The sequence below is a fragment of the Delphinapterus leucas genome, chromosome X (assembly GCF_059928025.1).
Source record: "Delphinapterus leucas isolate spDelLeu-1000000601 "Yukka" chromosome X, BTC_Dleu_Yukka2, whole genome shotgun sequence".
Taxonomy (NCBI): Eukaryota; Metazoa; Chordata; class Mammalia; order Artiodactyla; family Monodontidae; genus Delphinapterus; species Delphinapterus leucas.
The window spans coordinates 131,873,856-132,162,213 of NC_143150.1; the positions used below are offsets into that span (position 1 = coordinate 131,873,856).

General features: G+C 41.3%; 1 non-coding gene across 1 annotated transcript; it reads left to right on the forward strand.

Annotated features, from left to right (window-relative positions):
* The first annotated feature begins 198,233 nt into the window (after nucleotides 1-198,233).
* On the forward strand, nucleotides 198,234-198,340 carry LOC115802213 (U6 spliceosomal RNA). Its single transcript, XR_004022630.1, has one exon. It is a non-coding gene; the product is annotated as a U6 spliceosomal RNA (small nuclear RNA).
* Nucleotides 198,341-288,358: the final 90,018 nt, after the last annotated feature.

A 288,358-nucleotide genomic window follows, 5' to 3' on the forward strand; every position in this document is an offset into this window, starting at 1 on the left:
CCGCGGTGGTTTGTGAATTACACCCGTGTTCTCGGCTCCCAAAAGGATGCCGCAGTTTTGTCAAAGGATTTGGAAGCACGGGCTGAAATGGATACGGGGGTTTCTTCCTATTTATGGTTTTTTTATTGATACTACCTTCTTAAACAAAGTGTCTCTGTCTTTTGGGATTGTAAAATTTAACCCCAGAAAGGTAGTTCATTTTTTAAAAAAAAAAAGAAGGTCAGGGGGCAGCATATTTCTCTTCTTATTTCTTTGCTGGCCAAAAGGCAGTCTTTCCCTAAAGTGGGATGAGGCTAATAAAGGAGCAAAACACCACGGTCCAAAACTGTGTGTGTGGTGGGTTCGTGTGTATGAGGTTTTATGTGTGTGGGAGTGTGTGTCATCTTTCCCCTACAGACACGATCTGCTGTTACATGGGGCAGCACCCTATAGAGGGAATCAGCAGGTGTATTAGTTTCCTAGGGCTGCCTTTATGAAGGACTGCAGACTGGGGGTCTTAAACAATAGACACTTATTTCTCCCAGCCCTGGAGGCTAGAAATTCAAAGTTAAGGTGTCAGCAGAGGTGGTTCCTCCTGAGGCCTGTCTCATTGGTGCGTAGACAGCCATCTCCTCCCTGTGTCCTCACGTGGTCGTCCCTCCTTGTGTGTCTGTGTCCTCATCTCCCCTTTTTATAAGGACACCTTGGATTAGGAACACCCTCATGAAAATAGGTTGTTCATTTAAACTCAGTGACCTCTGTGAAGTCCCTAGTTCCAAAGGTCACATCCACAGGTACTGGGAGGTAGGACTTCGGTATATAAATATTTATTTATAAAAATAAATATATATTGAAGTGGTGCAGTTCAACCCTTATCAGCAGGATTTAAGGAAAGACTAGATTTTCACCCTTAGGCTGTGTGGATTTAGGGAAAACACAGTGATCTTTAAACCAAGATCCTTTAATGATCTGGTGGACATGCGTAAAACTCTTCAGCAAATATAAGGCAAAAATAAAAAGTAAACGAAAACTCTAGCTGGTTTCCTTTGCTTACAAGGCATATTTGATGATCTACGTAAAGACAGTGAATATATCCCACACCCCGATCTACTGGGCTTCTCCCCAAAGACGCAGCAGCCCGAAGGGTCACCAAGCAGCTAGAATCTCTGCATGTCTTAGTTGTGCATGTATTCCACAATGGCTTTTACATGTTACATTTTGCTCTGAAACACAGTCCTCTGCAGTTCCACAAATTAAGCGACTCTAAAAAGTCATCCACCCTCCCAGTTTACTTTTTTTTTTCAGTGATAGAATGAAAATATTTCCCAGGTAATTCTCCTCTGTTTCTGTAATACATGGGATCTCTGGAGGAAATCTGTGATGTAAGAGTAAGAGAGAAGACACTCAATTCACGCCTCTGTTGTAAACGTTTGTTTGCAACACGCTTCTGTGATGAGAATACGGAGGAGAAAATATTTTCAGGAAAAAAATCCCATTGTTATTTCGTGGATCATGTCATCTGAATCATTCCTGGTGCTCTAGATCTGCACGGGTGGGGACCAAGGTCGTTGGGAATCGGTATAAACGCAAGAAATTCCTTTCTGAGGTCTGTACGTACAGGCAGACGTCATGGCATTGTGCTTTACAGATACCGCATTTTTTAAAAAAATGAATGTTTGCGGCAACCCTGCGTCCAGCAAGTCCACTGGGGCCATTTTCCCAACAGCACTTGCTCACTTGAGTGTCTCTGTGTCACATTTGGGTCATGGTCGAAATATTTCAGACCAGCAAAAAGATCACGACTCACTGAAGGTTAAGATGGTGACTATAGCGCCGCCTAGTGATAAAGTATGTTTTAATTAAGGTAATTGTTGTTTTTTTAGATAATGCTATGGCACACTTAACAGATGACAGTCCAGTGTCAGTATCACTTTGCTCTGCACTAGGAAACCAAAACCAAAATGTGTGGGGCAGTATTTGCTTTCTTAGGGTGGTCTGCAACCAAAGCAGCAGTATGTCCGGGTCATGCCTGTATAAACGTATTTTGTAGGTTTATGGTGATAACCCAGCTGAGGAGGTAAAATTATCAGTGGTTCAGGTAAACTTTGGGTTGCCAGTTCAACAAGGGGCTGGAGATATTCGCTTTTATTTTTTAACCCCCTTGCTGTTTCTCTCACTGTCTTCTTTATTTTATTGTTATTATTTCTTTAACCAGGTGTGGCTCTGGGGTGGGGTTTCCCATGACCGAGGTCTCTGCTGTTGGGATGGATAGAACAGGCGGAATTACTCTAATACAAAATAGTCACAAATTCTTAGTCAGACGTCCCTCTCAGCTCCATACCCTTGGTGTCTGTCAGCACCTAACTGATGTCTTATCTCCCAGCCATTTGACACTTCAGTGGAAGTTCGGTGCAGATCCTTGAGAAAGGAAATCGCAGGTCTTATCACAGATGTGGCATTTCAGAAAGCCCCCAATATGAATATTTAGGACCAAATCGAATCCCTGACAAATGTGGACCTGGCCGTGTCAACAGCTCAAGAAACATTGTAGAAATTCCGTTTTATTTTTCAAGTTAAGGTCCCAGCGAGGCCCTTTCTTTTACTCTTTAACTCTGAAATTTCAGCTCTGGTTTTAACTCCACCAAATTTCACTTTGTGGGATTTTGGGGTTTTTTAGTATTCTCAAATAATGTGGACCTCCTCAAAATCCTTGTTTTAATCATTCTAAGTGAATTAAGAAAAAAATACTTCGACTGCAGCACAGGAGCCTTAGAAACTCGAGAAGTTTTCAAGGCCATGCAGAGGAGCTGACGTCTGCAAGGACACCTAGCTGGTGGGTCACAGAGGGTCAAAGCTAAAGTCTCCACTTGTGTTTGTGTTTTATTCTAGTTTTTCCATGACTGCTCCCAAAGTTTGCTCACAGCCAATTAATTCCACTGTTAGAACCAGCCAGGGCATTTCCTACATTTCCACACACGGCTGTCTGAGAAAAGCAACTGTTTCTTAGATGGTACCTCATCTCCGTTCAGAATATTACAGCGGTTTTCTCCTGGCCACTCCCTAAACCATTGTAACCGTCGCAGGTTTTAAGGTTCACCAACTGCTCTCTTGCTACCTTTTCGGTACCTTGAGCTCAGAGAATTTGATGTTCTCCCCCCAGGAGAGAGCTCAGGCTTTTTTGCAGAGTCCCATCTTAACATCCCACGTCCTGTATGTCTGTAGGGTATATTTCTTCCCTTCTTTGGGGCACCGTGAAGATGGCAGATAAGAAAGCAAGACTTCCAGCTTGGGTCAAGTTCACAACCACCGTGATTCCTTTGGTTACTCACGAAAATAATCCTCTTTCTCTCCTTCCTACCCTTCTTCCCTCCTTCCCTCCCCTCTTCCCTTCCTCTACCACGTTTTAAGGAGCTACACACCATCTCTGTCATCTGTAGAGTGAGGGCAGTGTATATTATCCCCACCTCCTTGCTTTATGTAGGAGCCAAACTTGCAAGATGCCCTAACTAACGTCAAGCTTATTTTCCCAGTGGTCGGCAAACACCAAGTGCTCACCACAAGCCCTGACAAATAGTAAATACTTTCACAGGGAGAATCACCCTTCAATGAACCCGATAGACACAGACAGCATCAAAGCCTGCAGGCAGAGGGAAGTTCCCCCACAAAATCAAAAGGCCTCCCGTTAAGGAGATGCAAGATGCATAAAGCTGCAGATGACTTGTCACCAAATGGGAACCGATTCGATCCATAGCCCGTTCTTGGTATCCATTTGCAAATACCCTTCTCCATCTTACTGATTTCTTCAGGAGTGTTTGTTTCCTGGTGAAATTTGCACATCCTGCTTTCCCTCTGCCTCAATTGATAGTATTTTTTACTGGGAAATACTGTTAATTTCAATGTCCTTCCTTATCCTGCTTTTCATTCATCTTCTGGATTTAGCTGATCAAACTGTTCTATCCCCAGAACACCCTGGGCCTTGACACTATAGAATCTGGGCGGTTATCGTTTCTGTATTTTTCTCTACCATCATAGCCATGTTAAGAGTAGCCTTAACTCATATCTTGAATTTGTTCTGAAGAATTTGTAATGAGGTGAATGCTAAAAAAGATTCTGGGCAAATGGAGTCTGGCTTAAAGAAAACGTGTGACTAGGATGCCACTGACAGATTCTCCCTACGTGCTGGGGATGGGGACCAGCAGAGTGGGGATGAGCGGTAATTAATCTGACTCTCCTCCAAGGGGAAAAGAAAAGTTACCTTGGGGGAGCCTTTGACAGAGCACCCTTGTAACATTCGGCAAGATACAATTACAGGTTTTTGTGCTCTGAGTAACTAACCCTTCCCGGGAAGAGGTGGCTGTGTACTTAGGTGTCTCCTGGAGCTGTCGGAATTTTATCTTGTAGAAAAGTCGATGATTAATTATCACGGTCTCTGTGAATCATTGACACACGGCTTGCAGAGTTGATTGAAAACCCGTGTCTGATGCAATTACCAGCCTGTCCACCAGACCTCTCAAAATAGAACCCGGAGCCTTGCAAGGGGTGGGTTAAAATATTTATACCGGCATTAATTGTGATTGCCACCGTTGACAACACACATCCAAAGAGAAATCTGTTTTAATGTTTCCTCAAGAATTCCATGAAAAAATAGACTTTTAGGGTTTGCTTCCGTATCTTGGCAATTGTAAATAATGCTGCCATGAACACTAGGGTGCGTGCATCTTTTCAAACTGAAGTTATCATACAAATTAAAATTAAACACCGCTTTATGTTGAAATTACGTTCAGTCAAAATATGCAACAGAGGCACCTAATGGCAGAAATTTAAAGCAGTTCTGTGTTTAATTGGAAAGCTTATACACAGATAAGTTATGACACAGATGAAATCATTTCTATATGCGTAAGCAAAGTGTAAGGTGAGAATGTTAAAAAATACGAAACATATGCATAGTTGCAATGAGTTGAATTTGGAGAATTTTAACTAATTTTGCAAGTGAGACTAAAATAGTAAGTATACCATCCTTTGATTCTACAAGTGTGTATATATATATATATATATATGATGTCAGTGTGATAATACAAAGAAGGATGAAAAAAGGACCTAAGGGATGAATCTACACACACACACACACACGCATGCACAAGCTGGAGGTTAAAACTTTACCCAAAATTTCTCTTTATTTAGACAATTTTTTTTTCTATAACACTTCCAATCCATAAACTGTCAGAAATTATAGTGCCACACTTTTCAAAATTCAATCTACTAGAGAATTACACAATATGAGGACCTTCTTGACATCAGAATTTCCACCACTTAATGGTTTTAATCCTTGTAGAACCTCCCTTTCAATTTGAACTCATTGCGTGGACACCAGTTAAAAATAACCCTTGATTTCCGACATACTGTCATTATTGGCCCACGAATTGCTCCCTCTTTTTTCCCCTCCCTCCCTCCCTCCCTCCCTTCCTTCCTTCTTTCTGTTACCTTCAGTCTGTACGTTTTATTTTATTGCCTCATATGGGTTGTATGTATGTATTCTTTAACACAATATCTGAAGTTTTAAATAAAAGTGTATTGTACTCTGTAACAGGTTAGGACTCACTGTTTCATCTCAGATATTGCAACGTTTCATATATATTATGAGGCTTTGTCCTTACTGATTTCTTTCAATCGCTATATCATACTTTGTTGCGCTAAAATTTAAATTACTACAAATTTCACTTATAATGTGTATTTAGCTCCAGTTAATTACTTTTGACCTCTGTATATGTCACTGTAGGAATACACTAATACGGCCTTAGGGGAGAATTAGTGTCCCATAAGTTGAAAAGCAAATGAAGTCTTTGTGTAGTGTGGACCAAAGTGTTCTATCAGCAACACATATAAGGGGAGAAAGATCTTTTTGCTCCTCAGAAGGTCACCTGGCTTACACTGGAGATAAGCAAGGCAATAATGACAGAAACAGATAAAAAATAAAGTTAACAGATTAAACCCAGCTTTTGAAATATAAAATCGGTGGTATATGGAGGACACAAGAGCAGTTCCCTCTCTTTGAATGTAAAGAAAAACAGAAAAATAAGACAAATAAGAATAAAATATAAACGCGATCCTGTTGCTAATTTATTGCGGTTTCTGCTACAGCAGTAATAGTAAGGGGTCTCCAAAGGCACCTTCATTAGCGTCAAAACTCACGAGCAATTCCTACCAGATTACCTACCAGAAGCCAAGAAATACATCGCATGCATCACGAGTCCAGGTGTCCTTTACATCTAACCAATGCACTGTGCATCCCTGTCCCTGGCATCTAGAACAGGCCTAGGCACTTGTGAGTGCTTTATATATATATATATATATATATATTTTTTTTTTTTTTAACACGAGAAATGCCTTACTATCTATTAGGAAGTGGAGTCATCTTTTTCATGGAATACAGGCACGCTTCTTTCTACTGTGCTTCACAGATATTGTGCTTCTCACAAATTAAACGTTTGTGGCAACCCCGCACTGAGCAAGTCTATCTGCTCCATTTTTCCAACGGCAGTTGCCTAACTTGGTGACTCTGGGTCACACTTTGGTCATTCTCGCGATGTTTCAGCCTTTTGCATTATGATTATTTTTGTTATGGTATCTGCGATCAGTGAGCTTTGACGCTACTACTACAACTGGCTAAAGGCTCAGAGGATGGTGAGTACCTTTTAGAATAAAGTATGAATGAAGATAGGTACATTGTTTTTGAAGACAGTGCTGTTGCACACTAAGTAGACTACAGTCCAGTGGAAACGTAACTTCGATATGCACCGGGAAACCAAAAACTTTGCGGGACTTGAGGTATCAACGATACTCCCTTTATCGTGTGATCTGGAACCGAACCCCCGGTATCTCCAAGGCGCGCTTGTAATAACATTATTACACCTTCCATCACTGGATAAACTTAACTGAGAAGACAATCATTCGTCAAAATTTTTAATAGTATTAATTCCCTCTTCGTGGCTTCCTTCCGGGAGGGCATATGTCTCCTCTTTGGCGCAGAAAATGAGATCGACTATGTAAAAGATGAATGGCGTCGACGCGGTCGAGGAACGCACAGTGTGGCTCTAGTGAGTGAAGATGGAAGAATGTAGCACTTGCCTCTTCATAAAGGTTCTGCCCTCCAGAACTGTATTTCCCATATGAACATGCATCATTTTATTGATGGACAAAAATCTCGCTGTGTACCCAGGATGTATAAAGTAATAGCCCCTGTGGTGGGTGTGGCCTGTAGGATTAAAGGGAAGCTGGTTGCATACATGTGCACAGCATGAACCCAGAATCTCCCTATTGCAAAAGTAATTCTAAAAAAAAGTCAGCTCTCCAGGGACTCAACTGTTGGGGCCATGCAATGCATAGACTATTACAGTTGACATGCAATAGATAGGACAGTTGACAGGCAGTACCTAGAATCGGACAGTTGACATGATTTCCTTTACTCTTAATTCAATTACAAGCCCATTGGACACGACTCGATGATGAATATTTGCTAATTAAATCTACCCCAATTTTTTGGATTAGAATTTTAGCTGTTGAGGTCAGTGACCAAAACTTGCTTCTTTTTCTCTTCTGGAGACTTAGCATCTACCAGGCACTTGAAAGTTATTTACTAACAGTAAATAGCAAGTAATAAAGAGAAAAGGCACAATGGCTGGAGTTGGTGACATTTAAATCCCTTAAAAATGTTAGCATCAATCATTGAGTGCCTACAGTATTGTCGACACCATGCTAAGGATTTTCCGTTCATTGGTTCATGAAATCATGACAATGACATAGTGAAGAGACTCTTCTCAGGCCCGGTTTCCTTATCAGAGAAACAACGTCCAGAGAGATTATGGCACTTCCTTTAGGGTGGTATATAATGGAGCCTTGACTGGGATGGAGGGTCCCACGGCTTTGACTTTGATCACAATCAGAGCCGAATCCTTGCAAGGTGTGACTCAGTTCCTTTATGGGCATGCAAATCCTTCCTAGCCCATGTCCCTCTTTTGTTTATGACTCAGGGGTGGGTGTAAAGAGAGCATGATGTGTTTCCTCAAAGGACTGTACATCAAGATGTGCTGGGAGAGGCAGTGTGACTTGCGAACAGTAGGCATCACCATATCGCTTGGATTGATGGTGGCCTCCATAGGAAGCTACCGGTATCTGGATGGACATGTCTGGACCCATGCTCACATCTGCTCCTCTGTAACTGGCCCTCGAAGACATCCATACCCTAATCTCTGATACCCGTGAGCACGTCAGCCTATGTGGCAAAGCAGCTTGGAAGACGTGATTAAGTTAAGGGTCTTGAGATGACTAGATGATCCTGGGTTGTCTCAGTGGACCACTGTTATCACAAGGCTTCTTGTAAGAGGGACAGAAGAATGTCAAGGCAGGGGGAAGGAGATGTGGTGGAAGCAGAGATGGGAGTGATGTGTTTTGAAGATGGAGGAAGCAACCACTATAAATGTGGCTTCTAGAAGCTAGAAAGGGCAAGGAACAGGTCCTCCCCTTAGAATCTCCAGAAGGAACCATCCCTGCTAGACACCTTGAAGTTACCCCTTTAAGACTCATTTTGGACTTCTGCCCTCTAGAACTGTACAAGGATAAATGTGTGTTCTTTTAAGCCACCAAGGTTGTGGTGGTTTGTTACAGCAGCAGCAAGAACCTCATACACCCTCACACCACGGCCACCCTGGTTCATGGTGGAGGAATTCGGAAATTATTTTTTGGCATTATTCAGTCGGACAGTCATCCATCTTAGGGAGACACACCAGGGTCTACCATCCCTCCCTGAAGGACTAGATGAGAAATATTCCTAATTTTTTTCAAATCAGCATATCCAGCAGTCAAAGACAACTCAAATGAAGTCAGGATGCTTAGGAACTTGAAAGTCTTGTGATTCTATACTTTATAGATGAAGAAAGCAAAACACAGTGAGTTATAAGTTGGAGACGTCATTTCAGCCAGTTTCCATCTACTATTGAGACATGTTACTAAAGGGTAACCGGCACCCCCTGATATTTTGTGAGGATTGAGAGGAATTTCCTTCTTCTCTGTCAACCTTCTCTCCCTTTAAAGCACGAGTGTGGAGAGCTATGAAGGATGATTCTAATCCAGTGGCTCTCAAACCTGAGGGACTGTCAGAGCCACCTGGAGGGAAGTTAAAACATAGACTGCTGCCCCCATATCCGAGATTCTGATCATGTAGATCTGAGGTGGGACCTGAGAATTCAAAACTCCAAGAATTCTCAGAGTGTGACGATGCTTCTGGTCTTGGGCGGATACCTTGAGAATTACTGTTTTCGTCTACTTGAATAATCCAGGGCAGCGACTCTCAACGTGGAATATTTTAGCCGCCATTAGACTCTTGGCAATGTCTGGAGACATCCCAGTTGTCACATCTCTGGGGGAAAGGTCGGGTGCTTCTGGCATCTAGTAGGTGGAGACCAGAGATGCTGCAAAACTTCCTATACTGCACAGCACAGCCCCACCCCGAGGAATGGTCTGGTCCAGAATGTCAGTGGCTTTGTGTTAGAGAGCCCACGTGACATAAACTGAGATCCTCACATGCTATAGTTTTGTGTGTCCTTGGGCAATTTACCGAGTGTCTCTAGGCCTTAATTTGTTAACATACAAAAAAGAAATAAAATGTTAATAAAGTTATAAAAACGATAAGATGAGATAATGCAACAATCCAGCAGATTGTAAAGTCACAATGAAAATGTACTGATATAAAATGTAGCTCTTCACTTTGATAATACATCTTTTCCTGGTCAGGAAAGGCGTGTATTCAGAATCACAGTGGGCTGTGAGGGTGGGATTGTGGCTGACCAATGTCCTGTGACATCACAGTAATCACCCTTCCGAAATGATTATTCACCCATCCTGGAAAGAGAAATTTTCAGAATTCAGAGAACAGCTTGTCTTCTTCTTTATCCCCCCAGTGAAACTTTCTTCTCCTCGTATGAGAAGTATTCAGAACTAAGTAACCAGAATTAAGATCAGACTTCCAGAAATGAGCTCTGTTTCCAATTTAGCCAACTCAGCACAGCCTGTCTTACGTATAACCCTCTACTGTATGAATTAATTTGCAAATGAGCCCACCAGGATAAAGAGGAAAGATGCAGAAATCTTTTACAAAAGTCTGCTTTGGTTTTACAAAGGAAAATATTAACCTTTGTGAAGCATCTCAAAGCATTATTAAAGAGGGTGTATGTGTGATTTAAAAGCTTTTATTTAAACAAACAAAAAACCTCTTGATATTACAAAATATGTTTTTTTCCAAATGGTATCCTCCAAAATCATGATCTCCAGGGCCTGCTGTTTTGATATTTAATACATGAGATATGTCAGAGGGAAGGTTGAGGAAGAAGAATGTCTGTCAAAATTACAAATAATTTAGAGCCACTCTACTGGGGAACATTTCAAAGAGAGAAGCAGAAAGGGTGAGAGGCTTCAGTGGCTCTGACATTCCTCCCTGCTCCCCAGTCTTTTTTCTTTTTAAGTTTTATTGGAGTATAGTTGATTTATGATGCTGTGTTTCTTCTGTACAGCAAAGTGATTCAGTTATTCATATACATACATCCACTCTTTTTTAGATTCTTTTCCCATATAGGTCATTACAGAGTATAGAGTTCCCTGTGCTATACAGTAGGTCTTTGTTAGTTATCTATTTTATACATAGTCGTGTGTATAGGTTGATCCCAATCTCCCAATTCATCCCATCCCCCCTTTTTCCCCCTGAAAACCATAAGTTTGTTTTCTACATCTGTGAGTCTATTTCTGTTTCACAGATAAGGTCATTTGTGTCATATTTTAGATTCCACATATAAGCGACATCATATGGCATTTGTCTTTCTCTGACTTACTTCACTTAGTATGATCACCTCTAGGCCCATCCATGTTGCTGCAAATGTCATTATTTCATTCTGTTTTATGGCTGAGCAATATTCCATTGGTTATATATATACCACATCTTTATCCATTCATCTGTCAATGGACACTTACATTGCTTCCATATCTTGGCTGTTGTAAATAGTGATGCTATGAACATTGGGGTGCATGTATCTTTTCAAATTATGGTTTTCTCTGGATATATGCCCAGGAGTGGGATTGCTGGATCACATGGTAGCTCTGTGTCTAGTTTTGTAAGGAACCTCCGTACTGTTCTCCATAGTGGCTGCACCAATTTACATTGCCACCAACTCCTGGATCTTAATTGCTGGCGGACGCTTCTGCAAATGAGCACCCTGGCGGCTGCCTGTCCACAGCTTTGTGGACAGAGTAAACAGGCTTTATTTTTGCATAAATAAAGCAACTTTTATAAGTAGAGGAAACAACGTGTAGGGCCAAGAAGCTGGTCCTGCCTGCTAATGGGTGAACGCTACTCTAAGCGCTCGTGTCTCTGTCGTGTTGAGGAAAGGTGACCAAGCTGGGCTCCTGCAGAGACCTGCCTGCTGGGTGTGGGGAAGGGGCACTGCATCTGCTGAACAGTATGAATTCGGATGACGGGATCATAGTCGGTCTCTTTCTGAGGCAGGTGTGGGCTCTTAAAAAGCCTGTTGGGTTTCATTGCTATCATGGAATATGGCAGGGACAGGGGCCCTAGGAAGTGATTATTCCGAAACTCCTGCACTTGTGTGTGTGTGTATTTATTTTTTATTTTTTTTAATAAGCTCAGCTTTTGAATGGGTGCCACTAAGGACGGGGCGTTGATTGCTTAGGTTTCTGGACAAGTGTAGTAAACTTCACTGGGACATTTTGTGTTTCCCCGAGTGCCGTTTTCTCTCCTCTCCTGACTCTGAAAGCAATATTACCACAGTTACGGGGAATGTCCTCTGCAACCAGCTTTTTCCTGGTTATTCTTCTACTTCGATGAAGTACCTTTTACATCTTGTAACGTGGACGTATTCCCGTGAGGCACAGAATCATGCCATCCATCTCGTTTTCACACTTTTCATGAAGAATAAAACACTCTCCTTGATGATGAAAACGAAAGCAGACCTCGTGCTCTCGGTCTTTCATTTTTCTCTACCTGGTCCAGACCCTTCCTACTCTTCTCAGCTAAACCACACGGGAAAGGGGTGCAGAGCAAATGATCCTACTTTCCAACTACGGGTTCTCCAATCAGCTGACAGTTGTCTGGTAGCCTCCTGAAATGACTGAAACTGTTCTAGCCCCAATTTTTGTAAAGCAAAAAAGAAAGATCTTCTTTGCCACACCGAATGGGTTATGTTCACTCCTTATCTGTCATTCTGTGACTGTACACATTGGGAGTGTTCAGCCACCCCTTTTCTTGAAAGTCTACTCTTCAATCCTTCCTAACTTGACCTGTCGCCTACATTTTCCATGTCCTGACCCAGTTGTTTACAGTATTACATGAGAACTCCTCTTGTTCAAAAAAAAAAAAAACCCCAACTCAGTTAATTGTTCTACCCACTGTATTTTGTGGAATTACCTTCTGGAGTCTTTAGTTTGAAACACTGCATTTTCCCTTTCTTTACACACACACACATACACATACATATACAAGCTTCTCTGTTCCCTCTCCGAGATGTTGGGAATATCTTCTGGTCATTTCTTTTTTTTTTTTTTTTTTTTTTTTTTTAATTTATTTATGGCTGTGTTGGGTCTTCCTTGCTGCGTGCAGGCTTTCTCTAGTTGCGGCGAGCGGGGGCTACTCTTCATTGCATTGCGCGGGCTTCTTATCGCGGTGGCTTCTCTTGTTGTGGAGCACGGGCTCTAGGTGCACGGGCTTCAGTAGTTGTGGCTTGCGGGCTCAGTAGCTGTGGCTCACGGGCTCTAGAGCGTAGGCTCAGTAGTTGTGGCGCACGGGCTTAGTTGCTCTGCGGCATGTGGGATCTTCCCCGACTAGGGCTCGAACCCATGTCCCCTACATTGGCAGGCAGACTCTCAACCACTGTGCCACCAGGGAAGCCCCGGATACAGTTTCTTGACTTGCTTTTGTTCCATGCTTTCCGAATTATCCTGACTGTGACTTTGGTTTCCATTATGAGAGTAAGCCCTGAAGTCAAGCACTACTGTCTGTTCTCTTGGTTCTTAGATTTATTGTTGTATAATAATAAATGCACCATGCATGGGGGTTATCATTTGCTGTGATCTGAGTGTTTGTGTGCCTCCATCCCCCACTCCCAGGATTCATATGTTGAAATCTGAATGCTCATGTGATGGTGTTAGGAGATGGTGCCTTTGGGAGGTGATGAGGTTATGAGGGTGGAGCCCCCGTGAATGGGATTAGTGTACGTATAACAGAGACCCCAGGGAGCTTCCTTGCTGTGAAGACACAGCAAAATGTCTGAAACTCAGAAGACCATACTGGCACCCTGATTTGGAATTCCACCCCCCAAAACTGTGAGAACTAAATGTTTGTTCCCTGTAAGCCACCCAGCCTGGGGTACTCTGTTATAGCCCCCTGAAGGGACTAAGATATCATGTGATCTAACAGCTCGTGGCATAATGAGGGTGAGAACTGAGGCAAAGAGAGTTGAATGAACAAGCCCAGTATCACAGATAGATGCGCAAATCAAGATGTACAGTTTCCTGCACTTTGAATTGCGGTAGGAGGACAGATCTCGTGTTAAGTGTTCTTACCCAGAATAAAGAACACAGTAACATTTTTAGAGATGATAGATGTGTTTAATGTTCTGATCAGAGTGGTGGTATCAGACGTGTATGCATCGCCCCAAACTCATCGAGATGTCTGCATTAAGTGTGTGCAATTTTTTTATCAATTATAAACCAATAAAGCTTAAAGTAAGATAGAGGAATGGATAGATAGACCCAAAATATTCTAGTCTAGGTGGGCTAATTCATTCACTTACTCATGTACCTTTTTCTGTGCTCATTTCCTGTTGGCCCAAATGGGATCGGTACTGATCCAAGGGCTGTGTAATCAAGACATGGGAGAAATGGAGAAAAAGGTCCAATAGAAATTGGTGGGCAGTTTTCTCCATATCTTAAAGCTCCAGATCACGGGTGTGCAGTGTCAATATCCAGGAGGAAACAGGAGCAGCCTCTGTAAGTCAAGAAAGCAGCCCGTAGTGAGATGCAGATGAGGTGGCATCTGTACGTCTTCCCATCTTTCTTTTTCAATGAGAGCGGATGCCCTCTGGTGCTTTGTAAGAGATGCCCGCAGACAGACGAAACCTTCAGGAAGCTCATCACAGAGAAATTCACCTTGAATCATCACAGGGCACCCGAGAAATATTATGTCTCCTCCTAACATGCTATGACCTTTCAGTCACATGGATTTATTTTATTGAGAAAAAAGCTTAAGGCAAAAATCATATCTGAAACACATTAAGTAGCCAGAGGGAAAACTCTCAAAATTACACCAATTTTTTTTTCTTCTTTTTACAGTCAAAAGAAAAATTGAAATGTGGATTATGCGCTCAGTAATTTCAACTTCCAGAGTTCCGTTCTTCTGGGACACTTTATCTATCTATCTTTCTGTCCGTCCATCCATCCATCCATCCACCCACCCACCCACTTATCATCTACCTATCATCTATGTATATACGTGTCTCTCTTATCCATTCATCCATCATTCCATCATTCTGTCTACCTATCATCTATATCGATCTATCGATCTATCATCTATCTACCTACCTTTCTATTTATCATCTATGCATCTGTCTACTTGTCTATCCTCTACCTGTGCATCGTCTATTTATCGATCCATTCATCCATCATTCTGTATCTGTTCATCTATCTTTCTGTGTATAGCGATATCTTTTAAGTTAATTGAGACACAAAAAATGAATACATTTAATGCATACCCCTGATTCCATCATTATAATCCAAACACTAAACATATCTTATCACCTCCAAAAAACTGTACTGTGTTCTCGAGTCAGAGTTCAGTTCTTCTAGGACACTGCGTGGGGGTCTCACAGCCTGCAGAGTTCTCCACAGGGAGCTGCAACGCACCACTTGGTGCTTCCGAGAACGCAAGCCGCCACCACCATCCCCTGCTTCCCTTTCTTCCTCCCACTCTCTACCGAAAACGTCTCACGTTAAGCTGTGACTTGCTTTTCTGTAGTGTTTACCGTTGCCCATGCCCTCTCCAGAGCTTTGAAGATCCCGCGGTCTTCGTGGTCAGCTAAAGATGAAAGCAGCCGACAGGTCAGCCTCTGCGCTGTCAAGCGCCAAGGTTGGGGAAACCACTTCAGAAAACCAAGCGGTCCCGCTGTGTGTCGGTGGAGTCACCCCACACCCCATCAGTAAATGCTCCGTTTCCCATACAGCCTCACGCTCCATTCCTACAGGTGCTAGATGTAAAGGACACAGAGAGGGCTGGATATAGGATATACCTGCACTTGGCATCATCGTCAGGGGCTGGCATGTGTTCAGAGGGCACTCATGCCCCGACCCACATTCTACAGAGTTGAACATAGCACCACAAACATGTAAGGGATTACGTTTCTCCTTGTTGGGAACATCTCTACCACACCTGCCTAGCTGATACATTTACACCATCGGGGCACATCTATCAATGCGAACATATTGTGATTTTTATATCATGGCCATCACTCGTTAACTGTCAGGTCCTTTATGATGGGTAGGCGTAATGCGTCTTGCCAAATCATCATACTCTTTACATCTTGGAAAATGTTACGTAATTACTAATTTCTAATTTTTTATTAAAATCACACATATACACTTGGAATGTTGCAATAAAACTGTACGTCTGACTTGTGTGATCATATTTCATGGGGGTGGGCGGGGGGAGGCGTCCCAGCAGTGTTTATTCATTTACTGTGACTTATTCTGGTGTACACAACCAGCAGCGGCAAAGATGCATCATTTCCAGATACTCTGTTATACTTTTTCTTACTTTGTAATGTTCTTTTGAAATTTATCTTCCTTTTGGAACCTCTGTTGCTAAGTAAGCTTTAGGGAGTAAAATAGTGCTTAAAGGTTGACAGCCAGGATGTGTGGTAAGCATGACAGAGCAAAAAGAAAGTGGGATGGGTGGTTTTCACAGGTATAACATTTTAATCACCTTTCTTTTTTTTCGGTATTTTAATTTTATTGGAATATAGTAGATTTACAAGTTTCAAGTGTACAGCAAAGGCTTTCGGTGGTACCTATACATATATTTGTTCTTTTTTAGATGTTTTTCTCATATAGCTTATCACAGAATATTGAGTAGAGTTCCCTGTGCTATATACACTTGGTCCTTGTTGATTATGTATCTTACATATAGTAGAGTGTGTATGTTAATCCCAAACTCCTAATTTATCCCTCCCCCCACCCTTCCCCTTTGGTAAACATAAGTTCCTTCCCTAAGTCTGTGAGTGTTTCTGTTTTGTAAATAAGTTCATTTCTATCATATTTTAAATTCCACATATAAGTGATATCATATGACATTTGTCTTTGTCTGGCTTGCTTCAGATAGTATGACACTCTAGGTCCATCCATGTTGCTGCAAATGGCATTATTTCATTCTTTTTTATGGCTGAGTAATATTCCATTGTATGTATGTACCACGTCTTCCTTATCCATTCCTCTGTCGATGGACATTTAAGTTGCTTCCACGTCTTGGCCGTTGTAAATGGTTTTGCAGTGAACATGAGGGTGCGTGTATCCTTTTGGATTATGATTCTCTCCGGATATATGCCTAGGAGTGGGATTGCTGGGTCACATGGTAGTTCTATTTTTAGTTTTTGAAGGAACCTCCGTCCGTAGTGGCTGCACCAATTTACATTCCCACCAAGAGTGTAGGAAGGTTCCCTTTTCTCCACACCCTCTCCAGCATTTACTGTTTGTTGACGATGGCCATTCTGACCAGTGTGAGGTGATAACTCACTGTAGTTTTGATTTGCATTTCTCTGATAACTAATGATGCTGAGCAACGTTTCATGTGCTTTTTTGGCCATCTGTATGTCTTCTTTGGAGAAATATCTATTTAGGTCTTCTGCCTATTTTTGGATTGGATTGTTTTTTGATTTAATCACACTTCTTTCCTGGGAGGAATCAGGACTGTCCTTCAGGCAGCAGAGATGCAGGGAGAGATGGTCCACATCATCCTATTTTGCGTGTACCTTGCAATGCTTGTGACCACTCTTATGCTGAAATCAAGGTGGCATGGAAGAATCCAAGGTGACAAATCTAGAACATGAGTTGCTGCAAAAGCAGAGATGACCCATTTCCTACAAACGCAAGTGACAGGGGTACCTATTAATTTCATTTAACAAGATAGAGGTTCATTGTTCCTGATTTGCTGTAGTTGCTCTGAGATATCTTCAGGGATTTTTTTTTTGGTGGGGGGAAGAATATAATTATAGTTATTTTAAATTTTTTTCGGGTTTATTGAGATATAATTGACATACAGCACTGTGCACCTGTAAGGTGCACAGCGTAATGATTTGATTTACATCCATCATGAAATGGTGAGCATGGTAAGTTTAGTGACCATCCATCATGTCATCTGGATACAACATAAAAGAAATTGAAAAAAAACTTTTTCCTTCTGTAATTCTTAGGATGTTACTCTCAACTTTGATTTATAAGGTACGATAGTGTTAATTCCCTTTATCAGATTGTACATTACATCCTTAGTAATTATTTATCTTCTAACTGGAAGTTTGTACCTTTTGACCACCTTCATGCAATTCCCCCTCCCCAGCTCCCTGCTCTGGTAAGAGATCACAAATTTGATCTCTTTTTCTATGAGTTTGTTCATTTTTTAAAAATTTTTATTGGAGTATGGTTGTTTACGATGTTGTGTTAGCCTCCCCTGCACAACAGAATGAATCAGCCATATACATACAGATATCCCGTCCCTTTTGGACTTCCCTCCCATTTAGGTCACCTTCCCATTTAGGTGACCACGTGTTCATTTGTTTTTGAAGTATGATTGACCTACAACACTATGTTAGTTCCTTCATCCCACCTGGTCTCAGGTCTGTGATGTTCTGTTCACAGAACAGCTGTCAAATATCCCATGCGCACAGCCTTGCTTATCTGCATCCCAGTCTGTAATGAAAAGTTGGATTCCGTTTTCTTCAGTGGGCACTCCTGACAGCTTTGAAGCTCCCTGCCTTCCTTGTCTCCTGTTCATTATCAGGGAAAACTAATTTTTAAAAAAGCTTGGTGCTCCTTCCTTGTGTGCCAGCAGGAAGTTCACCCCAGCACCAAGACTGTACCCAATAAAAACCCCACCCTAGTCTTCTTTCTCTGTTCTGTCTAGATATTTTTGGATGAGCTAGACAGTGTCCTGCTTGGCCCTCCCCAAAAAGTCTCCCTATGTGAGCCATAAACTTTTCATAGCCTTGTGTGTGTGTGCGTGCAGGCATCAGTCTCAAAAACCAATCCAAATTTGGGGGTGAAGCTCCACCCCCCCAGCTCTGAGGGGTGACCACACCAAGGATATCACCTTTGTCCACGCAAAGAGCCAGGTTCCTCCCCAGTGCTACTGCCTTCCAACTTTCTTCTCTGTCTCCGGTAAGGAGTACACAACCAAAGGGAAAATGAAAGTCTGTTGTTTGACCAACATGAATGCACCTTACGCTGTGTTGTTCAGACAGTATCTGCCTTGGAAAACTTTTTAAAGGAGGACGAGACGTCCATGAGCTGGACAGCTGCAAGCATCTGTGCCTAGCCAAATGCCGTCGCGCCCATGGAGAGAAATTTATCCAGACATCTATGTGTGTTCAGCACTTTTCCCTTCCTCCTGCTCCCGTCCTCGGCCAGCAGTGAACAGCGTTTTTAAATTTTACATTGTGAAGATAAAAACAAATAAGCTACCAGTACACATGCTCTATGAAAACAGGCTGCAAGGAATCATGCATATCTTAAACCCATGCATGAGCTGCTTATGTATGTTGATGAGTTCTTTTAAGGACCCTAGGATATTATAGAAATGCACAGGGAGAGACATCCAAATAATTGTGGCTAGGAGAAACTTGAGCTGTTTGTAATGGTGTGGAAAATTAATTAGAAGGAGATAACAACAGCTTTTTAAAATAGAATACTGCATTTAAAAATTCATTAATTTATGGATAAATAACCATCTTTCATGTAGTCAGTGTTTTTCAGCGCGCAATTATTTGCGGAAGACCCATAAAAATTCTCTAATCTTGCATATACCCAAATGGCTTCATGGGATGTCTGAACAACCAAAGGACTAATTCGTAAAATGAAATAGAATCTTTTTAAAAAACGGCACCCGAGGTTGTCATCGCAATCTGTCATAATATTTTAAGCGTGTTAAAAGCAATCTCCAGCAGAATGTTCATCAATGTTGAAAAGAAAATGAGTGTGGCCAGGTTTTGTAAAATAGATTTTAAAACATTTTCTTAGTTGTTTGAATTTAAGCTTGAACTAATGCAGAGTTTAACGGAGAAATATTATCTGAGACAGGAGAATTCTGAGATACACCATGCACACACTAAAGAAGCCCACGGTCTGGCCCTGTTTGGCTGGTCTATCACTCACGAGCCTTACAGGGTTCAGAGTTTATAAATGTTTACGTGTAGTGCCTGCAAGGTTCCACAGTGAGTCATTTGTTTGGGAGAAAATAAAAGTTATTTGTTTCTGCAAAACAGTATTAATAATAAGTTTCCCAAACAAGGGCACCAAAAACTTATCTAGCCTTCCCCAGGAAATATTAAATCCGGAACCCCTTGAATTTACAAGAAGAGAATATACCATCCTGATAGTCATAGCTAAACAAAATAGATTAAGCATTTAGGGTTTTTTTTTTTTTCTTTTTAAAAAATTATTTATTTTTGGCTGCGTTGGGTCTTTGTTGCTGCGCGCGGGCTTTCTCTAGATGCGGCGAGCGGGGCCTACTCTTCATTGCGGTGCGCGGGCTTCTCATTGCGGTGGCTTCTCTTGTTGCGGAGCACGGGCTCTAGGTGCACGGGCTTCAGTAGTTGTGGCACGTGGGCTCAGCACTTGTGGCTCACAGGCTCTGGAGTGCAGGCTCAGTAGTTGTGACGCACGTGCTTAGTTGCTCCGTGGCATGTGGGATCTTCTGGGACCAGGGCACGAACCCGTGTCCCCTGCATTGGCAGGCGGACCCTCAACCACTGCACCACCAGGGAAGTTCCTGAGCATTTAGTTTTAAAAAATAACATTTTAAAAATTCTGTTAAATGTTAGCACGTAAAAGGAATCCATTTGATTTTGAGGATGAGGGAGTGTTGGACGTAGCACTTTGTGGGCATTTTGCAGACGTACCCTGGGACCTTTGAAGGCTCTGTTGCATTCGATTTCTTAAGGGGGCGGACAGAATTGTGGGTTGAGCAGAAGGAGAGCATATGGGCAAACATTCCTAGAGGCACAAAGAGTAGCTGTCAGTGGGATAAACCAAGAAAGGACCAGACGAGGCTTGAGGAATCACCCTTGTGTAACTGACAAAAATGGTGCAGAAAGTACCCTGGGTGAAAGAATTCTGAGACAGCCTGACTGCACCTTGGAGAGTGTTGTTAACAAATCAGTGGGCTGAGTTCATTCAAGGTCACTAAGAAGAGAGCGCGTCCCCACAAAACCCACATGTTCGCACCATTTGAGATTCCAAGCTCAATTTAAAAAATGCAAACCTTAAGTGCGCGGTCCATTTTTCCTGGTTTGCTCATCTGTTTACCTGAGTGAAATATTTCTAAGAGGAATCTCAATTTTCACAGTGAACAGAATATTTTCATAGATATCCAAACAATTTTCGGATATGCCAAAGTAACTTAAAACCAGTTCCATCCAATGAGCAATGATCTTATTAAACTTAAAATACAGAATTTGCGGTTAAAAGAAACTGTATCGGGATTTCCCTGTTGGCCCAGTGGTTAAGAATCCACATGCCAATGCAGGGGACAGGGGTTCGAGCCCTGGTCCCAGAAGATCCCACATGCCGCGGGGCAGCTAAGCCCGTGCGCCACAACTACTGAGCCTGTGCTGTAGAGCCCATGTGCCACAATTCCTGAGGCCCACACGCCTAGAGCCCGTGCTCTGCAACAAGAGAAGCCACCGCAATGAGAAGCCTGCCACTGCAACGACGACCCAACACAGCCATAAATAAATAAATTTATTTGAAAAGAAAGAAAGAAAAAAAGAAACTGTATCATTTCCATTTATTTCTTGCGCATTGGAAGTGAAAAGTTCTGAAATTAAATTCATCTCCCATCCGTGTCTTGTTTTCCCATATGAGCCACCTCTAAAAGGGGGATTTCATAGAACTTACTAGACTATTTATCAAATGCCTTGTCTTTCCACTTGTGGTTTCTGACTTAACATATTTGTGAGTCAATTGAATGAAGCCAGGTTTTGGTCTTGTAGAGTTTTCTTCAGAGGTTCTACTTGGGCTGTTATTTGAAACAATCGTGCATATTTTGTTTTATAATTTCCTTCTTCCAAAAATTGTCTAACTGACTTTCTTGAGCCATAATGTTTTTTCTTTTTTTTTTTTTAACCACCAAACGCTCCTTATTGATATTGATAATAATCAGTGCCTTATCATGTGGAAAACCTTTGTGAGCATAGCATCCATTTCCTAGTATGACGACTGTGGTCATTTCATAATTCCTAATGCAAAGTTAAGTCTTTAGTCAGCCTGTAATCTGAATACTAGATTTCTGTGTTTTCTCAGCTACAAAATAAATCTCCTCAGTTCTTTTCCACGGCTTTTATTTTTGTGAAAATGATAGGAGAATAAAGTTTTAATGCTTTAAGCTTGAGTGGACATAATTATTTTCTACAGCGATATTTGCACCATGTCAATGAAACTGCTTTATCCGACACGCAGTTTTACATTTTTTAAAATCAGTGTACAATAGGAATTACCCATTCCGGAAGAATTTGAAAACAGAGTTCATGGAAATGGAGACCATATTCCATGTTCTTTTTAACTTTAAGGTGTTCCTGAGTATTAAGATAATGCTCAGAGGGCTTCCCTGGTGGCACAGTGGTTGAGAGTCCGCCTGCCGATGCGGGGGACGCGGGTTCGTGCCCCGGTCCAGGAAGATCCCACATGCCGCGGAGCGGCTGGGCCCGTGAGCTATGGCCGCTGAGCCTGCGCGTCCGGAGCCTGTGCTCCACAACGGGAGGGGCCACAGCAGTGAGAGTCCTGCGTACCGCAAAAAAAAAAAAAAAAGATAATGCTTAGAACATTCACGTTTTTCACATATTATATGATATTCATTATAAACAACCACATACTCTTTTCATTGAAGTAGAGTTGATTTACAATGTCGTGTTAGTTTCCGGTGTACAGCATAGTGATTCAGTTATACATACATACACATATTCTTTTTCATATTCTTTCCCTTTATTGCAAGGTATTGTATATAGTTCCCTATGCTCTACAGTAAGACCTTGTTGTTTATCTGTATTATATATAGTAGTGTGTATCTGTTAATTCCAAACTCCTAACTTATCCCCCACCCCCTTCCCCTTTGGTAACCATACATTTGTTTTCTATGTCTGTGAGTCTATTTCTGTATTGTAAATACATCATTTGTGTCATTTTTCTTAGATTCCACATACAAGTAATATATGATATTTTCTTCCTCCTCTGGCTTGCTCAGTATGATCATCTCTAGTTCCATCCGTGTTGCTGCAAATGGCATTACTTCATTCTTTTTTATGGCTGAGTGATACTCTGTTGTATATTTATACCACATCTTCTTTATCCATTCATCTGTCGATGGACATTTAGGTTGCTTCCATGACCTGGCTATTGTAAACAGTGCTGCTGTGAATATAGGGGTGCATGTATCTTTTTGAATTAGAGTTTTCTCTGAATATATGCCCAGGAGTGGGATGGCTGGATCATATGGTAGTTCTATGTTTAGTTTTTTGAGGAACCTCCATCCTGTTCTCCCTAGTGGTTGCACCAATTTACATTCCCACCAACAGTGCAAGAGGGTTCCCCTTTCTCCGCACCCTCTCCAGCATTTTTTATTTGTAGACTTTTTGATGATGGCCATTCTGACCAGTATGAGGTGATAAACCTCATTGTAGTTTTTGCATTTCTCTGATAATTAGTGATGTTGAGCATCTTTTCTTATACCTGTGGGCCAGCTCTTTGTCTTCTTTGGAGAAATGTCTATTTAGGTCTTTTGCCCATTTTTTGATTGAGTTGTTTGAGTCTTCATTATTGAGTTGTATGAGCTGTCTGTATATTTGGAAATGAAGTCCTTGTCGGTCGCATTATTTGCAAATATTTCCTCCCGGTCCATAGGTTGTCTTTATTTTGTGTATGGTTTCCTTTGCTGTGGAAAAGCTTGTGAGTTTCATTAGGTCCCATTTGTTTATTTTTGCTTTTATTTCTATTGCCTTGGGAGACTGACCTAAGAAAACACTGGTCCAATTCATGTCACAGAAGGTTTTGCCTATGTCCTCTTCTAGGTGTTTTATGGTGTCATGTCTTATATTTAAGTCTTTAAAGCATTTTGAGTTTATTTTTTACAAACTGTAAATATGTATTAAGTTCTTGCCAAAAGTGGAGTAATTCATTTTGCTGGTCTAACCTTAAATTTTTAAAAATATAAATATTTTTTACTTATATTTATAAATGTTATATTTACATAAAATATAAATAATATATAAGCACAAGAGACTTTAAAACCTGTCAAGTGTGGGAGGTGAGGTCAGAGTCAGACAGTGACTTTTGCCCCCAAATTGTGCATTTGTTTCAAAAGGATGGAGGTAGGACCTTGGGCAGAAATGATGCAAAAAAAAAAGATCAACCCTGAGGATTTGAGGGGGATTTTTTGGCTGGCATACCTTTTGAATTGGGACAATTATGGGTACCTTTGTTTGAAATAATGTGTAATGTCTCATTCTAAGAAAGATACATATATATATATATATATATATATATATATGTATATGTGTGTGTGTGTGTGTGTGTGTTGGAATGACACACATGGTATCAATTAACAAAATTTTTATTTTCACCTCTTGGAAGAACATGAAGATATCAGCAAGAATATTGAGAATATTAAAGGGCTTTCAGATCTGAGGAGTAGAATGTAACTCAGGGTCTTTGGAACAAGAGTTTTATTTTAGATACTGTATCCTGCTGTCCCCGGGAGATGGTGACCCTCTCATGGGTAAAATAGGGTTTATTTATCTTTTTATTCTCAGTGATGAGTATCTTACACACACTAGGAATGTAGTTGCCTCAAGTAAATAAAGAAGAAAGCAGAACACCTAAACAAAGCAGTTAGGACTTAAAAAAAATCCCAATTTAGCACCAATTATCAATTTTAAATTGTCACTTGAAAATGAGCATGTTTGAGGTAAGTGTGTCAGTATTTGGGGCAGAGTTTGAAGGTTCCATCCATTTTATAGGGAAGATTAGTTATGAAGGCAGTACCTGTGGTTCCCTATTCCTGAAATATGTGGTTTCAGTTCCAGCCGAAGACTCTTTTTTCAGGGATATCTCATGAGACCCACCTGAGTGGCCTTAGATAAATCATCCAACCTCAGGGTTCTTGAAGTCCAGTGATAAAATTCTATAGCAAGTCCCTGGAGACCCAAAGAGAATGTACAATGTTTGATGCACATATGCATTGGTTTAGGGAAAGGCTCGTAATTTTAATCAGATGCTCAGAGGCTCTGTGACCCCAAAATATTAATAACTGCCAACGATTCCTTGTAGCCTATTGTTTTCTTATGTCTAAAAGGATGGAGTGAGCATATGTTGACTTTAAGGTCACTTTTTGCTGTGTTATTATATGCATCTATGAATTTTATAAAACTTCTTAAAGCCAAACTCTCCTTTCCGTTTCCTCGGGATCCTGTCTTGGTACATACAGCCTTTTAACGACTCCATGGGGAAATAAATCATTTTGACCCAAAGCAGATCATCACTGTGACAGAATTCCATTTGTCAGTGCCCACAAATTCAAGATTCTGCTTGAAGAATGTGTCAGAAGCCTTGGTGTACTGTATCACAGGGAAGTATTATTTAGAAATAATGGAAACGACTACCTAAGCCGTAGGAAAGTGTCTTTACCACCCCTCCCCAAAATGGTGCCAAATAATGACATATCGTTACAATGGCATTTTGTTCAAGGAATCAGCAATCTGCAACGTATCCATCAGCATAACCACTGTCCACAAATAACAATAACGGCACGTTTATGCACTGCTTTTTCTTTTACAATGAGTGTTCACCTACTTAAAAATCATTTAGTCTTCATTTAGCATTGGGGGCAAAAAAATATATATATCCAAAGCCATAGGGTATTAGGAATGTCCCTGCAGTATGGCACAGACAAGAATGGTTAGAAAGAAGTGCCCATCAGAGATTCAGGACAGCAGAAGGAAAAAATAAAACATGAACAGAAACGCAACAAAAACAATGACCAAAAACACACCGCTTGTTATAGCAAGGGAAGCAAGTATGAATAAACTTGTAGTCAGTTGGCACTAAGACTTGCCTTCAGAAGTTACATCAGTGGATGCTTAGGGTCACCCCTCCCCTGACCCTGGAGTCGCTGGCTTCAGTATGGATCCGTAATGCGCGTATTTCCAAAAGTAGCTGTGTCCCATTGTGCCTGCCACCCATGGCGAAATCAGCTTTGCTTTTTCTTTTTAATTTTATTGGAGTCTAGTTGATTTACAATGTTGTGTGAGTTTCAGGTGTCCAGTAAAGTGACTCAGCTATATATATATATATATATATATATATATATATATATATATATATATATATAGGTATTTTCATTCTTTTTCAGATACTTTTCTCATATAGGTTATTAGAAAATCTTGAGTGTACTTCCCTGTGCTCTACAGTAGGTCCTTGTTGTTTATCTATTTTATATATAGTAGTGTGTGTATGTTAGTACCAGCCTTCTGATTCATCCCTCCCCCTCTTTCCCCTTTGGTAACCCTCAGTTTGTTTTCTATGTTTGTAAGTCTGTTTCTGTTTTGTAAGTAAGTTCATTTGTATCATTTTTTAAATTAGATTCCACATATGAGTGATAGCATATAATTGTCTGTGTCCGACTTACTTCACTTAGTATGACCATCTCTAGGTCCATCCATGTTGCTGTAAAGGGCATTATTTCATTCGTTTTATGGCTGAGTAATATTCCGCTGTGTATATGTACCACGTCTTCTTTATCCACTCATCTGTCGATAATATGAGGAATCCACAACCGATCAGAAATCTCTGCAGACTTCCAATTCGAGACAGTGTGTTTAAAAAAGGTCCTGTCTCCAAAAATGGAGATTTGTTACTGCTGTTGGTGGTGTTTTTTTTATGTAAAAGATATTGGGAACATAGGCAAGAGGTGATGCTGTGGGGACCAGAGAACATTCCCATTGAGTGAAGACATTCAGCAAAGAGAAAGCCCCAGACTCGTGGGGGATGGAATTCCAGAACATTGCTCCAGGAAGTCCCAAGGGAGCCTGGAGGGTAGCAAGGCAGTGGGTGACACACGTTATTTATATGCCGCTTTGTACGCTGCCTCGCTCCTGCCTGATTCCATGATTGACCACCATCTTCCACCTTTGTCACAGTTAATAAGAACAGGGGACAACCCCTCACTAAAGGGATGCCTGTCCCCCAGGTGGCATCAACCATTGGCATCTGAGGAAACTATGACTGAGACAGAAGGGGTATGATATAGGTAGAGGTTGGACTTGGGGCCAAAGCAGGTGACAAATCGACTGAGTTCACACGTGTTTTTCATTTGGCCTGCAAATTGGATTTTTTTAAAATATTGAACCTGCAGGTACTTGAAGCCCAACATACATCATCAGTGTCCTACATGCCCCATCATGTCCCTTATTATTAGCATCGGCCCTAAAGGAATTTTAATTTGCAAGCGCTGCAATGGATCGAGTGGTCTGACACTTGGTGATTTTGTAAATCTAAGTTTACTCCATAGAGACAAAGCAGGACAGCAAAGACATGGCCAATTAAATAGTGGCATTGTGGTTTCCATCTTCAGTAGAGTTAATGCGTATCTGGTTTAACTCCAAGTGTAAATCATCACCTGGTTAGTTCTTTTTTTTTTTTTTCCCTAATAAGACAACTGAGTGATTTAAAAATCCAATTTTCTTCTTTAGGGCTTCATCTATTTGTCATTCATTTCTAAATGGAAAACAGGCAAGCATAAACTATTGGTTATAAACTTAGCATATCAAAAAAGCCCACGTGAAGAGCTCCTTAACAATATAACGGAGAGCAGAATGTGTTATTAGCCTGAAATAAATTTTCATTAGGAAGGATAAGGGTATCCAGCCGCCGAATTCTGATGTGAGATGGTTTACCTTGAGTATCCTTCAGACCTGCTCCGGCGAGAAACAACAATTTAATAAGTTATTAGATTAAATTCCTTCTTTGAAAACAGTGACAGAATTACATGGGCTCTGATCATAATAATCCCTTCAAAAGACATGTCAAGGGAACCGGCTGCCTTAAGAAAATGTGGGATTTGAGGCAGCGAAGTTCTGTTATAGAAAGAAGGTTGACTGTGGCCACAGCAGAAGTGAGTCATCTTGGACTAAGAAAAAGGAGTTAAGATGTCACCTTGTACCTTGGAAAAATGAGCTGGGTTGCTTTTAGCCATTAACTGTAGGTAGGCATGGCTGTCTGATGTTCTCCGAAACTTTTGAACCTCTACAGAAGACAAACTAGAGAGGAATTTGGAATAAATATTTATATTTTATTTTTAAAGAAATAAACAACTTAGGGTACAAGTATGGACAAAGAAAGTCACCTGCCATATCACTGAACAAAGGATGTTGAGGCCATCAAGCCCTCAGCCACTGCATCACCCCGAATGCGCACCCTGAGGGGATTCAGGATGGAGAAAAGCAGGATGCTGGCCCTAGGTAGCTAAGGTGCATATCAAAGGAATGGCTTTAGTGAGTCCAGACTCTTGCATCTTCCCATACATCTTTAACTTGAGGTGTTTGTTTTTTCTTTAATCAACAGTAATCTTTTGACGCTCCTACTACCTGGTTTTTGTTGCAAAACCTCGTATATATCCAGGCTCCTCCCCTACCTCTTTGGAGCTGTCCCCCAGAGCTACCTGAGAGACTGTCTCCTGGGCTTAAGGCCTCAGGATGTCTGCCGAACGAAGCGTAATTCTCGACTTCTATAGTGTGCATTTCTTTTTCAATTGGCATAAGGAAATCATAAAAAAAAATTAGTAAGCCCAGCAATCTGTGAATATGTTAACATTCCACGGTAAAAGGGAAATTGCAGATGTAATTAAATTTCAGAATCTTACATAGGGAGAGAGTCCTAGATTATTTAGGTAAATCCAGTCTAATCCCATGAGGTCTTAACAGCAGAGAACTATCTTGGTTTATAGGGTAGAGATACTGTGGCAGGAAAAAAAATAAGTGTGAGCGATTCATAGCATCAGAAGGGTTCAACCTGCCATTTCTTGGGAGTGAGGACAGCCTTAAGCAGCAAGGGTAGGCACAGAGCTGACAGCCGGGACTTCTGTTGTACAACCGCGTGGCAGTGAATTCAGACAATAATGAACGCACTCGGAAGCCGGACTTCCCCAGAGCCTGTGTGAGGGATCACAGCCCTGCTGACACCTTGATTTTGACCCTGTGAGGCTCTAAACAGAGGACACATCGCATCCATGCAGGGCCCAGACTTCTGTTTTTTTTATTTTAACTTCATTGGAGTAGAGTTGACTGACAATGCTGTGTTACTTTCAGGTGTACAGCACAGTGATTCCGTTATACAAATACATATATTCATTCTTCTTTAGATTCTTTTCTCATATAGGTTACCACAGAATATTGGGTAGAGTTCCCTGTGCTCTACAGCAGGTCCTTGTGGGTTATCTGTCATACAAAGTAGTGTCCATGTGTTCATCCCAATCTCCCAGTTTATCCCTCCCCCCTCCCTGCGCTTTCCCCTTTGGTAAACATAAGTTCGTTCCCCAAGCCTGTGAGTCTGTTTCTATTTTCTAAATAAGTTCATTTGTATGTTTTTATTTTTAGATTCTTCATATAAGCAGTATCATATGGTATTTGTCTTTCTCTGTCTGACTTACTTCCCTTCGTATGATAACCTCTAGGTCCAACCATGTTGCTGCAAATGGCCTTATTTCATTCTTTTTTATGGCTGAGTCACATTCCATTGTATATATGTGCCACATCTTCTTTATCCATTCATCTGTCGATGGACACTTAGGTTGCTTCCATGACCTGGCTATTGTAAATAGCGCTGCAGTGAACACTGGGGTGCATGTACTTTTTGAATTATGGTTTTCTCAGGGTATATGCCCAGGAGTGGGATTTCTGGATCATATGGAAACTCTATTTTTAGTTTTCTGAGGACCCTCCATACTGTTTTCCATAGTGGCTGTATCAGTTCACATTCCCACCAACAGTGCAGGAGGGTTCCCTTTTCTCCACACCCTCTCCAGCATTTATTGTTTGTAGACTTTTTGGTGACGGCCTTTCCGACCAGTGTGAGGTGATACCTCACTGTAATTTTGATTCACATTTATCTGATAATTAGTGATGATGAGCATCTTTTCATGTGCTTTTTAGCCATCTGTACTTCTCCTCTGGAGAAATGTCTGTTTAGATCTTCTGCCCTGGCCCTGACTGCTGACGCATGGCAACTGTGAGGTAATAAATGACTGGTAGTTAAAGCTTCTAAACTTGTTGTACTTTGATGTAGCAGAGAGAAAAAACTGAGTGGGCCTCCTGAAGCTTTGTCACCCAATTTTTTTTTTCTTTCAGTTATCTTTTACGTATTACGAGAGATATGTATGCTAGATGTATTGCAGACACATTGGCCCAAAAGTTAAGCCTCTCTGGACGCCCCCCCCATCCTTTTCCAACCACCTACCCCAATTCTTATCCATGGCTAGAGTTTTTGAGGGCATTATACACATATACATTCTTTTCAGGTTCTTTTCCATTATAGGTTATTACAAAATATTGAGTATAGTTCCCTGTGCTATACAGTAGGACCTTGTTTATTTTATATATAGTAATTTATATATTTTATATATGTTAATTCCAAACTCCTAATTTATCCCTCCCCTCTTTCCCCCTTGGTAACCACACATCTGTTCTGTCTGTGAGTCTGTTTCTGTTTCATATATGTGTTCATGCGTGTCGTATTTTAGATTCCACATATAAGTGATATCATCTGGTATTTGTCTTTGTCTATGCGACTTCACTTAGTATGACGATCTCCAGGTCCACCCATGTCGCTGCAAATGGCATTATTTCGTTCTTTTTCATGGCTGAGTAATATTCCATTGTGTACTTGTACCGCATTTTCTTTATCCATTCCTCTGTGATGGACACTTACTTTGTTTCCATGTCTTGGCTATTGTTTCTATTCCCATGTTTTAAATCTCATCTCTACAGCAGTTGATTTCTCCTTTGTTATGCCCGAGGGCCTCCCTTCTAGACTCTCATTTTATAAAATCAGTTGACTTTTGTGGTCTCCCCATTTGATCATCTCAGAAGATGTCAAATGTGTCAAGCTCAAGAGAAAAGCTTAGATTGTTTTTCTCCCCGGGGGAGAAGGAGGGGGAGATGAGTAGCGGAAGCAGAAGCAGAAGCAGCTGCAGAAGAAGAAGAAGGACAGGGAGGGGGAGGAAAGTCGGAGAAGAAAGGCATACATGTTGCCACGAGAGAAGAGGAAATACATCAGGGTTAGTCGCTGATCCATGGATTTAGTCCTGTCGGAGGCCACCTTCTCCCAGTGGACCCCCAGCCGGCTCAGGTGATAAGTGGCCTCTTTGGGGGTGTTCTTGTTCGTTTGTTTTGTTTTTTAAATTTTATTCATTTATTAATTTTTGGCTGTGTTGAGTCTTCATTGCTGCACGTGGGCTTTCTCTAGTTGCGGCGAGCGGGGGCTACTCTTCGCTGCGGTGCGCGGGCTTCTCATTGAAGTGGCTTCTCTTGTTGCGGAGCACGGGCTCTAGGCGCGCGGGCTTCGGTAGTCGTGGCACGTGGGCTCAGTAGTTGTGCCTCCCAGGCTCAGTAGTTGTGGCTCGCGGGCTTAGTGGCTCCGCGGCATGTTGGATCTTCCCGGACCAGGGCCCAAACCCGTGTCCCCTGCATTGGCAGGCGGATTCTTTGGTACCGTGCCACCAGGGAAGTAAGTCCCAGCCTCTTTCGTTAAAGCTTATTTATTTGTTTATTTTCTTCTCAACTTTGAACTAACACAACCTCCTCAGCTTTAATTATCACCTCCAGGCAGATTATTCCCTAATCGGATATTTGCAGCGTGCCCCAGATTCACATTTCCAAATGTCTCTTGCATGGTTCCTAGCAGCTGCCTTGCCAGCACCTCACCTCCACCAAATCTCCAAAGACGAATCATCCAGCCCCCAATTCCAACTCCTCCTGTCAAAGTCCCCTCTTCTTTTAAAGGCTTCATCATTTGTACATTTGGGGTTGAATCCTTCAAGCTGATTTTGGCCCAGCTGTCTTCCACACTGTCCTTACTGCATCTCTAGCTGGAGAACATTTTTCTTTTTACAAGAGCTGCAATTCTTCCCTTGGGATTCTAGCATTCCCCTGCCATTGACTGTGTACTCAGTAATATTCTCAAAGGAAATGTGAAATCCCTTCATTTTTTTCTTTTTTTTTTTATTGGCCACCCAGTGCACGTTAGAATCATCACATACTTTTATCCTAGTGTTCACTGCACCTACAGCTCCGTAACTAATGTCTTTACCTTTCCCACCTGAGTTCAATGTAAAGTGACATTTCCAAACAATAAACTGAGTTGCGTTCTTGGTGCCGTCGTCTTCTCTCTGCTTTTTCTGGCCTTTCTCCTCTCCTGTTGATTCCTCGCTTCTCTGACCTCCTTCCTGCTTGTTTCTTCATCTCCTAATCTCTTCTGCCCCCTCGTCGTCCCCCTCTGGTGCTTCTTCCTGAATCTTTAACCTTAACCATCTCTTCTTCCTCGACACTGCCCTCATCTCCAAGACACATCTGTGTTTTGTCTTTGGTGCATTTTCTGTTTTTCTCGCATCTCCTCAATGACCCTTCAAGATGGATCTCATTATTCTTTGTACACAAGGATATGATGGACTCTAGAAATAAGTTAACTCGCTGAAGCTCACACCCTTGGCAAGTGGCCAAGATGTTCAACGCCCCCCCACACCTGCATGCCCCAAACATTCAACTCTGTCCTTGATTACTCCCAACAGAAGTGACACCAACTATCCCCTCTCTCATTTTACAATACTTTTTAAACAAAACTCTAGCACATACCCCATCTTTCTTTGCAACCCTTCTCAGAAGAGTTCCTCGATAATGTGAGTGCATTCATTACCTTGTTTCTGCGCGTTTATTCTCTCGAGTCCATTCCCATCAGACTACAGTCCCCAGGACTCCACAGAGCCATTTTTTTTTAAGCCTTTATTGAATTTGTTACAATATTGCTTCTGTTTTATGTTTTCGTTTTCTGGCTGCAAGGCATGTGGGATCCCCACCCCCCTTGCACTGGAAGGTGAAGTCCCAACCACTGGACCGCCAGGGAAGTCCCCACAGAGCCATTTTTTACAGTTTCTCCCCATGATCTCCTTGTGGCCAAACCCATTGGTCATCGTCCCGTCTTACTCTCTTTGTCAGCTGCAACGGATCCTATTTTCCTGAAGTCTCACCAGCAGCCCCTCATCCACTCCGTTTGCTCTTTTTATCTTTATTTTAAAAAAGTATTTCCTCTTTGCATTGCTTCCGCTCACCGCAGCAGATGTCCTTTTTCCTTCCAATGAACATATACAGAAGTTGTGTATGATGGATGCTCTATATCTGGCTTATTCTTTATTGTTTTGTCTTATTCACTGAATTTTTATTCTCTTGGGGGACCAAAGCTTATGAACCTTGCTGTCTCTCATGGTCTCCAGCGTACTGAAGACTCTTACTAAAATATCTGTTAAATAAATAAAAGAGAGAATGAATTCTATCATTTCTTAACTGCGTAAAGTTGAACTTCTCTGTCGAGCTTAATAAAATCCACAATAGGATGGTTTGTCATTTTCACGGTTAGTTTTTATCTTCAAGATAGTAACAGTAGCTGCATAATTCAGATTCCGTGGAACAGTCATCTATTTTTTTTTTTTATCGTTTCTCATGTTATTTAAGTAAGTTTCTCTAATGAGTTTGAAAATTCCATTTCAGGTTGCAAATGAAAAATTTAATCATTGCTTTTCGGTTTAGAGGATCTCAACAGATGTCCCCAGTTCACTCTGTCTACGTGTGGTCTTTTGATATTCTGATGCTGTGAGTTGGCACTTTCTTTTTCACTCCCCCATTTCTGCTTAGGGAACGCAACACTCCCTAAGTAAGATGTATTGTAACTGTGTTGTCCACCTTCCCCAAATCCTGTACTTTTTTGCCTGTTGCCTACAGAATTAAAGTCAAAATATTTTAACCCGCTACTTCAGGTCTTTCACATCTAGGTAAAAATCTCACGTCAGTTATTTTTAATTCCTCTGCAACTCCATGATATCTGTGTTTTTATTTGCATTTTTCACATGAAAAACTAGAACAGAATCAGAGGATAAAATGACTTTCCTAAAGTTTCATAGCAATTTAGAAATGAAGCCAAGACTGAATACCAGACCTGGCTCCCCACCGGGTTACAAAGCACGCACCCAACATGAAGTGAAGTTACGACATTAGTTAAATTGTTGTGATGCAAAATGAAAATACTGGATTTACACAATATGGGAAATCAAACCCTCCTATAAAATACTTGTATATTTTAAGTGTACTTCAAAATAATCCTTTACCATGAAAACAAAACAAAAGTACATTACCATCATTGAGGCAAATATGAATTACTGAATATGCTTTCACAGTTATGTTTCTGGAGCCTTGTTCAGTGCCTGGCACATAATGGAAGATACATAAATACCTTTGTTATTGTTACATGCAAAGGCATAATTGTGTATATATAAATACATGTGTGTATTTGTATCACAGTTATTTAAGTAAGTTGATTAAATACATCATTATTGTTACTTGCGAAGACCATTTTATACAATACGTATATGTGTCACATTTAAATTATATCAGAATTTAGGTTAGCTAATTTATTTTTTCAATAGTGAGGTTTTTTTTAATAGAAGTGTAGTTGATTTACAATGTTGCATTAGTTTCAGGAGTACAGCAAAGCAATTCAGTTACACATGTGCACACATATTCATTCTTTTTCAGACTTTTTCCCATTACAGGTTATTACAAAATTACTGAGTATAGTTCCCTGTGCTCTACAGTTAAGTCCTTGTTGTTTATGTCTTTTATGTATAGTAGCGAGTCTATTAATCTCATACGCCTAATTTTTCCCTTCCCCCTTTCCCATTTGATAACCATAAGTGTGTTTTCTATGTCTGTGTGTCTGTTTTGTATAATTTTTTTTAGATTCCACATATAAGTGATATCCTGTGATATTTGGTTTGCTTCACTCAGTATGGTAATCTCTAGGTTAGCTAATTTAAATATATGTCCTTGTTACACGCAGAAGTGTAGTTGCAGTTATAAGTATCTATACGCAATTATACCTTTGCGTGTAACAAGAATATGTTTATATATACATATATATGTATGCATTTCTGTATATACACATGTGTATCACCATTTTTTTATTGGAGTATAATTGCTTTACAATGTTGTGTTAGCTTCTGCTGTACAATGAAGTGATTCAGCTCCATGTATACATACATCCCCTCCCTCTTGGACCTCCCAGCCCACCCCCATGCCACCCATCTAGGTCACCACAGAGCACTGAGCTCAGCTCCCTGTGTTATACAGCACGTTCCCACTAGCTACCTATGTTACACATGGTAGTGTATTTATGTCAAACCTATTCTCCCAATTCGTCCCACCCTCCCCTGCCCCCCATCCCCCTGCCATGCCCACACGTCCGTTCTCTATGTCTGTGTCTCTATTCCTGCCCTGGAGATAGGTTAATCTGTACTATTTTTCTAGATTCCACATATATGTATTAATATATGATATTAGTTTTTCTCTATCTGACTTACTTCACTCTGTATGATACGACAGTCTCTAGGTCCATCCACATCTCTACAAATGACCCAATTTCGTTCCTTTTTATGGCTAAGATTCCATTGTATATATGCGCCACATCTTCTTTATCCATTCCTCTGTCGATGGACATTTAGGTTGCTTCCATGACCTGGCTATTGTAAATAGTGCTGCTGTAAACAATGGGGTGCGTGTGTCTTGTTGAATTATGGTTTTCTCAGGGCATATGCCCAGTAGTGGGATTGCTGGGTCAGATGGTAGTTCTATTTTTAAAGTTTTTTAAGGAACCTCCATACTGTTCTCCATAGTGGCTGCACCAGTCTACATTCCCACCAACAGTATAAGAGGATTCTCTTTTCTTCACACCCTCTCCAGCATTTATTGTTTCTAGATTTTTACATAATGGCCATTCTGACCAATGTGATGTGATACCTCATTGTAGTTTTGATTTGCATTTCTCTAATAGTTAGCGATGTTGAGCATCTTTTCATGTGCCTCTTGGCCAGCTGTATGTCTTCTCTGGAGAAATGTCTATTTAGGTCTTCTGCCCAATTTTTGCTTGGATTGTTCGTTTTGATATTGAGCTGCCTGAGTGGTTTGTATATTCTGGACGTTAATCTTTTGTCCCTTGCTTTGTTTGCAAATATTTTCTCCCGTTCCGAGGGTTGTCTTTTCGTCTTGTTTATGGTTTCCTTTACTGTGCAAAAGCTTTTAAGTTTCATTAGGTCCCATTTGGGTTTTTTTGTTTTTATTTTCATTAGTAGGTGGGTCAAAAAAGATCTTGCTGTGATCTGTGTCAAAGAGTGCTCTTCCTATGTTTTCCTCTGAGTTTTATAGTGTCCGGTCTTACATTTAGGTCTTACATCCATTTTGAGTTTATTTTTGTGCATGAAGTGAGGGTGTGTTCTGAGTTCATTCGTTTACGTGTAGCTGTCCAGTTTTCCCAGCACCACTTATCGAAGAGACTGTCTTTTCTCCGTTGTATATTCTCGTCTCCTTTGTCATAGATTAGGTGACCATAGGTGCATGGGTTTACCTCTGGGTTTTCTATCCTGTACCACTGATGTATAATTCAGTTTTTGTGCTGTGTATCACCTTTTTATAACCATATTACAGTTGCAAATTTTTGAGGCTATGATTATATCATAAATCAAGGTACATATGTTACATATAAATATGTAAGTATATATAATGCACATATAGTCTTTTATTTCCTTTCTGTCTACTCAGATTCTTTAGTTAATGTGAACATAAGCCATTCAGAACAGGAAAAGTTAAACCGTACTGAAAAAGTACCACCTGCAATACAGCCAAGTCTCTGTAAACTTTTACATCCACAAATCTACACCGTGATTAGGATCATGCTTTGTTCCTACCTACAGGCAGAAGCACACTTACCTCCTTGCCTTATTCTCTGATCCTTCCCCTGGATCTGTTGTGTCTTAACGGGATGATTTTGGATTGTTTGGGAGTCGCCCTCCAGGTAGAGTAACTTGATCTTAAACACCTGCTATCTTGCAGACGTTACCGTGGGGTCACTGGGGTCTAGGGATTCATGAGCCGTGGCACAAATACCCTTCTGATAAGGCGCTGTGCTGTGCAGATGCGGAAGAGGGCAGCTGGCTGAGTTTTGTGCTGTTGGTCTAGGATTTGGCTAGAAGGCAGCGGCCCCAAGAGGGACACAGCTTGCCAGGGTGAAGGAAAGTGAGGCTCACAGCCAGCTGCGGCCCCCTGTCCACAAGCAAGTGCATGGACAGACCCAAGCAGGGGAAAAGGCAACAGCACCCCTGGGACAGGGGCGTCTGAGGGCTGGAGGCACAGCTGGGGTGAAAGGTTGCTGAAGATGCAGGAAAAGATGGGCATTAGCCACTGCACATGCTGTCTCAGGTCCAACCTTAGCCAAAATATTCCCATCTTATCCCCACATGTATTTAGAGCCTTTTCAGGAAAATATTCCCTCTGCTTTCAGCTCCTAATAAAAGTGCTGACATATAAAAACATTTTTATGAAATTAATAAAGGAATAACCGGGCTTCCCTGGTGGCGCAGTGGTTGAGAGTCCGCCTCCCGATGCAGGGGACACGGGTTCGTGCCCCGGTCCGGGAAGATCCCACATGCCGCGGAGCGGCTGGGCCCATGAGCCATGGCCGCTGAGCCTGCACGTCCAGAGCCTGTGCTCCGCAACGAGAGAGGCCCCAGCTGTGAGAGGCCCGTGTACAGAAAAAAGAACAATATGACTAATAAAGGAATAACCAAGTCTCCTCAGAATTAGATCGATGTAGGCTTGAATTAAGCTGTATGCCGTCTTTTTTTTAAGGGCAACTAGCCCCAATACACATTTATACGTATGAAATCCCCAACATTCGACCATTTTTTCTCTATAAAACGACACTTTCATCCTTGAACAAAATAGGTTCGTTTATGACAAAGGAAAATGGGGACTGGCTTCGAAGTGACTTTAATGAGTTACGAAAAGTGACAATGAAAAAAAAAGTAAAGCAAAGAGGCAACTATCTGGTTTAGACCTACTGTGTAGCACAGGGAACTCTACTCGATACTCTGTAATGACCTACATGGGGAAGGAATCTAATAAACAGTGGATACATGTATATGAATAACAGATTCACTTTGCTGTACACCTGAAACTAACACAACATTAAAAATCTACTCCAATAAAAATTATTTTTTAAAAATGCAGAGGGGGTCATGGCACTATAGTATTTCACTGGCTAAACATCCCACACTTTATTTCTTCATTCTACTCTTTATGGACTTGTGTTGTTTTGATTTTTTAAAATTTTACTCTTACACACAGTATTTCTGTGAACATTCGTATGTCATGCGTCCAAACGTACAAATGCAAGAAATTTTCTAATGTGCGTGTGTAGCGTGCAGGTAATGACGGAGTATGAGGTTGGAAGTCAAATTTCATTTTCCTCTAACGGATAGCAAATTGTGTCAACCAGCCTTTCCCCACTCCCGTGAGTGCCACATCTATGATATACCAAATGTCATTTATGAATGAAAAAAAAATGCAGAGGGGGAAAAAATCCTCCAATTTAAGGACATGCCGACGTTCCTCTGTAGTTCTACCATAAGACAACTTCTTAAGGGCTTGTGAAAGTGCAGCTAAGGTGAACCAAATGGGTTGTATGGTTATATTCTATGTAATAACGGTTGCAGTGTCTGCAAAGGTTTCCGTTGCTATAAAGGTCTATCTAATTCTCCTTACAGAAAATTCTTATAAGGAGTCAGGTATCGAGGTGTGTGTGCATGTTTCTGTGTATTAGACATACATATTAAATATAATCATTAGATATAGATATGTATAAGTCATTCGTTCACCAGTTTAACAGCTGCTATTAACAGAGGCATTTGGCATTCAAAGACTTCTGTAAGAAAGGTATATATACAACCCAACTCATTTATAATTATCCCTTTTCAGACATGTAATTTAAAGCACCAATTTTTAATAGCATTTAAAAATCAGTTTTAATATCACTGAATATTCAGAAAACGTGATACTGTATCATGTAACTATTTCTTGAGGGACACACCTTGCAAACCAGCTTGTCGGTATTAGCCTCAAAACCTTGACTCCTTGAGGGAAGGCTGTGTTTTTCCACTTTGTCTCACTACGTGCCCCAAGACATAAAGGAGTTCTGGGCTTCTGGTAGACAAAGAAAAAGTCATTTTTGAATGAAGGGAAGAAGAAAAGAATTGTGGGATCAGACGAGATACCAACTCCCAAGGAAATGTCTCTGCCCGCATCATTTTCCCCGCGCCCTGCTCACCATGAAACACACTCCAGGAGATTGGAAACACCAAAAAAACATCACTCTGAGGAAAAAAAAAAAAAAAAAAAACCTATTCTTTCTTGCTAAACTAACTTTTAAGCAAAACTCGATAGCAAGTTTAATACACTGCTTTTCACACTGTCAGTGATCGGTAAACATTTTTCCACTTCTCTTCTACAAGCTTTCACAAGTTTGCTTTTTTCACCATTTGTTGACTGACTCCATAGTTTCCCACATCCATTCAAGTCTAAACGCTGTGAAAGAGTGGATCGTGCTTGCCCGATGCTCATACCGTACCTTTATCTGCTCCCTGGTACCCGTCCACTGATTTAGCCAGGGCTGATCCGTTAGTGATGGACCATATCGTCCATGGCACTGGAGTTAAGTGCTGTGGATAGAGCAAAGGTCTGTTAGATGTTAGAGCTTATAGTTAATCGGCTCTCTGGAACAAACGGTATCGAACGCCCAAAGAAACACGGATCTTTGGTGAAAACAAAGCAAAACAACAGGAACCAATTGAGGGTTGTCCTCCTTCATGGAAAAGAGTTTCAGATTGTTTCCCACTCGTATTGTAGTTGGGAACACACTGAGGGGACATCAACAGAATGGTTTGCAATCGTCTTTCAGGAACTATCCCTTCATTTCCAAGGGCTCTTTGGTTCCTGCATACTGTAAAACTCCTAGAGGAAAACGCAGGCAGGACACTGACATAAAATGTAGCAATATCTTTTTGGATCTGTCTCCTAAGGCTCAGAAAACAAAAGCAGAAATAAACAAATGGGACCTGATTAAACTTAAAAGCTTTTGCACAGCAAAGGAAACCATCGGCAAAACGCCAAGACAACCTACTGATTGGGAGAAAATATTTGCAAATGATACAATCGATAGGGGGTTAATATCCAGAAATATAAACAGCTCATAAAATATAAAAAAAAGTTCAATTAAAAAGTGGACAGAAGACCTGAATATCTTTAAAAAGTAAATGGATTATCACTTCAGAAAGAGTTAAATCATAAGTGTGTGTGTGTGCGTGCGCGTGCATGTGTCTTTATATACATATATAGATACCTGCAACAACAGACTATGTATATGTACATATGTAAATGTATACGTGTATACATATAGTATGCTTTTGCAGGTATCTATATGTGTGTTATATATGTGTTTGTATACATATGATGTTTTCCTAGGAAAAGCTACATACTCTAACGTCAGTAAAATCATGTTTAATGCATAAACCAAAATTTTGGAAGTGTTCCTATATGTGTCGCTCAGGGTAATGTAAATGAATCAGTTGCCATCACCTATAAAGACAGAAAGAGAGTGATTTCACTTTAAAAATACTGATTAAATTCAGCCCTTAAGAATGCATAGATAAATGATTCTGGAAGGTTAAAGGAAAACAAAGACCAGTTGTGGCCTGGAGCGATGCAGATCAGAAGCAAGCAGAGGGAATTACATTAATACGATGCAAAACAGGAGTTACAGAAGACACAGTAAATAAAAATGTATCCCATTTAAACACACGTACCATTCAGAGTAAAGCTATTTATTGCCGTGAACCTTTGAGAAGGAAACTATTCATAAATGTAAGAATGACGGAAAATCCTCTCTCAAAAGTTTAGTTCACGTTTCTTTAGACTGGCTTTATAATTCGCGATGTGTTCATTTGCTGTTAAAGTTCTGTGGGACTCAAAGATGCAGGTTGAGTCTCCGGTTTGGGGGCAGTCGTGTTCTACATATGCACCTTAGGAAATGTATTCATTGTGTGTTAGCTGTGCTATACAAACACTCTGTATTTTCTCTTGATGTAGTCTGCTCGATGTACCAATTGCCACGAGCAGAAAGTTAACTCACTATGGTTACCGACTGGTCGATTTCTCATTGTTATGCCAAACGTGCTTTGATGCGCTGCTAATAAATATACACAAGTTTAGACTTGGTGTATCTTCCTGGAGCAGTGAACTTCTTAGCAATACGTAGTTACCCTGTATTTTCTTTTAATTGAATTTGATTTATAATATTAGTTCTGCAATACAGCAAAGTGATTCAGTTATATATATATTTTTTTCAGATTCTTTTCCATTATAGGTTATTATAGGATTCTGAGTATAGTTCCCTGTGCTACACAGTAAATCCTTGTTTATCTATTTTATGTATAGTAGTTTGTATCTGTTAATCCCAAACACCTAATTTACCCCTTCCCCTTCGGTAACCGTAAGTTTCTTTTCTATGTCTACTGACTCTCTTTACATGGAATAATCCTTTGTGACTTCTAGTTCATTTTCTCCAATATCAAGAGTTACATCCACCTACTCTTGAGTAGCAGGTATGTGACACTTCTTTTTCCATCTAGTTGCTTCTTACATCTGTGTTCTCTGAAAACAGCATACAGATGCATTTTCTGATAACCCAATCCTCCAGCCGTTATCTTGGAATAGGAAAATTGATTTGATTAGCATTTGGTAGGATCTTGATGTATCTGTGCGCTTTCTACTCTCTTTCATCTTACACGGCTCCCCTTCCACAGCCATCCTCCTTTCTTTGATTCTTTGGAACTAGCCCTCCAGCTTTTCCTGTTACATTTCCAGAAGTTATATACCCTCTGTGCATGATTTTAATGATCTCTCTAGATACTTTAATGCACATATTTAAGTCCTAAAGTAATCTCCATCATTCGTGTGTATCAACTCGAATCAAATCCCCAAGTGTTAGGCTGCTGCAACCTTTCATGTGTATCGTTATACAATCTAAGCTTTGTTTAGAGTTTTCCCCACGTTTGCTTCTTCCCCCCTCCCTCCGCATTCTCTGCATTTCTCTTTGAATATGTTCTTTCTTTAACGCATCCTTTATTGAATATGTTCTAATTATTTAATGCATCCTTTAGACTTCACTGAAGAAAGCAGTGTTATCGGCAGACCTCTCCTTTTTGTTGTCTAAAAATACCTTTACTTCCTGTTTGCCTTAAAAGGAGCTTCTCTGGACATACAATCCTAGGTTGACAGTTATTTTCATTCAGAGTTTTGAAGGTATGTTTAATTGCAGTGGCTCCTCGTTTCCACGAGAAGTCAGAAGACAGTCTAGTTTTTTTCTACTAAAGGTAGAAACGTGGCTTTTCCCTCTACAGCTCCTTTAACATTTGTGTTCTGTGTTCTTTGACGACAACATACCTTGCCTTGGATTTTTTTTTTTTTTCATTTACACTCTCAGATAGGTTGTGCCTCCATCCAGGCAATGGTGTCTTGCTTCTGTTCTTGACATTTCTTAATCATTATGCGTTTGATACTACCTTCTTCCCAATCAATCTATCATGTCTTTGTAAAACTCTAATTACATGTAGGCAGTGATTTCTCACCCCCTTTGTTCTATGTCTTTTAATGCCTCTTTCCTACTTTCCCTTTTTTGGGGGGGGGGTCTTTTTTGCAACATTCTTTCTAATGTGCCCCAGTCTACCCTCTGGCTTACTAATTTTCTCTTCATTTGCTGTTTAAGTCAATCGTTTTGCAAGTCGGCTGGCAAAATTGTGGATATAACCTTGTTTCTTCATCATATTTCCCATGCATATTTTATTTCTTCTAATATTTTACACGTACTTCTTTTTCATTTGGACTTTTAGGGGCCCGATTGCTTTTGCATTTGCAGACCTCTTTCTGTGGGTTGTTATTTCTTTTGTTTCTGCTTCTCTCCTGGTGCCTCTTTTCCTTGGATGATTTTTTGGTTTTTGTTTGTTTTTGTGGGGATGTTTAGATGAGTTGGTGTTCCTGGCACTGTATTTATAGGAATTCTTTGAGGATTCCATTTGAAGTGCATCCCTCTGAAGAAAATGTCAGTGTGTTTCTACCAAGCCTTTAGAGGTACATCCAGTTTAGAACTATTTTAGGCTATGGTTTCAATTTAGGATTTTCAGGCAAACAAATGGAATGAATTCTGGTGGCAAAGACACACAGGTAAAGGATTTTCTTGGACGTACTGGGGGGAGATTCTGGTTTTTTCTCATTCATTTGTTCATTCATTCATTTATTTCTCTTCATCCACACCGAGCTCAGACTGGGAAGTATTCTCAACGATGTACTTTTCAACAAGACTTCCCTTGTATGATATCACTTATATGTGGAATCAAAAAAGTACAGCAAACTAGTGAATATAACGAAAAGAAGCAGACTCACAGATCTAGAGAACAAACCAGTGGTTACCAGGGGGGAGGGGCAGGATGGGGGAGGGGAGTAAGAGGTACAAACTATTATGTTTAGAATAAGCTACAAGGACATATTGTACAACACGAAGAATACAGCCCATATTTTACAATAACTATAAATGGAGTATAACCTTTAAAATCTGTGCGTCACCATATTGGACACCTGTAACTGATGTACTATTTGCAGAGCAACTATACTTCAATTTAAATCAAAAAGAAGATTTCCCTTATTATATACTGTTCATTTTCTGCAAATGCACACTTGTTTTGGGGATCTTAGTGTTTGGGGCTTGTTTCTGAATGCCTGCCTAACCTTCTTGGACCGGACGATGTTTTCCATCCCTTTCTCCTACTCCCTTATATGTGCTCGTGTACGAACCAGCATTTACGTTACCAGGGTCGGCGTGTGCATATACGAAAGGGGAAATTCCCAGTTCCCAATTCCATTTCTTCTTTAGACTTTTGCTCCCTTTCATTTCTCTCATCTCTGAGGAATATACTCCTCTTTCCAGCTGCTCCGTGATGATTTATTTATTCGTTTAAAAAATTTCCCTGCAGTGTGTTGACTCTGAGGCTTTATGTAAAACAGACTTTCTGCCATGTTTGGGTGGCATGTGCTCTTTATACTCTGACTGTTTTGTCTGGCTTCTACATAGCTTTCTTGGTATTAAGAAGTATCAGGAACGTAATCCTTTTTAATAGAAAGCATATTTTCTGTCAATTAACAATTTGGAGAGGGTAGGAAAGGAAATTAAACATTTTTGCTCCACAGCATGATTTCTTTCATTTTATCTGTTGCAATGCACTATTCTTGCATCTCACATTAAGAAATAAAGTATGGGGACCTCCCTGGTGGGGCAGTAGTTAAGAATCTGCCTGCCAGTGCAGGGGACACGGGTTAGATCCCTGGTCCGGGAAGATTCCACATGCCATGGAGCAGCTAAACCCATGCGCCACAACTACTGAAGCCCGCGCACGCTCCTAGAGCCCGTGCTCTGCAACAAGGGAAGCTACTGCAGTGAGAAGCCCGTGTACTGCAAGGAAGAGCAGCCTCTGCTCACCACAACTAGAGAAAGCCCATGTGCAGCAACGAAGACCCAATGCAGCCAAAAATCAACAAGTAAATAATTTTTTGTTGTTGTTTTGCGGTACACGGGCCTCTCACTGTTGTGGCCTCTCCCGTTGCGGAGCACAGGCTCCGGACGCGCAGGTTTAGCGGCCATGGCTCACAGGCCCAGCTGCTCTGCGGCATGTGGGATCCTCCCGGACCGGGGCACGAACCCGTGTCCCTTGCATCGGCAGGCGGGCTCTCAACCACTGCGCCACCAGGGAAGCCCAATAAATTTTTTTTTAAAAAGAAGAAATAAAGTATGTCTAGGGATGTTTTCTTGCCTATTGTTGCTTCAGTTTGTTTCAAGTACAGGTCATGCTCTGCACCAGGAAAAATGCCTACCAGTTCCTTCTTTTACATCTTGTTGGCATACCCTTCTGTACTACTAAAATGTTAGGACTGATCATGGGATCTCATTTTAATTCATGAACCTTGCTAATGCCAGGATTACTCCCCAACACTGGGACAATATACATTTCCTCCTTGGACAGCAGATTCAAAGCTGAGGAAGGAACTTCATGAACAGCTTTATGAACCCGTCTCTCTCTTTTTACCTCACCCCTCTCCCCACCTCTGTCCTGCCCTCTGATACACATGTATAATCGTTATTAAAATGTATGCATTTCAAACTGTTTATTGAATTAAAATTTACATACTATGCAATTCACCCATTTAACGGGTCAATTCCATGGTTTTTTAATAGTCTCACAGATTTGTGCAGCTATCACCATAATCCATTTTTAGAATATTTTTGTTACCTTAAAAAAAACCAAAAAACCCACACTCCTTAGCAATCACCTCCCAACCCTAGGCAACCAGCAATCTACTTTCTGTCACTATAGACTTACCTATTCTGCACACATCATATAAATGGAATCATATATTATACTATGTGATCTTCTGTGCGGGGTTTCTTTGACTTTACATCAGGTTATGCACGTCCTAGCACGTAACATTACTTCATGTCTGTTAAGTGTTGAATGGTATTTCATTGTATGCATAGACCGTATTTTTTCTATGCATTTATCTGATGACGGACATTTGGGTTGTTTCCACCTTTTAACCTGTGATGAATTAATCATGCTGTGAACATTCGTGTACAGATTTTTGTGTAGATGTGTTTTCCTTGCTTTTCTGTATATACCTAGGAATGGATTTGTAGGGTCATATGATCACTCTGTATTTACTGGAGGCACTGCCAGATTGTTTCCCAAGACAGACGTACCACTTTATGTTTTCACCAGCCATGGGCAACAGTTCCAATTTCCCTAAATCCTCTCCAACACTTGGTATTGTCTTCTTGACTGTAGAGTGTGTGTGTGTGTGAAGTAGTACCTCATTGTGGTTTTGTGTTTCCCTGATGGCTTATATGTATCATTTTTTAAATTAATTTTTATTAGAGCATAGTTGATTTACAATGTTGTGTTAGTTTCAGGTGTACAGCAAAGTGAATCAGTTATACATATATCCACTCTTTTTTAGATATAGGTCATTACAGAGTACTGAGTAGAGATCCCTGTGCTATACACTAGGTCTTTATTAGTTATCTATTTTATATATAGTTGTGTGTATATGTCAATCCCAATCTCCCAATGTATCCCTCCCCTGCCACTTAACCCCTGGTAACCATGAGTTTGTTTTCTACATCTGTAACTCTATTTCTGTTTTGTAAATACGTTCATTTATACCATTTTTTTAGATTCCATACATAAGCGATATGATATGATGTCTTTTTCTGACTTACTTCACTCAGTATAACAATCTCTCGGCCCATCCATGTCCCTGCAAGTGGCATTGTTTTGTTCTTTTTATGGCTGAGTAATATTCCATTGCATACAGGTACCACACCTTCTTTATCCATTCATGTGTTGATGGACACTTAGGTTGCTTCCATCTCCTGGCTATTGTAAATAGAGCTGCAGTGAACATTGGGGTACATGACTCTTTTTGAATTATGGTTTTCTCCAGGAATATGTCCAGGAGTGGGATTGCTGGGTTGTATGGTAGTTCTATTTTTAGTTTTTTTAAGGAACCTCCATACTGTTCTCCATAGTGGCTGCACCAGTTTACAGTCCCCCCAACAGTGTAGGAGGGCTCCATTTTCTCCACACCCTCTCCAGCATTTGTTATTTGTAGATTTTTTGATGATAGCCATTCTGACTGGTGTGGTACCCTTATATTGGTAGTTTTGATTTGCATTTCTCTGATAATTAGTGATATTGAGCCTCTTTTCATGTGCTCTTGGCCATCTGTATGTCTTCTTTGGAGAAATGTCTATTTAGATCTTCTGCCAATTTTTTGATTGCGTTGTGTTTTTTTTGATACTGAGCTGCATGAGCTATTTATATATTTTGGAGATTAATCCCTTGTCAGTCGCTTTGTTTGGAACTATTGTCTCCCATTCTGTGGGTTGTCTTTTCATTCTGCTTATGGTCATATATCATCTTGATGGGGAATAATCCAGACATTTTAAAGCCTCTTCTCTATAAAGCTTCCTATGGTGCTTCCCCTACATTTTTATTTATTATTTGTTTAATTTCTGTAAGTCTTGATTGAGGAAGCTTTTGGAAGATGTAATCCAACTCATTGTTTCCTTCTCAATTTTCAGTGGATTATAAAATTGTTGGTCAAATTTTAATGAAGATGGTCCTTACATATATTTTCAGTATATTGGAGAAAATCCCCACATTGATGAGAAATACAAATGAATATTTTCCTCATGAGAATATAATAAGTAGATGATGGTGGTGGTGGTGATGATTTCTATTATTTCCATAGGTAATGAGTATATTCATAGCCCTTCATTTCTTCTATAAGGTAACTGTGGGGGTCTTTTCTCCTCTTGTATCAAAGTTTATAGCAATAATTTACAACATAGAACACTTGAGTTTTCTGACCAGCACTCGTTCTTTGTAATTTTCATGTCTATTTGATCACCCAAGCATGGGGATAACTGCCAATCACATTTCACTATGACCAGTGAGGAATGCAAGAAAAAACAGCTCACAGGCAAAATGTCTATTTTACTGCAATTTATTGTAAAATACAACGAATTTTAATCTGTGTTCTATCTTGATTAACAGACTCAGTATGCATTCTAAAATGTATTCTAAAGTAGGTTCGCCAAGAATTGTTATACCATCCGCCACTGGGCGTGAAAACAAACTAAACCGTAAACACTTTTTATTTGATCCTCCTTGGAGGAGCAGTGCATAAACAGCTTCTCTATGGATTAGATAAGGTAGTTGATTTACTGAACTTAGTTAAAATGTTACATTCCAATGCATGTGTGACTTGAGATTAATCCTATTCTTTTTCTATGGAGGGAAGTCCCGCCTTTTATTGGCTTAGAAACATCAGATAACCTTGGCCACAAGATCAACTCATGGAATGGTAAGCAAGTTACTGAAATATGATTATCATTTCTATTTATTTTTGCGTGTAGGAGAGACTTAGAACGTTCACAGACTAATTCACAACTACATTCAAATACGCTTTCAATGAAGCCTACACGTGTCAGATGTCCTCTAAATGTGTATTCCCTAGGCCTTCCAATCGTCAGAATCCTTGAATATATTTTCCTTTCATAAAAACTCCCCCAAAGGCAAGGGAGAAGGATTAACCCACAGCTGGGATATATGTTCTGATCTTTTAGTTATGTAGTTGTTGATTTTCACAAACAAACGTGATTCCAAGGAAATGTGCCCTTTTTCCTCATTTTAAACAAAACTGCCATGGCTTAATTTCAGATGTAAAGAAACATTTGGAGAGTTTAACGGAGACTGAAAAATTAACACATGGTGTTCCAGATTGCATTTCTTACCTGTGTTTTCGTTCTGTAGGTTGGAAAGAAAACAGCATGGACTACTATTTATTTATCTTCTTAAGATAAGTCAGCAAAATACACATATAAATTTAACTTTTCAAATTCATCTCACCACCCACGATGAGGGTTTATTAAGAGAAACTCAACAGTTATATCCCACTAGGGGGAATTAGGCATTCTTCAAAAGGGCATGAATTTTTACAGTTAGGCATTTAAGTGGTGGGTATGATTTTGGAAACCCAGAATCTCAAAATTTATAGTTATCATTATACAGTAAGATTCTTAGAATAAACCAACTCCCTCATTTCTAACAGCTGGCAAAAGTTTTCAACGGAATGACCCAACTTGTTGTGAGAAGTATCCTAAGGAGTCAAGTAATTTAACTTGATGGCACAATGACAGAAATTGAAACTGTCTCTCAAATTCATGGGATATGTCGTCAAAAGTGCAGTGAGCCTTAGGAGAGATGCAACCAAGGAAATAATTTCGTATTCAGGATATTTTGAGTCATGGAGGTTATTGACACATAAGGCCCCTGTTCCTATTCTACACTGATTTAAAAAAACCTCTAATTAAATAGTAATAGGAAAAATGCTTTCAAAACGATCATTTCAATATATGTGAGAATCTCCACAAGGATACGAAACGAGAAGCTCTTGTTTAAAAAAACTGCTTTTCTTGCCGAAAGTTCCCATAGATAACAAACATCTTTCTAGTGCGCTCCCATTCTTGGTTAATGGTTCTTTTCCCAGATGCAGAGTTTTCCTGCACCAGTCTCCCAAGATGATGGCATCAAGGATATGTCAAGAATGAAAAAGCTACACTCTATTATAAGAGCTCTATACATAACATATACCATTAGAATACGGAAGTATCAAGGATACACCATTTTCTGAAATCAGTTTCCGTTTCTGATAAATAACCTATCCGTTAACCTAAACTAGGTATGTATGCATCTGTTGACCAACATTGGAACTTTTATATCTTGCACATCAGTGTCTTAGCTGATGTGTATTTGAGGAGAATGGAAACTCTGTTTCTGGATTCATCCAAAATTATCCTGGATAGCTCTTGTTTCTCCACCATCTCCATAAAAGGTGATCCTTGTCTAGGTATTTTGCCACATCACGTCCACGTTCTAGCACACACAAGAGGAAAAGTCAACTGGAAGAGATGAGTGACTTAAATTTGTACCCAGTGGTTTCCATCCACATCCCATAAGCTAACACACAACTGTATAATGAAGGGGCTGCTCTCCATCTGGCACTGTGTTTGCTTCTGTAGATGCTGTGATGACAAAAAAGAGAATTGACTGTTTACAGCAAGATTCGCTGTGCAGCTTTTAGCTATGCTAGACCTGTGCAAATATTAAGATACAGATGAGGAGACTGGATTAAGTATTTGGCAAACTGGTAGCAGTTTTCCTGTTTTTAAAAAATATTCTGGCATATGAGAATGTAGTTTTTTTTATTCTACGAGCCATCTAAGATAAAGTCTGTCCCTCCCAACATAAGAAAGTCTAATGTAGAAGAGGAATCAAGATGGCAGAATAGAAGGATGTGGAGCTCATCTCGTTCCATAAGTACATCTACATGTGGAACAATTCTCACAGAATACCTACTGAATGCTGGCAGAAGATATCAGACACCGAATACTGCAAGAAAGATCTCCACGTAATCAGGTAGGACGAAATGCAAAAAGAAAAAAAAAAAGCAATGGGGACAGGACATGAGCCCATGCGAGGGAGCTGAAATGGGAGTTGAGCCCCAGGGGCCATGACTTAGGAAGCAGGGCTGAAATCTGAGCCATCTCCCTGCTGCTGTGCAATCCACAGATTTACGCTATCACTACCATCTTTGGAAACTCAGCACCTGTGGGACATCTGAGCATGGAGAACTGCTCCCATGCCAGGGACAGGTTCAGCCTTAGCAGCTGTGGGCTTTGCGGGTTCACAGATGCAGAGGTAGGGCCAGGGTCTGGGATGCTTCATACCTCACATAGTGGGTCTAGGTGCGCAACTACTGCGGTCCTGGGAGCTGACTTCAGTGGGTCTGCGCTGGTGGCTTTGTTAACACTGCGCCTGAGGGACACCATGGCCGATGGCATCCTCATGGTTGAGGCGGGGCCGAGGGCAGTGCCAACAACAGGTGACAGGCAATACCACAGAGCACAGTCCCTGGTGGGTGGACAGCTCTGGTGGGGGAATACTCAGTGGCTTCTCTCCCAGTGGAAATGCTCCAGTCCTACCTACCTCACACTAAAGCTCAGAGAAACATCTGGGGGCTTCTACTGCAGTAATTCAGAAGTAGGCCCTGCATCCTAACAGAGTGGTGACACTAACAGAAAAACAAGGAGGGCCCCCTGGATAGCCAGGGCAGGCTCCCATCATCACAACACCTGTCACACCCCCTACCCAGGGGACAACGGCCAGCACAGAGTAAGAAAATACGCTGCAGGCGACCATACTAAAAAGAGCCCCTGGACCAAAATAACAGACTGATGCAGGCCACACAGGGATGCTCCCACATAAAAACAGCCCTCAAATACCACACTAGATAACTGTTTCCCCTAAACTCACAGAATCAGAGAAATGTATAAGTAAAAAGAAGCATAGGATCCACTCCCAATTAAAAGACCAAGAAAATTCCCCTGAAAGAAAAAACACTGAAATAGACCTCTTCTAATAGATACTGAGTTCAAAAAGGAGGTAATGAATATACTGAAGGAATTAAGAAAGGCTATCAACAGAAATGCAGAGTACTGTAAAAAGGGATACAAAATTAATACAGAGAAATCTCTGGCATTCCTATACACCAACAACAAAAGATCAGAAAGAAATTAAGGAAACAATCTCATCTACCATCACATCAAAAAGAATAAAATACCTAAGAATAAACCCTAAGAATAAACCTACCTAAGGACATAAGAAACGTGTACTGTGAAAACTATAAGATGCTGATGACAGAAATCGAACATGACACAAACAGATGGAGAGATACATCCTGTTTGGTATTGGAAGAATCAATATTATCAGGATGAATATAATAGCCAAGGCAATTTACAGACTCAATGCAATCCCTACTAAACTACAAATGGCAATTTTCACAGAACTAGAACAAAAAATTTTTAAAGTTCTATGGAAACACAAAAGACCTTGAATAGCAAAGCAATCCTGAGAAAGAAAAGAACACAGCTGGAGGAATCAGGCTCCTGGACTTCAGACTACATTACAAAGCTACAGTAATCAAGACAGTATGGTACTGGAACAAAAACGGACACATAGATCAATGGAACAGGATGGAAAAGGCAGAAATAAACCCACACACCTGTGGTCAATTTAATCTATGACAAACGAGGCAAGAATATACAATGGAAAAAAGACAGTCTCTTTGCTAAGTGGTGCTGGGAAAACTGGACAGCTACATGTAAAAGAATGAAATTAGAACACTCCCTAACACAAAAATAAACTCAAAATGGATTAAAGACCTAAATGTAAGACCATACACTGTAAAACTCTTAGAGGAAAACACAGGCAGAACACTCTTTGACATAAATCACAGCAAGATCTTTTTGGATCCACTTCCTAGAGTAATGGAAATAAAAATAAATAAATGGGACCTAGTTAAACTTGAAAGCTTTTGCACAGTAAAGGAAATGATAAACAAAATGAAAAGACAACCCACAGAATGGGAGACAATATTTCCAAACAAAGCAATTGAAAAGGGATTAATCTCCAAAATATACAAATTGCACATGCAGCTCAATATTAAAAACACAAAACCCAATCAAAAATGGGCACAAGATCTAAATAGACGTTTCTCCAAAGAAGACATACAGATGGCCAAAAAGCACATGAAAAGATGCTCAACACTAATTCTTAGAGAAATGCAAACCAAAAACTACAATGAGCTATCACCTCACACCGGTCAGAATACCATCATCAAAAAGTCTACAGGACTTCCGGGAAGATGGCGGAAGAGTAAGACGCGGAGATCACCTTCCTCCCCACAGATACACCAGAAATACATCTACACGTGGAACAGCTCCTACAGAACACCTACTGAACGCTGGCAGAAGACCTCAGACCTCCCAAAAGGCAAGAAAATCCCCAAGTACCTGGATAGGGCAAAAGAAAAAAGAAAAAACAGACAAAAGGATAGGGATGGCACCTGCACCAGTGGGAGGGAGCTGTGAAGGAGGAAAGGTTTCCACACACTAGGAGCCCCTTCGCAGGCGGAGACTGCGGGGAGGTGGAGGGGGGAGCTTCGGAGCCGCGGAGGAGAGAGCAGCAACAGGGGTGCGGAGGGCAAAGCAGGGAGATTCCCGCACAGAGGATTGGAGCCGAGCAGCACTCACCAGCCTGAGAGGCTTGTCTGCTCCCCTGCCAGGGTGGGCGGGGCTGGGAGCTGAGGCTCGGGCTTCAGTCAGCAGGGAGAGGACTGGGGTTGGTGGCGTGAACACAGCCTGCAGGGGGTTAGTGCGCCACGGCTGGCCGGGAGGGAGTCCGGGGAAAAGTCTGGACCTGCTGAAGAGGCAAGAGACTTTTTCTTCCCTCTTTGTTTCCTGGTGCGTGAGGAGAGGGGATTAAGAGCACTGCTTAAAGGAGCTCCAGACACGGGCGCGAGCCGCGGCTAAAAGCGCGGACCCCAGAGACGAGCGGGAGACGCTAAGGCTGCTGCTGCCGCCACCAAGAAACCTGTGTGCGAGCACAGGTCACTCTCCACACCTCCCTTCCGGGAGCCTGTGCAGCCTGCCACTGCCAGGGTCCTGGGATCCAGGGACAACTTCCTCAGGAGAACGCATGGCGCGCCTCAGGCTGGTGCAACGTCACGCCAGCCTCTGCCACCGCAGGCTTGCCCCGCACTCCGTGTCCCTCCCTCACCCCAGCTAGAGTGAGCCGGAGCCCCTGAAGCAGCAGCTCCTTTAACCCCGTCCTGTCTGAGCGAAAAACAGACACCCTCCGGCGACCTACACACAGAAGCGGGGCCAAATCCAAAGCGCAGCCCCGGGAGCTGTGAGAACAAAGAAGAGAAAGGGAAATCTCTCCCAGCAGCCTCAGGAGCAGCGGATTAAATCTCCACAATCAACTTGATGTACTCTGCATCTGTGGAATACATGAATATACAGCGAGTCATCCCAAATTGAGGAGGTGGACTTTGAGAGCAAGATTTACGATTTTTTTCCCCTTTTCCTCTTTTGCCGTGTGGATGAAAGGCTCTTGGTGCTGCAGCCAGGAGTCAGTGCTGTGCCTCTGACATGGGAGAGCCAACTTCAGGACACTGGTCCACAAGAGACCTCCCAGCTCCACACAGTATCAAACAGCGAAAATCTCCCAGAGATCTCCATCTCAACACCAGCACCCAGCTTCACTCAACGACCAGCAAGCTACAGTGCTGGACATTGTATGCCAAACAACTTGAAAGACAGGAATACAACCTCACGCATTAGCAGAGAGGCTGCCTAAAATCATAATAAGTCCACAAACACCCCAAAACACACCACCAAACGTGGACCTGCCCACCAGAAAGACAAGATCCAGCCTCATCCACCAGAACACAGGCACTAGTCCCCTCCACCACGAAGCCTACACAGCCCACTGAACCAACCTTAGCCACTGGGGACAGACACCAAAAACAATGGGAACTACGAACCTGCAGCCTGCAAAAAGGAGACCCGAAACACAGTAAGATAAGCAAAATGAGAAGACAGAAAAACGCACCGCAGATGAAGGAGCAAGGTAAAAACCCACCAAACCTAACAAATGAAGAGGAAATAGGCAGTCTACCTGAAAAAGAATTCAGAATAATGATAGTAAATATAATCCAAAATCTAGGAAATAGAATAGACAAAATGCAAGAAACATTTAACAAGGACCTAGCAGAACTAAAGATGAAACAAACAATGAACAACACAATAAATGAAATTTAAAATACTCTAGATGGGATCAATAGCAGAATAACTGAGGCAGAAGAACGGATAAGTGACCTGGAAGATAAAATAGTGGAAATAACTACTGCAGAGCAGAATAAAGAAAAAAGAATGAAAAGAACTGAGGACAGTCTCAGACACCTCTGGGACAACATTAAACGCACCAACATTCGAATTATAGGGGTTCCAGAAGAAGAAGAGAAAAAGAAAAGGACTGAGAAAATATTTGAAGAGATTATAGTTGAAAACTTCTCTAATATGGGAAAGGAAATAGTGAATCACGTCCAGGAAGCACAGAGAGTCCCATACAGGATAAATCCAAGGAGAAATATGCCAAGACACATGTTAATCAAACTGTCAAAAACTAAATACAAAGAAAACATATTAAAAGCAGCAAGGGAAAAACAACAACTAACACACAAGGCAATCCCCATAAGGTTAACAGCTGATCTTTCAGCAGAAACTCTGCAAGCCAAAAGGGACTGGCAGGACATATTTAAAGTGATGAAGGAGAAAAACCTACAACCAAGATTACTCTACCCAGCAAGGATCTCATTCAGATTTGATGGAGAAATTAAAACCTTTACAGACAAGAAAAAGCTGAGAGAGTTCAGCACCACCAAACCAGCTTTACAACAACTGCTAAAGGAACTTCTCTAGGCAAGAAACACAAGAGAAAGAAAAGACCTACAATAACGAACCCAAAACAATTAAGAAAATGGCAATAGGAACTATACATATCGATAATTACCTTAAATGTAAATGGACTAAATGCTCCCACCAAAAGACACAGATTGGCTGAATGGATACAAAAACAAGACCCATATATTTGCTGTCTACAAGAGACCCACTTCAGACCTAGAGACACATACAGACTGAAAGTAAGGGGATGGAAAATGATATTTCATGCAAATGGAAACCAAAAGAAAGCTGGAGTAGCAATTCTCATTTCAAACAAAATAGACTTTAAAATAAAGACTATTAGAAGAGACAAAGATGGACACTACATAATGATCAAGGGATCGATCCAAGAAGAAGATATAACAATTGTAAATATTTATGCACCCAACATAGGAGCACCTCAACACATAAGGCAAATACTAACAGCCATAAAAGGGGAAATCGAGAGTAACACATTCATAGTAGGGGACTTTAACACCCCACTTTCACCAATGGACAGATCATCCAAAATGAAAATAAATAAGGAAACACAAGCTTTAAATGATACATTAAACAAGATGGACTTAATTGATATTTATAGGACATTCCATCCAAAAACAACAGAATACACATTTTTCTCAAGTGCTCATGGAACATTCTCCAGGGTAGATCATATCTTGGGTCACAAATCAAGCCTTGGTAAATTTAAGAAAATGGAAATTGTATCAAGTATCTTTTCCAACCACAACGCTATGAGATTAGACATCAGTTACAGGAAATGATCTGTAAAAAATACAGACACATGGAGGCTAAACAATACACTACTTAATAACGAAGTGATCACTGAAGAAATCAAAGAAAAATCAAAAAATACCTAGAAACAAATGACAATGGATACACGAAGACCCAAAATCTATGGGATGCAGCAAAAGCAGTTCTAAGAGGGAAGTTTATACCAGTACAATCCTACCTTAAGAAACATCTCGAATAAACAACCTAACCTTGCACCTAAAGCAATTAGAGAAAGAAGAACAAAAAAAACCCAAAGTTAGCAGAAGGAAAGAAATCATAAAGATCAGATCAGAAATAAATGAAAAAGAAATGAAGGAAATGATAGCAAAGATCAATAAAACCAAAAGCTGGTTCTTTGAGAAGATAAACAAAATTGATAAACAATTAGCCAGACTCATCAAGAAAAAAAGGGAGAAGACTCAATAGAATTAGAAATGAAAAAGGAGAAGTAACAACTGACACTGCAGAAATACAAAAGATCATGAGAGATTACTACAAGCAACTCTATGCCAATAAAATGGAAAACCTGCAAGAAATGGACAAATTCTTGGAAAAGCACAACCTGCCAAGACTGAGCCAGGAAGAAATAGAAAATATGAACAGACCAATCACAAGCACTGAAATTGAAACTGTGATTAAAAATCTTCCAACAAACAAAAGCCCAGGACCAGATGGCTTCACAGGCGAATTCCATCAAACATTTAGACAAGAGCCAACACCTATCCTTCTCAAACTCTTCCAAAATGTAGCAGAGGGAGGAACACTCCCAAACTCATCCTACGAGACCACCATCACCTTGATACCAAAACCAGACAAGGATGTCACAAAGAAAGAAAACTACAGGCCAATATCACTGATGAACATAGATGTAAAACTCCTCAACAAAATACTAGCAAACAGAATCCAACAGCACATTAAAAGGATCATACACCATGATCAAGTGGGGTTTATTCCAAGAATTCAAGGATTCTTCAATATACGCAAATCTATCAATGTGATAAACCATATTAACAAATTGAAGGAGAAAAACCATATGGTCATCTCAATAGACGCATAGAAAGCTTTAGACAAAATTCAACACCCATTTATGATAAAAACCCTGCAGAAGGTAGGCATAGAGGGAACTTTCCTCAACATAATAAAGACCATATATGACAAACCCACAGCCAACATCGTCCTCAATGGTGAAAAACTGAAAGCATTCCCACTAAGATCGGGAACAAGACAAGGTTGCCCACTCTCACCACTCTTATTCAACATAGTTTTGGAAGTTTTAGCCACAGCAATCAGAGAAGAAAAGGAAATAAAACGAATCCAAATTGGAAAAGAAGAAGTAAAGCTGTCACTCTTGCACTGTTGGTGGGAATGTAAATTGATAGAGCCACTGTGGAGAACAGTATGGAGGTTCCCTAAAAAACTAAAAATAGACCTACCCTATGACCCCGCAATCCCACTACTGGGCATATACCCTGAGAAAACCATAATTCAAAAAGAGTCATGTACCAAAATGTTCACTGCAGCTCTATTTACAATAGCCTGGAGGTGGAAACAACCTAAGTGTCCGTCATCGGATGAATGGATAAAGAAGATGTGGCACATATATACAATGGAATATTACTCAGCCATAAAAAGAAACAAAACTGAGCTATTTGTAATGAGGTGGATAGACGTAGAGTCTGTCATACACAGTGAAGTAAGTCAGAAAGAGAAAGACAAATACTGTATGCTAACACATATATATGGAATTTAAGAAAAAACAATGTCATGAAGAACCTAGGGGTAAGACAGGAAATAAAGACACAGTCCTACTGGAGAATGGACTTGAGGATATGGGGAGAGGGAAGGGTAAGCTGTGACAAAGCGAGAGAGAGGCATGGACATATATACGCTACCAAACGTAAGGTAGATAGCTAGTGGGAAGCAGCCGCATAGCACAGGGAGATCATCTCGGTGCTTTGTGACCGCCTGGAAGGGTGGGATAGGGAGGGTGGGAGGGAGGGAGACGCAAGAGGGAAGAGATATGGGGACATATGTATATGTATAACTGATTCACTTTGTTATAAAGCAGAAACTAACACTCCATTGTAAAGTAAGTATACTCCAATAAAGATGTAAAAAAAAAAGTCTACAAATAGCAAACGCTGAATAGGGTGCGGAGAAAAAGGGAACCCTCCTACACTGTTGATGGGAATGTAAATTGGGGCAGCCACTGGGGAGAAGAATGTGGAGGTTCCTTAAAAAACTAAAAATAAAACTACCGTATAATCCAGCAATCCCACTCCTGCGAATATATCTGGAGTAAAACATGGTTCAAAAGTATTATACATGCACCCCAATGTTCATTGCAGCACTGTTTATCCAAGACATGGAAGCAACTTAAGTGTCCCTCAACAGAAAAATGGGAAAAGATGTGGTACATATATACAATGGAATACCACTCAGCCATAAAAAAAGAACAAAATAATGCCATTTGCAGCAACATGGATGGACCTGGAGATTATCATACTAAGTGAAGTCAGTCAGACAGAGAAAGACAAATATCATATTCCTTATACGTACAATCTAAACAATGATACAAATGAACTGACCTACAAAAGAGAAACAGACTGAGACTTTGAAAACAAACTTACGATTCCAAAGGGGAAAGGTGGGGGGAAGGATGAGTTTGGGATTAACATATACACACCACTATATATAAAATAGATTATCAACAAGAACCTACTGGAACTCTACTCCATAATCTGTCATGTAAAAGAATCTGAAAAAAATGGACAAATGTATACCTATAACTGAATCACCTTTCTGTACACTCGAAACAGCAGTGTAAATCCACTGTAGTGTAAAATAAAAATTAAATTAAAAAATAAAGGCTATCAATAGGAATGCAGATTACTGTAAAAAGGGACTACAAAATATAAACGCGCGTCAAGGAAAACTAGAAAATGCACTCGCTGACACGGAAGCTGAGCTGAAGGCAGTGAGTAGTAGACTGAATAATACCTAAGAATGAATATAAGCGATCTGAACAGTAGAAGAATGGAAATTGACCAATCAGTACGGGAGAAAGACGAAAGTTTAAAAATGAAAGCAATATAAGAGATCTATGGTATAATGGGAAGCATGCCAATCTATGTGTAACAGGGATTCCAGAAAGAAAAGAAAGAGAAAAGGGGATCAAAAATGTATTTGTAGGAGTTCTGGCTGAAACCTTCCCAAACCTACGGAAGGAAACAGATATCCAAGGACAGGAAGAATAGAGGGTCTAAACAAGATGACCCCAAACAGACCTGTAACAAGGTGCATTATAGTTAAAATGGCAAATGTTAAAGAGAGGATTCTAAAGGCAGGCAGAGACCAGCAAAGAGTTAATTACAAGAGGACCCCCCCATAAGGCTATCAGCTGATTTCTCTACAGAAACGTTGCAGGCCCGAAGGGAGTGGCAAGATATATTCAAATTCCTAAAAGGGAAAAATCTGCAGCCTAGTATACTCTACCAAGCAAGATTATCATTTAGAATAGAAGAGAGAGAGAATTTCTCAGATAAGCAAAAACTAAAAGAATACGGCAAAACCAAACGTATCCTAAAAGAAATATTGAAAGGTCTTCTCCAAATAAAGAAGCAGCAGGAATCTATAGGAAAGAAAAATCACAATGGGAAAGTAAGTCACTTAAATAAGCTAGTATACAGATACTTTAAAAAGATTTATGATTGATGATAATCACAATGAACAGCAAAAGGATAAACGTGGAGATGTAAACAAGGACAGCAAAATCCTAAAATGTGGGGGGAGAGAGTAAGAAGATGTAGATTTTTTTTAAAAGAATGTGCTTGAGCCTATATGACTAACCACGTAAAACAAGTGATCACAAATCAAAAATATACAAAAGATTCACAAAAACCAAAGAGTCACAAACCAAATAGAAAAGAACATAAGCATAATACAAAAGGAAACCATCAAGCCACAATAGGAAAAAGAGGAAATACAAACTGAACTGGAAAATGTTTAAAGTGGCAATAAATACATATCTGTCAATAACTCCCTTAAGCATCAACGGACTAAATGTTCCAGTGAAAAGACAAGAGTGTACAATATGCTGCCTACAAGAGACCCACTGTAGGTCAAAGGACACACAGACTGAGGCCACCATCACCCTAATACCAAAATCAGACAAAGACACTACAACAAAAAGAGAGTTATAGGCCAATATCGATGATGAACATACATGCAAAAATTCTCAACAAAATAGTAGCAAACCAAATCCAACAACACATGGAAAAGGATCATACATCATGATCACGTTGGATTCACCCCAGGGTCACAAGGATGGTTCGACATAGGCAAATCAATGAATGTAATGCACCACACAAATAAAAGACAAAAGCCATATGATCATCTCAGTAGTTGCAGAAGCATTTGATAAAACTCACCATCCATTCGTGATAAAAACTCTTACCAAAGTGTGTACAGAGAGAACATACTCAAAAGCTGTTTATGACAAACCCATAGCCAATAGAACACTCAACGGTGAAAAGCTGAAAGCTTTCCAACTAAAATCTGGAACAAGACAAGGATGCCCATTCTCACCACTTAGGTTCAACATAGTCCTGGAAGTCCTAGCCACAGCATTGAGGCAATAAAAAGAAATAAAATGTATCCAAATTGGAAGGGAAGAGGTAAAATTGTCACCATATGCAGATGACATGATACTATATACAGAAAACCGTAGAGACTCCACACATATCTACTAGATCTAATAAATGAATTCACCAAAGTAGCAGGATCCAAGATTAACATTCAAAAATTGGTTGCATTTCTTTACACTAGCAATGAAACATAAGAGAGGGAATGTAAAACAAACTGTACCTATTAAAATAGCACCAAAAATGAAATAAAATACCTAAGAATAAACCTGACCAAGGAGCTGAAAGACTTATACACTGAGAACCATAAAGGAAATTGAAGATGTTTTAAAGAAATGGAGGGCTTCCCTGGTGGCACAGTGGTTGAGAGTCTGCCAGCCAATGCAGGGGACATGGGTTCGTGCCCTGGTCCGGGAAGATCCCACATGCCGTGGAGCGGCTAGGCCCATTAGCCATGGCCACTGAGCCTGTGCTCCGCAACGGGAGAGGCCACAACAGTGAGAGGCCCGCATACTGCAAAAAAAAAAAAAAAAAAAAAAAAAGAAATGGAAAAATATCCCATGCTCTTCATTGGCAGAATTAATGTTGTTAATACTATCCAAAGCAATCTACAGATTTAATGAGATCCCTAACAAATTATGCATGGCATTTTTCACAGCACTAGAACAAATCACCCTAAAATTTATATGGAACCATAAAAGACCCAGAATGGGCAAAGCAGTCCTGAAGAAAAAGAACAAAGCAGGAGGCAGAACCCTCCCACACTCCAGACTATACTACAAAGCTACAGGAATCAAAACAGCATGGTATTGGCACAGTAACAGACATGGATCAATGGAACAGAATAGAGAGCCCAGAAATAAACTCACACACCTACAGTCAATTAATCTTCAACAAGGGAGGCAAGAATATACAATAGGAAAAAGTCTCTTCAGCAAGTGGTGTTTGGAAAATTGGAAACCTGCACGTAAATCAATGAAGTTAGAACACTCCCTCACAGCATAAAATAAACTCAAAATGGCTTAAAGACTTAAATATAAGACACAACACCATAAAACTCCCAGAAGAGAACATAGGCAAAACATTCTCTGACACAAATTATACCAATGTTTTCTTAGTTCAGTCTCCCAAGGCAATAGAAATAAAAGCAAAAATAGACAAATAGGACCTAATCAAACGTATAAGCATTTGCACAGTGAAGGACACCATAAACAAACTGAAAAGATAACCTATGGACTAGGTGAAAAATATTTCCAAATGATGTGACTGGCAAGGGCTTAATTTCCAAAATAAACAGCTCATACAACTGAATAACAAAATAACAAACAAACCCAATCAAAAAATGGGCAGAACACCTAAACAGACATTTCTCCAAAGAAGACTTACAGATGGCCAACAGGCACATGAAACGATGCTCAACATCAATACTTATTAGAGAAATGAAAATCAAAACTATAATTAGGTACCACCTCACGCTGGTTAGTATGGCCATCAAAAAATCTACAAGTAATAAATGCTGGAGAGGGTGTGGAGAAAAGGGAACCCTCCTACTCTGTTGATGGGAATGGAAATTGATACAGCCACTAGGGAGAACAGTATGGAGGTTCCTCAAAAAACTAAAAACAGAACTACCATATGATCCAGCAATCCCACTCCTGGGCATATACCCAAAGAAAACTAATTGGAAAAGAAACGTACACCCCTATGTTCATAGCAGCACTATTCACAATAGCAGGACATGGAAGCAACCTAAGTATCCATCCACAGATGAATGGACAAAGAAGATGTGGTACATATATACAATGGAATATTAGCCATAAAACAGAATGAAATAATGCCATTTGCAGCAACATGGATGGACCTAGAGATGATCATACTAAGTGATGTAAGTCAGACAGAGAAAGACAAATATATGATATCACCTATATGTGGAATCTAAAATATAACACAAATGAACTTATCTGTGAAACAGAAACAGACTAGACCTGTGGTTGCCAAGGCGGGGTGGGGCATTGATCGGGAGTTTGGGATTAGCAGATGCAAAGTATTCCATATAGGATGGATAAACAACAAGGTCCTACTGTAGAGCACAGGGAACCTATTCAATATCCTGTAATTAGCCATCATGGAAAACAATATGAAAAAGAATGTATATATGTATAACTGAGTCACTTTGCTGTACACCAGAAACTAACGAAACACTGTAAATCAACTATACGTCAATAAAAAAAGACTAATGAGAATAAAATGGAAACTAAAAGTTTGCTGAATTGGTTCATAGGGAAATAGAAAAATGTCTTGTGTCAAGCCGTTTAAAATGTTCTCTCTTGAACGTAAGGTCTAGCAGATGAAAAGAACACTTTCTAATATGTCCATTTTCTATGATCTATCCTTTGATGTTATTAATATTCCCTTGTAATGTCTGTCTGTATGTCCACAGTTGGTTTTGTTTTGTTTTTGTTCTTTTTTTTGGCAGTACGCGGGCCTCTCAACTGTTGTGGCCTCTCCCGTTGCGGAGCACAGGCTCCGGACGCATAGGCTCAGCGGCCATGGCTCACGGGCCCAGCCGCTCTGCAGCATGTGGGATCCTCCTGGACCGGGGCACAAACCCGTGTCCCCTGCATCGGCAGGCAGACTCTCAACCACTGCGCCACCAGGGAAGCCCCTCACAGTTGGTTTTTTTGAGGTAGTTCTACTTTATTCTGTTATCTGTGAAATCATTAAAGTTGTCAATATATTGCTAACCACTACCACCTACTTTATTTATTATTTTAATAGATTTATTTACTTTATTTATTTTTGGCTGCGTTGGGTCTTCGTTGCTGAGTGCGGGCTTTCTCTAGTTGCGGCGAGCAGGGGCTACTCTTCCTTGCGGTGCGTGGGCTTCTCATTGCAGGAGCTTCTCGTTGCAGAGCACAGGCTCTAGGCATGCAGGCTTCAGTAGTTGTGGCACGTGGGCTCAGTAGTTGTGGCTCGCAGGCTCTAGAGCGCAGGCTCAGTAGTTGTGGTGCACGGGCTTAGTGGCTCTGCGGCATGTGGGATCTTCCCGGACCAGGGCTTGAACCCATGTCCCCTGCACTGGCAGGCGGATTCTTAACCACTGCACCACTAGAGAAACCCCCCACCTACTTTATATATGTCTTTGTCTGTTCAGGCTGCTGTAACAGAAAACCACAGGCTGGCAGGGGGGTGGGTGCAGGTGTTACAAAACACAGATGCTAATTTCTCACAGTTCTGGAGGCTGGGCGTCCAACATCCAAGAGCTGGCAGATTCAGTGTCTCGTGAGGATCCTCTTTCTGGTTTGTAGACGGCATCTTCTTGCTGTGTCTTCACATGGAGGAAGGTGCAAGGAAGCTCTGTGGCATCTTCTATAAGGGCACTAATCCCATTCATGGGGCTCCACCATCATGACCTCATCACCTTCCAAAGACCCCACCTCCTAATACCATCACATTGGGTGGCAGGGGGAATGAAAACATCCAATCTCTCTCTAGATAAATAGATAACTAGATAGCTAGCTAGATATTATTATATATTATTAGGTTAAGAATATTCTTAAAGTAATTTGTTTTGAAACTACTCTTGTGTGTGTTTCTGATTCATTGAACCCCATGCCCTTTTAACATTGTCTTATTTTTTTTGTCATGTATGTATGATAATAAGTGTTATTAATTTAATTATAAACACAATAAATTGATTATGCATTACTATTTACATATACAATATATCACTTATTAGTATATAATATATACGAGGGAGGGTAGGAGGGAGACGCAAGAGGGAGGGGATATGGGGATATGAGTATACATATAGCTGATTCACTTCGTTATACAGCAGAAACTAACACACTGTAAAGAAATTATACTCCAATAAAGATGTTTTATAAAATATATTATGTATGGATAACTATATATATGTTTTTCTTTTATCCAACCAACACATATTTACTGTGTGCCCACTACTTACCAGGGGTTACATACTTGAACAGGCAGATACACAAATCTCTGGACTCATGGTGTTTATATTCTGGGTCAGAGGCAGAGAATAAACAAGAAGAAACACAGAGATGAGACTATTTGAGCTCACTGTCAACACCATGCAGTTAATAGGATGCGGAGAGAGAGAAACTTGGGGAGAAAGTATTCCATGTCAGGGTCCTTGGTGAACCCCCCCTCACCTCACTATAAATGCGGGTGTAGACACCAAGCATGTTCAAGGTCAATTGGCATCTCTTTTCAACCTTAAATGCAAGAAGCCAAGAATGCACAGTTCACAAATCACTGTAAAAGAACTAGTCATATAAACGATTCTGTGAGTTTTCATAGAAACTCCCCAATAAATTAATATTTATTCCCTCACTGTATGGGTATCAGTGAACCCAGGGATACCACTACATATAGCCCAACTGTTAAACAAAAGATTTTTTTTCACCATGACTTGCAGAGGAAAAAACAGTCATATTCTGGGAAAAGGTACCAAGGGAGATCTAACGCATTCAAGAGGCAAATATTCTCATCCGTTTCTGTGGCTGCAGGGAGAGACAAAATGTAGCATTACCTGTTGGCAAGGCAACAAACAGTCAAGAATCAGTTTAGACCCACAGTGCCAGCTCTGAACCTGAAAATGACGGTTATCATCCACATTTCCATTTTAGCCCTGCTACAGCAGAACCCATAAATCACTGGGATTTGGGCTGTTTGGATAATGACTGTGTGAATGGGTGACGTGAGCTCCATTCAGGGAAAAGGTTATGGGGTTTGGAGCACCGTGTGCAGGGAAGAACATTGGCGAATGGTGTTTCTGCCATATGAGAAGGCAGACTTACGACTCGCTCGCTGTGGACTGCAACTGGCATACCTTCAGCAGAGAAGAAATCCACTGATCTCTCCAGGGAAGGGCTCAGGTTAGCAAGTGACAGATCCCAGGTTTATTAAGCATTAGTTATACAATTCCTTGGGAAAAAAAAGAAAAAGAAAAAAAAATGATGTAGACAACCTCCCTGGGTTTATTTTTCTTTTATGATTTTTACTTTAAAAATCATTTTGAAGACATCCCCTTAGGTAAATTATTTTATTACAAGCCAAAGAATCAACTTTAATTCACTTCTCTAGAGGTTTTCCAACTCCTATAAAGATGATAATACAGACAATAAAATTTAACTGACTTCTAAGAAATCTTCTGTCAGGAATTTCATTTGAGATTGTCTTGAACTTTTAATGGCATTTTTTTTTCCTAATCAGATTCTGCTCCTTCTTGAGAAGCCTTTAGTTTATACTTCTGGCTTGAGACAGTGTCACAAATATTGTAGAATAACCTTTAATTTGGTGTTTCAGGCTTTGATCGTGAAACCAAACCTGACATGAAACGCAGGGTTTTATTTTGATTTTTTTAATGCTAAATCATAACGTAACAATGATTTCACTGTAAATTTTAACATAACCATTAATTCTGGTCAAAACTTAAGTTTCCAAAATGTTATTACAATTTCAGAACTGCTTTATGATATTATTGCCACAGGACAATTCTATCAATGGAATTTTCCAGGCTGGGACCAGAGACTATTTATAATAAATATGCTAATATATAAACTACTCACTTAACTATGAATAACAGGTAATTTTAGGGAAAAAATGTCACAATGATAAGCTTTGGGCATATAAATTCATTCCAATGTCTAAAATTATACCCTTTGTATTTTTTTGGTAAAGCATTTGATTTTGTTGTACTTCTTTTTTTTTTTTTTTTTTTTTTTTGCCGTACGCGGGCCTCTCACTGTTGTGGCCTCTCCCGTTGCAGAGCACAGGCTCCGGACACGCAGGGTCAGTGGCCATGGCTCACGGGCCCAGCCGCTCTGCGGCATGTGGGTTCTTCCCGGACCGGGGCACGAACCCGTGTCCCCGGCATCGGCAGGCGGACTCGCAACCACTGCACCACCAGGGAAGCCCTGTACTTCTCTTCTGAAGAGAGTCTATGAGTAGTTTTTGTTTCATAGAAAAGTTGAGAGGAAGGTACAGAGATTTATCTGGCTGACTTGGTGGGCCCAGCAGGGGTTGGCAGGTGAAGGGGTCCTTGCTGAGAGGTGGGATTTGGGATATCACAGGTCACCATTTACCTGTGGACACACCAGGTGTAGGGTAGAGTTCCCTGGTGTACTTTAGTCTCCCCATGAACTGGAAGCAGAAAAATCCAAGAAGAGGCCAGGTGTAGGGTAGTAAGGGGGGGGTCATCTATGTCTCCTGGGTCAGTCATTAACTTGAGCTCACATCAGTCTCGCAGATCACCAAGCCCACGCCTTTGAGATGAATTCTGGAGTCCATAAGCCTAAAGGCTAGAGCTGCTCCTGATTGGAAATCTCCCATCAGCTGGACAGTCAAATCCACCCTTTCTAAAAATCAGTGACTCCGTTTAGGGACATGGGGAAGAAGAGACTGATAGGTGAGATCTGGCCACTCTTTTCAGGGGATACACGGTATAAAGATGTTCTGAGGCTCGGTAGGCTGAGTCACGGCGGGATTGTTTCCAACAAGCTTAATTATATGACTTAGGAAAAGTGAGACACTTCACCTTCCTGAATGCTTTGTAACTTGCCTGACACTGCTCAAGAAACACCTCCTCTCTTTTCCCTTCCTTCTCTCCCCCTGCTCTCTCTTCCTTCTTTCCTTCATGTACTCAATGTGCATTAAGTACCTTCCACTTCTAAGGCTTTCTGCTGAAAATGGAATTAGGGAAAGAAGTGGTCAGGGATCTTTGCCCTTGAGAGGTCCACAGTCTATAGCAAAAGGCTAAAGCTTCATAGAATTTCGATGGGGTTCCATGACTGCTACTCCCCAGCAGCCATGGAAACACGGAAAAGAGAAAACTTCCTCAACAATATACCCACGTTTTTAAAGCTATGACCACAATATAGTTGGTAATGTTTAACACAAAGTGACCAAAAGCAGGGTAGGAATATGAAACGTATTTCAAAATTAGAGCTGACATTGAGCATTATTCCATGCATGGCCCTGTCGGACGTGCTGCGCTCATTCGAAATGCGTCAGTGTGTGGTGATCGGCGAGACCAGTATCTCAAATAGAATTCCTAAATGTTACATCAAAGGGGGACGAATTAAGAAACACAGAAGAATCCCGTGACTTGATTTGCAAGACATCTACTGAATGTCAGGAGACGCACGTCTGGCTGGACGTAGGATGCATCAAGAATTAGATGTCAAATCTCAGGAATCCTGCTTCCAGAAGATGTTCGGCACCTTGGTCTCGCACCGCCCACTAAACAGCCACAACAGGGTGTACAAAGTCGTGTGAGAGGAAGCAGTGCCACAGACGGGAAGTTATTCCTCTTATGAAATAAATCGTCCAGCTAGTAAGACCACAGAGCAAGGGAACGGTCATGAGTGATACCAGAATCTTGTGAAGATTCACTCTTGTAAAGAAGCACAACTGAATGTAAACTGGTGCAGCCACTATGGAGAACAGTAAGAAGGTTCCTCAAAAAAACTAACAATAGAGCTACCATATGACCCAGCAATCCCAGTACTGGGCATGTACCCAGAGAAAACCATAATTCAAAAAGATACATGCACCCCAATGTTCACTGCAGCACTATTTACAATAGACATGGAAACAACCTAAATGTCCATCGATGGATGGTTAAAGAAGACGTGGTACATAGATACACAATGGAACATTACTCAGCCATAAAAAAGAATGAAATAATGCTATTTGCAGCAACATGGATGGACCTAGAGATGACCATACTGAGTGAAGTAAGTCAGCAAAGACAAATATCATATCACTTACTATATGTGGAAAGTAAGGAAAAAGGGTACACATGAACTTATTTACAAAACAAAAGGAAAGTCACAGATGTACAAAACAAACTTATGGTTACCGGGGGAGAAAGGTGGATTGGGAGATTGGGATTGACATATACACACTACTATATATAAAATAGATAACTAATAAAGACCTACTGTATAGCAGAGGGAACTCTGCTCAATACTCTGTAATGGCCTATATGGGGAAATAATCTTAAAAAAGAGTGGATATATGTATAACTGAGTCACTTTGCTGTACACCTGAAACTAACACAACATTGTAAATCAACTAGACTCCAATAAAAAAATTTTTTTTAATGATTATCAGAGCAGCAATACTGCCTGCCATACTGAAACGGAACAGGACCCTGTGGTCCTTGCCCCCCATGTCTTCCCCCTGCCTTTTGTCTGTAGAAAAACTCTGGCCAAAGAATAAGTTTGATCAGAGAAGTGAGAAAATACAGAAACAAAGGAAAACAGTCCAACGAGACTAAATAATAATGGTTTAGTCATTAAGCAAAGTCAAGGACCTTTAGTTCCTCCTCGAGGGCTATTGATAATATTCTGAGCCATGTCCTGTGAGCTGTCTTGTAGATACTGAAACCCCACCAGGCGGAAGACGTGAACTACATGATGACCAGGCTGTAGCCATGACACAGGCTGCCACAATTCTGAGAATTGGCCTCAAGGAAATGGGAACAACCAACCCTGGAACTGAAGACTAACTGTACCTAAAACAATCAAGATGACGCTGGTCAGACCACCAAGGACCAATTTCAAGATGACGGTCTGAGCTGACATCGCTGTTTCTGCACGTAGCCCCCTCCCTCTGTCTATAAGAGCTCTTGGCCCCTGATTGTCGGGTGGGGGGCAGAGCTCCCCCCTGGTTGCCAGCACCCAAAATAAAGCAAACTTTCCTTTCCACCAACCTTGCTTCTTTATTGGCTTTGGACCAGCAAGCAGCTGGACCGCACTTTTGGTTACAGTATCAGTAAACAAAGGATGTTGTAGCCGTCAAGCCACTACATCACAGCCACCCTGACGATCAGCCCTGAGGGAACTCAGGTTGGAAATGCCCACCACTGCAGCCAGCTCCAGCAAGTGCACAGAGCAGACTCGGGATGCAGAAAACACAGGATGCTGGCCCCAGATAGCCGAGGTGCAGATCGAAGGAACGATTTCAGTGAGCCCAGACTTTGCATCTCCCCATACATAGAGAAGCTATGTAAGTTGCTTAACTTGAGATAACTGGTTTTCTCTCATTCACAGTAATCTTTTTGATTTTGACTACCTGATCTTTGTTGCAAAACCTCCTGTATATCCTGGATCCTCCCTCACCTCTTCAGAATACTTTCTTAGCATTATCTGAGATGCTGTGTCCTGGGCTTGAAGTCCTCAGAATGTCCACCAAGTAAAACATAATCCTCAACTTTTAGGTTGTGCTTTTTTTCTTTTTCTTTTTTTTCCAGTGCATAACTTTCCTGCCTTAAACCTTTCTTAAAACCTTAAATTTCAAACAGTATTGCAGTTCCCTAAAAAAGTTAAACAGAATTTCATAAGTCCCAGAAATTTCAGTCCTTGGTTAATACCCCCAAAGAACCGAAGGCAGGGCTCTAACAAACACTTGTACACCCATGCGTCCATCAGTGGATGAATGGATAAACAAAATGTGGTCCATCCACACGAGGGAATGTGGTACATACCTACAATTCAGCCTTAAAAAGGCAGGACATCCCGCCATGCTACAACATGGATCACCCTTGCGGATTTGATGCCCAGTGAAAACTGGCAATCACAGAAAAGCAAAAAGACAAATACTATATGATTGCACTTATATAGAACCTAGGGCAGTCATATTCATACAGACAAAGGGTAGAATGGTGTTTTGTTGCAAAAAGCTGTACATGTGGGCCTTCCCTGGTGGCGCAGTGGTTAAGAATCCACCTGCCAAGGCAGGGGACACAGGCTCAAGCTAAGGAGCAGCTAAGCCCATGCACCACAACCACTGAGCCTGCGCTCTAGAGCTCGTGAGCCACAACTACTGAGCCCACGCACCTAGAGCCCATGCTCTGCAACAAGAGAAGCCACCGCAATGAGAAGCCCACGCACCGCAATGAAGAGTAGCCCCCGCCCGCCGCAACTAGAGAAAGCCCGCGTGCAGCAACGAAGACCCAGCACAGCCAAACTTAAATAAATTAATTTTTTTAAAAAAGCTTTACATGTGTAGGGAGAGCATTGGAAGATGTTCCATTTTCTGTATTTATTTTCTGCATATTAATTTTTTTAATGTTTTAGTTTTTTCATTTAAAATTTTAATAGTTTTTTAAAGGTTTCTGTCCATTTGCAGTTATTACCAAATATTGCCTTTATTCCTCCGTACTGTAAAATACATCCTGAGCCTGTCTTACACCCAGTAGTATACACCTCCCACTGCTGCAGCCCTACCTTGCTCCGCCCCCCTCCCCACTGGGAGCCACTAGTTTGTTCTCTATATCTGTGAGTTTCCTTCTCTGTTATATTCACTAGTTTGTTGTATTTTTTAGATTCCACATATAACTGATTATCATATAGTATTTCTTTGTCTGACTTATTTCATTTTACATAGTACCCTCCAAGTCCATCCAAATTGCTGCAAATGGCAAAATTTTGTTTCTCTTTATGACTTATTTCATTGTATATGTATATATACCACATCTTCTATATCAGTCATCTGTTGATAGACACTTAAGTTGCTTCCATGTCTTGTAATTAATGCTGCTTTTGTAAATAACGCTGCTGTGAACATTGAGGTAGTATCTTTTCAAGTTGGTGTTTTAAAAGCTTTTGCACAGCAAAGGAAACCATCAACAAAATGAAAAGACAACCTACAGAATGGGAGAAAATATTTGCAAATGATATGACCTGTAAGGGATTAATATCCAACACATATAAACAGCTCATATTGCTACAACTCCACATCAAAAACAAAAAACAAAAGACAACCCAATTGAAAAATGGGCAGAACTGAATATACATTTTTCCAAAGAGGAAATGCAGATGGCCAACAGGCACGTGGAAAGATGCTCACCATCGCTAATCATCAGGGAAATGCAAATCAGAACCACAATGAGACATCACCTCGCACCTGTCAGAAAGGCTAGCATGAAAAAGAACACAACATGTTGGCGAGGATGTAGAGGAAAGGGAACCCTCGTACCCTGTTGGTGGGAATGTAAATTGCTATAACCACTATGGAGAACAGTATGGCAGTTTCTCAAAAAACTAAAAATACAATTATCATATGACCCAGTAATTCCACTCTGGGGCATATATCTGTATATTTAGATTTTTAAAAACAAATATGTTAATCTTATATATTTTTCCAAGAAGATCCCTTGATGTTTTTATCTGGATTCATGTTTAAAACGGAAGAGATTTTTGTCCTTTATAGTTCCCTGTCAGTTCTCAGCATGGAACATAAACTCCAGTGCCTGCTGTGTTCTCAATAACTATTTGTGGCAGAGGGAATGAATGAAACCATCGCACATATTACTTCATATTATATAAAACCACATTTATCGTTCAGAGCATTTGTGCTTTCTCACTACTTTGACGCATCATGAATATGGGCTTATTATATTCAGGAATAAGTAAAATGGTGCTGTTAAAAAAAAGTTTAGGGGACTAAGAGATACAAATGACGATGTATAAAATACCTTACGCAGATATAATAATATAATGTTATTTATAATATGAATAACAGCACAGGGAATACAGCCAATGTTTTACGCTAACTACGAATGGAGTATAACCTTTAAAAAGTGTGAATCGCTGTATTGTTTACCTGAAACTTATATAATATTGTACACCGACTATACTTCAATTAAAGATAAATTATAATTAAAGAGAAATTATTAAACCGTTTATAGAGGTAATACATGCAAGAACTCTCCCATAAAGCCAGTTGGCAACTTCAAACAGATAATAGGTATAAAATGCATGACATGGTGGCAGAAGAAAACGTCAGAATGAAGGAATTGGAGCTCATGGTGTGACAAAGGTCACTGAGCAAATTGTTCCAGCTTTAAGAAGGGGTGGTGACACCCTTTCTTAAATCTTTGCAACACTAAGATTTGATAAGTATTGAATACATAAAGCAACTCTGAGATTTTACGATTTTATTTAACTGGTTTTTCACTTTGGCAAAGCCAAACCACCAGCTAGCTAAGAAAGTCAAATGCCAGACAGCACGAAAGCACCATGAAAGATGAGGCAATCAACCTTAGAAAAAGTAAATTTTAAGACAACACTTCATAATGCAAATTATCACACATACGGAAACAAGACTGTGTCTGAGCTTGGATTTAGGAGTAGAAGCAGGAACATTTTCAAATTGATCACAATATCACTGAAGTGTTTCCCACGGAGAAACCATCAGTTCAGTATGAAGTAGTCTTGTTAACCAAACGTGAGTCATCTTCAGCTCGTGATCGGACTTATGGAACATTTTTACATACCCCATTTCTTTGATCAAAACTCTTTTTGAATGAAGGAGGGCGAAGATGGAGACTCATAAATGCTGAAATTTGTCAAATTCACACACACTGAAGACAGAAACCACTAACGTGTCCTAAGCTTATTGTACTCTAAGTTCATGGTTGTACTTTTACAGTCTCTAAATTGGATAATGTGTCTTCAGGCATATACTGGAATTCATTGGGAGTAGCTCCTTTTAATATTTTGCTCGAAATTGTGTCTTTTAAGATGCATATTTCTAACAGTGACCCTGTGGTTACACACGCCATTATATGGGTCACATGGCGTTTTTATAGCAAAGGGGCACTGTTGGCTTCCTAAGACTTATTTTGTCACTCATCCGGTCATGCTGTCACCCACCTACCCTGCCTGCAACGTGAGTCCAGCTCCGACATACAGCTGACAGAACAGTTCTTGGTCTGGGGTCCCAAGACAAAAGCAGTTCTGTTTCCATCAAGGACATTCATTTAGCTCAAACATTAACCTAAAAGACATGTATTCTGATCAGAAGCAGGTAATCCAACCCAACAATTCCTGGATGACACAGGTGGTACCTCTCAGTGCTTTCTCTCCACATCCGTGTGAAGATGCAGACCATCCCTCTGAAATTTTGCTAAACTGCAGACTCTGATTCAGGACCCGAGATTCTGCAATGACCCTCCCCTCCGCCCCCCACACAAAATGCTGATGCTGCTTATTTTAAAGACCACACTTTGCAGACCCAAAACCAAGAATGTTGGGTTTTGACGGCTTTGTGCTAACATACAGGCACTAGTGTTGGTTTCTGCCTGACGAGATGGAGCCGTGCAAACATGCAGGCACTGTACCCAGGGTTGGTACTAGCTACAAATCCTGTCATGTTTTTAACAGCTTTTCTGAGATGTAATTCACATATCATGAAATGCACTCTTACTATTCACAATAGCCAGGCCATGGAAGCAACCTAAACGTCCAACAACCGAGGAATGGATGAAGAAGATGTGGTGCATACATACAATAGAATATTACTCAGACGTAAAAAAGAATGAAATAATGCCATCTGCAGCAACATGGATGGACCTAGAGATGATCCTACTGAGCGAAGTAAGTCAGACAGAGAAAGACAAATACCGTGTTATCACTTCTATGTGGAGTCTAAAATATGACCAAAATGTACTTATCTATAAAACAGAAACAGACTCACAGACATAGAAAACAGACTTGTGCTTTCCAAGGGGGAAGGGGTCGGGGGAGGGATAGAGTGGGAGTTTGGGATTCGCAGATGCAAACTATTATAAAGAGAACGGATAAACAAGGTGCTACTGTAGGCCACTGGGAACTCTATCCAATATCCTGTGATAAACCATCGTGGAAAAGAAGACGAAAAATGCATATATTTCTAACAATCAATTTGCTGTACAGCAGAAATTAACACAACATTGTAAATCACCTATAGCTCAATGAAATAAAATTTTTTTGTAATACACTTTTTTTTTTTTGCGGTACGCAGGCCTCTCACTGTTGTGGCCTCTCCCGTTGCGGAGCACAGGCTCCGGACGCGCGGGCTCAGCGGCCGTGGCTCACGGGCCCAGCCGCTCCGCGACCTGTGGGATCTTCCCGGACCGGGGCACGAACCCGTGTCCCCTGCATCGGCAGGCGGACTCTCAACCACTGCGCCACCAGGGAAGCCCCAAAAAATACACTCTTTAAAGTGTACAGTGCAGTGGTTTTTTAGTATATTGAGAGTTGTGCAAACATCCCCACCGCCCATCCCAGAACATTTTCATCACCCTAGAAGCACATCTTTTACCCATTAGCAATCCCTCCCCACCCTCCATCCCAGATTATAACCACCAATCTGCTCTCTGTCTCTATAGATTTTCGTATGTTTACAAGGCATTCCACATAAACGGAATCACACACGTTGTGTCTTTTGTGACGGGCTTCTTTCACTGAGCACAGTGCTTTCTCTGTTTTAAGTACATACGACGAACAGTCACAGTAGAGGTGCTAGAAAAATTATCACTGCTAAACTAAAACATATATACAATTTCCAGACAATGTATACATAATGCAAACAGATATTCCTTATGTTGACCTGATATAGTGAACACAGTCACTCAAACCTAACAGTTGCTAGATGTTCATGTACATTGTAGCAAGCTTGTGTGGTTTTAAACACCTTGGAAGAATATTATGTTGTAGCCTGTATATAGGAGTGAAGCAACAGATACTCAGACAAAAATACATTTTAAAGTTTGTAACCTAACTTTAGATGTCTAATTCTGTCCCTTTGTCCTATTTTCTAACTTCTCTGTACATTTTTCTAAGTGTACTCGTTACCACAAGGGCATTTGGTAATTATTTTCCCCAGAACTGTTTAATCATCCAACAACAACTAGGAATATTATGAATTAGTTTGGTGCATGGAGTCTGTCCCGCCCTCCCAGTGGTGGTTGAAAAGAGATAATTTTCACAACTGCAACCGGTCATTTTAATCAGACACACTGACATATTCTAGAATAAGGTACCAAATGGGTGATGGATTTTCCCACAGTAATCCTATTGCCTTGTTTGATAACAAGGAATTTTCTCTCAGCACTATCCCAATCATGGAACTACTGTTTTATATAAAAATTACTTGATGAAAGAAAGAAAAGTCTTGACTTCATTAACACAGAGTGCTGGGAATTTGGCTAAATAATTCTCTCCATAACTAATCTTGACAGCCCGGTGCAAAATGCAAAACCAACAGTTTTCCTTTAAAGGTCAATACTTGTTTATTGCAGTGAGGAAATATTCCTTCTTCAATGCCTTTCAATCCTCTTTCCATCAATAACACCATTCTCCGTTTCTGGTAATAGCTTGCAATGGATCATTAGATAAATGCCTTTTTAATAAAGAGAATCCAGGTGTACTAGTAAAGTACTATGATGGAGTATCTTTAATCTGTCAGCTTCATTAGTCCCGGACAGGCTCTCATGCTCTTTTCTTACTGATTCTGTTTGATGGGCCAACCCTTTCCTGGCTCTATTAATGATGACAGGTCATTTATTACTTTATGAGAATACAGAAACATTTCCATTGCCAGCCTGCAGACTTCCCCCATCCCCAAAGATTGGCAATTCAGAAAGCCGCTTCCACAGTACAGGAGCTAAGCGCTTCCCTTTGCTTCCCCAGCAGGCATTTCTGAAATTGCCATACACATGCAGAATTAATCTCCGTGACTTCAATTGTTTCTGATCATTTTTTTTTCCTCTTTACCAGTGTACTGAAGACGCACACGCAGAACCATCAGGGCCTCGATTATGATCCCTAAAACGTTAAATGACACTGACACCAAACGTATCTTCTTTTTAAAAGATAAGGATAATTCTCACTCTTAGAGTGAGATTCCAGTATGCTCCAGCAGCAGGCTCTTGATATGAACTGAGAAAGTACTCGGGACCAGAATCTCAGTGGACTCACGATAATAAAACACTCATTTTTAGGATAACTAAAAGCAACCTTTTTTTTAAAAAAACTGAAGTATATTTGATTTACAATGTTGTGTTAGTTTCCGGTATACAGCAAAGTGATTCAGTTATATATACACATACAAACACACACTTTTTCAAATTATTTCCATTATAGGTTATTACAAGAATATTTAATAAGGTTCTGTGTGTTCTACAGTAGGTCCTTGTTGTATGTCTATTTTATATATAGTGGTGTGTATCAGCTAATCCCAAATGCTTAATTTACCTTTCCCCTTTGGTAACCATAAATTTGTTTTCTATGTCTGTGAGTATATTTTTGTCTTGTAAATAAGTTCATTTATATTATTATTTCTGTTTTGTAAGTTCATTTATATCATTATTTTACATTCCACATATAAGCAATATCATATGGTATTTGTCTTTCTCTTTGACTTATTTCACTTAGTATGATAACCTCTAGGTCCTTCCATGTTGCTGCAAATGGCATGATTTCATTCTTTTTATGGCTGAGTAGTATTCCCAAAACAACCCCTTTTAAAACCATTAGCTAGAGCTGAGGTGGAGAGAAGTATCTCATATTTCTATTACTTTCTAACAGTGAAGATTTCTCCTCTTTCAACCACCTAGAGAAGGATGGGCAGTTGGGGAAGGTGATTTTTAGCTATTATTGGGAAGATCGTTATTATTTTTAATCCTATCCTACAACTTAGATTCTTATGTTTATAACATATGAATATGTTAGGAAAGGACAGAAAAATTAGGGGCCTGAAATGTTTCTAGGCAGCCAAGGAAGAAGTGATAAAGTAGACAGAGTGGCAGGGAGGAGATGCATTAAAAGCTTTACCTGCCTTAAAATGGAATTGGCAACCAGGATGCCCTTCAACAGGTGACGGACAAGTGCTCTGTGGTCCATCCAGCCAATGGAACACTGAGTGATGCTACAAAGAAATAAGCTACATCTTCTTTATCCATTCGTCTGTTGATGGACACTTAGGTTGCTTCCATGTCTTGGCTATTGTAAATAGTGCTGCAATGAATACTGGGGTGCATGTATCTTTTTGAATTATGGTTTTCTCAGGGTATATGCCCAGAAGTGGGATTGCTGGGTCGTATGGTAGTTCTGTTTTTAGTTTTTTAAGGAACCTCCATACTGTTCTCCACAGTGGCTGTATCAATTTACATTCCCACCAACAGTGCAAGAGGGTTTCCTTTTCTCCACGCCCTCTCCAGCATTTATTGTTTCTAGATTTTATGATAATGGCCATTCTGACCGGTGTGAGGTGATACCTCATTGTAGTTTTGATTTGCATTTCTCTAATAATGGAATACAATGGAATATTACTCAGCCATAAAAAGAAACAAAATTATTTGTAGTGAGGTGGATGGACCTAGAGTCTGTCACACAGAGTGAAGTAAGTCAGAAAGAGGAAAACAAATACCGTATGCTAACGCATATATAGGGAATCTAAAAAAAAATGATACTGATGAACCTAGGGGCAGGGCAAAAATAAAGACATAGACAGAATGGACTTGAGGACACGGGGAGGGGGAAGGGTAAGCTGAGACAAAGTGAGAGAGTGGCATGGACATAGATACACTACCAAACGTAAAATAGATAGCTAGTGGGAAGCAGCCACATAGCACAGGGAGATCAGTTCGGTGCATTGTGACCACCTAGAGGGGTAGGATAGGGAGGGTGGGAGGGAGATGCAAGAGGGAGGAGATATGGGAACATATGTATATGTATAGCTGATTCACTTTGTTATACAGCAGAAAGTAACACACCATTGTAAAGCAATTATACTCTAATAAAGACGTATTTTAAAAAAAGAGAGAGAGAGAAATAAGCTATCAAGCCATGAAAAGACAGGGAGGAAACTTAAATACATGTAAGTGAAAGCAGCCCATTTGAAGAGGCTACACACCATATGATTTCAACTCTGTGACATGCTGGAAAAAGCAAAGAGTAAAAACAAAAAAATCATTGGTTGCGAGAGGTACAGGGTTAGGGAGGAAGGAATAGGTGGGGGGGCACAGGGGATTTTTACAGGCAGTAAAGCTATTCTGTTTGATGTTTTAATGCTGGATGCCTGACATTAAGCATTTTTCAGCACCCCAAACACTGTACAATATGAAGTGTGCATCCTAATGTAAAGTGGGTATTTTCGTGAGTGTATCAGTGTGGGTTCATCAACTGTATCAAATGCACACCACTAATGCGAGATGCTGCTAAAATGTCCGGAGAAGAGCGTGTGTACAGGGACTATATACTTTCCGCTGAACTTTTCTGTAAACGTAAAATTCCTCTAAAATAAAAAAAAAAAGTCATTTGCTTTAAAGAATAATAGGACAACTCTTGAACCACAGAAGTTCATTCAAGACTCTCTAAAACATTCTGCTGCACAAAGTAAGCCAGAAACAAAAGAGTACATGGTATGTGATCCATTTATATGAAATTCGAGAAAAACATAAATCTGATCTAGAATGATAAAATTAGATCGGGGGACTTCCCCGGTGCTCCAGCGGTTAAGACTGCGTGCTCCCAATGCAGGGGGCCTGGGTTCTATCCCTGGTCAGGGAACTAGATCCCACATGCATGCCGCAACTAAGAGTCCACAAGCCGCAACTAAAGATCCTGCACACAGCAACGAAGATCCTGCATGCTGCAGCAAAGACCCAGAGCAGCCAAATAAATAAATAAATTTTTAAAATATTTTTAAAAATTACATAAGCGTTTGTTTGCCTGCTGCTGGGTAGGTGGGAGTAGTGACTGAAAAGGGAAACGGAACTATTTGGAGAAATTCAAACATTCTGTAACTTCCCTCTGTGCTGTTTACATGAAAGTGTATGTGTGTCAGATTTTTATTTAACCTACTATTAAGACTTAAGAAGAGGAAGTCAAAATGAATTTATAAAATATTAAATATTTCAAATGCTGAGAACTCAGATATCCAATACGGGGGCTACAGCCAGAGGCGAATTAAATAATATTTGCTGTTTTTCCAAATTAATTTAACGGTAACTTTTCAGTGAGAATGATTAATTTTATGCATTTTCGGATCTAGTTCTTGTCTCTCCTCCAAATTCAGTATAATGACTTTAAGTGTAAAATTTCTAAAACTAAGTATATTGGCAAGGAATTCTGTTTATGGTGCTAGGAGAATGCCTTGTATTGGACTCATCTTTCTGCCAATAACAATCAATCAAAATTTTACAAAATATGTATTTCTGGAGGAGGGCAACCAAACAGAAGAATGCGAGGTGTCAACATCCTCATGTAAAGAGAGAGAAAAATAGATGAGATGTGGGCATATATCTGACTGGTCACCTGAGGGCACTCCCTGTGCGACAGCACAAGTAACCGGGGGGAAGATCACCCGTTCTCCAGGTTTGGCAAGTCAGAGGCTGACCTTCAAGACAGCCCATGACCCTGTAAATCAGGGGTGCCCATTTGCAACGAAGGGGGTCACAGAAGGCTCAGCTCAAAAGTCAGTACAAATTCCCTTAAAAATCTTGGCCTGACTGCTCATTGCATCAATTCAGTGTGAGCCTCAAAGGACCCTAACACAGAACGGTCCCAGGAAAGCTAAATTGCTGAGCAGAGATTTCATGAGTTTCCCTGGACTAGAGAAAAAGACTAGAGATCTCATCAGTGGGTTGGAGTAAAATGTCATTCACAACATTATCAAGAGACGAATTAATTCAGGATAAGGGTGACAAAGATGTGATACCTGTACCTGAAAAATATATATTTTTTTCTTTTGTCTATTCCAGGCATTATATTACAGAAATTAAATAATTTATATACATCAGACATAATCATATTGATACCAATTATAAATATTAAAGTAATATTAGTATTAATTATATCATGAATACATAATATTATTTATCTACTACTATTAGGTATATTATATATAAGGATATAATTTCTGTATTATAATGCCTGGAATAAAAGAAGAAAAAGTGGAGAATTCACACTCGACCAAGAATTTCTCTGCATCTACTGATATCAAACTGTGATTCCACTCATGAGGACTTCAAAATGTCAAAATCATAGACTCAGAAAGTAAAATATTGGTTTGGAGGAAGAGATGGGCAGTTTCTGTTTTTGTTTTGCGGTACGCGGGTCTCTCACTGCTGTGGCCTCTCCCGCTGCGGAGCGCAGGCTCCGGACGTGCAGGCTTAGCGGCCGTGGCTCACGGGCCCAGCTGCTCCACGGCATATGGGATCTTCCCGGACCGGGGCACGAACCCGCGTCCCCTGCATCGGCAAGCGGACTCTCAACCACTGCGCCACCAGGGAAGCCCAGATGGGCAGTTTTACAGCAGGAAAAGGGTTCAGGAGATGGATGCTTGGTGATGGTTGTACAATATTATGAATATACGGTACATTCTATTTTACGTGTATTTTACAACAATTAAAAAATTGGGGGGGGAAGGGAAAATGTGATAGTAGCCAAAGAAGAGACAGATTGAAGGGATAAAACAGTCTAGAATTTGACTTGCATATGTGTAGACTTTTCGTAAACAAAAGTGATGGAGAAATGCAATGGGAAAGGAAAATATTTTCAACGAGTGTTGCTGAAATCCGTCGATATCCATACGGCTAAAAATGAACGTCAACCCCCACCTCTGATGATGCATACAAATCAACTCAAAATGATTTAAAACGTAAGCACTAACCCTGAGGACGATGATTAAATTACGTTTTTGCAAAATTAAATATTCTTCTCAGAAAGAGCTAAACAAGTGAATGATAAGCATATTAAAATGCCCTCAATGTCATTAGCATTAGGGAACTACTACAATATAAAACCAAAATTAGATGTCATTAGTGCACATTAGAATAGCTAAGATTTAAAGGAGATCACCACACCAGATGTTGGTGAGGATGTGTTTAAAATGGTGCAGACACTGTGGAAAACTGTCAGCCTGTGTCTTAAAAAGTTACATAAATACAACTTCCATAAACCAGCAATTCCCGTGGATATGTATGGAACCAAGAAAGATAAAGATGCATGTCTTCGAAAGGTATTACACAAGAATATTGATAGCAGATTTATTCATGATAGGTGCAAAGTAGAAATATGCCAGGTAACCATGAACAGGTCAGTAAACAAAACAAAACAAACAGCAACAACAAAAAACACAGTCAGACTCAATGATAAGAAAGAACCACTGATAGGGCTTCCCTGGTGGCGCAGTGGTTGAGAGTCCGCCTGCCGATGCAGGGGACACGGGTTCGTGCCCCGGTCTGGGAAGACCCTACATGCCGCGGAGCGGCTGGGCCCGTGAGCCATGGCCGCTGAGCCTGCGCGTCCAGAGCCTGTGCTCCGCAACGGGAGAGGCCACAGCAGTGAGAGGCCCGCGTACCGCAAAAAAAAAAAAAAAAAACACTGATAAACAGCAATATGAAAAATTCTAAAATTAAGACAAAGGAGTAGATACTGCGGATTCCAGTTTTATGAAGTAGGCAAAACTATAGAATCTGATCAATGATTTCTTCTGGTGAGGGGAATGATGGACCTTTCTGGTCCCTCATATCTTGATGGGTTGTGTGTTACATTGTACACACAGGGTAATACCGATTTTTACAGTGAAAATCTGCATTCTATGACAAATTATTTCTCAATAAAGCTTTCTGAAAGAGAAGAGGAATATTCAGGTGATTTTAGTACATCAAAGAAGAACCTGAATGTAATACATCCGAAGTAGAAACAACAACAAAAAATAAGATCTTGGGGGTAAAAATTGAGGAAGAGATTTATAGTAGGCGTTTTCATGAATCCATTCACGTTTGAAAACAGAAGACCAGTTAGATCTCTAGAATATAATCAAGCCTTATTAAATGAGGTTCAAGGTAACACATTTATTCTAGGTGAGAGTGTCTGTAAGGCATGGTACCAGGCAGACACATAGACAACAGGACCCAAAAAGAACAATGGTAGGTGCAGTCTGTATTTGGGAACAATGAGAGTGTATCTCCATGTTGGCTTTGGCTTTGCAGAAATGATGGAGGTAAGGGGGGATGAGATGCTTTGGACTTTATTTTTGATTTCATGTATTTGACAGCAGGAGCAGGAAATCGGAGAAAATAATCATTGTTAGTCCTTTATGGAGTAAAAGTGAGACTCCAGTTACAGAGTGAAAATAAGGCTAAACCTATTCAGCTGAAACTTTCAGAAAGGTCAGAATTCCAGCCAAGACATGGAAGCAACCTAAATGTCCATCGACAGAGGAATGGATAAAGAAGATGTGGTACATATACACAGTGGAATATTACTCAGCCGTAAAAAAGAATGAAATAATGCCATTTGCAGCAACATGGATGGACCTAGAGATTGGCATACGGAGTGATTTACGTCAGACAAAGACATACATGATATCACTTAAATGTGGAATCTTAAAAAAATGATACAAATTAACTTATTTACAATACAGAAACAGACTCACAGACATAGAAAGGAAACTTATGGTTACCAAAGGGGAAGGGGGGAGGGATAAATTAGGAGTTTGGGATTAACAGATACAGACTTGTATATATACAATAGATAAACAACTAGGTCCTACTGTATAGCACAGGGAACTATATTCAATACCTTGTAATAAACCATAATGGAAAAGAATACAAAAAAAGAGTATGTGTACGTCTATGTATAATTAAATCACTATGCTGTACACTGGAAACTAACACGACATTGTAAATCAACTATACTCCAATAAAAAGAATATGTGGTTGTTTATACTGAATATCATATAATATGTGAAAATCTCGAATGTTCTAAGCATTATCTTAATACTCAGGAATACCTTAAAGTTAAAAAGAACACAGAATATGGTCTTCATTTCCATGAACTCAATTTTCAGATTTTTCTGGAATGGGTAATCCCTATTGTACAATGATTTTAAAAATGTAAAATTGGGTGTTGGATGAAGCAGTTTCATTGATATTGTGCAAATACTAATGTAGAAAATAATGTCCACTTTAGCTTAAACCAATAAAACTTTATTCTTTTATCATTTACACAAAAATAAAAGCCATGGAAAAGAACTGAGGAGGTTTATTTTGTAGCTGAGAAAACACAGAAATCTAGTATTCAGATTCTAGGTCGACTAAAGACTTAAGTTTGCATTAGGAATTATGAAATGACCACAGTCATCATACTAGAAAATGTATGCTATGCTCACAAAGGTTTTCCACATGATAAGGCATTGATTATTATCAATATCAATAAGGAGTGTTTGGTGGTTAAAAAAAAAAAAGAACATTATGGCTCAAGAAAGTCAGACAATTTTTGGAAGAAGGAAATTATAAAACAAAATATGCACGATTGTTTCAAATCCCAGCCCAAGTAGAACCTCTGAAGAAAACTCTACAAGACCAAAACCTGGCTTCATTCAACTGACTCATTTTCAAATACGTTAAGTCAGAAACCACAGTGGAAAGGCAAGGCATTTGATAAATAGTCTAGTTAATTCTATGAAATCCCCCCGTTAGTGCGGCTCGTATGGGAAAACAAGACACGGATGGGAGAAGAATTTAATCTCAGAACTTTTTTCTTTGAGCTCCTAAGATGTTGGTGGGCTTCTTCTCAGAAGTTTTCACTGTCTAAAAATTCTTTCACCCAGGGTATTTTGTGCACTGTTTTTGTCAGTTACACAAGGATGATTCCTCAAGCCTTGTTCTGGTCCTTTCTTGGTTTATTCCTTGTTCTTGGTTTATTTCTTGGTTTACTCTTTGTGCCTCAAGGAATGGTTGCCCATATGCTCTCCTTCTGGTCAACCCACAATTCTTGCTGCCCCCTTAAGAAATCGAATGCAACAAAGCCTTTTGCCATACTGAATCAACGGCAGGCAGAGAAGAGGAGACTTTTTTCTTTGAACTCCTAAGATGTTGATGGGCTTCTCTGCTCTTTCCACATTCTTTTTTGTGCAAGAATTGATTTAGTGCATAGCTCCCTTATGAACCTTAATGCCAGTCACTAGGAGATTCTGTTTGGCCTGAGGATTTGGAGTGTCCAAATGGCAGGAATTACTTTCCAGGTTTCTGGTGATGGGGATGTGTACTTTTTTCTTCACGTCTACCACCTCTGACTTCGAGACTTTTGGGAACGTCTCTGGTTTGCATTGCTGATAGATTTCCCCTGGATTGTGATGATAGCAGTTCCTGTTTCCAACTTCCATCCTGCACTTGGAGATGCGCCGGCATTGCTAGAGGTCTCCTGTTCATGTTGCCCTCTTTCATAAAACCCGTTGTCTCTGAACTCCGTAAATGATAAAGGCTTCATTCTCTGCCAGTCTATATAAAACTCCACAAGCAGAGTGGGAATTTTCAACTTGCCAGAAATACCATTAAGTGATTTCAATTTCCTGCTCCAGCAATTTGTGGAAATTAAAGTGGCTGACTTAGCACATGTGTGTACACCATTGCCTTGGAATCTTGCACTTAGAACGCTGGCTTGTATCACTGTTTTGTTTTGAACATCTTTTCCTTTTGGCTTTCAAGACATGCGTCATCGTCTCTACAGCTATAAATGCTACTACAACCTGTCAAATAGTTTATGTCATTGATTAAAGGGTAACCGCCCCATACTATTATAACACATGCCAAATGTACTATCTTTTCTCCTCAACGGAAGTTTGTCCTTATATTTCACCTCAAATAGTCCCATCTATGTTAACTACTAACTTGGACCACCTTTTAACTCATGTGTAAATTCTAGAGCAGATTGGCTATATTATGTACAGACCTCCCTCCCCTGTATTATGTAATCTGAGAGAGTTATTGAACGGACAGTTCAAGATAATGATTTGAAAGGACTGTCAAAATATTTGAGGGCAGAAAAATCAGGAATATTCCGTGAGTACGGGGGTGCCATTCAACAAATGCTACTGTCACAGTAAAGATCAAATTGGTTCCTTATTGTTAAAATTTTATTAAATTTAAATCTGGATCTTCTAAAGGGATCCCATGATAACTGTGAATTGTTCAGAGGTATAATTCCAAAGTATGTCAGAGGGAAACTATATTTTGACATTGTTAAATCTGAGAAGAGTACATTTATTTTTGGAAGACACATATCAAACGTCTAGGGCTTTTCATATTAGCTACACATGTAAAGTTTATAAGTCATCGCTCAATTCCCTAGAAGAAGAAGTGATCTCATACAATATTTGTCTTTCTCTGTCTGACTTACTTCATTTAGTATGATCATCTCTAGGTCCATCCATGTTTGCTGCAAATGGCATTATTTTGTTCTTTTACGGCTGAGTAATATTCCACTTATATATGTACCACATCTTCTTTATCCATTCATCTGTCAATGGACATTGAGGCTGCTTCCATGTCTTGGCTATTGTGAATAGTGCTGCTACGAACATTGGGGTGCATGTATCGCTTTGAATTAGTTTTTATCTTTTCTGGATATATGCCCAGGAGTGGAACAGCTGGATCGTATGATAGCTCTATTTTTAGTTTTTTAAGGAACCTCCATACTGTTCTCCGTAGTGGCTGTACCAGTTTAGATTCCCAGCAAAAGTGGGAATTCCCTTTTCTGCACACCCTCTGCAGCAATTTATTATTTGTAGACCTTTTGATGATGGCCATTCTGAATGGTGTGAGGTGACACCTCTTTGTAGTTCTGATTTGCATTCCTCTAATAATTAGCTATGTTGAGCATCTTTTCATCTACCTGTTGGCCATCTGTATGTCTTCTTTGGAGAAATGTCTGCTTAGGTCTTCTGCCCATTTTTTGATTGGGTTGGATTTTCTTTTAAATCACTCATGGAATTTAATAATAGAAGGATCCAATTGTAAGACCTGACTGATGTATATTTATGTCTTCAAGAAATACTAATATTTAGGCTTCCATGGGTGCCGTGCTACATACGGGGAGAGAGAAATTCAGCAGAGATATTTAATAGAATGGGGAGAACGGGGCTCGAGTTGGGGTCACTGAGAATGAGTTCTGGACATAAAGCAAGGTGTAGTACAAGGAATATGATGAAGTTACCTCCTTTCCTATTTCACTGTGTTAGGGTGATGTCCCTAAAATGTGGCAGGTCACTGTGTTGTGTGATGTGGAGCCATCACACGGTATGCTTGTGACAGAGGTTGGCTGCATCCCTCTTCCTCTCCCCCGCTGGAATTCCTAGCCCAGCTTCCAGGAGGTTAGTTCCCATCCGTGGGATCTGGGCAAGAGTGACGCATACCACTACACGCTGTGTGCACTAGTGTCCTCCACCCTCTGCCTTTTCCATCGTATGGAAACATACAGTGGCCCAGGTGACCTCCACCTGCTTTGATCAGGCAAAGCCTTTTCCGGTCCAGTCTTTGAAGGGACCTCTGGAAGGGACACCACCGCCCATGATGGATTGTGATGTTAGCAAGCCATGAACTCTTGCTGGACGAAGCCACTGTGATTCAGACATTGTTCCTACAACAGGTAGCCTCTCCTGGCAAACACAACGGTCAGACCCAGATTCACACCTCAAGACTTCCGGTAAACCGCTGGCACGTGCAGACTCAGGTTATTCATGGTTTTAAAACAAGTGAAAGACATCTAGCCTCTCAGTGACATAGAGGAAAGCAATGGAAGCCATTTATGAAAGACACAGGAGGACCGTTGTTTGAAACCGTCTTTACATCGCTAAGAAATAATTGGTCCGGTTGTAAACCTAACTGTGGTTTCCTCTAAAACGTGACCTGCATCTTGTCCCATCCACGCCAATGTCAAACTCTACCTGCTAATTGTTTTATGTTAAAATTTAAAACCCTTTTCTTTCTTCCCTGAGCTTTACTTTCCCTTGTGTGCCTAAAAGCAAGAAAACCACAAAAAGGTTACACTGAGTATTAAGGGAACCATTTCTTAGGATAGAACAACTTCATGTAATGAAAATAAAGAACTGAGCTTGGTTTTGTTTGTTTTTTGGGCTGCACAGGTTAGTGTTTATTAAAAGCTCAATTTGATTTTTTTTGTTTGTTTAAATTACTTTTCTTCCTGCCTCTCCAAACACTTGGTGCTTTTGGTTCAATGAAAATAAAAAGGAAACACTCTCGTGACTCTCGACATTACTGTTTTCTCCGCATCGAAACTTCAACGTTTCGCTTAGGATGATCCCTTCCTAAACAAAGGATTATATCGGCGAAATCATGCCATCCTTGACGACATGCCATCCTTGCTGTCGTCAAGAGGAAGAATCTCCTCTGTCCTCTGTGCTTGTATACGAAACACCACCGACTGGTTCATTCCCTCGGCGCAAATGTGACAAGTCCAAACAGAACCCGAGAGACGACTGCACGACGGAATCACCTGGTGCGACAACAGGCAGTCCAACCTTCCTTCAAATCCATGACCTTCTGTAGAGAGTCCGTCTTTTCTCAGTCCTTATGATTTAAAATAAACCCAAGGAAGCAGACATCAACCCATGACCGTGATAGTTGAACAGAAAAAAAAAAAAAAAGAAAGAAAGAAAGAAAAAGAAAAAAAAGACAGAGGCATCTCCTGAGGTGAGAATTGAAAAGTTAGAGCAGGAAGATTCGGTTGTGTCATTTCTTCAACCCGGGATTCAGATATCTAATAATCGTCAGACTCTTCAGAAATGATGGAAATACAAACGGAGAGCTGAGTTAGGATGTAGGATCAATCATCCCGCTACGTTGTTTCTCTATTTCCGTCGACAGTGGTCGGAAGCTGTCGTGCATCTGTTTCACCTGGACTATACTGGTAGGCAGCGTAGCTTCCACCCTCGACCCCTTGCAGAATTATCACGTTAAAACAGACGCACTGTTCCCTTTAGAGGAAATGTCCAGAATGGGCAAATCCATCGAGAAAGAGAGCAGATGGGTGGTTGCCTAATGGGTAAAGGGTTTCCGTTTGAGCTGATAAGAATACTATGGAAGTCCAAAGTGATGATGGTTACACACCGTCGTGTGAATGGACCACCTGCCACGGAATTGCACTTCAAACGGTTAATGTTATGTCACGTGAATTTTACTACAATTTTTGAAAATTGTGCCCTCATGTCAGAGGTTCTGAGGCAGCCAGTTCTGTGAGGGGCAGACGCAAAGCTCCTGACTCTAGGATAATAACGCTCGTGACCTGCATCTATGGAAGCTCTCCGTTTACAGAGTCCATTCCAGGACACATCTGAAGTTCGGATTGAGCCATGATTGATGCAAGAGGAAAGGGATGCTTCTCCAGTCCGTCAGAAGACGGAGGAAATCAGAGCTGACGGGGGACCCCGGGATGTGTCAACCTCAGCATCGCGTGGAGAGCTATGTCACAGAGCAATGCAGTCAGAAAGTCCCCGATGCAAGTGACACACCAAGTGGTGGGACCATGATTTGGGATAGCCATTGAACTATTTCTGAGGGAGAGAATGTTACAAAAGACTTCCCTGGGAAGGTTACCAATTTAGCAAGTCTTGAAGGACGGGTATGTGCTCGTAGGGGAGAGAAGTGGTAGACGGTGGGAATTTCCGACAAACTCCCCGTGCAGGAATGTACAGGGCAGATGGGGCAGTGGTCTGACACACCTGTCTATGCGTCCATTTTTATCCTCTCGGTGGGCACAGACTTTTGAGTTGTGTGTGTGCGTGCCATCTGCATGAACAGAAAGAAAGGTTTGCTGTTCCACGTTGGCTGTTGTGCTTGGGGGTTCCTCCACTTTGCAGAGCTCAGCCTTCCAGACCCTCTACCCACAGTACACCCTGGCCGCTCTTGAAGAAGAGACATGCAGATGGGCGGGGTGGGACTCGTTACGAAGTGCGTGCGTGCACAGCTGTGGCTTCCTCCCCAAATGCCGTTCCAAGCGTGGCTTGGCTTGACGGAGCCCTTTGCTTTCGAAGCTCTGAGCGATCAGCGGCTCCTTCTTTGACACACAATGAGGTTGGTCGAGGTGCGAGAGCCATTTTTCACTGGCATTTAGTCGTTTAATGTTGGATGTGCTGCTACCACCCCAGGCGTCTTTTGCATAATGTTGTTGACGGCGGAAAGCCCTAGACTGACAGGTCTCTGCTATTTTAGGGTTCAGTGTGAGGTCCCTCTGTTCCATCAGGCCTCTCTCTAGAGAGATGATCAACGTGACTACGAAACAACTTCCAAAAGCAGTCTCAAGGCGGTGATGGGAAACCTGGCCGCCCTGTCAATTCAGATATGGTATCTTCCCGCTTTGGTCAATATGCCCGGGGATGATTGCAGCAAATACATTGTTTTGAATACAAAATAGGAAAACTTCTTCAAAGCCATCTGTTTAAAAGGACTGGATGGATCTTTTGTATCACGTTGAATGTTTTACGAGCTGGGTCTAGACAAAATGTGCTAGACAATCAGAAGCCCTTGTTAATTTTGTCATAACTTCGATTGAAAACCCAGATGGGTCTCTTGGCACTAAGGCAACAATCAGGGTTGTTACGTGGTTTCAAAAGACACAAGAATAGCTGTGAAGCCGAAAGCATTGAATCATTCATTGTAGGGTTCTCGTGAGTTAAACTAAATTCTGTGTTTATGCATACACCTCTATGAAAGGGCTAATGAAAAATTATAGTATCTGTAATGACCAGGAGCAAAGAATCCAGTGAATTAGAAACCCAAGGTGGGCAGTCGATGGCAGAAGGGTATATCCTAATGTACTTGAATGACCTGTTCCTGAATATTTCATTTTTCACCTCATAATGAGCAAGCTTTCTATTTAAAGCAAAAGTTGGATAGATTCTGATATTACCCACTTCTTTATAAATGTGTGGAATTTTTTAATATTTTGGGGTTCACATATCATGTAGCCATATAATATTTTAACATCTATATATTAAACATCTAAAATACACTATACAGGGACTTCCCTGGTGGTCCAGAGGGTAAGACTCCGTGCTCCCAACACAGGGGGCCCGAGTTCAATTCCTGGTCGGGGAACTAGATCCCGCATGCATGCCACAACTAAGAGCTTGCATGTCGCAACTAAAAGGTCCCGCATGCCGCAACTAAGAGTTTGCATGCCACAACTAAGAAGGCTGCATGCCGCAACTAAAGATCACGCATGCCGCAAACTAAGATCTGGCGGAGCCAAAATAAATAAGTAATAAATAAATAAATAAATATTTAAAAATAAATACGCCATACGTTGTGCTTGGCACTGTGGATATGAAAACATTTTTAACTGTCTGCCCTCAAAGCTTTTTCTGGTCCTGTCTCTGATTGCCTCCATTTTTTAAAATCCTTTTTCTTTTTTTTTTTTTTGGCCATGCCATGCAGCATGTGGGATCTTAGTTCCCTGACCAGGGCTTGCACCCATGCCCCCTGCACTGATGCATGGAGTCTTGACCACTGGACCACCAGGGAATTTCCTTCTTTTTGCTTTTTAATTAGAAATATGAGGAGAAAAATTCCCTGTAGGGATTTAGTACAAGACAGGATAAGAAATGACATCAACACAGTGTTTAAGCTGGATATAATATGTCAAAAACACAGTATATGTTCTGCACAGGGATACTGATAGCAGATTTATGCATCACTGCCAAAATCTGGAAGCAAACAAGATGTCCTTCAGTAGGTGGATAGATCAATGAACTAGGGTGCTTCCAGACAATAGGATATTATTCAGTGCTAAAAAGAAATGAGCTTTCAAGCCATGAAAAGACATGAAGCAGGTGCACATTAGCCCGTGGCTAGCTGGCTTCCAGCCTTTGGCACAAACCTTTCCAAACTTATCAGGTGACCTGTGATCACCATCTAGCCATCCCAGTTTTCCTAAGCCATGTTCAGTCTACAGAATCCATAATCCTGTGTACTACCAGCATTGCAAGCTATATTTGGTAGCACCAAAACGCACTGGCAAATTCATCAGTGTCAAAAGAACAGTTAGCAGCGAACAATGTTCTGGAAATCTAATGCATAACATAGAGGTTATAGTCAACAATACTGTAGTATAAACTTTAAATTAGATCTTAATCGTTCTCCACACAAAAAAGAAATGATTCTGTGACATGATAGAGGTATTAGCTAACGCTACAGTGGCACTCATATTGCAACATACAAAATGTACCAAACCAACATGTGGTACACCTCAAACTTACACAGTTTATATGTCTACTGTGTCTCAATTTAAAAAAAGAGAGACTGCTTCTCCTGTGTGCCTGACGTCAAGATGATGTATTCCTGGAATTAGGACTTCAGAGGGAGGTTTCTCCTGCCTTACCGCCCAGCCACAGCTGAACTTGAACTGCAAGCTTCCTGGGCTGTGAGTTCACAGAACGTTTCTCACAAGACACCTTTACTAATCCCGACCGTCTAATTCCTCAATGATTTTGGAAGACCAATCAAAACCAGTAACATTATTGCAGCTGTGAAAGTGTCTAAAGCACATACCTATACTTTTATCTGCTTTTTACAACCAAGCAAGCTGAACCTTACAGACGTGACACCGTTTGCCAAGGGCAAAGAGCCTACAGGTTCAGAATAAGGTTCTTTCTTCTTCCCTAAACTGCATCTTCATTGCAAGCTGAGCAATGGACGTAAATTTTATTTTCCCTATAGGTAAATGTACCTGAGTTCAAAGAACGTGGCTAGTTAAAACTCCCAAAGCTATATCTCCTTTAGATACCAAGCACTAGCTCCTTTATTCTTACATAAATCTTGACTATGGCGTATGTTTCTCAAAGTACTTCAAGCCATTCGTTAGTAAGGTGGATATTGTAAGGAAACAGAGGGAAGGGATTTCTACAGGAAGTTAGATGAATCTTTTTCACAGCAAATTATCCTTCCCCACTCGGAGGCAAGTAGGTACCTGCCATTTACACCTATGCTAATGGATACCTTTAAGAAAGGAACCACGGAATTGAATTTCCCTTCCTACAGTCAACACAAACAGACCTAATGGTTGGATTCTGGTAACCTGTCAGTTAAAGTCTGAATGCTCCCGGGAGAACACAAGCTCCTTTCAGATTGAAATCAACTGATTACCATTTATATTTGAAGCCTTTTGAGCAATTTGGAAACCATTAGGGAAAATGTTTGCCCTCGATTCACAAATCAAAATTTAAATTTGCACAAAGATCCACCTTGACTCAGATTTGAGCCAGAGAGCAACCTGGCAGAAAACCCAAACACATCCCATGCAAATGAGGGCGCGATTACAAAAGCTGCTAAAATATTAGCACATTCCCCACCACGGCCACATCCCACCTCCAGGACTCCGGGTGAAAAACTTTCAATTCTAGTTTTATTTTCCAATCTCCTGGCTGAGATGGAAATGATTTCCCGCTGCAAATTGTCTTCTGGAGCAAAAATGAATGCGTTTTCAGGCAAATACGCCAACATTCCCACCTGAAGATTTGCTTTTAAAAGGTTATATTTTTCCTCTTTGCTTTAAAGATTAAAATATCCAATTGAGCATGGAGAGGGTATGAGTTATGCGATGGCAGGGAATGTGAAAATAACTGCACTGTAGACAGTCTCTTAGACTTCACACCTTTTGCCACCTTTCCGGGGGATGATGCCAACTTTTTTCTTCACGTGACCGATCAAGGGAGCACCCCTCTCTCCATTCTGATTAAAGGGAGGCTTGTATGTGTATTAAAACGTAATTGTAATGAAAACTGACAGAGACGGAGAACTGCTTAGGGATTTGACTCCAAGTCTTAATTATCAATTCATCGGCATCTTTTCCCTTTATTTTTTTTAGAGATTTCACTTGCTTTTGGCACATTCTAAAAGCTCTACCAGTTAAAGGGTACATAAAAACTTACTCTTAAAATTTACCTAAGCTCTAATGACATTTTTGTCTAAAATGTGTCATTATGTCTAAAATTCCCCTTTTTTATAAATCATATTGAATTGTCAACTTTAACCTGATTACATCTGCAAAGACCCTATTGCCAAATAAAGTTGCATTCGCAAGTACTAGGGGTTAGGGTGTCAGCGTATCTCTTTTAGGTGTGGGAGACAGTTCAACCCACACCACCACTCCAACATGAGCAACTCTTGTAATGCGCCTCCCCGTGTCATGCAGCAGGCGGGATCTTAGCTCCCCGACCAGGGATTGAACCCGTGCCCCCTGCATTGGGAGCTCGGAGTCTCAACCGCTGGACCACAAAGCAAGTCCCTAAATGACTCCTTTAAAGCGCAGTATTACACAGACCGTCCAGGCTGAAAACCAACGTGCTGTGAAATTGGACGGCTAAAGATCCGGCTTCCCAACCGGGCATGGTAATTGTCTCCTTCTCTCTTGCAAATAGAGAGCATCTTGGATCGACCGTTCAAAAGCAAAGGCGGAAGAGAAAGAACCACTTGCAGCTTGAAAGGTGCCCCTCGAACAAGCAATATTATTTCCCCAATGTACTTTCTTCACCGTTCACGCTTTCGTGACCTTACTCTTTACTCCCCCCTCTACTGGCAATTCCTGCATGGCTGGCTGCTGGTCCTGAGAACACAGTCTCCTGTGTTTCCATAAGGGACCTCACGGTGCTGTAGGGTTATAACGACTCTGAGACTTCAGGGTGCCGTAGGGCTAGGCACTGAGCCTCATGAATGGAAGTCGTTTATGTCAGGATAAGGAAACCGCTCTCCGCCAACCTTGCGTCTGAAGGATTCTGTCTCAGCTTCTTTCTACAAAACACCGGGAAATGATACCCAACAAAGACTCAGAGCGAGGGTTCAATGGGGTATCAACAAAGACGCAGACAGTGTGTGTCAATACCCGTATTCAAACCAACTGTTAATTTAAAAATAATGAACACCCTAAAATGGTCTCAAATCCCAAGGTTCAAAATGGTACTCAGTACTCCTCCCAAACTCCACTCAGAGTTTCCAGGCTCTCGTACTTCTATCCCTGGACATCGTGGAAACAGACGAGAGGGTCGACATTGTAATTTCGTGTGTGTTTGCTTTACACGTATGTTAGTAGACTAGACACAGCATCCTTCCTGCATGTTGCTTTTGTCACACACACGTATATCCTGGAGAGGTTTCCACATCAGCACACAGGCAGCGTTACACTGTCTTCCTGCAGTAAGTGGTTACTTGATGGAAGAGACACGACCATGATCTGGCCTGGATCTCCACGGGCTGTGAGTTCTCCTAAGTCCACCCCTCTGGTGCCAAGTCCTTCCTAAATAATTCTCAGGCGCTATAAACGGAGTGGGTTCAACAACTAAGGTGCTGGCGACGTCCTTCACATCAGGTTAGGTCAAGGTCATCCACACCCAACATGGAGACTTTGGCACCACACAGGATGTTCTGAAATCTCACTTTTCATGCTGCATTAGTTACCGAGAACTGTGGATTGTACCTCTACTGTGTTAGGCATTTAACTCTGACTCCCTACCAAATATATCTGTACATATATATAATTAAGATGAGGTCTTACCGGAGTAGGGTGGGTCCTGATCCAATAGGACTGGTGTCCTTATAAGAAGAGGGGATCGGAACACACACACAGAGGGAAGAAACTGCTGGGTGAAGATACAGGCAGAGACTTGGCATGGTGCCGCCACCACCGAGAGACACCTGGGGAAAGGGAAGGAAGAATCCTTCCCCTCCGGGCTTCAAAGCAAGCGTGATCCTGCCGGCACCCTGATTTTGGACTTCTGGCCTCCAGAACTATGAGATAATAGATTCCTGCTGTGTTAAGACACCCCGTTGGTGGTACTTTGTTACAGCAGCCGTACAAAGTTAACACACTCCTAAAGCCCTTTTCAATCAGCTCCTTCCCGTGTCCCAAGTGGTGTCAGAATTCAGAGCTGTGTACTTCTCCCCAACGGCTACTACACAATCTCTCAGATGCGTGTTCGTGCCACCAAAATGATGCTCCCGAAATACACATAAGTATGTCTTTCCCTGCTCGAATCGCTCACGCCATTCTATGTTTCCTTGGGGGATTAGGTTCTAGTGTCTTACCGATTCTTGCTTTGATGGACAGATTGGTGATTGATTGACTGACTGATTGGTTGGTTGATTCGGAAAACATTTACTGAGCACTTGCTAGCTGCCGGGAATGCCACATGAGACCCTGCCCCCGACCCTGTGATTCATTTCTCTCCCATCTCCGGAGGGATAGCTCCATGAATCTCACTTGAGAATAAAAAGCCCTACTTTCCCTGCAAATCCATTACTGCATTTGCGCTGCTTCACTTGCCCCAAACCCCTCGACAGTCTCAATGTCCAAAATGTACATCGAGTCACATCTCCTCTGTGAAGCCTCCTTTCTTCCCTCAGGGACTGAGAAAAATCTGCTCCCTCATATGAGTTCATTTGCCGCTCAGAACTCCTGGGAGAGAATCCTATCTCACTTTACATATTATGTTTTGAAACATGAGTGAAAAAATTAGACAATCCCAGAGCCATGGACAGAGACACAAGAATATTTTAAAATCTGGTTTATGCTTCTGAATCCTTGTGCGCAATTCAGTCCACACAGCTGGACGGAGAGCTCCCTAACGTGGGGTCCATGCCTTCTAGGGTTTCCTGTATCACAGCACAAGCCAGGGCACGCATGTCCTGTGGGTTCCAGGGCTCGCCTCTGGCAGAGTGAGCGTAACTGCAACCCAGAAATCTGTGCCCCCCACCAGTACCTTTCGTGCCCCCCAAAAGTACTGACGTATGTTCCGGAAATCAAATACCCCAGCGATCTGTGAGTTATAGCCTTGCTGTCTGTAGGAAGGACACTGCTCTGAGGTGTGGGAGGATTTGAGCTACAGAAGTGCTTAGATGAGTGGAAAACAACACGCTAATTTCTCAATCGCTTACTCTTGGACGGAATGCAGAACAAGGGTCCCTGAGCTCTTACTAGAAATGGCTTTTACGTGTGTCCATGGCAACACTGTAAATGGTTATATAAGCACCTACAGAATATCCATCCAACTTTTACCTCCTACCCTGGGAAGCCTAAAATATTTACCATCAGGCTCTTTACAGAAAAAGGTTGCCAACCCCTAATGCAGAAGATGACTGAATAAAAAGTATCATTTCCCAGCACCGCCCAGCACGAACTCACTCCCTTCATTTTCCAACCTGTGGTTCCAGAAATCCTCATAAATTAGCATGGTACTTACCAAAGCCACACACAGCCCCTGAGAAGCATGTGACAACATTAAACAATATTTTAAAGTCATTTTATATATACAGTTCTATAGTTATATATATATATCTCATGTACGTATATCTTATATATAGTATATATGAAACTATATCTATTTGATTTTTTTAAACTATTTTAATATACTTTATACAGTATATATTTAATGTATATATTGTATACGGGCACAATATAAAATGTATATTATATGTTACGTATGTATAATATACATAAATATATAATGCATAGAATACACTGTATATACATATATATGTAGTTACATATATAGATACCTTACACATGTACATACAGAGCTTATACATAGTATGTATAAAACTAGATATATAAAATATGACTTGAATATTTTTTTAAATGATAAATATTTAGCCCTAAATGTATATCTTATATATAGCATGTGTAAAACTATATTTTTATATAGTGTATACTATATACTATACTATTTTTATTGTATACTATGTATAGTATATGTTTAATATATGGTATACGTTAATTATAGTATATATAGTATATAATATATAACATGTTACATGTATAGTATATATAGATAATGCATATATTTAATATACCATATCTACATATATATGTAGTTCTATACCTTACACTGGAATTTTGATTATCATTCCTTATTTTAGCCACAATGTAAATGTCAAGTTGTAAAGCTCATTTTTAAAATTTGTTAACTAGAATTTGTATTATATCTTCTACTTTTAATAAATTTGTACATTTCAGGAGAAAACCAGCTTTTTGAAAATACGAAACGTTTCTTAATAATCTGATATTTTCTAAGTATTTTAATGTTATAAACTTTTTATACAATTACATTTAATTTTTTAATCCATTAGAACAGGGTCAAATAATGAACGTTGAATTGCTGGGAATCAGAATTTAAAGGCCAAACGTCAGCAGCCATACAGTTCAGATGTCTTTTAATTCACTATGTTCAAAATTTAAACATTTTCATTACTTCTTCATGTAAACTGAAGCAAGATGAGACACATAAAACAGTCTCCAATATAAGAACAAGAAATACATTTACAGTTCTCTCTTAATGAAAACCCGAGCACTAAAGAAAGCCCTTTTCCTGGAAAATGCTGGTTTTCTTAGTGGAATGTCATTTTCAGAATGAACTTGTTCATTGTTTGCCACACCCCCTGCATTTTGCTTGAACAAAACTTACCAGATTTGTCAAGAGACACTTGGGAATTCTCACCTACCAATCAGGTTTCTGGCCCCTCACCATGGGTGATCTTTTGTTTATCTGTGAAGGAATGTCTCGAAACGCTCTTTCGTTCCCCCAAAGATAATATTAATAAGTTACAACCTGGGGAGACTTCCCTGGCGGTCCAGTGGTTGAAAATTCGCCTTCCAATGCAGGGGGTGCGGGTTTGATCTCTGATCAGACAGCCAAGATCCCACATGCTTCGTGGCCAAGGGACCAAAACATAAAACAGAAGCAATGTTGTAAAAATTCAATAAAGAGTTTAAAAATGGTCCACATTAAAAAAAAAAAAAAGTTACAACTTGGGGACGCAAGGCAAGCATGGAATGTTCTCCAATATCCTGCCACCTTTCTCTTGATCCTAAGAAATTATGCAGATTTGACCTCCCTAACTATTTCTGTTGGAGGGTAAATCAAACCCCAGCTCCTGGGGCCCCCAAAAAAGAAAGTTCAAACTTCCTCCCTTTCAGTCATCTCAATTTGGGAGTCAGGGGACCTCACTCCCAATCAGACCCTGTTCATTGCCCTTGGCCGTTGACGACGCATGGTCATTGGTGACTCACAGAAGTGGGTCTTTGGCCCTTCTCCTTAATTAGGAGCCAGGAGAGTCCAACCTAAGGACTGGCCACCACTGTCCAGACATGTGGAGCAAAAGAAAGAAACCTCACCAACTAAAAAGCTAATGAATGGGAAAAAAAAAAAAAAAAAAGCTAATGAATGCAATATCCAAGTATTACTTAATACAATTTCAACTGTTATGTATATACATATAGACCCTCAAATATGTACTCAAACACATACTGATATACACACATATACATTTACATACATGTGCGTTCTCCATATATAACGTTATAACAATATGCACGTATAGGGATTGTTGTTGCTTTATAAAATCAGGATCAGTGCAGCATTTGGGGTATTTTTCCTGCCTATTCCTTACATTTTACCCCAAAACAGATGGAATCCTTTGGTGTCCCCTGGCATAATGCTACTACTCGGACTGATGTGGTATCCTAATCCCAATAGGGAGCTAGACCATCATTCATTCAACCATCACTTCATAAACTACGTTACACTTCCACGCCACAGCACAACCAACATTCCTGTCTGATTTCCTTTTCACCGATTTTCTCGCCATTTGGAGTTGAATTCCTATGAACTTCCTACTTGGGCTCCTTATCTTTTGGGGTTTCTCATCCCAGTTTGTTTACTCAGGAAAACCTCTGTGTACATCTGCGATATTCATAGCTCTCAGCCAATTATTCCCCCGCAAATCTACTGACGATTCTTACGTGATCTTTTGCTACACAGTTGGTATACTAAGCTCACCCATCTCCTCTTTTACAAATACTTAAATAGTAATAACCATGTTTCAACTCTCAATTTCCCTGTGTCTAACTTATCACTTCTTTCTTCAATAGCCTTCGTGTTTCAAATTGAAGTCTCTCATGTTACCTGCAAATTAATTCTGTGTATGCCTGAAATGGAGATCCAATTTAAGCTTCTTGCGGTAGAGTCTGTGCTACAAACCCCATGTATTAAATAATCCAGTTTTATGTCACCTTACTGAACTGCAAGCAGTATCCTGAGATCCGTTCTGAAATGTTTTAGAATCTATTTCTTATTGCCTTTCTTTGTTTCACTTTTATCGATCACTCTGTCTGTCCTTTTGTCAATACTGTATTGATGTTATTATAGTGACCTGACAGTGTATATTGGCATGGGATATTAAAAGCTTATCCAACTCCAATAAACGATGAAAAACACAGTGAATGCACTGGATGCATAAATTAGAGGGGGCAACAACAGTGAAGTGCACACAGTGTAAGGTTCCAATGTCCCAGAATTCCTCTGACCAGGGAACAAAGCCGATCACAGATTCTAGGGGACAGAGGGAATATCAGACCATCTGTATGGCGTAATGAAAAAGCAGAGGTTACCGTTCTGTATCATTTTACTTATAACTGAAAGAAAGAAATGGCCTCTCATCCTATTCCCTACATGAAAGGACAGAGACGTATTTATGTAGAGAAACAAACAACACATGATTCAGCCAAAGAACATTTCCATTTGCCCTTGATATTCATTTGCTCCTTTAAAAACATAAACCCATTGGTCTTCCTACACATAATGATACAAACTGATAAACCCAGCCCTTCCTCCCATTTTCCAATCACATCTTATTATGAAAATAAGTGGTGGGGAAGTTTAGCTAATCAAAATGTAAGATGCCTGGGAGAAAATATGCTCCATGGAATCTAAATCACACACACACACACACACACACACACACACACACTCCTTCTAGAAGTGGAATCTTTGGGCAATACACAGATCTGGGTATAAACCAGCAGTTGAAGATCTCAAGTACCCATAGAAAAATGCAAGTTACACATATTTTGCTGGGGTACAAATGGAAAATTAACCACATTTTAAAATTCATAAATTCCTTATCTCTTTCAAGACTCTATTTAATATATTTTAATATGTACAATAATTGTGTGTTGTCTCTGAGAAACATACTTTAGTTACCGAAATATTGAGTTGGTTACTTTGTTTCTATTTCTGCTTCCAAATGCAACTGCCTATGAAATTAGTTCATTAAGAATATGCATACCAAAACATTACCGAACAGGGCAATAACCAGGTTCGATTTGTCGTCATTAGTTATCAAGAAATTGCTGAATAATCCAAACTGCTTGGCTGTATGAAGCTCTTGGAAAATGATGTAAAGGCACAATTATTTTTTAGAAAATGAACAGATGATCTATCCTTATGATTAAGCAAATAAAAGGTTTTAAAGTACAAAAAAGAATGAATTAATCTTAGCATTTTTACAATTAATATCTAAAATCTAGTCGTTTTAAACGATAAACCCATAATAATAAAAGAAAGTAGATTCCATGGTAAATGACAAATTATGAAATCGTTGTGACAATGTATTTTCCCTAGAGAATCATGCGTGGCAGGGTAAAGACACAAGGAAAATTATTTATAAGAATCCGATGGCAAGGTTTTGCTTTTCTGATGGCAAGCATATATGTTACAGACCCATTACGTTGATTAAATTTAGGAGAAATTCTCTGCAAAAACTTTGGGCTATTCCTGTGGAACCAAAGTCTGGGATTCAGTGCCCTATGATACCTTCTGCATCCCCACAAACCACTGTTTTCTAAATGTCTACCCTAACTTTTATATTTATTTACTGATATAGCGAAATTTAACTTAGATCAACTTATATGGAAAATTCAGTCTTTATAAGGAAAACTGGCTTTTTAAATGACTTCAGTATTCGAATCCAGTTTGTGACTCATGAAACTGTCCACTGACAGCATGTTTATAGCAAAGTTTTCTTCCAAATCCTGTTCAATTCATGATGTTTTATCAGCATTGCACACCAAACCTTCGGGGGGGGTGGAAAACTCTGAACCAGAAAAACCAACTTCACTTGTACGAATGGTTTTTTCTGTTTGTTTTTTTCTGTTAAGTTCTTTACACAGTCAGAATCACAGGGTGATCTGGCTCTCTGCCTCTTGGATTTACCTTTCTCCCAGGTAATCTTGACCTCTGGGAGGATAACTGTAGATTGTGAAATCTCTCTGTAGAGATGATGACAAGACAAAAGCAAACAGCAACTTTTAATGTATGTTGCCCTTCAGAAAATAGAAAATATGATGGCAGAATGAGAGTGCAAATTACTCTGATTCTCAGGTGAAAAAAAAATTAGTGTAACATCTCTGGCAGTACAAAATAGATATCTTAAATACATTTCAAGGTACTAGCACTTTAAATTCTCAGTAACAGCTTTAATATATAAATAGTAAACTAATCCACCATGATATTTCATTCGTGACAGAGGGAGTGAATGTTGAAATGGTCAGAAAATACATTTAGCAAGTTTTTGTTGTTGTTCCGATGAATTGGGTTGAACTGAACATTAATGCAAGGTACCGAAATCAATCGTTTGCTAAGAGGAGATCCATCTCTTTGAACTGTGTTTGTAACATTTAGGGCTCCTGCATCTTCATTTTCTTTTCTGGTTTAGGACCGGGTCACCGATTTTCAGGGCCACATCCCTCTGTGTAAAGATTTCAGACACAGTCAGCGGCACCGAGGCAAAATATATCCCGTGTGAATGCGCTAAGCATTTCCATCTGCTGTTTGTACGAGAACTTTGGGAGCAGGCAAGGATCAGCACAGTTGTCATCTGTCAGCGCTTCACTGCACTGACAGGCAGGGCTGTGTTGCTATTGGTTTAATATCGCGGGAGGGCAAATCCCCGGCACTGAATTATCTTCCATCATGAATTTTATTGGAATTCACATCAGAGCCATGGTGACGGTCACATCCATAACACACCACAGTGGGTGTCTGGCTGGCGTGGCAAAAATCAGTGGTTTCCTATACGAGCCCTCCCCGTTGACTCTCAGAAAGCAGGAAGATGAGAATCATGGGTTGAATTCTAATAGCGGTGCCAGGTCTCTGTGGACGCACCTGTGGCCACAGGTATTTGCTTGTCAACATGGGCTATTCATCCACGGTTTCACGATTCTGATTCAAAGCTGACCGGAAAGCCGAAATCTTCTTGGGACGAGGACCAAACTCTTCCTTCTGAGCTTAGACTGAATTTATCCACCAAATATTATTTTTTCTGACTTCTATTGCAGTGATTCCATTCACTTAAAAGTAGCAACTTTAGGGTTCCCTGGTGGCGCAGTGGTTGAGAGTCCGCCTGCCAGGGGACACGGGTTCGTGTCCCGGTCCGGGAGGATCCCACATGCCGCGGAGCGGCTGGGCCCGTGAGCCATGGCCGCTGAGCCTCCGCGTCCGGAGCCTGTGCTCCGCAACGGGAGAGGCCGCAACAGTGACAGGCCCGCGTACCGCAAAAAAAAAAAAAAAAAAAAAAAAAAAAAGTAGCAACTTTATTGTTCACAAGAGTTCTCTGCTGTGTTTCCCCTTTTGTTTTTTTTTTTTCTGCTATTTGCAGACATTTCAATATTACCTCAGTTCACTCAACTTCAACTTACACTGTCTGCTCAATGAGAGAGGACTAAAATGCTCAACGGCATTTTTTATTACGTTTTTAAAATGTTTTAATGTTACAAAATGTCAAACATGTTTTATATCCAAAGAAAATGAAAACGTTAATTTGAAAAGATACATGCACCCCAATGTTTACAGCAGCACTGTTTACAATAGCCAAGACACGGAAGCAACCTAAGTGTCCATCAACAAAGAATGGATAGGGACTCCCCTGGTGGCGCAGTCGTTAAGAACCCGCCTGCCAATGCAGGGGACACTGGCTCGAGCCCTGGTCTGGGAAGATCCCACCTGCCGCAGAGCAACTAAGCCCGTGCGCCACAGCTACTGAGCCTGCGCTCTACAGCCCGCGAGCCACAACTACTGAGCCCGTGTGCCACAACCACTGAAGCCCGTGTGCCTAGAGTCCGTGCTCTGCAGCAAGAGAAGCCACCGCAATGAGAAGCCGGTGTACCGCAACTAGAGAAAGCCCGCGCGCAGCAACAAAAACCCAACCTAACCAAAAATAAATTAATTAATTAAAAAAAAACAAATAATGGATAAAGAAGCTCTGGCACATATATACACTGGAATACTACTCAGCCATAAAAAAGAAGGAAATCATGCCATTTGCAGCAACGTAGATGGACCTAGTGATTATCATAGTAAGTGAAGTAAGCCGGATAGTAAAAGACAAATATATGACATCACTTTTATGTGGAATCTAAAAAGTACAACAAACAAGTGAATATAACAAAAAAGAATCAGACTCACAGATACAGAAAACAAACTAGTGGTTGCCAGTGGGGAGAGGGAAGGGGGAGGGGCAAGATAGGAGGAGGAGAGTTAGAGGTACAAACTAGTAGGTATCAAATAAATAAGCTACAAGGATATACTGTACAGCACAGGGAACAGAGCCGCTGTTTTGTAATAACTATAAATGGAGTAGAATCTTTAAAGAAGGTGAATCATCATGTTGTACACCCGAAAATGATATAATAGTGTACAACTATACCTCAATTTAAAAAAGAAAATAATTACTCCAAAACATGTTTTTTGTAGTACATTCACAATGCTGTCTAACCACCATCCCTCTAGTTTTAGAATATCTTCACCCCAAAAGGAAACCCCTTACTCATTACCATCACTCCCCATTCTCCTGTCCCCCTAACTGCTAGCAACCACTAATTAACTTTCTGTCTGTATTGATTTGCCATTCTGGACATTTCATACAGATGGAATCATATCATGTTTGCCTTTTGTGTCTGGCTTCTTTCACTTAGCCTAATCATTTCAAGGTCCATCCATGTTGTAGCCTGTATCAGTGCTTCATTCCTGCTTGTGACTAAGTGATATTCCATTCTATGCAAGGACAACATTTTGTTAATTGATTCATCCATGGATGGACATTTGGGTTGTTTCTGCCTTTTGGCTGTTGTACATAATGCTTTTGTGCACGTTATACGGTGGAGTACCTGTTTTGTTGGAGCACCTGTATTCAGTTTTCTTTGGCATATATATAGGAGTGGAATTGCTGGGTTATATGTTCGTGTTACATGTAAATTTTGAGGAATAAACTGTTCTTCACAGAAGCTGAATTCTTTTATATCTCCACCAACGATGTCCAAGAGTTCCAATTTCTCCACACCTGGAAACATTTGTAACTTTCCATCTTACTGATTATAGCCATCCTAGTGGGTGTGGTTATATTTTAATTGAAATATTTTTCCATTTAATGATTTATAACATATTCAATGTAAAATCTGTTTTATCTTACTATACCAAATTTACCATCTTTACATTGTTCTTGGGTTTTATTTTTTTAATTGCAATAAACAAATAGCCTCGAACGATATGCTGTATCTAGATTTAGGAAAGGCCATTCTTTTCCAGAAGATTACCAAAAAAAATTTAGAATAAGAAACATAGGTACTTGTATAATCTAAGAGGATGTGACAAGAAGCAAATGGTAAAGTGATTCAGACATAAAGATTATCCTCACAAAGCCTGGCAGTTAGCTGATTCATCACACAGTAGAGTTGAAGAACTATGACCAGTTGTCTTTTTTTTTTTTGTTCTCCTCCCATGTTTACGATGTTTTCATTGTTTCGTTTACAAGTAAAAAGTAAATGCGCGCATAGGAAAAACACTTTATGGTTAAACTCTCAACTTCCCCTATGCTGGTTAACTAGTTCATCAACATACAAAGAAAAGACAAAGCTTAAACACTGATTTTTGAAGAACCCAAACTTGTAGTATCAAAGGTGATTTAAATTGACTGTATCTTCTGGCCAATCAGGAAACAAGGATTCTTTTTTTTTTAACTTGAACTATAGTTGATTTACATTATTGTGTTAGTTTCAGGTGTACAGCAACGTGATTCAGTTATATATGTATATATATTTTTCAGATTCTTTTCCATTAGAGGTTATTACAGGATATTGAATATAGTTCCCCGTGCTATACAGTAGGACCTTGTTGTTTATATCTATTTTTATATATAGTAGTGTGTGTATGTTAATCCCAAACTCCTAATTTGTCCCCTCCCCTCTTTCCCCTTTCGTAACCAAAAGTTTGATTTCTATGTCTGTGAATCTGTTTCTGTTTTGTAAATAAGTTCATTTGTACTTTCTTTTAGATTCCACATATAAGTGATATCATATGGTATTTGTCTTTCTCTGACTTATTTCACTTAGCATAATGCCCTCCAAGTCCATCCATGATGTTGCAAATGACAAAATTTCATTCTTTTTTATGGCTCAGTAATATTCCATTTTGTGTATATATGTGTCTCTGTGTGTGTGTGTGTGTGTGTGTATCACATCTTCTTTATCCATTCATCTGTTGATGGACATTTAGGTTGTTTCCATGTCCTGGCTGTTGTAAATAGTGCTGCAATGAACATTAGGGTGCATATATCTTTGCGAATTAGAGTCTTCCTCTTTTCCAGATATATGACCAGGAGGGGGAGTGCTGGGTAATATGGTTACTGTACTTTTAGTTTTTTTTTAAGGAGCCTCCATACTGTTCTCCATAGTGGCTTCAACCAACTTACATCACACTAGCAGTGAGAAGGGTGGAAATAAGGATTCTTCTGTCTTAATCTGCTTTACTTGACACTAGGTTTGTGTATAGGACGTACACTGCTCTGTATATAGTGCATTTCCCTTCCATGTCCTTACATACTTCACTTTATTAGAAATTAAAATTTATAAACAACAAAAAATTATTGCTGCTTTTGCTTCTATAAAAAAAAAATCAAAAAATGTTGATGCTTCTGGTTGCCTAGAAAATTGAGGAAGTGTTGGAACTTGTGGACAGCTGGGAGCTCCAGGGCAGGGACACTGTGAATCAGGAGAAGGAGAAGAAATCTGAGGATCAGAGAGCAGAAGACAGGGTGGGGCTTGGTCGGCACAGGAGAGCGGCCAGCCCACGGCTCCGGGACCCGAAAGCAGGGCAGTGACACAGATCCGAGAGGTCTTACCAGTTATGCAAACATGAGAACAGCTCTTCCAAGACTATTTCCCAAGGGCCATGGCTCACATTTCTGTCACCTGTCTTGAGACATCATGCCCTTTCATAGGACCCCATGAAAAGCCTGGGGAGGATTTTCCAATTGCCATAATCAACAGTCAACATAGGCTGATTTTCTACAATTTATTTTCAACAAAATGCAACTCTTTTATAATTGGAGTAATAATTATTATTTTTTTTTTTTGCGGTACGTGGGCCTCTCACTGTCGTGGCCTCTCCCATTGCGGAGCACAGGCTCCGGACGCGCAGGCTCAGCGGCCATGGCTTACGGGCCCAGCCGTTCCGCGGCATGTGGGATCTTCCCGGACGGGGGCACGAACCCGTGTCCCCTGCATCGGCAGGCAGACTCTCAACCACTGTGCCACCAGGGAAGCCCAGAGTAATAATTTTTATTGGAGTATAGTTGACTTACAATGTTGTGTTAGTTTCAGGTGCACAGCAAAGTGAATCAGTCATACATATACATATATCCACTCTTTTTTAGATTCTCTCCCCATATAGGTCATTACAGAGTATTGAGTAGAGTTCCCTGTGCTATACAGTAGGTGTTTATTAGTTATCTGTTTTATATATAGTAGTGTGTATATGTCAATACCAATCTCCCAATTTATCCCTCAACATCTTTTCTGTAAAAAAACAGAAATGAGCCAAAATGACTAAAATACCATATTACTTAGTTATTTAACTATTAGATATTATTTCATTCTGCTATGCACGTGTAATGATCTTGATCCATTTTTCTTTTTCTTTTTTTATTTTGGTGACTGCAAATCCTTTTTGGAAGTAGATGGGCACAATAGTCAAATATTGACTGCAAAGTTTTGTTCAGTATGAAACTTTACATGGCTTATTTATGGAACTTATTTCCTGAGATACTATGTCCATGTGATTCCATTGGAAACAAAATTCAAAAAGAGGTCATTTAATTTATATCTTAAAGCAAACTTCAGGCTGGAGATGTGTATTTGCAGCATTGTTAGACACAACGGGGGAAGGAAAATGAACTTCTTCTTGACACCTGAATCGGAGGTTATATAGCCCTTGGCAGGTGATATGTTAAATCTGTTTCCTTCTATTCATTCTCACAGTAAAAATATAGGACCGCATTCACCAATGCCTCTTTACTTCCCTTTAAATCATGCTCAGCTCTCTTCTCCAGGCTGTATATTTTCCATTTCTCCCCTCCACTATATTTGACTCATCCCGTGCCATTCAGCTGTGAGGATTTTCAGCCTGAATGGAAATCATCTTCCTCTGGACACCTAATACCCCGAGGACGTCTTTCCAAATGGTAAAAGAGTACCAGCATTAAAGAATATGATTTTTTAAAATCACGATTTAATAAAACTTCACCTTGGCTGACTTGCTATAAATCAGCTACTCTACGTATTCTAGACATGCCTCAATTAATTATACGCTTGTGAGTTGCTACAATTAGTATGCTCATTTGTTATGAGAATACAAAGGTCAAAGAGTGTCCACATGGATGATTAGAGAAGCAGCTGGGCTGCAAACACAGAAAACCTACTCCAGACCTGAAGCCTTTAGCCTGGATTCAACTTGCTCCTGATTTCCATCTATATCAACAGGAAAATTGTCACCCTCACTCATGTGGATACAGTGACTGTGGCAGAATGAAAGTACAATTCTATCAGCGTCTCAACGTTTGAGGAATTAGTCTCGGTTTGGGGGAGAAATTAAATCCTTTGGCCAAAGATATGAAGAGCCTTGTGCTCACTTCTATTATTTGTAAGAAGCCCTCCCACTATTTTATTTGACTTAGTCTGTCTTACTTGTTCCTAGTTCCCCAAGTGCAAGGCATAATCCCTTGGATTTCATTCCTTCTTGATTCCTAATGAATGCTTTAAGCTGTGGCTAGCTCCCGGAATCCTACATTTACTACATCATAGAGGTTTTGATATGCGCTGTCTTTATGGCTTATATCTCATCGACTGGAATTATAATTACAGTTTTAATTGTTAACCGGAAAATGATTTAGAAGCGTGCTATCCATTTCCCAAGCAGAGGAGGTTTGGGTTTCTATTTTTTTCCCCATGTTGAAAATATTTAATTGTGTTGCATGATCATTGGTGACATTTACTTAACTTTTTTTGGAAGGTGATTATGAATATGTTAAGGTCTTTTTTTTTGGCATGATGCATGGCTAAGATGCAGACAAAGAACAAATTATGAGAGCTTGTTGAATGCCTGTCTCTCTGTACTTTTCCTTCAAGATGGAAAAGGTAAAGAGGAAAATGCAGTATTTTCCATTATCACGTTTAACCACTTGATGGCAAGAGGATAATAATAAGACTTCATTGTTTCTTGCTTTGGGGATAACTCCCTATGCATCCATAGCTTAGTCATACACACAGATTCCCCAGTGCTTCTGAACCGTGAATTGCCCTCTTCCCCTTTTGCTGTGTCGATTATTAGTTTACACCAGAAGTCTGCTTTTTTTTTTTTTTTTTTGTGGTACGCGGGCCTCTCACTGTTGTGGCCTCTCCCGTTGCGGAGCACAGGCTCCGGACGCGCAGGCTCAGCGGCCATGCCTCACAGGCCCAGCCGCTCCGCGGCATGTGGGATCCTCCCGGACCGGGGCACTAACCCGCGTCCCCTGCATCGGCAGGCGGACTCTCAACCACTGCGCCACCAGGGAAGCCCTCCATCCCATTTTTAATATATACATGTTTATCAGAGGTTAAAAACCAGTAAGAGTTTTGATAGAAACACCCAGGTATACTGACAATTCAATTCAGAAATTTCCACCTCAGCAATAACACTTCAAGTCTATCTCCTTGCAAATAGAACATTTCACCCATAATTTTCTGCATAAGACACCCCGTTTAATTCTGTGGCTTCTACAATATAAAACGTTAACATTTAATAGTGTGTTGACAGAAACTCAGAGAAAATGTCTCTTCCATTACTTTAGACTTGGATTCCACGTTTTTCCTGGAAATATTAGTAGGCTCTCCTGCCTCACCTCCGTGAGGTCAGGCTAAATTTCCTCTGAGCCATTCCCTCCACCTTCACCCCCCACACACACCAAAAAGCACTGCTGAGGCCCTTTAAGGTTTCCCATTAGTAGCTCTGGGCGCGCCATCCTGGTGGAACACTTCTACAAAAATCTACAAACTTCCAGGTGTGACATGTTCAAAATTAGATTTCCCTGACCGATCACTTCTTCACTAATCTTCTGTTTCATTCATCAAAAGGAAACCTTTTCACAGAAAATATTTTTCAGATTTTTTTAAACAAATACACGGCCCGTACTGTAAAATATATCCTTTTGTGTGCACAGTTCTGTGACAATTGACAAATGCATAGACTCAAGGAATCACCTCCACAACCAACATAGAGAATATTTTCATACCCCACCCCCACCCCCAGAAATTTCCACCTCTACCCTTCGTAGTCAGACCCACCCCTCACCTGCAGTCCTGGAAACCACTGATCTGAGCATCCTACCTCTACTTTGACCTTCTCAGGATGTCACATCCATAGGTTTAGAGAGTAGGTAACCTTGTGAGTCTGGTTTCTTTTTTTTTTTTTCTGTTAACATCTTTATTGGAGTATAATTGCTTTACAATGGTGTGTTAGTATCAGCTATACATATACATATATCCCCATAGCTCCTCCCTCTTGTGTCTCCCTCCCACCCTCCCTATCCCACCCCTCTAGGTGGTCACAAAGCACCGAGCTGATCTCCCTGTGCTATGCGGCTGCTTCCCACTGGCTATCTGTTTTACGTTTGGTAGTGTGTATATGTCCATGCCTCTCTCTCACTTCGTCCCAGCTTACCCTTCTCCCTCCCCATATCCTCAAGTCCATTCTCTACGTCTGCGTCTTTATTCCCGTCCTGCCCCTAGGTTCTTCAGAACCTTTTTTTTTTAAGATTCCATACATATGTGTCAGCATATGGTATTAGTTTTTCTTTCTGACTTACTTCACTCTTTATGACAGACTCTGGGTCCATCCACCTCACTACAAATAAATCAATTTCATTTCTTTTTATGGCCGAGTAATATTCCATTGTATACATGTACCACACCTTCTTTATCCATTCATCTGTCGATGGACATTTAGGTTGCTTCCATATCCTGGCTATTGTAAATAGAGCTGCAATGAACATTGTGGTACATGACTCTTTTTGAATTATGGTTTTCTCAGGGATATACTGCGCCATCAGGGAAGCCCTGGAAAGTTTTTTATCATAAATGGGTGTTGAAAGCTTTTTCTGCATTTATTGAGATTGTCATATGGTTTTTCTCCTTCAATTTGTTAATAGGGCGTATCACATTGGTTGATTTGCGTATATTGAAGAATCCTTGCATCCCTGGGATAAACCCCACTTGATCATGGTGTATGATCCATTTCATGTGCTGTTGGATTCTGTTTGCTAGTATTCTGAAGAGGATTTTTGCATCTGTGTTCATCAGTGGCTTGCGACTATAGTTTTTATGTGGCATCTTTGTCTGGTTTTGGTATCAGGATGATGGTGGCCTCGTAGAATGAGTTTGGGAGTGTTTCTCCCTCTGCTATATTTCGGAAGATTTTGAGAAGGATAGGTGTTAGCTCTTCCCTAAATGTTTGATAGAATTTGCCTGTGAAGCCATCTGTCCTGGGCTTTTGTTTGTTGGAAGATTTTTAATCACAGTCTCAACTAAGCCTGTGCGCTAAAACTACTGAGCCTGTGCTCTAGAACCCATGAGCCACAACTCCTGAAGCCCACGCACCCTAGAGCCTATGCGCCACAACTACTGAGCCCGAGTGCCACAACGAAGAGTAGCCCCTGCTCGCCGCAACTAGAGAAAAGCCGGTGTGCAGCAACAAAGACACTACACAGCCAAAAATAAAATTAATTTAAAAAAACACACACACACATCCATCCATACTCCACCCAGTGACGGATCACGTGACCACCCACAGGACTGGCACTGTCCTTGAGGCTATAGCTCAGGGAACAAGACACAAAGACCCTGCAAGTGGATGCAGGCAAAGCTACTTGGGCAGAGATTTCGAGGGTCCTAGACACCCGGTGTGGGGTCTACAGTGGGTGCAGGTTCTTTATCTCTTGGACTCCTTGCACGGAGGCACGTGGCTTGAGACGGATCAGAACTGTGTCCTCGAAACCTGGGCTCAGGACAGACGCCCTTCTAGCCTCAGTTTAAGGGTGATACTGTTTGCCCTGCCATCCCTGGTTATCTCTGAGGTAGTTATCATGTAAACAGTTTATCTCACAGCATCCACCCTTGGTTATTCTCTCCCTGACTCCCTTGAGTGTCAATCACCAGTGCCAGGAACATCTTGCAAACAGCCAAGAAGGGAAGACCCACGTCTAATCTGCATGCTCGTCAGTGACTACGAGTGTGGGCTTGAAGTTGGTACCAGGACTAGGTTTGGACAGGTCAACAAAAATTAATCAACAGTCAATCTAGGAAAGAAGTGGAAATGTTTCCTTGAGTCAAATTTGAGGACGATAATCTGGGAAGAGAATCTCAGGAAGCTCTGAGAACTGTTCTGCCCATTAGAAGTCCAGAGTTATATAAGTTTTTTGAGAAACAGGGATGTACATTAAATGACATATTACTGACAGCTTTCACCGTCCGGATCTGAGCGTCATCGTGGCCCCTTACGAGATCAAGAAGGAGTGTTATCTTTTCAGGAGTCCTCTCGCTGATGCTGGGAGAATGTTGTTCTTTATGGTTGAGCAGATGTTCCTGCTGACAGGGCAGATTTGGTCCGTGCCCAATGCAGACATACAATGTGGAGTAGACGAGGGAGGAGACCAAAGGGCAGAAAAATTGGTTTAATGTTTAAATGTTTCTTGTCTGGCCATAAAATATGAACGTTACGTCACAGACACACTGCCTGGGCTGGAGGTATTCTAACTGGCACCAGCTTCCTGAATGGCAGGCTCACCTCGGTGCTGGGATTCTACCGCACACACTGGGGCTTGGGCCCCCGGGAAACCGCAGCAAGCCTAGCGCCTGGCTATAGACTGAGGAGATCCCGTCTCATCACTGGGTCCTCTCCTGGGGTGGGGGTGGGGGGGCCACGTCCTCCAGCCATCCTCCTGTTCAGAACAAGCCCCAGAGCATGCCCGGTGGGCAGCTCTTCCTGTAGAGATTAGCCCTGGATTTCAGCAGGATTCACTGAGCCGGACACTTACAACGTGTTCACATCTCTCTAAGTACGTTCTAGTTGACTAGCTCCTTTAGAAAAGGCTCTTTTTTTTTTTTTTTTTTTTGCTTTGAGCCTTTTCCCTTCTCTGTGAAGGGGTGAGTCCATCAGGGGCTGTAGCTCTCTTTTTCCTTCTCCCACTATCTCTCCTCCTCCCATTTCCATTCTGCACATTTTTCTAAAAGGGATTTTTTTATTTTAAATTGGAGTATCGCTGAAGAACCATGTTGTGTTAGTTTCCGGTGTACAGCAAAGGGATACATGTGGCTACACACAGACATTTATCTATTCTTTTTCAAATGCCTTCCCGTTTAGGTTGTTACAGAATATTGAGCAGAGCTCCCTGTGCTCTACAGGAGGTCCTTGTTGGTTACCCATGTTTAACAGAGCAGTGTGTACATGTCACTCCCAAACTCCCAATCTATCCCTGCCCCCTCCCCCCCTCCAACCCCAGGTAACCAGAAGTTGGTTCTCTAAGTCTGTCTCTTTCTGTTTTGTAAATAAGTTCAAGGGATTGTTCATTTGACTTGCCTGTTCCTGTCCTTATAAACAAGCTCCTGGCATTTGCTATCTATATAGGAGGGAAGAAGGGCTTATCTCTCTTCCTTACAAAAAGCCTCAGGGCACTTTGCTTTTTGTGTGGAAGCTTGTTTTGTTTATCTTTTCTACTGCACACAGCCTGGGTGTCTGAGTCTAACCTTTTATCTTTCAATACTGCCTTGGACTGCCGTGTATTTGCACACTTTTGATGCTTTGCTTTTCAATGCAGGCTTTCATACTAAGCAGTGAGTCTCAGCGGAAACACTTCGGCTTCAAGCAGTTTTCTCCCTGTGCACTTTCCTTGTAGTTTTATTCACCGTGGTCCCTCTGTTTCCAGCACTGAGCGAAACTGCCCACCCTGGCCAGGCACCATAGCAACCACTGGCATGAGTTCTCTTAGAACAGGAGGTCCTGGTAAGGAACACGCAATTGACAAGCTACCACCAACCGGAAGAATTCGGGAAAGGTCAAAAGGAGAGAGGAGTCCACAGGTCCTACCAACCTCCCGGAATCCTTCTGGGGGAATCCACCTTGGCTGACCGATGCGCGCGCCATCAGGAAGGACCCTGAGTCAGAAAGATTGGCCAGAGGCAACCTGGAAACTAACCCCATCACCATAAAACCGGAAACTGCGAGCCACACGGCAGAGCAGTTCTCCTGGGTCCCTTCACCCTCCTGCTCTCCACCCAGGAGCCCCGTCCCAATAGAGTCTCTTGCTTTGTCAGCACGTGTGTCTCTCCTCGGACGATTCATTTCCTAGTGTTAGACAAGAGCCTGCTCTCAGGCCCTGGAAGGGATCCCCCTTCCTGCAACAGATCTGCTGATACATCTTTACAGATCCAATAACATCAGAGTTACACTCCAATACAACGTATTGGAGAAGCTGCTGGAAATGGATAGATCCATGTTCTGCTTTATCCCATGGTTAACTTAAAAAGAAAAAGATTCTCCCACGGTAATAAGTATCTTTCTGAATATCTAAGAAGGTAGAGGAACCAAGTAGTAAGTTTACATCAAAAGGATTAAGCCAGAGGAAGTGCATAACCATCCCTTAGGGTCACTCTCATTAACGTACTTTTGAATACAAGGAAGGACTGTTGCCTCAGGTCTCAAGAAGGAACAAACACCTCAACCCAAGGTCTAAAGGTCCCTTAACCCTCTTGCATCTCTTCTTTGCTCAAGTTCACCTTCCAAATCCCATGTATGTGCTTCTGCTGGTTGGCACAAGGGACACATGGAGAAACTTATCCTCGGGGGGTTCAGGATGTCCTGACTCTATAGAAGAAGAAAGTCATCTAGGAAGGGACTGGGTTCACTGATGCATAAACCAGTTGGCAGAAACACTTTTCCACTACAATATTTTAAAAAAAAAATCTCATTAGTCACTGGAAACATCTCTGGATTTTTTCTGTTCCTTCTCTGGTTAAGTCACAACCTCACATTCACATCCCCAGGGAAGTAAATGAGGAGGTTATTTTACCAACCCCCTATGCAAACCCTGTAGCCAACTCTCTTTCTCAGTCAGTAGACCCCAAATGACTTTCTTTCTTTCTTGCAGAGTCAATGGCACAGTAAGAAACAAGCACCACATTGCTCAACCCTGGTATTCCTTGAGCCTATTAAAATGGTTTCTTGTAGCTGTCATATGGATTGCCAATCACTGTCTCCTCTAAATACTGTAGTGCGATGAATAATTTAAGTGACTATCAACACAGCATCCAAGTATCAGTTCAAATAAAAGTAAACCCCCCAAGAGAGACAAATACCATAGGACCCCACTTACATGTGGAATCTAAAATATGACACAAATGAACTTATCTGCAAAACACAAACAGACTCACAGACAGAGAGAACAAAACTGTGGTTGCCAAGGGGGATGGGGGAGGGAAGGAGTGGGAGGCTGGGGTTAGCAGATGCAAACTATTATATATAGGATGGATAAACAACAAGGTCCTACTGTAGAGCACAGGGAACTATATTCGGTATCCTGTAATAAACCATCGTGGAAAAGAACATATAAAAAAGAGAATGTCTATATGCGTGTAACTGAGTCACTTTGCTGTACAGTAGCGATTGACACAGCATTGGAAATCAACTGTACCTCGACCAAAAAAATTAAATTAAAAAAAATAATAAATAAGCCACCCCAAATTCCCTTAACCTTCATAGCCTATTATCTGCAACCATTTCAAGAACCTCTTGGTGAGGGTTCTTCATTGACCATGGAATCCACTGAAACATACTTTACGTAGAAAGGTTTAAATGATGAACAATTTTCTAGCTTCACCGTTTTTCTCAAACAGAGGAACCCAATGTCAAGCCATCCCTTGAAAGAAATGCTGGACTGGCCATGTGGGACCATTCCTCTGCTAGCTGTAGACCCTCAGAACAACACAGTAGGATCCTAGAGCTCAGGGAAGTATCTGGTCTACCTCACAGACGCCTCAAAGGAGGGGTGAGAATGCCTCAAAGCAAAACAAACAAAAACAGAAACAAACACAAGGCCCTAGAACCTGGCCTGAGACCCACACAGCTTCAGGGGTTTCTATGATAACTAATACTTTGGTTACCTATCTGGCAAAGTTTTATCAAGAACACCAAGGACAGAACTTGAAAAGATACTGGAAAATGCAGGAGAATGTTTCCGATTTGCTGTATCAAATCTGTAGTAGTCAAGATTTAATTATGTAGATCTGCAGAAAGATAAGAGGGCATCTGATGAGATAAATATTTTATATATATTGATATATATCTCACCTTGTGTGTGCCTGTGTGTGTATAACTGTTGAATTAAATTAAGACTACTGAGTTCATATAACACTGTATGGATGTATGCACATATCTATGTATTTATAATATATTTAATACACACATATAATACATGTATTTATCATGTTAAAAAAAAGTGCCACCGGGCTTCCCTGGTGGCGCAGTGGTTGAGAGTCCGCCTGCCGATGCAGGGGACTCGGGTTCGTGCCCCGGTCCGGGAGGATCCCACGTGCCGCGGAGCGGCTGGGCCCCGTGAGCCATGGCCGCTGAGCCTGCGCGTCCGGAGCCTGTGCTCCGCAACGCGAGAGGCCACAACAGTGAGAGGCCCGCGTGCCGCCAAAAAAAAAAAAAAAAAGTGCCATTGAAAGTGACCAAGAAAATCAATATTCAGAATGTTTGCATAAATCTTTGGCCTAAAGATTTTTAACTCTATGGTTCTTTAATGCTCCCTGGCATGATTTCAAGACCTTGAGTCTGTAGTAATTCCACATTTATGGCACATATTCACGAAAGCAATAAAACACAGTCCTAGCAGAAATTCACTACCTAATTTTTAGGAACACACTCCGTTTAATCGACTTTCAAAATTATACTTTGATAAATACTGTTTTGACTACCAATCAGGAAATCCACGGAAAAGTCACCTTAAGCTGCTCGTCAGTCTCTCTTTCATATATTCCACAGTCAGTGAATTTTAGCTGTGACGACTGATTCTAAAATTTTTGCTGCTTTCATCCTTGGTAGTTTATGTTTACTATCCTGTCATTCATAGTGAGCATCTTGGTCTGGAGGTATTTTCTAGGGCTATCTCATGACATTTCACATTATGTCTTTTCCTTATGTTTCAACTAATGCTCTTTATAAGTGTTTTAAAGTGAGATGCGTGAACTGGAAGGGGGAGTGATATTAGCAATTTTTCTGATGGAATGCTTTCGGCTGAGTTTTTAAGGATTGATTAATTCCCTCAAATTCCATAAAAACCCATGTGAAATGTGAAGTTGTCAGGTGCAAACTAGAGCGTGGCTATCTCAGCCCAAATCTTTCTGGCAGGGGACGCTTAAGCATCAGGAGGATATGATGCATCGCAAAGGGGTCCTTCGTTAATGGACTACCTCGGACTTAGCAGGGCTGGAGAGCTTGCGATCGCTTTACATTCTGCTCGGCAGAAAGAAAAGAACATTCTGTATTCAGCAACGCTCTTTGTCCAAACGTAATTGCGTCTCCAAAACGTAAGTGAGGTTTTCGGGCTTGTAAAATGTGACACGCATTATGACTAGCGTTTAGGGGAACGGGCCATGGTGTAGTTTCACTAAAAATACATGAATTCGTCTCAGTTATCCTCCCCAGTCTTTGCAGGCTATGTAGCTTTGTCTTTCTTTTATGTGGCTAACGTTGAACACTGTCTTAGGCAAAATATTTTTTAAAAAATTAAAGAATTTACTTGCATATCTTTACAAGTACATGAGATGCTTTTTTAAACAATTTTTTTAAAATTTTATATCAGAGTAGAGTTAACAGTGTTGTGCGCGTTTCAGGTGTTCAGCACAGTGATTCAGTTATACGTAGACATGTATCTATTCTTTCTCAAATTCTTTTCCCATTTAGGTTACTATAGAATACCGAGCAGAGTTCCTTGCCGCTAGAGATGCCCTTCTGCAGCTAGTAATTTCCTTGTTTTTTTACGGGCAAAGTAGATAAATTCCCTGTATTATTCTTACTTCCACAAAAAATATGTATTTTATATAATTCTTCCATTTATTCAAATATACAGCAAGTATACAGAGACACAAATATACATCTATGAGTATATGTATGTACATATGTTTACTTCTCAAAGACATATAGCAGGCATGCATGTTTCTCTATCTATATGTACAGACATACACACAGATATATGTTATCTGTCCCTGTCTATAATGTGTATGTGCGTATGTCTGAAAACAAAAAGTATGTACTAATATTCCAATATACACCAATAACTGTATGGCCTTTGGTTGTCAACATTCCAACCCTCACATTCTACATGTCTAAACACGAGTGGAAAGGTTAACATCCATCTTTCATTAAATACGACAAATAATTTCAAAAATCAGTTAAAAACCACTTTTTTTTTTTCCAGGCGGGCATGTTCAAATGAAAGAGGGGTGTGAATGTTTCTGAAGCTTGATAACAATTTATGTTCGGCCATCCATACCAGGTGAACATAGCCTGTAAGACACCTAGTTTCAAAGATTAGAGGGGATATATGTATACGTAGAGCTCATTCACTTCTTTGTACAGCAGAAACTAAGACAACACTGTAAAGCAACTACATTCCAATAAAAAAAAAAGAAAGATATTGTTCAGATACTGTAGGCACCTGTCATCATATCCCTGGGATCTCATATTAAATATGCACCATAAATCAGATATATTAAAAATGAGGCAGAACATTCTGCCTTTATTGTGATAAGAGTTGAGGTCCTTGATATTTGCCCCCCAAATATGATAATAACAATAAGAGCCATCATCATTGTCTCTCAGCCACTGGCTTCATCTTGTACTGGTCAATTTCGCTCCCCTTTGTTGCTGTTTACTCCCGACATAATCTGTATTTCACGTGGTCAAGGCGTAGAAACCACATTTGCTAAGCTTCCTGATTACCTAATTTTCAAACTCAATGAACAGCAAATAATTGCCAATGATGTTCCCCCTTCTTGGAACATCTTTCCCCATCTTCAGTCATCAACATTCTCGGCGTCTTCAAAGCAAAGCTGAAATGCTGTTATTTCATGAACTGTGTGGTTTCTCTTCCTCCTTCCCAGGAGAGGAGTCACGCTTTCCTTGTTTCCTTCATTGTCCTACTCTGTCTGAAGGACTCTATACATAGAAACAATTAGGAAATGCTCCCTTATCACCCATTTCGAGAGGATTATTCATGTCTAATGAAGATGATTTGGGGTGTTTTTTTTTTAATTGCAAGTGGGAGTTACGCAAGATGCATTGTACCTGTTGTCTTTGAAGCCTGCGAAATGAACACCATTTATCTCAATATGCCTTATAATAGAGCTGTTTGTGCTCATGTCGTTCTCCCTACCTGATAATGAATTCTAGGGAACAGTGACTACTTTTATTCATCATTTTATCCGTGACAGCCTCTCACATAATTCAGCTGTAGGCCCTTCATAAATGTTGCATCGAATTTCTTTCCTCTGCAGATCTCACGCTCCCTTATCCAAGAAGGTATTTAATGCACACAGAAAATATATATTCTTTCTTTTATATCTCCATATTTCTGGCAACCTTCACAATCATACCCTACAGAAGAATAGCGTCTGGGGGTTTTGCATTTAGAGTTAACTTTTCTTAATGTATTTTGAGTTAGCCCAACCATCCCCAATGAGTCTTTTTTTTTTTTTTTATGAGTGTCTTTTAAAATGGCAATGCCTGCTACCACTAGACACAGAAACACAAATTCCCAAGGGTCGGTAAGGAGGGGCTTCAGACTCTTCCATATTGGGAGGAGAGAGAAGGCAGCTTCAGTGGTGGTCAGTCCAGCACCATGATAAACACTTCTCTTTCCGATACGGCAAACCAATGCTGGGTGTCGGTCTATTCAATATACTCAGGTTTTGCATATCATTTGCTTGAAAACATGGTTGCATTGATGAGAATGTGTCTGCACCCGCTCTTGCAGACCAGAACATTACTGAACAGGGGATTATGGTTCAGCGATATGGCATTCTGCAGACATAAATCAAGACTTGCCAGATAAAACACAGGATGCCCAGTTAAATTTGAATCTTAGAGAATACGTTTTTTTAGGGGGAAAAAAAATTCCCCCATATTGCACGGACACGCTTTCTTTTATTATTGTTATTTTTTATTGAAGTACAGTTGATTTACAGTATTGTGCCCATCTCTGCTGTACAGCAAAATGACTCAGTTTTACACATAAAGACTTTCTTTTCTTAATATTCTTTTCCATTAGGGTTTATCCCAGGAGAGTGGATATAGTTCCCTGTGTGTGCTCTACAGTAGGACCTTGTTGTTTATCCATTCTCTATATAATACTAATAGTTTGCATCTGCTAACCCCAAACTCTCAATCCCTCCCTCCCCCAAGCCCCTCCCCCTTGGCAACTGCATGTCTGTTCTCTACGTCTGTGTGGACACTCATATTAAACATATGCTCTGTCGATATAAGCAACATTTCTTAAATTTTAATCCACCTCCCCAACTCTTTTTCTATCCCTCTGGTTCTCTTCCTTCATACTTCATGATGTGAAGTTAAAATGTTTATCCACTGTATTTACTGAAAAAAAAAAGTATGCTCTTCTATACTTGACATAAGAAACTTTTAAATGTTCTAATTTGGGAAAGAAACACACTTTTGCTCTTTTTTCTATGATTTTCCTCACACAGTACAAAAACAACAAAAAAATTTATATCAAAACACGTCACAGTTTGTGGGAAACCCAAATTGCAAATAACTTGAATCTGTATCTTTTTATGAAATAAAAACTTGATACTTACTGTTAAAAGAAAAATGCACGGTGTATCTGAAAAGCAAATTTAACTGGGATCCTTTTGGCACTGTTATTGGCTAAAACTGGCAGTGTGACAAAAGGCACTGCTTAAAATGTTTTCGGACTGACTGTGCAAATGAACAAAATGCTGAAGAGATGAAGGCTTTAGAGCCATCTAATGGGAAGATACAATGACCACCACGCAAGCACACCTTAAAAAAGAAACACAGCACACTCTATTAAAATAATTCTAAAATGTACAACTTTCACCATAAATCTTACCTGGTTTCCAATTTCAGCATCTGTAAAGAATTTGGAAGTGGCTGTTCTTTGCACGATCTTTTAAAAGTTCAATCAGTCCTCAGGCTTTCTTTCTTCAGGCTAAATTATCTCAATTCTTTGATCATTCTCTTCGCGACCTGTTAAATATTTTAAAACAATGGTTTTCATTAATATACAAAATGGATGCTAAAGAAAAATTAGAGAAAGACCTGCTGGCTTGATGACTCCTTGGAAAAGAAAGGCTCTTTCTGAGCTACTTAATAATAATGCCTCTTACCTTCTGATCAGAAGAGCATCTATGAATGATGTTAAGAATTTAGCATATTAATGAACCCAGCCCATATGCTTAAAAGTTATGAAAGTCACTGCTGGAGTTTTATGTAGAATAACGGTCTCTGAAGATAAATATGTTTGGCAGCCTTTGGATAACACAGCCCTGGGTTTTTATTAATCTCACAACTGTGTCATTCAGATGTTATCGATTTGGATAGGTTTAGACATCTCAAAGAAAATACTACTTCCGTTTCTTTATTGAAAGAAAGTGGAAGTCAGATAAAAGGCATTGTAGCTACAAAGTCTCAGGAGTTTAGCAGAATTACATAACAGCTGTGGAATGCTAATGCCACATCGCAAATAACTCTTGAAGGTAATTCTGCTAAGGGGTCTGGGAGCTTCTAGTAGGAAAAGGTCTAATTAGTCCAGCCAATGTGGATGATTAACTAAAGGCTTCTCTGGAATGAATTCTAAAACGATTAACTTTTTCTGGCAAAAGAAAAAGAAAAGGATAATGGCAGAGGGAAAATATGTGCAATATGATATATGGATAAAAGAATAAACTTGACATCTCTTACATTTCTCTGAGTTGACCAGTATAAAGACTATTTTTTAAAATATTAGTTTTAAAGATTTATGTTACTGAAATATACTTGATTTACAATGTTGTGTTAGTTTCTGGTGCACAGCAAAGTGATTCAGTCATCCATATATATACATTCTTTTTCATATTCTTTTCCATGATGGTTTATCACAGGATGCTAAATGGAGTTCCCCGTGCTCTACAGTAAGACCTTGTTGTTTATCCATTCTATATATAATAGCTTACATCTGCTAATCACAAACTCCCAATCCTTCCCTCCCCCATTTCCCCCCCTCCCCCTTGGCAACCAGAAGTCTGTTCTCTATGTCGTGAGTCTGTTTCTGTCTCGTGGATAATTTCACTTGCATGATATTTTAGATTCCATGTATAAGTGATATCATATGGTATTTGTATAAAGAGTATTTTAGACAGTGATGTTCAGGTTGTGTAAGCTGGTAATCATGACTGTTCTTACAATCATGGAGGAATTACTCTTTCTGCAACATTACTGGTGATTTCTAACCAAGATTCACTGTGGGATACGGAAAGAAACCAGCACCTAACACATCTGAATAGAATGCTCACCAAAGGCCAAGGGGCCAGTTCTTTAAAAGTGAGATACTGGATGCAAGAGCAACAGGAACCATCTCCAGATGTCGATTCTGCCTACAGTCATAAATATATGCAATCAAACCTATAAAGATATATACAAACTACAGACACTTCCCTGGTGGTCCCGTGGTTAAGACTCCGTGCTCCCAATGCAGGGTGCATGGGTTCGATCGCTGGTTGCGGAACAAATATCCCACATGTTGCACGGCGCGACCTAAAAAAATATGTATCTATCTATCTGTCTATCAATCTATCTATCTACAAACTATATTTATGGACCTTGGGAAGATGCTATTAACATGTATATGGAAAAATGGGTAAAAATAACTAGAAATACACTGAAAAAAATCAGCTTTGAGAGAGGAATAACCTTATCAGACATTTAAAAATTAATACAGTGTCTCTATTGTTAAAAGTGGTTAAAAAAAAAAGATAAGTATGTTTTGGGACTTCCCTGATGGTCCAATGGTTAGGACTCCAAGGTTCCACTGCAGGGGGCAGGGTTTCGATCACTGGTCAGGCAAACAAGATCCCGCAAGCAGCACGGTGTAGCCAAAAAAAAATAAATACATAAAAGTGATGTGGCTTTGTCTCTAATAGACAAATAAGTAGAGTACAAGAGAAACTTCACAACTAGACCCAAATCCATATGGGGATGTACGTTAAAAAGATGTCATCTCTGATACTATACATAGAGAATCCTAAAAATGCCACCAGAAAACTACTAGAGCTAATCCATGAATTTGGTAAAGTTGTAAGATACAAAATTAATGCACAGAAATCTCTTGCATTCCTATACACTAATGATGAAAAATGTGAAAGAGAAATTAAGGAAACACTCCCATTTACCACTGCAACAAAAAGAATAAAATACCTAGGAATAAACCTACCTAGGGAGACAAAAGACCTGTATGCAGAAAACTATAAGACACTGATGAAAGAAATTAAACATGATACCAACAGATGGAGAGATATACCATGTTTTGGATTGGAAGAATCAATACTGTGAACATGACTATACTACCCAAAGCCATCTACAGATCCAATGCAATCCCTATCAAATTACCAACGGCATCTTTTACTGAACTAGAACAAATCACCTTAAAATTTGTATGGAGACACAAAAGACCCCGAATAGCCAAAGCAATCTTGAGAATGAAAAACGGAGCTGGAGGAATCAGGTTCTCTGACTTCAGACTATACTACAAAGCTACAGTAATGAAGACAATATGGTACTGGCACAAAAACAGAAATATAGATCAATGGAACAAGATAGAAAGCCCAGAGGTAAACCCATGCACCTATGGTCAACTGATCTATGACAAAGGAGGCAAGGATATACAATGGAGAAAAGACAGTCTCTGCAATAAGTGGTGCTGGGAAAACTGGACAGCTACATGTAAAGGAATGAAATTAGAACACTCCCTAACACCATACACAAAAATAAACTCAAAATGGATTAAAGACCTAAATGTAAGACTGGACGCTATAAAACTCTTAGAGAAAAACAGGAACAACACTCTTTGACATAAATCACAGCAAGTTCTTTTTTGATCCACCTCCTAGAGTAATGGAAATAAAAACAAAAATAAACAAATGGGACCTAATGAAACTGCAAAGCTTTTGCACAGCAAAGGAAACCATAAACAAGACAAAAAGACAACCCTCAGATTGGGAGAAAATATTTGCAAATGAATCAACGGACAAAGGATTAATCTCCAAAATATATAAACAGCTCATGCAGCTCAATATTAAAGAAACAAACAACCCAATCCAAAAATGGGCAGACGACCTAAATAGACATTTCTCAAAGAGGACATACAGATGGCCAAGAGGCACATGAAAAGTTGCTCAACATCACTAATCATTAGAGAAATGCAAGTCAAAACTACAATGAGGTATCACCTCACACCAGTCAGAATGGGCATCATCAGAAAATCTACAAACAACAGATGCTGGAGAGGGTGTGGAGAAAAGGGAACCCTCCTGCACTGTTGGTGGGAATGTAAATTGATACAGCCACTATGGAGAACAGTATGGAGGTTCCTTAAAAAACTAAAAATAGAATTACCATATGATCCAGCAATCCCACTACTGGGCATACACCCAGACACATGCACCCCAATGTTCACTGCAGCACTATTTACAATAGCCAGGTCATGGAAGCAACCTAAGTGTCCAGACAAATGGATAAAGAAGTTGTGGTACATATATAGAATGGAATATTACTCAGCCATAAAAAGGAACGAAATTGAGTCATTTGTTGAGACGTGGATGGATCTAGAGACTGTCATACAGAGTGAAGTAAGTCAGAAAGAGAAAAACAAATATCATATATTAACACATGTATGTGGAACCTAGAAAAATGGTACAGATGAACCGGTTTGCAGGGCAGAAGTTGAGACACAGATGTAGAGAACAAACGTGTGGACACCAGGGGGGAAAACCGCGGTGGGGTGGGGATGGTGGTGTGCTGAATTGGGCGATTGGGATTGACATGTATACACTGATGTGTATAAAATTGATGACTAGTAAGAGCCTGCAGTATAAAAGAAAGAAAGAAACAAACAAAATCAACTAATACTAAACTTTCTTTGGCTTATTTGTATGGAAATATGTTAATATAAATGTTTCAGACATTACATGAAATTTCTTAAAATCTTATATGTTCTGGTATAATGTCATAAGTCATAATTCTAGTTATTACTTTAAAATGTATATCTCAGAAATAACTAAATTTCCTTGTCAATTGCATTATTATGAACTTTCATCAAATCTTTAACCGTGGCCATTTTTAAGTCTTTTGTCATTTACAGACCGTTCTGGGTGCACTCTGATGCTTTTGCAAAAGTGTTTCTATAAAAGGGTTTCATCTTCAAGGAATTCATGGAAAAGACTGTGACAAGTACAGGTTTCCGGTAACTGACCATACTGCTGACCTGAATGAAAAAGCATTTTCAGAACTCTAATGGAAAACTGACGAATTCATAAAAGTGCTCACAAAAGATCAAGATGAAAAAAAATTAATTACATGGGACTGAGTGAACTGATGAGAATGATTATAAATTTTGTGACTTTCTGTTTGAATAAAAAAAAAAATCCCACAAGGACTCAGAGGCAAAAAATATACAAATCGATTTACACTGCAAAGTAAAGGAGCTGTTACAGTGGAGGATTACTGGGCTGAATGTCAATATCATGACCTAGTGTGAGTGTGCTTCGTGTTTGGTAACTGCAGTCATTGTTGCTTTTGTTGTGGTCATCCATTTACAATGCTTGGTGTCAGTCTATTTATCTCTTGTAAAAATAAAGTACAGTGTGTGTGTGTGTGAAAAAAAAAAAGATGTCATCTCAAATTACTGGGTACAGGCTTACTTCTTACTAAATAGTGTCAGGGTAACTGCCAGACACTTGCAAAAAAAAAAAATCACATCAGATATGTACTTCACATCCAAGGGAATAATAAACTCCAAATGGGAAAACTGCATGTTAAATAAAAATACTAGTACTAAAAAATAGCTTGCCTGAATTCCTTTTCACAATTCTGATTCAAAGTCCAGATGCATTACACATATTTTTTAAAAGGCTGACTACATTAAAAACACTTTTTTCAATGTCAGAAAAACACTTTAAGTCAAAGGCAATTGAGAAAAATAGAGAAAATATTTACAACACACATCATACACTCAGGGCTAAATACGCCAATATTTAAAGTTTTTTTTTTTTTTAACATCTTTATTGGGGTATAATTGCTTTACAATGGTGTGTTAGTTTCTGCTTTATAACAAAGTGAATCAGTTGTACATATACATATGTTCCCATATGTCTTCCCTCTTGCGTCTCCCTCCCTCCCACTCTCCCTATCCCACCCCTCCAGACTGTCACAAAGCACCGAGCTAATATCCCTGTGCCATGCGGCATTGAGAAGAAAAAACTAAAAACCACCCAGCAAATCCAAACCAAGGGGCATTCTAAAAATAAATACATCAACTAGCATCACAAGAGACAAAACTCAGCAATCATGCCAGATCAAAGGAGATAAAAGACTAATGACAACTAAAACTGAAGTGGGACCCTGGATTGTAATCCTGCAGGAGAAAATATATGATCTTTTGTTTCTGTTCTTCCCAAAGGGGAACTATTAGTGGGGCAGTTGGCAAAATTTGTATAAGGTCTGTAGGTTACATAATAGTCTTGAAGCACTGTTAATGTCCTGATTTTGATCACTGTACTGATGATATATAAGAGAATGTCCATATTTTTAAAAATACATACAGAAATATTTAGGAATAAATGAAGATTATGTTTGAAACTTACTGTCTGACACTTATAAAATAAAATTAGACTCACACATGCACTTATAGGAAAAGGTATAATATTAAGAAGACATAACTCCCTTTCCCTCTCCTCAGAGAGAGAGAGAGAACTGTCCAGATAGAAAACAAGAAAATGTTCTTATAAACAGTAGGAGGGTGAGGTGTGTGTGTGTGTGTGTGTGTGTGTGTGTGTGTGTTAGTAGCCCAGGACATATACAATAAGTCTAATATATATTTATATAAACATATAAACATGTCCATAAAAGCATATTTATTATGTACATATAGATAAAATAATTTCCCCCAGAATTATGGAAATGTTTGAAATATAAAAATAAATGTTCCAAGAAATGTTGCGTCACGGGAAAACAAAAGTCCCACTCCCTGGATTAAAAGTTGTAAAAACTTCTAGAAAGAAAAGATCTAAGAATTTATGAAAATCAGGTTGACGTCATACTTCTCCTCAGCAACACTGGTACCTAGAAGACTAGCTAGAAGCTATGAAGCTATGAATCAAAGTCTTCAATCAGGTGGAGAGGGGAGAAAAATATTTTTAACCCAGAAATTTTGTAAGAAGCCAAACATTCAAGGATGAAGGCAAAATAAATACTTTTTTTAAAATATAAGAATCCAGAATTTTTACCTTACCTCCTCCCATACATGGTTTTTGAATAGTGAAAGTGATTATTCAGGAAAGCTTCCATTAGCATGAAAACAAACAGAAGAAATACTAGGACAGGTCATCAAGAAATGGCACCAGGCAAACCAAAATTGACACCTCAGAAGAAACCAACCCTGACAAAATCTTGATCTAGGACTTCTGGCTTGCAGAACTGGGTGAAATCTGGGTCTCAGTAGGAACATCCATGACCTGTCCCAGAAAAATCAGACAGCTAGAAGTCAGGGAAGCTCAAGAGATTGGTTCAAGATGGCGGAGTAGAAGGACGTGCGCTCACGCCCTCTTGCGAGAACACCAGAATCACAACTAACTGCTGAACAATCATCGACAGGAAGACACTGGAACTCACCACAAAAAGATACCCCAAATCCAAGGACAAAGGAGAAGCCACAGTGAGACGGTAGGAGGGGCGCAATCACAGCAAAATCAAATCCCGTAACTGCTCGGTGGGTGACTCACACACTGGAGAACACTTACACCACAGAAGTCCACCCACTGGCATGAAGGTCCTGAGCCCCACGTCAGGCTTCCCAACCTGGGGGTCCAGCAACGGGAGGAGGAATTCCTAGAGAATCAGACTTTGAAGGCTAGTGGGAATTGACTGCAAGACTTTGACAGGACTGGGGGAAACAGACACTCCACTCTTGGAGGGCACACACAAAGTAGTGTCTGCATCAGGACCCAGGGGAAGGAGCAGTGACACCATAGGAGACTGAACCAGACCTACCTGCTAGTGTTGGAGGGTCTCCTGCAGAGGCGGGGATGGAGGCTGTGGCTCACCATGGGGACAAGGACACTGGCGGCAGAAGTTCTGGGAAGTACTCCTTGGCGTGAGCCCTCCCAGAGCCCACCATCAGCCCCACCAAAGAGCCAGTTAGGCTCCAGTGTTGGGTCACAGCAAGCCAAACAACCATCAGGGAGGGAACGCAGCCCCACCCACCGGCAGATAAGCAGATTAAAGTTTTACTGAGCTCTGCCCACCAGAGCAATACCCAGCTCTACCCACCATCACCAGTGTCTCCCATCAGGAAGCTTGCCCAAGCCTCTTAGATAGCCTCATCCACCAGAGGGCAGACAGCAGAAGCAAGAAGAACTACAATCCTGCAGCCTATGGAACAAAAAAGCACGTTCACAGAAAGATAGACAAGATGAAAAGGCAGAGGGCTATGTACCAGATGAAGGAACAAGATAAAACCCCAGAAAAACAACTAAATGAAGTGGAGATAGGCAACCTTCCAGAAAAAGAATTCAGAATAATGATAGTGAAGATGATCCGGGACGTCGGAAAAAGAATGGAGGCAAAGATTGAGAAGATGCAAGCAATGTTTAACAAAGGCCTAGAAAAATTAAAGAAGAAACAGAGATGAACAATACAATAACTGAAATGAAAACTACACTAGAAGGAATCAATAGCAGAATAACCGAGGCAGAAGAACGAATAAGTGATCTGGAAGACAGAAGGGTGGAATTCACTGCCATGGAACAAAATAAAGAAAAAAAAGGGTGAAAATAAATGAAGACAGCCTAAGAGACCTCTGGAACAGCATTAAACACATCAACATTCGCATTATAGGGGTCCCAGAAGGAGAAGAGAGAGAGAAAGGATCCAAGAAAATATTTGAAGAGATTATAGTCAAAAACTTCCCTAACATGGAAAAGAAAATAGCCATCCAAGTCCAGGAAGTGCAGAGAGTCCCAGGCAGGATAAACCCAAGGAGAAACATGCCGAGACATATAGTAATCTAACTGACAAAAATTAAAGACAAAGAAAAATTATTAAAAGCAACAAGGGAAAAACGACAACATACAAGCGAACTCCCATAAGATTAACAGCTGATTTTTCAGCAGAAGCTCTACAAGCCAGAAGGGAGTAGCGTGATATATTTAAAGTGATAAAAGGGAAAAACCTACAACCAAGATTACTCTATCCGGCAAGGATCTCATTCAGATTCAACGGAGAAATCAGCTTTACAGACAAGCAAAAGCTAAGAGAATTCAGCATCACCAAACCAGTTCTACAACAAATGCTAATGGAACTTCTCTAAGTGGGAAACACAAGAGAAGAAAAAGACCTAAAAAAACAAATCCAAAACAATTAAGAAAATGGTAACAGGAACATACATATAGATAATTACCTTAAATGTGAATGGATTAAATGCTCCAGCCAAAAGACATAGACTGGCTGAATGGATAAAAAAACAGGACCCGTATATATGCTGTCTACAAGAGACACACTTCAGACCTAGGGATACATACACACTGAAAGTGAGGGGATGGAAAAAGATATTCCATGCAAATGGAAATCAAAAGAAAGCTGGAGTAGCAACACTCATATCAGATAAAACAGACCTTAAAATAAAGAATGTTACAAGAGACAAGAAAGGACACTACATAATGATCAAGGGGTCAATCCAAGAAGAAGACATAACAATTGTAAATATTTATGTACCCAACATAGGAGCACCTCAATACATAAAGCAAATGCTAACAGCTATAAAAGAGGAAATCGACAGTAACACAATAATAGTCGGGGACTTTAACACCTCACTTACACCAATGGACAGATCATCCAGACAGAAAATTAATAAGGAAACAAAAGCTTTAAATGACACAATAGAGCAGATAGATTTAATTGATATTTATAGGACATTCCATCCGAAAACAGCACTTTACACTTTCTTCTGAAGTGCACACGGAACATTCTCCAAGATAGATCATATCTTGGGTCACAAATCAAGCCTCAGTAAATTAAAGAAAATTGAAATCATATCAAGCATCTTTTCCGACCACAATACTATGAGATTAGAAATAATTTACAGGGAAAAAAGCGTAAAAAGCAGAAACACTTGGAGGCTAAACAATACGTTACTGCATAACCAAGAGATCACTCAAGAAATATTAAAGGAAATTAAAAAATACCTACAGACAAATGACAACAAAAACACGATGATCCAAAACCTATGGGATGTAGCAAAAGCAGTTCTAAGAGGGAAGTTTATAGCAATACAATCCTACGTCAAGAAACAAGAAAAATCTCAAATAAAGAATCTAACCTCACACCTAAAGGAACTAGAGAAAGAAAAACAACCAAAACCCAAAGTTAGTAGAAGGAAAGAAATCATAAAGATCAGAGCAGAAATAAATTAAATAGAAACAAAGAAAACAATAGCAAAGATCAATAAAACTAAAAGCGTGTTCTTTGAGAAGATAAACAAAACTGATAAACCTTTAGCCAGACTCATCAAGAAAAAGAGGGAGAGGACTCAAATCAGTAAAATGAGAAATGAAAAAGGAGCAGTTACAACAGACACTGCAGAAATACAAAGCATCATAAGACACCACTACAAGCAACTCTATGCCAATAAAGTGGACAACCTGCAAGAAATGGACAAATTTTTAGAAAGCTATTTCCAAGACTGAACCAGGAAGAAACAGAAAATATGAACAGACCAATCACAAGTAATGAAATTGAAACTGTGATTAAAAATCTTCCAACAAACAAACGCCCAGGACCAGATGGCTTCACAGGTGAATTCTATCAAGCATTTAGAGAAGAGCTAACACCCACCCTTCTCAAACTCTTCCAAAATATAGCAGAGGGAGGAACACTCCCAAAGTCATTCTACGAGGCCACCATTACCCTGATACCAAAACCAGACAAAGATACTACAAAAAAGAAAATTACAGACCAATATCACTAATGAATATAGATGCAAAAATCCTCAACAAAATACTAGCAAACAGAATCCAACAACACATTAAAAGGATCATATACCATGATCAAGTGGGATTTATCCCAGGGATGCAAGGATTCTTCAATATATGCAAATCAATCAGTGTGATACCCCATATTAACAAATTGAAGAATAAAACCCATATGATCACGTCAATAGGTGCAGGAAAAGCTTTTGACAAAATTCAACACCCATTTATGATAAAAACTCTCCAGGAAGTGGGCATAGGGGGAACCTACCTCAACATAATAAAGGCCATATATGACAAACTCACAGCAAACATCATTCTCAATGGTGAAAAACTGAAAGCATTTCCTCTAAGATCAGGAACAAGACAAGGATGTCCACTCTCACCACTGTTATTCAACATAGTTTTGGAGGTCCTAGCCACAGCAATCAGAGAAGAAAAAGGAATAGAAATTAAAAAGAAGAAGTAAAACTGTCAGTGTTTGCAGATGACGTGATACTATATATAGAGAATCCTAAAGATGCCACCAGAAAACTGCTAGAGCTAATCAATGAATTTGGTAAAGTTGTAGGATGCAAAATTAATGCACAGAAATCTCTTGCATTCCTATACACTAACAACAAAAGATGAGAAGGAGAAATTAATGAGACAATCCCATTCACCACTGCAACAAAAAGAATAAAATACCTAGAAATAAACCTATCTAAGGAGACAAAAGACCTGTATGCAAAAAACTATAAGAGACTGATGAAAGAAATTAAAGATGATACAAAGAGATGGAGAGATATACCATGCTCTTGGATTGGAAGAATCAACATTGTGAAAATGAGTATACTACCCTATGCAATCTACAGATTCAATGCAACCTATCCAATTACCAATGGCATTTTTTACAGAACTAGAACAAAAAGTCTTAAAATTCGTATGGAGACATAAAAGACCCCAAATAGCCAAGCAAACTTGAGGGAAAGAAACGGCTCCCAGACTTCAGACTATACTACAAAGCTACAGTAATCAAGACAGTATGGTACTGGCACAAAAACAGAAATATAGATCAATGGAACAGGATAGAAAGCCCAGAGATAAACCCATGCACATATGGTCACCTTATCTTTGATAAAGGAGGCAAGAACATACAATGGAGAAAAGACAGTCTCTTCAATAAGTGGTGCTGGGAAAACTGGCCAGCTACATGTAAAGAGTAAAATTAGAACGCCCCCTAACACCATACACAAAATAAACTCAAAATGGATTAAAGACCTAAATGTAAGGCCAGACACTATAAAACTCTTAGAGGAAAACATAGGCAGAAAACTCTGACATAAATCACAGCAAGTTCTTTTTTGATCCAGCTCCTAGAGAAATGGAAATAAAAACAAAAATAAACAAATGGGACCTAATGAAACTTAAAAGCTTTTGCACAGCGAAGGAAACTGTAAATAGGACGAAAAGACAACCCTCAGAATGGGAGAAAATATTTGCGAACAAGTCAAGGGAGAAAGGATTAATCTCCAAAATATATAAACAGCTCATGCAGCTCAATATTAAAAAAACAAACAACCCAATCAAAATATGGGCAGAAGACCTAAATAGACATTTCACCAAAGAAGACATACAGATGGCCAAGAGACACATGAAAAGCTTCTCAACATCATTAATTATTAGAGAAATGCAAATCAAAACTACAATGAGGTGTCACCTCACACTGGTCAGAATGGGCATCATCAGAAAATCTACAAACAGCAAATGCTGGAGAGGGTTTGGAGAAAAGGGAACCCTCTTGCACTGTTGGTGGGAATGTAAATTGATACAATCAGTATGGAGAACGGTATGGAGATTCCTTAACAAGCTAAAAACAGAATTATCATATGACCCAGCAATCCCACTACTGGGCATATACCCTGAGAAAATCATAATTCAAAAAGATACATGTACCCCAATGTTCATTGCAGCACTATTTACAATAGCCAGGTTATGGAAGCAACCTAAGTGTTCATCAACAGACGAATGGATAAAGAAGTTGTGGTACATATACACAACGGAATATTACTCAGCCATAAAAAGGAACAAAACTGGGTCATTTGTAGAGACGTGGATGGACCTAGAGACTGTCATACAGAGTGAAGTAAGTCAGAAAGAGAAAAACAAATATCTATATTAACGCATATATGTGAAATCTAGAAAAATGGTACAGATGAACCAGTTTGCAAGGCCGAAATAGAGACACAGATGTAGAGGACAAATGGACACCAGGGGGGGAAAGCAGGGGTGGGGTGCTGGTGGTGTGATGAACTGGGAGATTGGGATTGACATATATACACTAATATGTATAAAATAGATAACTAATAAGAACCTGCCGTATTTAAAAAAAGTAAAATAAAATCAAAAAAAAAAAAAAAAAGAAAGAAATGGCACCAAATCAGAAGAGTTAAGACCTAAAAAAACATTTTTACAGAGAATCCAACAGACTCTGACACTTGGAAATGTGTTTCTTTAGCAACAAAGTTTCAGTGAGGTAGGAATACATTTCCATCTCTATAAATCCAATTAAAATGTTTAAATGAATAATATTTACATACTCTTCAAATACATTTTTATTGAGTTAGAACTTTTTTGGAATTCAACCAACCATGAAGCCCAAAGACTTAATTACATTATGGAAAGTTGAAAATGTAACAGTGTCCTTAGAAAAACAAAAATTGGAAGGAAGATGAAGAGGTGTACTAATTTCCTCCCATCTTAGGGCAAAAAACCATCAGAATCGAGATTCTGATGCATCTACACTACTTAAGATTACTTGTGAAGGGTGAAATGTTAATTACTAAACAAAAATTCGAACTGTTTAATTAAGTTGGCCATTGGAGAACGGGGTATTTTTTGATTTTTGTTTTTAATAAGAGAATTTTAATGAATTTCCATGGAGGCTGGAATAATATTCATATCCCGATTGGAAACAACATGGAGTATAAATGAAATATGCATTCACGTGGGTAATCCTCATAACCTAAAAACACCTGTAATTAATTGGAAAACAGAGTGTCTCCTGCTGGGAATGGATACTAGTACAGCATCTAAGAATGCTGAGTGGAGTAGATAAATCTCTTCTTAGCTAAGTGGCAGTGGGCAGGTTACCTAAACTTGCTATTATATGACAGCAAATAATATAATGATGACTTAGTCGCTACATTTTTCCTTTCCTTTTTTTTTTTATTATCGTGAGAACATTTAATATGAGATCTACCCTCAACAAATTTTTAAATGCATAAAATGTCACCTCATGCATGTTAGAATGGCTGTTATGCAAGAGAGGGAGGGAGGGGAGGAGGAAAAAAGAGGGGGGAGGAGGGGGGGAAGAAGGAAGGAAAAAAGGAAGGAAGGAGGGAAGGAAGGAAGGAAGGAAACTTGTTTGTGAGGATGTAGAGAAATTTGGAACCTGTGTGCACTCTTAGTGAGAATGTAAAATGGTGCAGCCACTATGGAGAACAGGATGGATATTTCTCAAAAAATTAAAACCATGCGATGCAGTGACACTACCTTTCCCTCTGAGCCTTACTGAGGTATAACTGACAAATACAATTGTATATATTTTAAGTGTACAACATGATTTGATACATGTATACAGTGTGCAATGACCACCATCAAGTGAATCAACACATCCAACAACCATCACCTCCCATCCACTGACACCATCTTGATTTGTGCTAAGTCACTGTCTTTTGCAGCATCTCTGTAAATGTCAACCCAGTGAAAAATAATAACAACTTCTGAATAATGTCATGAAATAACTCTGACCTCGCATTCCCCCCAAATGGGTCTCGGTGACCCCCAGGGCTCTATATACAGATGACACTGTGAGGACCACTGTTCTGCAGGAAAACCTATTTAGGAACAAAACGTGCCTTGAAATCCTACTGCAAAAATTACTATAGGAAACAGGGCACTTTACTGATGATGGAATAGAAGAATTTTTTCGAGATAGAACAAGTTTATTTTATCTTCTGGATTTGTTGTCGCACTGAGGAACGCATCTCATTTATCCAAAAACTGTGTATTCACTGGCAAACTTGGGCTGGAGACACATCTTCTGGGGTTACTCAGCAGGGAAGCAACATGCCTGAGGGAAACTGGGGGTTGCTGATAACAAGAAGGGGCTTCTTTCCTCAAAGGTGGCTCTAGTTTGTAGGAAAACCCCATGACATGTTTTTGCTGGACAGAAACAGGTTTGTAAATCAATATAAAGTGAGATACAATTTATGTTCTGACACGCAAGCAAAACTGTTTCTGCAGGTAAACCCATGACCACACATAATCCCCAAAGACATTTTCATGGATCATCTGGGAATTTCTAATCACAGCCCAGATTATGTTACCCAAATTCTCTTCCTTTTGAAAACATCCAAGAAATGTCATGTTGAAACGAGGGGAGTTACATGCATCATCTCTTTCTATTTATGCAAGAGAGCCGCTACGTGGATTGCTCACAGCCCAGTGGAGGTTATTATCGGTATAGTTGTCATTGCTTTTCGGTTATTTTCATTTGGGGCTGTCCTTAGCTCATGATTCGTATCTAAGCTGAATAATAATTAGACATCTTGGAGTTTCATTTCTACCACTCCCCTTCAAGAAATGCTTCAAATTTGTTCAACATGTTTTCCAGAATCCATACTTTTTCTGTTTTCTCCCCCGTCTCTTTTCTCTTTGCTTTGACTCCCCCAGTGTGAAGTATGTATTCCAATGGTGAGCTGACCTACTGTTGTTGCCTTTCCCGACACCCAGACATTTTTCCATTACTGCTCAAAGCCTAGCGTTTCTAAATTAGATCTTCTATGAAAAAAAAACGTCCCTGTGGTTGTGAGCCAGAGGCAGATCTGTGTGAATGTTCCCAGAACTGATCCTAGGACCCTGCAGTTATCAGAAGACATGTAGGGTTTGGGTGATGTGTCCAGAGAAGCAAGGAGAGAATTCCTTAAATATCCCACCTATATTTCCAGTCAATTTAAAGTGAATTGCAGAATTTGCAAAACAGCGTTTTAATGACCCTCCTTTACAAATGAAAATGTTTGACCTGCCTCTGGCTAAACACAAAGTCACTGACTTAAAACACAGCAAGCGTCTATGGTCATTCAGCAGTTTTCTAGACAGGAAGATCCCCTGGGGATGGAACATCTTGGGCCAGGGCCCTCAATGAACCCCAGAGCGCAGATTCTCCCAAATACCAAGGGAAATAGGGCCAGAGTCAGAACCATGACAAAACCAACCTTCAGGTGTGAGATTTGTGCTGAAGTAATTATCAGTGAACAAATGCAGAAAATATGAATTATGGAGACTTAACAGTGAGCACATTTACATACAACGTGTGCTACATGTTTTCTTAAAGGTGGAATGAATTTGTAGGCAGGCATAAACCCATCCGCATACTAATAACTAAAATGACTCTGTGCCCTCTTAACTAGGAATGAACTTTCTTTACGTAACCAACATTATAGGTCCCTCATCCACTCTTTTCCTTGGACTGAGGCAATCAGGACCCTCCATCTCGGGCATGCATTGCTTTCCCTGGATTTATGTGATCATGGTCACCCACCTCAGTCATCAGCTAGTTTTCCTAGCTTAAGGTGATCACTCCAGACCCCATCTCGGTCCATTGCTTTCCCTGTACTAAAGCAATCATGGAAGGCAATCTCGGTCACTGACTCGTTTCCCTGGACTGAAAGATCCCGGCTCCCATCAGCTCCCTCAGTCATTACCTGAGCTCACAGCCCCCCACTGGCCGTCTCTATCATTTGTCACTGTCATTTGTCACTTGTTCCCCTGGACTGCTGGGATCTCCACCCAACATCTCGGTGTCCCACTGCTTTTCCTGGGCGTAGAAGACCACGGCTGCCCATCGGCCAGCTGGGTCACGGAGGACTCACCTTGGACATGGAAGATGGTGGCCATCCATTTTTTAACAAAAAAACGTGATATATTCATGGAGCAACTGATGCACCTGGCTAATAGGCTTCCATGACATGGAAATACGTGGGAACGGTGTCTGGACCAAGTATGCATGGTATTTACTCAGCAGGCCAGCTTAGTATATACCCAGTGATGTCTCAAGATGGAGCTGGATTTATTTAAGACTGGTAGCAGGGCATCATTATCAATGTCAGATCTTGAATTCTTTGACTGCATGCTGCAGCTGTCTCCCAAAGAATTCTCCAGCTCATCTAACAAAGGGCATGGCAACATATGTTTAGCCTCATGCAAATGTCAACTTTCGAACCCTTCCAAGTCACACAAGCCTTTATTCCCCAATCACTGAAGGAAGAATGAGAAATCAGGATGTCAGTAGCAGTTATGAAGGTTGGATAAAATGGAAAAACTACCCGTCAGCAGCTACACAGGCCAATGAACAGAGTGTGAGTCCTGGATGAACCAGTATTTCTTTCTTCTTTTTTTTTTTGCGGCACGCGGGCCTCTCACTGTTGTGGTCTCCCCCGTTGCGGAGCACAGGCTCTGGACGCGCAGGCTCAGCGGCCATGGCTCACGGGCCCAGCCGCTCCGCGGCATGTGGGATCTTCCCGGACCGGGGCACGAACCCGTGTCCCCTGCATCGGCAGGCGGACTCTCAACCACTGCGCCACCAGGGAAGCCCGTATTTATTTCTTTAATGCAAGAACTAGAAGATACACATAAAGTGAAAAGTTGGGTGCTGAAAATATTCCTTAGCCCGAATAAAGAATGTTTAGTCCAAGCTGCCTCAATTTAATTCTCATTAAATTGCAGAGCAATGTAATCAAATTATGTGGAGACATCAATACACCTTCTCATCTGAAAAGATGATTGCAAAGGAAGTTCCTACAACTATACCTACATTCAAAGTAATGCGGGACTTCCCTGGTGGCACAGTGGTTAAGATTCCGTGCTCCCAATGCAGGGGGCACCAGGGTTCGATCCCTGGCCAGGGAACTACACCCCCCCATGCATGCCGCAACTAAGAGTTCGCATGCCACAACTAAGGAGGCCTCGAGCCGCAACTAAGGAGCCAACCTGCCATGACTAAGACCCAGCACAACCAAATAAATAATATTTTTACAAAAAGGAATCTACACAAAAAAAACAAAAGACAAAGTAATGTAGAACCAGAAATCTTTGGAGAGCAGAGGGGTTTATCTGTAATTAAAAGCATTTCATATTTTGAAAAGTTTTTTATAATACCTTATACAATGGGGTAAAAATCCAGGCGTTCATTTTTGTTTCAAATTTTTGTTCCACCAACGATGTTGACCTATTATTCTATGCTTCGGTATGCAATCATCCCTTTCTCTTTTTTTTTAAAAAAATGCACGAATTAAAAGAATCTAGGCGGCGGCAGCCGGGGCTCGGCTTGGGCTCTGCGGGCAGGCGGGTGGACAAGGTGGCGAGCGGGTGGGAGATTACGTCTACTATGAGAATTCCTCTAGCAACCGGTACCTCATCAGAAGGAGAGAAGAACTCAACAAGACTGCAACTGGCAACGTGGACGCAAAAGCAGTGTGCTTTTACAGACGACGAGATATTTCCAACACGCTTATAATGCTTACAGACAGGCATGCTAAACAAATTGAGGAAGAATCTGAAACAACAATTGAGGCTGACTTGACCGATAAAAGCAGAAACATCAGTTGAAACACAGGGAGCTCCTTTTGTCACGCCAACACGAATCTCTGCCTGCAACACATATCAAGTTAGGATTCCAGAACAGCGCCATCATCATTACCATCATCACCATTGCTGCTCCGTGGAAGACGGGCTGCAACCACAGTTTGTCGTGAACATTTCTTGCTTTCAGTGATGCCATGTTGCTTCTACACTGTCTCCTGCCCTCCAAAATGAGGAGCTTTCTTAATTCAGCTGAAAAAGTAGCTATAGCAGCTGTTAAAAATCTTGGCTTTTATGTATAATTTCATAGGTTCTTCATAAGTGTAATTTTTAGGTTCTTCAAGTCTAGAAGCTCCTTAGAAGGTCCTTTTTTTTCTTTTTCCTGCCTGCCGTTAGACTTTGAAGCTTGCATAGTTTCCACTTAATTTTAGTTTTGTTTGTTAAGGAGATAAAAGTGATCAACAGATAGTAGAATAATCTCCTCTCAATTACTCCTGACCTTAAATGAAGTTTTAGATTGTGTGCCTTTTCTCTTTTCATGAAAACTAAAGATTGATATATGGCATCACAGGTTGCTTAGGACCCTGAGGGAGAGTGACTTAGAGTCAACATCAAGCTTTCACATGGAGGGCTAAGCAGAGGACAGGAAATCTGTTCTGTATACATCTTATGTGTCACCAAACAAAATGAATTTATAAGCCATGTACAGCAACCATGAGAAAGGGAGAAATGGAAACGTTTCCAGCCAATAAGAGGTATTTGGGGGATGGAATACTGAAGTTCTTGTGTTAACACCCAGTGTTGATGAGGGTTGGGAAATAGATAATTCTTCTATATTCGAATGTTAATATAACCAGAGAAATCAAACTTTAATGTGTGAATATCCTTTGACCCAGCAATTCCACTTTTTGGATTTTATCTAACAGAGGTTCTCATGCAAGTGTGTAGAAATATATATACTGATATGTTTACTGCAGAACTGTTTTTAGTTCAAGGTTTTTTTGCAAATAAATGAGGTCATTTCCATTCATAAGTATGTATCAGCATCACGATGTAAGTAGGAATTTGATACGTGATAGATTTCAGGATTGCTCTACTGCCGGAAGATGCAAGCAACTTTCATGGCTATGCTTTTCTATATTTCTACTTTGTCTGAAATGAAAACGCATTAGATATACAATGGAAAAAGTATTATTTAAAAGTTTGGACATTTGGACATTGGAGAGGGAACACGCGATTCTGCGTCCATTTTAATCCCCTGCCTTGCCTGACAACCTGGCTGGTTTTGATGAAGACAGAATAGACGGGAATCTACTAAAAACTAAACTCTTTATTCTCCCTTCCCCAGGAGCAGTAAAGTACAATAGAAACATTAGCTACTGTTACCATTCGATAGCAGACCTGTTTGTAATTTACCGGTACATTTTCCAAACGTTTTTTGTTGCAAAATGCTCTTTCCTTCAAGAATTATTCTGTCAGTTTATATTCCCACCACGGTATAGTATGAATATGCCCATTTTGCTGTTTCCTCAACATCACTGCATACTAAAATTTTAAAGTAGAGAAAAAAAAAAAAAAGAATCTAAAAAAGAGTGGATACATGTATAATACATAACTGAATCACTTTGCTGTACGCCGGAAACTAATACAACATTGTAAACCAACTACACGCCAGTAAAAAACTGTTTTAAAAATGCATGAATTACCAGGCATCATGGTGAGTTTAGAGGCTATAAAATGAAGATGACACAGCTCCGCTACGATAAAGGTGATCCCAAACACTGGGGAGACACAGTCATTATTATTGTCACTATTATTATTATTTTCTTGGTTACCTGTTTCTGGTATTACTGCTCAGTAGAGCCAGGGAAGCCGTATCAAACTTTCTTTTGTCGTGTCAAGTGTATATTTAGTTCCAATATAGTTTTATAAGGCGTCTCACAAAGGAAGCAGCTGCTTTTCAAAGTAGGACACAGTGATTGTGGGAACGTGGCGATCAAAACATCCACCTGCTTTCTCTGATCCTGGAGCCAGGGAGGCTTCCGTTTGATAACCCAAAAAGACAGTTGAGGCCCCCCTAGAAGCACGGAGCAGAGGTGCACCAACCCTTATTTTCAAAAGTGATGGATTATTGAAACAGTGTTTTAGATTTGGATATGCCAACTGTTTGAAATTTGAACACTGAAACTGAAATTTCAACACTTGAGAGTGATCTAACAGATGGACCTGCTAAGAACAAACACTATTTTAAAATTCCTACTTGTGGAATTATTTTCCAGAAGCCGGCAACCCAAAAGGGTGGGTAAAGACCTTTGCAGAATCTCTGGGCACAGACCCAAAATTGGATGGAGGGATCCTGTATCCCTGCACAGGGCACTGCACATAGTAGATGCTCAATGAATGACTCTTTCATATACAGAACACCCTAGACACTGGATGTCCTTGACTTTGAGCCCCATGCTCTTTACCATAATCAGTATAAAGCTCACCAATGATCTAGGGCTACTTTCATCCTTTCTCCAGGGAAAGAATGCCCCTGAGTCTGAAACGTTTATATGCTGATTTTCAAAAATTAAGCTCCACGCCATTGAAGATAAAGGAGAGGCACGGTGAACAATTAGTTATAATTTGCATTCTGTATGGGAATCTTCTCGTTCGTCGATCTTGTCATTTTTAATTTATATATTACAGGGATAATGAGACCAAGTAAATTAAGAAGTGTGGAGAAGTGTGTAATTCCTAGTCTATATAAACAGACACGATGCATGGTTCAAAACTAGAACAGAATGGATAATAAGCCATCAGATTGTATTAGTGGGTCAGTGGTAAACCTGGTACTGAGTGGTAAAGACACAGAAGATGTACAAATATGACCTCACGTAAAAAGCATCATCTCAAAATTCATATGTTTTAGAGACATCCCAATCTGAAGTTTAAAAAAATATGTTACTTGTTCTGTTATTCTTTTTTTTTTCCAATCTGAATTTTTATCTTCCATTATTACCAATGGGCTCCTATGAAGGCTCGATTAATATTGCCTGATAGGATGTATTTAACCTCATGTAAAAGGCAAATATGTAAATGGGATATAAAAGATCCTAAGGAGTTGACATTAAATAAACACACCTGAAAGGTGTGTGCTTTAGTGATTTTGATCAAATAAATCCCCTTTTTTAAACATTAAAAGTGGGAAAATGTGTAAGATGTTTAAGACATAACTGGTACAGAAAGGAAAAGAGCTGGGAAGTATAAATAAGTGGCATTTTCATCATATAACAAGTATGACTTGTGATATTTCTTTGAAATATGTTTGATGTTTGGATCTGTTGGGCACCTAGGACTTTCAAACCCAGGAGCTGTTTGTTACCCACTATTAAAAATGCACATGTAACACCTCAGTATATTTTAGGGATGTACTGATCACAGCTACTAATACTGAAAGTATTTTACTCTATTAAGTTTTGTTGGTTTCTGTTGGGTCGTCATCCAAATGAATGCAGCATGACAAATTCAATCTCGATGTTTTTATCTACCTGCGAACTCTGTACTCTCAAAACGTGAATTCATAAAAGTGTATAAAGATCCTATTTCTCACTGAATACATGTGTGTTCAGCTCCCCAGCTGGTACATCACTTCACTCTCCTTACATTCCCAGGCTAGCAGATTTTATTTACCAGCCTCCAGAAGTGAAAATCAGAATTCACTGGTTGAATCCGTCCTCCCTCTATCCCCAGGGAAGACACCTGACACCAAAGCTCTCACCCTCAAGTCTTCAGTCTTCCTGGCTCTTTTCTAGGCCTATGAGAATTTAATTCTCCCTCCTCGTTTGTTTAATTAAATAAATATAGTTTGTACCTCCTGTGATCTTCTAGAGATCCAGGGGTGCTATTCCTGAGTTTATTTAACTTACACGACATGGCGTAAAAACACACGTTGCGTTTCATCTTAAAAATCGAGGCGACACTGGGTAAGGGATAATGCCTTACTAATTATTTTTTAAAGGCATAGCAGTAACAGACATAGATGAAAACAAGAGCTTACTGGGTAAAGGGAGAAAAACAAAGCATAATCAAAGGCAAGAGATAGCATGACCGACCGTAGTTTATCAGACATTCTACTAAAAAAAACAAAAAACTACTTGTGTAAAAAAAGGTGCTTGGTGCTCCCCAAAATATAAGCAAAGTAACAGTAATATAATGGATTCCCATCAGGAATTAAAGGCTAATCACTGAAAAACATATATATATATATATATATATATATATATATATATATATGTGCGTGCATATATACATGTCTATATACATATATGTATAGGCACAGATATACACATACATGTATATACACACATATTTTACATGTACGTATGTGCCTATATATACACATATAGGTACACACATAAATTACATATACAGGTATCTAATCTAATTACATACACACATAATATTATATATATGTGAATATATATGTGTGTCTATAATCGACATGTATCTAAAATCAATAATTGTATCTATCTATCCATAGATAGATGATACGGAGGATGAAATATAGATGTAGATGTACATATAGATATTGATATACATATATAATTAATGATTAAACCTTGATGGAAAGTTATCAAAAATTCATCAAAGGCGGAACCAGTAGCCAAAGGGAATACAAAGCTTTAAGGAACCATCGTTCTGAAAATGTCAGTGTTTGCCCAGCTTCCATGTATTTATATAAATGAACATCTTAAATACACTGGCATTTTCCACATCTGCGGCTCACTGAAAATTCTTCCACCTTTTACCCTCCCAAGTCGCTCCCCTGATAACATCTGGTGCTTCGATTTCTCTTCCCGAGAGAGCCTCGCCATGATTAAAGAGCTGGCATCGCTTCAAAGGTGCCCCAGTTGTACTCTGCAGGGTGCCACGGCAGTGGGTGTGATGACCCGAATGCAAGTGCAAAGAGATAATACATCATAAGAACAGAGTGGGCGGGGCTTGGCGCTGATCCAACGTCCACAGGGAACCAGCTGCTGACCCACGAAAAAGAGACAGCATGTCAGATAAAGTCACAGAAAGAGCCCAGCTAATGAGACAGCTCGGGGCAGTTCCGGGAAAGGTTCAGAAAGTTAATAGGGCTGCTGTGAAGTGTCTTGTTATTTAATGTAAACCCCACCGGGGCTCTCTCCGAATACCTGCCGGATGGAGCTGGAGCTTTTACAGGGGCAAGTGTGAAACACCTTTACACATCAAGAGAAAATCTCCGAAACAGGCATAAAGTGGGGCATTGAGAAAGCTCTGCGTTGTGGGAGGTGTGAAAATAGACAATTCAATTCTAGGCGGCCTCGGTGCATGAGGAATGTCAGTTAGGGCGAACGCTCGCTGTGTCCTCATCGAGGGCCTCTCTGCAAGTAAGATTACTTTATTCATTTACACTCAATAGCATGGCAACGCTTTTATATCATGCCTCAAAACGATGGGGATGCACAAATTCTACCTGAGTGCCCACACGATGATACTGATAATCAATGACACGTGCACCGTCATTAACCATCATCAAAGCACTTTCATATTTACATAATTTGATGTTGATATCCACTTTGACAGGTAGGGTAGTGGGGTGGATACCAATTCCATTTTAGAATCCGTGTTCAGATATTCAAGTTCCCAGGCAGCAACTAAGTGGTGTTTTCAGGACTAAAGCACAGATCACTTTTGTGGTGATAGAGCTAGGATTCACATTTCCAAGACAGAAATGGACGCAGAAAAAGCTTCAGTGGGGCTTCCCCGGTGGCGCAGTGGTTGAGAATCCGCCTGCCAATGCAGGGGACACGGGTTCGAGCCCTAGTCCGGGAAGATCCCACATGCCGCGGAGCAACTAAGCCCGTGCGCCACAACTACTGAGCCTGCAAGCCACAACTACTGAAGCCCGTGCTCCGCAAGAGAGCCACCGCAATGAGAAGCCCGCGCACCGCAACCAGGAGTAGCCCCCGCTCACCGCAACTAGAGAAAGCCCGCGCGCAGCAACGAAGACCCAGCACAGCCAAAAATAAGTAAATAAAATTTATTAGAACAAAGAAAAAAAAAGCTTCAGTGTACCCCATCTTTTGCTGGAGTTCGAAGAGTCGTGTCCTAAAGGCTTTCAGTGCTGAACTTAAAGCCACAAAGCTAGTTACAGACACTGAGAAATAACACTTACATTTTATGGCAAGACAAGAAAAATTTAAACACAAATTTTCTGGGCCCTTGGGCCTCCTCTCTCCCTGCACTGTGCATCGTGTATCCGCATTAGGCAAGAACCAGACCTCCCCCATCAGCAGGAGTATCTGCTCAACCATGAAGAGAGCATTCTCCCAGCATCAACAAGACGACTCCTAAAAAGATGACATTCCTTATTGATCATGTGAGGGGCCACGATGACGCTTAGATCTGGGTTGTGTAAATTGTCACTAACACGTCATTTGTGGTACAGCCCTGTGCCTAAAAACACTTATATAACTGGGCCTTGACTTCTAATGGATGGAACAGTTCTCGGAGCTTTCTGAGATGCTCTTCCTGGGTTATAATCCTTAAATTTGGCTTGAATAAAATTTTCCACTTCTTCCTTAGATCAACAGATTAGTTTTTCATCAACAACACCAGGACTTTTAGGACAGCCCTTTTGTTATTTGGGAGAATCATGGTGGGATGGAAAAGACTCTGAAATGATACCTTGATCAAGTCACACAATCGGAATTCAGCCCTTCACCAATTCCCCCTCTGCGCGAGAGCCCCAAGGAAAGCGGTGACACCGCGTGATGACCTACAGAACAAAGTGAATCAAAGCGATTACTGAAACGGGGCAGGACCCTGTGGTCCTTGCCCCCCATGTCCTCCCCCTGCCTTTTTTCTGTGGAAAAACTTTAGCCAAAGAATAAGTTTAATCAGAGAAGTGAGAAAATGCAGAAACAAAGGAAAACAGTCCAACAAGAATAAATAATAACAGTTTAGTCATTAAGCAAAGTCAAGGACCTCTAGTTCCTCCTCAAGGGCTATAGGTCATATTCTGAGCCACAGCCTGTGAGCTGTCTTGTAGATACTGAAACCACACCAGGTGGAAGTCGTGAACTACATGACGACCAGACTGTAGCCACGACAGAAGCTGCCACAATTCTGAGAAATGGCCTCAAGAAAATGCGAACAGGGCTTCCCTGGTGGCGCAGTGGTTGAGAGTCCGCCTGCCGATGCAGGGGACGCGGGTTCGTGCCCCGGTCCGGGAAGATCCCACATGCCGCGGAGCAGCTGGGCCCGTGAGCCATGGCCGCTGGGCCTGCGCGTCCGGAGCCTGTGCTCCGCAACGGGAGAGGCCACAGCAGTGAGTGGTCCGCGTACCGCAAAAACAAACAAACAAAAAGAAAATGCGAACAAACTGACCCTAGAACTGAAGACTAATTGTACTTAAAACGATCAAGATGATGCTGGTCACAGCTCGGTGCTTTGTGACCACCTGGGGGGGTGGCATAGGGAGGGTGGGAGGGAGGGAGACGCAAGAGGGAAGAGATATGGGGACATATGTATACGTATAGCTGATTCACTTTGTTATAAAGCAGAAACTAACGCACCATTGTAAAGCAATTATACTCCAAAAAAGATGTTAAAAAAAAAAAAAGATGACACAGACCAGACCACCGCAGGACCAATTTCAAAATGACCGTCAGAGCTGACTCTGATGTTTCTGCCTGGGGCCCCCTCCCTCTGTCTATAAAAGCTCTTGCCCCCTGATTTTCAGGGCGGGGGGAGTCGGCCCTTGGACAGGTGTCCGCAGCTTCCCACCCCTGCCGGTTGCCAGCCTCTGAAATAAAGCAAACTTTCCTTTCCACCAACCTTGCCTCTTTATTGACTTTTGAGGGGTGAGCAGCCGGACCCCACTTTCAGTAACCTTATCACCCGCGGGTTTCATTCCAGTCCTAACAAAGACGAGAACCACCACGTGGGAGACTTCATTTTTCAATGCCAGACAGATTGAACGAATGTCAACCCGCAACAAGCCAAGAGCCTGCTCCTTTGGTGTCACTGTTCAAAATACCACAAAACCTACGTTTAGCTCTCACTACCTTTTTTGCATAAAGGAACGTCCAACACCACCAGTGATAACAGACCCAAGGAACCCAGTACTGACCTGGACACACCGATGCCTTTTCAACCTCATACAATGGGGCCCAGCATGTCCAGAAATCCATTCAACCATTGCTGGGTTGGAGAAGATGAAAAAACTTTGAACACACTTGAACACACACCTTGAACACACACCAAGGACCCAGATAACAGGTCCTTTCTGTGCAGAGATGCAAACAGAGGTACAAGAAGACCTGGGTCAATTGTCACCACATCTGAAAGGGATGTTCTTGACAAGCTGATGTAAAATATAGCCTAGGTGGTATGTAAATTCAGGTCATCAGGGAGTATCCCGAAGAGGGTTAATCCATCTTTTTCAGCTGTTTCTACTTCTTAGTATTAGTTTCCCATGGCTCTTACTGGTTTATACTGGGATGAACCTTTTTCCTGAACGCACCTGCATATGAATTCTCACTTCTCACTGAAACCTAAAGGGTTGGCTGCTACAAAACTATAGCACACATTGTGCCTGTTGAGAGGAGATGCATACCGAAAATATACATCTTAGATGTCCACTTCTGGTTTTGGATGTATTACTCCCATGACAATACCAAGGAAAACCCAGAATAAGGGGAGGTTCCACAGATTTATGGGGCTATGGAAGGGAAATGGACACGATGAAGTTTTTAATAAATGACGTACAGAGCGGGAAGTCCTTCATAGCTGAGGAGTGACTTTCAAGAGCTTGCAGGAGAAAAAGAAAAAAAAGGAACATGGAATTCTATATGCAGTGAATATAGCCATTCAAACATGAAGTTGATATTTTCTGAGTAGCTAAAGCTTAGAGACTCTCACTGTGACTTGAGGGACACTGGTCTCTGATCTGGAAATTACTGAATGATTAGTTGCTGCAGTTTTGCTCAGACTGAACGCATGACTTTGCGAAGGGATTAGGAATTATCCCAATTAATAAAATGCATCCTCCACATGGGCTAGTGCCTGTTGATTGCCTGTATAATCTAAGTTTAAAACAAGGTAACTCAGCCATGTCTGAACGGCAACACTGTGCTTTACTTCACAGGGAAGTTCCAAAAAGAAATGATGGATTTGCTGTTGGAAAAGGCAAACTCCCTCTGTTAACACAAACTTTCAATCCTGAATTCGGTAGCCCTGTCAACATATATCATTTTGCGCAAAAATAAAGGAAGAAAATGGAAATTTCAGGCTGTGTATTTTTTAAATAACGTCTTTGCATGCATTTTATAAACACCATCAAGTTATTAATGTTTCTTGCATTTTATGTATATAACACTTTACATACATAATGTATTTCATAGATGCTGCGGCCATCATTCATGTTTCTAGCATGACGTGCATCTCTCAAAATATCTACTGTGTTCTAACCTTGCACACGATGAGACCCTGCACAATGCTGCCTGTTTTTATTACTGTTCATGGGTTTTAATACACGTGTGGTTTCTGGGAGTCGAGTGTCTTTTTTAGGTATATCTGACAGAATAGCTAAGTTAGAGCTCCTACCTGGTGTTCCATGACACTGTATTTTATTTTATTATTATTTTTGTGTGTGTGTGGTACGCGGGCCTCTCACTGTTGTGGCTTCTCCCGCTGTGGAGCACAGGCTCCGGATGCGCAGGCTCAGCGGCCATGGCCCACGGGCCCAGCCGCTCCACGGCATGTGGGATCCTCCCGGACCGGGGCGCGAACCCGTGTCCCCTGCATCGGCAGGCGGACTCTCAACCACTGTGCCACCAGGGAAGCCCGACACTGTATTTTATAAGGAAATTTTATACATGGGAGTTAGCTACTACATTTTCTGCTACAGGTTCTATACTCACCAACCGGTTTTCCCGGTGAGGCTAAATACAGTGGCAAGGACAGTCAAGGTCAACTGGAATAAGTTGGCCAAAGCCACATACCCTCATTTTCATAATGCATTTCATACTGTACAGCTGCTACTTCTCTTCCTGGATCTCAGTTCAAAGAGGACAAATGATCTGTCCAGCGGGGGTGTGAAATGAATACACACTTCTATTTACATATGTAAATCCAGTTGATATTTTAAAAAATAAGGATGGAAAAATAAATTTGTTTCTCTTGGTCCAGGTGATTTTTTTCATTTTTTTTTTAAATTGAAGCAGACTTGATTTATAATATTGTATTAGTTTCAAGTGTACAGCAAAGTGACTCAGTTACATATATATTACTTTCTTCAGATTTTTTTCCCTTATAGGTTATTACAAGACATTGAATATAGTTCCCTGTGCTATACAATAGGTCCTTGCTGATTATCTGTTTTACGTATAGTAGTTTTTCTATGTTAATCCCATACCCCTAATTTATCCCTCCCCTCTCTTTCCCCTTTGGTAACCATAAGTTGGTTTTTTACGTCTGTGAGTCTGTTTCTGTTTTGTATACACATTCATTTGTATTATTTTTCAGATTACACATATAAGTGACATCATATAATGTTTGTGTTTCTCTGACTTAATTCACTCAGTATGATCATCTCTGGGTCCATCCATGTTGCTGCAGGTGGCATTATGTCATCCTTTTTCATGGCTGAGTAATATTCCATTGCATATGTGGACCACATCTTCTTTATCCATTCATCTGCAGATGGACACTTACGTGCCTTCCATGTCTTGGCTATTGTAAATAGTGCGGCTATGAACGTAGGGGTGTGTGTATCATTTTGAATTAGAGTTTGCATTTTGTATCCCCAGGGGTGGGACTGCTGCATTGTATGGTACTTCTATTTTTAGTTTTCTGATAAACCTCTGTACTGTTTTCTGTAGTGGCTGTACCAGTTTATATTCCCCCAGGTGATATTTTAAAAATAAGAATGTAAAAAGCAATCTCTGTTTCTCTTGGATTTCCAGGAACATGTTTCTATTCAATCTTCAGTTTTCTAGAGTAAAATGTGGAAATGGTCCTTCACCCACACGTGCAGTAATAAAAGCTGAAATCCTGTGGCCACATCCCTTTCCTTTTTCTTAGAAAAAGTGCCTGTGATTTGCATGGGAACACCTTATTCCACAGGTCACACTGTATTTAATTTCTTAGGTCTCCAAATATTTAAACAGCAAACTCTCCCTGTTCATTAGGAGATGAGAACATAAGACGCTTGTTACTTATCTAAAAGCTGGACCGGGACTTCCCTGGTGGTACAGTGGTTAAGAATCCACCTGGCAATGCAGGGGACACGGGTTCGAGCCCTGGTCCGGGAAGATCCCACATGCCGCGGAGCAACTAAGCCCGTGTGCCCCAACTACTGAGCCTGCGCTCTAGAGCCCACGAGCCACAACTACTGAAGCCCACGCGCCAGAGCCCGTGCTCGGCAACAAGAGAAGCCACCGCAATGAGAAGCCCGCGCACCGCGATGAAGAGCAGCCCCCACTCGCCGCAACTAGAGAAAGCCCACATGTAGCAATGAAGACCAAACACAGCCAGAAATAAATAAAATACATTTTTAAAAAATTTAAAAACCTGGACCTTGTGTGTAGACAGAGTGCATCCGAATATGAACTGCAGCATTAAGGGTCACATGACTGTTCCTGGCATCTCTTTGTGCATCATTTGGAATGTGGAGACTAGCATCCAGGTGTACTCTGTGCTCTCTTTCCTTTTCTGGCCAGTAAAACAAAATCAGATTTTACATTGGAAACCTTTCCCCAGATACTTTTGGAAATAAACTGGATAGTGGAGGACGCATAAAATATGGCTCAGTGACCTAAGTACAATCCTGTCGTTTTTGTTTTCTTTTTTCTTTTCATATCTCAGAATCAAGTTAATTGGTTTGTAGAGGGCAGGTTGGGGTCATTGCTTCAGGGAAATGGATTTTTAGTTCCCAGAGGCTCCTTAAACAACTTCATTTGAGTTTATGATTTCCTTCCATCCACATTTGCTGACTCTTTTTTTTTTTTTTTAATCAGGCACAAGTCCCTAACGCAGACAGTGTTACAGAGAGAAATGGAGTTCTCCATGCACAACCTCCATGTGAGCCGCAGTGGTCCATACTATGAGGGGCAGATCCCGGGCAGATATCAAGGCATCGCAAGGATTCTGGCATTCCTAGAGATGTTTTGTTTAATGTGATTCCAGTGAACAATGAGAAAGGAAGAAATGAAAGAGGGGAGGAAAGAAGGTTGGTTAGTAGATGCCTTATGGATTTCCTTCTTTTTTAAAGCAGAATAATATTCCAGTGTACTCCATTGTGCGTGTGTATGATGTGAGTGTGTACGTACTTATGTATATGTGTGTGTGTGTGTGTGTGTGTGTATATCACATTTATTTATCCATTCATCCATCAGTGGATACTTGGGTTGTTTCCATGTCTTGCCTATTGTGAATGATCTTGCAATGAATCTGGGGATGTAGAACAAGATGCTGATTTCCATGTTTGAGGTCACATACCCCCAAATGGGGTTGCTGGACCATACGGCAGTTCTATTTTTAGTTTTTTAAGGAGCCTCCGTACTGTTTTCCATAACGGTTGTACCAATTTACATTCCCACCAACAGTGCAGGAGCATTCCCTTTTCTCCATGGTCTTGCCAACATTTGTTATTTCTGTTCTCTTTGAGGATGGCCATTCTGACAACTGTGAGGTGATATCTCATTGCGAGTTTGATTGGCGTTTCCCTGACGATTAGCGACTTTGATCACCTTTTCATGTACCTATTGGCTATTGGTATATATTCTTTGGAGAAATGTCTATTCAGGTCATCTGCCCACTTTTAAATCAGGTTATTTGTTTTTATGCTATTGAACTGTATAAGTTTCTCATACATTTTGGATCGTAACACCTTATCCTACAGACAAAGTTTTCATTATGCAAGATGGTTAAGTTCTGTATAACGTGGTACCTATACTTAACAATATGCTATCGTACACTTTAAAATATGTTAGGAAAAGTCTCGTGTTAAATGTTCTCGACACACACAAGAGAAAGAAAACAAGGAGATTTTTGGAAGTGATGTATAGGTTTAGTACTTTGATTGTGGTGATGGTTTCGTGGCTGTATACATATGACCAAACTCATCTAGATGTATACAAATTAAATGTGTACCAATTTTGTGCATGTCAATGATACCTCAATAAAGCTGAAAAAACAAGAAAATTCCGTACCAAAAAAAAACCAAAAACAAACAAAAATAAATATGCCTTACAGGGTTCACCACTCAATGGGCAACCAGTGCTGGATTTCCCAAGAACTTTTGGGCCGGAATTCTCTACTCTTTGGGCAAATGGGGGAATCACGTATCCATTTATTCAATGGACTCTGCCTCTCCTTCATCAGGCATGGTCTCTGGGAGGCATCTCTCTTTCGAAAAAAAAAGAAACTATACAAGGAAGCAAGAGATATAACGTCAGGTATTGCAAGGACATTCGCGCAGAAAGCTGGTGACAACCTACATGGATGAGCCATCACCAAACAAGCTGTAGAGAAAGAAGTAGAAAAAAGTATAGGAAGAGACCCCATGAAGTGTCTATGTTTGCACTGACTCTCACTTCCTCTTCCTTAATTCCCTTACGTCCAGCAAGTATTTACGGAATGCCTGCCATGGGGAAAGGCCCATCTCTTAATTAAAAAAAAAAAAAATCTCAAGCAACTTTATCAACCTAATAAAAACCACAGGACCAAGGCAAGAAACATGAAGTTTTGCTCTTAATCTTTGAAAGTTTATTTGAGCCCCTGGAACGTCATCTAGCTCGCAAATGAACACCCATCTACAGAGAATGAGTAAAACCTGAATTCTGCCATTAAGAGTGTCTGGATGGGTGCAGTCGACAGGCAGGCATCCACTGATACTGTAAGCAAAGCTGAAGTAAGAGCCACACTAGAATTGTAGATACATGTCTAGGAAAACCACAGAAGGGAGTGTGGGATTCCTTCTAACAGGGAATGACCTCTTCTTGGGGTAGAGGTTGCCCATTTGGGGTCTTAAAAAGCTCTTGGCGCAGAAGGGAAGACAGAGGCTGCCACTCTGTACCTATCGAATAATAACCCAGGTATGGTTTCTACCTTCCTGCTGTTCACCAAACATTATCTACACAACACAAATAAGTCATTTCAGATTCCCAGTCTCTGACACAGAAGAGGAGAGAATAACTGCAATTTCTTTGCCCAAGGGAACAAAATAACATCTCAAAAAGTATCGGTGGGAACGTAAATTGCTACAGCCACTATGGAGAACAGTATGGAGGGTCCTTAAAAACTAAAAGTAGAGCTGCCATATGATCCAGCAATCCCACTCCTGGGCATATATCGGGAGAAAACTCTGATTCAAAAAGATACATGCACCCCAGTATTCACAGCAGCATTATTTCCAATAGCCAAGATGTGGAAGTACCCTAAGTGTCCATGAACAGATGAATGGATAAAGAAGATGTGGTACATGTATACAATGGAATATTACTCAGCCATCAAAAGGATGAAATAATGCCATTTGCAGCAACCTGGGTGGACCTAGAGATGATTATACTGAGTGAGGTAAGTCAGACAGAGAAAGACAAATATTATATGATATCACTCATATGTGGAATCTAATTTTTAAAAAAGACACAAATGAACTTATTTACAAAACAAAAATGGACTCAGAGACATAGAAAACAAACTATGGTTACCAAAGGGGGAAGGGAGGGGGACGGATAAATTAGGGGTTTTGGATTCACATAGACACACTACTATATACAAAATACACAGCTAATAAGGACCTACTTTAGAGCACAGAGAACTCTGCTCGCTATTCTGTGATAACCTATACGAGAAGAGAATCTGGAAGAGGATACATACATGTATATGTAGAGCTGAATCACTTTGCTGCACACCTGAAACTAACAGAGCATTGTACATCAACTCTACTTCAGTAACAGTTTTTTAAGAGTACTGGAAATCAATACAGAACTAAGGTATGCTTTTAGGAGAAGGCAGCAGGAAGGAGGTTTGGGGAAAACAAAAGTCATTAAGAGGAAACTGGTCGTGAAACTGGAATTTAGGAGAATCCGGAACTCCATACATGATTCTACTATACAGCTCACCACTTTAAAAAGGTGCTGAGAGAGGTAGGTAGGGGCTGGCTTTGGCTCCAATAACAGATGAAGCATCACGCGGGTGTAAATAAGAGAATGTCTCCTTCACCCCAGGGGTTCGTCCTAGTATAAGCAGTCCAGATTGATGATGGTGCCAAGGTGGGAAGGATCTGGGCTACTCTGACCTTGTTGTGTTTCTATTCCTAGACGTTATGCATGTCTGCAGATCCAAAGGGGTGTTACCGTGATGTCCACTGTCCGCCCAGGTTGCATTTCCCTTGTTCTAAGCCATCTAGTTTGTGGTCTGTCTTGTTGTTCTCGTTGCTGCTGCACGGCATGCGGGATCTCAGTTTCCCAACCAGGGATTGAACCTGCGACCCCTGCAGTGGAAGCGTGGAGCCTTAACCACTGGACCGCCAAGGAAGTCCCTGTGGTCATTTCTTAGAGCAGGTCCAGAAAATGATATGCAGTGGTTCAATAAGCCAGGATATACCCCTTTTTCTCCTCCACCATTCTTAGCAAATACCAGTTTGTCCCCACAGTCTCAAGGAAGCTGCTGTACTTCCAGACAAAGCACCTACATTCCAGGCAGGAAGAAGAAGGAAGAGGCCAGTGGCAAAGAGTGTGTGCAAACTGAGATGGTCCTTTTTCACAAGCCAGACACGTGCTTTAAAAGAATGCTTTTAAATGATTTAAAAGTGGACACACCGTAACGGAAAAGAATATTAAAAAAAAAAAAAAAAAGCATGTATATATGTGTACAACTGAATCACTCTGCCGTTCGGCAGAAATTAACACAACATTGTAAATCAACTATACGTCAACTAAAAAAAATACTAAAATAAAAAAGTTGACAGCTGCATGAACCACTTGTCCGTTTTTATTTCATTGGCCAGAATATGCCCCATGGCTTCTCCTCATTGAAAGGGAAGCTGGGAAATTGAGGGTTTGGTGTCTCTCTGTACGTCTTTGGCGCAGTACAATGTCCCTGGAACAGAATTTCAGTTCCGTGGGTGAGGGAGGACGGGCAAATAAGGCAGGCGGTATCATATCATATGATAATGCATTCAAATCCAGATGTCCTCGTCAATGCCAATCATGCTAGTAATGCATGGTTAGGTTTCTCGGCTTTTTATATTTAAAAAAGAAAGAAAGATCTATGTGGAGCTTCACCATCCTCTGGATTGTGCTACAGTACCCCCAGCCCACCGGACCGAAAGAATGTCGTTTCTGGAACATGAATACAAATAACTACCGATAACAATTTGATCTGTTGGGATAGAATTTTTGTGCCCTGAAATATAAACATATATAATAAAATATATATATTTAAGTGTGTGTGTGTATATACATATACATAAAATATACATACGTGTACGAGAATTCTAACCCAACAGATCCGACCTTGTACATATATCTAAACGTATACATATACATAAAATATATAATACATGTACTTAAGTATACAAGAATTCTATCCTAACAGATCCATTATTACATTTCAGTTATTTTAAGCAAACGTTTACCTTTCCCAAGAGTTCCTTCTGTGTCCTGGGTGAAAATGGACAAAGGAGAGACAGAAAGACAGCGAAACTGTATATACCACGAGGTGCACCCTGGTGATTCTAGGTTGATGTGATTATAAATAAATTGTGTTTTTTATAGAATCTTGGTTTTCTCTGCACATGTTTCCTCAAGAAGTTTATTTCTTTTGAAATGGGAAGGTTATTCATTTAAAAATGACAAGTATATAAATGTCAGTATTTCAGATGGAAAAAAAAGACATATGCATTCCTAAATGCATCTTTATCTAGCCCTCATTAGGTACCCCGAATCTCTTGGGGATGAATGATCTTGGCTCTCTTGTTTTCCCACTTAGGAAGAGAGAAACTATATTCTGAAAGCCCGTGGAATGAAGGGAACATGCCAAAACGATGTATCTGCTGCCTCCATGACATTCTTAGCAAGAGACACTGGCCCTGACAGGCTTTACAAGTTGGAGGGTAGAATAATACAAATTGAGAGCCTTTATACATCAATGTAATGTGAGACTCAAGAATAACAAACAGGGACCTTCCCGGAGGGCCAGTGGTTGAGGCTGTGCACTTCCAATGCAGGGGGCATGGGTTCAATCCCTGGTCCGGGAGCTAAGATCCCACAAGCTGCGTGGTGCAGCCAGAAATAAATAAATAGAAATTTTTTTAGAAAGGAAAAAAAGAATAAGAGACAGCTCTTCGTGGAACGCTTGCTACTTTGAGCCTATCGATCCAAGAAAAGTTTTGAGAACTCACGGAGGTGGCTTCCTTACTCAAGTGTACTTCTCATAAGTGGAGTGGGAAGCATGTAAAAGACATGAGCTCAGAACTCCAGGGCCTTAGAAGGCCTTGTTTTCCCAAGAAGTTCATTGAGACTCTTGTTAGATGCAAGAGGTGTGAGGCGTTCCTTAAGGAGTGCAGTGGAGGGACGGTTTGAAAATACAAATAACCTTGAATCCGTTTCTGATTTAAGACCTTTGTTGAGTGTATGTTCAATGAATCTACACCAGGGCTTTCCTCACGGGTGATGCAGAGATGTGGCCCTCGAGTATCTCAGTGTCCTAGACCTTGCTGATACCCTATACACCATCCTCCTCCCTTTCTCCTTGAAAACACAACCCCAATTTCATACAGGGATAAATGCTTCATGGAACTGGAACCCATCCCCATCCCCAAGGGGGAATAAAAGGGGGAGAGGGTAGATTCAGTTCCATCTAAGCCAATCAGGCTGCTATACCCATAGTTTGGTTTCGGAACTGAATGGAGAGTAACAAGACCCAAATTCTAACCAAAAAGACAGGACAGGAAGGCTGCTGGGATGATTCTATGACAGATTTCCACAATCCTAAGAAGACCCTAAGGATTGTAACAGAGAAAGTTTGTACCGTGTCCAGTTGTGCCCGCCATCTTGGCAAGAGCCAGATGTGGAAACCAACACCTAGGACGGCAGGGGGGAAGCATGGAAGGTATTGCCAACATCAAAGACATCATTCAGCCTGAGCTACTTCCGGTTATGTGGGATCGCTCAGGTTTTAAATTGCTGATGGCAGTGGATCTGGGGTTTCTGAGCATTGCAGCTGAAAGAGACCCAAGACTTTCTCATGGTCACCAGTTGCTAATTTTAGTCCTTGTCCAACGTGGCGGGCCAAGAAGAGTGAACGCAAGATGGTGAGATGGCAGTCCAGTGTCTGGAATACATGCTCGCTCGCGAGAGCGTTAAAGTAATACGCCTGAGGTTACCATCTTCAGAAGGACCTGCTTGGGCGACCAGCTCTTGACGGGCACCTGAGAACCTGACATTCACAATAAACCCCACGTTACTAAGCGCTAAGGTTTCCATGGGCACGTGTGTGGAATCATAGAATTCTACTGTACCAGGCTACCTAGGCAGTTTCTCCACACAATGGCTCTTACCTCCAAGGAATCCACAAGTTGGATAATGATAACCAATGACTCAGGAAGAGAGTACCTTTGTGAGCCATCTTCATGGGGCTTCCTTTGGGCCAAACTCTGTGTGTGTGTGCGCTAAAGGAAAGAGCAAACACTACACAAAAAGCCATGGCCCTAGACAAGTGGCGTGTCTAGACGTCTGTGCTTGCCAAACTGTAGCTCCCCAGCGGTGATTCCACTGGGGGATCACGTGGGGAGCCTGGAATCCCACCGGCACCCGGCAGTTAATGGGGTATCCTGTTCCATTCGCACTGGGATGGCGTCAAAAGAGGTTCAGTGGGGATCAGGAACTTCACCACCAGCCAGAATGAATGACGTTCCCCACCACCACTGGTGTGAGCAGAGGCCATTCGGGAAGCAGCAAGGATGTACTCCTACCCCTGCCACCCAGGGGGGCACTGGGGAGGCTTAATGGGGATGTGGGAACTCCACTTCCAAGGACCAGTACCAAGTAGCATCTCTACCTTGTGTGTCAGTGGGGGCTGAGTAGGGGACCCGGACTTCTACACCCACCTGGCTGTAACTAGACATCGCCCCGCACCTCCCAGGTCGTAATGCTGTCACAGGAAGCCACCTAAAACAGCAGGGTTTACTAAGTTCCAGACTCTCTTATCGCAATGTCCAGAATGCCCAGCAGGCAATAAAAAAAAAAAAAAAATCGCTCATCAAACCGGGAAGCAGGAAGATCTCAAACTGAACAAAAATAAGACAATCAATGCCAACAACAAGATGCCTGAGGTGTTAGCAAGTGGGTCAAGAGCACACAGGAATCTCTCAGCATTATTCCTTTGTTTCATTCTGTTTTAGGCCGCGCCGTGCGGCTTGTGGGATCTTAGTTGCCTGACCGGGGATCGAACCCGTACCCCCTGCAGGGGAAGCGTGGAGTCTTAACCACTGGACCGCCAGGGTAGTCCCTTGGCATTATTTCTTATAACTGCATGCGATTCTACAATCATCTCAAAATAAAAAAGATTAAGTAGAGATGTAAAGTTTCCTAAAGTTAAATTACTGAGTTACTTTTAAATTGTAGGACATCGTTTTTAAAAAGAAAATTATGTGTGTCAGCCCAGGATTATATACAAATATATATAGATATTTGTGTGTGTGGTATATTAGACATACATATGTATATAAATATATACATGTCGTGCATTTATATATCTATATCAAAATACATATGTGTGTTGTGATATATATATAGAGAGAGAGCAACTACAAAATTTTTTCCGCAACAAGCTGGACCTGGAAAGATGGGCTTCTCGTGGGAGCATCAGCTCCGGCGACGGATGGGCTTGGCCCCGGCACACTCTTATTTACATGGATGGGTTTACGATAAAAATCAGAACCTGGCAAGTCAACCCAAGCCTGGGCTGGCCACCGGCATGTTCCAGAGCGGACCTGTGTACCGGTGGGACAGGCGCCCTATGGGAAGGGTGAGTTTGCTCCCCGGCATGGGGCCACGGACCCGGGCAGGTTTCAGGAGGCCAGAGGGAGGGGGTAGGGGTGCATGGTGAGAGAAAAAGAGTGTTATTTTTTATAGCAGAGTCCAGGGCGGCTCTAACAACCACAGACTGAGGGCCTAAAACCACAGGCATCCATCCTCCCCCCAGTCCTGGAGACCAGAAGCCTGAGGTCAAGGTGTCCCAGGGCCTTGCTCCCTCCGGAGGCTCCAGGGGAGGGTCCTTCCCGCCTCTTCCAGCTTCTGGGGGCTCCAGGGGTCCCTGGGCTTGTGGCTGCATCCCTCCCACCTCTGCCTCTGTCTCCTGTGGCTGTTTTCTTCCCGTACCTACCTGTTCCCTATTTTGCTCTTCTCAAAAGGACACCAATCGTATTGCATTAAGGTCCACTCCAGTGACTTCACCTTAACTTGATTCCATCTCTTAAGACTCTATCTCCAAAAAGTTCACATTCACAGGTGCCAGGGATTATGACTTGAACATGTCTTTCTTGGGGAGGGGGGAGGGACACCATTCCGCCCATCACACACACAAGTTTTAGAAATGAGGGTTCTGGGAAAGGGGTCTGGACAAGTTGTACGAAAGAAAAGTCAGCTTTGCGAAACAATCAGCAGTGTTAATTCCTTTAAATTTTGGAATTAACATCCGTATACGTTCCCATAAACAAGCAGTTAAGGGTCCTGTGCTGGCACCAGAAAGCTTTTGACGGTGGAGTCGCTCCTCCTTTCCTGCCACTGCTTTCTCTCTTCTGTACTCCAGGCTCAGTAAGGATAGATGTGAATAAGTAAACCCTTTGGATGACAGCACACTCCATCAAATACACTTGAAACACCCTGTTCTTTTTAGAAACTAATGTGTTTGACCAGGATGCCAATTTTGCTGACAATTTCTAAAACGTATTTGTTTGAAGATGCACTCTTTTTTTTGAATATGAAAAGAATGGCCAATCCAAAGAAGTATAAAAGAAGGCTCATAAAAGTAGAAACTCACGAGACCTCCCTGGTGGCACAGTGGCGAAGAATCCACCTGCCAATGCAGGGGACATGGGTTTGATCCCTGGTCCGGCAAGATCCCACATGCCATGGAGCAGCTAAGCCCGTGCGCCACAACTGCTGAGCCTGCGCTCTAGAGCCCGCGAGCCACAACTACTGAGCTCACGCGCCACAACTACTGAGCCCACGTGCCACAACTGCTGAACCCGCGCACCTACAGCCCATGCTCCGCAACAAGAGAAGCCACTGCAATGAGAAGCCCGTGCACAGCAACGAAGAGTAGCCCCCGCTCGCCGCAACTAGAGAAAGCCTGCGTGCAGCAACGAAGACCCAATGTAGCAAAAAAAAAAAAAAAAAAAAGGGTAGAAACTCAAAGGTGTACATTTTCAACAGCAGAAATGGAGCAGTCTTACACCCTCAGGAGTGATTCCAGCTGTCAAAAGCCCGGCAGTCTAGGCTGCAGGTCTTCATATTAACAGAATAATTACCTGCTGACTTTGATGAAGAAAGAGAAAGAATCTTCTCAAGGAGATGAGGGCTCCAGGTAAACAGACGAGGAAAGCAAAACTGAGTAACAAGACAGGCCTCTTGCATCTGTGCCCACCCGTTATTCCAGCTCCATCACTTTTCGCTTAACCCTGAGCAAAACCTGAACTTTGCAGGACTGCAGTGCGCAGGGAACTTCCCAAATGTCACATACATCCAAATAGGGTTAGGGTTTACCGTCGCACACACCCTCACCAAGGAGCTGCGTGCTCTACGGAGCCACGAGGGAAAAGGAAGGCAATCAAATGAATACAATCGCCATAGCTGGGCAGACAGGAAGCTGCTCTACTATTCAGTCGAGACAGTGGAAGGAACTCCGAAGCACAGACACCAAAAATGGGGAAACTGGTGCTTTCCTCATTCAAGGAAAAATACATATCTGGGAACTTTCCTGGCGGTCCAGTAGGTAAGACTCCGCACTTCCACTGCAGGGGCCACGGGTTCGATCCCTGGTCGGGGAACTAAGATCCTGCATGCTGCGTGGCATGACCATATATATCCGTATGGACATTTTTCCAAACCATGCATTTGAAAATACATTTATAAACCTGGCAGAAGTTCAAACACACCCTGGTCTTTGTGCATTCCTCGAGATCCTGGACATACTTCTGTTTGACATTGAGCTGCAGACCTCCCTTAGCTGCTCTACTTAGTGTAATAGCTCTTTTTTTTTTTTTTTTTCTTTATGGATATTTCAGAGCCTGGGTGGACAGTAGGTACGTTTTTGAGAAAAGGAAGAGCAGAGAAGCTTGTGTCTTACCCCTTTCATATCATCTCTCTCATCCTGGCCATGGAAATGAGGGATCAGTGGATTCCCAGTCCGTGATAGGCAAGGAGATTTGGAAGGACCCATCCAGCTCATCATCCTGGATCATCCTGGCTCCGAAGCATGAGCAAAGGGCAGCCACTGACTCATAGACAGACTCCAGCACAAGGACACCATCAACGGGCACCGATCATTCCAGCTGTGAGCACCCTGATGCTGCTAAGAATCTAACAGTTCTCCCAAAATACATCGCAAAGACCAAACCCACAGTACCTGTGAATGTGACCTTATTTGGAAGTAGAGTCTTTGCAGATATAAGTTGTTAGGTTAAGATAAGAGTAGGGTGGCCCCTAATGCAATCGGACTGGTGTCCTTATAAGATAGAAAATTTGGACACAGACACACTGGCAGAACACCACGTGAAGATGAAGTTGGAGATTGGGGTGATGCTTCTATAAGCCAAGGAGGACCAAGGACTGACAACAAACCACCAGAATCTGGGAGAGAGACATGGGCTGGAATCCGCCTCAGAGGATCTGAGACGAGGTCCTCCTGGATGAGGGTGGCCCTACATCCAATGACAGGGTCCTTCTAAGACACAGAAGAGGAGAGACACAGACGCAGAGGAGAAGCCCCGGGAAGGTGGAGGCAGAGACGGGAGGGACGCGGTCACGAGCCCAGGGATGCCTGGAGCCCCCAGAAGCTGGAAGGGGCGGGAAGGACCCGCCCCTGGAGCCTCAGGAGGTAGCTCAGCCCTGCCCACACCTGGATCTCAGATTTCTGGCCTCCAGCACTGCGAGAGTATACATTTCTGTTGTCTATGGCACCTAGTTTGTGATAGTTTGTTACAGCAGCCCTAGCAGACTGTCACACAAAGTTACGGTCAACCCTGAACTGCCTGCATCAGGAATTAATTTGAACAGCCTCAGCTGGTGTCTCTTTATCTCCTTGGGTCCATGTACACCATAGGGGACCTCCCAGAAACACCTCTGCAGCCTTGCTTGCCCCATAGATTTAATTTCCTCTTCATTCTGAGAGACAATAGCAAAAGCAAAGCACAACTTCTTAACTTGAGCAGGGTGGTATTGAAAAGGAAATTCCCAGATTCACACGCTCTAACAGAACAGAAGCAAATATGAAAATAAATGGCTTTTGTAGTCAGCACCCTCTGGAGAAGTTTGCATTCTGATAGACGATCACCCTGCTTCTCTCTAATATTTGTTAGGTCCTTTAAAGATATGGGTCGTGATTTGGGGAGCACCTCTGTGTTCGTGAAAGGCCAGCCATGTTTATCTCTGCTCACACACAAGCAATTTGAATGCAGAGGACTCACAAAAGAGAGCTCTTTCGGTCTGGATTTGTTTTCACAGACGATTATTTTCCCTCTTAAATGGGTGTTACTGCTATCTGATCAGCTGGATGACTTCTCTTGAACATATTATTAAAATGCAGCAATGACCTTCAAGTCAATTACGCTATGTCGAATTCTCCACACCAGCATTGAAATGAACACTTCAGAAATACAGAAAGGAGCCTCTCAACACAAATTTTTTAGCGTGGAAAGCACTGTCAGTTCTCTCTCTCTCTCCCCCCGCCCCTGTAAACATATTTGTGTGTATACAGGGATGGATGGATGGATGGATAAACGTGTGTGTGATTATGTTTCACATCTTGAGATGCTAAATCAACCAGTGTAAAAGGAGAAACAGTATAACTAAGAGCCAGAAGCATCTATTAACAGCTGTGATGAAATACTTCAGTTAAAATTCAGAGCCTGGGGCTTCCCTGGTGGCGCAGTGGTTGGGAATCCGCCTGCCAGTGCAGGGGACACGGGTTCGAGCCCTGGTCCGGGAGGATCCCACATGCCACGGAGCAACTAAGCCCGTGCGCCACAACTACTGAGCCTGTGCTCCGGAGCCCGCGAGCCACAACTCCTGAAGCCTGGGTGCCACAACTACTGAGCCTGCGCTCTAGAGCCCGTGAGCCACAACTACAGAGCCCGCGTGCCACAACTACTGAAGCCCACGCGCCTAGAGCCCATGCTCTGCAACAAGAGAAGCCACCGCAATGAGAAGCCCACGCACCGCAACGAAGAGTAGCCCCCGCTGGCCACAACTAGAGAAAGCCCGCACGCAGCAACGAAGACCCAACGCAGCCAAAAATAAATAAATTAAATAAATTAATTAATTTTTAAAAAATCAGAGCGTGTTGAACAAACGTTAGGATATTTATATCTCCAAGTACAAGAGTGACCAAGGAATACAAAGAGTCACTGTTTCTGCTTTGAACATAGTCAGAAAATGTCAACCTTAAGAAAAAGCAGAGGCAGCGTCATGTCACACCTTAGCAGGGCAGGCCAGTGGACTTGACGTGGACAGAGGTCAAACGTTGAGGGGGGTCACGAGGTTTAGTAACAGGCCACACTACTTTACCTCCGGAACTGAACCGTCTTCTACAGTTACTACACCTCACCACAAGGTGGAGTTTAAATCCTTTCCCCTGGAATCCAGACAGGGGCATGGTGGCTTCAGCTAAGGGAAAGGTGCAGAAGTGACCACCTTGAGTAGAACTGTGGCCCTCAAAAAGGATATATCTAGGGCTTCCCTGGTGGCGCAGTGGTTGGGAGTCCGCCTGCCGATGCAGGGGACGCGGGTTCGTGCCCCGGTCCGGGAAGATCCCACATGCCGCGGAGCGGCTGGGCCCGTGAGCCATGGCCGCTGAGCCTGCGCGTCCGGAGCCTGTGCTCCGCAACGGGAGAGGCCACAACTGTGAGAGGCCTGCGTACCGCAAAAAAAAAAAAAAAAAAGGATATATCCATGTCTTAATCCTCAGAATCTGTGAAAGTGATATTTGGAAATAGGGTCTTTGCAGATGTGATGAAGGATCTGAGACAAGGTCCTCCTGGATAAGGGTGGACCTAAACCCAATGACAGGGTCCTTCTAAGAGACAGAAGAGGAGAGATCCAGACACAGAGGAGAAGCCCCGTGAAGACGGCAGCAGAGATGGGAGGAATGCGGCCACAAGCCCAGGGACGCCTGGAGCCCCCAGAAGCTGGAAGAGGTGCGAAGGGCCCTCCCCTGGAGCCTCTGGAGGGACCACGGCCCTGGGACACCTTCGTCTCAGACATCTGGTCCCCAGAAGTAAGACAGGATGAATTCCTGTTGTTTTAACCTACATGGTTTGTGGTCATTCATTATCCTGAGAGAGGATGAATTTCTGTGGTTGTCAGGCACCCACTCTGCATTACTTTGTTACAGCAACCCTACGATTTCCTGGTATTTTCATCTGAAACCGTGAGCCACCATGGAGAACCTTCTACCATCCTGAGTCCATACTACAATGAAGCGACTGTCCCACCAGGAGAGTCTTTATGTGGGCTCCATCATCCATTTTCCTAATCCCAAATTATCATACCCCAAGGGTCAGAAATGGGAGTAGATGAGACTGCCTGCAATCTCACCCCCAAATGCCATTTGTGAAGTTGACCCCAGGCTTTCAGTTTTCCCAGTTGAGGACCAAGTGCTCCAGATATCCTGAAGCAGAGACACACCAACCTCTCCACATCCAGTCCAGATCTTGGGCTCAAAGAATCTGTGGACACAACCACATTGTTCTTTTAAATCACTGAGGTAGGGGGATATTTGTTACATAGGGGGATATTTGTTACACAGCAATACTAACTCCAGCAAGATGACGTTGATCTAATCTCCAAGGACAGGCATCAGAGCAGAGGTTACTCGGACCAGGCTGGGAGCTGCTGGTTGACCAGGAAGGGGAGGCTATGAGGGAACCTTCTCAGGTACTTTAAATGCCCGTATCTTCACACGAATGCTTGTTACATGGGCATACTCTATGCCCCTTAAATTCTGTGCACTTTATCCCATGTTGGTCATACGTACTTGGATTTGGCAAACACAAGCGCGATGTGCTCCAAGGGGGACATTTCTTTGGAAGATCCTTCAATCCTACCCGGTGTCTCCTTTCCCCAAATATGGAGAGATATAACTGCGTATGTCAAGTTCATTAAAATGGAAGGGAACCAAAATGAAAGGACAACCTGCCGAATGCGAGAAAATATTTGCAAACAATGCAACTGACAAGAGATTAATCTCCAAAATTTACAAACAGCTCGTGCGGCTCAATATCAAACAACCCAATCAAAAAATGGGCAGAAGACCTAAGTAGACATTTCTCCAAAGAAGACATACAGATGGCCAAAAAGCACATGAAAAGATGCTCAACATCGAAAACTATTAGAGAAATGCAAATCAAAACTACAGTGAGGTATCAGCTCACACCAGTCAGAATGGGCATCATTAAAAAGTCTACAAACAATAAATGCTGGAGAGGGTGTAGAGAAAAGGGAATCCTCCTGCACTGTTTGTGAGAATGTAAATTGGTGCAGCCACTATGGAGAACAGTCTGGAGGTTCCCTAAAAAACTAAAAATAGAGCTACCATATGATCCAGCAATCCCACTCCTGGGCATGTATCTGGAGAAAACTATAATTTGAAAAGATACATGCACCCCAATGTTTACAGCAGCACTATTTGCAATAGCCAAGACATGGAAGCAACCTAAGTGTCCATCAACAGAGGAATGCATGAAGAAGATGTGGTACCTATACACAATGGAATACTACTCAGCCATGAAAAAGAATGAAATCATGCCATTTGGGGCAACATGGATGGACCTGGAGATGATCATACTAAGTGAAGTAAGCCAGACAGAGAAAGACAAATACCATATGATGGCACTTATATGTGGAATCTTAAAAAAATAATACAAATGAACTTATTTACAAAACAGAAACACTCACAGACTTAGAGAACGAACTTATGGTTACCAGGGGGAAAAGGTAAGGGGGAAGGGATTGTTAGGGAGTTTGGGATTAACATATACACACTACTATATTTAAAATAGATAATCAACAAGGACCTACTGTATAGCACAGGGAACTCTACTTAATATTTGGTAGTAACCTATATGGGAAAAGAGTCTGAAAAGGAATAGATACTTGTCTATGTATAACCGAATCACTTTGCTGTACCCCTGACACTAACACAGCATTGTAAATCAACTCGACTCCAATATAACAACAATGGAGGGAAAGCAACATGGTATTTACATAGTAGAAGGCAGGAGTGGGAAGAAGCACAAGGAGTTTCCAGCTGGGGTCCCACGTCTCTCACAAAGGGCCCTCCTAACCTCCCCCACTTGCTGTGGAACACGGACTCCTCCGTGCCATGAGTACCCTTTGAATTTCCCCCACACACCTGCACAAACTCTTCACCTGGGGTGGCCCCAAAAACAGGTATGGCCAGGATACCATCTCTATACTGAACTCCAGAAGACACCCGAACAGTGTTTAGAGTAACGGTTGGCATTAATGTATCCAAATTACAATGTCTCTCTACCTGGACTCCTAAAACTTCAAGATAGGCTTGTATACTTTTTAAATGCAAAACAGATGCTTGATCATCAGTCCAAATATGTTTAACGGATGCCATAATTATTACTATAATCACTGCAGATTCCAAACTCCTGTCGTCTCTCACCTGTATCAAGTCGGTGAAAAATTCATTTCAGGTTTTATTTTAGTAACCTAAATGTTTGCCGTCAGACACAATGGCCGTCAGCCACAGATGGCTATTAAAATTTAAATTACAATGAAACATTCAGCTCCTTGTGGGACTGTAAAATGGTGCAGCTGCTGTAGAAAACAGTTTGCTGGTTTCTCCAAAGATTAAACATAGGATCACTATACGATACAGTAATTCTACCTTTGGGTATACACTCAAAGGAATTGAAAGCAGGGACTTGGACATATATTTGTTCGTTTATATTCACAGCAGCATTATTCACAATAGCCAAGCATATGAGCCTTGAAAAGGAATATTATTCAGCCTTAAAAAGGAAGGACATTCTGACACAGGCTACAACTTGGATGAAACTTGAGGACACTTTGCAAAGTGAAAAAAGCCAGACATGAAAGGACAAATACTGTAAAGCCGCACTTTCATAAGCCACCTAGAGTTGTCAAATTCATAGAGACGGAAAGTAGGATGGTGGGTGTCAGGGGCTGGGGAAGGGGATGGGGTATTAGGGTTTAAAGGGGACAGACCTTCAATTTGGGAAGATGAAACAGTTCTGGTGATGGATGGTGGGAACGGTTACAGAACAATGTGAATGCATTTAATGCCAGTGAACTGTAAGCTCTGAAATGGCAAAAATGGTAAATTTGAGGCTGTATTTTACCCCGATAATAAAAAATAAAAGTTTAATTCCCCAGTTGCACTGGCCACATGTCCAACGCTCACGAGCCACAGGTAGTTAGAGGGACCACATCAGAGAGCCCAGATGTAGAATATTCACACCATCTCACGAGCCACAGGTAGTTAGAGGGACCACATCAGACAGCCCAGATGTAGAATACTCACACCATCACAGAAAGTTCAATCACACAGAATTGCTCTAGTAGGTAATGGGTCAAAAAGAGAAAAAAATAATAAAGAAGACCATTTCCTAAGGACAAATTTACTGGCCACAACACAGCCCACTTGGTGGGAGAAAATTAGCACCTTTAAAGCTGGTTTCAAAGAAGTTCCTAGATTTCTAGCATTTAGTGCTTAAAAAAACCAAAAAGGTCCTTGTGACTTCTCAAAACAAGAAGCTGAGATATGAGAACAGCAAAAGTATTAGCAGGAACAGCACGATTTCCAACACAATGACAGCTGAACTGTGTTTTCTTGACTCAAGTTGGTTGAATCAGCATCTAGAGTCCAAATATGTTCCAAGATATATATATAAAAAAAAGTATCAATTCTTGGTACAAACTATTATGGATAAAATAAGCTACGAGGATGTACTGTACAACAGGGGGAATAGAGCCCACAGTTTATAGTAACTATAAATGGAGTGTAACCTTTGAAAATTGTGAATCACTGTGTTATACACCTGTAACATGTAACATTGTACAGCAACTATATCTCAATTTGTTTAAAAAGGTTCCAAAAAAAATGGTAACAATTCTCATTTCAGTCAAGAAGCTAGAGATACATGTTAGAGACTGGTCTTGCCCGGGGGAAGAAAACCTTCCTCCAAAATGGGATTCTTATATATCCATGATCCATATTATTACGTGAAAAATGAAATGGTTGAGAAACACTAATCTCTTTCTCATAGACTGTGTTGAAGTTGATAGAAAACAACTGCCCAGAATATCACTAAAGAAAGAAGTATCAATATCCATTAAATAAGAGAAAAAAGGGGTTAAGAAAAAACAACCGTGTTTTTCTTTTTGTATATAATGGGAAGAGATGTAATGAGAGAAGGAGAAATTGTTTCCAAGGAAGAACCTCAGGCCAAGCAGAAAAGAAAGGAAGAAGATGTAGTAATGTTAAAAAATGTCAGATTATAGCTACAATCTATCCTTGCTGAACAGATGACTCACAGATAGATGACAGAAGATGGATAGACGATAGGTAGATAGCTTAGGGATAGATCCTGATAGATAACAGATAGGTTAGATAGAGATCATGATAGACAGGTGATAGACAGAAGATAAATAGATAGATCAGATAATATAATAGAGATAGATCATGATAGCTAGACGATAGGTAGTTAGTAGTAGATAGACAGATGACAGATAAGTAGATAGTACACAGAATGCATAAAATACATTTCCATTTCTCATAAATTATGATATATACATATATGTGTGAATGTATAATACATATAAAACATATATATTCTCCTAATATATTGTGATACATGTATGAATGTATGTGTGTATATCATTATCGTGTGTGTGTGTATATATATATATAATATACATATTAATATCACATAATCAATATGTGAGAGTCAGATTGGGAAGTGCTACAGTTAAGCAAGGATTGAAAGAAACCTTCCGTGGACCATCTGGTCTGGAGATGAGAATCCTCCAGTATAAAATGAGGGGGGTCCAGCAAAGATTCTCATTATTCCAAGAGCGGCCTTTGGACGGGCAGCATCAACCTCTCAAAGAGCTTTTTTGCTAAAACAAAAAATAAAAAAAAAAAATCACCATCTCTAGCTCCTACACGTGCTGAATGGAAACCTGTATTTGAACAAAATTACCATGTGATTTTGGTGCACATGAAAGTTTAAGACTCTCTGGACCAGATGGTGCCTTATTTTTTTAAACAGTACACTCATATGATTCTCTATAAACTCCACAAAGTTAAGTGGAGACTCCCAGCTTGGAGGTGACAATGACTCTGCCATCTCGGTTTTGCTTTGGTGCTTGGCGATAAGAAGAGGATGCCCCCGGGGGATGGTGGTCCCGACAGCCGGGGATGCTACCAGCCCTTCTAAGTGCAGCCCCACGGATGAAAAACTATTGTATTTTGATCTCACTTGATATTAGAAATCTCCTTTTGCCTAATTAATTTGTGATTTGTACACAATAGCAGAAAGAAGGTCTTTGATTAACTAAGCTCTTTTTAATTAGAGCTTTACAGATAGAGGAGAGAAAACAAAGAACAGACAACTTTTCTAAGGAGAATCCTTCAGCCTGTGAAGAGAAACTGCCTATAATCCAAAATAAAACCAACACCAACAACAAAATCACAAGGAATTCCTTTGCTCGAATCAGTTACTAATACCCTCTGCGATGTGGTGAAAATACACCCTGGTTATGGATCTCTACATCGCCATTCAATATTTCCTAAAATTTAGGCGGGTCAAATAAACTTTAAATGCCTCCATTTTCTTGAACTTATTTACAAAACAGAAACAGACTCACAGACACAGAAAACAAACTTACTGTTACCAAAGGGGAAAGGTTGTGGGGGGAGGGTTAAATTAGGAGTTTGGGCTGAACAGATACACACTACTATAGATAAAACAGATAACCAACAAGGACCTACTGTAGAGCACAGGGAACTCTACTCCGTATCTTGTAATAACCTATTGTATAGTGGAAAAGAATCTGAAAAAGAATATATATGTATATATCAATCACTTTGCTGTACACGAGAAACTAACACAACATCGTAAATCAACTAGTCTTCAATAAAAAAAAAGAAAGCCTCCATTTTCTTATCTCAAATTCTCACAGTATTTCACTACTTATCTCAGAAAACTATCATGATAAAATAAAATCATATCTATATATGTATACATATATATGTGAAGATATTTCTAAAGTACTATGTGTATGTGTAAATTCTTATTATTTTTTTTTGGTGGTGGCACCTTTAACATATTCTTCACCCCCCCCCCAGCTTTATTGAGACAAACAAAAATGATACATATTTAAGGGCTACAAAATGATGTTTTGATGTATGTATACACTGTGAAATGATTACCACAGTCAAAGTAACTAATATACCCATCTCCTCACACAGTTACCATTTTGGAGGAGTGAGGACACTTAAGACCTACTCTCCTAGCAAATTTCAGATAGTATACAATATACTTTTATTAATATTAGTCACCATGCTGTACATTAGGTCTTTTTTTTTTTCTGTACTGAGAACTTTCATTATACGCTGAGAAAAGTTCTTATTATTTTTTAAGAGAAACAAGTTTATCAATACCTTACATTCTATGCCAAGATTTTTAAATTCCACGCAGGTGCAGGGAAGTGAGACACATTCGGGGCTGCATTTGTCAAAGGTGCAGGGTAAGCAATTCATCACGTATTAATACACGGCAGGCGATGTGTGTCCTTGATGCCTCCATTTCACGCCACTAAAGACATACCCTGAAATATTAATGCACGTAAATTGAATCTTCTGGGAATCCCTGAGTTTGGATCTCATTTCTTTCACTTTGAAGCAGCTGTGTTGGTAATGGAATTTGGCACCAAGGGACTTCCAACCTTTCCACTTTTCACTGTGCACTTTCTAGATTTACTTGAATTCCCTTTCACCCTTATCTTCTGCCAAAAAGAAAAAAGAAAAAAGGAAAGTAAGTGGACGGAGGAGGGAAGAAAAGAAGGAAGAGAGGGAGGGAGGGAGGGAGGGAGGGAGGGAGGGAGGGAGGGAGGGAGGGAGGAAGGAAGGAAGGAAGGAAAGAAACAGCACATTTCCAGATAGAATTTCCTTCCATAAAATTGCAGGATTTACTTGCTTCAAAATGGAAATACTTTACTCTGAAATAAGAATGCTACGATTGGGGGTTTATAAATCAGAGTCAATTGTAATAACGCTGTATTTCCTTCTGTGGTGAATATGGTCCCAAGGTTTTCTTGGGACTGAGGAAAGAAACAGACACAACATTGTCTTGCTGATCCTGAAGCAGTGTCTTGATAGAGTCACTTCCCAGCCTCCAAAGCCCTGGGTGCTTCCTTCATAACCTATCTGCTGTTTCCTACCCTTCCACAGCTCTTGACCACATACGTACCTCGCTTCACCTCCAGACCTCAACCCATGTTCTCACTCTTACGCCCCCCAGTGACCTAAGTGGAGAATTTAAAGGGTGCATTCCTACTTCAGCCAGAACTTTAAATGTCCCATCACAATTAGAGATCTAAGTAAAGATAACACTCGAACTTATTTACAAAACGGAAGTAGAGTCACGGATGTAGAAAACAAACTTATGGTTAGCAGGGATAAGTGTGGAGAGGGATAAATTGGGAGACTGGGATTGAGATATACACACTACTATATATAAAATAGATAACTAATAAGAACCTGCTGTATAGCACAGGGAACTCTACTCAGTACTCTGTAATGACATATATGGGAAAAGAATCTTAAAAAAAAAAAGAGTGCATATATGTATAACGGACTCACTTTGCTGTACACCTGAAACTAACACAACATCGTAAATCAACTAGACTCTAATAAAAATTAAAAATAAATACAGACAACACTGGTATTGCCTGGATTATATAAGAGAGGACTGAACGATTTCAAGGAGAGATTCTAAGAGCGTACTGCGGTTCAAATATAAATTGTGACAGACGAAGATTGCTAACCTAGTTGGAGGAAAATGAGAATGAGACATGGAACCATAAGAAAAACCATATGAAAGTTATGGCTTTCTCTTTATATATTTCTTCAGGCAGCTACTCTGGGAAAACATCACGGATGTCCATTTCCACCAAGACTGCTACAGAAATAAGATGTGTCTTCCGCGGTCAATATTTTTTTGAGCTTTCTCTGACCAAAGACATTGTCTTCCTTCATTCCCTCTGTGAACAGGAATCAGAAAATTTCTGAACCTCAAGGTCCATCCATGTTGCTGCAAATGACAAAATGTCATTCTTTTTTTATGGCTGAGTAACACCCCACTGTATACAGACCACATCTTCTTTATCCATTCATCCCCTGTCTGGCACTCAGACTTAATCAGAAGACCTGAAACCATAAAAATTCTAGAAGGAAACACAGGGGAAAATCTCCTTGACATTGGTGCTGGCAACAGTTTTTTGGATATGACACCAAAAGCGCAAGCAACAACAGCAAAAAATTAATACACATTTAAGGACTATATCGGCATTAAAATTCTAAGGAAATAGAATGAGCTATGAGATGTAGCTGAATGCTTTTTTGTCTGAAGATGCTGATTTTAAATCTCCTCCTAAAGAGCATAGTGATATTGCCCTAACGTGATTTGTAGAAAAGAAAATGTTCGGCTTTCTGTCTATGGATTTACCTATTCTGCACATGGATTTACCTATTCTGCACATTTCCTATAAATGGAATCGAACAACGTGTGGCCTCTTATGCCTGGTTTCTCTCATTGAGCATCATGTGTTTGAAGTTCCTTGCATTTCTTTTTGGTTGACTGACGCAGCTTTCCCAGGGTTGGAGAACTCTCCTCACCCCAGCCATTGGTTTTATCCAAGAACCCTGACTTTTTTCCCCATTGGTCATGAAGGACATGTAGACGTTGTTACTACAACGAAGTCAAACCAGCGGTCCCCTCTATCTGTCTTCTAAATGACAATCAAGACAAGCCCAGAACACCGGGTCTGCTCTCTGATGTGTATTTCTGTACCACAGAGATGCTTCACCCTTTTTCTTTTTTAAAAAAAAATTTGAGGCTGGCTAAATCTTGTTAATATGTTTTATATGTTTTGTGCCCTGTGAGGTGACAGGGAATAAGTAAATGTTTCAGTTTCCTACACCGTCCTATCCAGATCACCCTCTTGTGTATCACTGTTAGCTGAAAACAGAGCAGGATGTGTGCTTACAGAAATGCTCAAGTACATGGTGAGGTCGTAAAAGTACATGGTGAGTCCCTAAAAGTACACGGCGAGTCCATAAAACTACGTGGCAAGTTCATAAAGGTACATGGCGAGTCCATAAAAGTACACGCCGCATCCATAAAAGCCAAACATACGGAGGTCTATTCATCTCTGCAACCCTTGCACTCAACACAGAATCCAGCATCTACCAAATTCAGCAAGAACTGCTCGTAGACAAACACATTTCAAGGAAATGATCCCAAGTGCTTCCTAGGAACACAAAACAATCATAGATAACCCTATCTCACATTGCAATACCCTGTGCTCCCCAGCGCTTCCAAATCTCTTCATCCCACGCTGCTTTTCTTTTTTACACAACACCCATCAACTTCTAGGATACTCTATAAGTAAATCATTTAATTTATCTATTGCTTCTTGGGTCTTATCTCACTAAGAAGTTAATGCTGAGTGTTGGGACTTTTTTTTCTTTTCAGTTTATTATTTTATCTCCAGTACCTCGATAACTGCCTAGCAAAAGTAGGCATTTAACAATACAGTTGAATTTTCATATGTTATACTGTGTTACATTATGTTATTACGTTATATTATTATGTTGTATTATAGATTGTACTATATATCTATATATATACTACACGACGGTATGTTTTATTCAAACCTACCCATTTGTTATCACTCTGTTCTTACCTTCTACATTTAAAGCACAGATACATTCTTGTATCACCTCACACTTTGACCCATTTTCTTTTCCATAAAGGTTTTCTCAAACCTCTTTGTTTTTTAACTTGCAAAGTTGTGTCCAGCAAGTTTATTGCTTCATTTTATTATAATGTTTTCCATTCAAAGATTCATTAATTAAGTTGCTGGCCATGCACCAGAAAGTAAAAGAGTCTCTTAAGCAGTGTTTTTATTTATTTATTTATTTATTTATTTTTATTTTTTGGCTGCGTTGGGTCTTTTTTTTAAAAATAAATTTATTAATTTTTTGGCTGCGTTGGGTCTTCGTGGCTGCACGCGGGCTTTCTCTAGTTGCGGCGAGCGGGCGCTACTCTTCATTGTGGTGTGTGGGCTTCTCATCGCGGTGGCTTCTCTTGTTGCGGAGCACGGGCTCTAGGCGCACGGGCTTCTGTAGTTGTGGCTGCAGGCTCTAGAGCGCAGGCTCAGTAGTTGCGGCGCACGGGCTTAGTTGCTCCACGGCATGTGGGATCCTCCCGGACCAGGGCTCGAACCCGTGTCCCCTGCATTAGCAGGCGGATTCTTAACCACTGTGCCACGAGGGAGGCCCCTTAAGTGGTATCTTAAGCAGTGATGCTGATTCTTGTGTAACTTCTCTATCACCTTCTGAAGTGCCCGGGGCATAATATCAAAGTAAGATCCAAAATTCCAAGCAGAGGCATGAGCCCCGTTAATCAGGCTACAGTATCCCTGACATGTGTCCAGGTTCAGCAGGTCAGTGAGCTCATAGTTTACAAGTCATTCTCACTCTCCATAAAATGCTCTCCTCTCACCCCTGAAATGACCACTGGCTCCCACCATGACAAGTCTACAAGCTCAGGAAGCTTCATATACACAACCAAATTACCGCAATGACCTTATACTGTAAGGTTTACAGTCTCAGCCCATGCATCATACATGGTCTTCAGTTCTGTTCACCCTTCCTCAACTTTGGGTTCATACTTAATCAGGACAGCACGGGCAGACCTGCCTTCTCAGACAGATAAGTGACAACCATGCTTCCAGCCATGAGCAAAAGCACAGAGATCTGAGTTGCCAGATGCTGTAGTGATGGAGACATTGCTTGTGTGTGGAATATTTAGGTTCAGAACCATTCCTCCCACACCACACCCCTGGCCCTTGGTTCATTATGGCATTTGTTTTCTTCTCTTAATCACGGCCTGATAAACAGCTCTCTGATGCGTTTTTACCAAAGAAGCATATGAACCGATACCTGAATCAGCACATAATGCCTGGATCACTCTTGGCCATGTCCATTGTCTCTATGGTCAAAAGACTCATCCCACTCATGTGTGTAATATCTGTTAACATCTTAACATTTCAATTTAAAACAACGTTTTCTTGCCTTTAGTTTCCAATATAATTCTGCTTCTCTTCTTACTGCTGTTACTGAACTGAGGTTTGATGCTTGTCACTCAAGAATCCAATATTGAGAGACAAGTGTCAGGTAAAAGGAAAGAGAACTTTACGGAGGAAGCCGGCAGTCCTGGGGAGAAGGTGGACTCATGTCCCAAAGAACCTACGCTCCCCTGCTGGTCAGTGGGATGAGCTTTTAAAGGGGAGTTTCAGGGGTACACAGATGGGGAGGGGGCCCCATGCAGAAATAGCACAGTCAGCTCTGACCTTCATCTTGAAATTGGTCATGCGGTGGTCTGACCACCGTCATCTTGATTGTTTTAAGTACAGTTAACAACCTTCAGTTCCAAGGTCGGTTTGTTTCCATTTCCTTCATGCCAATTCTCGGAATTGTGGCAGCTTATGTCATGACTACAGTCTGGTCATCATGTAGTTCACTTCTTCCACCCAATGGGGTTTCAGTATCTACAAGTCAGCTCACAGGATGTGGCTCAGAATAAGATCTATAGCCCTTGAGGAGGAATTAAAGGTCCTTGACTTTGTTTAATGGCTAAACTATTATTATTTGGTCTTGCTTGACTGTTTTCCTTTGTTTTTGGATTTTCTCATTTCTCTGAATAAATTTATTCTTTGGAATTCAGGGAAGGCCTAGGAGGCTAAGGCTTTTCTACAAACAAGAGGCAGGCAGACAACTTGGTCAGGGGGTCTGTTCTCAGGAGGCCCCATCGGGTCCTGCTCAGATATACTACCTCACTGAAACTCCCACTGCTTTTCTATGGGTCACATATGATGGAGCTTACTCAGAGATATGTTCCTGGAATGGTAGATAATTATATTTCATAAATCACAAAGCCAGAAGGAACATGCAAGCGTGAGGCAGAGAAAGGCTCGCTGCACAGGGGCTGGCTGTATCGGCCCCTTGTTGAACCCCACTGCTGTCCCCATCTCGTTTCACTTCACCAGAACCCGTGAACTAAATAACAAACTCACAGGCCAGCAGTCTTTACTCTGAAATAGAGGAGGAAGGACTCCAAGGTCACCTCTGAGCTTCGTCTTCTGATAAACGGCCCTTTTCGAAACAAGGCCTTATCTTGTTGACACAGGCCAGACAACACCCAGAAATAAACAGAAGGCATTGGTGACCGAGCTACCAGGCAAATCTATTCTCACCCCTGGCTCACGCCAGATGAGTGGAAAACTCCTGTCGGAAACTGGGCTGAAATTTCCAAACACACATATAAAACCATGGCCAGATGAACAGCCAGTCTTGAGTTGTTCTTTCTAATGCATCACATCCAAACAGATATTCTTTTCTGAAAATGCAGGTTGTGACGCCAGAAGCCTGTGGCCACCCCCAATCAGCAAAGGTGGACCATTTGGTAGATACAGGAATCCTATTCTCTGCTGCAGATGTGCGTACCCTTCATTATAGTCAACGGTAGACCAGTTGGTTCTTACTGGCCTCACCATTCATGGGTTCCTTTGTCAACTCTTAAAACATTTCACTCGACAGGCATCAGAATTATGATCCACATACAGAAGTATGGACGGTTCGATGATTAATACCAGCATCTAGATCTGAACAGAGTCTCTTTTTTTTTTTTTTTTTTGGCCTTGCTGCATGGCTCGTGGGATCTTAGTTCCCCAACGAGGGATCAAACCCGCACCCTTGGTAGTGAAAGCTCGGAGTCCTAACCACTGGACCGCCACGGTATTCCGTGAGTCTTCTGACTTATAATATGCTATGTGTTCCGCCATCCTTCCCTCGCAAGACGCCAACTCCTTAATAAGCTGGATCATAGCATCATGTCTGTATTCTTCACTGTGGTTATCCCAGTGCTAGATATTTCACACAATAAATAATTGTCAAACTAGAAATGAGGAAAACCGTTGACTTGGGAAACTCAGCAGAGAGGCAAGGTATCAGCTTTCCCTCTGGGCGCACCAAGGGCGGCCAGAAATCTTGTTTTCCCATGGAACGATGACTGGACTCTTTAAGTGTGAACTAGAGGCAAGCAGATGTCTCATCAACACCACTGCCGAAGAAGCCAGTTTGAGCGTGGAGACTTTGCAGAGCAGGACGGCAGCAAGAAGCAATATTAGCATTGCCCTGATTTGAGAATTGTCCCATGGAGCGTTCACACTGGCTTTAAGAAAAACAGCAGGTTGTTTAACAGGTAAAACTGTACATGAGTTACAAGACAATCTACCTCGCCATCTCACAAGGGGGACCATTAGTGAACAAATCAAAGGATGTCGCATTACATTTTCCATAGCATCCAGCAGACTATCTTATACTAGTCGTTTTTCACCCCACATTGCTTTAAAAAATATGCTTTTTCTTTGCTTGTTGGCTTATTTGTTTGTTTAGGACTTAGGGGGGTAGAAAGCTCCCATTAGAATATATTTCCTTCTCTTGAAGAAGTTAGCATTCTCTATCAAAGAATAAAACAAACATCAGGAAAAGATTAGACATTAACTGGATGTTAAGTTGTATGGGTATTTCTGAAAAACAGAGTTGTGAATATGGGCTTGAGTATTTGGGGAAGGCACTATAGGGATACTGTTCGCCAAAGTTGCAAAAGTTGGATTTTATTGGGTTGTTTTCTATGTCATCATTTGAATGGTGTCCCCGCCCCCGAAAAAAAAGATATGTTAACGTCTTCACCCCCAGCATCTCAGAACATGACCTTATTTGGAAATGGGGTCTTTGCAGATATGATGAGTTCAGTTAGGATGGGTCCATAATCCAATATGACTGGTGTCTTAATAAGAGGAGGGCCATATGAAGAGAGACACACAGACCTGTGAACACAGGGGCAGAGATGGGGGTGATGCACTTACGACCCAAGGGATGCCAAGGATTAACGGACATTAGCAAAAGCCAGACAGAGGCAAGGAAGGATTCTACCCCGAGTTTCAGCCCCACTGACATCAGTTATTCCTATCAAGTTTCATACCAAATATTCAGAAGGACGCTACTGAATCTAAAACCAAATCTTGACGGACCTAGAGATTGTCATACTGAGCGAAGTAACTCAGACAAAGACAAATATCTTATGACACTGCTTATAGGTGGAATCTAAAAAAAAAAAAAAAGGTACAAATGAACTTATTTACAAAATAGAGTCACAGATGTAGAAAACAAACTTACGGTTACCGGGGGTGGGGGGAGGGATAAATTGGGAGATTGGGGTTGACATATACACACTACTATATATAAAATAGATAACTAAGAAGGACCTACCGTACAGCACAGGGAACTCTACTCAGTACTCTGTAATGACCTATATGGGAAAAGAATCTAAAAAAGAGTGGATATATATGTATAACTGATTCACTTTGCTGTACAGCAGAAACTAACAGAACACTGTAAATCAACTACACTCCAATAAAAATTAAAAAACTAAAACTAAAACCAAATCTTAGTTTTTATTACATTCACGGAAAGGCAAATATATTCCAACATAATTATTATATATCGTAAATGATCACATCTCAATTTATTTTAATGTAAGTATCTTTATGTTACTGTTATGAGCCAAATTCTAAAGAAAACATAAATATATTTCCTTGTGGAAATCCTGGATAAAAAGATTCCAGACCTGTCAGCTCCAGAACTGTGAGATGATACTTTTTTTTTTTACATCTTTATTAGAGTATAATTGCTTTACAATGGTGTGTTAGTTTCTGCTTTATAACAAAGTGAATCAGTTATACATATACATATGTTTCCATATCTCTTCCCTCTTGCGTCTCCCTCCCTCCCACCCTCCCTATCCCACCCCTCCAGGCGGTCACAAAGAACGGAGCTGATCTCCCTGTGCTATGCGGCTGCTTGTAAGCCACCCAGTGGGCAGTCCTTTGTTACAGCAGCCCTGGAAAACTAAAACAGAGGGTGACCATAAAAAGGAAATTAAGTCAACAGACCTAGTTGAGTGTGAATTTGAACTTTCGAATCCTAAATATCAGACTTCCTGAATCCTACATTTAAGAGATCTCACTTCTCTTCTTGATCGAGTCTGGATTTGCTTCACCAAATCAAACTCAGATGTCCTCTGAGGAACCAGGTCCTTACCACACTTAGAACCCCACAAATAAATCAGGGATTCCGATCAACAACCCTGTATCCCATAGCGTTTTGTGGATGTCCATCAAACTGCCAATTCTCAAAGGCATTTCTCTTCAGCATCTCAGTCAGACTCCCACGCCCGAGTTGTAAAAGTTATTCTCAGTGCCTCTTCCTCACAATTCAGTGTGACATTCTTGATTAAAGCATCCCTTCCCCATGAAGGCTATCAAATGGTACTTCAGAGCAGCTACTTGAATTTTATGACTGTTTTGACTGAAGCCAGCCTCTCTAAAATTGTAATCAGGCATAGGCTTGGGGGGAAAAGCCATTCAATGCCCACGATTACCTTGCAGAATGGGGAGACCGATAACACTTGCATCTCGGGAGGACACCGGATGGATATTTCTTCAGGGACCTGAGAGTAGGCATCAAATGCTTCTAGCCTTCCGTTTCTGCACTGTTCTCATTCTTTAGATTCCACAACTGTTACACATTATATACTCCCTCTCTAATTGAAAATAAACCCTTCCTGTGTTCTAAGCAATGAGTTTTGCACTCACTTCCTGGGGTGAAATCGGGGGCAAAAGATCAAAAGTATTTTCCAGGAGTGACAGTGGAAAGAAAAGCTGAGGAATATCGTTATGGATTGAGTTCTATCCCCAAAAAGGATACAATGAAGCCCTAAACCCAAGTCTCTCTGAATAAGACGTTATCTGGAAATAGGTCTTTGCAGATATAATCAAGATGAGGTAGTGCTGGATGAGGGGGACCCTAATCAAAGGACTGTTTTCCCTATCGTAAGAGGGAAATTTGGCTGCAAAGAAGGGAAGAAAGTCAGGAACAGCTTGGGGAGAGGCATGGAATGTATCCTCCCTCAGAACCGCCAGAAGGAACCAACCTGCTGCTTTCTGGCCTCCAGAACTGTGAGCTGATAAACTTCAGGGTATCTTTAAGACCCACAGGTTGAGATGTGATCCATCAATCCCTCTCCTGGGCATACACCTGGACAAAACCATAATTCAACAAGATCCATGCACCCCTATGTTCATAGCAGCACTATTCACAATGGCCAAGACATGGAAACCACCTAAATGTCCACTGACAGATGAATGGATAAAGAAGATGAGGTACATATATACAGTGGAATATTACTCAGCCATGAAAATGAATGAAATAATGCCATTTGCAGCAATATGGATGCAACCAGAGATTATCATACTAAGTGAAAGAAGTCAGACAGAGAAAGACAAATACCATATGATATCACTTACATGTGGAATCTAAAATAGGACACAAATGAACCTATCTATGAAACAGAAACAGAATCACAGACATAGAGAACAGACTGGTGGTTGCCAAGGGGGAGGGATTTGGGGGAGGGATGGATTGGGAGTTTGGGATTAGCAGATGCAAACTATTATGTATAGGATGGATACACAACAAGGTCTTACTGTAGAGCACGGCAAATTATATTCAATATCCCGTGATAAACAATAATGGAAAAGAATATGAAAAAGAATGTATACATATGTATAAGTGAATCACTTTGCTGTACAGCAGAAATTAGCACAACATTGTAAATCAGCTATACTTCGATTAAAAAAAAGACCCACAGGTTGAGATAATTTGTTACAGAAGGCTCAAGAAACTCATACAGGTGGGGTTAACAGAGGCAGACAATTGGAAAACAAGTTGATTTTAAAAGATTTTACAGTGTTGCAAGGTGCATGCCATCCACCTGTTGCCTTTAGAAAGAACAGACATTTTGCCTGGTTCGCTGCTTTGATTTCTAGCAAATCTATTCCAGAGACAAAAATCTACAACTATGTTGCATATGGACACAGAACATTGAGAAAGCTAGCTCAGAGATCACACATCATGTCATACGCTGTTCTGCAGAAAACTGGACCTTTGGGACACCTAGTAGAGATTTTAAAACTTTTTAAAAGCTGTTTGGCTGCTGAATTCTGCCCAGAAAAGTCCATGCCCTGAACAACGCTGGCCAGTAAAACTTTCGGCAGTGATAGAAATGTTCTATAATCTGGGCTTTTAAAAGCGTAGCCATTGGTCACGTGTGTCCATTAAACACGGGAAACATGGCTAAAGGGACCGAGGAAGTGGGTTTTGCATTTGATTGCATTTGATTTCATGGTAAGGAGTCACACGTGACTGTTGGCTACCACACTGGACAGGGCAGATGTGTAACAATTATTCAAGTCAGTAGCAATGTGTTCTACAAAAATTGGGGCATCTTCAGGTGTCTGTAAGCTCACTTCACGTTCATAGGCCATGAGCTATGAATACCTGTGAACCAAAAACACTGGAAACAAACATTTAATAAAGTCATTTTTAGTGGATGAAAATAACATGTACCTACTTCAAACTCATTGTTTACAGAAAAAAGAAAAACCAATGGGGTGTGTGTGTGTGTGTGTGTGTAAAAACATGAAATGGTCTAAGTGAAAATGATAGGATCATTTTTCCATTAGGTTCAACATAGTAATCAAATAGATTTAAATGTCTTGCAGGTAAAAATTATAAAAATGTGCTCTATATATATGATAATGGAATGCCCGGTATTTCTCCCAAATTTCACAGTTCCTAAGAACGGACATCAAACATCTGGGTCCGGGCTTCCCTGGTGGCACGGTGGTTGAGAGTCCGCCTGCTGACACAGGGAACACGGGTTCGTGCCCCGGTCCGGGAAGATCCCACATGCCGCGGAGCGGCTGGGCCCGTGAGCCATGGCCGCTGAGCCTGCGCGTCCGGAGCCTGCGCTCCGCAACGGGAGAGGCCACAACAGTGAGAGGACCACGTACCGCAAAAAAAAAAAAGAAAAAAAAAAATCTGGGTCCCAAAAATCTGGGTCCTTTTTTGGCGTATTCTGAAGACCATAATATATATGACCTTGGGTATGTCCCTCTAGGAAATGACCACCCTAGACTCCTAATGTTTCAATATCTTTCTGCCCCAGCTTCCCCCCAAATATCCTTCAAGAGAACTAGCTTGCCCACCCCTTTGAAATTACTTTAGTGCCTTCTTTCTAGAAGCAGTTTATAAAAGGCCTTTCTAAGTCTTTAAAATTAGCATGAGGTATTCCATTAAAGGATTGTTCTACAGCATAAATAATGAATTTCAAAAGTGCTTCCACCATGTCATAATAAATGTTAATACAAGGGTTTCTGAACTGGAGCTTCACACTAGTGCAAAATTCACTATAAGACAGACCTGAAAATGAACCAACACAGCAGGCATCTGTGCAAATGACTATCTGATTAAAACAAAATAAAAAGCACAATTCTGGTAAGAAAGGTTTTTTTTTTTGTCATTTCATTTATTCTGATTAAGTGTCTAAATGGTTTAACTTAATGGTTAAATAGGTCCACTTTTCTTAGTCTAGGGACAGACTCCCTTGGCAAAGCTGTAAGTGTCAACTGCCCTTTTAGCTGTTGAATTTGCAAATGGGTAATGAAATACTATATAGGAAAGGAGGGATTAATTTTTCGAAGTGGTTCAAATATATGTAGAGGAAAGTGTTATCCATCTCTGTCTAAGTTTCCATAACTACTGATATATACAAATCTCTCTCTCTCTTGATCTATCTACCCATCTATCTATCTACCCTGCCTTTCTGTCTGCCTGCCTGCCTGTCTGTCTACCTATCCATCCATCCATCCATCCATCCACCTGTCTTTCTGTCTGGCTATCTATCTATCTATATTTCTATAGATGTGTCTATTTCTGTATATCTGCCTCTATATACTCTGTATCTCTCCTTGTCTCGCTAGGTGTATCTAGATGTATGTATGTAGACAGATATAGATACATACAGGTACAAAAAGAAGAAAAATGAAGAAAAAATGAAAGATAGTATGGGAAGGCAAAACCCATAGATTTTCCATTGCATGACACACAAACACACACCTCTTAAGGGGCGAATTGATTTACTTTTTTATTGAGATAAACGGTTGGTTTCTTGAAGAGAAGGAGATTTATAGTGTATTTCTAGAGAGCCCCACATTGGGACTAGAACACTTTACTGTCCAACCTTTATGAATGATGCATAAAGGGCTTTGCAGGGATCCTGGTGATTCATCTCAATTGACCTAACACAACGAAAGAGGAGAAACCCTAGGAAACACAGGATATATGATACTATAGGCAATATCAGAGGTGTTTCAACTAAAAGTACTGCAAGGATCTCTTGTCTGGAGGAGGAGAAAAGCAGCATATCACACTTCCAATATTTCTGTGAATATCCGAAGAAAATGTGTACTGATGTAAGATGGTCTGGTCTACAAAAAAAGGTAACACGCTATCAATATATTATAAAATTACACACATAGATACATAATTTTTGGAGAAAAGTAATGACAAAAAATTCTACGTTTTTAAAATTAATTAATTTTTTTTTTTTTTTTTTGCGGTACGCGGGCCTCTCATTGTTGTGGCCTCTCCCGTTGCGGACACAGGCTTCGGACGCACAGGCTCAGCGGCCATGGCTCACGGGCCCAGCCGCTCCGCGGCATGTGGCATCTTCCCGGACCGGGGCACGAACCCGCGTCCCCTGCATCGGCAGGCGGACTCTCAACCGCTGCGCCACCAGGGAAGCCCTAGAAACATACTTTTAAATGTGGGTGAAGTGAGAATAACATTTGAAGTGTGATATGACAGGTGAGGCTGTACACACACACACACACACACACACACACAAACACAGTCTGAAGTTTCAAGAAAATTAATGGGTCTCTGTCTTAACGGATGTTTTCAAATGATGCCTTTTAAATTTCTTTTTATATCCTGCACCCTTGAACACACACACTCACATACCACATTGGTTTTCTCATTGGAATTATTAAAACATGAAGATACTGATTTGGGGTAGGTATATATGTATCTTTTTTATTATTTTTTATTGGAGTATAGTTGCTTTACAATTTTGTGTTAGTTTCTACCGTACAGCAAAGTGAATCAGCTGTATGTATACATATATCCCCTCTTTTTTGGATTTCCTTCCCATTTAGGTCACCACAGATCACGTAGAGTTCCCTGTGCTATACGGTAGGTTCTCATTAGCTATCTATTTTATACATAGTATCAATAGTGTATATATGTCAATCCAAATCTCCCAGTTCATCCCACACCAACCCCCTCTCCCCCAATTGGTGTCCATATGTTTGTTCTCTACATCTGTGTCTCTATTTCTGTTTTGCAAATAAGATCATCTATACCATTTTTCTAGATTCCACATATATGCATTAATATACAACATTTGTTTTTCTCTGTCTGACTTACTTCACTCTGTATGAGAGTCTCTAGATCCATCGACGTCTCTACATATCACCCAGTTTCACTCCTCTGTATGGCTGAGCAATATTCCATTGTATATATGTATCACAACTTCTTTTTCCATTCCTCTGCCGATGGACATTTAGGTTGCTTCCATGTCCTGGCTATTGTAAATAGAGCTGCAGTGAACATTGTGGTACATGACTCTTTTTGAATTATGGTTTTCTCAGGGTATATGCCCAGTAGTGGGATTGCTGGCTCATATGGTAGTTCTATTTTTAGTTTTTTAAGGCACCTCTATACTGTTTTCCATAGTGGCTGAATCATTTTACATTCCCACCAATGGTGCAACAGGGTTCCCTTTTCTCCACACCCTCTCCAGCATTTCTTGTTTGTAGATTTTCTAACGATGGCCATTCTGATGGATGGGAGGTGGGGTAGGTATATATTTTAAGGAAATCAGTTTTCCGTGGAATTCCTTCCAAATAAGGACCATAAAATTTTTCTCTGCTTATTAAGCTCTTATTTACGTCTGTCAGTAAAACTCAGTGTTTTTTCACTCGCTTGAATGACCAAAAAAGTTGAGCGCTTCCATCTTTTCAGAATTCTCTGATAAATAGAATCATATTGATAATAACTTAACAGACATGTACTGAAGACCTACACTTTTCATTAGCACCATGCAAAGTACCTGAGTGCATGTTCATTTGAATAAATATTTCTAATTAAAAACCATGATGTCACATAGAAGCAACCTTAGTATCCATTGATGGATGAATGGGTAAATAAGTTGTGATTTACACATATATATAATTTACTTTACTAACAAAAAAGAAGGAAATCCTGTCATTCACAACATAAATGGACCTTGACGGCATTGTGTTAAGTGAACTAAGAGAAAAACAAATACTGTACAATCTCACTTATAGGTGGAATCTAAAAAACTACGACAAAACAATGAACTCACAGATACAGAGAACAGAGTACAAAATTCCAGTTATAAAATAAATAAGTCCTGGGGATATAACATACAGTGTTGTGGCAGTCGTTCGTAATACTGTGTTGTATATTTGAACGTTGCTAAGACACTAGGTCTTTAAAGTTCTCACCACCAGAAAAAAGTTTATAACTATGTGTGGTGATGGATGTTAACTAGACTTACTGTGATCATGATCTCAGACCATATATGTACCATTATGTTGTACACCTGAAGCTAATATAAGGTCATATGCCAATTATATCTCAATAAAATAAATGATGTCACCTTATGCTACCTAATACAAAAATACACTCTCAGTGGGGAAGAATGGAAATAATTTATGAAAAAGAACATGAGAACATGGGTCTAGAAATGTGGGTAACACTCCAGTGAAAGGGGGTATGTGTGCAACATTGTAGTTCAGTAATTTTTTCCTGCACCTCTGAGATAAAGTTAATTCTGTGCATTTCACAGTACACTTCCATATATGTATCTGTTTCCACTTACACCTGTTTGGCATACCTGGTGAAATAAAAATTTATATTTGGAGGCAGGACAAGAGAATGTAAACATAAAATTCTCTATTTGGGTCTCTTCCCTCCATCACTAATGTGCAATGTGCATCTGCATTGCACGTTAACCAGACCTCCTCAAAGATGGGATGCCTGCCTGATTGTAAAGACCATTTTTTCCCTTTTCTTATGACACGAGCAGTGTAACTTCTTTTTTTCTTTTTGGCTGCATTGGGTCTTCGTTGCTGTGCACGGGCTTTCTCTAGTTGCAGTGAGCGGGGGCTACTCTTTGTTGCGGTGCGCGAGCTTCTCATTGTGGTGGCTTCTCTTGTTGTGGAGCACGGCCTCTAGGCACACAGGCTTCAGTAGTTGGGGCATGTGGGCTCAGTAGTTGTGGCACACGGGCTCAGTAGTTGTGGCTCACGGGCTCTAGAGCGCAGGCTCAGTAGTTGTGGCGCACGGGCTTAGTTGCTCCGAGGCATGTGGGATCTTCCCGGACCAGGGCTCGAACCTGCGTGCTCTGCATTGGCAGGCGGGCTCTTAACCTCTGCGCCACCAGGGAGGCCCTAGCACTGCAACTTTTTATACGATTAAATCCTCTCCCAGGTCTGTAAGGGGTCATGGTGACTTACCGCTCACTCTCTACGTGCCTACCTCGACTGTGCATCCTAGGTGAACTTTAATGTAAAATGTCAGTATGTCATTTTCACATAGGATCCTTTGTGTCAAAACTGTATATGACTGTGCCTTCAACTTCTAACAGGCAGGACAGTTCTCAGAACTTTCTGAGAACCTGCTTCCTGCTTTATAATGCTCAGTTTGGCTGGAATAAAGTTCCCTTTTTTCTTCTTAACTTGATAGTTCATTGAACTTTCGTCGACATACCTGTTCACATTAGATCAGGGGTCCACAGGGCACAGCCTGAGGCCGACATCCAGCCCATCACTGACTCTCTTATATAAATAAAGTTTTATCGGCACACAGCCACGCACACTGGTTGATATATCACCTACAGCTGTTTCCACACAAGAGCAGAGCTGAGCGGTTGTGACACAGCCTGCATGGCCGTCCAAGCCTAAAACCTTTATCAACGAGCTCTTTACAGAAAAACTTTGCCAACCGTGGAAGCAGCTTTGGAAGCAGGAAAATGCCGTGGCTTCTTAGAGAGGATTCTGTGACCTGAGGCCCCTACTGACTTCACCAAATTTAGCATCACAACCTCATGCCGTCATCCCTCTGATACCCATAGCGTCTGACTTTCACCTGCTTGAACCCCACTGCCTGACACACCCAACCCCTGGAAAAGCATTGAGACACTATCAAAGACATATTTTACATCTTTAAAAGTTGGAAGAACGCCCAACAAATTATCAGCTCTCTTTGAAACAGGATTCAGTTGGATTTGTGTAAAAAGGCCAGTCGTACTTATGTTATTCATGCTCTGTAATGTTTTCAACATAGAACCCATCTGCACTCCATTTTTTTTTTTTTTTTTTTCCGCTTCATCGCGTGGCTTGTGGGATCTTAGTTCCCCAGCCTGGGATTAAACCCAGGCCTTTATGGCCAGGGAATTCCCACCATTCCATTTTTAAAGACCTCAAGACCAAGGTTTTCTTTCCCCACCAACCACCTCTCCCCAAATGCAGTATCTTAAAAGACGGGTCTGGAATTGTAATTTGCCTCCACCTGTAACCAGATGCACGACCTTGAACAAATGGAGTGATCTTCAAAAATGCAGTTTTCTGATGGGACACACAACCTGCCCACCTCACAAGGTTGCTTTAAGATTTAAGAGCACAAATAACGATGAAATCTAGAACAGAGAGTGACAGAAAAGTGTTGTCTTCCTCAGTGTTTCAGCAAGAAGAGACCTAGAACTTGCCTGAGAGCTGAGAGAGGATGGAATCTGTGCCTGCTGGGGTCAGATTCCTTAATTCTGTAATTACATTTACATAGGGTCCTTCAAAGGTAAATTAAGAGCCAACTCTCTCTTCTTTTGAACAGCAATAATTTTCAAGGCGTCCAAAGACTGTCCATATTTAGACAACTTAAAATCAGCTTATGAAGTATATTACTGAATACAACAGAGAAAACTACACAGAATGTAAATAAGTAAATAGTGAATAAGGGTTTGAAGCCACAGGACAGAAACAGATTATCCTGGAACCAACGAGCCATCGTGTCACCAGCCTAGGAACACAAGGCAATGTTTTCACCACTTATTTTTGTTGTTGTTGTTAGTTTCTGCTTTATAACAAAGTGAATCAGTTATACATATACATATGTTCCCATATCTCTTCCCTCTTGCGTCTCCCTCCCTATCCCACCCTCCCTATCCCACCCCTCTAGGTGGTCACAAAGCACCGAGCTGATCTCCCTGTGCTATGCGGCTGCTCCCCACTAGCTATCTATTTTACGTTTGGTAGTGTGTATATGTCCACGCCACTCTCTTGCTTTGTCACGGCTTACCCTTCCCCCTCCCCATATCCTCAAGTCCATCGTCTAGTAGGTCTGCGTCTTTATTCCCGTCTTGCCCCTAGGTTCTTCATGACCTTTTTCCCCCTTAGATTCCATATATATGTGTTAGGATACAGTACTTGTTTTTCTCTTTCTGGCTTACTTCACTCTGTATGATAGACTCTAGGTCTATCCACCTCGCTACAAATAACCCAATTTTGTTTCTTTTTACGGCTGAGTAATTCACCACTTATTTAAACATCAGGTGGTCACTGACGGAAACCAGAAGCTGGCTAGAACGACTCAGAAATGAAGTTGAGCACAGGGATCCTGCTTCCCTGTCTCATTCTTTGTGCGGGTCTTCTCCTTGTGAGTTCCTTGAGGTGTGGACCTTTCTTGACTTGATAAGCGAACTACAGATTTAAAGAAAATTTACAGCAACGGCACTGCATGATCTATGGACCTCGTGAACCCATGTGAGTTAAAATCTCTCTCTAGAAACACTTAACTGGTTCACTCGTTAAGTTCATCATAGAATAGTAAACGCTAAACTCCACAACCGGCAAATGCCTTTACATTTTACTATTTACAAAGCAAGTGATTTTATAAAGTAAACTGATTGTAGAAGGTGTTCAAGAAACGTTAATGAAACAAAAGCTCCTCCCATTTTCCTTAATTTGTTGAAAATATTTTTTAGGAAATGCATCTCTAAAAGGCATGCTACTCTTAAAACCCAACACAAGCTTGCTTTTCTTTCTTCTTTGGAAAAAATGTATCCTGGAAATGCATGTTATTTGTCTCCTAAGAATAAACTGTAAGCAGGTGTTTGACTGATTTTTCAAAATAAGTTCTGCGGTTTCAAGCCTTTACAACTTAAAATGTATTAATGTGTAAGGGAGCTGAAGAACAAATATTTAAAAAATCTCAGACACAAAAATGTTAGCTCACGGAAAGTAAGGCTTTAGCGTGTTCATTTTTGTGTTTCTCAAAACTTTTGCAACTGGCCCCCTCTCTAGGAAGTATTCATCTAATGAGAGGACATGAATAAGAATGAAAATGCAGAAAGCAAAGAGTAAATTATTTTTTAAAATGTAAAGTTTGGCTATGGTGTATTTTAACCATGTTTTGATTTTCATCGATGTAAGGACACAGTTTTCCATCCTTCAATCTGTTAACGTTGCTCTGGATATGGATATATACATATTTATATACACATCTAAATATTATATGTAACAAATATAATAAGTATTCATACACACCTGTGTACTATTCTTTTATTTTAATCTGAGAAAATAATATTCAGTGAAGTTTTAACCAGAAATAATGTTTAACCGAGAGACTTGCCTAACCTTACAGACCACAGGAAAAGAGAAGAATTAGACATTTAAGAAGAAACGGACACAGTACTTTAATTTTCTGACCACAAACGCTTTTATAAAAATCTAGTAGGGCTTCCCTGGTGGCGCAGTGGTTGAGAGTCCGCCTGCCGATGCAGGGAACACGGGTTCGTGCCCCGGTCCGGGAAGACCCCACATGCCGCGGAGCGGCTGGGCCCGTGAGCCATGGACGCTGAGCCTGCGCGTTCGGAGCCTGTGCTCCGCAACGGGAGAGGCCACAACAGTGAGAGGCCCGCGTACCGCAAAACAACAACAACAATAACAAGAAAAAACTAGTAAACATTATCTCGCCCACTCTGCATTTTACAGATGTGTCCTATTGTCTCTTGACTATACTTAGGCAGAGATGGGGTGCCCTCCAGGCAATGACAGATAATGGTAACCAAGCCTAATTCTCTGAATCTAGTGAATTCACATTCCCAGTGGGTTGCACACACAATCTTGATGCAATTTGCAAAGAGAGAAGGGATGATCATCTTTTAATATCACAGAGTCTGAAAACACCTATTTAAAAAAAAAATATTTGCAACTGGATTTCTTTTAGGTTCCCAGTATCCTAGGGTCACAGGCGGTCTTATCAGAGGCTTTTTCAGTTTCTGGCTCTCTGCTGCATCCCCAGCAGCCTTCAACGTTCCGGACACCTGTCTTTCTGTGCATCTTGTCCCTAGGACAAGTTCTCCTAGGACATTCTTCCCCTCACCTGACACCAGCAGTTCTCTCTGCCCGATTATGCAGGACAGGCGAGACAGGAAACGCTTACTGCAAAAGACATCACAGACTCTCAAACTGGGAAGCACACTTTGCAAGGAATGCCAAAGAACCAGCATGCGAATAAAAACAACGTGGCTTACGGTACCATACACTATCTTTTGATTGAATCAGGCGGGAGGTAGATGCCAGGCGTCTTTAGTATTAAGTCAGGGGACTCTGGCACAGGAGAAATGTCCTTTTTGGCTTTTTCCTTCATGCCCAAGTGATTTAAGCCCTGCTTCTCTTTCTCTCACAGAAATATCCTTAGGGAGAAATAATCTCTTCAAGAGTTATTGATTAAATTGCATCGGTGCCTTCGGCTACAGTGATTTGAAACAAGATTGGACTTAGCTGTTTATTATGTAGCACAGTGATATATAAATAAGACTAATTATACATCAATGCACAGAAACCACCATAAATTGTTTATATAACCTATAAACCACTCTAAATGCACAGAAAACAGAGTAGACTGTTACCAACTATTTGGAAGGGCAAACGTCCACAATCTCTCAGTTGTAGGAACCACAAAAACAGTAAAAGCAAACAAGAAACTGTAACTCTGAGGGTCATACATCCTGAAATGATGACCTCAATAAGTTTCGTGAATATCCAGCATCTTGTATAGATACAAAATGAAAGCAGTAAGAAAACTTTTCTTCTCGTGATGAGAAGTCTTAGGATATACTCTCTATACAACTTTCCTATGTAACAGGCAGCAGCGTTAATTATATTCACCATGTTGTACATTACACCCCTACTCCTTATTCATATCTTTTTTTTTTTTTTTTTGGCTGTGCCGGGTCTTAGTTGCAGCATGCGGACTTCTTAGTTGCGGCATGTGAGATCTTAGTTCCCCAACCAGGGATCAAACCCGGACCCCCTGCATTGGGAGCGTGGAGACTTACCCACTGGACCGCCAGGGAAGTCCCCTTATTCATCCTATAACTGGATGTTTGTACCTTTCGACCACCGTTATCCAATTCCCCTTCCCTTCAGCTCCCGCCTCTGGTAACTACAAATCTGATCTCTTTTTCTATGAGTTTGTTTGTTTTTGAAGTGTAATTGACCTATGACTCTATGTTAGTTCCTGATACACAAAACAGTGATTGGATACTTATATACATTTCAAAATGATTACCACGATGCCTAGTTAAGGTCTGTCACCATACAAAGACATTATACATAATTAGGTATATTAAAAATTTAATATTATGCATATATTATATTTAATATAATTATTTATAATATTTAATATAATAGTATGTATAATATAGACAACAGATATGTCATATAAATATATATCTTGCATATATAATGCAATACAATGCATATAAATGTAGTATTAGAGAAATCATAAATCATATTGTAAATAACATATTTCTCATAATATAAAATATCTTCATTTTACATTAATTTTGAAACACTGGATGTTAACTAAACACATCGTGGTGATTTCTCAATGTATACATAAATCAAATTCATTTTGTTGTACCCCTTAAACTAATGCAATGGTATATGTCAATTATATCTTAATAAAACTGGAACAGAAGTTTTAAAATTAAAAAAAAAAATAAGAAACTCTGGTGGCCTCAGAAATCAATCAAAGATTTATTGCTGCATCGTGGCTCTACCCAAGTAAGTGAGAGCTTCCATGCTTTGAAAATCATGTGTGCCTGTCTTCACTCTTCTCCATATTTGGCGTTTTTCTCAGCCAGGGGTTGTATCACTTAATGTCTGTGGAGTCCCATGTGCTAAATAATTTTCATGTATTGCTCCCCAAATCCTCATCTACTGCATACATGAGCATTTTACAGGTGATAAAACTGAGGTATAGAAGATTCAGTAACGGCCCAGACCCATGTAGACGGCTGGTGGTGGGATTAGTACCTGCAGGCGGTAGTTTGGACAGGTTGCATTTGCAAGCAGAGAAACTGCTTCTGCTCCCAGCGTGAGGTATGGGTCACAGGTGGCAAGGGGAAGGCACGTAATAGTTCAGAGTAAAATACAGACAGACTGGGAACCAGGACGTTATTAGGATAACCCCAAGGTTGGGTCGATGGACATCTTTTTTAAGTGATTAAATCCCATCCACTTTTAACCTCAGACATGTAGATAATTACAGCCAGCCCTTGATTTCAACTCTACAAGCAGGCTGGTGAAAAAAGAAATGTTACACGTCGTTCTAAAAATGACAGACAGCATGTAGAAAAATGCATTTACCAAGCCGTAGGCATGTCATGTTTTGTCATGGGATAAAAAGGGTGACTTCTCTGTGGAGGGTTTATTGCTCATAAAGACGTTTGTGCCTCAGGCCTGGCCACAGGCAAGACTCTAGTTTATGACAGGTGTCCATTGCCTGGACATTGATGTGACCAGGGAACCATCAGGACCTTGAATCTTTCTACAGGACAGCACACACACACACAGGCGTGCACACACACACACAGATCTGCGCGTTTCCAGTTTGATGGGCTGCAAACAGGCAAGACTTGCCCCAATAGGAATGAGAGACTAATGAGGTCACAAGGAAATCTCAGACATCTTCAAGTTGGCATTTGGGGAAAACAAAAAAAAGAGAAGCTCATCTTTCAAATCTCACACCACTCTAGGTATGAAAAGAAAAAAAGAGCTGAAACATATCAGAAGAGAGTGACTGTCAGCAAAAAGACTGACATATCCTGAGGCTGTTGCCTCTTTCTCCCCCCTTTTAATGTTTTTGTTTCTTTAGATTAATTTTTATTGGAGTAGAGTTGCTTTAAAATGGTGTGTGAGTTTCTACTGTACAGCAAAGTGAATCAGCTCTACGTATACCTATATCCCCTCTTTTTTGGATTTCCTTCCCATTTCCCCCCCCTTTTAAAACATACGGTATCTGTCTCAACCACTTCCTTTTCTTAGTTGTTTGCCTCTTACTGTCTTTAAATATCTGATCCTTCTTCTAACTGGTAAGTGGTCAGGGAAACCATTCGTTTTCAGCCCACCCCCAAACACCTTCAACGACCATCTATGAGGCACAAGACTGTATTTTCAGGCTTCTCCAGAGAAACAACTCCACCAATAGAACATACATTAACATAGATATACAGATACAGATGGCGGCTATGGATAGATATCCGTATAGATTTAGATGCAGATATGGATATGGATATAGAGATAGCTATAGATATAAAGCAATTCGTTACCAGGAACTGGCACGTGCAATTATGGATGCTAAGAAGTGCCACTATATTTCTCCCCCTTCCCCCAAAACAAGCACATATGAAAACCCACCAAAGTAAGAGCATGTCAATGACAATAGGAATGGGATAGATATGGTGAACTTGAGTCCATGTTTTCCAAGACTCATTGGCATCTGAGGGACAAAATCTGTTGACGATACAGGGATACTAATTACGAGAGACAAATTTAGCAGTATTTATGGAACCCCTGATTCAGACACACTGGTCTTCTGTCTCCCAACCTGTGCTAGTACTTTCTGAAAATGGACGTAGGCTTCTCCCCTTGCAAGCACCCCTTGGGTAGCCTGTTGATAAGCCCTTGTCATCTCTTTCCGAACTCTGGTTGCTGAACTGTGACATTCACCCAAATGCTTTGCTTCTCGGAACCTTTAAAACGAGCACCCCATCATAGTCACCAGTGTGTCCACGTTCTCTCGTCCTGGCTTTCACGTTGTCCACTCTCCCTTGCACAGAAATTCAAGAAGAGTTTAAGAAATTATGATCTCTTTTTCTTTCCGGTAAGCAGCCTGAAGTGACCTCTAAAAATGGGTTGCTATTCACTTGACCCAGAAAACCCTACAAGATCACGCAAATCAAGAGGTTCAAAACTTTGTGTTCACTTTAAAAACACACATGAAACTGCCCAGGCCAATAAGGGTAGGCATATCCGAAAGCCACCAAGTATCTGAAGGATGTCACTTTACAGAAGCGATGGATGCCATTCCGTCATCACAATGGTGGAGTTGGTTGGTGTGTCCAGTGGGGCTGGATGCAGGGTCGGTGGCCCAAAAAGAGTGCTGAATCTTTACTGCACGTGCTAACAAATACAAAGTATAATGCTGAACTTAAGGTCTTAGATGTAGATTCTCTGGTCAACAAGCACATCCAGGTGGACAAATCCCCCGCGATACGGCTCAGGAATTACAGAGCTCATGGTCGGATCAACCCATACGTGAGCTCTCCCTGACACACTGAGATGATCCTTACTGAAAAAGAAGAGATTGTCCCTAAACCAGGAGAGGAGGTTGCAGAGAAGAAAAAGATATCCCAGAAGAAACCGAAGAAACAAAAACTTACGGCCCTGGGAATAAATGCTGCAAAAAGAAATTATGATACACTGACCTCGATAAATGTAGGTCCATCGAATATGCAGAAATTATAACTATATGAAGGATATCGGTCCCTGAAAGGGATTCTAGGCGGGATCATTTTTTTTTTTTTGCGGTACGCGGGCCTCTCACTGCCGTGGTCTCTCCCGTTGCGGAGCACAGGCTCCGGACGCGCAGGCTCAGCGGCCATGGCTCACGGGCCCAGCCGCTCCGCGGCATGTGGGATCCTCCCGGACCGGGGCACGAACCCGCGTCCCCCGCATCGGCAGGCGGACTCCCAACCACTGCGCCACCAGGGAAGCCCGATAAACTTTTTTTTTTTTAGCATATTCTAAGAGGTATGTAATATCTTCATCTTTTTATGTAATGGATATTTTTATTATCTATTTCTATTGATGTATAGCTGATTTACAATATTCTGTAAGTTTCAGGTGTACAACACAGTGATTCACAATTTTTAAAGATAATATTCCATTTAAAGTTATAAAATATTGGCTATATACCCTGTGCTGTATAACATAGTCTCGGGGCTTATTGATTTTATACCTAATAGTTTGTACCTCTTAAGCCCCTATCCCTTTATCCTGCCCCTCCCCCTTCCCTCTCCCCACCGGGAGCCACTAGTTTCTTCTCTGTATCTCTGTTTTGTTATATTCATTCATTTGTTTTCACAACTGCACTTTTATGTGTTTCTGATTTGCATCTTCTTTTCCGTGTGTCCCTCTCTTGTTCCCAACCACATATCCTAATTTACGTCCACTTAGTTTTTTCCTAATCTTGCTGCTTTATTCTTTACAGTTTTAACAGGGCAAATCCAATCACTCATAACCCACATAACACACAGCACAGCTTTTCAGAAAGCTTAATACAGAAACACCTCAACAATTACTAACCTTAGGATATTAAGAATTTATATTAGATTCCATGGTGGTTTATTTTTTCTTCCAACACACCGAACTTAGAACCAAATTTTTTTTTTCCATTAACGTAAGAGACCAAAGACCAGCGAAGAGGAGCAGAGAAGACGTAACACCCTCAACCTCAAAGGGACAAAACTAAGATTACTGCCATTTCGGTGATTTTTATCTCCAAGACACATTACAATACAAAATCTTTATTTTAAAAAAATCCACTCTTTTTCTGAAGATGCAGAGTGTGGGTACTTTCCAGAAGGTCTGGCATGAAGAGGACTAAATAATAAACAGGGAAAGGGTTTCCATAGTCACAAAGGGCAAATTATCATTTTACATTGCGGGAATGCGTTTTGAATATACTATAAATGCTAACACTTGGGCTTTTAAGACTTTATGATGTGGCCATATTATTAGCATTTTTTGCAATTCCTTTAAGACTCAGGGACTCAGTATTCCAACTCAGCTCATACACTGTGCTCAAATGTTCATGTTAAATGCTAGCCTTCAATCGAAAACACTGCTTGGACCGGAAAGGAAAAATGTCACCTAGGAGTATGGAGCGCTTCTTATCAGGGGTCGCAACTTCAGGTCTTAGCTTAGGGAAAGTGGCACACAAATGCAGTACGAGGTGCTGAAATTAAAACTGCCAGGGCTTCCGTGGTGGCGCAGTGGTTGAGAGTCCGCCTGCCGATGCAGGGGACGCAGGTTCCGGTCCGGGAAGATCCACATGCCGCGGAACGGCTGGGCCCGTGAGCCATGGCCACTGAGTCTCCATGTCCGGAACCTGTGCTCCGCAACGGGAGAGGCCACAACGGTGAGAGGCCCGTGTACCACAAAACAAAAAACAAACTGCCCAAGCCACCAAAAACACAGCATTTTGAAAACTGCATTTTATTCCCCAAACTGAGGAATAATGCATCGTGGTATAAGTTACAAGCCTGAGGGTCATTTTATGAATCCTAACATATGCAGATTTTATGAAAGGGGCCCTCATAATGAAAATAACAGATAACATTTACATCGAAGTATGTTCTAAAGAATGTACCTTGTAGTTGCTTCATCTGAATCTCTTCATGCTCTTTCTAGTAATACAAAAATCCTGGGAGAGGAGGGACTTCCCTGGCGGTCCAGGGGTTAAGACTCCACGCTTCCACTGCAGGGGGCGACGGTTGGCTCCCTGGCTGGGGAACTAAGATCCTGCATGCCCCGTGGTGCAGCCAAAAAAAAAAAAAAGTATTGGGAGTAGAGAGTTACTGAGGGAAGTCTTTGGTGCAGAGCGGTCAGGGGAGGCGTCTCTGACAGTGTTATACTGCAAAGGAAGTGAAGAAGCAAGTCGTGCTTGTGGAAGGGAAAAGGAACAGAGACATCAACGACAAACTCCCTGAGGTCTGCGTGTGATAGTGACGTTCTATGAGCTACAGAGAAGCACGTGAGAATGCGGGGGGAGCCCAGAAAGGACGGCTGGTGAGACATGGGGAGCAATGAGCTCAGAGGTGGACCAAGTTCTTGTAGGACTTCTGAGGACTTGATTTCACCGTGAATGGGACACGAGTCATTGGAGGGTTTCGAGAACAAGACAGGCTTGCCCTGACTTGGTCTAAAATGATCACTCCATCCACAGACTAAGTGTCCATCAACAGAGAAATGGATAAAGAAGATGTGGTACATGTATACAATGGAATATTACTCAGCCATAAAAAGGAATGAAATCATGCCATTTGTAGCCACATGGACGGACCTAGAGATGATCATACTAAGTGAAGTAAGTCAGAGAAAGACACACAAATATCATATGGTATCACTTATATGTGGAATCTTTTAAAAAATGATAAAAATGAACTTATTTACAAAATAGACTCACAGACTTAGAAAACAAGCTTATGGTTACCAAGGGGGAAAGGGTGTGTGTGTGTGGAGGGACAGACTGGGAGTTTGGGATCAACATATACACACTACCATGTTTAAGACATATAACCAACAAAGACCTACTGTGTAGCACAGGGAACTCTACGCAATATTCTGTGATAACCTACATGGGACAAGAATCTGAAAAAGAACAGACACATGTATATGTATAACTGAATCACTTTGCTGTACACCTGAAACTCGACAACATTGTTAATCACCCTTCTCCAATGTAAACTAAAAAAAAAAAAATTTAAAGAGTGACAAGGATGAAGGAAAAGATACCAGATATGAGAATATTACATTTGGTAATGTGAACTATAATTGGGGTATGGAATAAAAGGATAAAAGTGTGGTAGTAGGAAATGTTTAAGATTCCAGACATATTCTGAAAGGAGAACAAATAGAATACGTTGATCAACTGAATGTGCATTATATATTAAAAGAGCAGAAGAAATACTTTAAGATTTTTGGTCTCAGCAACTGTTAGCCCAGCAGGATAATTTTCATGTGAATATGAGAAATACCATGCATGGACCAGAATTGAGAATAAAGGAAGGACTTAAGAATTCGTTTTTTGTTTGTTTGTTTGTTTTTGTTGGGGTTTTTTTTTTTTTGGTACGCGGGCCTCTCACTGTTGTAGCCTCTCCCGTTGCGGAGCACAGGCTCCGGACGCGCAGGCTCAGCGACCATGGCTCACGGGCCCAGCCACTCCGCGGCATGTGGGATCCTCCCGGACCAGGGCACGAACCCGCGTCCCCTGCATCAGCAGGCAGACTCTCAATCACTGCGCCACCAGGGAAGCCCAAGAATTCATTTTTTAACATGCGGAACTGGAGATGTCTGTAGGGCGCGTAAGGTTTGCCAAATTGGCAATAGGATATGTAAGTTTAGACTTTTCTAAAGTTCTAGGACAAGCAAAGAATGAACTGAGGCTGGATAGAAACTTGGGAGTTACCAGGGATTAAAAGGTATTCAAACTGTAGAACAGCATGATATTAAATACGAAGTGAATGTATGAAAAGATGAGTTCATCCTATGAATGAGCCCAGGAACCGTCCAAATTTTAGAGTTTGGGGAAAGCAGAAGGATTGCCAGAAGTGCTGGAAAAGGAGTCCAGAGGACGTCCAAAATAATAGCAACATCTTGGGGGCCATGCAGAGAAAATGGTCAACTACTTCAAATAGAGCTGATACACCAAGCACAATGGGGGCAAAAAATAACCACTGTATTTGTCAGCAGAAACAGTAGTCACCTGGATAAACGTGTTCTTGGTGGAGTGGTCCTTCCTTTAAGAAGGAACACCTGTGCTCGCTTCGGCAGCACATATACCACAATTGGAACAATACAGAGAAGATTAGCACGGCCCCTGCGCAAGGATGACGCGCAAATTCGTGAAGCATTCAATATTTTTATATGTAGAACTGATTCACTTTGTTATAAAGCAGAAACTAACACACCACTGTAAAGCAATTATATTCCAAAAAAGATGTTTAATAAATAAATAAAATGAAAAAAAGAAGAGAAATCTTACTGGAGTAGATTCACAAAGAAGTTCAGGAGATGAACTTGATATGGTGGGTACAGTTGAGCAGAGCTCTTTGGCAATACTGAGGGATGGGGGTAAGCTTTGCAGGGTCCCAATTTTTTTTAAAGTGGTATATATTGCAGCACATTCGACGTTGATGGAATGATGCTCTTGAGGAAACAGATCATCAGTTGAGAAGCAGAGGAGAGTGTATCCACGGAGCATTGTCCTTGTGTAGTTGAGAGAAGATAAAACCTAGTGTCCTAGGAGGTGGAGCGAAAAAGATCTTGCTGTGACTTATGTCAGAGTGTTCTGCTTATGTTTCCCTCTAAGAGTTTTATAGTGTCCAGCTTTACATTTAGGTCTTTAATCCATTTTGAGTTTATTTTTGTGTATGGTGTTAGGGATTGTTCTAATTTCATTCTTTTACATGTAGCTGCCCAGTTTTCCCAGCACCACTTATTGAAGACGCTGTCTTTTCTCCATTGTATATTCTTGCCTCCTTGTCATACATTAGGTGAGCACAGGTGCTTGTGTTTATTTCTGGGCTTTCTATCCTGTTCCATTGATCTATATTTCTGTTTTTGTGCCAGTACAATACTGTCTTGATTACTATAGCTTTGTAGTATAGTCTGAAGTCAGGGAGCCTGATTCCTCCAGCTCTGTTTTTCTTTCTTGAGATTGCTTTGGTTGTAAGGGGAGGATGGGTAAATTGGAAGACTGGATTGACACATAGACATTATATATAAAATAGATAATTTATAAGGACCTACTGTATAGCACAGGGAACTCTACTCAATATTCTGTAATGGCTTATATGGGAAAATAATCTAAAAAAGAATGGATATATGTATAACTGATTCACTTTGTTGTACACCTGAAACTAACACAACACTGTAAAGCAACTATACTCCAATAAAAAATTTTTAAAAAAAGAAAAACAACATAGTATCCCAAGGGAGGGGGTGAGTTTCGAGAAGAAGAGTGGAGAAAAGACATCCACAGACCGAGACTAGACAAATCACACACAGTCTGCAAAGTCCTCCCTCCTTTTCTCTACTATGGTCACATAGGACATACTTTTCTCTCCTGCTCTGAACTACTGAGACATGTAGCAAGATGTCCACTAAGAGCATCCGGCCTTGGGTCCTGAGGGTTTAGAGTCCTAAAAAGAGGCTAGTCACACAGGTGCATACTGATGGATGACCCACCATGATGCTGAGCCCAAACGTGGCTCCAGATACAAATCATCCATCTTCATGTTTACATCAAGTCACGTTGTCTGTCTGGTTCCTCTAGCCCACAGCCTTGGGTGTACAGAAGGACGTTATGACCCGGTCACTCTGTGAACATTCTATTGGTCTTATTCTCCACGTTTGATCGAGCCTCATCGTCATGGCTACAGAGATAAGTAAGAACTGAGCAAAATCTATGACTAAGCCACTGTATTAACACTTTCCTCAAGCTTGATCTATATAGATATGATAACATGGACACGTTCACTTGAAAACCTTTCCATTTTTCAGGAAAATGAAAAGCAAGTTCAGGGACGTCCCTGGTGGTCCAGTGGTTAGGACTCCACGCTTTCACTGCAGGGGGTGCAAGTTTAATCCCTGGTCGGGGAACTAAGATCCTGTATGCCATGCAGCAGCAAGGCCAAAAAAAAAAAAAAAAAAAAGGCAAGTTCATCGGCTCACTGTGAGAAGGTGTTGGAGATTTGATCAGAAAGGAGAAATGAAAATTCAGTCTTGGCAGAATGAATTAACTAAGAGAAGAGAGGAGAACTCTGAGGAATGACTGCTGTGAGAGTAGCTATCATAATTTAAAGTTAGATCATTTGATATGTTGAGTGTTTTTCTCCAGCACCCTAAGGTCGGGGGTTAGGAAAAGCTAGTCCAAGCAGCATTGGGGCTTGCTAACTGTTAAGCTAGAAAGCGGAGGGATAAGCCAGTACGGGGGGTAAAAAGCAAGGATCATGTATCACGGAATCCAAACCATATTAGGAGGCAGCGGAAGACCTTTGGGGGTAAATGCAGGACCCTTATATTTCATAGCACTTCATAGTTTCTATAGCTATCTCACAGGCAGCCAACCACTTTATAGCCATGGTCACCCAAAGAGACTTGTGGGACAAATATTTTATCCTCACCTTTCAGATGAAGGATCTTGGAGACCCCTTATTACAACATGGTGCTCTAAAATTCAGTTCTGACTTTCCAACAGGGAAATGAAGAAAGAGATCAGGAAGCAGTGATGTTGGCATTTGAGTGAGCTCCTCTTTGGCATGACCTGGACGTCTTGCCATTTTCCTCCTTTGTGAGGAAGTAAATACATTCACAGTAAATCCCATACCATCATATGTAAAGTTCTATTAAGGAACCAATATCCATCATTTGGCTTAAGTATCAACTGTGCTTAATAGATGGTGGGGATAAAACGATAATTTTGAAAAGATACGTGCACCCCAATGTGCACTGCAGCACTATTTACAACAGCCAAGACATGGAAGCAACCTAAACGTCCATCAACAGATGAATGGATATAGAAGATGTGGTACATATATACAATGGAATATTACTCAGCCATAAAAACAAAGAACAAAATAATACCATTTGCAGAAACATGGATGGACCTGGAGATTGTCATACTGAGTGAAGTAAGTCAGACACAGAGAGACAAGTATCCTATGATATCGCTTATAGGTGGAATCTTAAAAAATAAGGGTACAAATGAACTTACTTGTAAAACAGAAGTAGAGTCACGGATGTAGAAAACAAACTCATGGTTACCAGGGGGTTGGGGGGGGGATAAATTGGGAGATTGGGATTAAGATAAACACACTACTATGTATAGATAACTATTTTAATAGTTAACTATAGATATTAGTTAACTATAGTTAAAACTATTTTAATAGTTAACTACAGATAATAGTTAACTATAGTTAAAATAGATAACTATTTTAATAGATAATAAGAGCCTACTGTAGAGCACAGGGAACTCTACTCAGTACTCTGTCGTGGCCTATATGGGAATAGAATCTAAAAAAGAGAGGATATCTGTATATGTACGGCTGATTCACTTTGCTGTACACCTGAAACTAACATCACATTGTAAGTCAACTGTACTGCAATAAAAATTAAAACAAAAACAAAAAAACTGCTAAAAGAAACAACAGATGGTGGGTCCCACTTGATAAATGTCTTACCCCTATGCAGGTAGGGGATTAATACATGACCAGAGAAAACACTGCCTTTTCCTGTTTTCAGCACACTCCCTCAAAGGATAGACTTATACTTCTACAATTTTGAAATGGCTGGATGGGCACCCTAACATTGAATTATTCATGAGCCAGGAGAGCTGGTTTCACCTCACTTCTGCTCAGAACGGTGCATGATACAGGAGGAACAGTCATGGGGCCCATGGGTTTTCAGGGATTTCTTTGTACCAGGAATTGCCGCGTTTTCGCCTGCATCACTTAATTTTAGCCTCATAACAGATATACAGTGGACCCTCGAACAACACAGGGGAGTTAGGGGCGCCCAGCAACTGCCCAGTCAAAAATTTTCCTATGAATTTACAAAAACGTCGGACCTCCATATTCACGGTTCCACATCCACCACGGATTCAACCAACCACACAGATGGGGCAACACTGCAGGACGTAATTTTTTTTTTTTTTTAGTAGAGAAGGAATACAGTTCTATTACTGAATGGGCTTTAAACCAGAATGTGACACACATCACAGGCAATCTACTAAGAGACTGCAAAGACAAAATGAAATCTCCCCCTTTTATAAAGCCAAGCAGGTACAACCCGTTCCATATACATTTTCAAGATAAACAACAACTAATCCTCAGGTGAGAGGACTTGGTAACACCATGTGTCACATAGTTCACCCTAAATTTTCCTGGTAATTGAGGTGACCATCTATGTTAGCTAACTGGCTTTATCCAGAGGAACAAATTCTCATAGTCTACACCTTGGAGCTCAGTGCCCAGTGAAGTTAGGCTCCTACCCTCTCACCAGCAAGAGGAAGATGTGGTGGTATATCCCCTTGACATTTATATTTCAAAGAGATGGCTCCCAGGTCCTAGAGAAAGACACGCCTGCGTTACAAAGCAGGCAAAAGGCCTATCTAGTTCTCTAAAAGGATTTATATGCATTTCAAAGGAGGAAGAAAAAAACCTACAATCACAGGTTTTCTTAAGTAAATTCTTTCTTTTTTGGCCATTACTCTGTTAAAATTTTATTTTAAATGTAGATGTAAAAAATAAAGAGGAAAAACACCAGACAACATTTATGAACTAACATTCTCAGACAATCCTCCATCCCAAATGCATGAAGATTTATGGTGCATCTGGCATCCTACAACACATTTTACATTATAGGAGAAACTCTAGCTGTTTCGTATTTTAAGCTGTCAAACTAATTTCAATATACACAGTGAAAAATGTCTAGATGTTTGAGAGGTAATCATTTTTCATTATAAATTAATTTGTCCTTTATGATTTGAAATAAACATTTTACTTTGAGCATTCAGAGGTTCTAAACTAGTACTTTTTTTTTTAATGAAGGGAGGGAAATCTCTTCCCTTATTTTCCTTTTTCAATTTTTATTGGGGTATAGTTGATTAAAAATGTTGTATTAGTTTCTGCTGTACAGCAAAGTGAATCAGTTATACATATACACATATCCACTCTTTTTTAGATTCTTTTCCCATATAAGTCATTACAGAGTATTAAGTAGAGTTCCCTGTGCTATACAGTAGGTCCTTATTAGTTATTCATTTTATATATAGTAGTGTGCATATGTCGATCCCCATCTCCCAATTTATCCCTCCCCCCCCTTTACCCCCAGTAGACAAAAATTTGTTTTCTACATCTGTGGCTCTATTTCTGTTTTGTAAATAAGTTCACTTGTACCATTTTTTAGATTCCACATGTAAGTGATATGATATTTGCCTTTCTCTGTCTGAATTACTTCACTAAATATAATTTCTAGGTCCATCCATGTTCCTGCAAATAGTATTATTTCGTTCCTTTTTTCATGGCTGAGCAATATTGCATTGTATATATGTACCACATCTTCTTTCTCCTTTCCTCTGCTGAGGTTTATTATAATAAAGCTCTTTCTCTATACATATACACATCCTACTGGTTCTGTTTCTCTGAAGAGCCTCGAGTAATCCACTGGTGCATACAATTCCATGTTTTGCTTATGTTCACAGATCAGCTTTTAAGGGATACAAAGGTGTTAATGCAAACACTGAGGAGAAGCACCTTCTGCTTTTTCCTTTGAGCATCTACCAATTAAAGATATCAAACAATCCATAAAACATCAGACAATTCAGTAGCAGAAGGAAGGAAAGCATAGAAAAAGCACATGCAAAAGCACAACTTTCATGACTGCTTGAAAAATAAAACAGTGTATAGCTCACTTCAATTTTTCTTTTCACTGACAAATCACATGTCAGTTTCATTTAGAGTCAAGAATGAAAATTGCTGGGGGTGGCGTGTTATTACTGATTGTTTATTAGAATAGGCTGCTAAACCTTTCCTCATACAAAGAAGTCAATTTTGCTTCAATGCCCTCATCTTTTAGAAAGGGTCATTAGCTTTTTTCTAGCTGTTTGAACAATTCACATTGCACGATTACCTCTTAGATATGAAACTCAAGTATTCTGGTTACATTAAGATAGACTAAGTGTATTTTGGGGGGCTCACTGGTTAAAGAATACCATTACAACCTAGAATACGTAAAGCTGATTGAGTTGAGAATGAGTGTATGTGGTGGGGTAGTGCAGCAAACATCATTCTCAAGGGTGAAAAGCTGAAAGCAATTCCTCTGGGATCAGGAGCAAAGCAAGGAGGTCCACTCTTGCCTTTATTATTCGGCGTGGTTTTGGAGGTCCTGGCCACGGCAGTCAGAGGAGAAGTGAAGGGAATCCAGGTTGGACAGGAGGAAGTGGGACTGTCGCTGTTTGCAGATGACATGGTGCTGTGCATAGAAATTCCTAAGGATGCTACCAGAAAACTAACAGAGCTCATAGATGAATTTGCTAAAGTTGCGGGATGCAATTAATAAACAGAAATCTCTTGCATTCCTATACACTAACAACGAAAGATCAGAAAGAGAAATTACAGAAACAATTCTACTTACCATCACAACAAAAAGAATAGAATACCTAGGAATAAACCTACCTGAGGAGGCAAAAGACTTTTACTCAGAAAACTGTAAGGTACTGAAGAAAGAAATCAAAGATGACACAAGCAGATGGAGAGATATACCATGTTCTTGGATTGGAAGAATCAATATTGTGAAAATGACTATACTACCCAAAGCAATCTACAGATTCAATGGAATCCCTAACAAATTACCAAGGGCATTTTTCACAGAATTACAAGACAAAATTTTACAATTCGTATGGAAACACAAAAGACCCCGAGTAGTCAAAGCAATCTTGAGAAAGAAAAATGGAGGTGGAGGAATCAGGATCCCTGACTTCAGACTATACTACAAAGCTACAGTAGACAAGACAGCATGGTACTGGCACAAAAGCAGAAATATACATCAATGGAACAGGATAGAAAGTCCAGAGATAAACCCACGTACCTATGGTCACCTAATCTATGACAAAGGAGGCAAGAACATACATGTGTATCTTAATAGAAATGACAATCTTCCTTAGACTTTTAAACTGGAAAGTCAGTGGTCAAAGCAGCAGACCTTCTGTAAATTCCCTTCATTTGTGAGGGTGTCAGAGATCTTTAGGGAGAGAAAGAAGACAGGAGATTGAGTCTCATCTCACTATGATCACCCTACCAGGAGACCTCATGCTGAGCAAGCCAAGTACTAGCAAGACAATCCTTGTCTATAGAATGTTGTAGCATGATGCATCTCATTGTTTAGAATTGCTTTATGGTAAGGGAACCCAGTATCTATGGATTTAGGTGATGTAGCTTCCTAGAAAGTGTGCCCTAAGCTAGCAACTGAGTATAAAAAGAAGACGTTTCATGACCTAAAAATGCTCCTTCTGGGAAGGCAAAATGACTGTGTACCTTTGTTAGAAATCTCATGTGACCTTAATTGGAAATAGGGTCTTTGCTGCTGGAATCAAGTGAAAACGAGGTCATACTGGATTAGGGTGGTCCCCAAATCCAACAACTGGTGTCCTTATAAGAGGAGGGGAGACAATGGGATACAGAGGTTGCGTGAGGAAGGCTGTGTGACCGACAGGCAGAGGTTGGAGTCATTCAACTGCAAGCCCAGGGACACGAAGGATTGTAGCAACCACCAGAAGACAAGAAGGCAAAACAGAAAAAGACAAAAAATGGCACAGACAACACCTATCAATCAATCTATTAAAGAATATGGGGACTTCCCTGATGGTCCAGTGGGTAAGACTCCATGCTCCCAATGCAGGGGGCCCGGGTTTGATCCCTGGTCAGGGAACTAGATCGCACATGCATGCTGCAACTAAGAGTCCGCATGCCGCAACTAACGGTCCACATGCCACAACTAAGAGTCCACATGGTGCAAATAAGTCCACATGACGCAGCTAAGAAGTCCACATGCCACAACTAAGCATCCACATGCCAAAACTGAGTCCACATGCCGCAACAGAGATCCCACGTGCCACAACTAAGACCCAGTGCAGCCAACAAATGAATAAAGAATATGAATCCCTAACTCAGAAGTTGTGACATTTGCTTAGGTTGCTTCCATGTTCTGGCTATTGTAAATAGAGCTGCAGTGAACATTGTGGTACATGACTCTTTTTGAATTATGGTTTTCTCAGGGTATATGCCCAGTAGTGGGATTGCTGGGTCGTATGGTAGTTCTATTTTTAGTTTTCAAAGGAAGCTCCATATTGTTCTCCACAGTGGCTGCACCAATTTACATTCCCACCAACAGTGTAGGGGGGGTCCCTTTCCTCCACACCCTCTCCAGCATTTACTGCTTGTAGGATTTCTGATGATAAATCTCCCTAATTCTTGAGCTTACTCTAAGAGGAAAAAGGAGAAATTCTATGGAGAATCTGGTTTAATTGCCTTTACGCCCTCATTAAGATTGGAGAATGGGGTCCTTTGTGTTGGGTGAGTGGAGGGAAGTGGGTGGGCAGAAATCGATGATCCAGTGGACCTGATTGCAATAAAAACATCTCTGAATAATCAAGACGCTGCACTGAACAAGATCCTCATTTTTTTTTTTTTTTTTTTTGCAGTACGTGGGCCACTCACTGTTGTGGCCTCTCCCGTTGCGGAGCACAGGCTCCGGACGCGCAGGCTCAGCGGCCATGGCTCACGGGCCCAGCCGCTCCGTGGCATGTGGGATCTTCCCGGACCGGGGCACGAACCCACGTCCCCTGCATTGGCAGGCGGACTCTCAACCACTGTGCCACCAGGGAAGCCCCAAGATCCTCATCTTTGATTTTGTTTTGATCACCAATGGGGCATGACAGAAGCTGAGATACCACAGAGATAGAAAACAGATTAGCATCTGCCCAGAGCTGGAGGAATGGGGAGGGGCTGCTCCATGAATACTGGGTTTTTACGGGATGATGAAGACGTTCTGACATTAGACAGTGGTGATGACTGCGCGAATCTGTGAGTACACCAAAAGCCACCGAACTGTGTTTTTTTACAAGTGGAACTTTTATGGTATGTGAATTGTACTTTAAAAAACTCTACCACTATGGAGGACAGTATGGAAGTTCCTTAAAAAACTAAAAATAGAGCTACCATATGATCCAGCAATCCCACTCCTGGGCATATATCCAGAGAAAACCGTAATTCTAAAGGATGCATGCACTCCTACGTTCATAGCAGCACTATTTACAATATCCAAGACATGGAAGCAACCTAAGTGTCCAAGGACGGAGGAATGGATAAAGAAGATGTGGTCTATATATACAGTGGAATATTACTCAGCCATAAAAAGGAGGAAATAATGCCATCTGCAGCAACATGGATGGACCTAGAGGGCATTATGCTCAATGAAATAAGTTAACAAATATCCTGTGATATCACTTATATGTGGAATCTAAAAAATGGTACAAATGAATCTATTTACAAACAGATAGAGAGTCACACATGTAGAAAACAAACTTATTTATGGTTTCCAAGAGGGAAAAGATGGGGAGGGATAAATTGGGAGATTGGGACTGACATATACACACTACTGTATATAAAACAGATAACTAATAAGAGCCTGCTGTATAGCACAGGGACCTCTATTCAGTACTCTGTAATGATTTATATGGGAATAGAATCTAAAAAAGAGTGGATCTATGTATATGTATAATGAGCTCATTTTGCTGTACAGTAGAAACTAACACAACATTGTAAATCAACTACACTCCAACAAAAATTAATTTTAAAAATCTCTAAGCTTTAAACATTTAAATCTAATATTTCCAACCTACTAAATTGCTAAAGTACGTGTTGCTGAAAATGATTTGTTTCAATTCCAGGTGGCAAGAATCTCAAATCTTTAAATTTAAATGTAATTGATTGGCCAACATTCTCTCTTTTAAAAAAACATGCTGAGGTCAAAGGAAGTTGTTTGGAGTTATCTGTTAAGATAATCACATATGGAAGGAGCCTGGGAAATTCTCCAAAGTTCCTTATGTTGACAGTAAATCTTTCCCTAAAAAGGAAAGCCAAATAGAAATCCGAAGGTGGCAGGTCTTGAGTCAGTTTCTAAGAATCAGAATACACTCCCCTAACAGAACAAATCTATACATGCATTTTTATAACTGGCATCAGGTGTCATTGGCCAGATAATATTTCAGAGGCAAGCGCTATAAATCTTACTGTGGGATAAATTCCATGAAGTCTGAAAGAAATAAAATCTTGTGGGTTCTGTTTTTTGAAAACTGTGGTACGTTGTATTATCCACAATGCTCATAAAACTCTAAACCTCACTGAAATTTATTAAGTCCTACAAATTTTAGTGTGGGCTGAATGGAAATTAAGGTAGTTCATCCATTAATCTTCCATAACATCCCAGGTAGGACGCTATGACTTGGATTTTTCTCCAAACTGAAGCTTGAGGCATGTTATACTTAATTTCTCCTAACTCTTTATGTCCTCCTCTTGGCTAACTTGTGAACATTTGGAGAGATTAGTAGTAGAGAATAGACACACACACACACACACACACAGATTCTTATGATACCTTACCTAGCAAACACGTCTGCATTTTGAAGCCAGAACATACTTATTCTACTAGACAGTGGATCGCATGAAGACAACTAAATAGGGCAGTCACTGCCCATTAAAATTTCGTATCGCTTTAAAACTGCAAAGAGGTCTTTTGCCTACACAGTCTCATCTAGCTCCCATTTTACAGATGAGAAAATTGAGACCCATGGCAGTTACGTGCTTTCCTCTAGGCTATTTTCAGCAAGTCTTCTGTTCCAGCCACTGACTATAACAGGAGACAGTAAATTTAATAAAATTAAATTTCTAAAAAGCAGGTACTATATCTTCCTCTTCCATTGGTTCTCCTCCCTCACAGCCAGAACAGTGATTTTTTTTTTTTTTAAGAAAAAAGAGAGCTTGGCAAACACTGATGGACGCGATGTCAGGACCTGGGAGCCTGTGGAACAATCCTCATGGTAGGGATTGACTGACTCTGCCATGACAGGAACACGGCTCCCCGTTTCCAGGCTGTCTATCAGAAGGCAGTTCTCCATAGATGCAGGGAAGTAAGACAGCTTCAAAATGTACCATTTCCCACACTGAGCCTAAGAGGCTCTCTGCCACTGTATCTGTCCGTAATGTAGCAGGTGCCACTTTCAGCCGGTACATGTTGATGCAGTGGCGAGGAAGGAGATGTGCACGGTGGGGACGCAGCGCTCAGAATACAGCCTGACTTGGAAACTGCCCATACCGTGGAGCTTTGCAAAAATATATGGCCCAACAGGCCCGTCAGGAAAGGGAAATTATCCTCCCAGTACAGTCATTAATGGGATGTAAACAAATGCTTCTAACATCCAGGAGGGTCACTTGCAAGAAACAGAGGTACCTGCCTGCAGCCTGTTCCTCCTTCGACTGCGAGTGGACCAACAACAGCCCCGTGGCAGGCATCAACCCCAAGGATTGGAAACTGGCTTTTCATGGGCCTCAGAAGTGCAGAATGAAAGGGTGTTCATCAGAGAGGTGCATGAACGATACTCTGTCTCTGGGCAGAGAAGGGGTTAGCGGAGGGTAAGTATAAACGCTGCGTGTCCACTGGGTTCAAACCAACTCAGTTGAGTCCTTCCTACTGCTTTCTGCCCCCGGGGCTTTACTGTCCTCTCACACAGCTCTCCTTCTATGATCTTCCGCCCCACACGTGACTCATAGGTACCCTCAGCTGTCCTGTCTCCCAGGAGGACCTCCTGGCCCCAGTCTTGGTTTGGAGTTTCTCTCTGGATCTGATTTCATTCGAGTTTGTATCGTAGGAAGGTGCATCTCGCCTTTACTGAAACAGTGAGATTACAAGTCTACGTCTTTACAGACCATAACCCTTGGAGCAGAAAGACTGTGTTATTCTTACCCATCCCCCAGTAGGCAGTCAGATGCCGGACCCAGAGCAGGCTTCAGATTAACAGTCCGTGTAACGATGCTGAACGAGGAGAGAATTCTCGCACCGAGCAGAGGCACAGCTGTTTGTTTACATGGGGAAAGTTCTTGATCATTCAGACACCCACAGGTCTGCAATGATCACACACTAAACTTCTGAAAGCTTCCATCATACTGAAACCAAGCAGGACCCTGCAGGGGCTTCCCAGGGACAAGGCCACTGCCCCCAACCCCCAGGTTCCCCGCCTTTTGTTTGTAGAAAAGCTTTAGCCTCCTAGACCTTTCCCAAGTTCCAAAGAATAAATTTAATCAGAGAGGTGAGGAAATGCAGAAACAAATACATATTCCTTTTCCAGATTCTTTTCCGTTATAGGTTATTACAAGATATTGGGCACAGTTCCCTGTGCTGTACAGTAGGTCCCTGTTGTTGATCTCTTTACATATAGTAAAGCGTATTTGTGAATCCCAAGCTCCTAATTTATCCCAAGCTCCCCCCTTCCCCTTTGGTAACCCTAAATTTGTTTTCTATGTCTGTGCGTCTGTTTCTGTTTTATAAATAATTTCATTTGTATAATTGTTTCTTTTTACATTCCACATATAAGTGATATCATACGATATTTGTCTTTCTCTGTCCAACTTAACTTCACTTAGCATGATCACTTCTAGGTCCATCCGCCAATTCAGTTTTTAGATTTAGAATTTTCACAGTCTACATTTTTGACAGGCGGCTAAAAATATAGCCCATAACAAGCACCGGGCAGGATGTGGACAAATTGGAATGCTCCCCCATTGCTGGTGGAATGTAAGAGGCTTCAGCCACTTTGGAAGACAGTCTGGGAGTTTCTCAACAGTTAAACCTAGAGTTACCACATGAGCCAACAATTTCACTCCTCGATGCCAACCAAAGAAAAACGAGAGTCCACACTAAAACTTCTACATGAACATGCATAGCAGCATTATTCCTAAGAGGCAAAAGGTGGACACAAACCCAATGTCCATCAGTGGATGGATGGATAAAGAAAAGGAGGTATATCCACGCCACGGAATGTTATTCAACCATAAAAATGAATGAAGTACTGATACATGCTACATGGGGGCTTAACTTTGAAAACATTACGCTAAGTGAAAGAATCCAGACAGAAAAGACCACATAGTCTGTAATCCAATTTATGGGAAATGTCCAGGAGAAGCAAACATATAGAGAAAGTAGATTCGTGGTCTCCATGAGTTGAGAGAAGAGGGCATGAAAAGCGGCTGCAGAGGGATACAGGGCTTCTTGGAGGGGTAATAAAAACATTCTGAAATGAGAAAGTGGTGATGGATACACAGCTGCGAGTACACCGAGAGCCGTCGACATGGACACTTTAAAAGTGCAGATTTTGATATGTGAATTGCAACTCTATAAAGTTGTTACTGATTATGAGGCAGCACACTGGAAAGAAAACAGATTAACTGTGCTTAAAATGGCTGCAACTGTGATCACCGATCCATACGGCTTAAACCATTCATTGCCTAGTGAAACAATGTAAAACTACACATGCTATTTCCACACCTGAATCATCACCTCCAAGATTGCCATTCAGGTTTTCCTCGTTGTTCTGTCACACACAGACCTTGGGGGAGGATAAGGCCGAGTGGAATGATGCATTAGTCAAACTGGTATGGGTTGTGAAGAAAACTTTGTACGTCCCTTAGTAGACAGCTAATGTGATTTGGACACCACCCCACTTACCCTTCAAGGCTCCTTATAATTACAGAAGCCAATCAAGGCAAACTGATTGATAAATACATTTCAGAAATTAAATGAAGGGAAAAATTAAAGGGTCAATAGACAGGTGGCATTGGTCTTCATTATACTTGCAGCTAAGAAGTCTTCATATAATAAGAGGGCAATGCAGAGACCTTGAATAGTCAGCTGGTGCCATCAAGAAAAATCCTCAGACGTGTTTTTCAAAAGGTGAGTCTCTGCCTGTCCCATTTCTCCACGCATTCTGCAAAATGCATGAATGTCTGTTCTCTTTGAAATGAGACAGTACATTGTTTAAAAAAATATATTAACTATGGCCTTATATAAATGAGGTAATAGAAATTTAAAAGTGGGCAGCTGGGGGACTTCCCTGATGGTGCAGTGGTTAAAAAGCCACCTGCAAATGCAGGGGACACGGGTTTGATCCCTGGTCCGAGAAGATCCCACGTGCTACAGAGCAACTAAGCCCGTGCACCACAACTACTGAGCCTGTGCTCTACAGCCCGCGAGCCACAGCTACTGCCCACATGCCTAGAGCCCGTGCTCTGAAACAAGAGAAGCCACCGCAATGAGAAGCCCGCGCACCGCAACGAAGAGTAGCCCCCGCTCGCCGCAACTAGAGAAAGCCCGCGCGCAGCAACAAAGACCCAACACAGCCAAGTAAATAAATAATTTTTTTAAAAAGTGGGCAGCTGAACCAAAGCACGGCACAAGGAAATTAGCAGACACATCTGGAGGACGGATTTCTCTAGGAAAACTGATCTAGATGCTTCAATGGGACAATGGCAAAGAAAAAGGTGTGTGTAGGGGGAAGTTAAGGCGGAAACATCATATCATGCAATTTTATGCACACAATGATCAGATGGATTTCTGGTCCTGTTTCGGATTCTGAAAAACCAACTGCAATCATTTGGGAGGCCACTTAGGGGGATTTGAATATGTTCCAGATAATAGAATGCGGGAATAGAATTTACTGAAATGAAAAGGTGGATACTATCGAATGAAAAAAAAAAAAGGAGATCATAAAGCAGTATGGTCACTGTGATTCCCTTTATGTAAAAAGATATTTATATGCAATGAAAAGATCTGGACATTAAAGTGTCACTAGTGGTAATCCCTGCGTGGTAGGGATTTGATGTATTTCTATATTTTTACTTTCTGTTTTTTAAAATGTTCCATACTGCATATACATTGCTTCTGTAATAATAAAAGGTTAATTAAGTTTAGAAAAAAAAGTGATCACCATTAGATCAGAGAATCCCACACTGATATCAGGTGCCATGGGCTTCCAAGGGATTTACAGATCCCTTATGATATGGTAATTGCAACTCAACAAAGCTGTTATTGAAATAAATTATGAGGCATTTGTCCAGCTGAATGCTAAAAAATGCACTCCCCCTCCCCCGAAGAAAAAAGGTGCTTTCCTGGTCTGAGGACTCAGATTCTATCTCAATTATACCCCTAAATTTAAAGCTAGCATCTCTTTTAAAACTTTATTTCTACTTGCAATATACTACCTCTTGTGTTTAGACATTTTAGGATGAGTGAAAAGCAATTCTTTGTCCTTCGGTTACTCAATGGCTAAGTCACAGCTCTGATTAAAGGGTCATGAGAAAATTCTTCCTAGTTAAACATGTCTTGATATTATGTTTGCTGTATTAGTTCTAACTAATTAGTTCTAGAAGCAGAGTGAGCTTAGCTCTTTGGATACACATGTGGTCAGACTCTATTTACCAAATATTAACCTATATCATTTAGAATCTCATATTACTTCTACTCCCCATGTTCTTGCAGTTAATCAACTAGACATTCCATCTCTATTCCTTCAAGGAAAGGGTGTATAGTTTAACTCATACATCACCACCACCTCCTAGAAGAGAGGGGAGATCTGATACTATGGACCCTAAAAAGAAGTCAAGGATATCTACCTGTGCCTTGTATAATTCAATCTCAGCCAAGGGTATGGGCATGACTGAATCCACAGGTGGATTTGTGGCATCAGAAAAAAGGCAGGTAGAGCCAGTGAGGTCAAAACCATTGTGTATCTATCTGAGCAGTTTCCAGAAGGGTGTCCATGGAAGACCTCGGCTCAAGAACAGCCAAAGGACCCCCACGTTCCTACAGATGGCACAAAACCTACTACAAGAAAGAAAGACATAAAGTAGCATTGTAGCTGGGGATGAAGGTCAACTCAGTTGGATCTGTATGGACCAATCCTTGGAACCAGATGGCAATAAAGACGGCTCACTTTATGCCAACAACAAATACATGGTAACAAAAGGGACGAGATATTTCCATCTCCTACCGTTGCTTCTGACTCTTTGATACAAACGTACCCGGGGAAGTACCCGGGGAAAAGGAGAGGCCTCCAACTTGTGTGTGCATTTGTCAGATCCAGGCATTTTCTGTTCTCCATGAACACAAGGTCTTCCGCATGAAAGCAAGACTCACCATACTTTATAAAAAGCACTGTAATTTACTCCTGTCTACATGCACAAGAGCATGTGGGAGAGAGACTCACTTTACATCCAGGAAGACCCCTCAAGGGAAGCTGCCATGACATACAAAGGACGAGGGTGGGCTACAAGACATGAGCTGCAGCCCTGCCCCTCCCCCTCCCGTGAAGGATGAGTGCCTTGGGGCGCTGAAAGTAGGAGGGGGATCCAGGAGTGAACGTGGGAAGGAAAATTGAGAATGGGTGTGAGTGTAAATTAAGGGAACGGAGAAACAATGAAGTTTTATGTGAAGATACAAGCAAATCTTTATGATAATCTTAAAATTAAGACCTTGTGTGCCTTAATCCATCTCCCCTGCCCTGCCAGCATCTACCACTCAGTAAGAAACCTCTTCAGACACAGTTCTGATAACCCTGCATATATATTCCCACCTTCTACTTAACACACACGCCACCCATCTCTTCACAGTTGCCACTGCATGAAGATCCACCTCCTCTTCTAAGAATCGTCAAGACCTATTTCAGGATGCTCACCACAGAATGATCTTCTTGGACAACTGGCACTTCAAAAACCACAGAAATACACAGATAACCTCACTATCATATAAGTCCATGCTTTGGAAGCCAATACTTGAAGCCCCATTGAATGGATTCCGCCATTTTGTCCATGGTCCCTTTGTTGATTAATCACTGCAAGCTTTACCTTCACAGGGTACCCGTGGAATGGTGAACAACCCCTTTCCTAGGAGTAAGGTAGTTTATCGTCCTAGCAGAGGACATCCTACCTATCGTCCTAGGTAGCCAGGAACCTATCACAGACGTAGATGTTTACCTCTCTTTGACTTCCAACTTATGACACAAGTTCTCCAACTCTCAAGAGCGTATTTGTTTGTAAACATATTTAGACATTCATAGCCTCTGTGTTGGTAGCGTCCATCTCATTTCCCTTGGCTTTTCTCGTTAGATTTTGTTTCTTTTGTCCACCCTAGAGCAACGCTCTTTAAAAATGAGTCTTTGTTGACTGAGTCAGCTCCGCTTATGAGCTGTCACCCGGAAGGAGCGAACAGGGAGCAATGGGCTGAATCACACTGACCCTCCCAAGAGAGATTTGCAAGCCCCCTGCTCAGCCGAGAAACAGGGGCCCTCACACCCTTAGCCCCGATGCCAAAGTGAGAACCAGGGACCACCTTTGGTTTGAAATCAGTGGGTTTGTCTAAAACACGGTTCACACGAATCCATTTTAGACACAGCCTTTTAGGGAGCACCTTAATCACTGGGGATCAGAATAGTAGGACAGCGTGTTCAGAGTGGAGTGAGCTGAGCAGAAAATAGAGAATAAGAGCTGTTAGGTCCTGTTGCAGACAGAGATTAGATCGATTAGACACACGATCAATAGATAGATGATACATAGATGATACACGGACAGATAGATGATCAATAGATAACAGACGATAGAGTTGATGACAGATAGATGACAGATTACATAGATGATAGATGGTAGATCTAGATATGACATCTACCTATCTATATCTCATATAAAATTTTTTAATTATATAACTCAAATATTCTATATCTTTACTAGTATTTTATTTGTTTCAGCTATTATCTTATTTTATGAGAGATATATCTAAAAAAATCACACAGTAGGATTGTGGATTTATCAATTTGTTCTTGCAATTATGCCTTTTTTTTTTTTTTTTTTACCTAGCTTGAGACTACGTCATTAGGTGCTTATAGGTCCACTAAAAGGCACCAATTCTATGCACCTAATATGCATTTTTGCATGATTTTAACTGTTATTATAATTCTCGTGGTAGCTTCGTGTGGCTCAAAAACAAAAGAATATAGCAGGATAAAGACAAACACAGACAAGATGGCAACAAAATCACTAGAGTCAGGGAATGCACCAAAAATGGAGGTTTTGAATATTCTCTGATATAAATCGTACCCATGTTTTCTTAGGTCAGTCTCCCAAGGCAATAGAAATAAAAACAAAAATAAACAAATGGGACCGTATCAAACAAGCTTCTGCACAGCAAAGGCAACCTTAAAAAAAATGAAAAGACAACCTACAGAATCATGGGAGAAAATATTTGCAAAGGACACAACCAACAAGCGCTTGATCTGCAAAATACACAAACAGCTCATGCAACTCAACAACAAAGTAACAACCCAATCAAAAACTGGGCAGAAGACCTTAATAAACATTTCTCCAAAGAAGATATATAGACGGCCAGTACATGAAAAGGCACATGAAAAGTTGCTCAACATCACTAATTATTAGAGAAATGCAAATCAAAACTACAGTGAGGTACCACCTCACACCAGTCAGAACGGAATCATCAAAAAATCTACAAACAATAAATGCTGGAGAGGGCGTGGAGAAAAGGGAACCCTTCTACACTGTTGGTGGGAATGTAAGTTGATGCAGCCACTATGGAAAACAGTATGGAGGTTCCTCAGAAAACTAAAAATAGAGCTACCATATGATTCAGCGATCCCACTTTTGGAAATATGTCCAGACAAAACTCTAATTCAAAAAGATACATGCATCCCAACGTTCACTGCAGCACTATTTACAACAGCCAAGACATGGAAACAACCTAAATGTCCATCACCAGATGAATGGATAAAGAAGATATGGTACATATATACAATGGAATATTACTCAGCCATAAAAAAGAACAAAATAATGCCATTTGTAGCAACATGGATGCAGCTAGAGATTATCATACTAAGTAAGTCAGAAAGAGAAAGACAAAAAACATATGATATCACTTACCTATGGAATCTAAAATATGGCATAAATGAATCTATCTGCGAACAAAAATAGACTCACAGACACAGAGAACTGACTTGTGGTTGCCAAGGGGGAGGGGGTGGGGAGGGATAGGCTGGGTGTTTGGGGTGGGTAGAAGCAAACTATTGTATATAGGATGGATAAACAACAAGGTCCTACTGCAGAGCACAAGGAACTATATTAAATATCCTGTGATAAACCATATGGGAAGGAATATTAAAGAATGTGTGTGTGTATATATACATATATATACATATATATAACTGAGTCACTTTGCTGTACAGCAGAAATCAACACAACATTGTAAATCAACTATACTTCAGTTTAAAAAAGATGAAAAAATGGAATTTTTAAGAATACTAAAAGATTTGCTCAGGGTCAAAAATAAAATAATGGATATTTAGGGCTTCCCTGGTGGCACAGTGGTTGAGAGTCCGCCTGCCGATGCAGGGGACGTGGGTTCATGCCGTGGTCCGGGAAGATCCCACATGCCGCGGAGCGGCTGGGCCCGTGAGCCATGGCCGCTGAGCCTGCGCTACGCAACGGGAGAGGCCACAACAGTGAGAGCCCCACGTACTGCAAAAAATAAAAAAAATAATGGATATTTAAAAATCTTCATTTCCACTTCTTATATTCTTTTCACAACATTTTTTACTGCTTATTTTCCTAGGACATTGCAGGAGAAAGTTAGTCCATACTCAGGAACTGAAAGAATCTATGAGTGTCTTCCATAACACAAGACCCCAAATCCAGATTCTTCTGTGTTCACGTTGTACCTTTTTCCTTTCCTCCTGTCCCTCCTCCCTCCTCGCCCCGCACTTCCGATCTCAGACGGAAATACGGACTTTCAGATCTTATCTCCTCCACCTGTGCTGTCTCATAATTGCTTTTATTCTATCTCCTAATTTCATCAGCCACATTCTCTTGCCAGTCATCTTACCTTTTTCCTCTCCACCTGCTTTCTTTTCCCCGGGCAATAATATACTTAAATTCCTTCCAACTTGAAAAAGAGAAGCTTTGCTTAGCTCATCTAATTGCAATATGATCCCTTTTCTTAAACACGGTACCAACTCTGTACACGGCTTTGAGAGGAGACAAAAGAAAGAAACTGAAATGTTCAAACAAGCTACATGAATTTCCCAAGGAAAGCTCCTAAATTTTATTAGTAGTTTATTATTACTATTACTGTTCATACACAAATGCACCTGTATATCTATACCTACTTACCTATATATCTAGTCTAACATCTATCATCTATCTACTTATTATCTATCTGCTTATCATTTATCTATTGTCTATCTATTTACCATCTACCTATGCATCTATGTTACCTATTTATATAGCTACCTATCACCTACCTATATCTCTATCATCTTTATCTATCTCATCTATCTATCTATCATACTTGTCTATTCCAGGAAGTCAAATTACTTCTATTAAATATAATTACACAAAGTAGTAGGCAATAGTAACACCATCTTGCTTCCACTTTATCCTGAGCATATTTCTGCATTATATGAAATTTATCCATTTCCAGGCACGCCTCAATCAACATATTATAAGCTCCTTGAGGGGGTGGGGGTTCACATCATTTTTCATCTTTGAATACCCACAGCTAAGCAGGCAGTATTTTCTACCAATACTTGTAGAATTGCACTGACGTGTGACTACAGCCTTGTTTGATTTTCTCTTTGGTATTTAACATCATGAACATAATGCAAACTATTAATAATACACTGCATCAAAACTTGTAATTGATCATGCTTGGTCCTGAAGGGAGACCAGAAGACCAAATAGCACAATTCCATATCATAGCTCCACATCAGGGTTTCTCAACCTTTGTACTATTAACATTAGGGGCCAGATAATTCTCTATGGTAGAGACTGTCCTTGCATTGTAGGATGTTCAACAGAGTCTGTGGTCCACACCAGTAATAGCCAGTAACATCCCCATCCCAATGAGATAACCAAAAATGGCCCCCAGTTTAGAACCACTGGTCTAGATATTATGGTCAGAAAAAAAGTCTTTATTTATACCATGTCGTGATGAAAGATGCAATTTCAACATGGGGAAATGAACCGTGAGTGATATTCAGTGACTGTACTGGACTCTCTGGTGAATGAAACCAAAGTGGAAATGTAAAGGTCTTGCTCTGCAGGAACCGTCCAGAGAGCACTGTCTGGTCCTCTGCAGCATAATTTGAACAGATATAACAACTGTTAAAGGGTACTAAATACGCACCAGATTTCCTTCAGTGTCATGGTTTTTACTTGGGGAATGGGAATTCATAATACATCTTTTTTTTTTTAATTTATTTTTGTCTGTGTTGGGTCTCTGTTGCTGCACACGGGCTTTCTCTAGTTGCAGCGAGCGGGGGCTACTCTTGGTTGCGGTACGCAGGCTTCTCATTGCAGTGGCTTCTCCTGTTGCGGAGCACAGGCTCTACGCAGGTGGGCTTCAGGAGTTATGGCACATAGGCTCAGTAGTTGTGGCTTGCAGGCTGTAGAGCGCAGGCTCAGTAGTTGGCGGCACACGGGCTTAATTGCTCCGTGGCATGTGGGATCTTCCCGGACCAGGGCTCGAACCCGCGTCCCCTGCATTGCCAGGCAGATTCTTAACAACTGCGCTATAAGGGAAGCCCCTGTAGCTTATTTTATACATAGTAGTTTGTACTTCTCACTTCCCCACCCGTTTTGCCCCTCCCCCCTTCCCTCTCCCCACTGAGAACCAGTAGTTTGTTCTCTATACCTGTGAGTCTGCTTCTTTTTGTAATGTTCACTAGTTTGTTATATTTTTCAAATTCCACATATAAGTGAGATCACACAGCATTTGTCTTTCTCTGTCTGATTTATTTCACTTAGCATAATGCCCTCCAAGTCCATCCATGTTGCTGCAAATGGCATTATTTTGTTCCTTTGTATGGCTCAGTAATATTCCATTGTATATATTTACCACATCTTCTTTATCCATTCATCTGTCAATGAACATTAAGGTTGCTTCCATGTCTTGGCTGTTGTAAATAGTGTGGCCATGAACACTAGGGTGCATGCTTCTTTTCAAATTACTAGGGTTTTTTGAAATTCAAATTTAACTGGGCGTACCAGTTTGCTGTGCTGCATTCTTTTTAAACATTCAGGCAAAGTGCCCAGAATGGAGTTTGTCACCGGTGATGGGCTCTGAAGAACCCAGAGGTCAGAGGTACGTGGACCGTCGAAGGTTTCAGGGTGGAGCAGACAAGCAAGCTATCAGGGTTCCCACGAGGGAACAGGAGATGCAGTTACTGACAAAACCAAAAAGGAGGTGAAGTCTCTGAGGACCTACCACAAATCACCCGCATGTTTAGGGCTGGCTCTCCGTCTGTTCTTAAAGCCGAGAGCTACCTAGAGTCAATTTACGAGCTGGTTACTCATCTCCGTATTAGGAGTAACATCTTAGCGATTTCATTAACTGCACTAGGCTCCATAAAGTTGCATCACATCTGTTAGCAGAATCTGGCAAGCTCTGGAAAAAGGTTGCAGCACGAAAGGATCAGTCATGGTAGCAATACGTGTGGCCCCAAAGGACTTGGATTTAAATATCCCTGTTGAGTCAGGATGTGTCATTTATACCGACTTACCCTGAAGCCAATACGATGGTGCTGATGTATTAACACTGAATCATTTTTAAAAGCAAGTCTAGAGACCCCTGTTCATGGAATTCTGCTGCATGACCTTTTCTTTTCAATATGAACAAAAAATCTTTATGACATAATCACAGTGCTATTTCAGACACATTGAGCTTTTTGTTGAATGACATTTACCAAGCATGATCTAGTGTTACAGTAAAGCCCTCATCTTGGTTAAAAAAATGTTAGGTACTCACTGTCCAGCTTATCTCTCAAGACAAGCAAATCTAATTATTCCCTCTTATTACACTGAGCTATGTACTGCTGCTATGAACAATATATCCACACCAATTTTAGGAGCGAGATGTTTCTGTTTGAATATATGTTAACACAACTTACATTCAGGATTAGTTTTACATCACGCCTCTTTATATACTTACACCAAAACATTTTAATTTGGAATGAGAACCACCGAGGGAAAGATGTTTAGAAATATGGCTTATTTTGTGGTTTTCCACATACATCATAATTTGAACTAATGTAGGATAAAAGCTCATTTTTACTTTGCAGCTTATAAAATGTTGATGGAGAATCTTGGGAATTTCCCTTATAATAAATACTAAAACTGTATTCTCTCTTACTATACAAAAGCACAGCATGACTAGAACCATTTGAATTGGATGTCCCTTACGGATGCAATTATAGCGAAAAAAAAATGACCACTTTTCAGATTTCAGAGAACAAACGTCAGTGGTAAGGTATTACAATACTGTAGCATTTTGGTTTTCACACATTTTCATCCTTTACGCAGTGGTTTTACTGTCTTCCTTCTTTGCATCTCTATGAAACTCAGGACAATGCAAGTGTTCTAATTTATCAATTACGACTATTTTTATTCCCTTCATTACATTATTTTAATTACCTCCCAGGAAAATCCTACCAACTAAGTGTATTCTCTCTCCATCATTACATCATTCAAGTATTTTGGCGTTGGAAAAGGATAGAATTCCCAATGAAAGTACATTTTTTTTCAGAGAAAGTACATTCCGTGTTGCAGAACATCAAGTGTAGACCATTGGAAGCCACCAGGAATGCCAACATCGTCAGGAAGGTTCCCCGACATGACTTTCTCTGACCATCAGACTCACCTTCTCAGAATCGCATTTTTCATGTGATGCAGGATCAGACCGCCAGAAGCATCTCTTACAACCTTTTAACCAGTCTCTTTAAACAAAGCAACACATATCACTTACATGCAGAATCTAAATAAATGATACAGGGCTTCCCTGCTGGCGCAGTGGTTGAGAGTCCACCTGCTGAGGCAGGGGACACGAGTTCGTGCCCCGGTCCGGGAACATACCACGTGCCGCAGAGCATCTGGGCCCGTGAGCCATGGCCGCTGAGCCTGTGCGTCCAGAGCCTGTGCTCCGCAACGGGAGAGGCCACAACAGTAAGAGGCCCGCGTACCGCAAAAAAAAAAAAAAAAAAGATACAAATGAACTTTTTTACAAAACAGAAACAGACTTACTGACTTAGAGAACAAACTTACGGTAACCAAAGGGGAAACAAACTTACAGTAACCAAAGGGGAAACGTGGGGGGGGGGGAAGGGATAGACTGGGACTCTGGGAGTGACATGTCAACACTGCTCTATTTAAAATAGATAACCAACAAGGACCTACTGTAGAGCACAGGGGACTCTGTAACAAGCTAAATGGGAATACACTTTGGAAAAGAAAAGATACATGTGTATGTATAACTGAATCCCTTTGCTGTACACCCGAAACTAACGCAACATTGTTAATCAACTATATTCCAGTATAAAAGAAAAATTACAAAAATAAATAAAACAAAGCAACTCACAACACCCACCAAGGCTTTCGTAAGTGCACTCTTTATCGGTGATCTGTAGGCAATGGGTGTGCGGCCAACACAGAGCAGGACCCCCTAAGACTACATCTTAAAACATTTCTGTATTTACAGACGTAAAACTTGTGACGACCTGCTGTTGTTTGTTGCTTTTTTATCTTCCTTCTTTTTCTTTACATATTATTTTAATTTTTTTCCCAACAGAAAAATACAAAATGTAACTATCCAGCCTATTGGTCATGTTAATTTGGTTTATCTCTAGTCTGGGTTAACGATCAACAATGCTGATGTGAATATGTTCATCGTGTATCTCTGAGCACAGCTGCCTTCATCTCTCTAAGGTATATCTATCTTAAAGCATAATCGCCGAATGATAGGTTATATGCAGTTTCAACTTTACTAAAGAATCACATTATTAACTTCAAACATAATAGAAAATTTTAAACTGTCAATGCATGAATACTAGACGTGTTATTAGAATTCTAAGTGAAATTAGATTTGAAAATATCTTTTTAATAGAATAAAAGAAAAGAAAAACGAAGAGAAATTTGATCACATAGGGTGCTAAAACAAAGTACTGAAATTAAGGAGTTGCTCGTCAGTGTAGGGATTTGGGGGGAGGTTATTCCTTCTATTGGATTGGCCAAAAAGGTCAGTCGGTTGTATGTAAAAATACACATTTTTCATTTACACGAAGAACTTTATTGAACAACATATTCACTAACCGAACAAACTTTTTGGCCAACACAATACTTTTGCTTTACATTCACTTCTACTGCATTATACAACACATTTCTTTCTGAGGCTAGAACTTTGTTTTTAAGTTGTTTACGCCCATTGATCAAAAGTTACAAATACGAATGCATAGATGTTTCCTTTTTCTGATTTTATGGTCAATCACAGCAGTCACCCATTTGTACAAGTTTCATTAGATGGTTAACACCATGTGTGTGCTCATGGAATTCCTCAGTAGCAACGCAAGTCAGTTTGTGACTCAATCACAAACTAGACCCTAATGACGTGTGTCTTAGGGGAAGGGAGATCGACGTTGCTTGGAAAATCAGAAGAGGCAGAGGGTGAGGAGACATTTGGAAAGACAGACGGCATTTAAATAAGGGTGAGGAAGGGGCAAAGCCATTACAGTTCAAGAGAAGAGAGCAGTTTCCAATCAAGGTATAGACACCACAGAAGAACTGAGAAGAGAAATAATGCCCAGAACAGAAGGTAACATGACAAATGCAGACATACACGGTAGAGGCAGATTATAGAAAACTTAAGCTGTGTTGCCCTTAATGGCCACAAGACTGCCTCTGAATTATTCATATTTGCAGTAATTTATACTCATAATGGTTACATTATGGATTATTATATTAAAAACATATTATGACTATTTAAAATAATTTATATTAATAGTGGTGCTTGGGACTTCCCTGGTGGTGCAGCGGTTAAGAATCCGCCTGCCAATGCAGTGGACACGGGTTCGAGTCCTGGTCCAGGAAGCTCCCACATGCCACGGAGCAACTAAGCCCGTGCGCCACAGCTACTGAGCCTGCGCTCTAGAGCCCGTGTGCCACAACTACTGAGCCCACGTGCCACAACTACTGAAGCCCGTGTTCCGCAACAATAGTAGTCACCGCAATGAGAAGCCCGCGCACCACAACGAAGAGTGGCCCCCGCTCTCCGCTACTAGAGAAATCCCGCGCACAGCAACGGAGACCCAATGCGGCCAAAAATAAATTAATTAATTAAAAAAAGAAAAGCATTAAAGTATATATTAAAAAAATCATCACCACCACCACCACCATAAGCTACATCGTCATCACCCTCATAACCATCATCATTACCACAGATGAGGGGGATCTGTGTTGTAGAAAGGAAACAGGCAAGCATGTGTCTAAGAGTCTAAGAGTGAAACGATGCCGCAGGTAGGAGGGAAAAGATTCTGGTTAAAGGCAGAAGCATTCTATTTTAACTTTCCTTCAGCAACAGCACTTAACTGAGTCCTTTCCATGTGCAAAATATGGAATGGAGGTTGATCCAAAAAAATAATAATAATAATGGACACAGATCTTGCCCATAAGGAGTTTATACATCCATTGCACATGTTTCTGTCTATATTTTACGCATTATTCTCTAAGGATGCTTGAACGCTCTAAAACGTCCAAGAAATAGCCCGTGAAATGCTGCCTCTTAATTTTATGGGTCTGCTGGCTGGTGTACGAGGAGCTGCCCCTTGCCAGCACAGTCTGGTCTCGCTGCCAACAGACGATTCTTCACGCTGGGTAATCAGATGAGGGCCAACAGGCCGGAGGATGAAGGCCACCAGATTCCTGGGGTACAAGAGTACACTTTATTTTGTTTGAACAAGAGAAGATGTGGCAGCAGAAGTAGCCTCCAGACAAGAGATTCAACAAACCAGTATATTATAACTTTCAGGCCTGCCCCACAAGTGAAATTCTAAAGAAGTACAGAGAACTTCACAGTAGAGCATTCTTTTCAACTCACAGATTAACTTAGCAAACATTAGTATCTAACACTGTCTGCTTTGTGTAGATGAAGCGACGTGGAAAGTATGCAGTTAACAATAAATGGGGACAACGTGGGTGTCTCGACCAGACTGTTCTGGATTTTGCAGTTTCCCCTAAAGATATACAAGCAAGACAGTTGAATACTCCTTTATTTATTTATCCTTTTTTATTTTTGAAACACAGCATTTTTAATTCAAGATGGAATTTTTTTATAAAGTTTTTCTTTCTTTTTATTTAAAGGTTCTAATAGGTGATTTGTGTGAGCTCAATGGACCTTTCAGACTGAAATACTACTTTTTTTTCAGGTTCTCCATTTCTCCTTTTTAAAAAAATTTTTACTGGGGTATAGTTGATATACAATGTTGTGTTAGCTTCAGGTGTACAGCAAAGTGTATCAGTTGTGCATAGACATGTATCTGTTCCTTTTCAAATGCTTTTCCCATTTACGTTGTTACAGGATATTGAGTAGACTTCCCTGTGCTCTGCAGTAGGACCTTGTTGTTTATCTATTTTATATATAGTGGTTTGTATATGGCAATCCCAATCTCCCAATTTATCCCTCCCCCCGAGCCCTGCTTAACCCCTGGTAACCATACGTTTGTTTTCTACATCTGTGACTCTACTTCTGTTTTGTAACTAAGGTCACTTATACCTTTTTTTTTAGATTCCACATATAACTGATACCACATGATACTTGTCTCTCTGTGTCTGACTGACTTCGCTCAGTATGACAATCTCAAGGTCCATCCATGTTGCTGCAAATGGCATTATTTTGTTCTTTTTTATGGCTGAGTAATATTCCATTGTATACAGATACCACATCTTTTTTTTCTTTTGTTTTGGCTGCATTGGGTCTTCATTGCTGTGCACGGGCTTTCTCTAATTGCTGAGTAATATTCCATTGTATACAGATACCACATCTTTTTTTTCTTTTGTTTTGGCTGCATTGGGTCTTCGTTGCTGTGCACGGGCTTTCTCTAATTGCGGCGAGTGGGGGCTACTCTTGGTTGCGGTACACGGGCTTCTCACTGCGGTGGCTTCTCTCGTTGCAGAGCACGGGCTCTAGGCGCACGGGCTTCCGTAGCTGTGGCACGAGGGCTCAGTAGTTGTGGCTCGCAGGCTCTAGAGCGCAGGCTCGATAGTTGTGGCACAAGGGCTTCGTTGCTCCGTGGCATGTGGGATCTTCCCGGAGCAGGGCTCGATCCTGTGTCCCCTGCACTGGCAGGCATATCCTTAACCACTGTGGCCCCAGGGAAGTCCTACCACATCTTCTCTTTCCATTCCTCTGTCGATGGAAGTTGAATACTCTGCTAATGCAAAATCCCATGTCACTCCCATGACCTAAGAACCTAGTAGAGACATTTGTAAATTCAGAAGAAAATTAGTGAGAAGAGCAAGCAGTGTTCCTCGAATGGTGGCAATTTCTGTCCCCCAGGCAGGGCTGCCAGATGAAAGATGGCAAGGGACATACTTATGCTAAATAATGAGTCATTCCTCATTTAAAATTCAGATTTAACTGCGTGCCCTGTGTTTTTATTTGCTAAGCCTCAAAGTACTATCTCCATTGGGATGCGTAGCAAGGTCTGCAGACATCTTTGGTTGTCAGGACTCGGGGTGGGAGCTGCTCCTGGCATCAAATAGGAAGAGGCCAGTGATGCTGTTAAACATGCCACAAAGCACAGGACAGCTCCTGCCACAACAGAGAATGATCCAGTCCTAAATCGTCGGCGTGGATGTAGGACTGGTGCAAGCCCCCCATCTCCTGAATTCTGTCTCATAAGCGGATTTGATATGAAAAATTCAAAGCCCCAACTGCCTTTTCCCACGTTAGACGCTAAGACTAACCCAATAGCACGTCAATATGATTTTGTTGATTTCCCTCCCAAAGCACTCAAGTATTTTTCCAGAAAATAGTAATAATAATAATATACAGTTAAAATGTACATAGTGCCCACTTTGGGGGAAAGTTAGCCTGCTAACATTGGAAGGAAACACACTTGTCACAAGAAACCAAAGCTTGTTTGGAAAGGAATATTTGCAGAACACACATTTACATAAGAACATACAGTGGCAATCAACACAAGCCAAACAAAATACATAATTGCTGAATAGTTAGGAACAACTGGGTGACCCAGAAGTGCCCTGCCCGTAAGAAATATAGCCCAGCTTAGATCTGTCTGATCCTGATACCAGATAATTAGTCTTTCCAGGAGGATGGATAAAGAATGGAAGCATTCTGTTTCAAGTCTGTTTTCATGATAAGAAACAACAGCTAATCTCTTCCAGTCATCTTTGTCAAGTTTAAGTATCAATACTTTCCCAAGAAAGTGGCAAATCCAGATCTTGTCCCCCAAGGCAATGATGATCTCTACTGAAAATAGAGAACTGTTTGCATGAGGAAGGGGAATACGGATCGTCACGTCCCAAAACATCAAGCTGCAGTTTCAGAGCTGTTTTTCTAATCTCCTCATTCTTATTTTCTACTACCTAAAAGCCATCCTAACTGGGATGCCTCCATCATCTTTAACTCGTCCTGTCCAAAATGCATCATCTACCCCTCGCTGCCAGCACGCCACTGGTCATCATTGCTATCCCTGGGTCCCTTGTCTCAATTTGGGTCCCCACCAGTCACTTTCCAAGTCAGAAGTATCTACGAATCAACCCCTCCGCCGAGATCCCATGAGTTGTCAACACGTCTTGTCAATTCTACTCGGTGAATCCCTCTTGGTCTTCTGTGTTTCTCACCCTCCCTCCCCAGACAAACCATACTAGTACCCCATGCCCATTAGCACAACAATAATGTTGCAAATTTCAGAGAAAACCAGCTGTACCGCTCAAAAAAAAAGCACCCATCCCTTTTCCCTGGCACCATCTTGCTTCTCTTCCAGACCAGTCAACAGTAAGTATCCAGATTTATCCTCTACAACAGAAAAGAGACCACATCACTGCATCAATTCCCGGTTAAAAAATCCCAGCATCACTTCCCATACGAATTCTAAACACCATCCTGTGTCTCTCGGGCTTTTTAATACTTTTCCACCTGCCACCCCCATATCATAATTCTCCCATTCCGTTTCTCCCCACACTTTCTCCCATGCTAAGCACCAGCCATGAGGGACCCACTTTTGCTCTTAAAGTATATTGTGCTTTATCTCATTAAGAAACATTTCTTAGTGTTTAGTAATAGGTTGATCTTTTCTTCTCCACTCAACCTCTACACAGGGCTACCCTCAAAAGTTCTCACATGGCTCAGCCATCTTTCACTCCTACAAATCTTGTGGACCCGCCTGATGAGATCAGGTGCCCTCTCTCATCAGAATATAGTTTCAGGATTGAGCCTCTGATTCTCTCTCTAGCCTGTAAGCCTTCTGACAACTGAGACTGGGCTACAGGTATCTCTCTCTCAGCAGTTGGCATGCGTTTCAAGTCTTCCGAATGATGGCAGAATATTTAAATAAAAGCAAAATTACTTCTGTCCTTATGGCTACGTGGGGAATATACGAGTATATCGCCGTAAATGGCAGATGTGTCCCATTTTAAACACAGTTCTGAGATCCCTTCATTGGAAATATGTGCCGAATTGTCCCTTTGGGGCCATTCTTCACTTTGATAAAATGGATCGTTGAGTCAACAAGGGTAGAAAAAAATTAGATAAAACTTTCTGTACTCTTCTTCTTACTCATAGTTTGAAGTGAGCACACGTAAGGTATATGGAGAAAATACCCTAGGATTTATTTCTAACATGACAAAGAGTAGGTACATGAGGTAATGATTAACCACACCAGATAGATTTCCCCAGATTTTATTCTGGAAATAAAGACAGTGGAAAAGATGTTTCTGACACAAAGCTCACGTATGTCTGCAAAAAAGAAAAACCCACATAAAATCTAAAAGGTTAATATGTTGCTTCAATTAATCAATCAACAAGCATCAACTTATTTAATAAAATTAACTTTGCCATATTGTCTAGTCTCTACTCGGGGTATGTAATTTGTTAGGCGCTTTAAGAAATATCACATTATATGACAGAACTTGCCATCGGGGAGCATTTAATATAATCAGGGTTTCTCAACCTGGGCGCTAGTGATACTTTGGACACGACGATTCTTTGCTCTGGAGCCTGTCCTGTGCACTGCAGGATTTTTAGCAGCACCCCGGGCCTCTCACCACTAGATGCCAAGAGCACCCACACTCCAAGCTGTGACAACCAAGACTATTTCCAGACATTGCCAAATGTCCCCTATGAGACAACATCACTCCAAAGTATTTGGTGAACCACTGCAATATAATTTAGACAAACTCAACTACATTTTTTCTGCCACGTTTCAGGCCATATGCCAATCACTGAAGATTAGAGGAGTGAATAAGTGAATGACTAAATAAATACATAAACAAACAAACAAAAAATAAACATATAGTCTCTACCTGCAGCGTGCCTCCCAGGCTAAGAGGGAGGTAATCATATACACATTCCATGAGAATGTGACATGTAAATTCACAGAAATGCTTAGAATACAGAGACAGTACAGAATCAAGAAAGATCTTCACAGGAACTGATAAAGAGATATAAAAAAAAATTTCTCAGGGATGGTGACATGTAGTGGGGGTTTTGATGGATGAATAGGAGTTTGCTTGGCAACGTCGTGGGAGCATAGGTGTGTGCTCCAGGCAGTGTAAGCAGTTATCCATGAGCTGGCAATCCATTCGATAGAATACAGTGCTGAGAATAGTAAGACTGAAGTGTGAAAATTCTGCATAACAGTGATTGCCATATTATCACTTATTACAAAATTACACAAGCCCCAAGGTGGCTAAGAGTTCAGAGAAGGCAATAAAGCAGTAGATGCACCTAGTCCATACTTCCAAAGAGGTATGAGAACCTAACCCAGACCTTTACTTTCAAATTTGAACTTAAAGGCTTCAGCTGCATGTTTGTGTTAGATGGCGTCATAAGAATGTGGGAACCACTGACCATCTGTGGTCAGTCTACAGTTAAAAATATTTCTGAGCACCCATCTGATGCAAAGTATTGGCTAAGGAGCATGAAGAAATGCAAAAATGTCAGCCAATCTTCTGCCTCTTTGGAACCAGTCACATTTAGCAATTCTCAGGCTCTGGACCATGGGCTACCTGCTTTATAATTTCTGTTGAACATGCACATTTCTGGGTTCTACCCAAACGGATGGAACCAGGACATCTGGACATGGGGCCACAGAATCTGCATGTTAAAGTCTCCACCCAGTTAATTCTTACAAAGTGCAAAATCTGACAACTACCAGTCTGGTGTAATATTCATAGCAACCTACAATTTAAATATATACAACTCAAATAAGTTATTACATGGAGAAAAATGAGTATAAAAACAAAACAAGGGATGTGTATCGTCATGGGGTTTCCTAAGCATGAGGGGAGAAAAAGTCTCACTGCAAAAGAATGAGGAGACATTAGTGGAGAAAATCCCGAAGTGACAATGATTAGTAAAAATCCTGAAATCAAGATTCTATCCATTGTCAAATCCTCTTCTTTTTCATCTTGTATATTCTTCTATTGAGTAAAGGATGTAAGGACCAAGTAGAGATGAGAGGTTTTAGAGGTGGAACATGTATATAGATAAAAAATAAAACACTTGGCAATTTCTATTTCTATGTTCACTTATCCTTCCCTAAGACTTAAACATATCACGAATGGGTTGAATGGGTGCAGAAGCTTTCAGTAATCGGTTTTTTTTCCTTCTTCTTCTTGAGAGAAAGCATATTATAAACCCATTAAAAACCTGTGCATTAACTGTGAGGCAGAAACTCAGCCGAACCTCGGGGCTCCTTGGTGAATTCAGTGGGGTTACTTCAGAGACAGAAGTTAATTGCTTGTGACAAACTCACAGCCAAAAGCTAAGGTACAGGAGGCAGACAATGAAGTGCCCTGAAGAAGGACGAAGCGCAAGATATAAATGGCGTTTTATTAGAGCCGAGAGAGCACCTACAGAGGGTTTTATAGACTGTCTTCAGGCGGGTGGATGCGGCTGTTCCCACAAAGGTTGCCTTTACAAGGATGCTGTGGTGTTGTCTGCTATGGTTTATGCCTGCACTTTTGCACAGAATCATCTTTGTCTCCACCTCACCTGGAGATGCCTGAAAGATGACACCCCACCACACACACCCAGGGACAACTGCTAGCCAGTACTGGCTAAGCGATGCAGAGGTGGACCAGCTCCATTCTCCTGGCTGAGAAGAACCCTCTGGGGTTACTTATATTCCAGAGCTCCCCTGGGATTAGGCAGGAAAGGATCCTTGGCTTCTCCATCCATCTTACCCTGTATCCCTTGATCTCTTACGGGTTCCTCCTGAGAGCACCTGTTCCCTGTATCACTCCACGAGAACACTCAAATCACATTCGGACACTAGACAATCAAGATTTGGAAGTGTTCTACTTGCACTAATTTTTCTAAACAATATTTGCACAATAGTTAGGGTCTATGATGCTTTAAACTTTGCATACAATATTTTTAAAAATATCAAGTACTTTAGACGAAAACATTTTCTCACAAATCAACAGACCATGACGAGCAGTCTGTATTATCATTCACTAATATTTTGAAATCAAAGTCATACCCCAAGTAGCCAAACAATCTTGAGAAAGAAAAACGGACTTGGAGGAATCAGGCTCCCTGACATCAAACTATACTACAAAGCTACAGTAATCAAGACAATATGGTACTGGCACAAAAACAGAAATCCAGATCAATGTAACAGGATAGAAAGCCCAGAAATAAACACAAGCGCCTATGGTCAATTAATCTATGACAAAAGAGGCAAGACTATACAATGGAGAAAACACAGTTTCTTCAATAAATGGTGCTGGGAAAACTGGACAGCTACATGTAAAAAAATGAAACTAGTTTAATACCATACACAAAAATAAACTCAAAATGTATTAAAGACCTAAATGTAAAACCAGAAACTATAAAACTCTTCGGGGAAAACGTAGGCAGAACACTCTTTAACATAAATCACGGCAAGATCTTTTTTGATCCATCTCCCAGAGTAATGGAAATAAAAACAAAATAAACAAGTGGGGGGCTTCCCTGGTGGCGCAGTGGTTGAGAGTCCGCCTGCCGATGCAGGGGACACGGGTTCGTGCCCCGGTCCGGGAAGATCCCACATGCCGCGAAGCGGCTGGGCCCGTGAGCCATGGCCGCTGAGCCTGCGCGTCCAGAGCCTGTGGTCCGCAGCGGGAGAGGCCACAATAGTGAGAGTCCCGCATACCGCAAAAAAAATAAAAATAAAAATAAACAAGTGGGACCTAATTAAACTCAAAAACTTTTGCACAGCAAAGGAAGTCACAAACAAAACAAAAAGACAACACACCGAATGGAAGAAAATATTCTCAAAAGATGTGATCAATAAGGGATTAGTCTCCAAAATTCACAAACAGCTCATGTGGCTCAATATCAAAAAAACAAACAACCCAATCCAAAAATGGGCAGAAGACCTAAATAGACATTTCTCCAAAGAAGTCATACAGACGGCCAAGAGGCACATGAAAAGATGCTCAACATCACTAATTATTAGAGAAATGCAAATCAAAACTACAATGAGCTATCACCTCATAACAGTCAGAATGGCCATCATCGAAAAATCTACAAACAAAAAACGCTGGAGAGGGTGTGGAGAAAAGAAAACCCTCCTACACTGTTGGTGAGAATGTAAATTGGTGCAGCCACTATGGAGAACAGTATGGAGGTTCCTTAAAAAAAACTAAAAATAGAGCTACCATATGACCCAGCAATCCCACTCCTGGGCATGTGTCTGGAGAAAACTCTAATTTGAAATGATACCTGCACCCCAATGTTCACTGCAGCATTGTTTACAATAGCCAAGACAGGGAAGCAACCTAGATGTCCATCAACAAATGAATGAAAAAAGAAGATGTGGTACATATACACAATGGAATACTGCTCAGCCATAAAAAGAATGAAATAATGCCATTTGCAGCAAAATGGATGGACCTGGATATTATCATACTAAGTGAAGTAAGTCAGACAGAGAAAGACAAATATATGATATCACTTACACGCGGAATGTAAAAAAAAATACATATGAACTTATTTACAAAACAGAAACAGACTCACAGACTTAGAGAATGAATTTCTGATTATTGCGGGGAAGAGGGGAAAAGGGATAGAGAGTTTGCGACTGACACGCACACACTACTGTATTTAAAATAGATAACCGGACTTCTCTGGTGGTGCAGTGGTTAAGAATCTGCCTGCCCATGCAGGGGACATGGGTTTGAGCCCTGATCCGGGAACATCCCACATGCCACGGAGCAGCTAAACCCATGCACCACAACTACTGAGCCTGCACTCTAGAGCCCGCGCGCCACAGCTACTGAAGCCCGCGCTCTTAGAGCCCGTGCTGTGCAACAAGAGAAGCCACCACGATGAGAAGCCCACGGGCTGCAAAGAGCAGCCCCCGCTCGCCGCAACTAGAGAAAGCCTGCACGCAGCAACGAAGACGCAACACGGCCAAAACGAAATTAATTAATTAAAAAGTAAAATAAAATAGATAAGCAACAAGGATCTACTGTAAAAACAAAAACGTCATAGAAAAAAATTAACATTCCTGTGTTCGACCCTATTAAGTTTGAGTTCAAGGTCAGGGTTAACTGTGTCTATAAGCAGAGTAGGTGTTGAGTCCAAGCTCGAACTGCTTGCCATAGGACAAAAATAAATCAAGCCATGAGTTGCTGGGGCAAGGAATAGCAACTTTATTAAGGAAAGCCAGCAGACTGAGAAGGTGGAGGACAGTGTCGGAAAGAATTATCCCACTTGAGTTCAAGTTCAGACTTCTTTGGGGGTGTGGCTGGTTGCTGCCAACTTCTTGGTGCCAGAATCCATTGTTCTTGCAGCTGTCCACGTACCTCTGATCATAATGTTCCTATAAACCTCCAACAAGACAAATGTTATTTTCTGTTCTGCAACTTTTTAGTTCGCCTTTAAAGGTCAAGCCTGGGAGGCAGAGCCTTGAGAATGTGCTGTCATGTATATTTCAGGCTCTAGGCAACATTCTTCTACAAAAGGTGCAGAGCCAGCCTAAGCACAGACAACGGACCACAAAGGTTAGAGCTAATGGAACAGATGAACAGGGAGTCAGGTTTACTCTTCTCTGTTACATCAGGAGCTGCCTAGTAGAGGTGATAATAAAAATACTAGAACAAAACTTTGACGACCTTCCGCGGAGCCAGGAACTACATGCAGTGACTGAATTCTACCAATTTAAGTGCTGACATTTGCTCCCGCTAAAATATGTCCCCAAGACTCTTTTCTAGTAGGGAGAGCATCTGAGAAGGGATGGGTTGGAAGTCGGGTGTGTTTGACGGCTTGGAGGTTGGCAAGAAAGCTCTACACTCAGGGTGATCCATCCCAGCTGCATGTTGGAATTCCATGGGGAGCTGGAGAAGAAAAGCAATGCCCAGGATTATCGCAGATGGACAGAACCAATCCTTAGGGGAAAATGTCCCCAAAGAGACATTAGAGTTTGGGCTTGACGCCTAAGACCCTTCTTATCTAACATCTCCAGCGGTTTCCTCGGTGATGCTAATGCCTACATCTGTGAAGGCACGTGGGTAGCAAGCTTCTCAACTGCGAGGACCAGAAAGTCTGGACCTAAAAAGCACAACGTGATGAAAGGATTGTAGACTACGTCAGAGCAGTAAAAACGCAAGCCCTCCAGGAAATAAAAGGAGAGTAGCTCCAGTGGTGGGCGTCCATAGGAGCTGGAGACTGGAGGGTCATGGCAAAAAGGTAAATTTCAGAGGAGCAGGCATTTGAGAAGAGGCTGAAGGAGGGATGCTCTGGAAAAAGCCAATGTGAAGAGAATGTAGACCTAAGTTCCTGAGCATGTGAATGTGACGGTGAGAGGATAAAGAGAGTCAATTTGAGGAAGGGCAAGAAAAATAGTGCTTCCGAGTTGATGAGGTTTCAGTGGAGAAGCAAGTGGATGGAGAGGTTTCTGGCATTTGTGAAAGGGGGGTTTTGTTTACTTTTTTAACTTTATTTTAAAAAAAAATTTTATGCAATTTTTAAAGGTTACATTTCATTTATAATTATTATAAAATATGGGCTATATTCCCTGTGTTGTACAAAATATCCTTGTAGCTTATTTATTTTACACATAATAATTTGTACCTCTTTATCTCCTACCCCTCTCTCGTCCCTCCCCCGTCTCTCCTTCCCTCTCCCCACTGGTAACCACTAGTTTGTCCTCTATGTCTGTGAGTCTGCTTCTTTTTTGTTATATTCACTAGTTTGTTGTATTTTTTAGATTCCACATATAAGTGATACCATTTGATATTTGTCTTCTTGTGTCTGACTTAATTTCACTTAGTATTATAATCTACAGGTCCATCCATGTTGCTGCAGATGGCATTATTTCATTCTTTTTCACGGCTGAGTAGTATTCCACTGTGTACATGTACCCCATCTTCTTTATCCATTCATCTGTCAATGGACATTTAGGTTGCTTCCATGTCTTGGCTATTATAAAAAGTGCTGCTATGAACACTGCGGTGCATGTATCTTTTTGAATTATGGTTTTCTCCAGAGATATGCCCAGGAGTGGGATTGCTGGATCATATGGTAACTCTATTTTTAGTTTGTTTTCCACAGTAGCTGCACTGATTTACAGGGTCTCATTTAATTGCAGAGCGTTTAATAGGCAATGTCAATAGAAGAGATCTCCCTCTTTATCTCAGCTATTCATTCCTGACCTGAAGTCTACTTCATCTGATGTTAATAAAGTTTCTCCATTTTCCCACAATTAATATTTGCACCTGATTTCCTTTTCTATGCTTTTCTTTTAATCCCTTCTGGGGTTATATTTAAATTGCCCTCCTTGTAGAAAGAATGTGTTGGTTCTTCTTATTTCGTGTGTCCTGTTGGACAATATCTGTCTTAACTGGAATATTAGACGATTTATAGTAACACCATCATTAGTTTAATTCTACCATCTTCCTGTATCTGTTCTATTTGTCCTGTATTTTCTGCCCCCTCCCCCCTCCCTGCCTTCTTTTGGATGAATTGAGTATTTTAGTTTAAATTTTTTTCTATTAGCTTACTAGCTATACTTTTAAACAAATTCATCTCAGTGATTTCCCTAGGCCTCCCCGCTTGTGACCTAGTCACCTCCCAAAGACCTGTCTCTAAATATTACCACCTTGGGGGTTAGGATTTCAATATATGAAATTTTCAGAGGACACAAACATTCTATCCAAACACGGAGACATACAGATCATGTAAACAAAATACCTTATGGAAGGCACTGGCTTCATAGGACACAAACAACACAAACCATTAACAAAAATGAAATACTAGAATTCATCAAAAATGTAAAGGCTTCTAATTTTCTGGAGATACCATTAAAGTAATGGAAAGGAGGTCTCCAGAATGAGGACCACTTCAACACATAAATCTCACAAAGGACGTACAGTCTAAATATATAATTACCTCTTACAACTTGGGAAATCCAAAAACACATTTTTTTTTTAAATGGGCAAAACTATTGTTTTTATTTTTTGCGGTACGCAGGCCTCTCACTGCTGTGGCCTCTCCCGTTGTGGAGCACAGGCTCCGGACGCGCAGGCTCAGCGCCCATGGCTCACGGGCCCAGCCGCTCCGCGGCATGTGGGATCTTCCCGGACCGGGGCACGAACCCGTGTCCCCTGCATCGGCAGGCAGACTCTCAACCACTGCGCCACCAGGGAAGCCCATAATATAATATAATATAATTAATATAATATAATGTAATGTAATAATCATAGGAGTGATGTCTTCTCACCTTTGCCATATTCTCTAGATTAAAGCAAATCGCACATCCTACCCTCACTTCAGGAGAAGAGATTCTACAAAGGCGTGAACACCAAAAGGAAGACATCACTGGGACCATCGTAACGTACGTCCACCACCTGGACCCAGGAGTTTAATGTGAAATGTTTTAGGGAGCCTACCAGATGCCCCCCAATGTTCAGTGCAGCAGAGCAAGGGTGATTCTGATTCTATAGAATTCTTCTATCTCCAAGGTGAAGCTTTCTAAAGATCAGAGCCTGCCTTGGTTTAAAATTCTAGTAGAGGGGACATCCCTAGCGGTCCAGTGGTTGAGACTCTATGCTTCCAATGCAGGGGGTGCAAGTTCAATCCCTGGTCGGGGAACTAAGATCCTACCTGCCACGCAGTGTGGCCAAAAAAAGAAATGCTAGCAGGGCTATTCACACCAGACGGCACTTTTACAGGTGCGGTTGTGAGGCTACAGTTTGTGTAAATAAGATCCTTGGCATCCTGAATTTACATAATTATTTTCACATCCATCACCCACACTGCGTCCTTTCTACGCCAAGAATATTCATGAAATCAGCAAGACTCCGTGCCTCTTGTCTCTTGCCTCGGAGGGCATTGAATTTGTTTCCTCTGCACACAGGGAAGTTCCGGACTGTATAACTTTCACACATGGCGAAAAGCGTGCTTTGGGTAGTACGGCTTGCTGTTGAATCACTGTCGATCTATGTGGCTTTGTTTGATAATGTATACTGCCGCAGGATGGGAGTAGAAGAAAGCCGCTCTAAAATATCATTATTGGATCAGATGGCAGTAAATCACAGCAAAGCACAAATATTTGTTCTTACTTATAATCCAGCTGTGCCCACATTGCCCAAAGTTTGTGAAACAAAGATGGAAAACAATCACCTTGTCCAGTCTCGGTTACCAAATTGCATTTTGTAGAGGAGCCACAAAGGTGGAGAGTTGCAGGTTCGATGCCATCCTACTGCATTCTACATTGTAACCTAACGCTCTGCCCTCCCTCTTATTTTGTAATCAAATGCCCCACAAATTGCCCTATAACTTGGGATAGGTCTAATTTACCCACTTTCTCTTTAAAAAAAAAAAAGAAAAGAAAGAAAAGAAAAAAGAACATTCTAACTTGTCCTTGAAGGTACAGTCTTTCCCTATTTGTCCTCTCCAACAAGCCAACCCATCTGCCGGTGTTCTCGTTAATATGTCATCCTACAGAGGAGGGAAACAACATCTCCTTTTCTGAGGCAAGGTAAACCCATCATATTGTCATCCTGGGTCATTTTCCCAAAATTTGATACCCCAATCAGCTCCAATCTGGGTATTTTTATTGCCCATATGTGCCCGGTTCTGCTGCAGCAAGTCTCATTTAATGCCATAGCAACTGCTCCACAACTCAAGAAAAACAACTTCACCCTAAAGAAAAACAGAGTACGGTCAGATCCAATCTGCCATGCCCATTAAGGAAACGCTCAGAAAAATACATGCATTTGTTAAACGCGTAGATATTCAAGACATTGCTTTTAGGGCCCCCGTCTCTCTCCAAGAAGTCTGATTCTAACCCAACACTAGTCTTTATCCCCTCCAGCTATATTTCAAAAACAGCAAGATGACAGTATTTCTGACTTCGAAATATGCTTCTAAACATTAATGAGGATGAGATAAACCAAGTTAGGAATAGTGTTTCGGTTTTAAGGTCTTCTAACATCTTCACGCAATTAACTAACCGAGGCCAAGGAGATAATTATGGAAGCAGGAGGTCAGATGCTTCTGTGGAAGAAAAACCGAAACCTTCTGGGACCTAAATGTAGATGTAATTCCTATAATTTATTCACCCCAATTAACCATTACCCATATGTCTTGTGCATGGTAAATGAGACCTTGAATTCACTCTTGGAGATATAAAGAAAGAGGGAAGGGCAGCAACAGATTTATTTGTCACCTACACAGCCCCCAGCATCCCCCCCACCCCCGCCCCAAACAGAAGTAACATTTTTTCATTTGTTATTGGCATCTGATTTGAAACATAGCCTTAGGAAATAGTGTTCTGTTCATTACACAAATGAAGCCGAACATGGTTTCTGTTAAAATGTTTTGAGTTTCTACCCCATGATCCGTGAAGCATCACTTTTTTGTGTCGTGACTGTTGACCCGCAACGAAACGATTGGTGCCCAAAACATTCACTTGGGCACGATGGAAACTCTTGGATGTGCAGACCAGAAAATCCAGTAATGCTGTCAACCTTTCATGTTGCATGGGTGTGTCCTTCAGCCCCAGGTGTGTCTGTACCCGATGTCGGAATGTGTTTGACACACAAGAGGAATATGTGAAAGTGACCAGAAAAGGGTCCCTAGAAAGAAATTGACCTGATGAGAAGAAACACGGTCAGGTTTAATGCTTCGGTCATTGAGGCCAGCTCTCTCTGGACTGTGAATGTCTGACACTTGTTTTGTCCATGAGTCTTGCATCCAGAGACTCATAAGCGAGTCTCTCAGGGAATCCTAGGGTGGACACAGAAAAGGGTACCACCATGCAAAACACCAAAGCATTATTCTTCATTAACAATCTGTAAGGCTCAGGTATTTTTACCGAGCCACTGCAGTGCTCGTGGTGGTAAAGGGTAGCTCAGTAGAGTTAGTATCATCAGTAATGCATGGACTATGGAATTGTTCTGGCAAATTGAGGCTTCTGAAAAACTCAACAGAACTGGGTCTCATCCAAGGATGCATGTCCTAAGGTGGTCCCTGATAGTAGCAGGGACCCGAGAAAGCCAGCTTGCTTGCAGGTCCAAAAGCAATGGCACCCACAAGCAACTCTGCACATAGAATAGTTACGGGCTGTCCACAAAGGATTAGTGTATGGATAACCTTGAAACATCTTTGAACTCCAGTGGAAGTGGAAGAAAGTTTGGGCACAAGTAGAAAGGCTGCCAACCAATTATGGAACATAAGGAAAGCAAGGAGTTGATCCCTAGTCATGGGAATCCAGTTTAAGATCCTATGGGTGAAGCCTGGGAAATCCAGGTGCAATTAATGGGAAGAATTCCTTCCTTGGGCAATGCAGTGTACTTGGTGGTGGAGAGGGGGCAAGGGACCAGGCTCTTGATTGACAGGTACACCGAGTTTCTTGGTCTTAGCACAGTAATGAGGGTTTTGGATACATGTCGAATAACGGTGGATGTGTTGGATTTCAAATGTTCTTCTCTATTTAAATGATCTGGCTCTGTTAATTGAAGCTTCCACCTCAAGTCCACCACCGCTAATAGGAACTAGACAGTAACATTTACACAGTTGGGGTAGCATTCTTAATCCATGCTACACGCATTGGCACGTAAAATCCTCAAAAACAAACTCTGAGGACAACGGACAGTAGGAGAGAGTCTGAAACCAAAGACATCCCAACTTTAATTACGACTTGGCCGACATACACAATGCTCCTATAATTACCCAAATTGAGTCTGCAGTTTCAGCGGCCTCTGTATAACAAAATAATGTTTGTCCTTGACTACAATCCAGCTGGGTTTCGGCTACAGAATCAATGGAGAGCAAGGTCACCACTGGTGCAGATTTAACTGACCTTTTTTATTATTCACAATGTAAGATGCACTTACCTAGAGGGGGGAAAAAAAACCTGTGTACCGGATAGCACATTCATTTGAGGCAAAATAAATAAAGTTAGCATTAAAGAATGGCATTAACTTAACATACGGATGTTGATCTCTCCTATTCTGCACGGATTCTTCAGTGCAATACACAGTGACAATCTCACTTTATAAACTGTGTATACCACGCACATCAAAAAATAAGATTCGTTCGTGATGCTGGGATGCTACGTGGAATCCAACAAACGAGAGCCTAACACGTCAGAGATAAGGATGTGTGATTTGACAGTTCACACAAGAAATGGAATAGCATTTCATTACCTGGGACGACATGCTAAATGAAACAGAAGGGTGTCACCACTTTAATTCTTTTTCCCACTACGATTGAGGTTTGCCTGAGTGGCCTTATTCCAAATTTTGTCAGGTGTGGGGAAGGGTGTACATGTGAGAGGTTACTTCAGTTTTCTATTTCCTAGCAATATTTGGTATACTCTTCCTAACTGGCTAATATAGGATCCTGAGAAAAGAACTCACATGGAAATTGAGAGAAGAATGTGACTCACAATGTATGATGGACTGGTGGTTTTGCATATGCCATTTAAGGCAGTCCTCTTAATTACCCTATGGTGGTTAAGCATTGCCATTTGACCAGAAATCCATGGAGAAAAGCCATACAGAGGAAATCTGTGGCAGCCCCCCACCCCTCCACACTGACTCCCAGTGACCCATGGCTTTATATCTTCCCCTCCCTTTTTCTGCAGGTAGAAACTGTGACTCACTTCTAGCCAAGAGAATACGGCAAAAGGGATGAAATGTCACTTTATGATTAGCTTATGTGATATGGGATTCTGTCTCAACTGTCTGAGTGAGAGATTCTCCTACCGGCTTTGAAGAGTGAGGTGTCATATTGTGAACTGCATGGATAGAGCTATATGCCATAGCTACATGCTCGAGGGAGCCAAGAACAGCCCTGATGATAGCTCAGTCCTACAACCTCAATGACCTCAATTCTGCCAAAAAGCACATGAGCTTGGAAGGGAATCCTGAATTCCAGAAAAAGTACACACAGCCTGGATGGCACCTCAACTGTAGCTTTGTAAGACGCTGAGTAGGGTACTCAGTAAGCCATGCCCAGATTTCTCCCCCACATATCATAAACGCTTGTTCTTTTAGGTTGCTAAGGTTGGGGTCACTTGTTACACAGCAGAGCTAGCCTATACAGAACTATTAACAAGGAGGTTACCAGGAGATGACTGAACAGTCCAAAAATCTCATCTGGATGGGTTCAATTATGATGCAAGATCTAGTCTTGACTCTGTAACTCAAAATTAAGACTGAGTGGACCATTCAGTAATGGAGTGACATTAACCAAACTCACATGATCGATGTACAATACAAAAATGCTAATTTGTGGTTTTTTTCTTCTTCTGTTCCCTGCCTCTCCCCCATGGGAAATATAACAATTGTGTAGACCAGAAAATGTATATAAGAAAACCTATGTGACTGTGAACCCACCCAATGGTTGAGAAACATTGGATACAGTCATAGGGAAATCTGAACCATGTGTATTCGAGGGGCTACAAAGAAAATTCATAGGGTTCAGGCCTGAAAATTCAGTGCTTTGTTAAATACATGAATCAATTTTATATAATAAATCAAAGCAAATATTTAAAACTGCTACTTAATTCTGTATTAAAAATACCTAAATAACTGCTGCTTTATTCTGTAATAGCAGATACTCGAATTCAAAGATATTCTAGATTTTGCTTTTTTTTTTTTTTTAGTATTTTAAAATTTATTTTATTTATTTATTTTTGGCTGTGTCGGGTCTTAGTTGTAATGTGTGGGCTTCTCTCTACCTGTGGCGTGCAGGCTCCAGAGCATGTGCGCTCTGTAGTTTCCGGCACACAGGCTCTCTAGTTGAGGCACGTGGGCTCAGTAGTTGTGGCACGTGGGCTCAGTAGTTTTGGCGCATGGGCTTACTTGTCCCGTGTCACGTGGGATCTTAGTTCCCGGACCAGGGATCGAACCCACGTCCTGTGAATTGGAAGGTGGATGCTTAATCACTGGACCACCAGGAAAGTACCCTAGATTTTCTTTGTTTTGATCACTGTGTTCTCTCTTTTAGTATCTAGGATTAGAATACCAAGGTAACTTTTAAATAAACTGGCTATTTAAAAAACAAACTACTTACACCTGATACTAATATAATATTGTAAATCAACTAACTTCAATAAAATAAGTAATTTTTTTTAAAAAAAGAATACCTATGTGGGAAGCCAATGTAAAACTAGAAGATTACTCAGTGTCCAACCTAAGTGTCCATCAACAGACAAGTGGATAAAGAAGATGTGGTACATATATACATTGGGATATTAGTCATAAAAAAGAATGAAATTTTTCCATTTGCAGCAACATGGATGAACTTGCAGAGCATTATGGTGAGTGAAATAAGTCAGACAGAAAGACAAATACTGTATGATCTCACTTATATGTGGAACCTTGAAAAGTACAACAAAATAGTGAATATAACGAAACAGAAGTAGACTCACAGATACAGAGAACAAACTAGGGGTTCCCAGTGGGGAGAGGGAAGGAAGGAGGGGAAATACGGGGGGGGGGATTAGGAGGTACAAACTACTATGTATAAAATAACCAACGAGGACATATTGTACGACACGAGGAATAGAGCCGAAAGTTTATAATAACTATGAATGGAGTATAACCTTAAAAAATTATGAATCACTATATTGTATACCTGTAACTAACATAATAAAATTTTAAAAACACTATGGATCTTAAAAAAATAAAGAGCCATGATAACAGAACAAAAAAAAAGGAAAACTAGAAGACTACTTTCTGAACACAGAATCAGACCAAGTTAGGATGCATATCCCAACATCAACTGATATCAGGGTATTACTCAGGTCATCACATCCATGGATGTATAATCAGGCTTGGTGTCTCCTACTCTTAGAATGATTCCTCTCTCCTAGGCAGTGTTTTGGATGGATGCTAACAAGCTTTTCCCTGGGAAGCTTCCATTTCTATGATTCCATCTTTGACAACCCTTAACGGTAGATTGTTGTTTTTTTCCCCTTTAGCTTGAATAACATAATACAATGTAAGTTAAATTTTTATTTACCCTCCAACTAATCTCTATCAGGTGAATTTCTCTGACCCCATAGGTCTTGATGTCATACTTGATATATCAGAGACCACTTTCTTCTTTCCTTCTGCCTAAACTCTTTCAAGAAAACCTCACAACTTTCACCCATAATGCTCACACACAACAAGTGAACCAGGAACCTGGGGGCTTCAAGATGGTCTCCAGTCTGCTTAGGGCCACAAAGCTGGTGAGAATGAGAGCTAAAAATATACCGTGGTCTGTCTTATTACAAAGCCCACACGTGGTCACCTGTAGGGTTTACTGTTCCAAATCCCGTCACAATCCAGGAATGTGTTTGAGCCCATACCTAGATACCCAGATACCACCTTATCCCTCACCCCAAATCTGAGTTCCTTAGATACATAGAGTTGCGGTAGCTAGAAGCTTAACCCGCTTGTTCTTCCCTGAGCCTACGTCACTCTCAGTTATAGGGCAGATATGCTTCACCCACTAATTAACCATGCCCCAAGAGCCAGGAGCTCCTCCAAGAGCATCCCTGGAGGTGGTGTCAATCACCCCCTTCCCCCTCCAGCGAACTGTCCTTGGGGGAGGGACGGTACAGACTATCAAAAGAGTTCTCAATAATATACTGGTTTATAAGAGCAATCATAAACATTTTCTATCACACACTGTGTTACAGGGAACACACCCAGTGTGTTACAGAAACCAACACACTTCATTTTCATAACACTAGGAGGTAGGTATGCTTATTCTTATTTTAAAGATGTGTCAACTAAGGCTCAGAAAAGGGAGAAAACTTCAATAACTCCAAAACTATTTAGCTGGTGTATTAGGGTCCTTCAGAGAAACAGAACCAATGGATGGATGGATGGATGGATGGATGGATGGATGGACAGATGGATATAGATGATAGACTATATTTAGATGGATGGATGGATGGATACACAGACAGACAGACAGATAGATAGAAAGAAAGATAGACCGACCATGCAGATTTACTACACTCCTTGGCATTTATCCACAGGAACTGAAAACTTATGTCCACACAAAAACCTACACACAGATGTTTATAGCATCTTTATTCATAATTGCCCAAACTTGGAAGCAACCAAGATGTCCTTCAGTAGGTGAATGGATACATAAAACTGTGGGGCACCCAGACAATGCACTATTATTCTGCACTAAAAAGAAATGAGCTATCAAGCTATGAAATGATATGAAGAAACCTGAAATGCATATGACTAAGCGAAAGAAGCCAATTTGAAAGGGCTACATAATGTGTGATCCCAGCCCTATGACATCCTGGAAAAGGCAAAACTACACAGACAGGAAAATGATCAGTGGTTACCGTGGGTTGAGGGGAGGGAGGGATGAACAGGCAGAGCACAGAGGATTTTTAGGGCAGGGAACATACAATGTATGATACTCTAATGGTGGATACATGTCGCTATAAATTGGCCCAAACCCATAGAATCTACAACGCCAAGAGTGAACCCTAACGTAAACTATGCACTCTGGCTGATGGTGATGTGTCTCTGTAGGTTCATCCACTGTAACAGATGCACCACCTGGCGGGGGACGCTGATCTGTGGGGAGGCCGTGCATATGTCGGGCTGCAGGAGTCTATGGGGAACCTCTGTACTTTCCCCTTGATTTGCTGGGGATCTGAAACGGCCCGAAAAATATAAAATCTGAGTTTTACAAAACTGAAGGAGATTATAGATCGGCGGGAACTGACCTGAAATAAGGCATAGTCACCCACTTTGCTTTGTTCATATTCCACACCTCATCTGGCTTCCTCTCATCTCTCGTTTCCCCCCACCCCAGAGCCCGGAAGCATTGCCCCACACCAGCGTTCAGTATAATGCCTACGAAAAGGCCCTACTGATGCCCATCCCCCAGAGAGCATCTGCGATTCAGAAGCCGGCACTTCAAGTTAATTCTCAGCTATGAGAAGCACAAGCTTCTTGGAACAGCAAGTAAGCCTCCGGTGACAAAATCGAGTGAGGTGTCAAAAGTTTTGGAATTAAGAAACGCGTGACCTTCACTGATGTGCAATTTGAAAGACAATTGCATCTGTGAAATACATAATAATGCTACGAAAAAAGCAAGGGCCTGGTGCTGGAGGTCAGCCGACAAAGAGACGATGGATTAAGGATGGTGGCTTAGAGAAAGGAGGCTCCGAATCACCCCCTGGGAGTTCCCTTGTTGTTGGGATACAAGTCTCAGCCATGCATGTCCAGGTTAGAAGAAAACATCCAAACGCAGATGCGAAGATTTTCTTTATGTCTCTGTCCTCGTGTACTGATGTGCCCCGTCAGCCAACAGCATCAGAAACGGTTCTGGGTGTGGAAAGATGTAACCCATCCTGTTTTATTCTATGACAGCAAATTTATTTCCTGAATGTTATAATTGAGGAGGCATGAAAACAGATTCCGAAGCGGGTTGTTTTTTTTAATTTATTTATTGTTGGCTGCATTGGGTCTTCCTTGCTGTGCACGGGCTTTCTCTAGTTGTGGTGAGCAGGCTTCTCATTGCGGTGGCTTCTCTTGTTGCGGAGCACGGGCTCTAGGCGCGCGGGCTCGGTAGTTGTGGCACGCAGGCTCAGTAGTTGTGGCCATGGGCTTAGTTGCTCCGCGACATGTGGGATCTTCCCAGACCAGGGCTCGAACCCATGTCCCCTGCACTGGCAGGCGGACTCCTAACCACTGCGCCACCAGGAAAGTCCCCAAAGCGGGATTTTTTTTTTTTTTTTTTTTTTTTTGCGGTACGCGGGCCTCTCACTGTCGTGGCCTCTCCCGTTGCGGAGCACAGGCTCCGGACGCGCAGGCTCAGCGGCCATGGCTCACGGGCCCAGCCGCTCCGTGGCATGTGGGATCTTCCCAGACCGGGGCATGAACCCGTGTCTCCTGCATCGGCAGGCGGACTCTCAACCACTCTGCCACCAGGGAAGACCCGAAGCGGGATTTTTAAATGAATTTTGAGGCGATCGTGCATCCTTCACAATTACATGCAATTATTTTTTCGTACAAACAGTGCATTGACAGAATTCACATAGAAATAGCACGGTTTCCTTTGCTACCCAAAGTCCTTCGATTTAAAGGAGGAACAATCAACTTCCTGTCAAGATCACTCAAGAAAATTAGAAGTTACCGGTTCCTCATAAAAGGATTTTAGCCATTCTGCTAAGATTTGAATATTCCAAATTTTAGGTCCCATCACGATTTTGAATCTCTTTTTCTTCCCCCAAGAGAAATCCCTCTAATTACATCTCAAAATGTACTTCAGTACTACTATTTGATAGACTATATAAATACGTTTGTAGTGAACAGTTACCCCTTCCTAAAGAGATGCCTGGCTTTTGCTCTGAGAGGTGATCTCCAGACCCCTGGAATGCCCTGGTGCTAGGAATGCCTCTGCTGACCTGCAACTTTGGGCCAACTGGAAGAGTCTACAATGTGACTTATGATGGAGGCTTTGGGCTGTGCCTATCAGTTCTGATCTCCAGAGGAACTGAAGACCACAGATATTAGCCCCACCTCTGTAGAGGCTGGAGGCCAATGGTCCACCCCAGGGGCTGGAGAGGATGGAGCTCCAATAAAGACTCTGGGTACCAAGGCTCAGGCCACCTTCCCTAGCAGCCAATACTCTGTGTGTCATCATAACCATATCTGGGAGGAAGTAACACCATCTATGACCTCTTTGGAACAGGACAGTGGAAATTCCACCTTAGGACCCCTTCTGGACTATGCCCCATGCACTATTTCCCTTGGCTGGTTTTACTTATTTACAGTTGACTGTCCATATCTGTGAGCTCTGCATCTGAGGACTCAACCAACGTCGGATGTACTATATTCAGGGGAAAAAAAATCCACAAAGTTCCATAAAGCAGAGCTTGAATTTACTGTGTCAAGGACAATTTACATAGCATTTACATTGGATTTGCAACTGTTTACATAGCATTTACCTTGTATTAGGTACGATAAGTCATCTAGAGATGATTAAAGTCTATGGGAGGATGTGTATAGGTTATATTCAAATACTATGCTATCTGGACATATACACACCACCAAATGTAAAACCCATAGCTAGTGGGAAGCAGCCACATAGCACAGGGAGATCAGCTCGGTGCTTTGTGACCACCTACAGGGGTGGGATAGGGAGGGTGGGAGGGAGACGCAAGAGGGAGGGGATATGGGGATATATGTACACGTATAGCTGATTCACTTTGTTATACAGCAGAAACTAACACAACATTGTAAAGCAATTATACTCCAATAAAGATGTTAAAAAAAAAAAACTACGCCACTTTATATAAGAGACTTGAGCATCTGTGGATTTTGGTATCCCAGGGGTCCCGGAACAAATTTCCCATAGATACTGAGGGATGACTGTATCTATCCATCCATCCATCCACCCACCCACCCACCTATCTGTCTACTTGGCTTTAAAAAGAAAAACAACAACAATTGAACCTCCTCACAATTCTGGAGGCTGCAAGTCAGAAATCAAGGTATCGACAGGGTTGGTTCCTTCTGGAGGTTCTGGGGGAGTATACACTCCAAGCCTCTCTCCTAGCTCCTGGTGACAGCTGGCAATCCTTGACTTGTAGACGTATTTATTCTCTTGGCTGATTATAATCTGTGTCCTTTCACTGCCATAAACCATAGCCCTGAGTGCACCAGTTTTCAGGGAGGGCTATGAGTCCTTCTAGCAAGTCGTCAGAAGTGAGGGTTTTAAGGACCCCCTTGAAGTTGCAATTGGTGTCAAGACAGGAAGACAGTATTGTTGGGGTGTGCAGCCTCTCCCTTTGTCATTTTCACAAATTTCTCAATTTCTAAAGAAATTTTCAAAGAAAACTGTAGAGTCAGATGGGATGATGTGGATCTTCAGTGGAGTTATCCATCCTTAAAGAAATTTTCAAAGAAAACTGTAGAGTCAGATGGGGTGATGTGGATCTTCAGTGGAGTTATCCATCCTACAAGTACGTGTGTTGAAGATCCAGTATGTTCCATGAACAATGAGCAACAGTTGTATGACTTCTGTTTGTCATACAGCCAAGTATTACCTATATTGATACCTGCAGACCATGTAATTAGCAGGATTATTATTTCCAATTCATGCAAAAAGATACTGAAGCTCTGATGGTGTGGTAACTCTTGCAAAATGGCACAGCGCAAGTGTGAAAGATAGGTATTCTAATGCCATTCATTCGTTCTCCCACCTGATAGTTTTGCTAATACAAGGATATATGCAGAGGTTTGGAGGTCTATGGGGTATCTGTGTAGTTCTCCGTCTTCTACAAAATTTAGCCTAATTACACACTTATTCTGTTGTGCACCTTTTTCTTCGTTTTTTCACTCATGATTATAACCTATAGCTCACTCCACACCAATATCCTGATTCTTATTTTGTATTCATAGTATTTTATCTATCCATGTACCATAATCTGTTGAGCCAATCTCCTATTGAGAGACATTTGAAATACTTTCTTTCAGATGACAAATATTGCAGCTATGAGTAATGCTGTCCAAAGAGATGCAGTATTTTTACTTATTTATCTTTGGGCTGGATTCATAGATGTAGGATTGCTTAAACAAAGGTTAACTGGATATGGATATCGCCAAATTATCCTCCTATAAGTGGTCCAATTTTGCATTTCCACCAGCAAACGTATTGGGCTTATTTTTCTACAGCCTGGCCAACAGGGTTTGTTGCCAAACTTCTGCAATTTTCCAATCTAATTGGTAAGAAGTGGTATCGGTGCCTGATGTCGATTTGTAACTCTCTTATTATGAAGTTCGGTATATTTTCATAGTTAAAGCCTTTTCTGTGTTTTCTTTTGAGGGTCATCTGTTCATTTCCCTTGCACATTTCTGAAATTTTAAAAAAATCTTGATTGTAATAGAGACATCTCTTTGTGTGTGATACACACTGCAGACATCTTTTCACAGTTTGCCTTCTGTCTTTAAACTGTGCTTACGGTTGGTTGAGAGATGCAAGAGTTTTATGCTTGTATGCAGTGGATTCACGAGTGTTTAACTTTATAGCTTCAGGAATTGGAGCAATGGAAGGTTCATTTCTAGTACATAACAAGTTACATGTTTCCCTATGTATATCCTTGATGCATTTTTACTTATTGTGGTGTATGGTTTGCTATGCATCCCATTGTATCTTTTTCTCAGTTCTCAAATGTCCAGCCAGTTGTCCCAACAACATCCAATAACATGTCCATTTGTCCCTGCTGACATGCGATGCCACATTTACCAAATACAATATTGCCAAACATAATTGGGTCTGATTTTGGAATTTCTCTTGTGTTTTCTTGGTCTGTCATGAACCAAGACACACCATTTTAACTATAGGTCCAATACGATGTGGGTTTTTAAAAATTTTTTTGCATTCTATATATATACGTTTTCATGTTCTAAAAATTTGAAGTATAATTTACAATGTTGTCTTAGTTTCTGGTGTACAGCCAAGTGGTTCAGTTATAGATATTTACACATTCTTTTTCATATTCTTTTCCATTATGGTTTATCACAGGAAACTGAATATAGTTCCCTGAGCAGTAGGACCTTGTTGTTTATCCATCCTATATGTAATAGTTTATGTCTGCTAATCCCATACTCCCAATCCATCCCTCCCCCTGGGAAACCACAAGTCTGTTCTCTATGTCAGAAAGTCTGTTTCTATTTTGTAAATAAGTTCATGTGTGTCATATTTTAGATTCACATATAAGTGACATCATATGGTATTTGTCTTTCTCTGTCTGACCCACTTCACTTAGTATGATAATCTCTAGGTCCATCCATGTTGCTGCAAATGGCATTATTTCATCCTTTTTCACAGCTGCATAATATTCCATTGTCCAGTACAATGTTTTAATATCTAATAGCTCTACCTCCCATTGACATTGGTCTTTTTTTTTTTCTTTTTCTCTTTCTTCTTTTCCCCACGGTACGCGGGCCTCTCACTGTTGTGGCCTCTCCCTTTGTGGAGCACAGGCTCCGGACGCGCAGGCTCAGTGGCCATGGCTCAGGGGTCCAGCCGCTCCGTGGCATGTGCGATCTTCCCGGACCGGGGCATGAACCCGTGTCCCCTGCATCGGCAGGCGGACTCTCAACCACTGCGCCACCAGGGAAGCCCGACATTGGTCATGTTAATCATAGTGCCCTAAACTTTGTTACATGTACATTTTTCAATATTAACTTCTGAATCATTTTGTCTAGGTCCATAAGACTTTATGTGGGCATTTTTATTGACATGGCACTGAGATCCTCAATGAACTTGCTCACTCTGATTGTTGGCAGAATTCAGGTCTTTGGGGTTGTACTGGTAACAGACTTTCCTTGCTGGTGGTCAGTGGGGGCAGCCCTGAACTCCTAGAGACCTCTCTCTGGTCCATGCAAGTGTCCCCTGCACCTTGCAGCCAGCAATGCCAGGTGGATTCTTCCCACACTTCGAATCTTTCTGACTTGCCCTTCTGCTGCATCTCTCCTTAAAAAAGTTCTCTATGAAAGGCTCATGGAATTAGATGGGACCCACATGGTTAATTAGGATAATTTCCCTATTTTGAGGTCTATGACATAAATGACATATGCAAAGTCCACTGTGCCATGTAATAGACCAAATTCACAGTTCCTGCAGTTCAACTCTATGTATATACCAAAATACCATTCACCTTCCTCAAATCTCCCTGCAGGGTCTGGGTGACATTTTGTTCCGTCCACGTTTAAGTACTGGTACAATAGCTTGTCAATTCCATCTATTCTGCTTAGGGCCAGGAGTGGAGAAAAACAGTAAAAATTGTGTTAATGTTCTACTTCCCATTAATGAACCTATGAATGTGAATGTGTTCTCCAAATGTAGCCAGTGATTACATGTTATGTTTCGAAACTATGTTTCAGAACAAGCAAGTTTATTGAGGATCTCAATGCCATCTCAATAAAAATCAGTTAAAATATCTCTTAAGTAGGGAGGGTTGGAGGGAGACACAAGAGGGAGGAGATAGGGGGATGTATGTATACGTATAGCGGATTCACTTTGTTATAAAGCAGAAACTAACACACCATTGTAAAGCAATTATACTCCAATAAAGATGTTAAAAAAAAAGAGAAAATCTGTTATGCTCTACGTTGGGAATATTTTCCTTAAAAAAAGTAAATAAAACATTTTAAAATTCTCTCATCTCTTAGAAGCAAAAATATCCATCTCTTCTAAAAGAGCTTAGGTTGTGATAGATCAACACGGCACATCCCCATTCTAAAATGGATCGAAACTCTTCCTCGCTTCCGATTTTGGTCATGGTTTGCCTTGAGAAACAGGCTGCATTAACAGACCTCTGGGCCTGTGGAGCTCAGAGCATCTGCATGTATTGCTGCCTGGACATGTCGCCTGTCAAGAAACAGCACAGCATCCTCTGTCCTCCACTGATCACTCTGAAAAAGATGCTGTTTCCAAGAGAAACTCTCTGTCAGTGCACGGAGGCAATGTCTCCAAAGCTATGTGCCGGTGTCGAGTTGTAATTTTCAGGGTTGTCTGGGACAGGATGGAGGATCCCAAATGCAAGAGTTGAAATGAGCAGAAAGTGTCATGTTCCCATAACAATAGGCACGACCGTCTTGCAGAAACACAAAGCCTTAGACAAAGTCGCTAACGGGAGCAGAAGCTTTATAAGAAGTGTTCATGCCCGGAAAGCATGACCTTCTCCATGATCGCTAAAGACAGATTTCGAGACACATTCTGCATCTACCCCAAAAAATGAATGAAACTGTCTCATCTTATTGAGAGCTCAAAGTTTCAATGTTGGCAAGTATGGAAATACTTTAAGTAAAGTCATAAATTCAAACAGAAAATACCCAGAGGAACCCAACGCAATTTCAAACAGATTTTACTTCGGAAAACAGTTTTGGTTTAGATGAAAGCACATATTTGATTTACCCATTTATAGATGGAGAAATTAGTAGCCTAGGAGTTTAAACAACCCGCTTTGGGACACACAGTAAACAACACTGGACTTTGCTATATAAATGCCTCCCAATCTCAGAGCAATTTGTGCATGGCTAAAATCAACTTAGACATGTTACAAAGGATATAAGTTAAATTATTTAATCATGTATACCAGGAGTTCCCAACCCCCAGGATCTAATGCCTGATGATCTGAGGTGGAGCTCACGTAATAGTAAAAGAAATAGGGCTTCCCTGGTGGCGCAGTGGTTGAGAGTCCGCCTGCCGATGCAGGCGACGCGGGTTCGTGCCCCGGTCCGGGAAGATTCCACATGCCCGCGGAACGGCTGGGCCCGTGAGCCATGGCCGCTAAGCCTGCGCGTCCGGAGCCTGTGCTCCGCAGCGGGAGGGGCCACAGCAGTGAGAGGCCCGTGTACCGTAAAAAAATAAAAAAATAAATAATAATAATAATAGAAATAAAGTGCACAATAAATGTAACGTGCTTTAATCATCCTGAAACCATCCCCCCTTCCCCCGCTGCTCCATGGAAAAACTGTCTTCCACGAAACCAATCCCTGGTGCCAAATACGTTGGGGACCGCTGTATACATGGTATACTGATAACTGATAAACACTGAAAATATTTTACAAACAAGCAGAATATTCCCAAAGAGAAATGAAGAAAGCCTCTTCTCTCCTGTACAAAAAAGCCAGCATCCCTTTCAAAACCATTCAGAACGAATGTAAAAGTGGGTTACTAGGAGATCATAAAATCATCAAGACAATGCAAGCTGAACAGCAGATCTGACTACCTTTTCTCTCTGATAGGTGATAATATTAGGCATAGAGTCTGAATAGGATCCCAAATCAAAACGTCATGGTAATTTACTTGTTTAGATTTGCAGAGAAAAAAAATCTCAATACCACCAAAAACATGAGTCAGGTCTGAAACGTATCAATGATATTTATGGGTGAAATTATTCATTAGACATTTTCTTTCACTTACAGAGAACAGAATTAAGTAGTATTGATTTGCAGTATTGATTTGTAGTATCCAACCACCTATGCATAGGCACGCTTAGATTCACAGCAATAAAAAGAGAATAAATTATTCTAAGTTAGAATATCTTTCCATTGTCCCCTATACACTGTGAATAAAATAAACAACACATGCCAGGAAGATGTATATTATTACCTCTACTTTTCTGTTCTGCTGTATTTTGCTGCATATCAGATTCTTTGAAACAATATCAATTTATATCTTAGGCTGTACTCTTATATTTAACATTTTTATTTGAAAGCCTGTTTCTAGAACCATTATAGTAACAAACACCACTGTGAGTGCAGAAAATCCTATTATCTCTCTTTTTTTTTTTGTTTTTGGCTGCGTTGGGTCTTCATTGCTGCGCGCGGGCTTTCTCTAGTTGCGGCGAGCGGGGGCTACTCTTCGTTGCGGTGTGCGGGCTTCTCATTGCGGTGCCTTCTTTTGTGGCAGAGCACGGGCTCTAGGCGCGCGGGCTTCAGTAGTTGCGGCACGCGGGCTCAGTAGTTGTGGCTCGCAGGCTCTAGAGCGCAGGCTCAGCAGTTGTGGCGCACGGGCTTAGCTGCTCCGCGGCATGTGGGATGTTCCCGGACCAGGGCTCGAACCCGTGTCCCCTGCATTGGCAGGCGGATTCTTCACCACTGTGCCACCAGGGAAGTTCCTGACTATTAACTTTTGTCATGAAAAAAGGAAATAAATCCATTGAAAACCTTTGTGAGAGCAGCCTTTCATTTTATCTAAAATCCCCTGTCTAGCTATTCTGTTTGAGACACAGGTGATCCTTTTTTATAGAGTAGGCACCTGTGTTCTTTATTCCAGGTTTACTGAGATATAACTAACATAGAACATTGTATGTTTCAGGTGTACAATGCAATGATTTGTTACACGTATATGTTACAAAATGATTGCCACAAGGAGGTTATTTAATACTCCCATTATCTCACATAACTCTCTCTTTTTATGAGAACATTTAAGATCCATCTCTCAGTGACTTTCAAGTATATAATTCCTCATTTCCTGTTGATGGGATGCAAAGTGTCCCTTCCCTCTGGGGTCCGAAAAATGTCAGAAGGGCAATTCCTTTTTGTTCACAAGTGCACAGCTTCCGATGCCTTATATCATCCCCCAAACACTAATGAACCTTCAATACTTCAATGCAAATAAAGAGAAGGGGAGGGGAGAGGAGAGAAAGATTTCATAAGCCATAGAAAACCAGTAAAAACGATAATTTGGGGGAAGACATGTTTTCTCAAACCCTTTATGGCTTCCCGAAACTTTTAAATTTGTTTTCCATAGACAGCATGGAATTTTTCTTATCCCTCATTTCTAAATATATTCAACTACTTTATTTAATTTTCCTTTATGTGTCCTACATCAATTCATTGCTGTTTTCCGAATCATAGAGGACAATTTTCCTTTATAGGTAGCATTTACTGGCATACTACCTACTGGGGTTTGTTTGTTTCGTTTTTAGGTACCTTACCATCTGTAATCAGACACAATGATTACTCCCTTCTTGTGGATTAACACATGCAATTATGTCACAGGACAAGTCAATCTCTTAATAAAGTATTGCCTCGTGGGTGAAAAAAGAAGAGCCTGCCGTTTTTCTGAGCTCTATAAATACTGTATTTCTTGTTTCCAAGGGCTGTTCCAGATTTCATCATCTACCCCTCTAATACAGAAAGCATGTGTAAACTTATTTTACCAAAAACGCGTCGCTGTATTGCGCATCCATCAGGCTTAACTCACTCATCAAAAATCCAAACAAAAACAATTTAAACAGATAGAATAAACTTCAGAGATTTAAAAACTGTTTAGGAACTATCTGTGTTTTTCTTCCAACATTTGTATTTGAGAAATTCAAAGGACACCTGAGAACAAACGTAAAAGCCAACCATGAACTTATTCTGAAATGTCTATTGGCTCCACACTGGAGTGTTCCCACAGCTCTTGTCTAAATGGGGCTCTGAACACAGCAGACAGGAGCACACAGAGATGGGGACTATGTCTCCAGGTGTGCAGCCCAGGTTTGAATCCCAGGTGTGCCTTATCCCAGACATATGGCTGTGGGGAGGTCCTTACTTACCTCTATGAAGTCTGGAGTAGCTATATTGAGTAACACTCCCCCCAATGTGAATTTAAAGGAGAAGAATCATTTTTAAGACAAGATCACAACTAGGCAATCAGTGAACACCAGGTAACTGGTACACCTGGCCTTGGGCAAAATTTGGAAACTTGCAACTACTTATGGTCACTATTTATGACTTGTTAGATGTGAATAAAAATCCTTATGGTTTCTTACTGCGTCGCACAGAGAACTACATTCAGTATCCTATCATAAACCATAACGGAAAATAATATAAAAAAAGAATGTATATATATATATATATATATGTATAACTGAATCACTTTGCTGTACAGCAGAAATTAGCACAACATTATATCATCAACTATATTTCAGTTAAAAAAATCTTGATGGTCACTTATAGATACGTAAGACCCGCAAATAACGCAAGAAGCAACTTCTCTTGAAAGCATATATTAAATCACTGTCTATCCTGGCATCGTGGTGAACTCCAGGCTCCCAAGCAAAACTTAATAATGGGATCTGAAGCTCCCCAAAATGAGCCTGGGATAGAGCTGCCTTTTGATTTTCACCCAGAATCTGTAGGCTCATCAGGAGTTAGGAAACAACTTTTAGGCAGAAGCCCAGCATTGAAAACATGATTCACACAACGTCTGTCTGAAGTTCAGGCAACTACTGCACAGGGATTCAGGGTGTCAGAGTCTGCAGGTCAAAGAGAAACAGAAAGATAATAACAGCCGGCTGACGCACTCATGGATCAGAAATACTCTGGGTTTGAATAAAAGTGGTATTATGGTGGTCCAGAGAAACAGAGCCAATAAATCTATATATTTAGAGAGAGAGATTTATTATGGGAATTGGCTGAGGTCATCACAGAGGCTAAGAAATTCTGTAATCTGCCACCTGGAAGCTGAAGAACCTGGCAAGATGGTGGTGTCAACTCTAGCCTGGGTTCAAAGGCCTGAGGTTCCAGTCTGAGGTCAGGGGAAAATCTATGTCCTAGCTCAAACAGACAGAAAGAGCGAGAGAGAGAGAGAGAGAGGGAGAGAGAGGTGATAGATAACAGATATACATTATAGATGGATAGATGATTGATAGACACATAGATAATTGATAGATACACAAATAGCTAGTAGATAATAGATAGCTAGACAGCTAGACATATAGAGAATTTTCCCTTCCTCCAAGTTTGTGTTATAGTTCAGTCTTTAACTGATTAGATGAGGCCCACCCACATAGAGAGAGCAATCTGTTTTATTCAGTCCATGTATTCAAATCCTAATCTTACCCAGAAACATCCTTTCAGACACATCCATAAATAATGTTTAGCCAACTATCGGGGCACCCTCTGATCCACTCATGTTGACACATGAAATTAACCATGAGAGCTATTTATCAAAACATTGACACCCAACCATGGTGGACTGAAATAGGTACCCAACATTGTCAGACATATATGCATACATCAGGGGTTTTCAACCTCAGTGCTATGAACATTTGGGGGCCAGACATCCTTTTTGGTGGGGACTATTCTCTGTACTGTGGTAGATTGAGCAGAATCCCTAATCTCCACCAACTAGATGCCAGGAGCACCCTATGCCCTCGAATGTAGCACCCAAAAATGTCTCCAGACACTGCCAGATGCCCCCTGGAGATCAAGATGATTCCCAGCTGAAAACCACTGGCATAGAGAAACAATACAAGGACATCATCAACAACAGCAAAAAAACCATTAAACACAGTTATGTCTGCGTGGTAGGTTTGGGTAGTTTTTATTTTATTATCTATTTCTATGATGAACTCATGAAATGTCATTTTTTAAAATGGGTAAATGAATAAATGCACCTTTAATTATATAATCACCTAAAGCCAATTAAGTAATATAATAACAGAATCACTTAATTTGGGCACCATTTCTGCATGAGTATAAAACAATTGCTTAAATATCTTACAACCAGCCAGAGTAGAAAAGATGCGTGTTCTTTGAACTTCTTCCAGAATGCTCTCAGTTTCAGCAAATTAGGGATTGAGATTGTTTCGATTCCAAAACCCCTCGCTTGTATCATGTTTTCCCGACTCAAGTATGTCCACCTACCTGACCATAATTAATCTGTAGCATGACAATAATGGTAGGAACAGCAATCATTTTCCCGTGCATGGTATTTTGCAGTCCCTCTATCACTTCCCCACGTTTCTTTATCCACATTTGAGCATCCCAGGAAATGGTGAAGATGTGTGCACCCCTGATTTGTAGAAGGGCAAACAAAGACACACAGAGAGACCCTGACATCGCATACGCACACAGCAATTTTGGGGAAAAACAGAATGGAAACACAAGTCTTTCTCTTCTAAACATGGTACCCTTACATGTTTTCTGCCTTACCCTTCCCTCCAGCTTCCAGAATATTCTTTTGTTGCACGAAACAGAAAAAAGAAACAGGTTTCATTTTGCAGTCTGTCTGCATACCAATCGCATTCCTCTTTGTTAAACACCATCCATTTTCCCCAGGGCTTCATTAACTCACTCAAGCCTCCTTCCCTTGCTTGTAATCAATATTTTGACTGGGTCGGCGTGAAATGAAATTCACTGTGATTCATTTCTAGACCAGTCACTTGAAGTATAGGGCTGCCTGTTAAAAGGCTTCAACGTTTAAAAAAAAAGAAGGAAAAGGGCATCATCTTGTAATGGAGTTCTCTGATCCCATCGCAGTGACCACTGGTTCTCCCAAAGCAATGAACGCTTGTACGTCAGGGGACCCATGGATTCCTTGAGATAACCTTTGTGATATAAGCCTGCGTTTTGCCTGCAAGAGGGTCTTTATCTTTCATCAGATTCTCAAAAGCGTCAAAGACCCTAAAACGTTAAGCTCCATTCACTCATCCATCTACATACTCGTTCATTAAGAAGTCATTGTTAATGGAAAAGAATCTGAAAAAGAATATATACATATATATATATATATATATATATTTCCATTGACAATAACTTCCTGTTAATGGTTCAGGGAACTATAGACAATCTCCTGGGATAAACCATAATGGAAAAGAATATGAAAAAGAATATACGTAGATGTATAACAGAGTCACTTTGCCATAGAGCAAAAATTAACACAACATTGAAAATCAACTATATTTCAATAAAATTAAAAACAATGACTTCTTAACGAATACGTGTATAGATGGATGAATACATATATATATATGAATCACCTGTACACCTGAAGCTAACACAACATTGTAAATCAACTATACTTCAATTAAAACGAGCGAAAATTGGAACCTGGGTTAAAAGATTTCTCAAAAAAGTCACTGTTCACATATCGCGTGCTGGGCAGACAATACAGCATAATCAAATCCGAGAAGTCCAAAGGCCCTGTGATGTTCTAGGAAATAAATGGTTAAGCATGGCTAGGGCATATGGTTGGGGTGGTGATTCAGAGTACCAGAAGGTAAGGAAGGGAGAAAGCTTGGACCAGGGCATGAAGACCCTTGAGTGTCCCATTGAAAAGTCTGGACTTGAAAAAAAAAAAAAAAGTCTGGACTTGATCTTGAAAGTCCCTCGAAAGGTACTAAACATGTTAAGATGTGTGATAAACGAAGCAGGTGTTGTCTTTACAAAGATGGCCCGTCCATGAGCAGACAACTTGAGAGATAGCTAAGCTGTTGCAGGTCCTACCTTCCCTGTGGGGTAAAGGTTGCTTGCTATCTTATTTTCCTCTGATTTCTCCCCTACTTTATAAAAATAGCCACACCTATCTTGCAACATGAGGCAAAAAATTAATCCATCAACGGAAGAAAGAAGTGGAAAATTGTATTCGAGCCAAAATGAGGATTAAAACCCAGGTAGAGCATCTCAGAAGGCTCTGACAACTGTTCCGCCCTGTTAGAAGTCAAGGGACAGTTAGGTAAGGCTTTTGAGACACGGGGCTGTAGTTAAATGATGTATTAGTGACAGTTTACACAATCCAAATCTGAGCATCACTGTGGTCCCTCACAAGGTCAAGAAGGGCCATCATCTTTTTTTTGTTTTTTTTTGCGGTACGCGGGCTTCTCACTGTTGTGGCCTCTCCCGCCGCGGAGCACAGGCTCCGGACACACAGGCTCAGCGGCCATGGCTCACGGGCCCAGCCGCTCCGCGGCATGTGGGATCTTCCCGGACCGGGGCACGAACTCGTGTCCCCTGCATCGGCAGGCGGACTCCCAACCACTGCGCCACCAGGGAAGCCCGGACCGTCATCTTTTTAGGAGTCGTCTTGCTGGCGCTGGGAAAATGCTGCTCTTTATGGCTGAGCAGATATTCCTGCTGATGGGGGAGGTCTGGTCGATGCCTAAGGCAGGTACAGGATGCACAGTGAGGTGGAAGAGAGAGAGACCAAAGGGCAGAGAAGAATTTTCATATTTCTTCTCATCTTGCCATAAAATATGACACTTTTTCACATCCATTATACATTATTATAAGATAATGGGGTATAACTAATTCACTTTGTGGTACAGCAGAAACTAAGACAACATTTTATTTTATTTATTTATTTACATCTTTATTGGAGTATAATTGCTTTACAACGGTGTGTTAGTTTCTGCTTTATAACAAAGTGAATCAGTTATACATATGTTCCCATATCTCTTCCCTCTTGCGTCTCCCTCCCTCCCACCCTCCCTATCCCACCCTCCCTATCCCACCCCTCCAGGTGGTCACAAAACACCGAGCTGATCTCCCTGTGCTGTGCGGCTGCTTCCCACTAGCTACCTACCTAAGACAACATTTTAAATCAACTATACTCCAATAAAATTTTTTTTAAAAGAATGAAATAAAACTTATTTTCTCTTTCAAAAAAATTTTTAAAAATTTAAAAACATTATAAGATAATGGGTATCATTCCCTGTGCTATACAATATATCCTTGTTGCTTATCTATTTTATGAATAGCTGTTTGCATCTGTTAATCCCATACCCCTGATTTGCCCCTCCCCCTTTCCCCTCCCCACTGGTAACCGTTCCTTTGTTCTCTACATCCAAGAATCTGCTTCTTTTTTGTTATAGTCACCCTGGTGTGTTTTTTAGATTCCACATGTAAGTGATATCATACAGTAGTTGTCTTTCTCTGACTTATCTCATTAAGCGTAAGATTCTCTAGGTTCACCCACACTGCTGCCAATGGCAGAATTTCATTTTAGGAATGCCTTTAAGGAGCTCCGCTGATTTGCAAGACTCAAAAGACCGCATTTCCACACTGACCCACGGACAACGTGTGACAATGCATGTGCTTCACGGGTATTAAAAGGTCCTTTGTGGGAAAGGCAAAGTCTACAGTCATCACCTCCTTCTACCCGCCAAGATAGTTAAATTTTTTAAATGCTTCGAAGTAAACCCAGCACATGAAGGGATCATTCTTCCAATGAGACCTCTTTTTTTGTTTGTTTTTAATTGGAGTATAGTTGATTTACAGTGTTGTGTTAATTTCAGGTGTACAGCAAAATGAATCCGTTTATGTATATCGATCCTTTTTCAGATTCTTTTCCATTCTAGGTTATTACAGAATACCGAGTGCAGTTCCCTGTGCTACACAGTAGGTCCTCGTTGATTATCTATTTTATATACAGTAGTGTGTATTTGTTAATCCCAAACTCCTAATTTATTCCCTCCCCCACTTCTTTTCCCTTTAGCAACCATAAGCTGTTTTTTTTTTTCTGTGAAATCTCTCTTTTTTATTCCCTCAGAAAAATTTTCAAAAGTTTACAGTTGTACTAAATAACGATTCTCCTTGAGGCTATTTCTTTTCAAACAGTCATGTTTACTCCTTAGAAGAACAAGTCATTCTTTTAATTTTCTAAAAAAAAAAAAAAAAAAAAGCTACATCCTCCTCTCTTAAAGTGAATTTCACAACACAGAAAATCAATCATTTTAAAGTGCACCTACCCCTCCATCTGATGGCAAAACATTTTCATCAACTGATTCTCTTTGGATAACACACATCCTCCTATGAATACGTCACCTTGTAAAACTGCACTGCATAAAAACCCAGAAGGGAAGCACGCCTTAAACGTCTTCCGTGAAGACACAGAAGAGAAGTGTTCATACATTCTCCCCCTGCTCTCTCTTTCGTGCAAACCAGAAGGCTTGCTATACAACTGCCATTCGGGCCACGGGGAGCCATGGGGCCACGGCTGCCTGAAGATCATTCCATTATTTCACACTGCTTCCGAGATAATCTTTTCAACTGCCATTTTCTAGGGAGCATCCTCAAAGCCAAACCTGAAGAGAACAGATGCCAGCCTTTATTCGCCAAGGACCATCATCAGAGTTAAGGGACATCTACCTTCATCCGATGGGACCATTCATCCATGGCACCCTGATCGGGAGCCCCTATCACAGTAACACAAATGTTGTCTTGCTGAGAGCTTTCCAAGTGTCTCTCTCCCCCTCCGTACACCACCCTAGGATCCATCCAGAAAAGAAAAAAGGAGCCTGGCATCATATATACGAAACAGAAATAGACCCGCAGACATAGAAAACATACTTACGGCGGCCAAACGGGAAGAGGGGTGACCAAACGGGAAGAGGGGGGAGAGATAAATTAGGAGTTTGGGATTACCATATACACACTACTAAATATAAAATAGATAAACAAGGACCTGTTGTAGAGCACAGGGAATTATATTAATAACTTGTAATAACCTACAAGGGAAAAGAATCTGGAAAAAATAGATCTATATGTACGCGTAACTGAATCACTTTGCTGTACACCTGAAACTAACACAACACTGTAAGTCGACTGTATTTCAGTAAAAATAAATACAAATAAAACCAAAAAAATCACTAATGGAATGAAGATTTGGGGCTGGATAACCGATGCCAAAAAATGGTTTTGGGGGGAATAAAACTATTGTGAACGCGATCATGTTGGTTTATGATTTCAGTTGACCCAGGAGGTTTCCCGTGAATTCAAGCAAACGGGCTACTCCCATCTTCCACACATTGGTCATCGTTATCTAGGTGGTCCCTTTGTTTGGAGTTGCCGTGGTGTTTCAGGATTGGAAATCCATCATCAAAGAAGGTATTGCAGTAGAAAAGAGTGCCACATGCACAAGGGGATAAGGGTACCCGGAAGGAACATCTAAAAGCAGCTTGAAGGATCAGAGAAGGTTCCCCAAAGCAAATGATGGCTATGATGAAACTAAAAGGAAAGTCCAGAAGACAGCTGGATACCAGCTTTGAGAGAACATTCTAGAAGAAAAGAGACCTTTTTCCAAGCAGAAATAGCCACATCACCATGCACCTAGAGGCAAACACATCTGGGACCCTGGTGTGGCTGGAGCACTGAAGAATAGCATGACATGCAGTCAGACAGACAGACAATCAGGGTCCACCTCACAAAAGCCATCAAAGGACCCTATAAAGAGTATGAGCTATTCTGATGGCCATACAGAGCTTCCTTGGAGATCACAGTCAGACTTGGGCATATTAGGAGGGTGATCCTGGTCACAGTCTGGTGAATTTGTTAGATGGAGTTGCAAAGGAGGAGAGAACATTTAAGCAGCCTTTCCAAGCTTTTTTTTTTTTTTTTCTGCACAACTGTTATTTTTTATAAAAAGCCAAACCCAACTATTTCATGATCACTTTAAATAGCATCTCAAATAGTTTCCAATCAGGGAAAATGGAAAGGACTGTACTGGTATTTCTATAACAGGGAGTGCCATTGTCATATCTCTTGAGGTATATATCTTTCACAGTCAGTAGAGAATCTCCCATTGCAATACTTTGATATAGAAAAATTCTCATGGCTTCGCAATCCTCCACATTCTGTGATGTCCTCAAAAATCTGCTCTTAGAGAATCTAGTATTAGGACAGCTAGTATTAGGACAATGGGTTGAACTATGTCCCCCAAGGTGTCCAAATGTTAACCTCCAGAACATCTCAACGTGACCTAACTGGAAATAGTCTTTGCAGAGCTAATTCATGTAATGATCCAGATGAGGTCCTCCTGGATGAGGGTGGCCCTACATCCAATGACAGGGTCCTTCTAAGAGACAGAAGAGGAGAGACACAGACAAAGAGGAGAAGCCCCGTGAAGATGGCAGTAGAGACGGGAGGGATGCGGCCACAAGCCCAGGGACGCCTGGAGCCCCCAGAAGCAGGAAAAGGAGGGAAGGACCCTCCCCTGGAGCCTCAGGAGGGAGCACGGCCCTGGGACACCTTGACTTCAGGCTTCTGGTCTCCAGAACTTGAAGAGAATGAATTCCTGTTTTCAAGCCACCCAGTCTGTGGAAACTTGTTATGGCAGCAGTAGCAAACTCATACAATAGCTACATGTGCTGTCCAACATGAAGCTTTGAAAATTATTCTCAATTTGAAATGAAAACAATTCAAAACAGCTGCAGTAATGTAAATATGACAAATATATTACTTAAAAAAATGAAAAGATCAGATTCAAGATGACATAAAGAAATAGTAAAATATAAAAATAATAGTCAAAGATGCAACTGCCTATCGCCTTCCTTCCTGTAACGATGTTTCAGAAAAAAATACCAATAACAGCTTCCAATGGCAAGTGAACTAGGTCAAAATAAATTCAACAAGGAAATACATAAGAAATGCATTCTAAACAGAGCAATCAAAAATTTTACGGTGTGAGAGAATTGAGTAAAGGTCACTGGTCCTAAATTTGCTTTGTTCACATTTGGAGGATGCAGAGAAAATGACAAGTCATCATAGTGGGAGACAGAAGTAATCACCACGGAGAGAGACATGTCTTCAAATTTCAGGAAGAACTACACCATGCTTTTGTTTGTCTCCATCCCTGAGGATGGACTGTGCCTGCGTGAACCCCAGGCATTTGGCGGGGTGGAGACACACACAAGAGTGGAGCGGGGCAGGACCAAGATCCGTGGGGACCTGGGGTGAGCGTCACCATTGGGCTTCTGCCCAGGGGATGGAGAGGTGGGTGCACAGGCTGGGAGAACGGCCCTTAAGGGTGAAGAGGCTCCAGAACAACTCAAGAACAAAGGAAAGGGCATGAACGATATGGACTGAAGGAAAAGTAAAGAGGAAGTCGACAGTGATCGTCACAGGGACTCCCCCGGTGGGCCAGTGGTAAAGAATCCGCCTTCCAATGCAGGGGATGAGGGTTCAATCTCTGGTCGGGGGAACTAAGATCCCACATGCTGTGAGGCAACTAAGCCCGCGCGCCACAACTACTGAGCTCGCCCGCCTCAACTAGAGAGCCCACGTGCCACAAATGACAGAGCCCATGCGCTCTGGAGCCCAAACGCCACAACTAGAGAAGAGAAAACCCGCATGCCACAACTAGAGAGAAGCCACAACAAAGAGCCTGTGTGCTGCAACTAAGACCCAACGCAGCCAAAAAAAAATAAATCTTCTTCTAAAAAAAGAACTCAGTTGTAATAAGAGACAGGCAAATGTAAAAGTAGACCGAGATACCATTAAAAAAAAAAAAAAGAATGATGGTCACAGAGGTGGACAGCCCAAATACCCAAGAACCACACACTCCTGAGAAAGCGCAACTCCTATTTCCCTGAAAGAAGAGCCCTTATTCAGCCAACAGCCTAAAACATATCTTTTTAAAAAATTCACCTTATTCAAGAAAGAATTTAACACACTTTGTTGTAATCCTCCAGTCCCACTAAGAATATCGCTTGCCTAAAATTCTGGCTGTTTTAGGCAAATTAAGCTTTTGCATTATTTAGTAGACTGGTTCTCAAGGTGTGGCCTCCCAGCAAGCACACCGGCTACAAGCTTGTGACAAAGGCTCCTTGGGAAGCCCTAATAACACACCTACTGGGTCAGAAGCGCTGAGGGTGGGTTCAACAAGCCATAGTATCCACAGCCTTCCAGGTGATTCCAACGTGTGCTGAACTTTGAGAACAGTCACTCCGGGATATGGCTCTATTCCATTTTCATAAGTGTAAAAATGAATGTGTAGCTATCTCTTTATTACACATAGCCTCGGCAGGTTACACAGTGTAGGAGTTTCCTGTAGCTGCCATAACAAATGATCAGTAACTTATTGGTTTAAAACGACAGGAATTCATCCTTTCCCAGTCCTGGAGACCAGACATCTGAGGCCAAGGTATCCCAAGGCTGTGCTCCCGGGGCTTCCTGGCTCTTCCAGCTTCTGGGGACTCCAGGTGTCCTTGGGCTTGTGGCCGCATCCCTCCCGTCTCTGCCCCCGTCTTCATGTGGCTTCTCCTGTGTGTCTCTCCTCTTCTGTCTCTTAGAAGGACCCTGTCACTGGATTTAGGTTCACCCTCATCCAGGAGGACCTCATCTCAGACTCTTCACTTAATCTCATCTACAAAGAGCCTATTTCCAAATAAAGTCTCATTCAGAGGTTCTGAGTAGACAAGAATTTGGCGGAAGGGGATACTGTTCAGTCCATCACAGATAACATTCATTCAACAATTTGATTTATCCTTACTAGTAAGGCATTTGTCAAGAGAAAATGGGAACAGGCAAAGAATATAGTTAAGTGCCTTTTAAGACTACGACGGCATAGACAATTGATTCCAAATAAGTTTGGTCATTGGAAGCCCCTGGAAATGATTTAAAATACAAACGTCTGCACCCTTCTCCAGGGAGACTTAAATGGAAAACCAGGGAAAAAACAGTGATGGATCCCAAGACATCAGAATTTTTCTTTTTTTTTGCGGTACGCGGGGCTCTCACTGTTGTGGCCTCTCCCGTTGCGGAGCACAGACTCCAGACGCGCAGGCTCAGTGGCCATGGCTCACGGGCCCAGCCGCTCCGCGGCATGTGGGACCTTCCCGGACCGGGGCACGAACCCGCATCCCCTGCATCGGCAGGGAGACTCTCGACCACTGCGCCACCCGGGAAGCTCCAGAATTTCTAATGCGTTAACATTAAATACTGCCAAAATATTGTACAACGCAGAGATGACGACTAGGGACAGAATGCACCTGACCTTGAGAAAGTTGCTGCCACGGGGAAAGGGGAGCAGCTTACTACCTCTCCACCTGCATCAATAATAGATTCTATCCTGGGAGATCCCTTAAAAGGTACCCCTTCTCACCTCACCTGTGCCTCTTACTACCTCGATAGAGACAGCGGTCCACCCACGCACAGAACGTCACATCGAGGATGCTAACAGTTACCTACAGCCTTTAAAGCGAGTAGAACAAGCAGAGGATGGAGGAATCCAACATGAGGAAGCTCAAAATTCTGATGTCTAAATGTCAGGCTTTAGAGAAATAAAGAAAACAAGTGACTCCCATATACTTCCAACTCCTCCACCGCCCCCCAGAGTTTACAGGAATCATGGTACACCCAGCATGACATGGCATGTTGATATTTATTTCTTAACGGCTTAAACACAGCTCAGCAGATCACAGCCCAGCAAGCTGGCACATGGAAGTTTCCATCCTGCCCCGCCAAACACCAAGGAGGAAATTTATTTCACTTCACCGGTCCTCTGCAAAAGGAAGGAGGGGTGGTTTGTGCAACTGGATTTAGACCCTGGGGATTATCCACGAGGCGTGCCTGGGTGTCCACCTGGTGTAGAGTTGGCAGCAATGGACAACATACAACCCTCAAACACAGGGAATCAGGTGCCCGCCTTGTGCTGAGTCTGTCGGGCAAGGCTTGGTCTTCTCTGATCGAGGGATGCCACACTAGGTATCGCTTAAAAAGAAATTGGTCGGCATAAAGCCAAGACTCAAATACATGTACACACATGTTCATAGCACAGTTACTCACAAACACCAAGTGGAAACAAATCAATGTTTTATATGTGGAATCAAAAAAAAAAAGAAGATACAACTGAACTTATTTACAAAACAGAAACAGACTCACAGACTTAGAAAAGAAACATGGTTACCAAAGGGGAAAGGTAGAGGGGAGGGATAAATTGGGAGTTTGGGATTAACAGATACACACTACTATATATAAAATAGATAAACAACAAGGACCTACTGTATAGCACAGGGAAGTCTACTCAATATTCTGTAATAACCTATATGGGAAAAGAATCTGAAAAAGAATAGATATATGTGTATGTATAACTGAATCACTTTGCTGTACACCTGAAACTAACACAGCATTATAAATCAACTACACTCCAATATAAAATATATTTTTAATTTTATTTATTTTTTCTTTTTGGCTGCACTGGATCTTAGTTGCTGCGAGTGGGCTTTCTCTAGTTGCAGTGACCGGGGGCTACTCTTTGTTGCCGTGCGCGGGCTCTAGGCACGTGGGCTTCAGTAGTTGTAACGCGTGGGCTCAGTAGTTGTGGCGCACGGGCTTAGTGGCTCCGCGGCATGTGGGATCTTCCCCGACCAGGGCTCGAACCCATGTCCCCTGCATTGGCAGGTGGATTCGTAACCACTGCGCCACCAGGGAAGTCCCTAAAAATTTTTTTAAACGTAAAAGAAATGTCCATCGATGGATGAACAGGTAGACAAAATGGTGGGTCCATACCATGGAATATCATTCACCAATAAAAAGGAGTGAAGCTCTGACACAAGTTACAACGTGGATGAACCTCGAAAACATGACGCTCACTGAAAAGACGCCGGACGCAAAAGACTACATATTCTATTGTTCCATTTATATGCAATGTCCTGAATAGGCAGGTCCATAGAGACAGAAAATATATGAGTATTTCTTGGGGCCTGGGGGAGGCAGGAATGAGGGGTGACTGCTTAGTGGGTACGGGGTCCAGTTTGGGGATGATAAAAAAATTTTGGAAGTAAACAGAGGCGGGGGTTGCACAATACTGTGAACGTACCAGATGCTCCTGAGTTGCCAATCGCAATGGTTAATTACACGCCATTTGAAACTCGTCTCCGAAAAAGCATAAAGAAAGACTTGTGCTAAAAAAAAATTTGAAACCTAAGGCATGAATCGCTAAAATTCCTTTCAGCTCCAAATGTCTGTGATGATGTACAGTTGCACCGTGACTGCAGCCCAGTGATTTAAATTCGCTTTCATCTCCAACCTCAAAGAAGATTGGAAGGAAAGTAATAAGCTGAAAATTGTCCTACAAGTGAGGGACAAAGGTCAGATACCCCAGGAGGATGCTACTGGGAAGCTTTGCCTGTCCAAGTGAGTCCTGGGACCAGCAAAACACCAGCATTCCCTGGGAGCAGGTTAGAAATGCAGATCCCCAGGGCTCCACCCCAGACCTCCTGATCCAGAAACTGCCTTTTAACAAGATCTCCAGATGATGGTGGATGCATTAACATTTGACAAGCGCCAGTCTAAGTGTATTTGGTTTACAAGTTCCGGTAAGGATCAGAAAGAAATTTGCTCACCCATAGAGTTAGTGCATCATTTTCTAATTATTTTGTCATCTAATTTAATTCCCTCAACACCTCCTTCTATCGTTCATTGTCTTATCACTTTTAAAAACGTAAACAGACTCTTTTTGAAGACACAGGTCACCCTTTAATACAGAAAACCTCTCATCACCACTAACGCAAAACCAACCAGAGTGGACGTAAAACCTTACAGATCCCTCATCATAAATGCAGGTCATTCACAGCAGAGATATTATAAGCCCTCTCATGAGATATACATTCACCTTAAGGAAGATGGGCAAATAAACAGATTATATCCTCACTTCCAGAATAAGTCCTTTTTTTTATCCCTCTGTTAATTCATCTCCACCTTTCCTTAAGACCATTAATAACAATCTTTTGAAATCAGAAAAAGGATCAATTTGAGTTTAGTCTGACATGGTTCCTCAAATAATTAATTTCATTTCTTGTTTGTTTACCCTCTAAGTCCTGAAAAAATGTTCTTTAATATTCACTTGAGAATGAAAGCAATTAATAAAATTTACATTTCACAGCATCAGCCTAAAGTGAAGACAGCAAAGCCAGGAACGTACTCAAATCTTCAATGTTTAAGAATATGTTCTACTAGAGCACTCAGAAAGGATTCAGTTATGAATTACCAGAATATGCAAAACCCTCTGTCACACGCTTTGGCATCAACCATGTAGAGGCAACCGCTAGGTACAATTTCTCACCCAACTCTATGAATGAAAAATGAAAATGTCTGGCAATGTCGAAGGTAGTGAGAAATATGGCAATCTGAAAAATCAGGCGCTGGCGCTCGGACCAAAACTGGATCACCCATTTTGGGAATCAATTTGACATCATCTATGAAGTCTGAAGAGGCATCTACAACCCAGCTCTTCTGACTGCTCTGGGAGACATGCATGAGAATTTTCCCAATAGCTCTGTCTGTACTAACAAAGTACAAGGAACAACCCAAGTGTCCGTGGATGGCTGGATGGGCAAAGATGTTGTACAGACATTGTATACACTGTGCTGGAGAGAGTTGCATGTGAGAGATTTCCTGCTGCATGACAATATGGCTCCGTCTTTGGAATATGATCCAAAGGAAAGGTCAGTTGTGCGGTTAGGTAATACCCACAGAATACCTTGTAATAACCTATAGTGGAAAAGGATCTGAAAAAGATTATATATATCCGAATCACTTTGCTGTACACCGGAAATAGATCTTTATTGGAGTATAACTGCTTCACAAAACCGTGTTACTTTCTGTTGCACAACAAAGCAAATCAGCCATATGCATACGCATGTTCCCATATCCCCTCCCTCTTGCGTCTCCCTCCCTCCCACCCTCCCTATCTCACCCCTCTAAGTGGTCACAAAGCACTGAGCTGATCTCCCTGTGCTATGCGGCTGCTTCCCACTAGCTATCTATTTTACATTTGATAGCGTATATATGTCCATGCCACTCTCTCACTTCATCCCAGCTTACCCTTCCCCCTCCATGTGTCCTCAAGTCCATTCTCTACGTCTGCATCTTTATTCCTGTCCCGCCATTAGGTTCTTCAGACCCTTTTTTTTTTTTAGATTCCATACATATATGTTAGCATACGGTATTTGTTTTTCTCTTTCTGACTTACTTCACTCTGTATGACAGACTCTAGGTCCATCCACCTCACTACAAATAACTCAGTTTCGTTTCTTTTTATGGCTGGCTAATATTCCATTGTATACATGTACCACATCTTCTTCATCCATTCATCTGTCGATGGACACTTAGGTTGCTTCCATGTCCTGGCTATTGTAAATAGAGCTGCAGTGAACAGTGTGGTACATGACTCTTTTTGAATTATGGTTTTCTCAGGGTATATGCCTGGTAGTGGGATTGCTGGGTCATATGGTAGTACTATTTTTAGCTTTTTAAGAAATCTACATACTGTTTTCCATACTGGTTGTATCAATTTACATTCCTACCAACAGTGCAGGAGGGTTCCCTTTTCATCACACCCTTTCCATCATTTATTATTTCTAGTTTTTTTTTTGATAATGGCCATTCTGACCAGCATGAGGTGACACCTCATTGTAGTTCCGATTATTAGAGAAATGCACATCAGTGATGTTGAGCATATTTTCATGTGCCTCTTGCCATCTGCATATCTTCCTTGGTGCAATGTCTATTTAGGTCCTCCACCCATTTTTTTAACTGGATTGTTTGTTTTTTTGATATTGAGCTCCATGATCTGTTTGTATATTCTGGAGATTAATCCTTTGTCAGTTGCTTTGTTTGCAAATATTTTCTCCCATTCTGAGGGTTGTCTTTTGTCTTGTTTATGGTTTCCTTTGCTATGCAAAAGCTTTTAAGTTTCATTAGGTCTCATTTGTTTATTTTTGTTTTTATTTCCGTTTCTCTAGGAGGTGGGTCAAATAGGATCTTGCTGTGACTTACGTCATAGAGTGCTCTGCCTATGTTTTCCTCTAAGAGTTTTATAGTGTCTGGCCTTACATTTAGGTCTTTAATCTATTTTGAGTTTATTTTTGTGTGTGGTGTTAGGGAGTGCTCTAATTTCATTCTTTTACATGTAGCTGTCCAGTTTTCCCAGCACCACTTACTGAAGAGACTGAAGAGGCTGTCTTTCCTCCATCATATACCCTTGCCTCCTTTGTCATAAATTAGGTGTTCATATGTACGTGGGTTTACCTCTGGGCTTCCTATCCTGTTCCATTGATCTATATTTCTGTTTCTGTGCCAGTACCATACTGTCTTCATTACTGTAGCTTTGTGGTATAGTTTGAAGGCGAGGATCCTGATTCCTCCAGCACCGTTTTTCGTTCTCAAGATTGCTTTGGCTACTTGGGGTCTTCTGTGTTTCCATACGAATTGTAAGATTTTTTGTTCTAATTCTGGGAAGAATGCCATTGGTAGTTTGATAAGGATTGCATTGAATCTGTAGATTGCTTTGGGTAGTATAGTCATTTTCACAATGTTGATTCTTCCAGTCCAAGAACATGGTATATTTCTCCATCTGTTTATGTCATCTTTGATTTCTTTCACCAGTGATTTATAGTTTTCTGAATACAAGTCTTCCACCTCCTCAGGCAGTTTTATTCCTAGGTATTTAATTCTTTTTGTCGCAATGGTAAATGGGAGTGTTTCCTTAATTTCTGATTTTTTGTTGTGGCGGGTGGGTAGGAATGCCAGAGATTCCCATGCATTAATTTTGTATCCTGCAACCTTACCAAATTCATTGATGAGTTCTGGCAGTTTTCTGGTGGCATCTTTAGGATTTTCTATGTATAGTATCATGTCATCAGCAAATAGTGACAGTTTTACTTCTTCTTTTCCAAGTCCTTTTATTTCTTTTTCTTCTGATTGCCGTAGCTAGAACTCCAAAACTATGTTGAATAAGAGTGGCGACAGTGGACACCCTTGTCTTGTTCCTGATCCTAGTGGAAATGCTTTTTTTTCCAATGGTGGAAATGTTTTTCACCATTGAGTATAATGCTTGCTGTGGGTTTGTCATATATGGCCTTTATTATGTTGAAGGAGTTTCCCTCTATGCCCGTTTTCTGGAGAGTTTTTATCATAAATGGGTGTTGAATTTGGTTGAAAGCTTCTTCTGCATCTATTGAGATGATCATATTATTTTTATTCCTTAATTTGTTAATGTGGTGTGCCACATTGATTGATTTGCATATACTGAAGAATCCTTGCATCCCTGGGATAAATCCCACTTGATCATGGTATAAGATCCTTTAATGTGCTGTGGGGTCCTGTTTCTTAGTATTTTGTCGAGGATTTTTGCATCTATGTTCATCAGTGATACTGGTCTATAATTTTCTTTTTTTGTGATATCTTTTTCTGGCTTTGGTATCAGGGTGATGGTGGCTTCGTAGAATGAATTTGGGAGTGTTTCTCCCTCTGCAATTTTTTGGAAGAGTTTGAGAAGGATCGGTGTTAGCTCTTCTCTAAATGTTTGATAGAATTCACCTGTGAAGCCATCTGGTCCTGACCTCAAAATTAACTTACTTAAAACAATGATTATTTTATTGCCTCATTATTCTAGCTGTCAACAGATTGGGTTGGGTTCAGCTGGGTGGTTCTTCTGCTGGTTCCTCAGGAGCCTGCAAACATCTGCCAGCCCCATGGGGACAGGATGATTCTTACCCTGCAGGAGGTCAGGGCAGGCTCCTTCCCAAGGGGTCTCAGATTCCAGGAGAGGAAGAGAGGGAGCTGCAAGGCTCCTCAAGCCCTCAATCCCGGGATCCCACCTTGATGCACAGCTGACAATCTCTCAGTAAGTCAGTCCCAGGACAAGACCAGATTCAAAAGGATAAAGAGGTAGAATCCATCTCTCGATGCAAAGGTCAACAAAATCTCAGCGATGAGGGGTGTATCTAGAGAAATGGGAGGAATTTCTGGCCAGTTTTTTGCTACTGATTCCACTGAGGAGCTGTTTAATTACCATGTATTTACACACTGAGATGCTCTGGGAAGGAAGGAATTATGGGATAGAGACAGACATAAATAGAGATGATAAAGATACACTATAGATGTACATATAGCTAGATGGATAGATGAAATAGATAAGATAGATGATGGATAGATGACAGAAAAAATAGAATAGATGAGATAGATGATTGATAGATGATAGATAAAATAGATGATAGGTGGATGGATACACAATAGATATCGCAAAGCATATATAAATATGCAGTCTATAATTAGTTTTTTTAATGTAACTTAAAAATTCAATTAGAGAAATGAGTCGAAGAGCAGTAGAAGAATCCTCAAATAAGTTTAAAGGAAAAATAAATATCAGAACAAAAATTAATGAAACAAGAAAGAACCACATCACAGGCAAAAAATATTTTCTCATGTACGTAACAGTAATATTTTCTTAATCATGCAGAAGTGATCAATGAAAATACTGTCCATTATGAATATGGTACTTTAGGGATTCGGGTGGCAAGCTTGGGCAGAGTGTTAATTCAGCAGGTGCTCAGTGTAGACGTCTGAGCTGGCTGTGTAAGTCTGACACTCAGCCACTGAGCTTACTATTTATTTAAAGCCATGGGATTATCTGAGATCACCCAAACAGAGAAAGGGAAAAACTTTTTTTTAAGTAAAAAGGAAGGAAAGAAGGAGGCATGGAAGGAGGGAAAGGTGGAAAGATGGAAGGAAGGAAGAGAAAGAAAGAGGGGAAAAAAAGCTTGCTTTATGATAAATCCCTTAGCTCCTTCCCCCCAATAGAAACTTTTATAATTGCCATCCATTCTTATCAGATAAAACCTTTTAGTAATCAGCACTTTATTCTGGCATCAGAGTCAGTGAGCCACAAGGTAACCTGAAAGATTTCTTTAGGGCAGGTGAAACAATATTCTTAAGTGACCATTACACGGGAAGCTCATTAAGCAAAACCATTTTCCTTTCATCTTGCAAGTCAGCATTTAAGCTCCATGTGAAGACCTTTATCATTTTAGCTGCAGGCAAAATGCCTCCTTTACAATTTACACCTAAACCAAAGCTAAAAGGAAAAGGGGAGCATACCTCACAAAAAAGAACGTTGTGTCTGGGGCAAAAAGCAATATTTAAAGTCATAGGGGAAGAAAGATCAAAATCTTCAAGTCTAATGTTCTCAGAAAGGAAACTCTTCAACACCATTTCTGAGATGTCTTTAAATCAACAGGACATCCAACCACCATCACTTTCTATTTGAAAGTGTTTCTCTTCTAAGACAGGTATAGGAATATTTGCAACAATTTATTGAAGTTCCAAGTATTTCACATATTTATTCCTGACATCAAGATGCTTCAGATATACATTAAACCTGTTATATGGACAGATGTGGATTCAGCAGGTTTTTATTTTTACTTTAAAAAAATTCACTATATTAAAGAAAGACTAAAGAACAACAACAAAAAGATGTAGCATGCAAAGTGCAAAAGTTTACAATTTTCCAAGCAGTGCCATGGAGGTGAAATTCTCTTTAGCTAGTATATATTACCAGGTCCATTGCAGTGGTGATTCTCTCAGAGTAAAAAAACAAGTAAAAACCACTTTGCAGTTCAATTGCAATGATTACATCGCTTACCTCAGTTTCTGATTCTGACTTTTTTTTCAACTGTCCTCCTGAAAATGATAGAATAATTTAGGGTTTTGCATAAAATGAAGTACACCAGAGAAATAATCTTGACTCACAGCTAGAGATATGCTTTTGAGTAAATTGTTTAGCATGACTGGACACCAATACTCTCATGTGAATAATAAACAGATTCATATATAGAATCTCCAGGACAATCTTCATGCTTAATATAATTCTAATATAAACTAACACTTTAGAGTGGAGGTCAGAGAGAAAACAGCCAAAATATCTTTTATTTAGTGCTTGAATTGATGGTCCTTTTAGTTCTTGAAGATCTCTTCCATTCTGTGTCTTTTTATAACAATATGAAATTTAATTGTGTACGTACCCTAATTTCATGCTTTAAGTCAATAGTTCTCAGGTGGGAGCACACTGGCCAACCACATTTTCCCTCCCAGGATACACTGGGTAACTTCTGGAAACCCTGAGATCAAAAGTCTGTGGAGTGGGGCTTCCCTGGCGCCACAGTGGTTGAGAGTCCTCCTGCCGATGCAGGGGACACAGGTTCGTGCCCCGGTCCGGGAAGATCCCACGTGCCGCAGAGCGGCTGGGCCCGTGAGCCATGGCCGCTGAGCCTGCGCATCCAGAGCCTGTGCTCCGCAACGGGAGAGGCCACAACAGTGAGAGGCCCGCGTACCGCAAAAAAAACAAAACAAAACAAAACTGTGGAGTGCTACTGGCATCTAGTGGGTAGTGGTCAGGATTCTGCAGTCATCCTACAATGACTGGACAGCCCCACCTCCAAGAATTATCCATCCCTAAATTTCAATTGTGCCAAGGTTGACAAACTCCAGCTTACTGCAACAAAATTAAAAACTTACACTGAAAAAGAAGGGCACAATGGAACTCCCAATGACAGTAAGATAAACTTCCCACTTTGATTAAAATCTTGCTTTGCATCTTTCTCCAATCATCTCTCAATGGCTTGAAATATTACCACACATATATGAGCATGCAGTAAAGATGTAAGTTTACATTAATATTTAAGAAATTGTTAATTCTTCAAAGAAGACATACAGATAGCCAATAGGCACATGAAAAGATGCTCAACATTGTTAGTTATCAGAGAAGCGCAATTCAAAACTACAATGAGATATCACCTCACACCAAGCAGAATGGCCATCATCAAAAAGTCTACAAAAATTAAATGCTGGAAAGGGTGTCGAGAAAAGGGAACTCTCTTGCACTGTTGGTGGGAATGTAAATTGATATGGCCACTATGGAGCACAGTATGGAGGTTCCTCAGAAAAAAAATAAAAATAGAACTACCACATAACCCAGCAATCCCACTCCTGGGCATACATCTGGACAAAACTCTAACTCAAAAAGATACACGCACCCCCTATGTTCATAGAAGCACTATTTATAATAGCCAACACATGGAAACAACCTAAATGCCCATCGCCAGATGAATGGATAAAGAAGATATGGTACATATATACAATGGAATATTACTCAGCCATAAAAAAGAATGAAATAATGCCACTGGCAGCAACATGGATGGACCTAGAGATGATCATACTAAGAGAAGTAAGTCAAAGACAAATATCATATGGTATCACTTATATGTGGAATCTAAAATATGACACAAATGAACTTATTTATAAAACAGAAACAGACGCTCAGAGAACAGACATGGGGTTGCCAACAGGGAGGGGACTAGGGGAAGGAAGGATTGGGAGTTTCGGGTTAGCAGATGCAAACTTTTATATATAGAATGGATCAACAACAAGGTCCTACAGTAGAGCACAGGGAACTGTCGTCAATATCCTGTAATAAACCATAATGGAAAAGAATATGAAAAATATATAGAGATATATCTATATAGATATATAACTGAATCACTTTGCTGTATACCAGAAATTAACACATTGTAAATGAATTATACTTCAATAAAAAAATTTTTTTAAGTAAAAAGCATTTTTTTAAGAAATTGTTAAGCAGAAAATGGGTAGAAAGTATAAGAACAGGATTTGAGTTAGCACGAAACTACATTCTGAGCCTCACTGCTGACCGCAGAAATGGGAGCATGTGGTGATTTGGTTTTTATTAAAACCTACAAAACAGTCATATAGGATAAACCTTGAAACATGTTGTTTTGTGAAAGGAACCAGACGCAAAAGGTCACATTGTTTTTTATTCCATTCATATGAAGTGTCCAGGATACGCAAATCCATAGAGACAAAATAATCACATTAGAAGGTGCCAGGGACTGGGGAAGGGGCATGGGGAACGATGGCTAATAGGTAAGGGGTCTCCTTTGAGGGGGATGAGAATATTCTGGAAATGGATAGAGGTGTTGGTTGCACAACATTGCAAATATAGTAAATGGCCCTGAATCGTGCACTTTAAAATTGTTAAAATGGTCACTTACGTTCCGTGTATTTTACCCCAATTTAAAAAAATAAATGAACGGTGGTTACCATGGTGGGGGAATTGGGAAGGTGTTGATCAAAAGGTACAAATTTGTAGTTAGAAGGTGAATAACTTCTGGAAATACATAGAATTCATAACATCGTGATTACAGTTAACCATACTGTATGATATACTTCAAAGTCGCTAAGAAAATAGATCTTACATATTGTCACCACACACACAAAAAAGATATTATAGTTATGTGACATACAGAGGGGTTAGATCACACTGTGGTCGTAATCACATTACAGTATACAAATGTATCAAAGCAACAGGTTTGTACCTTAAACTTACACAACACTGTATATCAATTATGTCATTAATTTTTTTCAGAATATGTTACATTGCATACACTTACAATTAACTAAATTATATAAAAAAAACAAGGAAAATGGCCACAACACAGACACACACACACACGCAAGCACACTCATACACTTTATTTCAAGTGAAAAATTACATCGTTTCATTTGAGAGCAAACTGACAACGTGTAGCCTTGTAACACAGAATGTGAAAACGCTACAGATGATATGTATCTTGTGGCTCTCTTAGCCAAAGGCACAGAACATTTTTCAAGTACATATTTCTCATATCCGTATGGGATTAGTCCAGATCATAGCTCGATGGCAACACTGGGGCATCTTTAAAAATCTTATCTTGCATTTTTTGATATTTAAGCTCTTATTTATTGAAACTTTGCCATAGGCTCAAAACTTATGCGATATATTTGACAAGAGCTAACTTATCGAACTTTGGTGTTGTATTAGTCTAGGTGTCCCAAGAAGCACGCAAAGGAGACGGGGGGATCAGATCAGACCTGTGAGAGATGTATTGTGGGAAACTCCAGTGAGGAAAAATGGAGTGGAAGCCAAAGGAGGCTGGGAGTGCCCTCGAGTCTGATCTGATACCCGGAAAGGGGACAGGGCGGGAAGGAAGGAAGGAACGTGGATAGGCTGAGACAGCTGTGCAGTTATCCTGACATTTCTGCGATGCTACTGAGGAGCCCTCCCACCAAAACCGTCTGTGGGAAGATTCCCCATCACCCTGAATGGCTCTTTCTCCATCTCCCTGCCCCACCCAGTCACCGAGTGGAAGCAATCAGGGGCCATGTGGCCTCCAGGAGAACAGAGGACGGACTCAAGAGTCACCACGTTGACCATCCACGGTTCTCCCTGCAGCAAAACAAAACTCTGAGACGCACATTTTCAGGACTGCAACGCCTGTGCCTTTTATTATTATCCCAGAGTTACACATCCAGACGTGAAGATTTAGTCTTGTGTCTGAGAGTCTTTAAACTTGTGCGAGGATTCTACGTGACTGTACTTCCATAATTTATTTAAACAGTCTCCTATTGATGAAAATGGAATAGTTCACTCTAACCACCAGTGCTGAGGAAAAGATGTATCTTTGCAACCATGTCCTCTTACTGCCTTTTTCATCTGTTGAAATAGTTTCCCCAAAGCATAATTAACGACTCCAAGAATGTAGACACTGTTCATTTTGAGATACTATCACTCATCTTCAAAAGAACCATACCAATTTATTTACACACAACACATTATGTGTGCATGTGTGTGTGTGCTCTGCCCTGATCTACAAAAGTAGTACAACTTTTATACATTTTGCCATCATGATAGCAAACCATGACCGCGGCTGACCTTTTTCATTTTGATTGTCCATTTAAAAATTTATTTTTACATATTAGAGGACTTTTCAAATAGTATGAAGATTATCTCTTTGCCTGCCTAAGATTCTCCTAATGTTTTCTTCCAATCGGCAAAGGTTTTTTGTTTTCATTTATCAGCAAAATCAAAATTTCAGAAGTATAACGCAGTCTAGTTTCTCAATGTCTATTTGTGTCTTCTTTGGTTTGGGTTTTTTTTTCCTCCCAGAATATTTCATTAATTTTTACATTTTTTCATTGTGGTAAAATGTATGTAAAATAAAAAATTTTTAAGTGCACTATTCTATGGCACTAATTACATCCATAGTCTTGTCCAATCATCACCACTATTTCCAAAACTTTTTCACCACCCCAAAGAATTAAGCAATGACTCCACATTTTCCACTGCCCCTGATCCCCAAACAGACCAGGCACAAAAGGACAAATACTGTATAACTCCACTTAGATGAAATATCCAAAATACGCAAATCAATAAAAGCAGAATACAGATTCATCTTTTTCTTTTTTTAAGATACTAAACACACAGTATAGGTGGCCAATTCATGGCTAATTCTGGAACTCATGATCTTTGTAGAAATCAGGAGATTCTAAACAATAGAACATGTCAAACCAAATTAATACCAAAATAGTATGTTTAGACCCATGGTGATTACTTCTAAAACAGCACCCCAACTTCTTCTAAACACCTTTATGTTTTCTGACTATGTCAAAGTTTCAAAATCTGGTTGAGAATCTTTTTCAGGGTCTGGGTTCTCTGCCATTGACCTAACAGAAGAAAATCTAAGTCCATGTAAAGACCATAAAAAAGAAAGAAATGGGACATGCAAAAAGAAATCCTAAAAAAATGATCTGTCTTAATATAATGTCCAAAACTAGAGAAGGGAACCCTCCTACACTGTTGGCAGGTATGTAAATTGGTGCAGCCCCTATGGAAAACAGTAGGCAGGTTCCTTAAAAAACTAAAAATAGAGCTACCATATGATCCAGCAACCCCACTCCCGGGTATGTATCTGGAAAAAACAAAACCACTAATTTGAAAAGATACATGCACCCCAATGTTCATAGCAGCTCTATGCACAATCGCCAGGACATGGAAGCAACCTAAGTGTCCATCAAGAGATGAATGGATAAAGAAGATGCGGTACACATATACACAATAGAATATTACTCAGCCATATAGAGGAGTGAAATTGGGTGATATGTAGAGACATGGGTGGACCTAGAGATTATCATACTAAGTCAGAGAAAGACAAATATCATATAATATCACTTTTATGTGGAATCTTAAAAAATGATACAAATGAACTCACTTACAAAACAGAAACAGACTCACAGACATAGAAAACAAACTTAAGGTTACCAAAGGGGAAAGGGGCGGTAGGGATAAACTAGGAGTTTGGGATTAACAGATACACACGACTATGTATAAGACAGATAAGCAACAAGGACCTACTGTATACACAGGGAACTTTATACACAATATCTTGTAATAAACTACAAGGGAGAAGTAACTGAAAAAGAATATATGTATGTATAACTGAATCACTTTGCTGCACACTTGAAACACTGTAAATCAACTATACTTCAATTAAAAAGTAAATTTAAAAATTTGAAGTATTTTTCAATTAAGACAAGAACATTGTTTTTTTGATACCACTGCACATTGCATCAACTGCAGGATCATGTCAACATGACTTTTACACGCACTGGGAAACCGAAAAATTCATATGAGTTGATTTATTGAGATAGTCACTATATTGAGGTCGTCTGGAACCGAACTGGCAGCTCTCCAAGGTGTGCCTGTAATTAGTTGTGACTGACAACTTCTCCCATCCCAGAGCAGCACCTCCGGGCTTTGGAGAAATCATGAGCCCTGCCAACCTGAGGGCCATTCCCCCCACCCCTGTGACTATGGCTCCCACTTTGCTGTGTCCAGACTCTACCCATCCCCATGTGGCAGTCATCAGGGACTGAGTTTGGGCAGCTCGAAGGCTGCTAGGGTAGATTGATTACAAAAGTGTCCCCCGATCCTTATTCCTCCCTGTTACGCCCTAAAGATTCCATCTACTCACCCTCCCGTGAGGATGCAGGGTCCACCTCCCCACCCCTGGAGCCTGGGCTATGACTTGATCTGACTCGCAAAACGTGGCTGAAGTTTCCACGTGCCAATTCTGAGGCCAGGCCCGAGGGCCCCGCAGCGGTCACCTCCTCTTGGCTCACAGACCTGAGTCAACCTGCTGGTGGATGACAGACCCCGTGGAGGAGAGGCCAGCTGTCCTGGCCAAGGTCATCCAAGGCCACCCAAGACCCACCTACAGCTGGCTGAGCCAAACCATTGACCTGTAGACTCTGTGAGCAATCGTTAGTGCTTGTGATTTTAAGCCACCGAGTCTGGAGTAGTTTGTTAAGCCCAAGGTTGCCAGATAAAACACAGGACACTTAGCTAAACCTGAATTTCAGGGGAACTACAGAAAATGCGCTGCTTATCTGAAATTCAGTTTTAACTGGGCATCATGTGTTTTTATTTGCTAAATCTGGCAACCCTAGTTAAACAGCAGTGGTACGGGCTGAATTGTGTCCACCCCCAAGTTTACATGCTGAAGCCCTAATCCCCAGGACCTCAGAATGGGGCTGTATTTGGAGATGAGGGACTTTAAAGAGGTGATTACGGTAAAATGAGGTCATTACGGTGGGTCTTCATACCCTAGGACTGGTGTCCTTATGAGAAGAGATCAGGACCCAGACACACACAGAGGGATGACCACGTGAGGACACAGGGAGGAGACAGCTGTCTACACAGCAAGGACAGAGACCTCAGGAGGAACCAGCCCTGCCGACACCTGGATCTCAGATTCCAGCCTCCGGGACTGGGAGAGAATAAACAGCTGTTGTTTCAGCCGCTGTGCGCGTGGTATTTGCCCAGCGGCCCAGCTAACTCCGACACGCCCGTAACTGAGTGACTCAGCTGTGGGTCTGCCGTCTGGGGGGCAGGGATGCTGAGCCAGGCCACCTGTGCGCGGCCCGGGCTCCACGGCAAGGACCCAGCCCCCACCCAAGACGCTGGGCCTGCAGAGCTCAGGTGGCTGCAGGGTTAGTTCTCAGACTTTAACAGCAAACAGCTAAGTGGCCAATTCTGAGCGGGTCCAACAAGGAGACCGTCTTCCACTCATGTTTGGAAGACTCTCCTAAAAGGAATCTAGTCGGTGCTAAAAGCCTGCTCTGGGGTCTCCATCGGGGAGCAGATGAGCGCCTTCCCCAGGACCCGCCCCCCAGACCCTCCAGGCTGGATCAACACCTGCCGTGGAGACGGCTGCACCCTGAAACGGTGTCCAACGGTCCGAAATCCCCGGCTGCCCCAGGTCATCCAAAGGCCAGCGCTGCGGCGAGCCCGAGGGGCACGGCGCCCTAGTTTCCTCGTCTCAGGCCCCCGGGTGTGACCTCCGGCTGCCGGTCGGCTCCACCCCCAAGCCCGCCCCCCGCACAGCCGGAAGCCAGCGCCAGCGCAGTCCGGGGCCCATCCTCCCGCCCAGGCCCAGCTCGTCCGGCCGCCTGAGGATGCCTGAGCCCGCCTCTGGGCTGTGATGTCGCCAGCGGTCCTGACGGTGTCACCCACTTCCCCCCCGCTCCTGTCCCCGGGCCTCCCGAGAGCCTGCCCGCCGGCCTTGACCCCAGGACAGGGCGTTTCTGCCCTTGCCCTTAAGCCTTGCGGCTCCCAGAACCTTCCGGAGTCCGCGGAGTAAACTGCGTAAAACGCAACCAGAACTCAGAACCTTCCAGAGTCCGCCGAGCAAACGCTGCATAAAACGGACCCAGAACTCGCAGAGCCTTCCAGAGTCCGCCAAGCAAACGCTGCGTAAAACAGACCCAGAACTCGCAGGCCCTTTCAGAGTCCGCGGAGCAAACTCTGCATAAAACGGACCCAGAACTCGTAAACTCTGCGTAAAACGGACCCAGAAACCGCAGGCCCTTCCAGAGTCCGCCAAGCAAACGCTGCGTAAAATGGACCCAGAACTCGCAGGCCCTTCCAGAGTCCGCCAAGCAAACGCTGCGTAAAACGGACCCAGAACTCGCAGGCCCTTCCAGAGTCCGCGGAGCAAACTCTGCGTAAAACGGACCCAGAACTCGTAAACTCTTTGTAAAACGGACCCAGAAACCGCAGGCCCTTCCAGAGTCCGCCAAGCAAACGCTGCATAAAACGGACCCAAAACTCGCAGACCCTTGCGGGGTCCTGGGAGCCAGCTCTGAATGAAGCGGAACCAGCACTCACCGGCATGCTCTGGGTCACAGGACCTTCTGGAGTCCACCGTGCATCCGCCGCGTCCGGCCTGGCGTTCACATTGTCACCGCCGCCGGTGTCCTCGGCCGTGCTGCCCACAGGCTGCCCTGACGCCGGGCGGCGGGCATATAAGGGGTGCGCGCGCGGCCGCCTCCTCCGGGGGCGGGGCCGGGGCCGGGTGCTCGTGGTCCTCGCGGACCACGATAGGCTTCACCTGGATCTCGGCATCACCTGGATCTTGTTGAAGTGCCGAATCGCAGGCCTCGGGCGGCGGCTTGCGAGCGGCTCTGCGCGTGAGCAGGTTTCCCAGTCTCTCCATGCCCAGAACCCACCGCTCCAGAACCCAGACGCTCAGGCCAGAAACAGTGACTGTCTCCCGCCCTTTCCGAGGGTCCCGAGGAAGCTCGCTGGGCGGCTCCGGCTGGGCGCCTCCCAAGGCCGCAGGCAGATTTGGCTCTGGCTCGCCTGCGGGAGCCGCAGGGCCCACGGTCAAGGTGGCCCCCTCACTGCCTGGCCAGTCGCTGCCGGTGTGGCCGCAGGTGACAGCTGCTTATCACGGTCTGGAGTCCTTGGCAGACCAAGGGGTCCCCGGCAGGTGGTCCAGAGAGAGCCAGGAGGAAGTCCCGGCGCTTCCAGTATCACCCGTGTCATCACCCAGGTCGGCCACGCAGACCGGGAGGGACGGATCCTGGCCACACCCAGACCAGGTGGAGAATCACCAGATTCCCACGCCCCGGCACCCCCAGCTTGCGCCCTGACGCCCCGGGGACTGGAAGGTAAGCCCCGCTCTTGGGCAGGTTCGGCTCATGGGCCGGAGGATCGAAAAGAACCGCCCGGGATCCTTTAGTCCTTTTCTAAGCTCTCGCGTGGGATGGTGATATCGTGATTTATCCTAAGGAGTGCGGATTTGGTCTCTGTCCCCATGCCTGGCCCGGAGCTCCTAACACCCTTGGAACTTCCTGCGTGACCAGTGGGCGGAGGCTGTCTTTCTGCCCCTGAGGTGACTCCTGCAAAGCCCCGGGGTCCCTTAAGGATGGAGGCTGATAAGTAGAAGTGATTACGGGCCTGGAAGGTTTTCGGTTCCCTCACCCAGCCCGGTGCAGGGGAGGAGGGCGGAGGGGCTGGATAGTGAGTGCCGTCTCCAGCGGCCAGTGGCTGAATCAGCCCTGCGCGGGTCATGAGGCCTCCGTTAAACGCCCAGCGTGAGGGCGCGAAGGGGTTCCTGGTGGGTGAGCACCCGGCGATATGGGCAGAGGTGTGGGCTTGGGGCGGAGGGGCGTGAGGCACCCGTGCCCTGGCGCTGTTAAAACAACAGAATTCAGCTGAGTGCGTTTGGAAGCTCCGATGGGCTTGTTTTCCGCTCGTGAGATGGGCGGCACGCAGTTAGCCGGCGGCAAAGGAGCGGACGAGCTGAGCACGACAAAGGACCTTGAGAGGCAGAAGGAGTGGGCGGAAAATCGGCTTGGTTACATGGCGAGGGCGCCGTCCGTGAGGGGGGCACAGGGCCTTCCAGGCAGGGGCCGGTGGTTGCCTTGGAGACCCCATTGCTGGGCGAGCCGAGACCGCGGTTACGTCTAAGTTTTGTGACGTGGGGCTTCGCGTAAAAGACTCCATTTGGAACCCGTTGCCTTGTCTTTCACAGCCCAGGCCTTGCCCTGTGCGCGTCTTCCTTCCAGCTGCTTTGAGTTACCTGCTTTGATGAGAAATCCGTCATCTCGTGGGTAGCAGGTTTCTCTGAGTTCTGTGAGCCGTGCTCACAAATTAACCGAACCTGACGAGAGGGTCGTGGCAACCTCCAATCTGCGGCCGGCAGGACAGAGGCGCAGGTGACAAGCTGGACTTGCCATTGGGGCCTGGGGTCAGGGGGCTTCTCGTGGGATTGAACGCTCAACCTGATGTTCCCTACACGTAGAGAGAGAGCTGGAACCGGATTGCAGGACCCCTAGCTGGTGTTGGAGAACGGTGTGGTCTTGTGTTACAAAAGCACAGACATTGGAATTGGTATCAGAATTGGAGGCATATATAGTATAATTGTGTTCATTGCTTCCTGTTGTATTAACCTAAATCTTTAAGACTAGGAATCCTTCTCTGAGGAATTTTAGCTCCGATGTACTGTTTTTAGTCTAGCTGGCTATTCCAAATGTGGGTTTTGATTTCTTTGATCCAGATGTTGCTTCAGAGAGAGCTTGAAAATGTCCAGGCGAAGGGACATTTGGTTACATCTTATTTTCTTGAATTGTATTGGTTATATCTTATTTTACTGAATTGTGAATAGAGACTTTTTCTGGACTTATTTAACACAGTAAAATGTGTAGAGCCTAAAAATTCAGACTGTAGCACATCAAGCTTGGAACAAAGATCTTGTGCCCTGTCCTACCCAGGTCCCCTCCCCTGCGGTAACTCCTTTTCAGCCTTTTCAGATGTGTGTCCTTCCTGGTCTCAGGGACAGAACTGCTGATGCAGGCCACTTGGGTGTTAAGCCTTGTCTGCTGAGGTCGTCTTTATAGGATCAGGGTGTAGCTTTTTATGTCCCACTGCTTCACGCACTTCATGCACGCACTTCACGCACCCACTTCATGTCTTGCCCTGTGGTTACATCACAGTTTCGGGTTAAATCAATGTCCTGCACCTGTATTGCTCCGGGTGCGTAGATGCGCTCACAGCCAAGTCACATGGTTTTCTTATGCAGTTTTCCCCCTGGAATTGCCCTATTTTATGTTTGCTTAGTTGTTGTTATTATCATTCAGACACATCAGGTAATCCTCCAACTTAAATGGATGACAGCCCCGGACCCCCGGGGAGCTTACCTGGCGCTGCCCTGTCTCCTCAGTCGGTCCTGGGTACATCCCGGGCTCTGGGGTCCCTATGCCTCTCCCTCCCTGCCTTGTGCCCTCATGTAGCCGACTGCATTCTCAGGGGGTGGGGGGCGTTTCTTCATAACTGTGTATGTGGGGAGGCAGAATTTTTGAGACCTCAGTGTCCAGAAGTATTGTATTTTACATACCCTTTATTTTTTAACATCTTTATTGGAGTATAATTGCTTTACATTGCTGTGTTAGTTTCTGCTGTACAACGAAGTGAATCAGCTCTACGTATACATACATACATCTCCTCCTACATACCCTTTAAAATGTTTTCCACTCATCCTGGATGATGACTCGGCTGGGCCTGAACTGCAGGTGGGAGTACGTTTGCCCTCTGTACTGGGGCGTCGTCCAGCTTCTGGGCTGCTGTGTAGAAGGTGGACGCCACCGGCCTCCCGACCTCGCGTGCCCTGTGACGGCCCCATGGCAAGCATTTAAGGCCTCGATTTGTCTTAGTTTGGGGTCTTTTCTCATTCATTTGGCCCTTCCCGAAGCCTCTCAGTGTGGAAACTAATGTATTCAGTTCCGGAATGTTCTCTTCTATTGTTCTTTTGCATAATTTTCTGCCCTTAGTTTCCTCTGGTCTCCCTGAATTCCTATTATTCAGACGTTGGACATCTCGGGTCGACCAGCTGATGTGCTTGTGTTTTCTTCCCTTTTGTCCCTCTCTCTTAACTCTCTGGAAGATTTCCTCAACTCTGTCTTCCCCTCATCCTATTTAATTTTAAAACCTGTGCTCCCACAAGTTTAATTTCTAAGAGCTCCTTAGAAACGCTTCCCTGAATTTCATTCGTTGTTTCCTTTGTGGACCTGCCCTTGTCCCTCTGAAGATACTCATTTTAGTCTTACTTTGCTCTGCTGCCTGCATCCGAGGCCCTTTGAGACCCTCTGTTTTACTCTCGGTTTTCCGTGTTTGACGCTTTCTCTGGGTGAACCTTGCCGGTCTATTCCTTTTGCAAAGGGAGGCACTAAAAGCTGATTAAACACACAACGCGTATTGGTAACAGCTGAAACTGCAAGTTACCCCAGTGCCCGTCAGCAGTAGGCTGGATGAAGCCGTATATTGCACAGCGGATACGGTGTTGCGGTGAGAGGAGTGATCTGTGCACACATTCCCACAGGCAGTGCTCACAGACGTGCTGTGCAACACAAGCAGCGCACATGCGTGATGCCACTTGCCGGACCGTAGAAACAGGCAAAGGAACCTGTGTTGTCAGACGTCAGCCCAGTGCTTGTCTTTGAAACGGGGTGCAGCCGGCAGGGGATGAGGGGCTTCTGGGATGCTGGTGTGTTGAGTTAGTGAAAATCCATCCAGCCTCACACACACGATGTGTGCACATTGCTTTATATGTTCCAGGAGCCTCAGGGAGCTTATCTTAACATTTGCAACCTATCTCCCGGAGCAAGAAGACAAATTGTTCTTAATAAACATGCATCCTAGATCATGGAACAATCCAGCTTTAACTCAGGGAGCTTATCTTAACATTTGCAACCTACCTCCCGGAGCAAGAAGACAAATTGTTCTTAATAAACATGCATCCGAGATCATGGAACAATCCAGCTTTAAGCCACAGTACGCTTTATTTTTAGGATTTAATGGGGCTTAATTCTCAATAAACAACATGTTATAGGGAAAGAACATACATATTTATATCGTACAGTAGGAACTCAATAAATAACATGTTATAGGAAAAAAACATACATATTTATATCATAGGTAACTCCCTTCATAATATTATTTTAACTGAAATGAAGGGGAACTAAATGCTGGATTTATTTTTAGGGAATGAATTTAGCTCCAGTACTCCATGTCATTTCAAAAGGACTTCAGGTGGTGGGTTAACTGGTTAGTATCCAGTTCTGCAGGTGAAGATGTTATAGATGTGTGATCTTCTTGTGTGTTTTTCTTTCCTGGAGTTAAAATCGTTACCACCTTTCCTTGAGTCAGACTGGCTGTCATCTAAGTGCACATTGCATAAGAAATTTGTGGGAAATGGGGCAAAGAAAAACAGTAAATA